General features: G+C 39.9%; 4 protein-coding genes and 1 non-coding gene across 7 annotated transcripts; 2 read left to right on the top strand and 3 right to left on the bottom strand.

Moving 5' to 3' along the window:
- Positions 1-27947: 27947 nt before the first annotated feature.
- SPAG6 (sperm associated antigen 6) lies at positions 27948-62238 on the bottom strand. Of its 2 annotated transcripts, none has more exons than XM_051802446.1 (11): positions 62119-62238; positions 61924-62019; positions 51095-51261; positions 47412-47595; positions 40642-40847; positions 39597-39770; positions 37077-37229; positions 34611-34802; positions 33293-33409; positions 30395-30540; positions 27948-28191 (listed from the first exon to the last, which is right to left on the bottom strand). In XM_051802446.1, exons 1-11 carry the CDS (start codon positions 62141-62143, stop codon positions 28125-28127), a joined length of 1527 nt encoding a protein of 508 aa, XP_051658406.1. In that variant the 5' UTR covers positions 62144-62238; the 3' UTR covers positions 27948-28124. The 2 variants fall into 2 exon arrangements, with proteins under 2 accessions (XP_051658406.1, XP_051658407.1); XM_051802447.1 differs by having other exon boundaries at positions 47412-47535.
- A 10105-nt stretch (positions 62239-72343) lies between these two features.
- On the bottom strand, positions 72344-83000 carry BMI1 (BMI1 proto-oncogene, polycomb ring finger). The gene is made up of 10 exons (XM_051802502.1): positions 82527-83000; positions 77437-77570; positions 76936-77032; positions 76168-76223; positions 75996-76046; positions 75628-75736; positions 75492-75537; positions 74876-74974; positions 74368-74448; positions 72344-74268 (listed from the first exon to the last, which is right to left on the bottom strand). Exons 2-10 carry the CDS (start codon positions 77546-77548, stop codon positions 73939-73941), a joined length of 981 nt encoding a protein of 326 aa, XP_051658462.1. The 5' UTR covers positions 77549-77570; positions 82527-83000; the 3' UTR covers positions 72344-73938.
- A 1558-nt stretch (positions 83001-84558) lies between these two features.
- On the bottom strand, positions 84559-88089 carry COMMD3 (COMM domain containing 3). 2 transcript variants are annotated; one of them, XM_051802526.1, is made up of 8 exons: positions 87926-88089; positions 86954-87065; positions 86785-86848; positions 86652-86686; positions 86282-86342; positions 86140-86196; positions 85986-86045; positions 84559-84941 (listed from the first exon to the last, which is right to left on the bottom strand). In XM_051802526.1, exons 1-8 carry the CDS (start codon positions 88056-88058, stop codon positions 84882-84884), a joined length of 582 nt encoding a protein of 193 aa, XP_051658486.1. In that variant the 5' UTR covers positions 88059-88089; the 3' UTR covers positions 84559-84881. The 2 variants fall into 2 exon arrangements, with proteins under 2 accessions (XP_051658486.1, XP_051658485.1); XM_051802525.1 differs by having other exon boundaries at positions 84559-86045.
- Positions 88090-116361: 28272 nt separating this feature from the next.
- TRNAN-GUU (transfer RNA asparagine (anticodon GUU)) lies at positions 116362-116435 on the top strand. Its single transcript has one exon. It is a non-coding gene; the product is annotated as a tRNA-Asn (tRNA).
- Positions 116436-176544: 60109 nt separating this feature from the next.
- DNAJC1 (DnaJ heat shock protein family (Hsp40) member C1) lies at positions 176545-283006 on the top strand. The gene is made up of 12 exons (XM_051802443.1): positions 176545-176824; positions 213983-214084; positions 214842-214888; positions 221194-221359; positions 222254-222351; positions 223420-223513; positions 233275-233365; positions 242931-243097; positions 268041-268160; positions 280772-280820; positions 281291-281754; positions 282796-283006. The coding sequence occupies exons 1-12, from the start codon at positions 176660-176662 to the stop codon at positions 282862-282864; spliced, it is 1632 nt and encodes a 543-aa protein (XP_051658403.1). The 5' UTR covers positions 176545-176659; the 3' UTR covers positions 282865-283006.
- The last annotated feature ends 5352 nt before the right edge of the window (positions 283007-288358 follow it).

Raw genomic sequence — 288358 nt, 5'->3', positions numbered from 1 at the left:
ACATACTACATTTCTGTGGGAATGAAAACCTGGTCAGACTGATGGTGTTTTATCTCTTAAGACCTGAATCTGCAGTTATTTTTAGATATTTTTTTAAAGTGTGCACTGCTTCTCTAAGTAAAGCAGTATACACATTGAGGCTGCTCTAGTTTTACTGTTTTCATCACACTGATCTAAACATTTACAAATTGCCTTCTAATTTCTACTGTATCATGATAATTAGAATCTTTACAAATACTACTGTGAAGTCAAAAGCCTGGCTAAAACATCAATTAAAACCTTAAGTTATGTTACTGTCAATAAGTGGTCATTAGGGGCATGTGAGGGCAACCAGCGCTTTTGTAGAACCACATTCTTAGGGATTGGTCTCTAAATCAAATGTTTTTCATTTTTATTTCTTTTTAAATGACTTATGAAATCCTGAGACAACTGTAAGAATAGTGAAGATTTTTTTTATATATATCAACAATGCATTATGAATGCAGAGCTAGGATTTTAAACACTAAACTTTATTACTGATGATGGAGGAATAATCCCTGATCTGTGAAGAGAGAGTATGACAATAATATTGATGATTTAGGAGAATGTTCACTACATTTTAGTGAATTTAACTGCAGAGAAGAGGAATTAGTAGCTTTCTCTAGTGTGACAATTTTCCAGCAACATAAGAAAGTAATTTCTTCAAATATAACAAAAGATCAGAATACAATTTCTTCACACATTACAATTCTTCCTACTTATTGGGAGGATACTACTCATTTTCAATAAATTCTATGAAAAGGTAGATTTTTAAATCTGTTCAATAGGATTTTTTTCTTTTAGTATGTCATTCATAGTCAAAATGGAAGTATTTTCTGATGAGCTTTCTGATGAGCTTGTTTTTCTGCATGACCTGCAAAGTGTACTATTTGCCCAAAAAGAAGTACTACTGCTAGAATACAGTCCAGACCACCACTTCCAAATGAAAATAGTTAATTAAACAAACCTCAGAGTAGATGAAAACTGTTAATTTCACTTGCTTTCTTATTCTCGTATCACATTGCTCCCCTAATTAATTTAATCTTCACTGAAAATGAAGTATAAACTCTTGTTTGGGAAGTAATAATCACAGCATGTAACAGGCTGAAACACCGTTCTTAGTCAACACCAGCTGTTTGGCTTGAGGTAGTTTGTGGTGTTGAAAAAGCACTTAAATTATACAGCAGCAGTGGACTTTTAATGGAATATCTGTTTCCACTAAGTAGAAACCTCTCTGTTGAATATAAACATGAAACAAAGACAGACTCTCACCTATTTTATTTTTTTTTGGTCAGATTTCAGAATGAAGTAGATGAAAGTATAGGGGTTTAGTTATAAAGCTCACTAATGTAAGGATGAAATAGTGTCCTTCCTGCACATGCAATAAACAAGATTTTGAGCACAATTACTTTGTAAGGTAAACCACAAAATAAACAGAAGTCAGTGGTAGGTTAATGCCCAACAAAGTAACTGGGCAATTTAACATGTCTTGTGATATTCTCAGTGTACAGCACAGAATGTTTCCTTTCTCCAAAACCATTTTCATCTCAACTCAAAAACTGCGGAGTTAATGGAATGGAAAATTCAGGCAACCTCATGCTCCTGATTTATGCATGACAAGAGAAACAGTTCCCATATATTTCTATGATAAAATGCTCTCTTTTTATTACAATCAATTTCTTTGCAGTTTGTTTGTTTTTTGTGGGTGTGGATATTACCCGTCACAAGTTAGACAGGACACAAGTACTTTTGAGATACTCCAGAGTTCTGCTGGCGTAGGCATGTAGGTCATGGTGGCTAATCCCCTAATATAAATGCAGTTTTACTAGCCTGATTTTGCTTTTTTTGGTCACAGTACCTAATCCCCTAACATAGATGCAATTTTACTAGCCTAATTTTGCTTTTTTTTAACCTCTGTGGTCTGTGGATTGCAATCCTGTAGCTGGTGGTGGGCATTAACAACTGTAGTGCTTCAGTGGTACGTTATACCACTCTCCCTATTTTGGTAGCATCTTCCTAGTCTAGTCATGACAAAAATATCCACCATTGCACTGCCAGTATAAGCACAAGCAGCTGGAGCAGGTATAAGTCAGGCATCATATAGAACTATTTGTACATGCAAACCCTGACCCACAGTGTGTTATTTGCAGCCCTTCACCAGATATCTACATTTGACCCTTCAATGTCAACAGAAATATCTGACTACCAGAACCTGGTTGTCATCTCCTTTCATTATCACAGGATTTTCTTGGGCCTTTTTCTGTTCTTCATATTCACAATGCTAAGCTTCCATATTAATTAAATGTCAACATTCACTAGTCTGAGACTATGCTATCCAATAAATACCTGCCTGAAGCCAACTACATGAAGGGTGGAACTCGCAGGATTTTTAATACAAATTATTTGTTCACAATGTTTGATCAAATTAATCAGTAGCAGAATAAATGGGAGCTGTAACCACAGCTGAAAAGGATGTGAAAAAAGTGTTAATGCTGCTGTTGTAACTCATCTTTCCAATTTGCCTCTGACAGCCTTCATTTTGGGGGTCTTCATCTTCCTCTGGGCCAGAGCCGGGTTGTTGCCTGTATGCAAAACAGAACAGTTAAAGTTACTGGGAAGCCTCATACAAATAGAGTCTTATTTAGATCCTGTGGGGTTCTTTTTTCTTTTCCAGGTGTCTCATTTTCAGTTCACTTAGTTTTTTATCAATAAAAAGTAGAAAAAACCCCAAATCTTGATGGGAAGCCTAACAGTGCACGTCCCTTTTATCTCATTTGATTTGACAATTTTAGCCACTGGCTGTAAGTGATGAGGCTCTCACGGGCAGATATTATTATCCTGATCCCCGAGGTGAGGCAGCTGAGTCAGGGGAGGGGAGGGGTGCTGCCTGTCCGCCCCAGCCCCATGGAGCGGCCTGCTTCCAGGGGAGCCCCACGCTCGGGCTGGCCTTAATCTGCAGAGATAAGCAGCACTTTGGGGCAGGTCAGAAATGGCATGTGGTGACACAGACCTGCCGGGAGCCCCAGGCCCGCTCTCCTCAGCACTTTCTTGCCGGGCAGTGACTTGGATTCTGCTCCATGCCGGATCAGTCTCCTGCAGCTGGGAATTAATGGCTTCCGTGCAGGAGGAATGATACTTTCCTCATCAGTGCTGCAGATGGAGCTCCAAGCAACGGCCAAGGCACGGGGACTTCCACCTCCTCCTAACCGGAGGCAAATCGAAATTGCCCTACACACAGAGGGCTCGGCATTGATTTCCCGAGGCTCTGTGCCATCCAGCCGCACTGCCAGCACCTGGGAATCTCAGCAGCCATCCAGGTGATCACAGGAATGGTGAGCCCAGGGTGTGCAGCAGGGCTGGAGGTCTTACCTCCCTGTCCGGGTCTTAGGGATTTCCTGCCTTCCACATGCTAGATGCCTTCGTTTCAATGGAGTTTGCTGGAATTCGTGGGAGAAGCAGCCCCAGTCAGCACCTGCTGCCCCTGCAGCACCCAAAGCACGAGGTGAACAGATTCTGCCATGGTGGGACCCTGCGGCACAGCCCTGCGCCTTCACTGCATCCCAACTGAGAGAAACTCATTTAATTGTTTGTTGTTGCCTTTTCTTCAGGGGCATCAGGGAAGGACAAGGCAGCCCCGAGGCTGAGCTGTGTGTATGAGTTCAGTGCTGTCCATGAGTCTGGCTGACACGTTCCTTGTCCCTGTGCACTATTCCTATCCTGCCTTACTGCTGCCTGCTGCCATGCTCCCAGCTGTGGCAGAGTTGAAAGCAGGAGGGTGGCAGCATCTCATAAACAGTGCTTCAAAAGCCCTCGAAAGGATCTGGGGTTTCAAAACAAAATGCTGCCACTGCCAGCGCCTCAGCATTTTAATTACAATTCCACAGTATCTGTATCACAAAACCTGGCAATTTTAATGACTGAGTACTGCGATGCCACAAAGTATTTTTAGAACTAATAAGACCTCTGCATAATATTTCCCTGGAATGTATTAAGATCCAATTTCTGCATTCATTAGTAATATCAAATAGCATGTGGTGGATGGTTGTTTGGAAAAAATGCATTCAATGTAAATTGATTTTGTATTATCAGGAATAATGTGGAGAGGGGCTTTTCCAGCATCTTGAAGCTTCAGCCATTCCACTGCCTGCTGCAGTTTATGCCCTAATCTTGTGAGACTTACATAGCATTTTAATTTTCAGTCTTGCCTGCTTTTGCCAGCTGAGGGATTCTTATTATACTTTAGATTAATTCCAAATTCACACTGCAACAATAGCAAAAAATTGAGTACTGACAAAGCGAGAGGCCAAACATGACTCAATTAAAATAATATGTATCACTATTAATCACCTCTGCCTGTCCGTCTACATTCCCGCCGTGGTGCCTCCCTCTGCAGCAGCAGCATCTACGAGTAAAGCCAGCTCTCATCCCTCGGCTCCTCCCTCCTCCCGCCGCCTTCCCGAGGGATGATGAGGAGCCGGGGAGAGTGGGAAGGAGCTCAAAGGGCAATGCTGTGAGAAGCCCAGGCTGAAGAGGAGCCAGGCCAGCGCCGTTGTGTGCTCGGCTGCCCTTCCCACCTCCCCTGCTGCCTCATCGGAAAGCGTCCGTCCGTTTCGGCCGCCAAACCGAGCCCTCCGTGTGTCCGGCCGCCCGCCGTGGAGCGAGCAGCCTTGTGCCAGCAGCCGTGTTGTCCTCGGATTTGTGCAGAGCTCAGCTGGTTGCCAAAGCTTAACGCTTCACATTATTATCAACAGTTAATGCACATAAAAATAAGGCAGGACTGATGACAAAGAACAAAAGCAGAGCAATAATAACCACGCTCCACAAAATAAACCCCCCTGGCTAAGCGAGCCAAAGAGGGCAGGGCTCCTGCACAATTTGCCACCAGCGAGCCATCGTTTTAATCGGAGAACCGGCAGGGACGGGCAGTGACAAAGGGGACACTGGAGGCTGAGGCAGGAGGGCTGGCCCTGGCTGTCACCTCCCCAGTCCCTGCCATGGTTTGTGATGCAGCAAGTGAGCTGAGGTGCAGAAACAGGGCCTCAGCCCAGGGCAGCTGCTGGCAGCTGGAAAACAGGGCAACGAGTTGGGAGCTGTTCCTCTCAGAAGCAGCTAACAGACTGACAAACCCAAAATCTGCTCAGTGCACAGCCTCACCTGGCCCTGACCATCATGTAGGCCAGGTTTAACACAGACCACTTGGATCCGTCTCTCTCCTTTTCTGTACTCTACGCAATTACTGCCATTTGCTCCAGGTGGGAACATATGACTGCTGGATCCAGCCAACAGCAGCCCTGTGCCTACAGGGATGGTGGGAGCACTGCTGCAAGGGAAAGCCCTCTCACAGTGATGGAGAGCAGGGCTGGCACATCTCTTCATGACAGCAAAAACAGAGCCCCAGATGCTGCAGACTTGCCCAAATATGATTTTGAAGGTCATAATATGAGGCTGGAATTGCAATGCCTGTCCGTGAAATTATGAGGCTTTAGAAGAACAATCTTACTGTTCTCCTCAACTGTCTAGCTAAAGGCAGGTTCTGTCATTACCCCAAATCATTAAAATATGACCCAGGAAGCTTCTCATGGAAGGAGTTTTGGCAAGGTCTCAACCTTTGATAGAAATGGCCAGGACTGCATGTGCAGGAAGTGATGCTGTCTTCTGCTCCCCTCTCTTTTTCCAGATAAGTCCTCTATGTGTCAGTGTTAGCTGGAGCCTACAGCACGGAGGCAGCAGTCACCAGAAACCACAGACATCTTGGTTCAAAGGAGAGCAAGGAAAACCACGTGACGTTTACAGTAAGCATACATGTTTGATCTGGCCATGCTAGCTGCTCACAAAGCACCCCAGCCCACTGAGTATGGGCTCTATTTCATTTGAATAAAAACACTTTGGGTAGCCATGGAGGAAAGGAAACAACTCGCAAGAAGCGCTTGCTAGTTTCACATGAGTAATCACTCATCTGAAACTGGTAACAAAAAAATGTCCCTGTAGCCAAGCACATCAAACTTCAGCTTGACTAATTTGTGACTGGTTATCTCTTTGTGAATGGTATGTTGAATCAAATCTGGGGAAAAGTGGGTAATTAATGAATCAGTCAATGACACCAACTCAGTTAGAGACAAAGCTCAGCATCTCTTTCAGTTTGGGATTGTCATTTGTTGAAAATGAACAAACACCTAAAGAACGAACATTTTTGCTGGAAAATGTACTGAGCCAGGCAGATCCTGAAGCGTTTGCAACACAGCTGGGCTTGGCTTCTTCCCTGGGTTACTGCTATACCACAGCTTTCCTCTACTGAAACAGCAACATGAGATGACGCATCAGGCAGGTTAGTAGTAAAAAATTATTTTTCTCTCCATTCTCATTGCTGAAACCCCTGGTAGAGGCATTTCCGATTTCCTTCTGCAGTAGCAACTCTGGCCATCATGTAGTTTATCTGACCTTTGGCTACACCACACCATGAAATCAGACACCAGTAGGAGGGGGGCCAGAACAAAGCCTGGAGAGATTAATAAGAGCATTATTTGCAAAGTGGCACAGGGCCATGAGTCACCATGCAGCCAGGCTGCTGCACCTTCTGGCTACAGGGACAGCCCAAGTTCTGCATCAAGCTTTCTGCTAAAAAAAAAAAAAAAAAACCAAAAAAAAAACCCAAAACAACCAACCAACCAACCAACCAACCAAAAAACAAACAAATGAAAAAAAATGCCAAAAACCCCAAACTTCACTTCTGTTCTTTTACACCAAAACCTGATCAAATGAATGAATGGGAGAAGAAGGAAAAAACCCACTCAACTAGTGTGGAAGAAAAATATAAAACATAAAGTTAATGTGTGACTTTCATTCAAAAGAGTCTATTCTTTGCATGATTGTTTGGGGCTTTGGGGGATTAACCAATAAAGAAAAAAATTCTGCTTGTTCAGCCCGATGTTAATGTTGGTGCAGTACTTTCATTAGCACGAAGATTTGCTCACATGCCCCTCTCATACCTACCACCTTCACAGCTGTAGCTTACTAGGGTGCAAATGCAGTTCTCTATGGCAAATAGAACTTCATCTTCTGATGTCATCATGTGCAGATGGCTTGACTTGGAGAACACTAAATTCTGTGCAGGTCAGGTTCAAAGAGCTTGAGGATAAAGAAATATATGTAATTATTATTATTACAGTTCTATACCAAGCCCAGATAATAAGAAAAGGAATTAGATTTATCTTCGACTGCATTTGACTGTAAGGTTAGAGATCAGTGACATCTTGATTAGGAAACAAGGATGATATGAATTAAGAGATTCAAAATTAATAAAGATGATGTGAATCACAGTGAATTGAACGTGAACGATATGAGTTGTGCTCTGTGTTAAGAATTTCCCTGACTACCAAGCTCCAGCAGGAAGGACAAGACCAGGGGGAAGTCTGGGTGAGCAGAGGGGATAGATCTGCTGAAAACAAGGCAGCCTTTCGCAGTACACCCAGCCAGGAGGAGCCTGTAAACAGAGCTTCTTATAGGCAACTGGCAGAAGCATCCTTCTAACCTGCCCTGATCCTTATGGAGCATTTCAACCATCCAGGCATCTGCTCAAAGGGCAACACAGCACTGAGCAGACAATCCAGGAGCTCTTCATACTGAACGAGTGATATTACATCATGTGAACGTTGAAGGAGACAGCTGGGGGTTACTCTTGACTTGACTTCCAATGGTGAACGTGGTCACATTATCAGCCTGGGTTTATCTTCTGTCACCATAATTAAATTCAGAATCCAGAAGAAAGCTAGGAAGGTAAGCTTCAGAGTTATGACTCTGAATATCAGAAGAAACTTCAGTTTACTCACAGAGTTGCTAAATAAAATCCCTTGAGATGCAACCACGAAGTGGAAATGTGCCCAGAAGATCCAAATGATTTTTAAAGACAACTTACCGAGAGCTCAGCAAAAAACAATCCTGTTGTGCAGGAAGATGGAATTTCAGCAGAATACTTAATTGGCTATAGAAGCATCTTCTTGATGAAAACAGATGCAAAAAGGGAGCGTACGAGAGATGGACATGAGGAACAGTACCCATTTCCAGAAAGAACTGGCCAGTGGGATTGTAAGACTGCTGTCTCTGACAGCTGTAGTGACTGAGGAAGTCCCTGATGGCTGGAAAAAGTCTGACACGTCATCTATTTTTAAAAAGGCAAGAAGGGAAACTGAGGAACTATCTGCTGATTGTCTCAGTCACTAGATCAGGGAGTGTGTCCCTTTTGGGGTCCAGTTCTAAGGCCATAAAGGACAAGAAAGTATTTGGGAACAGGTAATATGGATTTTCTGATGGCAAACCAAATTTTTACCAAACAGCCTGCTTTCTAAAGATGAAATTACTGAATGTGTGGAAATTATAAAGTGCTGGATGTAATGTACCCTGACATTAGTAAGGCTTTGACACTAACCCACATAACATCACTTGGAAGCCTAGAGAGTGTGGGCTAGAAAGACAGATTGTATGAGGGGCTGAAAACTGGCTGGTCATGTCTGGCACATCACCAGAAACCAGAGGTGGACCAAGGGGTCAGTACTGAGATCCACACTGTTCAGTATCTTCATCAAATCCCTTGATGGTGACACAATCAGATTTGTTGATTACTTAATTTGTCTGGACTGACAAACGGCAAAGCTTCAGCGCAGAGGCTCCTTTGTACACTTCAGATGTGGGCCAACAGACACCTCATGAGGTTCAGCAAGGAAACATGATCTGTTCCAGGCTGGGAAGCACCTCACTGAGGAGTCATCCTGGTTAAAGGAGTTGGGAATTAGAGAGGACACAAGGCCAAATGTGTCAAACTGGAAAGGGTCCATTGAAGCACTGCTGAGATATGAGGCCTAGAGCAATGTGAGAGAGGCTGAGGGAGCTGTTTAATCTGATCAAGAGGAGGCTAAGGGCTGCTGGAACATCTGCCCACACCTCTTTGAAGGGTGGTATACAGGAAAGAGTCAAACTTGTATTCTCAGTGCTAAAGGCTGTAAAAGTAGCCACACACTGAGGTCTGGACATGAGAAGACATGCTGACCAGGAGAACAGTGTAACTCTGAAACAGGTTGCCCAGAGAGGTGTGGAACTTCTGCTTCTGCAGGTGTTTCAGGATTTAGCTGGAGTGTGGCTGACCTCTTCCACTGTTGATCACAGCCCCATTTCAAGTAGGATGTTGGACTAGATAAACTCCAGAGGTCCCTTGATTCTACAAGCAACTAATTAAAATTACAACTGTATGAAATTACAACAAAATATGATTATAAATAAGATCAAGTGTATTAATTTCCAATTTACAAAAGGTAGCTGAATATCCACTATTTCATATTTTTGCACTGCACCAGAAGCAACTATGCATTCCTTAGTAATGTTTAAAAAAACTCCAAAACCAGGGGAACAGTAAGTAACAAGGAGGAAAGATTGTACCCCAAAGAGTCAACTTGATCATTTGCATGGGGACACTGAAACCATAAACTTTCTGATGCTGCCAAAAGCAAGCTCAGACATATAGAAGGATGAAAGATTTACAGCAGAAGAGAACCCATGCTGATGAGCAAAGGTTAGGGAAAAGACTTGCAGAATACAGTAAATGAATCTGAATTTGCAGAACATATTGCTGTCACAAAAGGAGCTAATATACAAAGATGGGTGCACACCAACATGGATAAAAGGAAATGCCAAGTATGATGCAGTAGGTTACGTCACCTCTGACATCGGCCTCCGTGGGCTGTTCTGCTGGCCACCTCCTGAGTGGAATATAAATGAACTGGAGAGATTCTTGAGGGTACAAAATGTCTTACAGTGAGAGATGGAAACATTTCAGTATGGTAGCTTTCCAAAGGTGAACATACTGGGGATTTCTGTACTGGTTTGAAGAGACAGTTCTACATTTCTCAGCAACACACGGGCAAAACTCGAGTTTTGCTGCTTCCTATTTGAAAGAAAAAGAGCTTTTACAGGTACCTTTTTTTTTTTACAGGTGTTTTCCTCCACCTCCTGCACAAAGGCAGAGCCCTACAAGCCCATGTGAAGCCCACCAAGGCCGTACCAAGCCCTGCAAACCCCTGCTCCTGCCTCTGCCCCAGCACTAGGTGGCAAACTGAAAGTGGGACTGTGGACATGGGCATCAGGGACATGGTTTTCCTTCTGCAGAACTGTTTTGCTGCTTCCTGGTCCATCTGCCTGTTCTGCCCTTACACAACACAGAGTATGGTCTCTGCATATTTAGACAAGGAACACAAATCCAGCGTCTCTTAAAGCTTTGCCAAGCGTCGGAAGTTGAAGTTAGATCAGCTGAAACAAGAAACAAGCCACAGTTATGTACCCAACATATATACGAAATAAATAATGGTCGTTAACTACAGAAATAAATGACTGGTGATTGGTGAGCAAATGCTATTAAATTAAGTGCACGTTTGTCCCAAAAGCTAGTGTTTTCTTCAGCCATTAGGCTTGAAGCATGACTTATGCCTGGGTTGGCTAGGCAGGAGGTCAGCTAGATGAGCACACTGGGTCTTTCCGGCCTTAAATTCTGTGACTCTGTGGAAATTATGTGTCAGAGGGTTTTTCTCATCGTAGCCAGACTGAGAGCTTGAAATCCACATGGTTACTGACAACTCCCAACTGTCAGTAAAGCTGTTTTACAGAAAGTGTTACATGACTGATGTCTCTACAACTGCACTTTTCCAAACAGATGGGGGAAAAAAAAGGCACCAGTCTCAAATCAAATTAGTCTTGATGGATTACGCAAAAGAAACTTAACACATGCTCCACATTTTGAGAAACTTCTAAATATAACATCTCCATCTAAAACATGGTATACGATGGTACTAAAAACATGTAAATACACATCTATAAAACTATTTTCACATTACAGAATGAGGACCACTATTAGGGGCTGGAAAAATGACATTTTCTTTATGCAAGAGCCCCATGCCAGAGTTACCACACCTTGTTCAACCTTAGAGATAAGCTCATTTTTGAAAGCTCACTGTTTGACTTCTAGAGGTTTGTCTCTACAGAACACAGGGCAAAGATAAAAATGTTCCCATTGTAACTGATGCCATCACTGCGTGTAGATATAATAAATCTGTGACATTATGGAAAAATGAAAATAACCCACAAGAGAAAATATTATATTTAAACTCTGTTGCAGCTGGAAACATACTATAATAAAGAATTAACTAGTGAGTCTTGGTCTACACCCTGGTTTTCATTCATTATAATTAGGCAGGGTATAATCTAATTTTACCAAAGTAGTTATACTGGTAAAACATTTACTGCACATGCAATTTTACTCACATAAAGGTATGATGCATGAGTATATGTTAGGCCATCACCATTTCAGGAAAGAGATACAACAATGTAAGAATAATACACTAGTATACCTACATATCTCCAGGCTATTGAACTGATTTAAATGGAGCCATGTAGTTAGGGGAATACACTGTGTATGTTCAAATAGGTTCTTGAAAAGTTAGAGAGTTATATTTTGAAGATAATAAGTCTTTTACAATTACTTGTAGGAATTAATAATAGTAAAAAAAAAAGTCTCAGAGATAGGATTTGCAGAATAGAAATGCAGAATTGAAATTTGTGCAAACAAAAAAGTCAGGGGTTTTTCCTGAATAATTTCAAATTACACAGGTAAAACAGGCCCTGAGAAGTATAGCAAAAAGGAGTGTATAAAAGTGTATAACAGAGGAATGATTTTCTTAAGAAAATTACATTTAGATTCACTTATAGCCATTTCGGTGCTCCAAGTGATAAAAAGCAAATCACATCTCTGGGTTCTGTACTCCATGTAGAACCTGCTTTGAAAAAAAAAAGAACAATGACAGCTTCCTAATTATTATTTTGAAGGCAATTTTTAAAATAAGAAAAAAAAGTCTCCTGTGTAATTATCAAAAAGAATTCATATCCTTTCAGAAGCAGCAGCAAAAAAATTGTACTGTAGCCTCCTACCTGGTATAGGGCCTGGGACTTTTCTTTGGTAAGACTGTGGCAGGTAGAAGGGGCATTGGAGAAGTAGACATTAAGAACATTAGCACGAGGCAAAATTTTGGTCCTCTTGTCAGCAAATACATACAAGATCATCTTACCTGGCTCAGTAAAGACCAGTGTGGCTCTGTGTGAGGGGCAGAAGAACATCCATTTCTCCACAAGAAGCACCTAGAGTACCACTGCAGGGAAAGGCACTTGCAGCTCTTGCAACAATAGAATTATAACTGGGGCATTGGAGAAATATTAACTAGTGCCTAAGCAGTGCTTTTTTTTTTTTGCCTTCAGTATGTTTTACAAACATTAATTTTGATTCAGTGCTGGATTATGCCAGCTTGCAGCAGCAGCCAGATGGGGCTTGCTACTCCACCAGGCACCTACATGGCTTTGCAGGGACTTTTATACGGTGGGAGGTGCTGCCTGGGAAAGGACCTTGTTCAGGCATGTGCTGAGTCAATGTATTTCTCTGGCAGCTCCACTGGCAGAACAATTATAGTGGCCAAAGAGTTATTTATAACTGTCCTCCTGCAACAGGATTCTTGAGGGAGGATGTTGGTATGAACATTGCTATTTCATGTACACACACAGCTACACACACCACAGCTGTATCACTATTTAAGGCATGCAGAATACTCCTCTGACATGAGTCCTGGGGTTTATTTTCCAAGGAGGTCACTTATACATGGGGAAAAAAGAATGCAGCTCCAACCACAGTCAGTCCACACCTCATGCAAAAGCTTGGAGGCCTTCCCACAAATTGCTGTAAGGTCTTCATGAACTCATGAGGACTGACAGCGTGGGTAAGCCTCTGACCATACAAACAAACCTGAATGCTAATGTGGCTTCCCTCACTTTGGCTTGCCTCAGTCTCACCTCCTCTCAGAAAGCAGCCACCACACAGCTTCTGAAGCTCACATAAGAGCTGGGGAAAGGAAACTTATCCTTGAAAAACTCAAGGCTCCAAACCTGTCACCCTGCAGGAAAACCACCCCCATGGGGTGCAGCCAAGCCTCGATCCTTGCTGGCTGCAGCCCCCCCTCTTGCTCATGTGGAACAACTTACAAAATCAGATCAGCACTCATCCAGTTTAACTAGTAATCTACCACAGATGAAGAATTATTTTTACAGCATTCTTACTCTGCAGTATTCTAGAATATGGATGAACCAGGTAGAAAAATGAAACTATCTGAATGGCAAATGCCTCATGTGCAAAATGCAGTCATGTGTATGGGGCCTTCACACAGCAGTGCCTTTGTTATTGTCCTGACTGTGAGCAGGTTAGCAAGGAGCAGAAATAGTCCTTGGGCACTCCAGAATGTGTGCCTGCGAGTTTATTTTCTTTGTTTTGCAGTTTCCAACGCAAGTGTGCAGCCTGCCTGTCTGTTGCAAGAAGGCTCAGCAGTGGAGGAGATGCTGCTTCTCACACTCAGGTTTTGTACATTTTCCTTTCCTGGCATTTCCCTGTGCAGGGGGAAAATCTGCATTTTGTGTTTTGTGCACAGAAAATGTAAAGAAACTGGGAAAACATGACACTGTGTTTTACTAACTCTCTCCACAAGCCAACATAATGGTAAAGAAAAACCAAAAGCAAAATCTCCATGAGAGAGAGAAAACAAAGCCTGTCTCTCTTTCGTCTTGAATCTCAGGGTCCTGCCTCATGCTTCACACATTTAAAGATGCAAAGCACATAATAGGAGCTATATCATAGGGGAAATAAATATGTCTGCATGCATTTCAAAGAAGCTAGGCCAAGCACAAGCCTTTCTCCACCGTTTTCCTTGGATACACAGATCTGTTTTGTTATGAACGACCACAATGATAGAAGGAGTTGCAAAAGAGAAACTGATTCAAAAATTGGGATTTAAAACCTCTTGCACACAGACTAGAGATGTAATCTTTGGTACTGATGGTGCTGAACTAAGAGGGTTTCATTCATGGTCTTTCTATATTTATTTCCTCTAAACAAGTCCTGGTTCCCTTCAGGGGTTCAGAGAATCTGGAAAGATTTCACAACTCTACTGTGTCAGAGTCTGATAGCTGGTTTTCATTCCAGACAACATAAGGGATGTACAGCAGCTATCAAAGTGCCAGTGTCAAAGAAACAGCAGAGATGTTGCCCTTCACAATAATTTTTATTCTAAGACTCATGTGTTTAGTTATATTTCCTTAAAAAAAAGAGGGGGAGGGGAAAAATCCCTCTCCTTAGAGGCACTAAAATTAGCAATGCCAAGAATAAATACCAAAATTTTCTTCTTCCCCATTTATTTTGCTCAGATGTGAATGACGCTGCATCAAGCACAGAAAATGAGTATATTAGTCTCATGCTGCCAGAAAAACAAGCACATTACATTGCTGAAATGCCAAGTTTCCACCATGCATTTGATAATAGATTGTGTGCTCAGTTTCTTGCATCCCTTGTAGCAGCTCAGTGAAGATATGCTCTGCACCCGCCAGCAACCAGCCTGCCCTTTGGACTGAGGTGCTTCAGCCAGCTGGGGCTTTACCTGTCTCCCTTTCAGGTGTGACTCGCCCTGTCAGATAGCTGGCTATTTAAAAAATAGTCAATACATTCTTAACAGCAGAATCCTACGCCTGATCGATCTTGTTTTATTTTATTATCCCATAATCTGCCACCATGCACTCTTCTCGCAAAGATTTTTGGCTACCGTGACAGGCGAAAGGTCACACCTGGACATCATCCATCACAGGGGCGTTTTGTCTGCACTGCAATTGCATGGGTGGTTGTTTGTTTTGCAGGCTGTGGTAAGCAGGTAGGAACAACTCCAGTGAGAAGGGTTGTACGCTGCCAATGCAGGTCCCCAGATGACTTCTATCATAATTTTAAGGCTCTGCATGTCATGAAATGCCCTAACATTAAGTTTCAGTCTGTTTCAAATTATACCAAATGCACATAAATCTCATTTGAAGTGGTCTTCCTCAGACACAGGCTGTGACAGGCTCAGGGTGAAGAGAGCTACATAATTAGGAAGGATTGCTATATCCTAGTTATCATTTGGGGGGAAAAAAAGTACTCAGACTACCTTTCTTCAACTGACTTACCAAAAACTGAGACTGGAAAGCATCAGTGATCATACACACCTTCTCTGAAAACTCTAGAGAGGAACTGGCTTCTAGAAATACTTTCCCTTAAGGTGCAGCCTTGTGAAACCTGCTTGTCTTCAAAATCTTACAGCAGTAGTTGAGCTCACAAGCTGTGCTGTCAGCAGCTTGGTTTTAGACACACTGCTGCTGCAGGCAAGGAAATAAAAGTGGGGCCAGTACCCAAGGGGTGGGAGAAGAGAGGGAGCCAAAAGAGGAGAGGAAAGAGCCTGTATCTATGAGAAGTGACTCGCTTAAACAGCCCCCAGTCACTGCCTGTTTTTCTCCCCCCACCTTGCCCCCTCCTCGAGCAATGTGGGATGCCACGTTGCTGAAAGATGAGCTGAAAACCAGTGAAGGAGGAAGACTAACACACCTCCAGACACTGGAAAGTAAGTAGTCAGCATCTCCAGGAACAGGAAGGGCTTAAAGTAGCAGTGGGCACAGAGAAGATGCTACCATCTTGATGAAGGTAAGAAGCACTGTAAGAAAACAAAAAAGACAAGTGAACAAATTAGCTGAATAAATTTTCTGGTGAAAACAGCTGGATGAGCATCTCTGGAGACTAAGAAAAACTAGAAACAGAATGGAGAGATCATCATCATCTGTCCATGCTTATAATGATGACAGATATGACAGCCCATCCAATCCAAGCATTCCCATCCTGCTGTGGCACTTTCTCTTCCCGGAACAAAGATCCTCAGCAGTCACATCAAGGCCAACAAAAAACTGACATTTTACTGCTGCCTCCTGTGTTTTTATTTACTGTTTGTTATTTCTTTTTTGCTTTTGTATTTTCCTTTCTTGGTGATGATCAGTAAAGAGCATTGCCTGCAAAACTGTGTTGCTTGTGAGCAGGCACAAGAAACATCTTTGCTGCCTTGCAGTCTCTTTCATGAGCTGGATCCTCTAAGACACTCCTTAGCAGCATTTGTCCCTCATCAGATGTCATGCAAGAAATATCTTTTTTAATAGTTGAGCCAAAAACTTTTCATTGTGGTGTTTCTCTAGCCCAAAGGGTCTATTTAGCTATATTATTCACTTTTGTGCTCATGCCTTCTGTTAAATCCTGATCTATACAATTTCAGAGTATAGCTACAGTCTTTCCCTTCCCCCTTTATTCCAATAAACTGCCAATGTAGATATTTCTGTCACACTGTAGGGAATATGCCGCCAATTAGCAATTATATATCAGGTATGAGACCTATGACAGAAATCGTATTATCACCTAATCTCTATACATCTTCTCTGTATTTTGCCGACCATTGTATGAGGAGCCGTGTAAAATGCCTTGTCCCTGTGGAGGGAAGAGAGGGAAAGAATAACTGGTACCTAAGTACACATTTCAGAAATTGAGCAAATGTGTTTTGAAATTAAAACAAATGAGTTACTGACATTTTTCTGGATGGTGGTTTCCACTCCTGAGTAAAGCTCCACTCTGTCCCTGAGTATTATTCATCTTCACTCCTCAGTCTCGGCTGCCCGGATGGGGAGGGTAGCCCAGCATGGCAAACACCAGGCTGCCAAGGGGCTGGCACGCTGCCATTGCAACTCAGAGGCACAAAAAGGACTTTAGAAGGGGCCCTGGGAATTGCAGACCAGGAAGTTTGCCATCCATCCTTACTAATGGCAGTAGGGTCTAAAAAAATAAAGTCACCATAGACAAGGATAAACATGGTCAGTTGGGAACGAGGCATGTGGCTGCTGCAGACAGAAACCCTGTCTCACCAACCTACCACAGTCCTTGGAGTGCATCAGTAAAGACAGAGAGTGGGTGCAGCAGACACAGAACAGTCCAATTTTGAAAAACCTTTTGACAAGGTTCTGTACCAAAGCTTATCAGATAAACTAACTCACCATGGGATGGAAAGAAAGACTCTTTACAGATTGAAAATTGGAGGCAGGACATGAAGCAAAAGATAAGTCCTGACAGCCACTTTTCAGGTTGGAGAACAGGCATGAGCAAGATCTCCCCACTGTGGGATTGATGGTGGGACTGACTTCACTGTACACCTTCCTGTTCAGGTACTGAAAATGTTGAGTAAAGTCCTTAAGTTTGTATGTGACTCTGAGGTCTTTCAGGCAAGAAACTCTAGAAAGACTTCATAAAATTGAGTGAGTTGGCAATGGGTCTATAAGCAGACACTAGAAGGATTAGCCTCTAACATTCAAATCCAACCACAGGGGATGCTAGGGGAGTAGAGAGAGGACAGGCTGCAGAACATGACCAGGCTCACCTGCTCGCTGTAGGGAGCACTGCCTCCTGTCAGACTCAGGCTGGATGGACCATTGGTCTGATGTGCCAGTTGGTGTCTTATGTTCTTAAATGTGCTTCTGCACATCATCCCAAGACACTTCCTAGTCCCAGTGCACACTGTAATGTGGCAAATTCCCAGCCTGGCACTAAGCTTGAGATGTAAAAACCTGTGGAGTTCCATTGCTTCAGTCCTCAAAGCCAATACTGCCTATTCCCTCCATGTTTTCATAGTAGCTGCCCAGATGGCAGGCTGACCTGCTAGGCACACTAAATATAAACCCCTTCAAGGGCCACGGGACAGTTAAAGAGAGAAGGAAATAGACCTTGCAGATGTGCTTTCGCACATGTGCACTCTCTCACTTCCTCCTTCCCAGTTAGCAGCCTCTGCAGAGTTAAGGTCTGTGCAAAAGTGACAAACACTTGACTGGAAATCTCTAATTTCACCTCCTCACTGTTCTCTGGATTTCTCTGGGATTTGGTGAGCACCCTTTTAAAATCCAGGATCACTCGGCTTTCCATTTCCCTGTTCAGCCTGCTGGTGCAGGAATGCCCGTCCCTGGACTGAGGGAAGGGCCGTCCTTTGTATGGGCAGGGGCTGCTGAAGCTCTGCCCCTTTCCTCTACAGCCCGGCCGCGGAGCAGGCGACTGGCAGAAGTCAAGTGACTCCATCAGTTCCATAGTCACATTTCTGGCAGCCAAAACCGGCCAGATTCAATTCCAAAGCCCAGTCTGCCCTGGACCACGCCAGGGATACCCGAATCCACGCAGCACGGCCCTGTCAGAGATGCCACTAAGGACAGGAGTGGAGCGGGGCAGTAGCGCTCCCGCTGCGCGCTGAGCCCTGCGCCCGGCGCGGAACCAAGCGCTGGGGAAGCGGGATCAGGGAAGCGTGATGTAGCAGCTTGTGTACTCTGTCGGCCCTTCGTGCTGTGTGGCTTGTGCAGCGATAGCTAAAGGGTGAATTCTGTCTCTCCCAGCTCCTTCCGCTTCCCCGTTTGTTTGGGCCATACTCTGAAGCCTTGCGTCCCCTTTTCCAACGCCCAGATGCACGATCTCGGAGATTCCCGAGCTCCCTTTATCGAGGGAGGACCGATGAGCCCAGCCCGAAGAGAGACCTCTGCTACCACTTAGAGGAAATGCATCCCAGCTCCCCTCCCCCAGTCCCTTCAACACCACCCACACAGCAATCCATCAGCATCACCCTTGGAGCATCTGGGGGCAACATGTAATTAGGAATGATGCTGTCTGCCATTTATAGACATACTACTGCAAGGAAAGGCTGGTGAAAGTAATACCCACCGACAGACATACCTTAGAGCGTGCATCGAACATTAATGGGGAAAAGTAATGGAAAGGTGGAGGAAAGACACGGAGAGAAGGATGAAGGCAGCAGTGTACTCCACACAGCTCTAAACTAAAGCTGTCATTAAAATACACTCTCAGTGTGATCATGACATAATTGTCTGATAATTTTTTTTTTTAACAAATAAATTAATTCTGTACAATAAGAACACCCTGTCTTGCTGGGTAAGTGGGGCTACATTTGTTCCGTGATCCTTTTACTTGGATACAGCCCAGCAGGAACTGTGCAGGCATTACCTATGCACAGGACATCATGGGGCCCATGGTGTTTTTCTCTCAAAGTCTTTTACTGCAAGAGATCTTATTAGAGATTTTCTTCACAGATGATATAGTGTGTCTCATCTCAAGCATGCCTGCTCCTCAGTTTGGGAATGTTTCTTTTCAATTATTTCATATTTTGAATCTCCACCTTATTTTTTTTAATATTTAAAAACTTGGTTGTGCTTGTCACAACACTATAAGTGTTTAATATGCAGGCTGTGCATTTGGTTTGGAGCACACATCAGTCTATTGTCACAGCAAAAAACAGCTGTTTGTGACATGCTGTAACAATCCTACCAAGACTCAGTAACTACCCTTAGAAAAAGGGAAGTCAAACAAAAGGAGTGTGAACTATGGCAAGCAATGTGTGGAGTGGTAATTCAGAAGGGCTGAAGGAGATGTGAAGAGTAATTAGCCAAATAAAAAAAACAGAGGACAAATTATTTAAGTGCATCATGACCTGGAATCAAGGAACAGAGGGAGTATCTAAGGTTTGGGAAAGCATTGGACGGAGCTGAAGTAGAGATTCCTGCATTTCTCCAACAGATAAAATATGTGGGAGATATATGTATCAGTGAGTTTCAGTTAAAACAAATGAAGGGAGGGGAAAGAGAGAGAGAGAAGGTGAAGAAAATCTGGAAGACAGTAACTGAACAACTATTTTGCTCAGCAGAAGAAGGAAGGAAAGAAGGAAGGAAGGAAGGAAATGGACCAGCTGCCCACTGAGGGCACAGCAATATGCCAACAGAAGACAGCAAAGACCTCAGTTCTGTGCTCTTGGGGCCATGGCAAATGCTTTTCTAATGGGGAATTTTTCAATTGCATTACAAAGCCAGATCAAGTCTCTCCATTGCTTTGTTCTTTCACTTGGTTTGCTCATCTGCAGCAGTAGAACTGGTGGCAGTTAAACAGGATGGAATTTATATTAGGCTTAGAAATTGTACTTGCTGCCTACAGTTTCCCTGCAGAACAGCTTCAAATTACACCGCACTTGTGTGAAGTTGCAGAGTTTTGTCATCTACTCATCCCACAGTCCAGAGCACATCATGGGAGCTGTGCCATTGTCATCTGACTGCCATATGCCCAGGCCCGGAACCTTCCCTCAGTGCACAGTCACTCTCACATCAACAAAAGCTTTTGCCTGGCTGAGGGTTTTCAGGACCAGCTCCCCAGACAAGTAGGATGGCCTGTCTGCAGCACTAGTTAACTAACAGCCATCTTTTATCTATTCTTCATGTGTCTATCACCACAGGATTCCAACACACTAGCACCACATTTCATTCATCTGCCACAGATCGGTATGAAAATTCAGCTGAAATTTTAGTAGCTGACTTGTGGATTTTCACCAATTACCTTTTAGTTTTGTGGATTTTTGCACTTCCTTCAATAGCTATTGCTTTGGGGGTTTTACACCTATGATCCCAACAGGTGACTTAGCTCTGTATAAAAGGATCTCTACCCCTGGTCCTCTGGACTGCTCACATTGAGGGGAAGGGAGAGGTATATCCCTCCTTCAAGATTCAAATAATTTTCATTATGATTACAGAAAATTACTTGTGGTCCCTGTGAAGAAGGGAAAATTCAGATTTTAGATTGCTTTTGTAGTTCTGTGTCCTTCCTTTAGGTGTACAATGATGTAGCTCTGTCTATTTTCAAACAGAAGGAATCCAGCTGAGAGCATGTTTTATTATAACTCCAGATGATGTTCAAGAGGATGAAAAACTCATTTTTCTCAGGTGGTCAGAGAAAATTCCCAGTAAGCTGACATTCTTTCTTCTCTCATCTGAATTCTGCAGAGGAATTCAAATTGTTTATAAAGCCATTTCAAAGATGTTTGAAAAAAAAGAGGACAGTCCTGGACTTTTTCACATTTGCAATTACTTTTCAATCCCTTAAGAACAGTCATTTAGGTCAGAGTAGTTAAACTGCTATAAAACAGCTGCTAAAGCAGTCTTCTATTGTAAATTAAACAGCAATTTTACCAAACATTCCCATTGCACGACTACATTAGCATAAACACAAATCAGGGTTTTAAAAAACTTAGAAGGGGGAGAGCTGGGCCTAATATAGTTATTCATGACCTCATGATAATTCAACTCCTGGCAAAAATTTTACCAGATTTTGCTACTAGTAGGTCATCTGACATAAAAAGTATACAAAAATAAGGGGAGATGGTCCAAACTGGAACTCCACACCTCAGGGGGAAAGCCAGGTTTCCCTTGATGTTGGTCAGGGTGATATATCACAGGCACAGCTATAGCTTCTGAAATGGCATCTTCTTAAAACATTGTCATCAAAACAGTTCATTTTCTTCAGTTTAACCACGGGAATTATCACAGGAAAATGAGTTATGGTCAGCTACACATTGATGGCATTAGTGAGCAGTAACAACACAGCACTCACAGCAGTTTTCAACTTCAAAGCATTAATGAACAACACCCCTGAGACATCCTGAGGAAGTGGAAATCCTCACTGTGCCAGAGCCAGCGAGGTAAGGTTGGTGCACTGCTGCCAAGAGGACATGGGATGGAGGCAGGGAGAAGAATCTCTAATCTCTCAGCCCTATAGGTATATGCTCTGGGTATGGGTACACTCTGTCTTTTCCAAGGCAGGATGGGGTCTTAATCCATGCAATTAAGGACAGACTGATTTCAGCTCCACCTCTCTGGTTGTGACAACATACAAGCAGCACAGGTACAAGGCCTGATCTCCGTGAACCCTGTCCAGCCTCCTACCACCAGATTTCCCTGTCTCTCGTGTGCTCCAATATCTTATAGCCCTCACAGATAAACTGTTAGAGGATTTGCTTTGGAGTGACCAAAAGCAAGAAAGTTTCATGTTGTTAAACTGCATGTAGAATCACTTAAGTTATCCTCCTTTCCATTTCCATGAAATAAAAATGTCTGTAGGAATCAAGATTCAATCCTAGGCTGGCATGAGCAGCACTGCCACTGTGTCCCCAGAGCAGGAGGCAGAGACAAGCAGCCCCACGACCAAACTCAGAGAGAGCTACAGTAAGGAGGTGTTACCCGTGAAAGGAGATGGGAAACTTGGAAGCTTCCTTAATATCCATTTCCCAAAGCAGGTTAAGACTTGCAACACCAGTATGTTACTGATTCTTCTAAACTCCCATTCTACCTCACACCCTGCATGGCTGGGAACTAGGTCTCAAACACGGAACATGATTCATTCCCGAGAAGCTCTAGAAAGACTTTCCTACCATTCCCTCATTTGAAGCACTGTTGGAGAAGAAAGCAGCAAACTGTTTTTATCTGCTTTGTTTCTAGCGAGAAGCAGAGCTGTTCAGAGCACAGGTGATACAGATCCAGTGCCTGATTCTCACTTCAGTGGATATCAGGGGGTGCTGCTGACCTTGACAGAAATTAGTGCCATAAAGCTGGCATTAGTGAGCAGAGGAGCTGCCAATGACCTGCTCTCCTCCAGCCCCTACTGACACTTTACAGAGGCAAGTCTTGTGAAAGCAGACTTTTTTGATTACATTTTGGTTGTGTGTTCATGCAAGTGTGTATGCATGTCTATATAGGGAGGGGTTACATAAAGATCAGGGCAGACTACAAGTGGGAGCTGTTCTTTCCAAATTTTATACGTTCCTTGAGTAACAAAAAATTAACTGCGCCCAACTTGGTAAACTCCCTTCACTCTTTGTTCATATTCACTCCAGTATATCCATAATTTTTGATCCTCTACTGATTTCCATTGTTGGGGCCTATTTTCTGTGACTTGAGAACCTGAAATTACACTATATATCTTTGTAGTTCATTGAACTAACCAGCATTTATTTTAATTTAGTAAGGAAACATTTGGCTGGGTGTAACCAAATAAATAGTGTGTCTAAACCAACACAAATATACTTTGCACAAGGCTATAAACCTGTCTCGGAGCCCTAATGATATTGCAAGTCAATGAAGCTTCAGTGTTCTCATTAACATGATTCCATCAGACTCTATGTTGCATATTATTAATTTTTAACAATAGATTGTAATATAATTTATAGCACTGTGGGGCAACAAAGGCTGGATCCTGGTAGCAATCCAACCTTTTAGGCTGATAATGGCTTTAACACTGACCTCATATTGAAAAATGAACACGTACAGAGGCCATCAGACCTACTTATAAATAAGAGAACAGGGATAAAACTCATCACTAGTCTGTATCATTGAAAACAAAACTTTCCTTGAGAGAAGGGGCACAGATCTTGTCACAAGATAACGAAATTTTGCTGCTGATTTGGATACAAAAAAGTAATCAAAACTTTGTTTAAAGAAATACATTAACGCACTATTTCTGGAAAAAGAATAAAATACAGAATAGCTGATGTTAATCTGTGTACCTATTCTTTAACTCAATTTGGAAGTAAGAACAAGCATTTTTATGAAGAAAAAGCAAGCCTTTCAAAATCTCTGTGAAAATATGACATTAGTACCTTTGCATTGTTCCTCTTCACAGGTTGCTGATGCAACAACTGGTTTCTTCTACAAATCATGGTCCCTCAGCACTTCACTGAGCACCCGGCGAGCCTTGCGATCAGATCTCCGGGTGGGAAGGAATACATCCATGAAATGTGTTTAAGGCAAGTAAGAGGAACTTCTTGTGAAAGGCAGCACAAAACCATTTCCTGGTTAAACAGCATTCTCATCAAAATATGCTTTAGTATTGCTTATACGTATTTTCTGATTCAGTCTTTTGTGCTGTATGTAGAAATACAGTACAGCAGTAATAATGTAATTAGTATTTTCACTAGCTAAATTATAGAGCTGGCTGCAGCATAAAGCATAGTAGCATCAATATTATCAGTTAAGTATTATACAAAAATGACATCAATAGTTTTAGTATAGTCAGGAGACATAATAATTTCCTCTTTCTCCACAATCCCTTTAAATTGTGTCAGATAAGGAAACTCACAAAATACACTGGCTTTTAGTTCAACTCCAATTCTAAAAATCAGCATCTCCAAGATTTCTTAGGTAAATTTTTTTAGGTTCTTGAACAATATTCCTTTTTGAATATGGTATTAGTTATAAAGAACTTAAGTTCTGCTGCATCGATCTCTCATATGAGTTTAATTTTCCCAGCACTTCTGTAAGTTAACAAAGGAGTATAACAGATACTTCACAGATGAAGATGATGAATCATAGGGATTTGTAATAATTATCCAAGACCATAAAAGCAATCCTATGTCAGTGCAAGAAGCGGAACCACTGGCTTTGCAATCCAGTCCTACTCCATATTTCCTTTCTGCCCTGGCCACATAGGGAGATCTAAAACTCCAACAACCACGATACTGGAAACCAAGCAGCCATTAAGAAAGATATTGAGGCAAGCATGCTTTCATAGATTCCTCACCTGGTGAGACAACAGTCCGCCACCCCTACATACCCAGAAATCAGAGCACTCCAGTTTATACCAAAGTAAAAGGCTATCCTGTGGCATCCTCCATGCCTAAAAGTCCCCTTTGGCCAAGCTAATTCACAACCCCCTAGACCAAATCAAGAACACTGAAGATCTACTCACACTCTATCCACTTCCTAATTACAGTAACTTTATGCTTTACTTCACAAAATGAGATTCATTTCTTCCTCCACCAGTTCCATTCAGCTCCTTCAACATTTTGTTCATTTGTTTGTTAAGATGCAGATCTCCAGCAGATTGATCGCTTCAGATGAGACAAAGCAATCCCTTGGTAAATCCCTCTGGAAATGCAGAACATATTATATACACAAGAGTTGAACTCCTTGAATTTCCCCTTTTCAGATCCTCTACGTTTCCAGTCATTCAGATAAAGAATGGAGCTTTTGTAGGCCAGTTAATCCATCCACTGAATGAAATATGGTAAAAGTTTTACACATCCACATGTTCTTTCAAGGCCCTGGTTTACATCTGTAGATATAATAATAACTGTAGTAATGTAGGCAAAAATCATGGCTCAGGCCCCCAGAGAAGATCTTTAGAGACTTGGGTTGAAAAGTCCCAACGCTGCAATCAAAGGAACCGGCAACATGATTTAAGGGCTGTCTCCACTTACATTTATTTCTGCCAAAGCAGTGGCTTAATTTTCTTTGTGTGTCTTAATAAGCCACCTCTGTGAGAGGGACTCTTACTTGAAATGCTTGTATGTCCTAAGCTCAGAAGTAGGCACCATTGAGTGGTAAGCTGAGAAAAACATCCAAAGGGGGTGTGAGGCCCAAGCTGCAAAATGAGCCTGTTGTTCATCTTTAGCATCACAGTCACAAACTAGCCATGAAGACAGTATTTGAACGAATTAAAATGCAAATCTGCATTTTATTATATGAAATTGAGACAAATTATACACACTTGAAGGCTGCCAGAGTAGCTATTACATAGTTTTAGATGATGAATTAAGCCAAATGAAGAAATGGAAGAGAAACACTGCAGAAACACCTTGAGAAACACTACAGCTAAAAAGCAACTCTTGCCATAGTTACATCAGTAAGCCTAAAATACAAATTAGCAATAATTCTGCTGTAAAGAGCTCGATCTGCCTTGTGCAGACGTGTACCTCCATGGAAGCCTCCAGCCACAAAGTGTATGTGCGATGCAGGGAAGCAACCTGCCAGCAAGGGACAACTGAAGGGGTTTCACACTACATAGGAGAGGACTTTGCACTGCCACAACCTAATGGGATGTGGCATTGTCCAGGAGTCCTGTGACAAAAAGACAAACAGCCACTGGCCTAGGATAGAACTGCCCAGCCAGCGTAAAGATGTATTTATGCTAGGTCTGATTTAGACTGTGCTCTACACAATCAGATTGCTTTGAAGGTTTGCCTTTTGCAATCATTTCCTTTGTCAGGAATCAGAAAAAGACTGTGAAAAGGCTGTGAACAAATTGTTTAGGCATTGAAATTTAACCCTGTGGAATCCTTACAGTGTAGCACAGTATGACACAGCAGGAGCACATTTGTCAGGGGACTGAAGCCTCTTTGCTCTCTCTGCACAAAACATATACATTAGCATTGTGTGGTGTGGGTGTGCTCCCGAGCACACGAGGCAGCTATGGGTACACACAGCTCCATGCCTCTGCTGCCTCCCATCTGCACTCAGCTCCCTGCACCATTTCTGCTCTGTTAGGGAAAATAAAGGCTTCAGATCCTTCAAGACTGTCTGGAAACCCTTCTATTACATTTTCTTTCAGGGATTGTACAAGATTTAATGTTTAAATATCCATAATGTATGTGTTTGAGTATTACAACAATTATTGAGTATTGAGTATTACGACAATCCTGTTAAGAGACCTAAGTTTTTCTACTAGTGTCCTAGTGTTAATAATGTCAGAATATAACAACCAAAAACAAAAAGGCACTTGGTAGAAGCTAGTCAGTTCCAAGGCTCTTCACTTGATGTGGGCTAAGGAAAGAACCCAGCTAGTGTGGTTTCTATACCAGCACTCATGCCACCAACAGTTTCTTTCTGTTAGGCTCCATACAGCAAGGTACTGTGCATCTCCTGCTCCTCCTGAAGAGCAGAGTCTGAGAGCACCAAGTACCTCACAGCAGGAACACAGCCCTCTGTAGAAATAAACCTTAACACCAGATAGCCCACCAATGTTTCTGTGAACCGTCGAAAAATATGCTAACAAGAATAAAAGAAAATAGTCACTTGGAAGTTGGCAAAGAAAAGCCACTGTAAATAATTTTCAACTTAATAAGTTGAAAAATAAGTCTTGGCAAGTCTTGCACAAGAAGAGACTATCCCTGTTTGATAAACTCATTCAGTTATATGTTTAAGAAAGTAGACAAGTTTCTCTCCTGCAGAGGTTTTCACTTATTGTCTTTTCTTATGGCTGCCAGTATTTCAGCATCCCATTCCAGAAACACTGTTTATTACTTTCTGGGGAAAAAAAAGAAAGAAAAAAAAAGGCAAAACACACAAAACTGCTGCATACAAGGAAAAAAAATGGTTAGAACAAAAAATGGTAAATGACAGTTATATATTAGGGAAGACTACAGGGCTGTTTGCTGTCCCCTGCTTCTGCAATACACCAGAGGAGTAAGTAAACTGTAAAAGTCTTTTCACTCTTCACAAGAAGGTAAAAATAGTTCCAGGATGTTCTACAGACAGGCAAGAGCTCACACCTCCACGTAAATGTGATCTGCAGCTTCAAGACTAAGTTCCAAGTGTGTTCCAACTCAATTCTGCAGCAATTTCAGCTCTTGAAGGATAAATCCTAAGCCATCTTAGTCCCATCACTCAAATCAGTGGGACTCAAGTGTCCTCATATTTCCTCTGAATGTGCTCAGAACTTTGGAACAGTGTTCCTGCAGTCAAGCAATTCTTCTGAGCCACACAAATGTGCTGATGACCCACACAGAGCCAAAGCTCCCAGGGTCCTTCCTTTTGTGTCCACAGAAGTTTACTCTGTCCTTTTCAAGAGGAACAACTACACACACACACCAAACAGTGTATTGCTTCTTTCCTCTACAGTGAATTTTGGCTTAATTAGGGGGAATTTTGCAGAAGATGTATTACCTACCATGCCAGGACCCCCACACTATCATATTATGCAGCATTCAGCCCTTGCATCATCATCAGATCTGATCATTTCTTTATTTAGCTGCTACAAACATGTTTGGAGATGCAAAATCATATCACTTTACTTTCTCAAAAGTAGCAGTAGGAAATATCTCAGTGCAGAAAGAATTCCATAATTAGAAAACGCAGAGAGGCCAGCTTTTTCCCCCCTCATCAAGCTTGGGAAGCTTTAAACAATATGCAAAGGCAAAAGGGGAAAATGGTAACAGTACTGAGAAGGCTAAAATTTGAATGAGATAATAACAAACCTTTCTTGTGGAAGGAAAAGGAAATGACTGATTCTAAAAAAGCTTCTGTGATAAATCATCACCCCTGCATGAAATTCCATTCATATATACAGCAATATCTGGTAGTAATGTTAAACAAAAAGGAATAAAAACTTAGCAACAAACAAGTTTATAAAGAACAAAATATAGCTTGCTGGAATTGCTGAGCTCTTTCAGTAGTTCAAACAGTAGAAGAAGATTTCAGAATCAAGCAAGACTTTCAACAGCTGTATTTGTATTACAGTCATAAAGGCATAAATGTGAAATGCAGATCTAATAAAACATTGAAGTTTATAAAACTGGTTGGTAACTCTCCACCCTTTCCAGAAGTATCTCAGAATATCCAGGGGAATAAAACCTGAAAGAGAAACATTTTGTTTGTGTGTTAGACTACAAGGCATGTTCTGTGCAAAGTAATGAAACACTATGCATATTTCTACTGATCAAGAAAAAATCCTAGCATTAAACACTGGTCAAGGAATTCTACAGTTACTCCCCCACAATGTTTTAAGAGCTTGCTTTTCAACTTACATTACCATTTATACTTGGAAGTTAGGTTTTCAGAAATAGTTTTAGCTCCTTTTAGGGCATGTAGGTAAGTGGCTAGGTTTTAGATGGGTTCAGCTGCCATAAGCATTGTCTTTACTAAGGAATGTAGATGTTAAGTTCTTTTTAAATTATGACCTTTAATAAAAAAGCAGAAGTTTACACAGAACTGTAGGCTGCCAGATGACAATAGTCTGCTGCTGTTCATCAAACATGAGCCCACACCCCAAAGCTAATGGGAAGTCTACATCCATGTATGTGAGAGACATTGATTCTGGAACAAAACAATTTACCACAATGACCTTCTCTCTCTATTGCCAACTCAAGGGTGGAGATTATCCAAAAGGTTTTCATTAGAGCAGGACTCTATGGTGCCATTATTGTCCTGTTGTCATCCAGCTGTTTTTCCACAATGGACCAACTACATGCTTCCAATACACAAGCATCAAAGTTTCATTTAGTTCTTGTTTTCCAGGTTAAGAGTATCTGAAATTTATTACTGTATTATTCTAAAAACATACATCTCAGTTTATTTCTGGTTTTGCAGGCATGTAAATTGCCACCTCTGAGCCCTGAAAGCTTCAGCTATAAAGACAGATGAACACACCTCCATGTAATGCATGCCTACAATATATTCAAGTAAAAATCCCCAGTGTTTTCCATCGAGGGAAGATTTGTTTACCTTGTTGATTTTTATTTTCTGGATGGTTTCTACATAATTTAGCTCTTTTTAAAACTCATATAAGAGTTCTCTGATTGTAAAGCTAACTTTCCAATGCATTACTATATTCAGTCTGCAAATAGCCTAAAATGACAGGTCTGCAGGACAAACCCAAAGCTGGAGTCTATCATAGCTGCTGTGCCTCAGGCAGCACAACCAGCATCAGGCAGTAGCACAGACAGGCAAGCAGGAGATGGTCGAAGGGGCCTTTTTCTTAATTACATCCCAGCCTAGATGACTAACATTTTTTCATTTACAGGGGGAAAAATAGCTGTAACAAAGAAACATTAATTATATCCAGAAAAATATAAGCAAATGTCCTCTTTCCCTCTGAAATACCAGCTGCAGGATAAAATTTCTTTATGATTTTGCCTTTACCCATTTGACAGCCACTGTCTCTTCCTTGTGGAGACAAACAGGGCTTCATTTTGTGTGACTTAGTTTGTAGTGACTATTCACTGAAGAATTTTGCTGCTGTAATTAAAATTGATGATGCAGATTTTCAGAGCCTGTAGAGGGAGTGCACGAGTACAACATCCTTTTGATGTGTTGATGGAGTGAACGACTGGTAAATGGATATCTAGAATCTAGGAGGGCATTTCTCTCATTATTACAATTTAGGATGGTGACATTTTGACTGTAAGCTATTTAATAGTGTTTCTGTATTCATTAAGGGCAAAGTTCAACTTGGTGCAGACAGCTGGTGTATGGTCCTTTTATATAACACTTAAGCCTCGTGATGAGGCTGGGAAGGAAGGGCAGCTGTGGGCAGACCAACTGTGCAGGAGAGCCTCTGGACCCTCTGTACATCAGAGGCAGTTTCAAAGGAGCCTCTGAATACACTAGTTCAGACATACAATTAGGAAAGTCAAGGATGCAACCAAAGGTTCACCAATACCTGTATTCTGGAGCCTAAGTAATCCATAAATAAGTCACCAAAATAAACTTCCCACAACATTTATTATTATGAGAGTGGTTGTACTGAAGTAGGATTCAGAGTTCATCTGGGTAGTGCAGGACTGTTTTCTTTCCACTTTCCTGCAAGAGCTTGATTATTTGGGCTTTGTTTACAGACAAAGAAATTTGATTCCAAATACAATCCAAACACAGAAAGTGTTCTAATGTATGTGTCTAGGGGTTGTGTTACCACTGGGGCAGTTAACCAAATGTTAAGCTATTCTATTAAAAAAAATCATATAAAAGTTAAATTACTATTTTAAATCCTTCCTTTGTGTTGTTCCTGTGAAAAACATTTAATAATAAGTATGAAATTTTTAAATCTCTTTTTCCCTACCTTACTATTTCCTCTGGATAGCAATTGTTAATAGCATTGATATATTCCTGAAGAAGTGACCCAGCATCTGCTTTTATTTCTTGAACCTTTTTAAGTCCACCGGTTGTTACAAAGAGACGACGTGCTTTACTGTCATGTGGTAACACCTACACACAGAATAGTACATTAAAAAAAAAGAATATTTTCTTTTTAATGAATCTGTATGCTGCTAGGCTCAAATATTGCTAATGTGTTTTTAATTCAGAGGACAGAGAAAATGGAAAATCAGAGATACAACATCTGTAATGACTACTGTATTATAACACCCAGTTGTACGGGAAAAAAAAAAAACATAAACCAGCCCTTTATGGTTACAACATAATTTAACATGTACTTTAATACATAACATATATAAAATAATGAATTGAATATTTATCCTTACATAAATAATATTTCTTGAATTATTCCTACAGAGACAATAAGATCGTGGAGATTAAATAGATAATAAAAACAGAATACTAACATGGAATAACAACAGCATCTGTTCCACTTAAACCAAGTTATTCAGGTCTTTTATGTCAATTCCCACAGTTTAATTGTAGAGCTGAATTTTATATCATTATAATGATCTAGTATAGATTAGTGCATGAAAACAATACTGAGAATTGTTGCAAGTGAACAATGCCGCCTTGAAGCTACTATTAAACTCCTAGATATTAAAATCCTTTAACACACTGTGTAGTCATGGAAGCCTTTTACAAACACACACACACAAAGCAAAAACGTGAAGTTTCTGCAGCCAAAGGGGATGAGAAGCAGAAATGATCAGATAATAAGATTCTGTGCTCCCTGAGTGATGCCAATACGCAGCTCTGTCCAGAGGACTGGAGGGAGGGAAGGAGGAAGGTGGGGGCTGGGCCAGGCAAGGGAGAATGACAGCATGTAGTCCATAGCCCCACAGGGCTGCAATAATATTAAAAAAAAAAAAAAAAAGGGAAAAAATACAGAAAGACAGAAAGATAATGCAAGACAGCAGCTGCATCTACAGCAAAACCAGATGGGTTTAAAACCAACTCTGAGAGTTACAGACTATGAGGGCAAAAGCATTTGTAAGCTTTAACACTGGTCAGACAAATTAGGCCATAAATTTGACTGTATTTCAGAGTAAAACAAGAGCCTCAAATGAGGAAGGGATTGCCTAAAAGGATGAAGGAAAAGGACAAGATTTCTTCCGTGCATACAGGCAAGCAGCCTTCATTTCCGCGGTCCCTCTGGGCTGTACAAAATCAACAGACAGGTAAAGAAAAAACAGGAGAGCATAGAGACTTCTCCCTAATATATGCTCCATGGAAGTGTCAGGAACAACTATGATCTTTTTGTTGTAGGAACTAAACAGACATCTTCTTTCACATATCTCCACAACAAGAACTGCCAAGGAGGAGCTAGCAAGGAGACAGGATATGGCCCTTTCCCTGCCTTCCTCCTCCACACTGTGACTACAAGGCTGGATAAGACAGCAGAAATCTTGGAAGAGGCCCTGAAGACAGACAGCACCTCTGAGACACAGTCCCTTCCCCCAGTCCAAACCGAGGCAGCACAGAATAGCACAGATCCTGGAAACTCCAATGCTAAAATGACACAGTCCAGCACCAAGAATGGATAGCATCCCACTCTGAAGCACAGCTTGGAAATAAGGCTTTTACTGTGCTATAAATAAACCCACAGAATACCCCACAACTCTAAGAATAGGAAATTCCCAAGCTATGGTACAAGAGAGAAAAATACTTTTACTACAGAGAACTTAATTTTAAAAGTATACTTCAGAAGAGTAAACAAGTATAGTTTGTTTAATAACATACAGACAAAGAAGAAAAACAAAACAAAGCATCTGCTGATATGAAGGGCACAAAACCACTTCAATAGCAAGCAACATTCAAATATACCCTGAATAACCAATTGCTATGCACTTGGCTCATTAATAGCTCCAGTCAGCATGCAGAAGCAAAAAGGACTGGATTCTGGAAATCTCCAGTCTTCATACAGACTTAGCAAGAAGACAGGACAAACCTAACTGTGGCAAGGTAATGTAATCAGGAATCTGCACTACCAACAGCAGTGCTTCTAGATCTGTAATAATCAGAACTGAGTATCAAGAATGTTTTACCTGGTCATTTCCAGAAAGAACATCTCACCAACTGAGCAGGTACTCCCTGCTAACATGTTACACTGCAGAGTATTGCACAAAAGATATTGTATAGCTGAGCAGGATTCCCAACAGCTGGTGAACACGGCAGACATTGCAAATTTCCTGATTAGTTAGCAATTACTTAGAAAATTTTAAATATTTTTATTAAATTGTATCACTTTCTACATGCTGCATTCAAATCAACAATGTAATAACAACTAATTTTCAAACTTCGAGAGAGATGAGAAAAAAATTGGGATTTTTACACTTATTTGAGACTGAAAATTAATGAGGGTAAAAGTAGTGAAGCCTTTATATTATTGTAAAATACCTGACTTAAGTCACTCCTGTACAGACAGCTTGTTCTTTATCTAAAACAGATGTGACTGGGATTTATGTGATACATTGGCTCAGTGAAAATATTTGCACATGAGTTAATATTCCACTTAATCTCAAGAGGCAAGGAAGAAAAAAACACCTTGCTTATAAGCAACTGTTTTCCCACTCTTAGAATGAATTATGGCAGATTCCAGATGAAACAGTATCCAGCTGTATCAGACAAAAGAACAGGATGCTCCAAACTGCTTTTGAAGGGAATGCTTGAGGATCCTTAAAGAAAACAACTGTTAAAGGAAACAACTGATAACTTTAGAGACTTCATCTTTGGAAAGATAGGTTCCTTGCTAAATGGGAAAAAATTAACATATTACTCATTAAGCAGAGCCTTTTCTTACCTTACTAAACTGCCCAATAATATGTTTCATAATACTGGGAGGGGCATCATGCAGCAATGGTTCAAGTGCTGGAAGATGCGTGCATTTCTGAAGAATGTTCTTTAAGGCTTTTTTAGCCTGTTGAAATGCAAAATAAAATTTCTCTAGTAAGACATCAATGAAAACAACAAGAATTCATGTTATATATCACTGAAGTCTGATTAAAAAAGCGAATTGATCAGAATTTTCAATGAGCATTTTCTGAATAAAAACTATGATATCTATCAGGTCACTTGATGAAGAATCAATTTTCTACTTAGATTTATTAAGCCTCAAACCCCACAGTGCATCATATTATGTTATCTACGGTCAAAGTAATGGCAATTTTCCTTTGACTATAATGAAAGCTGGAGTAGACCCTTTAAGTAAATTGAAGTAATGTAATATAATAAGAAAGTTAAATCAAAACACATTTTAAAAGATTGTATTTTAGAAGTGGCTTACTATGAGAAGCTGCTGCTCTGGGATAGCAAAGTGCAGTACTGTCCAGGCAAGGAGGGAAAGAGAGAGTGAAACAATTGTGCATTGGTGCTTAGTTTCTGAAAACAGACTCAATGTTGGCTGCTACAAGCAGTAGTGACCTTCTTGGGCAGGATTACAGGTACAGCTAATTTGGCCTTAGTATTTTTGGGACCACCGAAAATTACTACAGAAAAGTTATTTTACAGATCTGGAATGCAATATTTCAGTGGGATATACAGAAGCATAGTGCAACATGGGAGAGCATATCCCATTGTATTATACTCTTCAGTTGGTTCACTTACTGTTGCTCAAAAATACACTACTAAATTACAGCTCTACTTGCTACCACACGAGGAAGGCCCTAAACATGAACAGTTGCATATTTTCAAGAGTAGGGCTTTGATTAGCTGTTACAGTTTTATTATAATTATAATAATAAAAATGTAAGAAACACCACTACAGCAACTATAATATTTTCTACAAGAGTTTATACTTGCAAAAAGAAGTAGATAATTAGAAACAAGTCACAAGAAATTATAGCATTTATGAGTATATGCAACTCTCATCTAAACTGGGAAAAAAATAAGGGACTAGACTGCAGTGGCTGTACCATATGATTTGGTATGAACCATATGCACACCCATTAGGAACCAGCCAGTCCTAATAAATGACACACAGCCTTCAGATACCCTGGACCCCGGAAATCTGTGACTCGATGAACATCAATAAAAACACAAAGCATTTAGTAATTTTTAAGCACTTAAATCTCTTAATTACAATTAATTAATCACCCTGCAAATACTACAAATATACTTGCTTTCATTTTAAGATCTTCTGAACTGCGTGTGTCCACATAGATATCAAGCAATGTGGGGAGCACGTTTGCTCCTGCAACATGACGTGCATGCTCAGCAGTGTGTCTTCCAATCTGTCCCAAGGCCCAAGCAGCTGCTGCCTTAATATGATCTTCATGTTCTTCTATCAAGCAGGCACACAGTGGTGGTATTCCCTGTAGCATTAATCAAAAGCACAACCTTTACAAATGTAGACCAGGGAAGGACAATGTGAAACCGATACAGCTGGTTAGAAAATGTTTCTCTATTTACACTCTTCCTGTAAAAAACCCTGTAAGATAATGCATGCTAGTGGTGTAATATTTTTACATCATCAAGACTAGCAAGAATTTTTAATAAATCTTAATAAATATAATTAAAGAAAGAGAAACAGATTCAATGTTCCAAGTCAAAAGGCAGTTTGAACAAACATGCAAATTTAAGGGATAAAAGGAATACATGACACAGTTCAGGCTGTACTGAGTAAAAGTTGCAGTTTTGTCAAACTAAAAATAAAATAATTTGAGTGCTTATGATTCTAGGAAAGTAGTTTAAGACTATAAGGGCTCAATCATTGAGTCTTTCTTTTTTATTATCTACACCAATAAATTTCAAGTTATCAACCTCTTCTTGAGTCCAGTAGTTCATGTTTGACTCATCCAATAATTTGCAGAAAGGTTTCAACTCTTGAAGACATCAGGAGATGGAGAATGCCATCGCACATCCAGTTGTTACTAAAGTTCTTATGGTTTGGATCACAGTCTTTATCCTTTCTCCACAGCTACTTAGATTATGCCAAGATGCTTCAACAGGAAACATTTCATGCTACTTCAGGTAAGGCAAGGCTACCAAAACTCTACTGTAAAAACCTTGTTCTCCATCCCATGAATCTTTTTTAGTGTTTTCTGCACACTTTTCTGGTTTTCATTTGGGTTGGGTTGGGTTTTTTTTGCAAGTCGTTTTCAAATACAGGGAGCATATCCACTACTAACAGATTAACTTCCCTTTTCCAATACTGCTTCATCTTCCACTCTAATACCACTACAGCAGAAGATCACAATGAAGTGTTTGTCCAGTATGGTCCCAAAAATAATTTTTCAAAATTCATCCTTTCCAGGTTAGAGTACAGCAGAATAGAGCTATCACTTTACATCATAACATCATCAGTGTTTAACTGCACGTGGTTATGCCACAGTGCATTTCTTTTAAATGGTTCCAGTTTACCAAGCCTTGTCCTCAGCGCTATGTACCACTACACAAGCTTATTTTCCCCTGAAGCGGGTTTTTTTAATGGGCTTTGGGTTTATTGTTATTGCTTTTGTGGACCATTCATTAAAATATTTAATTTCATGAAAGTTTGCACAGATCCCTACAAAAGCTCTCACTGCGGTTCCATTCAGTTATGATAGGAATCATTAGTACTCTTCAAAAATTTAATACTTAAAGGCTTAATCCTGAACTTAATCCTGGATTCATCCCACCTAATGTCAAGCACTCGACGGTCGGAGCATATTTGCTCTTGGCATCCTGAAAGTGGAGAGACAGACACATCCAGAGAAAGGACTCAAGAGAGGGCAAACAAAACGTGTCTATTTCTTTAGTTTTAAAATACAGAAGAGCATTTTTGATCACTCCTACCTTCCCTGCATACTATATGTTATGTTGTAGCAATTTTCAATTTTTAATTCGCATTCCTACTAGAAGACATTTCTGTTCTTCCATTTTTGTTTTGTTGTTTCCACTCATACAGTATATTTTAGATTACTGACATAGTGTGAAAATGGGCCAAAAATGTTAGTGAAAATATCTCCTTCCTTCTGTCATTAGTTAGTATGATTTACATCAGACTAATATATCAGGCACTAATTTCACCTATTGCAAATATTGCAAATGCTCTCCCTTGTATATCATGGCCCAGCAGATTTTATTTAAACCTGAAAATGTACAGCTTAACTCATTTGAAATGTTACTTGCACAACTGAATCAAACACTAGAAACTGAAGTCTTTTCAAGTTTGAAGATTTCTGTTGCAAGATACTCTAGTGGTACTAGCAGAGTCATGCTAGTGCAATGAAGAACATGCCATTAAACATACTTGTTTCAAAAAAGGTTTTGATGTAGCCACAAATATTAATTTTAAGAGGAAGCAGACTATAGGAATTCACTGACTTATTTTCTGTACCCGTGCAATTGCAACACAGAAAAATCATGCATTGTAATACAAACTAATCCAGGATATTTTATAAAAGGGTCAACATCATAAGGACACCCTTTGATCAGGTTACCACATAATTTCGGTCATAGCAAGTGGCAATATAAGGAGGAAGTGCATTCGTCAAGAGCAAGTATATGATCCTGTCACAAAATATATCCTCTGCCAATGTTCATTTGTATCTCTACCTCAGAATACTGCTGAAGAATTATACAAAGACAACAAAGTGATAGCTAACCTTGGAGACAATCACTGCCATTGACAGGTTCTCCGAATGAGCTGCTACATAACCAAGCATCATGATGCCAGGCAGTCTGACAGTCCCTCTGCAGCTGCCAATACAATCAATCACAGCAGCAACTCCGCCTGAATTTACTATAAGCTGTGAAAGCTGAAAAGATAAACAAAAGAGATTAGATACTGTGAAATATCAACAGGCATAAAGCACTACATCAGAAAAGTCTTTTAATGTATTGCTCCTAATTTACAAAATAAAGCTGGAATAAGAGCGATGTATCATGCAGACTGTTGGCAACTAAGTGCAGCATGAAGTTTTCAGGAATGAAGCTGATTTGCTACGGTGCTTTTGATTGACTTTACTGCAAGGAAATCAGGATTCTGAATTCGTTATGCTGTACAGCATGAATGACATATTCTCAACTCCATTATCATACACAGAAGAGATGTGCAGATGACAGCCTAATACATGAATGATCATGAAGATGCACCTACTGACCCAGTTCCATATTAGTGCCCACTCATTCCCCAGCTAACATCATATGTTCTGTGCAGCAACAGACGGAAAGGCCCACTCTTCCTCTCACCTGCATTTTCTGCAGCATAAAATCCTTTGTGAATCCTCCCACTGAGGCATGAAGCCAAGGACAACTGTTCTGGATGTGCAAAACTGACTTGGGCTGCACCATTCTGCCATGTTAGAGTACTCTGAGGGAAGTGTCCAGGGAACACACTTGATGGGCATTGGAGTCTGCCCCGGAATGCCAAATTATATAGCCTTACTTATAAATGATAATCAAGCTATGCACCTTGGTTTTTTTCCAAACGCTATCACTTCCCACATCACTTGAGGGACAGCAGTAGAGTATGTATGATAGCAACAATGCATAGAAATTATTTCATATTATGATTATTTTCTTCCATATTGTTAAGTATATCCCATTTTCCCGACAGATTCCAAAGCAAAAGAAACATGTTCTTAAAAGTCAAAATTAAATGAACAAAACTGAGGCACGTAAATTTCCAATCCAGCTGATTTCTATAAACATGAAATTCACCTTTTCCTCAGAGCCTTTAAAAGGGGATTGTTTCATTCATGAAACAGCCAGATGAAATTTGCAGTTATTACTTAGGAAAAACTGTTCACATGATTGTGAACTGCAGCCAGTGGCAACCAAGTCTTACGTCTGGACACAGCCATGTTCACTTGGATGCACAGAGCACACTCCCCACTGCTCTGTCCCTCAGCCCTTGCTGTTAAGTCCCCCCAGTGATGACCTTCACATGAATTTTACTGCATATGCAGATTGAGAGCTGGGATCCAAAAGCCACGAGTCTCAAATGACACAGCCAAGTCCTCTAGAAATATCATTTGCCAGTGTGCCTCTGCTGCAACATGTGTTGCTTGAACAGAGTTGCTCAGAGATGGACAGTGGTCACTGTCACTCTGAAGTCAAACACAGATTGTGACTTCCCACTGGGAGTCACTTCCTACAACTCCTTTGGAGAGCTGCTAGCATGGCCAATTCCCCTGGCATGGAGGATCCAGTGCTAGCAGCTCTTCTGACTCTACCTGCAGTCTTGTGAGTTTGGTCTCTGGTTTCTGACTCCAGTGTCCCCCTTTGATAATGATAATTTCTTCACTTTTTGAGGAAGTAAAGTTGCATTGCCCATGAGGTGCAGAGAGAAAGCAGATGTGCCAGGAGGGTAACCTTTAATCACCAGTTTAAAGAGTGGCAGGCTGAAGAAACAGCACAATATTCATGTTTAAACACTTCTCAGTTGTTAAGCTAGTATGATTTTGAAATGGCTGCGTTCAGCATTAGCGTGTTCTACAAATACATTGCTTGTATTTCATTCCAAAGTCATATTTAGAGCCTTTTAATTATCTCTGTGGTCTGACAGATTAACATAGTTATAATTATTTGGTTTTTCTATTTATTTTTTATTGACTTTGCCAAACATCCCAACCTTCCTGTATCAGCTATTGGCAAAAACAGTGCAAATGCTGAGACTCAAATTACAAACTCAAGCTAATAACAGAAACTACCACCAGTTTAATAATAAATGAGAGAATTTTTGACCTTCACTGTCATTGAAAAAATAATTAAAATGTGATCCCAGCACCCCAGAAGATTTTTAAAAGGACACACACCATCTATTATAGTTACAGGATGATCATGCAATTTATTAGCTGGTATCATGACTTCTGTGAGGCTTTTCTCATGATATTTTTAATATCTAGGACTGACAATACTGTCAGCCTAGAACTCCCACTCTGTGCAGATATCTCATAGAATGAAGTAGGTAGGTATACGTTTTATGATTCCCAGTTTCCTAACCCAATTCATATTCAATACACATCTCATAATATCAGCAAGCATTTCCATATTTTCCAATGAACATGCCAAACAGCTATTTGCCCTCCCTTTCGAAAAGCAAATGACAGAATAATCCTGTATTTTATTTAAAGTGTAAAATCTAATGATATGACCTTGTATTTGCATTTTCAAGGTTTTACCTCAGGCGAATGCTTTGCTATCTCTCTAATTAAAGTTGCACCATTTTTCTTGACATATTCATCTGAGTCCTTCAGGCATGTGAGCACAACTGGGAAAATTTCTGCTTCAACCACCAACTCTGCAAGATCCACTGAATGCTTTGCTATTTGGCTTAGAGCTGACAGCACCTGACGCTAGTAAATAAAAATTGTTATAAAATCAATAGTATACAAACATCCGACAACACACACTCCCCCTGCACACAAAAATCTATTGCATCAAGGAAAACAAAGCAGGATAGGGAAAACAATTACAGCTATTTTACAATTCACTGAGTCAATTCATGCACGAATATAATGGCACAGAACATTCGCTGGTTCCTGAATAAAAGTTTCTCTTTTGTTTTATTCCATTCAAGCTTGCTATGTATTAAAAAAGCAAATATATATATATATATGCCATTTAAAACTTTAATTTAAAATTTAGTAAAATCTACAGAAAATATCTTTATTTGCATAAGTTGAATCTGTCGAATCTTATATTAAGGATTTTTTATCTATTTGTTTGAAGTGGCATTTTTATGTTGCCTTCTGTTTCTGTTAGACAGAAAATTTATATTGAGAAACAATTTTTTTAACCATTAAACTCTAGTGATTAAACCTTTGACAACAACTATTCACATTAGATGGTACATTCTAAAATACAATACATTTACTACTAACTGCTTTATCGTATAATCTTAAGTATGCAAAACCTTTTTTGTAACTGAAATGTGCAAATTTTATCTATTGAAAGTATCTGTTGCATTCTTTATATACTATGTATTTCTAAAAAAACCAATACTATTCACTTTAAAGACTAGTTTAGCTGTTCCTTACAGAGCTGCAGTTTTTATCCAGTAGCTAAATTTGTGAATGTGACCAGAACTCTTTGTCACCATCTACGTACTTACATTTTGTTAACACCCAAACCAAGAGCTTCTAAATAAATATGCACATCAGTGTCTTTGATTCAGTATTGAGTAATGACTGGTATAATGGAGATTTTAAAAAAAATTAAATGTACCTTCAGTTTAGCATCAGGGTTCGGGATCATCTGAGCTAAGTGAGCGATAGCTCCTGCATCCACTACTGTCTGTGCTAACTCTGGAGAATGCTTTGAAATATCACTGAGAGTTGAAGCAGCAATCCTTTTCAAAGCAATTTCTGGCTCCTGGATACAGAGCACTAAAAGAGGAACAGCGCCTGCCTCCACCACAGCTTGTGACAGTTCTGTAGGTCCAAGGAAAGTAATTAAGTGAGTATGGGTGACTGACCCTTGTGCAAGCCATTTTTCACCCTGACAGATACAGCAAAGGAAAAAGGGGAGGGTGTAGTTCACTGTCTCGACATCTGCATTTCAAATCAGCCCTCCTGGTTTCATAAACCGTGTGGACCAATCCACAACTGAAAAGAATGCAGGTCAATAGATGGACCCCCATTTACATGCACACATTTGAGGTAGATTAGGCTGAAATGGTTTGTTATTCTGTTTTCTTTTTCTTTTTTTAAAGTAAGCAGATGTCAGCTGTTTAAACCCTGGCTATTCTACACTGATCAATAGGAAAGCATTTTATGCATGGCTAACAACAACACAGAAAGCCAAAGTACCAAAATTTTACCGACCACCTAATTAGAGAGCATTTTACCCTCTTTAAATGGTAAGCAGATATTAGCATAGATCAAATGCCAAAAACAAAAATACAAAAAACATACATAAAAATTTATCTTTCATAAAAGATTGGGAAAATGGAACTTGCTGATCAAACTAGTCTTTGCTACCATACATGGGATGAGACAGAATTTATACTTTAATGACATGAAAATGTTATCAGACACAATTAGACAAATGAGAAATATCATCAGTGAGATACTGTGTGTGTGAGATTAGCACAATATCCTTAACTAACTGCACCTTATATTAAAAAAAAAAGAAAAGAAAAAAAAATCTGAGCATATGATTAGCTGACATGGACAAAAATTACCCTATTAGAAATTCATTAGCTCTCTCTGTGTATGCAGCATTAATCACGGTCCTAAAATGAGAATTACTGAATATCAGAAGCAAAATTTATATTATAACCAAGTTGTGCTATTTTAAAATAGTGTTGAAAAAGTGGTAAAAATCATAGGGGATTCAATAATCTATTAGGTTCTTCATTCAGTTTCGCTACACCTTATTACGCATATCCATTATTATCTTTAACATTTATCTTGACTTACAGTACCATGGCAACATATGGCTGTTGTATTTCAAGACTCTAACTTAGCTTTTGATTTATAGTCCATCCATAAAGAGATTTTCATACTAAGAAAAATACAGCATACTTCATTAAATATACATAGACTAATATAGTTTTTCATGAAATCTGTAAGTCATGTCATCATTATATTAATATCCAAATAACATTCCAGACCGGATTTGTTTTCAATTAGTGAGTTACAGCCACACATTGCAACACATGTGATAAGTCAAATATTTACACTATGTATGTTATTTTATGATACAATATTTTAAAGAAAATATAAATATTACATCACAATGTTATATTAAATAATGCAGTAATTATTAGACTAATACAAAATTAACCCTAAAAGATTCACTTTTCAAATAACTATTTGACTAAAAATTTAGCACGTGCATCCTCAAAATACATACAAACCGTAAGATTTCAACAAAACTCAAATGTTGTATCTTCAGTTTTACAAATTTGAAGTGAAATGTACCTGAAATGTATGAAAAAACAAATCTAAAAACTAGCCACTGTCAACTTTTCATGGAAAAAAGCCATACTCAATTTCTTCAGATTGTGTTTTGATGTGTTTTGGTAGACTGACCAAGTGGAATACATTGTGATCTACTGACCAACAGTCCAGATTAATCCATCTGACTGTGCCTCAGAAGCAACTTCACACCAACCAGCTCAGTTGCCTGCAGTCTGCTAGGAGATGCTAATATCAAGAATATGAGGTCAAGAGGGACATGGTACTAATTCGAAGAATGGGCTTCTTTGATGCCTTATGAGCTAAAATCATGAAGTTCAAGCAGGGAGAGAAAAAGCAATACTTTAAGGTCACAGCTACATCCAGGCATGCAAAAGTTGCCATAAAAGTTATTTGAAAAGAGCTAACTAAATCTGATTCAATTTAGATCAGCTGTTGCTGTTAGAAGTCTGATATCATTTAAATACTGATGGTTATTGTTGGTCATGGGTAATTAAATGGTTGTTCTTCCAGTGGTGTTTTATAAGGTTCATGGCTAATAACTTACCACATGGAGGGCTGGACCATGTGTCAAAAGAGACAGGTTGTAAATGGACTCTCAGAAAAACAGAAAAGCTAAAGAAAAAAAGAAAATATAGAACTTCCCGTGACATTTCCCTGCAAACTCAGCCCAAAATTACATATCTAAGTATTAATGATTCTATTATAAATTGTAATTCTTCTTTTTTTTCCTCAAGAAAAGGCTCAATTAACCTTGCTACTTGGTAGAACATCTTTAATGCAGACTATACACCAAAGGATTCATTGAACTTTTCCATCCAATTACAAACACAGACAGAGGTGGGCGAAAAAAATGAAGACCGAGGAGTTAGAGGAGAGAACAAAGTTGTCAACAAGAAATTTTTAAAAACAAATATTCAGCCAAAAAAAATTAAATTTTTATAATTTGGAACAACTTACAAAAATACTTTTCCAAATACTATGCCAAGGTTGCATTATAAGGGCAGAGACAAGACTGATAGCTGAAGAGGAGAAAGGCAGCAGAGAAAAACTAATGTATGAACCTCATTTAATTCCACAGAAGGTTTTGAAAATCCTAGGCTTGGAACTTCATTTTGAAGTACAGCTCAAAGAACCTGTCCAACTACATGATGATAAAGTTCAACTCCCTCCATGAGTGAAAGTGCTGAGAAACAAGAGAATTAAGGCTCAAAACCAACCATAAATTGCTTTTGCCCAGATCAAAATAAAGAAGATTTTAGCAAATGGAGACACTCTAGACAAGACTGAAATGGATGTAGAAGAAAGACTGATAAGACAGTCTTTAGAGTTTAAGATGTCACCAGTTCAACTAGAAGTTGTACTAGGGTTGCACTGATTTGTGTCAATACAAAAGTACTCATCAGGGACTACGAAATTAATTCAAAGTAAGTTGAGGCCTCGTCATGAGTTTATGTCATCAGGACGAGTGGAAAGATAACAAAGAGGAGTGAAGATCCTAACTACATACCCACTGAAATCAGTGGAAAGTCTTACAGGATTATTCTAAACTGTTTTAAGATGTTAAAAAAAAAAACCTAACTTTAACTAATGTTAATATGTTGGCAATAATAGTATGGATAAAGCAAAAAATATTAGGGAAAAGAGATGAGGGTGAGAAAGTGAATGTGCAGGTAGTCCTAGAGAAGGAAAATTGGCTCTGAACAATATCACATTCATATAGTGGAGCAGCAGCAAAACCTTTGGTTGGGAGCAAGTGCAAGTTTCAGTTCAGACCAGGGTTCTCAAACAGACCCTGCTGTGGTAGCAGGTGTATCCACAGGAAACAACGTGTTTTAACCAAATCAACCACCAACACTGTATTTTTCTGAGGACTGTGTGACCATGTAATGGCCACATAGGAAGACTCTAATCCCCACAAGTAGCCCAAAGGCTGCACTTCCAAATCACAGGTTTATGGAGGCCACTACAACCACAGTGCTAAAGATTCCACTGGAACCAGTGGGAAAACCTTTCATCAGGAGAAGGATGGAGGTTAGGCTCAAATCACTGATGAGCTGAGCAACCTGGTCTAATCTTGTAGCAGATGCTGCTTAGAGCAGGAAGCTAGACTGGAGACCTCCCAAGGTCTCTTCCAAGCTGAGCTATACTATGATCCAAAGTGTACCACTGTATGAGAGAAAATGAGCAAAACTCTGCTCTCAGCAACATGATTGAGTATAAATAGTGGGGTTTTTTTGGTTTCCTACCAATTTACAATATACTGAAACAGGTGTGAGACAATTAATAAATTACACCTATAATGTAGGCAAAGAAAATGGAAAGCCAAATTATTTGCATACTTCAAACAAAAGAATTTTGCATTTTAAAAGTAACTGAATATGGTATAAGTAAAGTTTACAAAATATTTTTCCTGGACTTGATGATATTTCAAACACTTTACACTTCTTTTTAAACACAAATATTAGAAATAATGAATGGCAAAATTACAGCACACTGGTCTGTACACTTTGGAGTTAAGATCAGCATCTGAAATTCATCTCAAAGATGAACTTTTTCTCTTCAAGAATGAGGAGAACTGCAAGAGCAGTTCCTAAATTTTGGAATCTGACCTGGCAGGATTTCTTGTGTCTTGAAATCTCATGAGATATTTGTTTTGACCTAAAATCTCACAAGCCTTCGGGAGACATCTGTTCACAGAAACAAAGAGATTGTTGGATGAAGTCAGTACAGAACTTGCTAGGCAGAGAATGTTTCCATCAGGAAAAATAAAAAAAGAAGAAAATCCTTGATTTCTCAAAATGGAAGTCTTTTCATGGAACATACATTGCAGTTCTTAGACAGCAGATTTACCAGATCATGGATGGAATTTCTGATTAAAAGCAGAGAGACCCTCACCACTGCAAACAGTTATTGCTGAATGCTGGGAGCCTTTGATTGCACTTAGGAAGACAGAGGTTCACATCCTATCTAACACAGATCAGAACTTTAATCTGTCTTTCACATACATCCCAGAGATATGTTGTAATTATTGAACTTTTCTTGCTGGGCCAAATAAATCTCCCTATCCCCCAATTTTTTCAAGAGAGAGAAAAAAAGTCTCAATATTATCCCAGTTTGGAACTGAAACAATTTTTGAAACTGAAAAACCTTTTATGGGTGGGGAAAACCATTTCACACCCAGTTTTATTTTAAGCTGCATTATGTGTCCACAGAAAGTTAATGACAAAAAATTATAACTGCCAAATTTTGTCAACACAAGCATTTGAGTCTAATCCAGGGTTTCCTGAACAGTAAACACCAGATGTTGATAAGAACAAGTTCACTTATCTCTGTATCCCATCTCCAACAATATCCTGTTGCAAAGGCATGCTTGTAGGAGTGTAAGAAACATACCATACAGAGAGTGATCTTTTCTCAGTATAACGCCTCTACTTTCAATAATCATATTAGAGACTTCCTGTGACTGTGTTATAAAGCAAGGTAAATCCTCTAAATTAGCTGTAGCTGGGCAGAGGAAGAACAATTTTTTCCAGGGATCTTTCGGTGGGGTTTTTTGGGGCTTCGTTTGTTGGTTTCTTGGGTTTTTTTCACTGATTGCATCTAGTGATCTGTCTATGTCCTCATGCTTGCAGCTTGGTAGCACATTTTCAACCTAATTTCTGAAAATGCTGTTCTTATTGCTGTCGTAAATTGACATAAGGTATGCACCCATCCACCATCAGTGAATAAATTATTCATAACCATGGAATAAAAATTTGTACGAAGAATTTGTTGTCTTCAATACCCCCACATCACCTCCATCTTTGCAAACAATGCTGTCACAGAGTGAACTGGATCACCCTAAAGATCCATCAGCATTCATGCAGTGAATAGCATGAAGGGTAATTGAAGTGAGTCAATATTGATTTACTGACATAACAAAACTGCAGAAATGTTTATGTTAAGAGTAACACAGACACAGACACACTACACACATTTACACAAATGAACACTTTTGATATTTAAATAAGTATATTTCAGATGGAAGGAACAATGATTTTCCACCAAGGGTGGGATTCAATCCTGGTGACCAAAAGACAAAAAGATCTTTACCAGAGAGGTGCCCCAAGAATTAATCTGTTGCCCAGAAAATGCAGTCTGTTAGAAAGGTGCTAACAACTTTGGAGACTGTCTCAGCACTTTAACCCTCTAAGTGGGAAGGGGGAATCCCTCATGCCTTCTGCAGTCCAACAGTCTGTATTGATTAAAGAAATAAAATCACTTTCACAGTCTATGTACATTTTAGAGCCAAGTATAAAACCATGAGTTAATGTTATGATCCTAGAATTAGTTTAATTTTAAACAATATGAACCCTAGCCATTTCTCCCACCCCTTCCAGACAGCAGTTTCTTCCCTCAGTTCTTTGATTCATAGCTCTAAACTTTTACTTGAACTATATAAATAGCTGGTAAAAGAACTATCAACCACGTGGATCAGCTTTTAAATAGGAACATGACACCGCCAGTGCGTTATACAACTGCCTGTGAGACAGCAGTGAACTGCTCAATATTGGATTCCTAGGATCTATTCCTGACTCTCAGAGAGGAGTGTGGTCTACTGGCTAATGATAATATAGTCACTGCAATGAATTTGGCCTATTTATCCTGCAAACACTGCTGTAAGCTGAATGAAACTTGCTTCTCCCTAGGCTTGTCCATTCCACTATGTATATAAAGTAAGAACTAATGTCAAGCAAAAGAACCTTTGTTCTGCAGTAACACTCACACAATACATAAAGATTCAGAAATTTCTTCATGAAGATGAATAAAGTAGTGTCCTTTCTTGGCCGCAGGCCAAACACATCTCCTCTTAGAGCACTTCTCACAACCAGGCACTCCTGGTGTCAGGTATGCCAGTTTCCCACAAAAGGTACAGCACTGTAGGAATGGTACAGTTACATTAGGGTTTCATCTCAAATTTAGAATTTTAGAACAGAAGAAAAAGTATCTTATTCTATTTATCAAAATCATGCAATTTATTGTAATTATCATATAACATTAAGCTGAAAGATAACATGTGAAACTTGTTACCTGGATTGTGTCGGGCAATATAATCAAATGCCCAACATGCACCTTCTTTGACTCCAGGGTCAAAGTCTTCCAAGCAAATCACCAGTGTTTCCAGTGCTCCACTCTGAACTACTGCCTGAGCTAGCTGTGGAGAATGTTTAGCAATTGCTCTTAGCACAAATGCAGCTGTTTTCTTGTAGTAACGCTAGACAAATCAGAAAAAACAAAACAAACAAACTTTCACTAACATTAAGTAGTTCAAAGCATAATACAGTACAGGCATGCCTAAATTAGACTTTTTTAGTAGCAGCAATATCTCATACCAGTCCAAATCAGGACCACTAGACATCACACAAACAACAAACCTACAGTTCTTTGAGACAGCTCACGATCTAAAATCTACAGTAAGTGCATAAACAAACAGAAAAAATGAGAGAGCTAAGAGGATATGGGGAAAAGATAATAGTCTAGATAAGTCTGTTTGTTCAAGTGAGTAGTGAACGACAAGAGCTGCAAAAACAATAGCTCTTAACATATTTAACCAGATTACACAGGTTATGCAGGGCAAGCTCCTAAAATAATTCTACCCATCTGTGATACTAGCAAGGTATCACAATTTCTAATGCAGATACCCTCACAACATCTCTATGAGAAAACAATGTTTACATTCACAAACAGAAAGCTAAAAGCATTAGATCCAATAAAAGGGTTTAGGATCTGAATCCTGAAATGCCTAAATACTGCCTAAAGTCCACAGCTAAGATCCTGAAAACCCATCCCTCCAACACCCAATACTGAATGACCCTACGTTTTGACCAAGCAGCCTGCAATTTTACTCCTGCATGTGTGCAGAAACAGCTCATTTTGTACAGGACTAAGCACTTTGGCATCTCTGTCATAAGTGCAAGCAAGTCTAAGCTCTTGTCTCAGTTCTGTCCATCCTCCTCAGTGCTGGACCAAATACATGTTTTGAGCATGAATATTTAATGTATGACACTGCACAGTCATGGGGTTCCCATGTAAACTGCAGCAGTAGTTGTAGTTTCTTCTAAAAGCACAGGTAAAGTCTTTCCCCAAAAGTCACATTTCAGTCTCCTCTTGCAGTTTCATAACTCTCATTGGGGTGTGGAAGCTGAACATTAAGTTTCTTCCACTGCCTTATAGTTTCAAAATCTAGAGCCTGGTTAAAGTACTTCAACCAGAGAAAACTGTGTTGTGAGACAGCTCTCCTCCCTCATGAACGGCAAAATTCATGGGGACACAAGTAACCTACTGCTATGTCCATGTGCCCAGAGTATGGTCTCCAGCCTGGCCATTGACAGATCATCCCTATGGACAAGCTCTAGAGGACTCTTCCTCCACATGCCACCTGGTTTTGATCTCATCCCAAGACGATCGATTCTCCCCTGCTCTGCACAGGGAGCCTGGGCACTTTATAGTGCTAGATTCCTACTGTCAGTATACCCAAAATTTAAACAATGCAAAGCCCACATCCCTTTTGGATCAAGTCCAGAAAAACAAAGAACCACGTCAGTGGTTTTTTGCATCCTGTAAGGTGCCCAAACACCTTCAAAAGTCTGATCTAAAGCACTAAGGTATGGCAACAAAGAAGTACCTGCAATGGCCCCACAGGAAGCAAAATGGACCCAGGCCACTCCCTGGCCCTGAAGGAAGGTGACACAGCATATCACATTCATCCACCTGAACTCCTCTTTCCTCAAAGCACAATGGCCTCGTCTATGCTACTGGAAACTGTCCCTGCCTTGTGTTATCTTTAAACCATGTCCAGGCATTGTTGAGTAGTCTGATGGCTGGCATTGGCTAAAACCACATCAGAGAGCCTGTTAATGATTAACAAGCACAGTCATCTTCCAGTGCTCAAACACATGGCCTTACCTTCCTTAGTTTACCAGTAATGATATAATTCCTTAATGCCAAAAATCCAGTCTTCTAATGTACCTACAAGCAGGTACATTAAATATAATTTACAAGCAAAGCATTAGACCTCATTTAGGGGGAACAGAGGTTAAGGGAAACAGAACAGAAAAATGGTGAAATTCCCAGATAATTTAAGATACCCCAAGTTTTGATGAACTCAATGGAGTTGTTTTATATCAGTCTATGTCTGTGCAAATATGGGTATGTTATTTCTGTTAAGTAATTATGCTCCTGGCAAAGAAAAACACTTCTTTGTTTTTATTATTCAAAACATTATTATTTACAAACAAATCATATTCACAGGCAACAGTCAAAACACACAGTAAAACCAGATTTTGCTCTGTTTAATTGATAAAACATTGATCTGGGATGTGACCCTGTAACTGTTCTCCATAAATCAGTAGAAATAGTATTCATTGTGTGCTCAGAGAACCTCATCCTTAAATATAGATGTTGATACATTAAGATTGAGTGGAATGGAAATGTTTTCTTTTGCCTATGGGAAGTAGCAAACTGTATGCATTGCTAAACTCTGCATGAACTGGATAATGAGTTTCACTTGCTCTCAGTCACCAAGGCATATTATGCTTTCCATGACCTCAAACTAGTCTTGCTGCTGCCCCAAGTAATTCTGAATTACAGCTATCTGAGTGTAGTGACAGCATGGGCAGTAACATGGAAGAGATAAATCAGGGTACTCCAGCTAATTTAGTGAGAGGTTTGAGTTGTAGCGGGGGGATAGTTTCCAAACCAACACAGAGGGTAGTTTTGTTCCGCTTCTTCCCTTAAAAATAGAAATAAAATAATCAAAATGCTTATAAACTTGTCTAATTAAAACCTTAACTTTCTTTCCATACTACCCTAGTATCTTGCCATCAAAGTTTTTCTTTAGTTTTTTTTCCCCCATGATTAATGATTCTATATGCACAAAAAATATGCAATGAGTACTTACATCTATGTTTTCCTCAAAAGATTTAAAATTAAAATATATAGCTTTCCAAATTGTATTTCCATTGAAAACCTACTTCTTCTAAATCAAAAGTGCAGCCTTAGCATGGCCATGATATCAGTGCACTTAACTCTCAGTTGTCTCTCTCCAGTTTTTAGGAACCTTACTAGAAAGTATTTCTGTTAATCTAGGTTAGCATCACTGGAAAATCACAGCTGGAGGAGACATGGAGCTTGAAGAAAAATGTGTAAAAGGGAGTAAAAGAGACCACCAGATATATTTGCATTGCAATTGTGACTATACTTTGTTTGGTTTTGACAAATATGAAAATGAAAGCCTTTCAGTATATTTTTCTATGCCAGTGGTTTGATATTTCTCATGCTACAGATTTCCAAAAGCCTATGTCTGGAGATATCAAATATTTCATTACAGAAGTTCAGGTTTTTTATATGTATTTTACAATTGTCTGGTATTATTGACAAATCCTAGTCAATTACCACCCCAGCTTTCAAATTGTCTCATTTTTAAAGAGAGAGCTTTTACAAAGCATCACTCAACATTTTAAAAACATTTCAGTGCAGTGAATGTATTTCCTATAGTGCATTAAACAGTAATACGATATTTTAAAGTCAAGCTTATTTGAAGTCAAACTTAGGCACACAATGATCTCGCAGAGGTTCAAACACACATGCTGCTCTGACTTCAGTACATTTAATGTCATATTAGAATAACAACAGATGCTGATACAGAAAGATTTCCCCTTCCCTGTGCAATAGTTAAAAAAAAAATATTACTTAAGAAAACAATCATGCCTTACATTCTCCTCAGGCAATGAACGCACGAGCTGTGGAAGAATGCCTGCCTTCACAACTGCCTCTGCCAAGTCCACGTTATAATCAGCAAGTCTCCCGAGACCCAAGGCAGCAGTCTGTCGAACACTTGGGACAACATCCAGCAAAAGAGGTCTCAGCAAAGACACTACACCTGAGTTACAGCAAGAAGAAAAGAATCCATTTGGTAAGCAGAAATTTTTCTAAACATTTGCCTTTATTCATAAAAACCTACTCTTCCAGGTAATAAGAACATGTAGGAAATCCAGGTGTTCCGCTGAAATGAAGTTGGCACTTGAATAGCACTGCTGACTGTTTCTGACCATTTTTCATAGGTACAAAACAATTCTGAAATATAAAAAAGTCACATGTAGAAATAAGCTGTATTCAAATATCTGTAAAATACATATCTTAAAGTTTAAACAAGAAAATAAGGTATATTCAAACATATATAAAATGCACACGTTCACATATTCATGGGAAACTCCATCCAGAGGTCCTGGTGAGAAGACATTGTCTTGTCACTCATTTATCATGCCAGCAGAACCTCTCATTGAATTGCACCAAATTACATTTCATCTGTTATAAGCAATGACTTGGAGACCAAAATCCACACTATATTATACTCCAGACAGAAGAGCCGAAGATTTTCTTATCATCTTTATGATGTGTTTCCACTGATGAGTTCACAGTGTATCAGTTAAGCATAAAGAATATGAAAGTACCAGCGAGGGGAACTATAAGGAACTAGAAACTGAATTACTGGATAACAAAATGGTAAGTGAAATGGAGCTCAAACAGGAAACCCAACCCCAACCTTTTATATGCAGTGATGGACCCCAAACAGATTACTACCAACCAGAAGAAAGATCTCAATGTGAGAGCAGACATGTGGAGATACCAGCTCTTGTTCAGTAGCAGAGAAGAAACTTTACCCACAGAAGTACACAGGGTGCTCAGGATTATCTGGAAAGGGGTAGAGGCCAAAGCAGAGACCATCACTATCCTACATTTAATACCCTCCAGTAGAGCAGAACTGAAAAAGGTTCAGTGAAAGGCAACAAGGATGATCCAAGATGACCAATCTGTATCTGGAAGCTCCTTCTACAGTTAAACTAAGGCTCTTCAATAAGGATAGAAATGAGATTCACTTGGTTAAATAAAAAATGTGATTTCTAAGGTCTGGGAAGGGAAAATCACTTGTATTGTGATTCTTCAAATGTACTCTCCCTCTACCAGCCAGTTGCATGAATTAACACTTTAGAACTTTATACCTCAGCCAGAAAGCAGAGCTCTCTGAAAACACAGATGTGCTACAACAGAATACTGAACTCTCAGAGCTACACACATTATCTTCATATCAGCTTTCTCAGTCCTTTCCACTACATTTTTTTGGTAACAAAAGGAAAGATTTAGTTGGGTGACTGTGGAGGAAAGCAAGACTTCCCTCCCCAGGGGCTCTTGTGGTTATTAGCAGTGAGCAAAGGTCTTTTAGTGTGACAGTCCCACAACAGGGGATCATTGCCTAATGGAAAGTAACACCATGGTGTTCAACAGGCACACCATGACAAAGAAAAGCTGAGGACCTCAGAGCAGGGAATAGTCCAAAGGGATGGAGGCTATAAGAAATTACACCCATAGCATACTTCCATATAGAAGGACACTGAAAAGGAAGGGAAAAAAAGTAAGTTGAGCAGCAATATAATTCTCACCTTTATTTTACATCAAAACCAATTGCTCCAAGAAAGAAGAAAATAACCTAATAATCTATACATGGCTCTGAAGGAGCTGGGAGTGCAGATGTGGAAAAACTAACTGTGGAGGCCATGCTGCCCACTAATGAATTTGTGGGAAAGTCAATATTCCAGACAAAAGCTGCACTGTCATGAGAGGTACAGCCTCCCAGCATGTTCACAAGTCAAAATAAAACAGGTCTCAGGGGGGCACACAATAAAAGAAAAAAGAGAAAAGTAAAATTAAATTGTGATGTCTAATAGCACTACAGAAGCACCAAATAGGGCTCTGTAATATGCATTAATTGAACATGTATGTGTAGTACCTATGGAACAGGTCTGCAATGTAGCTGGCACCTGCTCACACTTCTGTCAAAGCCACTGGGAGCTGAAAGAGGCCTCCCGTGTACAACTGACAAAAGACAGATCCTCCAGTATTGTAAGACCAACATGAATGCATTTAGCACTTTGCAGAAGTCACTACTTCAGAATGCGGTCATCATATTGACATCTTCTCACAAACTCCCCAAATAGCAGGTATGGTCTCATTAGGAAGTTATGTTTCATATAAAAAATGCACTAAGTACTTTATATGACAAATTAAAAGTAAAAACAAACATACGAGTTGGGGCCAACACTGTATATCATCTATTACCTTCTCGTAAGTCATCTGCACCCTCTGTGGGAGGGCATTTCTTGTCCTTCCCTCTAACATCAGTTGCATGGTCAAACAGCTGCTGAAATTCCTAAGGGAACCTCATGCTTGCTGTTCTGACTCTGTGTACATTGAAGGTATTTCAGTAAAGCAGGAAGAGTTAGAAGTAGTTCATTTGCATTTAGTGTACACATATTACATTTGAGCCCTTGACTTGATATAATATGAAACAAGATTATTTAATAAATTAAAAAAGGGAGAAAAATATTTAGTTTTATTGATACAAAAGAGACTGTTAGAAGTGGTTGATGGAGACAGAAAGGAACACTTCAGTGTGCAGTGTCTTGACCCTAAAAAAGCCAAGAGCCTGATGGCTGGGACATTGAACCAGGATGTGTCCAACTCGTAATGTCAGTTCTGGTGATGGTCTCAAAATCCAGTGAAATTTAAACAGACTAGAATCACTTTACCCAGGAGTTAGGTCCGGACCATGTGACATGTTTCCGGTCTTAATGACATACCTACACACTGCAAAATGTAAAACCACATACAAGAAAGTTTACACATACATATGCTTCGAGTTGTCCCAAATGTGAGATTTATATAATTTGTATTTTCAAGATTAGTTGATACAGATTTCACTTTTAGAACGGGGTAAAAAGCCTTGAGTCTGGAAATGTTTCCATGCAGCATGCCTCCCCATCACCAATACCATTCATTTCATGGCAGTATAGACTTTGTAAAGTTGGGTGATAACATTTAAGCATCAGCACAAAATGTTCTACTGCGAATTATTTTAGCTGGTGCAGCTTAAAGTGAGGAAAAAGATGAAACGTGAAATGGGAGTTACTGTTTGAAGAAAGGGCACAAGAGGCTACAACAAGGTTAGGAAAAAAAACAGGTTTAGAAATAATAGCAACTGTGCTGATCCTCAAGGAGACTATATTTTCTTAAAATGATGTCTGAATGTGAGAAGAGACAGTGGACAAATAATTATCATAGCAAGAATTTTCGAGGAACAAGATGAAGAAAAATCAATTCCTGTTGTTGTACAAGCCTTATATTGACATCAAATTAACTGAGAATTGAGAGAAGTGCATAGGCCTAAATTATGCCTGCACATTGAACACAATTGAAAGCTTTTACCTTTACTTTCCACCTTCTCTTAAAACCACTTTCTTCCTCTGTGTTGAAATGCTATCCATCATCTCCAACTACTCTTTGAGACCAAAGGCTTGAGCAGTTTTTATCACTGTCATGATTTTTATATCTTTAGCAAACCTAGTATTTCTTTCTTTACAGCACTTAGAAAGAAAAGAATTAATTCTGAGAGCATGGAAACAGCTACACAGATTCTATAGTCTCCACTAAAACATCTACAGGAAAGATATCCACCTTCCCTTCTATGACTTTTGAAGATAGTGCTGAAAAGGGCAGATGTGCCTGAAACAGGATGAAGCTTTCTGGCACTGGCCCCAGCCCAGCTCTTTCTCCCAGAGACAGCTGTATTTGGTGAGCTCCTCTATTTGATCTCTTCCTGTCAACTATCCTGTCTACAGCAAAGTCTACCCCTCTTCTCCAAAGAGGTCCAAGCCAGGAATCCTATCAACCTTTTTAATTAAATTCAAATGTATCTAACATTATCTTAGAGTGGGAAAATAGGCAAGAACCTTCCAACAACTTCCTTTTACTTTACCATTCACCCAAGTGAACAAGGCCATACAGATCAGGGAGTAACAGTGTCTTGCTGCTGAAACTTTAGAACTCTTAGGTCTTCTTCCAAATAAGTCTGTTGTGACAGAAGTAGAAAATTCATTAACTGTAATTCAAAGGCAACCACACGCATAGTAAACTACAAAATAAGGCATTTAGACCACTGGACAAGATTTGTTTTGGAAGAGTTCCCACTAGCACTCAGAAACTGAGTAACAAAGAATTACTGCCAAATATTCTCTCTTGCATCACAGAACCTTGGCTGACCTTGGGCAAGGAACGATTCCTCTTTCTATCCTCAGTTTCCCACTCAGATTTGTTTTAAAGAATGACACACTTTAGAAGCTGAATCACACACTTCTCAAGTGGAGCTGTTATGTACAGGCCTGATGTACTTTCTTTTAGCAAGCAAATGCTGGCTGCTGCCTATCTGGGGAAAAAAAAAATCACTCAGGGCAGCAGCAGGTTCCAAATTTTTTTAATTTTAAGTTTCTGTAGCCAAACAAATAGTCACTATTCTGGAGAGAGCAATCTTTGCTTGGTCATTTTGATTTCTTGGGGAAAATCACCTGGAATCCATGCAGAATACTTCTACCCTCCTCCCATCCCCATCAAATCCTTGTCAAACTTGACTAATCACAAAACAGAGAAACGTCACTACATTGGAAATTCTTTCCATTTCTACACCTGAAGATGACCACTCCTACCCTATTCTCCTTCCTTAAAGGAAAGTTTATTTCTGTTTTAAAATGTGGAGTAAAGTCATTCTACACTACTGCTGTTTCTGGACTCCCTCTTGTCTTGAAGATTCTGTCCTTCTAATTTATGTTTTGGATCAAAGATAACATATCACTTTTGTTTGCTACCTCTTACATTAAGAACATTCACTGGTACTCATACATTTATCATATCAGCTTCATTTTTTCAGAGCTCCTCATGTCAAATTCAGCTGATTTAACAAGGAAATACAATGGAAATTTATTTCTGCCTCACCCCAACTCCCTATCTTCAACTACCCTTTGTTAGAAGCAGCATAGCAGTGAGTTTTAAGTCTCCTCCTTGAAACAAATTTCTCAGAAGAGTAGTAAGAGAGAATTTTCACACTCACTCATCTCGACACAGCCTCTTCCAGAGACAACACAGTATGCATGTCTCAAGTACAGACTCCTCAAGTGTGACTCTCCATGAGAAAGGACTCCTCACTGCAACAGTTCCATGCACAGCACAACTACAATCCTTCAAAGATCAAAGGGAACATGAATACAGTTTGGTAACAGAGACTCTGGGTAATCAAGTAATTCGTACAGCAATTACCAGATGGTGTGGGACATAATGCAGATTCAGTTTGACAGTATGACTGGAGATTTCTGAAGGATTGAGGAGCAGTAAGTTTCTCCTCCTTAGATGCCAGACCCTGCTTCTACATTAATGAAGCATAACTAATCCTGTTCCAAGAGGATGAATTTCTGAAAATACCTCTCAAGGGGGTATTAGTGGCCACCACACAATCCTACACAGACACACCAAAACCAAGGTGGTCACAAGGAGCTGCTTCTTTTTAATGGCCACTTGTTAAGATGAGACTGAAGTTTCTAACAAATTCCAGTTTTGACATTTTACTTGCAAATCTCCAAACAGGACAAGAGACTGAGAAGAGGAGGAATCCTGGAGCAGTTGAGCTTCCATTTCATTGAGTTACAGAAAAAGCCAAGTCCTCCAGCTTCAGCTGCATTTACCTTCTCCTTCCATCTCTCTCGTACTTTCCTTAATACACAGCCTCCTTTTTCTTTTCATCAGGTACCACCATCAAGCCTTGGGGAAAGCCACTCTCCACACCTGATCTGCTACAACTCCCAAGACAACCTTTTGCCTTTCTTGCCACATTGCATAGTCCTCTCCCACTTCTCCTGTCACCAATGCTCAGCAAAACTTTTAACTCCAAATAAAAATAATTTAAAAAACCCAAACAAACAACCCCCCAAAAAAACAAAACGAACAAACAAAACCAAAAAAAAAACCAAACAAAAAAACCCTGTATGCATCCTTCACAACAGAGGACACAAACCCCAGTGTTGAAACTGGCTACATGGGGGCACTGGAGTCTGTTATGCATATCCACTTTCAAGGTCCAAATTCTCCCAGTAAGCTTTCTATAAAGTACTGTCCTATCAAAGCACATTCTTTAACATTATGAAAAATGTGGAACTATATCCTAAAATTGCTTCCCAGAGTCTGATCCTAATTATACAGGGCCAAGTGTCCAATTATCACATTCAAAAATGGTACATTTAAGATATGTACACTAGAAAGAAAAGTTGATGGGCAGAAAGACTGCGTTGGAGGAGGGGAAATAGATTTGAACAGCCTTTCCTCAATAATAAAGGCTCCTAAAATGACTCCAAAGACGTGGAAATACAGCTCTTAAAACCTGTCACCAGTTAGCTCTGAAGGCATGAGAGACCTAACACTGATGCCAATCACCCTTTAGTTACATAAAAACAGACCACAAAGTAGGGGACAATCTGCCATGCCACAAGGGTTTGTGGTGGAGCCCCAGTCTGACTCAGATGAGCCCTGCCCCCAAGCTATAGCCTCTTGCCAGCATGGTGAGGAACAGATACAAGAGAAAATGCTCAAAGGTAAGGAGAGGAGAGGGTTCAGTCCTGAAGTATAAGGCCTCAGAAGCAGCTTGATACCAAGCATAAGGGAGAGGAGACCTTGGCTCAGGGTTGTGGGCTGATGGAGTGGAAGGACTGTTGGAAGAGACTCACTGGGAAAGGATCTTCCTTTACACTGACATTTTGGAACTTTCTTGGAACCCTGCAGACTGCTCAGCACGTAGGTAAGGCAGAGGAACCACATTTGAAGTTATCTGCCCTAGATGATAAAACCACCGCAGCAGCAAAAGGGAACCCAGGTGTGTGGGGCCCCAGCACACAGGCTGCTGTACCACACAGCTTCAGAGTTCTTTTTCCACGTTCCATACTCAGCTTTCCCTATGATTTCCACAGCCATTATGCTTAAGAACGTGATTAGCCCCAAGAAAAGGGTTAAAGAGTTGATCTTGTAATATCTTTAAAGTCAAAGGCTAAATTGCAAGACTAAACTGTTTCTTAATCACAATGATGGCCTTAAATAACTTACATATTAAAAGCAACATTCTCATCACCATATATTCTAGTGCAAAATAAATAAATAAATAAAGTACTGTCAGATAAGTCAAAAATGAATACCCAGATGTAATTCAAGTCTTACTCTAAGTATTAAACGTGAATTGTAAATGCCTCTAAAAAAAAATCAAAACAAAATGCTATTTCAATGGATTTCACTGCACTTCAAAAGGCAAAGAAGAATTAGACCCTCGGTGACTACCACTCTTAGAAACATATTAGAACCAGCTCAGGCTTTCTCCTACATCTTTTAAAAGACAGACAGCTGCCTAAATCTCAGTGCAAGAAAGAGAACTCAAATTTTCCCAAGTTCTGCCACTATAATTGAAAATAGTCTGTTTCTAGGATTTTGAATTTTGGAAGGATGAGGGGGCGTGGAGCTGAATAATGCATTCTAGTACCAAACTTCATGAGCAGTAGCTGCCAAATGAATAGATTTATTTTTAAAGTGTATGTTTAAAACTGCTACTATCAAAGTAGCTTCTCCCATTAGTCAACAGGCCTCCAGAAACAAGATTGTCATTGTTTCACATGTATATTTACTAAATGGAAAAGTTTTAGAAGTTTTGGAGGAGATTTTTTTTCAAAGTATCCACTAATTAAATGTTCAAATGACAAACCCTGTAATTACTATTCATAGTAGGATTTAATAATAAGAAACAACTTTATCAAAGCCAGCCAGAGAGTTGGAAAACATACTGGAATGAATTCCAAGACAAAGGAATTTCTCTGATCATTCCTTGAACACCCCTGCCACCAGAAAGCTGTTAAGCTCCCAGGCACTAACCCCCCAGGACATTCCTGACCAGGACAGAGCCAGTGCCATGTAAATGTGTCAAAGTCCAGGGACAGATTCCAGTTCCCTCATTACAACAACTTTGAGGATTTCTGCTCAGTGGGAAAAGCAGCTCCAGAACTTGATGAGAGAAGAGAGATGCCCTGAAAAAAGGTGGATTTCCTGTCGGCCCTCTCCGACCTTCTTTCCAGCCTCCCAGGCGTTTTCTTTACAGGTCATACAATATCAGTACCTTAAGGTTTCTCAACAGCCAAGCCAGTGTAAGGAATTCCTGCCTCTGATCCTGGCTACTTGCTCCCCTCCAGGCTGCAGTCTCCAAATTTGCAACAATACCACTGCTTGTACCTGGTCTAATACCACAGAAGCAGGGCTTATAGCCTAGTAGAGAATTACTTTTTCAATACACTTCCATCTTTCCTGATGTTAACATGGTGTCCAGAACACCTCCACAAAGAATAAGGTCTCAAACTAGTATTTATTTTTCTTACAAGACATTAAGTATTTATAAGGAGGACTTCTAAAATGGGATCAGATGCTTTATTCCTTGAGCACTGATCTTTCACTGCTACCAGTCTGAATTCTTAAGGGCTCAATTTTGTTCCAATTCAAAAGTCACTGTAATCTTGCCTTCTGCGACAGCCAGCAAAATACTAAGCACTGACAACTTTTGAGATCCAACAAAAGAACCCTGCAAGGTGCCCCTAACTCCTATAGCTAATATAAAATGACAGCAAAGACTTTCCCCATCTTCTTAAAAGAGTGATCTCCATAAAGGATGGCTAGAATTCCTATTCACCAGAATAAGAAACAAGCCCCTCAATCACTTTATGTATGGATTTATACAGAGATATACATATAGAAAGACATCTTTCTTAAATCATTGCTCCAGTGCTCAAGACCATAAAAGGTACATCAATGATGTGCTAGACAGCTATGTCTCAAAATATTTGTACAAGGGTTTTAATAAAAGGACCAAATCACTTATTTAGTGGGAGGTTTAAAAAAAAACAACACTTAATGACATTTGATTTAGGAGGAGGTTTTAAAACCTGTATCTAGCACATACAGAAAAGGTGAAAACTAACAGCTATATAACTACACAGTATTTTTAAAGGCACAGGTGCAAAAGATGGTAAAATATTTATGGTCCATTCAAACAAATTGTAATAGGAAACATCATATTTGCAGACACTCCCCTCTTTTCCAGCATCTGAAAAACTAAAGCCTGTGGAAAAGCAGCTCAGAACCAGAAAGAGCCAAGAAGGATAACCTACACAAATGCACATTTCCACAGAGCCTGATCCCTGTGAAATTAACCTTCAGACCAACACCAGCTATGTGCAGAAGGAAGTTTTGGGCCTCTGAACTGATTAATTGTTCTGTACTAGTAAGACATCAGTTCTGAAGTAGTTACCAACCAGATTACATCAAATAATTATTTTAAGAAGAAATGCAATGCAATGGAAGTTAGCTTGACACTTTGATTGCTTTCTTTAAATAGAAACTTTCTGCATTTTTAAATATGCTGAGCTGCAAGAAGCCTGCCTAAATGGGATCTCTCTCTGTGAGCTGGTAAAACCAGAACTGTAAGGGACACAGAGGGACCTCTTCGTACAAATAAGACATAAATTATTCCTATAGCCAATATGTCCCTTTGGTAAACATGCATCACTTGTGTAAACTATAGCAGTGGCATTAACTCACTGGGAGATTACAAACAAAACAAAACCAAAAAAAATCAAGAGCCACAGCAAGGTAATACAAAAGGCTTGGTGTTGACATGCCACTCCCATAATCAAAACAAATGTTTCTTTAGCAAGAATTAAAGTGATAGATATTCAATAAAACAATTTTAATAAAGTTGTAAATACAATAACAGAAAGTTGTAAATATTTACACCAGTGGCTTTCATTTTTTGTTTGCTTTTTTGATACCATTGTATTTGAGAAAAGACTGACAGTTTTACTAGATCTGGAAAACAAGTATTAAAACCAAAATCCAGACAAACCAAAACATAATCAATTCATGAATACCACATGGCAAACCAACAATTGATCTATACCACATTTTCAAACTGTCATTCAGATAATCGATTTCCAAGCACCTCTTTTTCCTCTTTTAAGCTCAGGAACTTTGGCCGAGCAGAGTGGGTCTGCCAGATGCCAGCAGCACAACAGCTGGTAGAAGTGCTCCTGCAGCTCGTCTTTCTAAAAATGTTCAATTTGGTTCACGACATCCCACGACAACAATATAACAAAAGCAAATCCCTCCCAAACTGAACAAATCTGCTCACAGAAAGCATCGAAGAATTAAGGAACAACTTTTAAAGCCGGTATAAAAATAGTTTCATCTAAAGTAGGACTTCCTTGGCAACTCAGTGCTGGTTTCATCGGGAAATCCAAGTTCTGTACTTTACATAAAGCTACATTGGAAGCTAGAGGAAGTAAATGAAGAAATGGGTTATACTGAGAAATTTTCCTTGAAGTAAACACGAGATAACAGCCAGAGACATCCCACTCCGCACAGCCCTGCGGGGCACCCGCCCGCCGCTGACCAGAGCAATCAACTTCCCTCGCGCCGCGGGAGACTCGGCAAAAAAAAATCTGGAAAATAAATCCTCGGTAACCGAGTGGCCAACGGAGGAGGAGGGGAAGAAAGAAAAGAAGACCAAGGAAAGGCCCCGGCGGCCCCGCGAGACCCCGCAAACCCCCGCGGCCGCGCCCCGCCCGGCCCCGCTGGCCCCGCGTACCTGCGCTCCGCAGGGTCTCGATGCTCTGCGGGCGGGCGGCGAGGTCGGCCACCCCCTGCACGAACTGCGTCCGGGCGCGCTGGTACTGCTCGAACACTGCGGGCGGCAGCGCCAGGGCGCCGGGTCAGCCGCCGGGCGGGGGCCACGCCGGCCCCCGGCCCCGCGGCCCCGATCCCAGCCCCGGCCCCGGCCTACCTTGCAGGACCTGGCGCTGGCTCATGGCGGCGCCGGGCGGGCTCCGCGCCCGCGGGGATTTCCGCGCTGTGGACGCGTCTCCCCGGCAACCGGGCGGAAGCGGAGCCGCGGGGGGCGGGGCCTCGCCCGTGACGCAACCGCGCCCTCCCGCCGCTCCCGCTGCCGCTGCCGCTCCGCCCCGCGGGCTCCGCGCGGTGCCGCCGGCCGGGCCCGAGCCCGGGGGTGACGGGAGGAGATGGGGTGGGCTGCGGGGCCCGGGCTGTGCCCGGCTGGTGGCGGATCGCACACGCGCGTCACACGCTCAGGTGCCGGTACAGGTGCGGGTATCGGCACCTACGGAGGTGCCCGGGGCCGTGCGGACCGACAGTCCCGCGGAGAGAGGACCGCCAGTGTGCCACACACACACAGCTCCCGTGGGGGGCGCGAACACGACGTGACATAAAAACGCGTGCCGGAGCTGTGTGCGCTCACCTCTCACCGGGAGCTGCTGCCCCGGGAGCGCCGGGAAAGGACGGGCACGGGCAGGGAAGGCGCAGCGCCCGCAGGACGGTGCCGGGATCAGCGCAGGGACGTGTCCGGGCGCAGCCGAGGCGCGGCCCCGGTTCCCGCCCGGCGGAGGCTTAGGGGGGTGTCGGACGGCCGGGCCGGGGCCTGCCCGCCCCCGCCGACACTGGGGAGGGGCGGCACGGCCGCCCCGCCGGTGCGCACCGGTGGGACGCGCTACTCCGCCGGGAGCGAGTCCCTTGTCCCGCTCCGCTGCTGCGCAACTTGCCAAGGACCCGGCGGGCAGGCAGGGAGAGCCCCGCCGCTCCAGCGGAGTCCAGCGCATCGCCCGGCAGCTCCTCTGGGGTCCGACTGCCGGGCTCCCGCTCCACTCCGCTCCCTGGGTGGGGGAGAAATAAAAGGAAAATTAAGAAAAACAAGAGCAGTCCGGAGCTGCTCGACCCCGCCACGCCTTTATTCTTCGGGGAGGCGGGTACTTTGATTTTAGTTTTTCCTTTCCTTTCTCACCACCGATGCGATTGCTCCTCGGGGATCTCCGCTCTTGCCCGACGCCGCCGCGCTGGCCTACGCAGGGGGTTTTCGTGCCGCACGGGGAACGAACTTGCCCCGCGGGGTCCGCGGAGCCCCCGTCCATCGGCGGCCGGGGCGGTGCGGACAGCGCGGACGCCTAAGGGCGAGCCCGTGGGCTGCGGCCACCGCCTCCGCCGGGAGCCGCGGGGGAAGTACGGCGGAAGAAGAGCCGTCCCTCGCTGGAAGGGAAGGCTTCTCTCAGTCCATACCCGGCGCGGTTAATGATCAGCCCGAGCGCACCCACCCGCGCAGAAGATCCGCGCAGCGCCAGCTCCCCGCCACGCTCAGCCCCGGGTGGCCGGGGGCAGCATCCGCTCTCTCCGTGCAGAGGGAGCAGGGGGGGAAGGGACACGGCGATGAGGGATGGTCCGGCAGCAGCCCTCTGACTCTGCCAAGCACAGTACTGCACCATAAATATTTTTTTCCAACAGTATATGATTCTGGTAGATAAATTGGGCACTGCCTTCCACTTTTCCCATCTTGGTGTCCGGCCATAAGGACTAATTAGGAATAATTCTCTTCAGAACCAGTCGTCAAAGACATGGTTGTATCTCTCAGTAAACACAACCTTGGAGGTCTGTATAGCAACTAATGCAAGCGGTGGGACAGGAAAATGAAATCAGTGTTATCAGGGTTTGAATAGAAATAGACTCTACATCACGTCCAGTATCTTTTGAGAGCGATTCCCAAGACGCGGGATACTTGTGAATGAAGGTAATAGTTACCTCTGCTATCGATCAGGCAGCTCCAAGTGAAATTGTAATCCACACCAGAAAATCAGAGTTAATATTCAATAAAAAAATGTCCCTTTCTGTAGCCATTCTAGATCGCACAGTGGCTTCAAGATTTCATAGGCTAGTAATTTGTCCTGCAAAATTCAAAATGTACAAAATCAGACGGCTGACACTATACAAACATGTTATTTGATAGGCAGTATAAAGTTTTGTCTCATACCTTAAAGTTGGAACGCTGAGGTTAATTCAACCACATTTTAAAGTTTGGAAAAGTGTAAGATAGACACTAATTTTTCTTTTTTTTAATCATCTATGTGTTTACTCAGCTGAAAAGAGAGGGGCTAACACAATATCATGGTCTAAAATGAACTATGCGTTTCTAGGAGTATTTAGTGCGAAAAAAAGTCTCTTTAAACAAACAAATTAAACAGAGGATGTGCTATTCTTTACAAATAAAGGAGACAAATAAAATCAGATTGGTGAGAAGGTTGTTTGCCACAGAAAATATTTTGGGAAATTATCACCATGTGTACTTGAGAAGGGAACAGCTGTTAAACACATTTCTTTATACTTATTTCTGTTCTTAAGTTAAATAAAAAATAAACAAATGGTGATGAATTACTTCCAGAGGTTTAAAAAAAAAAAAGATGTGTCGATTACAGATAAATTGATTTATCTGTATAATTAAGTCTAATGTTTGGATAAGGAACAACAAAACGCACCCTGAGTACCACCAAGACTTGCTGTTACACTTCGTTGCTTGCTACTGAGAGTCTATTCACATAGTTAATAATAATAATGAGGAATAAACACCATGCAAATGCGGTCTACGGAAATGTCACCAGTTCTCGCAAAAGTACTGAAGACGGAAAATCATTTATGGAAATGACGTAGTTGTGAGACTTCATTGCCTACTGCTGGGGTGCTCATTAGTAGGAAACCTGTATCCTTAAGCGGGTGGTGTTAGTAATGACTGTGTTACCGCACACGTCAGCTTAAAAAATAAATCGGAGACCAGGGTAATAGGCAACAGTTACCCAAATTAATAATGTGCCTTCGCTTTCTGGTGGGTGTTCTTTAATCTCAGCCTTTGATTCACTCGGAAATACGCCCAAAGTGGGGAGGATAAGCATCGTTTTCCCCAAGATGGGGAAGGGCGAAGTTGCTCCTGGAGTTTTTTGGGAGTGAGGCGTGCCGGGGGGATGGGGTTTCCCGGCTTGGTCTCGTCCCCGCGGGTACGAGGCAACAGGTGACTCAACCTCCGCACGGGAGGAGCTGAGTGCTCCGCAGGACCCCCCGGCTGGAAGGGCCCTGGGTGGCAGGTCCAGGGTCGGGCTCGCTGCCCCTCGGCGGCTCATGCCCTGCGGTGCCTCGGCTGGTCAAGCCGTGGATGTTCCACTACGGCTTAAAACCGCACGACGCCCATTAAAAGGTGAGGTCTTCCCGCGCCTTAATGCGGCGGCTTCCCGGCTTCGGGACGCCCCCGGGAGAGCCCGCCGGAGCTGCGGGTCAGCTGGAGCCGGAGCCAGAGCTGCCCCCGGCCGTCTCCCGCACCCGTCGGCAGGGCGCTGGGTCGCCCGATCTGCCTCTGGAGGGTCTCTTCTGCTTGCCACACACCTGGTAAATTGTTCAAGGCGTTGAGGAGATATTTACAGGGTTACAGAAATTAGGGGGTTTAATCCTGTGTTTGCACGACTGAGCGCGTCTGGTGGGAAGAGCAACGCGCAAACTCTTCCGCTTGCTCCCGCGGATCCGAGTTGGAAACGCTGGGTTTTTGAAAGCCAGGAGGTTGCACGTGGAAAGGTTAGTGGGAGTGAATGGGATGTAGGAAACTGAAGTGCTCTCTCGAAGAGAATACACTGAGTGAAGAGTCGTCAACTCCACATACAGCCTGTACTAAAATAAATCTGAATCCTTGAATAATTTAATTTTCAAATTTAATTTGGGCTTTGCCGTTACCTGATTTTAGCAAAGACTCTTTCAGAGAGACCATAGTGGTGGAGAGTTCTCTCTTTTTTTCTCCCCCTGAGCTTTGGCTCGGGGCTTCAGGGAGTCACGCCATTCTGGGGTCCCCTCACCGGATTTTCAGTGGTGAGTTTAGTTTATGAGACCTTCCTATAGAGTAAATTAGTTCTGCGGGGCGAAGACAGAAACGTCGAGGCACTTCAAACGCTCTAGAAAGAGGACTTCTCCTTTTTTTTTTTCACCTAAGAAGACGACGCTGGCATTTGAACAGATATTTTTAACTGTAAACATGTAAACGGTACAGATTTGGCTAGTGGAGATTGGTGCGTCGCCATTACACTAGGCAAAGACTGAATAAAAATTTTAAGGGATAAATAAACCGGAAAAGGGCAAAACATGTGAGGCTGACTTGCAGGATGGGACCAGGAAATATTAGCTGGTAGGACTGAGTCCTTTTTACCACGTGCATATGGTTACACCTCTGGTTTCCTGCGGAACCGTCAGCGCTTGTGCAGTGCCATTATTAAAAAAAAAAAAAAAAAAAAAAAAAAAAAAGAAGACAAATATTTTTGGGACGTTCCAAAACTGAAAGCCGAAGCTTAATTTATTCTTGGAACTTGAAAGGAGCGAGGTCTTCCTTTGTCTTCCGAGGTCTGATGCTCCGGGGGAGGGTGTGTGTCGGCTTGGCGCTGAACGCTGCCCGCATCTACATATGTAAACCCAGCAGCGCTTCTCCACACCCCCCCCCCGCGCCGGTCGGATTGCGGGCGCTGGCAGCTCTCAACAATGCTGCCACACAATGCGAAATGCGCGGAGCCTGCGCGGCTGCGGCTGAACGCTGGCCAGTATTTAGTTCTTGATCTGGAAGGACCAAACCTGCGCGGTGCCCAGCGAAGCCCGCAGCTCGCCCCGCGGCCGTCCCGTCCTCCTGCACCATCATTGTCCCTGGCTGCTGCGGTTAGAGGGGTGGGGACAGGCAGCAGCCAGACGACGATATCCCGGTTTGCAGAAGAAGGTGTAACGAGAGGCGCTGGCAGCAGCAAAGGCTGCAAATCGCTGTCGTGTGGTTGCTATTAGCAACAAATCAGCTGAACAGCCTGCAAACCCCGAGCACCTAGGGCGGAGGTGGCAGGGAGAGCGCCAGGGCTGGGAAGGCTGGGGCTGGTTGGCGCTTTCCCGAGGGGACCTCTCCTGCAGCCCTGAGCTGCCTCCCTGGAGGACGGCCGAGGAGGGGCAGGGCAAGAGGAGACGATGCTGCCACCCCCGCGCACTGCGCTGCAGGAGAGGGGAAAGGCAACCCTCTTAAAAGAGACAAAATGGCAGCTCTTGGCTTGTAGGCATCCCTCTCGGCGCTGAGCGCCTTTCTCGCCTCCGCTGGTACCCTCTGCTGCCAGCTCCTCGGTGCCCGGGGGCTCTCCCTGCGCTCCCGCCTGCCCGGCAGCAGAGCCCCAGCCCGGGGAGCAACAGCGCGGTGTCCCCCGGGGCTCCAGCCGCAGTCCTTCGCAGCCAGCCTATCCCAACCTAGAAATCGAAGTGCTATCCCTCCGGATGGGACACGTCCCGACCGGCTGCCCCGGAGCACCCGTTGGCCGGGCAGAGCTGCCGGCGTCGGGAACATGCGGAGGGGGTGCGCAGGCTCCGCACCCCGCGCAGTGAGAGCTGCCTCGCAGGGGCATCACTCACTCAGCACACCTGCACCTTGGACATGCCAACACCTTCCCTTCAGCACCCTGTTAGCGTAGGTTTTGGGGTTTCTTGGGTTTGGTTGTTTGGACTTTCTTTTGGGTTTTATCTTGTTTGTTCTGTTGGATTTTTTTCCCCTCATTTCCCCTTTAAAGTTTTGGGGTTGTGAATGCGGGCTGGTTTAGGTTTCTTTGGTGGAGTGTGGAGTTTTGTTATTTTATTTGCAGTTTTCTCCTGGGTTTGTTTTTTGGGGGTTGGGGGTTTTTTAAATTTTTTTCTTTTTTTCTTTTTTTTTTTTTTTTTTGGTTGGTTGGTTGGTTGGTGGTTGGTTGGTTAGTTTTGGTGGGGGATTTTTTTTTTTTTTGTAGTGTCAGCCCATTTCGGAGGCCTTCATCGGCTACAGGATCCTTGGCACGATGTTGTCTCACAGATTAGAAAGTGCTTCGTCGAGGAGGCAACTCTCGAGCATCTCTAGCACATGGAAAGGGAGGAGTAAGAAAGGCCACCGCTGGCAGCAATGCCTGAGATTTGCGCTCAGCGAAGGCCCCAGGATACGGGGCGGTGTCTCCCGGCCTCGGCCTCTTCCACGGGGGATGCGGCGGGAGAGAGATACGGGCGGTATTCTCGCCAGAGGAGCCCGGTGACGGGTGCAGAGGGGGAAGGGCTGCTGGCTGCTTCTGCTATTGGAAAGTGCCTCCCTGCCACGGGGGAGATCTCACCCGGCCGCTCCCTAGAAAATGTACCCCGGCCGCACCGTTGAGAGCATCGGCGCGGGGAGCGGGGAAGGCATCTGCCTGTCCCCGGCGATGGGAACATACAGCCCTTTGTCTCTGTAGACGAGGTGCGATATTCAGCTGCGGACCACGAAAATAGATGCGCCAAATGGCTACCGCGGCCCCCTCCCCTCTCTGGGGGAGGTCGGGCGCCCCGGGGCCCCGCCGTGCCCCGGGGAGGGCTGGTCTCGGCATCGGCGGGAGGCCGTGTGCCTGCGGCAAGGCTAGCGGGGACACGGGACAGCGGCGCCCTGCAGCTGGAAAAGCGGGAATGCTCCCGTCCCTGTGCGCGCATCCCTAAATGTCCGGGCTGGCTGGAGCACCCTAAGGGCAGGAGGCGGGGGAAGGCAGACGGGGAGGCAGGGCGGTGCGGGGGCTGCGGCTGCACCTCTCGGCGGCGAGAGGCTGCGGCCAGGGGTGCTGCCTGCCGGCCGTGCCCGCTGTCCCCTGGCCGGACCCGGCCCGGCCCGGCAGGGTGGCAAAGCGCGACGGCGCACCCGGCGTGGCCGCCGGCGGAGTCCTTTGGGGCAGCGCTGTCGGGGTCCGGTCGCGGCGGTCGCGGCGCGGAGCCCCCGGCGGGTCCCCCCGCGGGTCCCGCTCCGCGCCCCGCGCAGCCCCATTCGAATCTGGCGGCGCGGGGGGAAGTTCCGCGGGCGCAGCGGTGCGCAGGCGCAAGATGGCCTCTGCCCGGCGCGGGGGGCGCGGAGCGGGGCGGCCCGGCCCGGCGGGGCAGGGGGGTCCGGCCGTGCCCGCGGCGCCGCCGCCTCCCAGCGCCGCGGTTCCACGCCGGCCCGAGGAGTCGCGTTCCCACCGGCCGAGACGACGCGAAACGAAGTGCAGCCGACCCGCAGCTCCGGGCCGGGCTCCCGGGGCGGGCAGCAGCAGCAGCCGGCCCGGCGGCGGGGGGGCCCGCGGGCTCCGCGCACCCCCGGGGCAGCGCCCGCCGCCGACACCGCCGCCCGCGGCCTTTCCGCGGCTGCCGCTGTCCTGCCCGTCGCGGCTGCGGCTCCGCGGCAGCGAACGGGGATGGAATTCCCTCTGCCTACCCAACCCCGGCGGGGAAGACCTCCCTTTGCCGCGGGTGTTACGTGTCCTTCGTGCTGTACTCGTTACCGACACTGTCGATTTTTTTTTTCTTTGGCCCATACCATCACTGTTAAATAAATACAAATATCCCATCCCCGAAGGCGGTGCGACCGAGAGTTGCATGGTCCACACTGGGCTTTACAAGTTTTTCTGTTGTCCTGGCGGGACTCCTCTGTTGGTCGTGGGGAAAGGGAGTGAGGGAACCAAAGCTGGAAAAAAATCCTCGCTGCCAGAATCCTTCCCATTCTTGAGTTAATACAACACAAATCAACCATGGGTCGGAGCTCCCGCAGCGGGGCAACGACTTGGAGCTGCGGAAAGCAGAGATCCGCAGACCCTGGGACGGGAGCGCAGGTTCTTCTCCAGGCGTCCTCCGGGTGGGAGACGGGCAGAAAAGATGAAAAAGAAACTGTTTATAGTAAAATAAAGGAAATCCGTTTCAAGTACCCAGAGTAGGAGCAAGAACGTTAAAAATTAACAGCGGAAACAGGAAACACTTATCTGAGTAAACATTGTCTCAGAATTTCACCGTATTAAAACTGGGAGGGCTCGAGGAGCCCTGCGGGGCCGCCGCTACCCGCCTCCCGCTGCGGTACCTGCGGCGGGGCCGCCGCCGCCCGCCCCGCGCCGGGGACAGAAACTGGAGCCCTGCACGGCCAGACAACCCGATCCTCGTCAGCCGCTTTGGTGGCAAAGATCGGAACTGCAGGAGTTCCTGCGTGGGGAGAGATGAACAGTCCAGAAGTGATGTTCGGAAGTCAGGAGCACAGCTCTCTGCTGGTCCCTTCGCCCCGGCGGTCTGAGGTCGCGGCGAAGAAGAAAAGAGGCGCAGGGCTGGCGGAGGCGGAAGGAAGAAGGGTCCACCCGGTCCCGGTCCCGGGAAGACTTGCTTTGGCCGCGCTTTGAAAGTCCCCAACGAAACGAGCCACTGCTGCGGCAGCGGTGCGGCGGCGGGGGTGACGGCGGTGCATCTCCGGCGGCCGTGGGGAGAGGACCAAAGGCACCGCCTCGTCGCGCAGGGCGCCTGCCGTTGCCCCCGCTGTCGGGTTTCTGTGCCCCATCCGAAAATCGGGGAACGTCGTCTTTGCGTCGCGTTTTCCGGGGCTCCCCCGGTGCTGCCCGAGCCTCCGGAGCCGCGGTGGTGCCGCCCTCCGCTCTCCCCTCTTGCCCACGGGACGCTGCCGGTGTCGGAAATGTGCCGGCGGTGCCCGCATCGACCTGCTGGAAGGCAGCGGCACAGGTTGTTGAGAGGAATGCTCGGTGCTGGGGGACAACCATCTCGGTTCAGCAAGCTCGTCATGCTCCTTCTCTTTCTTTCCATGCGTATTTCTGCGTTCCTTCTCCCTATTTCTGTCTGTCTTCTCTAGAAGCCTGTAGAGATCTTCATGCTCCCTCTCCGTTGCTTTCCCCGGGGCTGGATTCCCATTCCGGCCGGGCACAAAAGCGCTGCTTGTAGCTGCAGGCAGCTGAACCAGGCAGGAAAATTTGGTCGGACGAAGACAGAAAAACATCTTTTTCCAGCCAGCACAGACCACCCCTGCCTCTACCCTTAATCAGACTGATTGTTGAACAAGCTCAGGAAAACGCAACAGACTTTGGCTTTATCCCTCAATCTCTATAAACGCAACGTCGGGTAATTAAAAGATTCTCTTTACATGTACCGAATGGAGATTTCTTTCCCAACAAGTAGAATTAAGGTACGTTTTAAGGAAACCCTCTCGCTATGTATCTGCAAAGGAAAGTATTGCGAAACCGGGAAGGTTGACGTAGCAGGTTCACAAGTAGAACACCAAGATGCTATCTTTGATCGCCCTCCCAGTTGTGCTTAGCAGTATATAAGCATCGCGGTGCCATCTGCGCAGGGCCAGCAGCAAAACAAAAGTTTCACATGGCAGCACAAACATCCTCGGCGGCTTCTGCAGCTCAGCAAGAGAGCTACTGAGAGCGTTTGTTCTTGTTCAGACAGGAGATGTCGAAAATGCTGCAAGAGCTTAGTAAACCTCGAAGGGAAATATCCCACTCCTGTTTGCCGAGTACTTCACTCCACAAAGACCAAGAACAGTTCCGTATTGATGCTGGAAGTTGTGATTAACTGCTACTTCCAGTATAAATAAGCGCAATTTTATCAGTGTGCTAATGTACAAGCCTCTGCTGCAGGCTCAGTGCTGGGTTTTGGGTGAAATACTTCAACAAGTACAGCGTGATTTACTCATGTAGCTGAGGGAATAGTGCCAAGATAGACATTAGGTCGCATTGAGAGATATCTTTATATTAAAACGTTTTTAGTTCCGCCGAGGCTTAAAAAAGTAATCCAGGACAGCACAGGCAGAACATGGCACTCACCATCACAAAAATCAAGTTCTCCCCTTCCCAGGCAATGCAGTTTAACAGGGGCTAAGTTTGAACAGATAGGAGGTAAAACCTGTGGCTGAGTAGGATGTGAGAATGCACCATTTGCTTATTTCCAAGAATTAATCGGGGTCAAATAAAGAACAGCAAATGTTTTCGAGGCAGGCAACCAAAACAAATCACTGCAATTTCTAGGCTTTTTTTTTCTTTGTTATTTTAGTACACCATACTGTTCTGTTCACTAAAATCTTTGGTACACCCAGAAACACATCTCATGAGAAAAAGATATTTTTCCCTTAACACCACATTATCAACAGAGGTCATTTGCTACTTTTCAATGAATTATCCCTTTTATTTGTTTATTTCTTTGATCAGCTATAAATGAAAGTTATTCGTGTATATAAAACTGAAGTTTTTACTGTTGAAATTGAGCTGTACATGTTTACTACAGAAAAAAATATCAACTCTTGTTTAACAAGACATATACATCAATAAGCGATAACTTTGTGGAGGATTTGCAATCACCTGGTCTATAAAAACAAGCAGGACAAATAACAGCAATTTATATGCAAAAGTAATGATTTAATGACTATAAGCAAGACAAAGCAATTAAGAATTGTGCTTCTTTTGCAGACTGGAGACAATGAAATGTTTAACTACAATTTTTCCGTACAAACATGAAACAATATCCATATAGAATAAACACCCTCACAAATGTATAACTGATGGGTGATGAACACACACAAAGTTCGACCAAAGCAAAGCACAAACTGAAAAGTATCTGGGCTGTTCATATTTTATGGTGGAAAAGTTCCTTCTACTGAAAAAAACCCACTCTTAGAAGCCTGTAATAAAATGCACCTACTTGCAGGCCATTAAAGAGAAGGCATTCTCCACAATTTATTGAAAAGTACCTGTTAAATTTTAATGAAGTTAGTACTGTACCATATACATATATATTAAAACAAATTTAGATAAAATGCCTTCATCCAGCCACTTGCTGGTTCCTTAAACTTTATACCAAATAGTTTATGGCTTCTATAATGATTCCATGTGCTTTTAAAAACACAGTCCCACCACATCAAATAATAAAAAGGTTATCAAACAGGTCAAAGACTTCCATGTCCCTTGATTTTTTTTTTCTTCACTGTATCACTTCAACATTTGGTAAAGTAAAAATATTTCACTTGAAAAAAAACAGACAAAGCCAGTAAAATCCTTTTAAGATTGCCAATTGCCTCCGGGTTATCAGAGACTTGAATGTGCTTTCCCAATACTGTAGCTCTCACACACAAAGTGTTTCTTGCAGTACAAGCAAAGCTCAAACAGGCGGCATCTGCAAGGGTCGAACCAGTTTAGAAAGTTAACAACCATATCATGAGTGCATGAAACACAATATTTTCTTTATAGTATTTATAAATATATCATACAATACTGTTTCCTGTTATGTCATATACCAATATGGCATTGTACAATAAGCATAATGCCATCTGATTCTTACAAAAGCGAATCATTTAAACAAGTCAGTAAATAAAACGGTAATACCCGCTTTTAGGCATACAGATTGTAAAACTGAAGTTTACTTTTCTTTTGATCGGTTCTGCGCAGCAACAGAGAAGTAAAAGATGCAACATAAGAATCAAAATGGCTAATACGCAAAAATTGTTATTCACAGTGACATGGCTACATATATGCATTTCTCTATGCATATTCTTTCGATTTTGTTGGATTTCAAGATGAAAAAGCACTTGCTTTCTACAGGTTCACAAAACAGCATAAGAACAATAACAATCGAAGAGAACGCAATGGAGGAGTTAGTCTGGATTAACAAACTACTTCCCGGGATTTGTACTGACTTCTGGAGACTCCTGACTCCAGATGATGGGGACAGAAACAACTCCACATCACTCAGAACAGGTGAAGATGTAACTTTTGTTTGTTTCTCAGTCCTCTGAAAACAATTTACATTTCAATCTTGCGTTTCCATTAACGTCCATCCTGAATGTCACCTAGTCTGGCCTTTTATAGCCAAGTTCAGTGTTACTACAAAAGAAAGCAATTTGGATGATAGTCACATGGATTAGCATCTATAAAGCTGTAATGGCATGGAGAGATCTATATAAAGGAAGGACGAGGGTGGTAGCCTGGTTGGCACGTCAACCAGATGAAGTGGCTGAGGAGCCATTTATTGATGTTTTCCGAGCTCTGTTGGTAAAGGAGGACTGGTGGTTACTGCTGGGGCTGCTGCTGGTGCCATTCATGGTGCTGGAGATGTGAGGGAACTGGGGGTGAGGAGACTGGACCGGGGTGCTGGGGCTGGGCAAACAGGAGGAGGTGGAGGGGATGCCTCCTGCTGGGCTGCTCGCCTTGTCGCTCCCAGAGTCACTTTCCAGCTCCCCACTGTTATTCAAGCCTTCTCTCTGGTGACTGATCTTCATCCTCTTGCAAGTAGGTCGGACCCGGTATTTCAGGGGCAGAGGCCCATTCTGTAAAGCAAAAGGGAGACCCTTATAAGCGCCCTCCCCGAGCCATGACCTGCACCCCCCCTGGAGGAGACATACTGGAGTCCTCCTGGAGATACTCACCCGCCTCCAGGTATAGATGTAGGCAATATCCATTAGGGTGTAGTAGTCCTTCAGAGGCTCCTCTTCATACATCACATCGATCTGTTCAAGATATGAATCCTTGCATTAAGGAACATCCAGGCATTCAGCCCTAGCACATGACTGATCTCAGGTGAAAGTAGCCCTGCTGTTACATATCTCACAAAATTGGAAAAAAAACAAACAAAAAAAGCTATACCAAACCCAGCAAGAAGTAGGGAATTCGCATATCTATTGGACATGTTTTAAATACATCAAGGAGCAATTTCTTTATACTTTGATATTTACAGCATTAAAAAAAATTACAGTGTCACCATACTCTACAGATAGATACTTTAAAAATAAGCCCAGCAACGTATTGCACACACCGTAAATACTTGGCAGTTAGCACTTGCTGGAACAGGCTGTAATGAGGAAACGAGTCCTAAATAAAAAACAAAACAAACAAAAAACTTAAAAAAAAAAAAAATCACTCCTTCCCCATAGGTACCTGGAAAGTGTTAGGTATATCCATTTTACTCCGCAGGAACTTTCTTAGATGCATCACTGTCATTGCTGCTGGGCAGCGCAAGTATCTTTTGTCATTCACCTGAGAGCATAGTAAAGAAAATCAGTCTACTGAGAACAAGCAATTACTCCCACTAATGTTGTACTCTAACGTTTCAAGTTAAAAAAAATGTATCTTATTAAATTATGAACTATAACATAACAATGTCCGCTGCCTTAGAAGGCATGTCACAAATAAGTGGTAAATTACAGTTCTAAAGTAATTAAAATATGTAACTAAATTTATACATAAATATTTGTATTGTATGTTTTTAGTTTATAATAAAGTAATCAATAAATTATTAAATATTTTTTAAATTTTACAAAATATCAGATTCTGCTTTAAAAGTAACACTGCATGCATTTTTAATTTTAAAAAGTTGCTTACATATACAGCTGTATAAAAATATTTTACCTTTTCTGTACCTCATGCCATAATAGGAGGTGCACCTCCTTTGTTCTAGATACACATACCTATGTATTTTTCTCAGCTACAGACCTGTCCCAAAGTTGTGTGTGTGTGTGATATGCTTCCTCTGGAGTAAAGGAAAGTTATTTACCTCTTCCTTTGATTTTTCTTTCTCCTTATTTCCTTTTCGTTCCAGTCTGTGAGAAGAAATGACACATTTACAACAAATAATAAATACAGCTGCTATCAATCAGGTAAACATAAAATATTGCAATTCTGGAACTTGCCTGTTCTGGTCAAAGAATTCAATGGATAAGCTTATTATCTCGTCGTCTGTTATAATTCTTTTGTCTTCGTCAGCCACTTCTCCCCTGTCTTCATTAGAGCCATTGGCAGCTGCGCAGAAATTTCCACAATAATTTACATTTTGAAATTCAAATCAGGAAGAATGGCAATTCTCAGTAACAAGAAAAAAAAAATCTTCACAGTAAGATAATGAATGAAAGCTACCTGACAAAACAATAAACTTTTATTATGCTGACTTTACTTCTTAAAATTCTGTGACAGTAATACATCACTTGTAAGTTAAAAAGGAAACAGTAAAACATCTAGGTCAATGCTATATTTATTAAAGTTGCAAATGAGAAGCTTTTACCATCAGCCGACGGATGAGCAGCATAAAAATCCCTTCTTCTTTTCATTTCATCTAGATGGAAAAGCATATAATTTTCTTTTAGCATTTACTCTGTAACTCCTGGTATTGATATAGGATAGCAGCTCTGGTTTTGTTTTCTGCTCTTAACAAAATGCCTGATTTAACTACTTACTTTTGAAAAGGCCTGGTACTAGCTTGTATACAATATCTTGGAGAGTTTTATCTGACCTGAAAAAAAGAACAACCCCAAAACATGAAAATAAGTAGGTGAAGTAATATTTTAATCCCTACTTATAATCTTTCACAACAAGGCATCTTCTACAAAGGGGGAGGCCAGTCATTAAAAGTTAACTTGCAGGACCTTGTAATCAAACTAGTCCTGCTCTAACTACCACTCTGAACCAAAACTTATCTGTGGTACCTCAACTGAAGGTTCTCGGACTAAAGGAAGGCCTTAAAAACTACAAATCCTCCCTAGAAAGGAGAGAGAGCAAAATGCAGTGCTGACAAGGAAAATGTTTCTGAAAGGCAAATGATGCTTTAAAGGTTTTTGCCTCTTAGCTTGGAAAGTTGCCGCAAGAGTTTTCATGATTAGGAATTATCCTGGAGTGATGCATGTCTGGGAGATACAGAAAGCAGAGGCAAGAACTGTCCGGTGGTACACGTGAGAACTGGGGAGAGGGAAAAGGCATTACATCAATGACTGGCTTATGCTAAAAAGACAAACAAAAACTTTCTGTCTCCCATGCAGAGAAATCTTCAGTTTCAATCAGTGATGAAACTCCAAAGAGAACGCATACACACCAGTTAGCTTGTAAATTGACAAGCCCTTTCAGATTTAAATCGCAGACGAAGAGATAACATTGACACCGACTACTGCTGGTCTCCCCACATAAAGCAAAATAAGAGATGCAGGATGCACTTCGCAACTTTCTCCTACCTTATATTCAAAAGCGGTCGAGTTTTGTGAACTTGGACATCACAGATAGGACAATACTTGCTGGTCTCCAAGTAACGCACGATACAGGTCTTACAGACTGTAAGTCAAAAACGACAGGCTTTCAGTGATGTTCGAAGGTGCCACTCAGATATGCATAGATAAAGGTGCGATTTTCTAAACTATGCAAGCTAGAGCAAATCGTCCATTGTCAGCAGCGAGCTGCTTAAGCTAAACAAATACCCAAATAAGCCGCAATTACCATGAAAAGGAGACGCTTATAGTACATATATTATTACTTTAACAAAGACCGTAGGGCTGTCCTCAGAAAATCTGCACCGCGGCCGGAACACCTACTTCCCCACCCGTCGGGGAGGTAGAGGGCAGCGGTCCCGAGCCCCTCGGGGGGTTTGGGCTTGGGAGGATTTTTTGTTTCTGTTCCCGGGATGCCGGGAAAGGAGGGAAGCGGCGAGGGAACAACGCGGAGCGCCCGGTCGTACTTACAGGAGTGGAGGCACTCTATGATGGTTGTTGCATCAATGAAGTACCCGCCGCAGAGCACGCACATGAGATGGGGGTTTAGCTCGGTTATTTTGATTCTGGTTGTTCGGTGCATTTTGGCGTGGCGAGCAGCGGCTCTGAAAGACACACACACAGAGGACCGGTCAGCGGGGACGAGCGCGGCTGCGTCCCAGGTGCCGCGGTCCGGCGCGTCCCCTTCCCCCCGTGCATCGCATCGCATCCCCCGGCGCAGGGGCAGCTCAGGCGCGGAAGGCGAAGGCGGCGGCGGCGGCGCGGGGGCGGTCGGCGGGCGAGGGCCGGTCCCGAGGCCGGCGGGGCGTCCCCGCACCGCACCGCCCCGGGCCGGCCTGGGCGCAGCCCCGCGGTCGCTCCGCGGCACCCACCGCGCCGTCCCCCGGCGGGCACGGGCCGCTCCCGCGGCGCGGCGGCACCGGCCGGCTCAGCGGCGATGCGGCGGGAGCTCCGGGGGCGACACGGCGGGCACCGGGCTGCCGGCGAGCAGCACAAAGGGGAACCAGCGCCTCCCGGTGCGGCTGCCCTGGCATTTCCGGAGCGCGGGGAGGGGCGGCGGGGGGAGGGACGGGGGGGGACACACGCACCTCGGAGCGAGGCCGGGTACCGGGGCGGCGGGGCCGGCCCGCCGGGGGGGTCCGGGCGGCTGCCGCTGCGGCTCGGTGCCGATCCGGATCTGCTCCGCTCTCCGAGGGGGTTGCTATAGCAACTTACACTTACACTTGGCATCCTGCCACCGCTGGGAACACACGAGAGCCGGGCGGGGGGCGGCCGGGGGGGCGGGCCGGGCCGGGCCGGGCCGGGCCAGGGGGTGGGACGCGGGGCCCGGGGGCTGGCGGAGGGGGTGGAGGAGCCAAGGAGCCCGCGGGGGTCTGGGAGCCCGGCTGCGAAGGGAGGGCAGAGGGAGGGCGGGAGCGGCCCGGGCGGGGTCGGGTGGCACAGCCCGGAGGGTGCCCGGGCGCGGTGCGGGGCAGTCCGGGCGGCGGGGGCGGCCCCGGGCTGCGGGGTCTCAGCCTGGCGGAGGCGAGTGCCAGAGGCTCCTCCCGAGCCTCGGCCATTTCGGATCCTCTCAGGGGCCTCTCTCCACGTCGACTCGGTGCGAGAAGCTGGTCTGAGATCGCTCCTCTCCCCCTCCGCTCCCTCCCTCCCTCCGAACCACGCCGCGCTCCCGGGGACCGAGCCCCCCGCACCGCCGGCGAGGTGCCGAGCCCCAGCTCCCGCTCCACCGCGCCGGCATCCCCGATCTCTCCATCTCCTTTTTCTTCATTTCTCTCCTTCCTCCCTTTCTCTTCCCCCTGACTCTTTTTCTCTCTCTTTCTTTCCTTCCCCCCGTTTTGACTCTCGTTTGAAAATCCTCCCGCGGATGAAGCGAGCGCAGTGCAAAGTTTTGCAAAAGGTGTAAAGAGATTTGCAGCACCACGGTAAGATGCTTGGATGGGAAAATACAAGTCTCCGAATCCTTAAGCAAACCCCCTTTTCATCAATAAAGCACACTGAGAGGGGGGGAAAGCCCAAACCGACTTTAAACGGTACATTAGTGACAATATGCGAAGGACCATGTGACCAGATCATTCCTAAAGCTAAATCAACACCTTGTCAACACAATGCAGCGACAAGAGTGAAAAACAAATGTCATTTTCACAGTCTGAAACCCATAAACCCCCATCGGATGCACTGGCAACAACGCTAGATGCACACATACTGTTTAAAATGAGAGGGAATAAGAGATAAAGGGGAAAGTACATACGAGGAAAAAACCTGTCAGCCATGTCAATTGCAGAGTAAATTATTTTCTGTCAACCAGATCCTGAAAAATGTAATATAACAACGTGGTTCCAATGCAAGCCATTAATTTCCCCAGGTCAGTGCTCCCAGAAAGCAGCTCCCGTCCTTGGTCTCCGCTCCTCCCGAGGCAGAGCTTGCGAGCCACCTCTCATCGCAGCACCGTATGCTCAAGATGCAAGGTTCCCCCCAGCCACTGGCAAACTTCGATGTTAGGCAGGGAAAAAAAAAAAAAAAAGGGCAACACACCAAGCTTTCTAAAAGCTTTGAACGTCGGCCAAACTGCCCAGGACAGGGGTACAATATTCTTCAGAAGTGTGCACAGCGCCAACGAGCGACCCCGGCCAGAAAACTTCTCTGGCTGCTGCAGGAGAACCCTCGAGTGAGCAGCAGATAAAACTCCCCAGCATCAAACCAATGCCGGCCAGCACACAGAAAACCAAAATGCCAAAAGCACCAAGCCAGACCAGGTCCCCAAAGCTGTTCCCAGCTCCGTGAGGGAAAGCAAGACCACCGCTGCATTGTACTGCGGTTTAAATGTCGCTTCCAGGGTCCCTGACCCTCTGCTTCTTACTTTTAAACTGATACCGAGGTTTTGCTTTTCCCAGAAAAGGCGGAGACGGGGCTTCTGCACTCTCCTCTGAAGAGCCCTGAAGCCGGCGGCTCTGAGGTCCCTTTAGGTACTTACACATGGACAGGCTGCTTTCACGGTTCTGTGTTTTATTTGTTCAAGTCACTACCTTATAATTCATAAATATCTGAACCAAAAAAACCAGCAGTGACCGAGGTCATGCAAGTCGGCTGACCAAGAATTCCTTCCCAGCCCTGATAGACTGGGACAAACCTTTCAAGACATTAACGCGTTTATTTCACGCAGGCATAGCCCCTTCCTAAATGGAGGGGGATTAAATTCAACCGTGAAACCTGTTTTGTCGAAGCAACCCCTAAACGCGGATTATTTATTGCCCAAAGTTAGCACATTTCTAACATGCTATAAGCTATCTTGAAAATCAGTGATTTTCTCTAGCGAATTGAACAAGGCGCCTAATTTCTCCTCAAAAGCCACCCGCACAGGCACAGGCACACGCGTGTCTGTGCCTGCGGGGTTGTAACATGAACACAGCACATTTTACTACAGCAGCCTGAGCTTAATATTTTGGTACGATGGAAATCCTTTCAGATTTTTTTTCTGCTCCTGCTGATCACACGGCGAATGCCACTACTTCACACAAATACAAACAGCCTCTTACCCAGGACAATATATATTTACACACTGACACATGGAACAACTAAACGTAAAATATACGTAGATAATACTCGCTAGAAGTAAACACTGCCAGCCAACCGATTATTTAGAGGCCTTAAACATGTTATGTCAAAATGAAGAAAAACAGAAGTGCATTCTCCTGCTAAGAATCAGCTACATTATTACAAATCTATAAAGGCAATAAGCTATCAAACCTTGCTCGACAGGTCTCTAACAGAAAATACATACATAAAAAATAGAAGCATGGCTCGCATAGGTTTGTGTACTTTGCACCCATCTCCTCTCGGAAAACTCTCTCATCAGGAATAAAGCAGCCGTCATTCCACATCTTCACTCATTATCAGCCAGAGCCACTTGTACTATCGAGCCTGTTATTACTCTTTCACTTAAGAATGGACGCAAACGTTTTAAAGGAGAGGACGGTGCTTCTTTCAGAGAAGGCACACGAAGCTCAAATATCTCTGCCCAACTTGCTGCACCGAGGAAAGACCTGAATATTGGCAACAGAGTGCAAAAGGACCCCAGTCTTCAAAATCAGCTCCCTGTGACTAGGCGTAAGACATAATAGGTCTACTTAAAAAAATACATTAAAATGCTAATTTTGTACTATCTAAGCGACCAGGTAGGTCAGGACTTCGTGTCTCTGGCAAACTGCAACACAAGTCTGTCTCAGTTTCCAGGATGGGCTGCTCAGAGTCACTCAAAGTAGTTTTACTGGACTGTATTTCCAGAATGTCCCTGGTGTTAGGGACAGTCCCATAAAAGAAGCTACTCCGACCACTACAGACTACGCAAAAAAAATCCTTCTAGCGCCAAGCTTGCAAATGGGCACACACGCCCAGGTTTTCTTCGACTTTTCTGGAGAATGGAGGAGTGAATCAAACTTTCTAGAGGCTGAAAAGTTACTATCTCACTTGTATAGAAATGCGATTTTTTTCTGCTTATTTTTACCTCATTATTTGCAAATGTTTACAGTAAACACAGAGAAACATCCCGCGTTATATATCGCCAAGGCCATTCAATTATAAAACCAGAACACTAGCAACTTTCAAGGGCTGCCCATAAGCAGTACGAGGAGCCCACTCGCGACATCTCTAAGATCTGACAAAGGATTTCATGTAAATTTACCCTTCCCGGGCTCAGGAGAAAAAAAATACCAACCAGAGAAAAGAAATTCACACACACCACCCCCCCCTCCGCGTCCCGCAGACACATCACCTTTGCTCCAAAGGCTCCAGCAAACCGCACGCCCCAGCTCCCCAAGATCGCAGCCAAACTGCTATCCTCACCCCCCAAAAAAGTTATTTCTCGGCGTTGGCCATCCCTTGCCTCTCCCAGTAGGCACAAACCCCTAAAGTTTAGCATTTAGAGCAGAAATGTAAGAGGAGACATTGGAAACAACTGGGAACCGCCATCTTACAACCCATCCAATTTCACACAAGTACTTGTCCAACTTAAGTTAATAACATTTTCTGCTGGGTGCCCCGGCTCCTAACAACCCCCCCAGGAGGATCGCTACCCCCCGCTGGCTCCGTCTCTATAAAATGGGTGCGTTATCTGACATTTTAACCTCCCCCAGACACATTTCTTTCGGGGAGGACTGAAATCACTTGACCCAGGCAGCTCCAGATTTCACGAACGTCCCTGTTTAATCAAAATCTGCCTTTAAACAAAGGGCGCTCGGGCCGGGCTGGCAGCAGGGTCGGGAAATATAAATATTCTCCTCGGGGGCCATGTGCACAGAAAGGTTTTAGGGGGCGTCTGGAGAAAGAAAGGAACTAAAATTTGCAAATGTGGGTGCGTAACGCGAGCGAGTGCACAGGCTGCTGCTGCTGCTGCTGCGTGTCTGTATGTGTGTGTGTGGCTGGAGCAGCCTGTCAGCGCTTTTCCCATACGGAGAGCTCGGGGGACACCTAGGCGCCCCTTTGCAGCCCCCAAACCGGCCGAAAACCGCCGCCGAGCCCCCTTCGCCCCCCGCCCTTGCTAAGGCGACACCTCGCTTCATACGTACCCGGAAAACGGAGCCGGTGGGTGATGATCGGAGCGGCCAAAAAAGACAATGAAAGTTAAAAGTCGTTCAGCAGAAAATGAATGTGAGCCAAGCGGCCATCTTGAAATGAACTGCAGACGCTGTCAATTGCAATAAGCTTATTGCCGCCGCCGCCGCTGCGCTCCGCTCATTTTAGTTACAGAACGCCCGGGTCTCCGCCGCTCCTCGCGGGCCCTTCTCGCTCGCTCCCTCGCTCTCTCGCTCCCTCCGAGTTGGCCGCCCGGGCGGCTCAGGCGCTGGGAGCGCACAGTCTCCCCGGTCCGGATGGGTCCTCTCTCCACCAGCCCATTGTCTCTCCCTCTGCCCCCCGCTCCGCCTCGCGGCCTCGCTCGCGTTCCTTCTTTTATTATTATTGTTATTATTACGAGTATTATTGTTGTTGTTATTTCATAGTTGGTGGCGGGGACCCGGGGAGGGAAGGAGGGCGGGCGGGCGGGCGGGCGGGAGGAGGGCGGAGGAGGGAAGAATGCAACGCTGAAGGCACACAGTGGAAACTGACACCGTCCCCAAAATGGCTCGGAGTTCGCCCGCCCCGCCAGCGTCACGTGGGGCGCCTCATTCCTTAAGGGCGGCCTGGGAATTAGCGGCGCTGCCGCCGGGGCCCGGCAGCCTCCCCGTGACCCAATCCCGCAACCCGGCCGCCTCCTCCCCCTCCGCCTCCCCCCTCCCTCGCTCCCTCCCTCCCCTCCCCCGCCCGCCACCCCCTCCCCTCCCTCTCTCCCTCCTCCCTTTCTCCTTCCCTCCCTCCCTCCCCTCCCCCCGGCCCTGCACGCGCTCGCCCGCGCGCCGCCGATGCCTCCTTTTCCTCCTTTTCCTCACCGCCCGCCCCGACCCCCGGCCCCGCTCCGCGGCTCTCGCCCGCCTCCCCCCGCCCGCCGCAGCCCCGATGCCTCCCGCCCTCCTTCCCCGCGCTCCCTCCGCCCGCGCCGCGGCTCCCCTTCTCCCCCTCCGCCCCCCGCTCCCTCCCCGCGCCCTCGTCGCCCCCGCGCCCCCTGATCCGGTCCCCGCCCGTCCCCCAGGACCCCGCCCGGCGTTGCCCTCTCTATCCTGCCCGCGCCGCTGCCCCCCTGCCCGCACACCCACCGGCCCCATACGCCTCCCGTCGGCTGCCCCCGCCGCCCTCGCCTCCCTCCGCGCACTTGTTGCGCGCTCCCACCCGCGGCCGCCCCGCACGCCCCGTCCCGCCGCGGAGCGACCCCCGGGGGGACCCGCACGGCGGCCTCGCGCCCCCGCCACCGCGTGCGCGCTGCCGAGCGCCCCTCGCCCGCCCTCGGCCGCACGGAGCCGCCGCCGTCGAGGAGGCGCGTCCCCTCGGGGGCCGCGCGGCCGCTTTTCCGCCCCGAGCGGCGGCGGGAGCGGGTGTCGCGGGGACCCGCGCTGTCCCCGCACCCCGCGGAGGGAAGACGGGCCAGCTGGGAGAGAGGGAAGCGGGCAAACCCTCGCGGTCGCTCGCCACCGGCGACGACAAGACGCCTCTCGCAGCTCGGGCGCGGAGGAACGGAGAGGAAAAATCCTGGCTCCGCAGTAAAGGACCGGCGGCCGCCTCGCATCCTCTGCGGGGCCGCTCTTCCTCGCCGGCAGGTGCGGACGGGCCGCGCTGCGGAGCCCGACCGCACCTGCCGGCGAGAGCGAATGGCCCCGCGGAGACCACCGGTGCCGGGAGCGGCCCAAGGCGGCCGGGAGAGCCGCGGAGTAGCCCTGCCGTCGAGCCGGAGCCGCCACCCGGCTCCGTTCCATCCCGCGGACCCTCGGCTTTCCTCGAGGCACCCCGAGCCCATACGATTAAACTGAATCCTTTCTTGCCACCCGCGCCGGGGTCCAACCTTTACTCGTAGGGGAGATGTAAGATCGGCTGGAGGGAAATGACAAAGCGCGGCGGGCGATTTAGCAAACGCGCCGCAGCCGCGGCACGGGAGGAAGGGACTTTCGCCTCACTGAGCTGATCTAACGTTTAGCATCTTACTTTTAGGTACAGCTAATTCACCCATAGAAATTGCAGAACAGGCGCGAATAAACTTTTATTAGATAACAGAGAAAAATAAGCAGCGACAAATGTAAAAATATACAAAATAAGATAGAAGGAATGCTTTGATGACATGACAGTTAAGCAAATACTTAACAAGAATTAATAAAAAAAAAAATTACACGAGCAAGGAATACCAAATGCGGACGTAAAAAAGTTGTTTCATTTAATTCACATCCAAGGACTTAAAAAAAAAGGACAGTTTGCATCAAGAGATGAAAGACATTTGTCATTTAGGAGACACTCTTAGGAATGAGAGTACTTCAGCTCAGCAGGCTGACACCTTCCTTCAATCACATCTGAGTCGCTCTTTCTAGACTTTTTGCAGCATCTTTTAGTTTTCCAACTAAATCCTAAGAGATGAAATATTGTCTTAGAATAAACATATTTTTTAGAAGGTCAGCTAGAGGAACAGAGTATCTTTTTTATACAAAGAGGCAAGGGAAACCAGCACCTTGTAGCACAAAGAAATGTTGTAACTGACAAACAATGCCGGCAAGTAATTAAACAGCTCCATATTTTACAGTGTAGTTAGAAAAGTGGGAACTGAAGGAAAACACTTTTAAAAATGTATTTGCTCCTAAACCAGATCGCTACTATTAACACGTAGATTTTATCAGTATTGCCACAATGGCTAACACTAACATCCGCTCCAGGCTTTGAAGTACTACGTGCATTTCTAAAACACTGAAAATATTTTGAGTGCAATTTTGTACCAGGATCATTCTCTAGCCAAAGCATGTCAGATTTTGCTATGTCAGCAAACTGACTAGAAACGCTCATTAGTGAGGAAAGGACAACTTTTAAGACACACATTTAAAACCTAAAGTTTTAATATCTTGCTTTTCCTCTCTCCACAACCCCTCTTCCCGATCCTCCAGAGTTTGGCCACTTCCAAGCATTACAATACCTCTATTGTTCAGTTACACATTTAAATCGCTAAACAAAGATCAACGTTTGTTTCAGTACATTTCTTACATGTCATTAACACCACTGAAGAGCCTTCAGTTTGCTCTCTATTTTTAATCATGACACATTTAAATCATTGAACCAGCTTCTTTAATCATTTCTCTAAAGCATGGGAAATCAGAGTTTCAGAAAATGATGAATTTCCTCCCAAATACATATATAGATTACAGCTATGAAAACAGACAAAATATTTATGCAGTATGTAAAACACTCCTCACACAACTAAAATCAGTTACTTTGCAACTTTATTTGAAAAGACAGTAAAATACACTCAGATAATTTTTATGGAAGATTCTCTCGTATTCTCCCAGTAGAGATTTTTTTTTTTTAAATAATAGTATATATGATTTAATTTTGATTGGCAAGTTGCTAAAAACACCTACATCCACAACTGGAGCTAAGCATAGAATGATGAAGGAAACAAGTACCTGTAATTGCTCCATCGTACAACTAAAACTAACATCTGGGTGTGATCCTGAATCACTGTTCTGAAGGAAAAAAAAACAAACAACAACATCTATTTTATTTAAAAGAATCATGAAATTGCATTTTTTTCCTTTCAGGGGGCTGGGAGTACAGTACCTCTACATTTAAGGTCACCAAGTAGGAAGGCTGATAAGTTTTATGAAGTTGATTGTTCTAAATTAAAAACAAAGAACACATAAAACAGTCATTTCTCAGCACTAAGACAGACTAAAGAAACACCTTAGTGCATTAAAATTACCTTAATCTGATATTCCAAGCGCCAAGACACATCAGTTATGTGGAGAGGAGATCTGCCTATGCTGAAAGACAAAACAGTTACAAGTTTCCTACACTAAAAGAAAAGGTCATTTTCTAAAGCCGTCCATCAATAAAGAACTTTTTCATGATCCTTGTAATGCTTCTTGAAAAGCTCAAAAAGATTTTTTTAGAGTAGAATTCCTAATGAAGAAAAGTTTCAACAGCTGTTTCTAGAGTTTGTTAAAAATGTACTTTTAAAATGGAACAATATTTCTTACTTAAATTACCTAAACCATGCAAAAGTGTTTTCCAGAACAATTTCAAACTAACTGTAGTTGAAACTATGTTTCTGTGCTGACTGATTGACCTACCTTCCCAATAGGATTTCCAATGCATCCTTGTTTTTCTGGAGAGGGGGGAAAAAAAAAGAAAAAAATATTTACTAGGTTCAATAAATTCCTATGAGAAGAAAAAAAATTAATATGTTAAAGTTGTTTTTAAAACCTGATATTCGGTGCAAAATTGTTCTATTCTCTCTTTATCCAGTTTACAGTCTTCTAGACATGTGCTACAGGGAAAAAAGAATTTATTAGTTTTCTTTTACCATTAACTCAGCAGTACACTTTTAAGTAACAACCGCTAGAAAACTGGTGAAGCTTCCAACTATGAGTACCTTATAGCAGATATGTCAGCTTTCTGTTTCCCTGCCTCCAGAATACATGTTGCAGCCGCAGCATGGCAATGTTTTAATACTGTAGGGTCAATATCTTTCAGGTCTGGATCGTCTAAAATAAATTAATTACTGATGACACATTTACTTGCCAAACCTCAGCACACGGTACGCAGGGCTGCTGCTCGCCCTTTGAACACTATCTTTCCCACAAAAACTTCAAAATGAAACACATTTAGTGTTTCAGAGCGAAAGGACGGAGCAAGTAGGCAAGGTGTGAGGAGGTGGAGGAGGAGGTGAGGGGCTGAAGCATTGGCTGGGGCGAGCCGTACCAGGCGGGGCTGTGCGGCGCTGCGCGCCCCGCCGCCTCTGCATCTCCTTCCCATTAAAAAAAACCAAAAACAAAAAAAAAAACCAAAAAAAAAGGAGGGGAAAAAAAAAAAAAAAAGAAGGAAAACCTCAGTTTCCTCTCCAAGCCCCGTCCCAGCAGCCTGTTAATGGCGAGGAGCGGAGCGGGAGCCCCCGGCCGGGCCGGACCCCGGGGCCGCCGGCCGCCCAGCCCAGCACCGTCCGTCCGTCATTAACACTGCAAAATTAATTGTACGGCCGTGCACCCTCACGACAAGGTTGCCGTAGGACGTGTCCACACGCGAAAAAACCCCCACACGGTGGCAGCGGGGGAACACCGCCGCTCTGCCCCACTCCCGCCGACACGAACGCGAGGGGCGACCCGGCCCGGCCCCCCCTCCGCTTTTGACGGGTCGGAGCTTTGATGAAGCAGTCGCGCATTAGCGGTGACACCCCGCGCAGCGGCACCCTGGAGCCGTCCACGGGCGGGGACACGCGGGGACAGCCGCCCGGCCCCGCGGGGACACGCGTGTCCATACGCGGGGGCGGGCGGGGCGCGGCGCCCCCTCTGCGCGCCCCGCGGAGCGGCGCGGCCCGCACCGCCCCACCCCCGCGCCTCGCCCTTACCCAGCGCAGCCTGCGGGTCTTCGAGGAGGCTGCGGAAGGCGGCGCGGAGCAGCGCGGCGAAGGGACGGCGGGGGAAGCGGCGGGGGTCGCCCAGGACCCGCCACCCGCCCTGCGCGTACGGCGACAGCTCCATTGTGAGCGCCGTGACCTTCGACACGCGCCCACGTGACGCGCGCGCAGCTGATCGCGGGGCGGGGCGGGGCCGCCGCCGCGGGGCGGGCGCGCGGGGGGCGGGGCCGGTGCGCGGCCGCGGAGCCCCCGCGGGCAGAGGCGCTGCCCCGCCCCCCCCGCGCCGTCCTGCCCGCGCCAACGGAGGGGGGACCCCTCGCTTCCCCGGGTGGGGAGCGGGAGTGATGCTGTTCCGTGGAAGATGTGCCGCGCTGGTGTGTTTTGGGGTGTAATTAGCTCTTATGTGGGTCTTAAAAGCGCTCATATCTCATGAAATCTCTTGCTATCCCTAATCCCTTATATCTGAATACACATCTATTGGTGTGAAACTTTACAGCCCACAAGTTCAAGGCTTGCTGCCTGCTAATTCAAAATGTCAGGAGCAGAGTCTTAACCCTTTCTCTGTGTGGAATCACAGAGTTATTGAGGTTGGAAGAGACCTCCAAAATAATCCAGTCCAACCTTCGACCAAAGACCACCATGGCCACTCCACCATAACCCAAAGTACCACAGTCTACTTGGGTTTTTTGACATTTCCAGGGATAGTGACTCCATCACTTCCCTGGGAAGCCTGTTCCTATGCTTAACCACTCTTTCAGTGAAGAATGTTATTTTTCTTCTGAAACGTCTGTGTGTGTCACCAGATATTCCACACAACCCACCCCATGGTTATAGATCTGTGTATCAAACCACGTTTTTTACCTATGGTTATGGCCAGCTGAAATGTGAGCTTACAATAAAATTAATTTTCTAGCCAAGACTGTTGTCATACTTTGGTAAAGGCTTTCCATGTTTTGACATACAAAGAATTGTGACAGATCACACAGCCTTCGCTAGTGATTTAGTAAAAGCGTACAACCGCTATCTGAAAACATCTCCATGAAAATCTAATAAACTCCTCATGTGAGACATTAACCTCCTGTGTTACCATTTCATTCTTTACGTACTGAAACATTGCCATTGTCCTCAAAAAATACTACAGTTAATAATTTACAAGTAAACAGTGAAATGATGTGTGGTTATGTCAGTGAAGGACCAAATTAGGACTGATGTAATAAAACAAAGGTAAAGGCCTTTCTGTATCACATGAATCATGATGTATACAACCTTTGGAGTTCAAGTATGCAACACGTTTTATATCTCACTTTTTTCTTTGTGCGTGTCTGTTCTGAATGGACAATAATGTTACTGCATTGGCCTTCTTTACTGAACAAATATTTCTGCTGAACATTTCTTAAATCGAAATCCAATGTTGAAAGCTGTTCAGCCTAAAAAAATATGACTAAAAGCTAGAGACCTCTGCCAGAGACATGATTTCAAAATGGTGTCTATATAATGTCAAAAAGAACAAACACATTTCATTTCATCTGAACTATTCACAGTAATTGACTGGCAACTGATTTAATAAAAAAGCTGTTTGGAATTTTGTATCCATCACTCTCACTAATTACAATCCATCATCTAAGAGCTCTGTTGGCTTTGGAGGCCAGTTCAAGCTTTGTTGCAGTAAGATTAGACTTTATCACATCTCACCATATCACATTTTATGTTTATTTGAATCAGGTTACATTTGATCTCATCACTTGACGTTTTTCTTTTTCACTTGTATTATATTAATATTTTTGTGATATTAATTAATCTTTTATGCAAACACAGCCACCCACTTCTTTGAGCACAGCTATCAAGTGATTCTGCCTCCAGTTTTCTGGCACTGTGGGTTGTCTGGTCACTGTGTTGTAAAAACACGTGTTTGTATACCTAGGTTTTACTTGTGCCCAAGTTAAAGTGAAAAGGAAAATAATACTGGCTGCAGGATCAGGCCCTCAATTCTAACTCCCTGTGTACAATATTAGGCCTCATGACACTGTGGAGAATGAACTCTGAGAGTTTTGGAGTGTGATCTGAAGTACTACCACTGGACTAATACTTTGGCATAAAAATTAATACCACTGAATTGACAAACTCCAAGCTTCACAGTTCTGGCTGATAGAAGTCCCAGACATTTTTATTTTGCCAGAAACAAGAAAGGGATGGCAACAGGCAGATGGGATGACAATATAAGGTTTTCCTTCTTTTTTGGTATGGTTGTCAAATATAGACACAATACCTAAGGAAAGGCAAGATAAAATGGAAGAGAAGAAAAACCTTAACATGGAGGACAGGACAGAGCTCTGGGCTGCAGAATTACGAAGGTAAAGAGACCAAGGCTATAAAAAATGATAGTCACCAAAAAATGTTAGAAATAGGATATGATCTCATGTAACAGAAATTTCTTCCTCAATATCCCCTATCATTTATAGCATATTGAAATCTATAAATTAACATCTAGCTTTAAAGGCAAAGCAACTGGCAAAGATTCTTTGCAAGATTACGCAGTACATGTAGGTTTCATCATAATTTTCATCACAAAATTTATATTATCAATTCCTCTACACGTATTCTCAGCCTGACTTTTTTTCTTTCTGTTTTTCTCTCCAAAAAGGACATGAAATGGATTCAGACTATCAGATTTCTATCAGATTTTACTACTTGTGCAGAATATATGTATATATATTTTAAAGCCCTGTTCATTAAAATTTCCAAGAGAAATTTAACCTGTATATTGAATAAAGAAATTATTAAGGAAATGCATTAATACTTGTATATTAATGGATCAGGGAAACAAACTACCTCAGCCCATGCAAGCTAGTAATTTTTGCAGCTTGCACTTTGTTAGTCAAAACAAAATAACGCGACTGTTCAAAATGAAGGGAAATCACTTACTGTGTCCAGAAGACTAAGTCATAAAATTTAAGGACTGGCATAAGTATTTCTGAAAATCTCAGATTAGCTTTTTTTTATCTGTGTATTGCTCCTTCACAGAGTTAAGAGACAGTAATATGATATTCTAACATCAATTTTCTACAAAATCATTACTGAATTCCATGAATTTCCTCCACACATTAATGGAATGTCTGTAGAACCTTTCTTTTAAATAAATATTGTCTTCTTTATTGTAAAATATATTTTACTGAATGAAATGTTTTAGGCAGATAAGAACAGTAAAAAATAAGTAACTATTTTCTATGCAATTTATTTCTTGCTAGATTGATATCTTAAGAGAAAGCATGATATTCATATATCAGTCACTGACATGAACATAGAATCAAAGAAAAGGAGTCTGCATAGCCCAGAAAGCCCAGGAAAATTTCTCACATAATCACAGGCAAAAAAGTGCAATCCAATAAATAAAATAATGCCTTGAACCAGGTGATTATGGAGATTATTTAATTGGTATGATTACTGTAGACAGTCCTCATATCTGCTGAAAGTGCAGTACTTATCATATATTAAAAAATAATATTTACTTTCAGAATTTTTTGGTTTTATTAATTTCAATAAATGCATTGTTTTGCTAGAGACAAGGACTATTCAATAAAACATGCTCTGTTTGCTTACAAATAGTTCTGATTAACAGTTCAGGAAATTAGCTTTTTATTTAAATATGTGAAAGCACTTGATTTATTTCAGTAAAGATTAAATCTATAGTAGCTGAATATATTTTTTACCAGATATTTAGTATTTTTTTCTCTGTTCAACCTGAAAACCATTTTTGCTACTAGGTAGCAAAGGAGATTAATTTATTAAAAAAGAAGTAGGACTTATCTATTTACCTTTTGTTTTGTTTTATTTACCTAGCTTTATGTAAATTACTTTTAGCTTCTATTTGTCAAAACTTAAAGTCTTCTGATTTTCCCTTCATATATGAAAAGAGCCTGTATCCTTAGGCTGTAAAAAAAAGAAAAAAAAATTTTAAACTTTCACATTTTAATTATATACATTCAAGCTATTTGGGTCCTAATTTAAGTACTCAGAAATAGAGGCAACCAGAGAAGTACCACTGTTTAAAACATCGTAGTTCTTCTGATTTCTAACAATTCAGGTAAATCTCATTTATTATAAAAGTTCCATTACCCCCTTATTTTACAAAAATATATATGAGATCAAGACTCTAGAAATTCATCTGAATTTATATTTTATTATTTCTTGTCAAATAAAAAGAAATCACAGGGAAAATTTGCTTACTTTATGTCTAAGATCACACTAAAAAATGAGTAATAAAAGGATGTAAGGATTTGGGAATGTGAGCTAAGGGTCACTGTGATGTACCAGATAGTACAACTTCCAGGATAGCAGCTTTGTCATGTTATCTGTTTTAACTTATTTTGAAGTCCTTCCAATTAAGTGAAAGTCCTGTATTTACTGACTTTTCAGTCATTCTCTTTTTCTTTTTCTCTCACAGAGAAATAAAGCTATGTAGTTCATAATGTGTTTGCTCTTTCTTAAGCTCAAACTCTCATGTCTTTGACTAAATTCGTGGAGGTTCATAAATGGGGCCTACATAAAACATGCCACTTTTAATGTCAGATGGAGAAATACAAACATTCCCGCTGATTTACTGGAATTACTACTGTAATTCCAGCCTAGTCCTGCATCACAGATGACATAGTTTGTCATACTCACAAAAATGCTAAGAATTGCTTTTTATTGGTATTCTGTCTTTGTAAGCAACATTTATTAGAAGCAGCTCTTAAATGGAAATTTTTGCTGCTTTTCAAATGACCTGTCACAATTTACAGATACTTCAAAGTTCAGGCAGCTCTCAGATACGGATGTCACACATTGTACCTGAGGTTTTTTACATCTAGCTTTATTTTTTAGATTTATTGAGAAAAGTCTAATCCGTATGTGATTTTAAACAGTAACCCAAATACATTTGAAATTTGTCAATGTTTTAAGTAAGGATTTTTACATGTTTGTACATGTGATAGTAAGATTGTAGCCTTGCTGGTGGAAACCTGTAAGGAGGATATTATGCTCTATTGTCAAGAAGAATTCACAGTCTGTCACATTAGTGCTAGAGATGTGTGTAGAAGAGTAATTATTATAAGCTGACATCCAGCAAATGTAAGTAAAAATAGATAAACCACAAAGGAAAATTAAGCTGTATGGCTTAGGTACTATTTGTCTCCAGATGTTTAATGTCATGACACTAAAATGTTATTTAGCATAGCACCTAATTTTGCCATGTAAAATAGTTTTACATTAATATAACAAATAAAAATGTGATTTTCTTAGCTCTGCACTTAGTTAGCTTCCTATCAAATTATATAGAAAAGGAAATATAGAAAATGAGTAATCAGTAACCAGTATTCAGAGATACATGGGATAACATTTTTAATTCTCTTTATACAGTTTGGCAGTACCAAGCAGCAAAAGTATTTAATTCTGCTAATGCAATAAACAGTTTTTGTAAAAAAAATTTGTTGAAACAGATGTTGTAATACCACTGCAAGAACAAGCACTACGTGGCATTTTTTTGCTAGGATTAGTCCTGCTGTTTCATGAAAATGTTTGATTCTGATCATAAAGTAAGGCTTGAATGTCAAAATGATAGATGCCTTAAAAGAAGCTTTGATAAATAAAATCCCGCAGACCTTGGCATTCACAGTTCCCTTTTGGCAACTGTGAGAAATGGCTGAGTAATAGTTAGGAAACGGACTTAAGATGGTTTATTGCATCTGAAGATATTAGGGCTAGATCTGCAGCTAGTGTAAATCAGCATATTTGCCTTCAAATTACTTATATTTCTTTGTGTCAGCAGAGAATTTGGCCCATATCCATTATCTAGAGGGAATATCAACTACTACAAAGCATACTTATCTAACCAAAAGCAAACGTAGTGTACGTAGCTCATTGATGTTTCTTGTAACACTTATGTTAACCTTTATAATGTGATAAAAATCTGGCACAGTTATGTATGGTTGCAAAGGATCTTGCTTTGATAATATCAACAATTATAAATTAGCATTTATTGCTTTTAATACTGCTTCAAATTACATTGATAAAAGCTTAACTTGATATCGATGAGAGAACTAGCAATTTAGGACCTTGCTGTTGCTCTAATTAACTTTACTGGGAGCAGAATTAGGCCTCTGCTCTGAAACAGGTCTGCCTATCAAAGTAGTATAAAGTGGTTTGGATTTTTTTTTTTTTAATATCTATATAGTATATTTTTGTGTTCTCTTTTGTTGCATGTATTTCACATCTAGTGACAGCCACATTTTACAGAACCACTAAGTTTAGACCCCCGGGTTTTACATATAAACAAACGCATTGTTCAACTCAGTAAAATCATTAAGAGTGAATTCAGATGCAGGCATCTGCAGAGTCCGAGTTAAAAGTTTTTGGTGAAATGACTGTCCTGTGAGACCCAGAGTAACATAACAAACCCTGGTTCATTCTTCATTTGTTTGGTTCAATTAACAAAAGAGAACAATTGCTAATTGTCAGAATTTTGAGCAGTAAACACTGGGTCTAAGTAGTATCTCAATTAGTGGTTATAATGCTGCAACCATTAAACCTGTTCAGCAGCTGCTCCAGGAATAACTTGCAGGCAAATCGAAGCATTGAAATACATGTAATTTTACACATGCTAAATTGTCTATGTTGTTTATATAACATCAGGTTTATTTCAGGCTGTAGAAATAGTTTTAATATCAATAATAGAGTTGTGGTTTCTGCTAATTTTAAATGGCAAATGACATTATGATCAATCTGAGAAAACAAAGAGGAGTGCTTTGGTGACCCTAAATTTTTTATACTGGCAACACCACTGAAAACTACAAGTGTCCATGTACTGTCTGTTTCATGCAAGATTTATTTGTTGTGAGAGAAAACCCTGATGGTTGGTTAGTGAATTAGGTCAATAAGCAGTAGGATAGTGATAGGGGAGATTCTATTGCTCTTGGGGATTTAGGCTTCCTAGCACGACATTTAAATCAATAGGAATCATCAGCTACCCTGATCTGCCCATACCAAACAGCAGTGGGCCTAAGGTGGTGGAGAAAAATTGGAAAAGACCCTGGGAAATTGCTTTCTTTTCCTTGAAAAAATTAATGAAATGTGTTGTATATGCTTACAAAAATATTTTATCCTCTTCTACTGTATCTGCGGTTTTATTAAAAATACAATGTAATTTCTAAAGGTAACGTTAATTATAATCAGAACAATTTATTATTGGTGCAGTCACAGAATTCTTCAACTATTTTTGCAAATGCATCAATAACCTGCCAAAATGTAGAGAAGAAAGAGGCACAAAGAGAGAAATTCCAATTGTGGTATAAACAAAATGTTAAGATCCTATCTTGCAACTGCTGGTATTAGTTAATGAAATGATGATACAGTCAAAATGATAACAGAAATACAGAGATAAAATTACAAAACTATGTACAACCAATATGAAGAAATATAAGAAGCCTCTATTTAGTAGGTAAGTGAACCTTTCATCAGTACTAATTCAAATTGCTGATGGTACAAACCAAGAACTATATAAGTGCATTAATGAGATCAAAGATAAATCTACATTGTTTTCACATTCTCTGTTTCCACTGAGTACACAGGCATTTGAGGTGACTGAATACTGCCATAGTGGCACTTAGAAAGCTGGAAAACAATATTCTTCCAAAAGCAAATTTATTTTCTTCATCTCTTAGTAGCAGTCAAATATAATTTAATTTTGGTCAATTTGCTAGGTAAAATTCTGAATAATATTTGTTATATAGGTGATAACAATTTTAGATAATGTATTATAAACAGTGCATCATTGAAAAAACCTCTTCCCTCCTCTTGCCTTATGCTTATTATGTGATGTAAGTGAATCCATGCTTTGTTTATATTTATTAAAAGGATCTTTTCAGACAAAATACTGTATCTTAGACCAAATAAGCATTAGATACCCCCTTCAACTCCACTATATGCTCATACAGGAACACATTAACCTTAGAGAGCTACGTCAGCTTGTAACAGATATTCACTGATGGCATCACTCTTATTTTGTCAGCCAGGAAACCTGTTTGCAGCACCTACATGGGATGTGTGTTTGTTCAGTCAAATGTTGTTGCCATTATACCATTTTTACAGCTATAAAGTACCACTGAGGCCAATTAGGAACTACTAGAGTGAAGACTGAGCAACAAATTTCAAAATTTGATCCATCATTTCTTGGCTGTCAAACCCTGGGCCCATCTGCTCACATGGCAAGCAGCCCACTTGCAAGTGAGCTGGACCTTTCCCCTAAGAAATGAGTGACAGGGAAGAGCAGTTTAGTTAGTCTATGTAACAATGAGAACAATTTTTTTTTTTCTGCAGGAAGTGTGGTCTGATATCTAGCAGAGCTGGACATCATTTGCCTTCTTTCACTTCATTATATTTTTTGACATGTACATTGTTAGAAATGGCTGAGTGAAGGAGGAAACAAAATCAGAGGTTTACTGGTACTGGTTGCTGCCAAAAAGACAGGTTGTATTGGAACAGGTGCTTTGAAAATCTGTGAAAGCCAGCTGAAAGGTGTCAAAATGTGCATAACATGAACCAACAGTTCACAGACATTTTGTGTGAATTTGGTGTTGTAGCAGGAAAGTTCTGAAGGAACCCTCAGCAGAAAGTGTCTGCCTTAGGAACAGCCAGCCAGCTTAACAGGCATACCCTTGTCTGCTCGATCACAGCGTGCGTGATGTGTTCACGCAGGAGGAAAGACAAAGGAAAAAGAAAAGGTTTCCTTCTGTTGCATTTATATCCTTTATTATTTTGGAATTGTCAAATCAGGAAAAAAGATATAATAATCCGTTCCTAAAATATGTTAAGCTGATCATCCAGCCTCAAAATAAAAGTAGATCAATTGAAAGTCTGTAAGCTGTATTCGGGTGAGTGATTAACTGCAGTGTGTGTGCAGGTAAAAGAAAGTAGAATGCATGATCCTTTTTATAGTACCGGTCAAACTAATGCCTGTGAGCCACACTTGTCCCTTGACCTTGTTAAATGTGGCCCACGTGTTGGAGGGAGTACAAGAAACTTTTCTGACACATTCCCTTCCCACATGTTTTTCCTGCAGTGTGCTACTGTAGATAATTCTAAAACACATGGGAGTACAAGTGGGTTCGCCATGTGTATTTAAAACTTAACAGAGCTACAATAGTCAAAACCACATGGGGATAGAAAAGGAACATTAGGGGAAAAAAGTGCTTTTTGACTATTTGTGCTCATGTTCTTCATGTGCTCCAAGAACACATGAGAGAGCAAGAGCAAGACAAAAAAAGACAAGGGAGAGCAAGAGAAGAAAGGAAGAGGAAGAAAGAAGCAGACAGAAGCAAAGAAAAAGGAACAAAGCAAGATGGCATTGAAAAGAAAAAGGAGAAAAGACAAGTGAGAAAGGAGAATGCATTGCAAGGAAATGACAGGAACTGATAGCGAAAAAATCATAGAGAAAATCATTTCACTGCTTGAAAGGATTAAACCAAATAAGCTCGCCTGTGCTTTTCATTTCAGCTTTATAGTTTGTGCGCGTGTTTAGTTTGAACAAATATAAGAAGAGGCATCTTATGCACATTTCCCGATGTCATCTCTCCTTTCATTTTGTCTCCCGATGCTGCATCTTTGTTTCTACCTCTGCTTTCTGTCTCACTCCGTATCCCACTTACCCCTCCCCTTTTTCTCTTCTCTGCTTTTCACGGGCAGTGAATGAGATGTAGCATATCATTGCACGAGCAGGGGCAGGTTTTTCTCAAACTTCTCTTAAAAATGGAATGCCAGTGAGTATTTTGTTATTCTTTCAGCCTTTCCCCCCACACCCTGAGACTTAGTGGAGACAGCCTGAAATCATCAACACAAACTTAAATGAGTGTATGAGTGAAATGTGACTTTTGCTCCATGCCAGTCATAGGATATGGTGACAGTCTTGATTTCAAAGAGCTTTACACTTTCTTGGCTGATGAAGTCAAAGAGGAACAAGGGAACTATCTCTCGTCTTCTTCTCTCTTGCTTGTGGACACACATCTGCCCCCACAGCCTGTCCTCTGGACATGCTGAGGTACACTGTGTGCTCCACTTGTCCTGTAAGCTGTCATTGGGAAAGATGACTTTGTCTGTCGCACAGCAAATCAAAGCACACTCATAGGAATATATAAATACTATGTTATCTAATATTATACATTTGGTTTGATTTGGATTGGAATAAAAATTTAAAAATTAAATAGCTTTGGACCCAATATTTATTGTATTATCATTTGATAGTCTTTTGTTCATCTCAGAATTTTTTCTTTGATTTGGGGATGAAGATGATGCTTAGTTTTGGCATTGCATTTAGATTTATGATTTTTATCTTTAAAAGTAAAGGAAGAGTCTTTAAATATGTATGGGTAACTCTGGTTTTGCCCCCATTTCCTTTTGTTTCTAAGACTTACACTCTATTTTTCTATTTCTTGTCGTTGACCCTTTTTAGTTGTATGCCAGGATCTCAAGGTTTCCAACTAAAGTCAGGAGCTCAGGAGGATGAACAGCATTCAGGAAAGAGTCAACAGCTCTCAGGGTGCAATTCTAAAGGTCATTTGTTATCACATCTGTTCCTGTCAAGGCATCCTCTCTGAGGCAAAGCCCATCTGAGAGGCTGGAAACCCTGGGAGGTTCTATGGTAGGATTTTCTCTCTCATGCTGTATGATGAGACTGAAAAGAGTGCATTCATCTGTGGAGTTCTCCCAGTGTCGGGGAAAACTGTCAGAAACCTTTTTCCTCTGCCCTCTTTCACTGTGACCTTCATTTCCCAGCCACTGGCCTCACTCTAAGTTCAAAACCCCCCCAGTTAATATTGGGATCGGTCTGATTTCCCCTGCATCTTTTGAGACAGAGTAAAACTGGAGACCATTTGGCAGAAAGTCCAATATTTGGCTATGAAGAATGGGAATCAGAGGACAAGGAAAAAATGCTGGGGTTGAATATCTAACCCAGAATGAATGCTGGGGATATCTTTGCTAGTGATGGAACTTCTCAATGCTGAAAGCTGTTCACACCATGAAGTTATGGAGCTGATTAGGCTGGGTAAGTCATGCTCCTCAGGCTTGGAGGTAGAGTCCTGCTTTGTGCTTCCCACTATCCACTCACATCACTAGGATAATCGTGCTACATTGTACTGGAAAAATGCCATAAGGATTTTGCATATAGAAATGGAGTCAAGCATGCATTTTATGGAAATAACCTAATTTATTTATTTGAGATATTATCATGACATTATAGTCCTCTGAAAAATAGAAGAAAAAAGGTAGAATTTAGAATATCCTGTACTGCACCGAAAAGACTGCTACCTAGTCCACTTTTTAAATAGTCTGTGAGCATAGTAAAATACCCAATTAACTTAAAAGAGGTTATCAGGTAGATAATATGTGTTTTAAAATGTAAGCACATACCAGATCACTTGTTCACTTATTCTATTATGTACAGGACTGTATTAGACTAATGTTATGGGCCAAAGCATCTTCTAGCATAAGCTGGTTTGGGATCTATGTAGGTATACCAATTACACCAGCAAATAACAGGTTTGTATTTTTTTATATTTATTGGATAGACTACTTTAAATAACTAAAGAATTATATGCCTGTGTTCATGTTTTGGAAAATAAATTGTTTCTATAATTTAAATGAAGTGAAGATATAGTAGCTTAGACCATAAACCATTTTTAAGCATAAATAAATTCAGACAGATTCTTTATGTGTTCTAAAATTTCAGGTAATTTTTAATGTCTTTATTGTTCTATGAAGGCAAAAAAATTAGGTAAAATTGGTATTTTGTGGAAGAGGCTTTTGTCCTTTTCTACAAAGAAGAGGTGTTCCAGAACTGTTCCACATTGTATTTTACATGGCAGACAGAGGATAAAAAATGGTGAATTCTGCATCTGTCACTATTCTGCATCTGTCACTCAAAGAAAATTCCCTTTTCCCTTTTTGGGAAAGTTGCCTAAGGATGATGGGATATGGCTGATAGCAATAATCCATATTTAGGCAACCAGAAGATTGTGACAACATTAGCTAGAGTAAGGGAATGCAAACATAAAATCAAAACATCTGTTATGGTAACTTTAACTTACCCTACTACTTCTAGTTGTTGCAGTGTCTTAACATTCCTGCATTGTCTTCCCTTAAAAATATACATCTAGCTTTCACATTCAGCACTACCTTTACATTAATTTGCTTTAAACTTCATATCATAAAATTAATATTTGGAAACACAGCAGTTCATCTTTGTATTGGGTTTGCATGGCCAGGTTTTGGTAGTGAGAGGGCTACAGGGGGTTTTCTTTGAGAAGATGCCAGAAGCCTTCTCCACATCCAACAGAGCCAATGCCAGCCAGCTCCGAGACAGACCTGCCACTGGCCAAGGCCAAGCTCATCAGTGATGCTAGCAGCACCTTTGGGATAATATGTTTAGGAAGGAGGGAAAGAAATCCTGGGCAACTTCAGCTGGAGAGGGGAGAGAGAATGTATGAGAGAAACACTCTACAGACACCAAGGGCAGTGAAGAAAGAGGTGGAGCAGGAGCTCCGGACACTGGAGCAGAGATTCCCTTGGAGTCCGTGGTGAAGACCATGGTGGTCCGTGGTGGAGCAGAGATCCACCTGCAGGCCATGGAGGACCCTATGCTGGGGCAGGTGAGTGCCTGAAGGAGGCTGTAACCGTATAGGATCCCCATGCTGGAGCAGGGGAAGAATGCGAAGAGTCCTCCCCTTGAGAAGGAAGGAGCAGCAAATAAACACGTGATGAATTGGCTGCAGCCCCTATTCCCTATGCCCCTGTGCTGGGGGAGAGGAGGTAGAGAAAATGGAGAGTGAAGTTGAGCATGGGAAGAAGGGAGGGGTGGGAGGAAGGTGTTGTAAGATTTAGTTTTTATTTTCACTCTGACTTACCCTACTCTGACTTGCTTGGTAATAAATTAAACTGATTTCCCCAAGCTGAGTCTGTTTTGCCCATGACAGTAACTGGTGAGTGATCTCTCCCTGTCCTTATCTCAACCCATGAGCCTTTTATATTTTCTCTCTACTGTTCATCTGGGAGTGATAGAGTGGGTGGGCACCTGGCATCCAGCCAGGGTCAACCCACCACGATCTTTAGACACTAATAGTACAAGTAGGTGATCTTCTACTTGATAGATTGCAAAATGTGTTGCATTTTATCCCTGATTATGAGAATAATTTGATTTGCCTCAGCATAGCTATTAAATAGTTACTGAGAGATTGATTGTGGTGGTACGAGGGATTTCACCATTAGTAGCTTTATGAGAGAGGTTCAGAATATAAACAGATTTCATGGCTGTTCTTAACTGGAATATCTGAATATATACCCTTCCTTCTGTACAACCCTCAGCTTGCCACGGAAATTTTTGTCAGAACAGAGATTTCTGTGATTTTCCAGCACTTCTTATCACAACACACTGCTGTGTTGCCAGCACTTTAACAATGAGAATATGGTTGCATAAACCATAGGAGACAAATGCCCAGAATAATGCACTATAATGAATTTAAAAAGGTGTAGTGTGTTATGAGCCTGATCCTGTTACATGATAGATCTCAGTCCGAAGGCTTCGTTCTGTACATTTCAGAGAGGATCAGTTCCATCCCATCTGCCAGGAAATATTGATATTTATTCTTATGCCTTCCTTCTACCAGTCACTCTTCTGATTAGGAGCAAGACCTGGTACTGGTAACTCATAGCTGCTGTGTAGCTTGAATATAGGAGCATCTGCAGTGCCTGTGCCTGGGCTGCCAAGTCACATTGCATGTGCTCTGTTCATTCACTGTGCCTGCTAGAATAACTTGTTATGATACTGGACTTCCAAAGAATATATTAACTTCCTGACTCTCTATAGTAATACCATACAGCTGGTTCAAATAAACATTCCAAGCCAGTGCATTTTTCATCTTGAAAAAAATAGCAATCCCAAAGAAGTTTTGTGTTTGTTCAGTGCTTACTGTCATTGCCTTTGACACCGAGTACAAAATTAATAGTTAAAAAAATTGGAGTTACTCTCTAGGCCTTTGCATTGATTCTCCCTTGTTGTTCTTCATTTATTTCGTTGACCATTGCAGTCAAAAAGAGAGGAAAAACTGCTCATGGCATTAATTTTCTTGAGTTATTGCACTGTTCTGTCTCACTAAAACTTTATTGGTTTTTTTTTACTTTGAATAAAATGTAACTGTTTTTATCTGAACCAGAATCCATATAAAGAATTCAGGTTGCTCTGGACTTTTCTTACCTATTCTGATATTTCATTGAAATTGATACAGAAACATGACCAGGTAATTAATTTATCCACATTAAACTTTTGCATACTATTAAAAATATGTTAGTTTATATCTTTAATGATTCCATTGTCAGTTCATTTATTAATATTGCCTTTATCAAAAAAGCTGCTGAAACGTGACTGAGAGCCGTAGGCAAAATCATCATGTAAATAATGGATATTTTGGCTGTATGAGGACTGTGGTTTGGTCACATTCAGTGACACAGTTATACTGTGGTAGATGCACTGACTGTTGGCTTCAGAAAGAGTACACATGATTAAATAAAGAAAGATTTTGCTCCAAATACTGTTCATCCATAACATAGTAATTCCCACCAGAGAAAATGAGATATGTCACAGCCTACAGATCTCCCATTTCTATTTCATACTGCCATTTATTAAGTAATTTCCTCATGAAAATGGTTTGATGCGCCAGGTTTCTGAGTTGGTTTCTCGTAGTCTAGGATGTAATTATGGAAAAATGTATGGATAGAATTATGGAAAATACTGTATGTGTCCATCCTTTTCTGAATTTTGTTTTAATTTTTTGGGCTAATTACAAGGAAAAACTTTATAGTTCCAGTAAGTTGTGGAACAATCAGAGTTATTCAAATGCATGCAATACCCAGTTTTAAGGAGTTTTCAAAAGCTGACAGTAGTTTTGATCTCTCATCCAATTGCCAGTGATGTAAATGGGAATATGTCCCTGATTTCAGTGGGAGCAGGAGGAGGTGATAGTTTTTCATTGTTATATCACACATGTAGAAGGCAATTGTGTATGCAAGACTTACAGTGATGTCAGATCTACATTTTTATATGTTTTGTTACCGTCTGTGAATAACTGGACCGTACAGATATAAATCTGTCTTTGATTAAGATAGATTATTCTGGTGTCCCCTTATAAGATTATTTTACATTAACAGAGTTATCATTGACAAGTACAGAATCATTCTGATTTATAGTATTTTCTGAAAAATGTACACATCTGTGAAAAATGCCAGCTTGTGTCTGGAACTGAGGGTTAGATGCGGCTTCTTTTTATTCTGCCTTTGCATTAAGGAAAACTATTTTGCCTGTTACTGGTCACATAGTCACGTAAATTTGCTTTTTTCAGGCATCTATTCAAAATTTACAGATAAGATTTTACGACTAGAAGCAAGGGAGTATTGTAAAACTGCAGTATTAGACTAAGTACATAGGAACATTCTGAATCCCCAAATGCTATATTAAGGTCACACACGTTTTAAATTAGGAGCCTCTGTTCTCACTCATAAATGTCTCAAACTTTCAACTTCTGATCTGAAAGTTTTGGTGCTTGAATACTGTAACAGTAGCCATTGGAATTAGGAGATACTGACCCTTGTGCCATATGACAGGGTATATGTAACTGTTCGTGACCCCGACTAGGTTCATGTGACTGAAGCGAAGAAATTAAGGTTAGTCTGTCAGTAGAGCTCTTGCATGCCAGAACTTTATTATAGAGGTAAAGGTGACTGATTTTTTAATTAGCCTATAATATAAAATATACTTACATAAAGAATAATATTAGATTTAAATAATTTTCTCCCCATTCATATGACATCTATGTATTCATAAGCATGAGGAAGGCAAAACGTAGCTCAGTCTCACTGCCTTCAAATGTGTGTTTGTTACCAGTGTCTGAGCATCTATCTTTCATGTTTTCAGCTTAGATTTCTAAAAATTATTTTTGGAATTGTTTCTTTGGTGTTTTTCTTTTGTTCTTACTACCTGCAAGACATGTAACATGACAAGCACTGAGCATCTATTTATGTGGAGCATTCTAGCAAATGGAGAGTTATAAATATGTATGTCTGATGATAATATGGAACTCTGACAAAGATATTCTTGCCTGTATTTTTTGGAAGTGACCATACAAAGCTATGGTTTATTGAAGTAATGGTAAAAATAACACTGTAAAAACGCACAAGTTACAAAAATTTACAAAAATACAAAAGTGGTTCTAGTCCCAGGTAGAAAAGCTCCTCTTTGAAATATTTGGAGGAAAATATCCCTGTGTCTCCCTATGCCCCAAGATCCATTTTCTGCAAAGCTCTTTAAATGTGAGAGAGGATAGAGTTTCGCAACAGTTTATTGCTAGATTTACAATGCTGGCGACAAAAAATGAGATAGACTTCTCCCAGGAGCTGATCTCTGGTCGGGTTAATGGATTATATGGGCCAGACTATATCTGTGACTAGTCCTTACACAGCAACACTGCTGAAAATGCATGTGAGATCCAGTCTCATAGAAAACTGCTTCTGGGAGCCCAGCACCCCAACCCTCCGGGTAACCTCTCCAATGGAGCAGGACTAAGACAGGGTCATGCTTATGCCTCCACAGTGACATAAAAGTATGAAGAACAGCTTCCTAAATGTGTTATAAGCCAACATTGTTCCCACATTGGTCTGATTATGGAAAGATTGACCCTTTTGCAGTTACTCCTAACTTGTATTGGTTTGAAACAACCATCGTCAAGCCTACTGGTCAGCTCATGAAAGGCTGATTGTTCAGCTGAGAATTTTGATATTATTGATTGGATTTTATGATGTTATACCTTGTTCCTTACATATCACATTAGCTGAAATTAGCAGAATGTAAAATTGACATTTTGGAACTCATAATTATATGTTATTTTAAATAATTTTCAGAAGACCTCTGCCACAGCAAAAGGCAAAAATAGTGGCTGAAATGGTTTGGTGCATTAAATTGGGTGGGGTTTTTTTGTCCTTAGTGAGTACAATAAGATCACTGTGCCCCAGATCCTTTATCATACAACCTAACTGATTTTTAGAACCTTGTTGCTGGTGCTGCTGCTGCTTGATCTCACTGCCAGTGACACTGGTGGCAAAATGCCTTTTTTGTTGTTTGCCAAAATCGGGATTGGGCTGCCCAATGCCTGCAGCACAGAAATTGGGTGGCTCCTCAGAGTCGCTCTGGGTGTACAGTGGTTTTTCACTCTTCTTTGTCTCAAAGGGCTGCATTGAGGGCTGCTCCCCAGGGGAGTCCTGCCACAGGTGACCATCAGGGTGTGCTTCTGGGTGGGATCAGCAGCTCCATGTGCAGGGCTCAGGCATGCAGAGGGCTCATCTATACCTTTTTTGTTAGCAAAGCACAGAAATTTGTGAAATCCAAACCTTCTGCCGTCCCTCCAGCTCAGTGGTTCTATGGGAAATTGTTTGAAAGACAATTACACAAGATGCCACCTCAGGCAAATCATATAAAATTAAAAGAAAGGGTACAGTGACATATCGTCAAATTTCATGTTGGTAGGATGTTTTAAAATCCCCAGTCTTCTGGAATTCGTGTGGTTCAGTGGCTGGTCGCGAGGGGAAAACCTATGGTAATCCCACACAGAAATAAATGTGACTGAATACTGTTTGCTTTCAAATAATTGCATTTATTTACATCAGTTTAACCTCCATTTAAAATGTCATGTATATCTCAGCTAGATTAATGCATGTGAAAAAACAAGCCTCTGTGGGAAGTGTTTCAAGTAAGCAATTTGTTTTGCTTGTAATTAATGGATTCTTACCTAAAGTACAAGTTATAAATAAAAATAAACTAACGGTGAGTGGTAGTTTGCTGCTGTCATTCAAATAGTGGACAGTTGGGTAATTACAGACCATCAAAGAACCACTGCACTGCTGATTATTATCCTTTAAGAATTTGCCAGCTTTTCATCGTTCAAAAGAAACTTGCATTGAAGTCTTTAAATATATGCTATTAATAAAATAAACCTATTAAGTGGTGTGATGGTTGGTATTTACAGCTCACGCAGGGGAACAAGTCACCTTTCCTTTGTTGCTTTGTCTGATACAGAATACCACATCGTGAAATTGGCAGCCAGATCTCATTTAGCCACGTGTATCTGTGTCTGTACTCATGGCTTAATTCTGTAAATGTGTAAGCAGCTTGACTGAGATGAGAAGCTTTGGAGCAGAGTTGGACTATACTCCTGGAGCAAGTTACTTGAGTGTTTGTAAGGCCAGATTCTGAAAATGTCAGAAAATCTATGTGCATGAACCTTGTGTGCAAACTTTTGAACTGAAAACAAAATGTATCAGTGAGGAAGATGTTGGCAATAGTTGCATCTGCTCTGAACGACAAATGTGCATTACTTTTATCACATTTTTATACATGTATTTATTCCATGTGTTGTTAAGATTTGTTAATTAAAAATACTTATGAATAATGTCTTGATATTTATTTACAGTAATTAATACTAGACCAGCCACTAGGCACAGATTTATTTTTCACAGTTGTGATTCTTCATTTATTATATTATCAAAACTTACATTTCCATGGTAATTTTAGTTAAAAACTGGACTTAGGATGAAAGTAAACATCCTAGACCGTGATCCTCATATTGACTAGAAGTAATGTTAGAAGCATAATATCCAAAAATGTGTTTATGCACAGAGTGGTTCTGGAGGTAGTGAACTTTTAGTCTTGGGGGAGGAAGGCACTTGCAGTGCAGAGCTGATTGTAATAGGTTTCCATCAGAAGTGCTGCAGAGCTCTCAGACCATGTCAGGATTCAACATTGCTGCCTGTAAGCCCTGTACAGACAGCAGACACATTGTCTCCAGTAAGGAGGCATTCCCCACCTAAGCTGATCTATATGGTTTGTCTGCCTGTTTATCTTGTGGTTTTATATCAGAATGAAAGAGTCACTCCCGCATCCTTCATTCATAATGCTTACCCGAGGTTGGATTGATCATCTGAGTAAGATTTCCAGGATGGGGATCGTAAACATCTGTAAATAGAACACTGAAATGATAAATAACATAAAACAAATGCTAAATACTGTACTCTTCAGTTGCTTTCATGGAGCCAAACTCTAATAATCATTAAGGCATGTAAAAAATGTAGAGATATATTGTTTATGTGAAAGGTCAGTTGCAGTCCATTGTTATTTTTAATTCACTGAATTGTTTTCACCAGGCATATCTCTATGTAGCATAATCTCTTGCCCATTTTCAGCAAAACATCCCTAAATTCATCATACATGAGATCAGAGCTGGAGGAAGAGGAAATGAACAATTTTCTAATTTATGCAATTGAAGAGAAATATGGGGGGGTTCTTTAATGACCACTGGCTGATGAAATATGAATTATCTGTACCTACTAAGCTGCAAAAGCCTGTTGAAGATGGCAGAAATGCTACTTTTAAAGGTTTCTGTAGTCTTGTGAGGTTAGTTTTGTTATAAATCTGCTTGTGTGTCACTGAACTGGATACTGCGATTTGTAAAGGAGCATAAATATATTTTTTGTCATTAATATCATCATTCTTTTTGACGTGCTTTAGCTTGATGGTTTGGCCATAATATTTTAACAAGCTTTAAAAAATCCTAAGTTAAAACCAAAGAATTTCAGAAAGTTGTCTATTTTAAGGTTATTTGAAAATTTAACTGAGAATCACTGATTTTAACATTACAATTGTGTTGATTATCTTAATTAAAAAAAAAATTGAAGGTTTCCAGGTGCATTGACAGACTCATGCACACCTGTGAGTTTGGGTTTTTTTGGGGGGAGGGAGGGCAGGTGACTGTTGTTGGGGTTTTCTTTAAATAAACTGCAAAGAAGAAAAAAGGTTAAACCTCTGAGAATCTAGAAATATCAATAACATGAATACATAAGGACAGCAATTGCTAAAGTGCTCCAAGTGCTAGCAGAATTTTTTAAAGAGAGTTATTGTGGTAATGACAAGATTAGGAAGAGCTTTAAGACTTAGAAGTATTGTGTACGTGATCATATTTCTTTATATTTTGTATTTACATTTAGGTAGTGGAAACTGAGCTGATGTACAGACTATTAACATATAGTGTGGAAATACAGAAAGAGCTAATGGTACCACAATTACGGCTTGGCTGTATGGAAAACTGAAAATGCTGGATTGTGTTATTTTGAAAAATACATAGTTGTAATAAATTGTAATGCTGGATTATTAGGTGTCTCTTCAGTAGCAACCAGGATGTGTTGCAGTGTGTATTTATTAATATACCATTTCTTCTTGAAGTAGAATTTTATTTATTTACAATAATTATTTGGAGGTAGTAAAAAATTGCCACGCAAACTTGAGGAAATCTAGAAAGGTTTTTATGTAGTGAAAGAAAAGTGAGAAAAGAGAAGAGAAAAGGAATAGTTTTAGACCTTTCAGGCCTAGAGGGTTCCTGTGCAGGTAAAATGATGAGATTTTACATATTGGCTGGCTGTTCTTGGGCTTATTATTAAGGCTCTACATGAAGGCCTCAAGAAGAAAGAAGAGGACTTTGGTATTGTCAGAATGTGCTGCAGTGCACAGCCTGTGTTTCCTTTTCCTGGGAGGATTATGCTGTGTGTGAACATCAGTGCTCTGTGTAGCAGTAGAGATATCTGAATGGAAGATCCCTTCCCCCAGGGATGGCACATCTCAGTAAATGTTCTGGTCTCTTGAGCCAGGGGAATTTTGACCAAAGTTTATTAAACTTTGGAAACTTGGCCTCTTCTGTTCCTTTTTGTTAAGTACTGCATGTGATTCTGAATTTAGGGGCAAATTTTCATCTTATTCACAGTTAGTGAATTGCATGGATGTGGAAAAGGAGAGAGATTTAGCTTGTGCATGCCTGTGAAATAACTGATAATATAGTCTAATAATAGTTATAATACAGTCCTTCTGAAGTCACTCATAGCAAACTAAAGGCCAAAGAGGATTGTGGTACCTCATAACACCCTTTTATGAACCAGCTTAGCTATATTAAATGTCCAAAACCAGTCTTTGTACATTGTATTCATACTTTTAGACACGAATCATGCTTTTATTTTACCTTTCATTTCCTTGGTGGATGATGCTATAGGGAATTAAGATAAAGTGCAGTCATCTGTCCAGTTTCCTTCCTATAGCCATATTGTGTATTTTACTCTCAGACCCCACAGAGTTCTCCAGGAGATTATCCAAGAAATGATAAATCCTCAGTAGGAACCATCAAAGCATCATTGCCAGTTTGTAACCACCAAGAAGACCCTCACATCTCTTTCACTATCACTGCATGATTGATTAGCCTGTGAAATACTGAAGCTGTATTGATTGCAAATATTTAAGGATAAAAAGGGAAACATGGTCCTCAAAGGTATTTGCAGTCCTTTCTCCTCTGTTAGAGATCTTTCTTCCCTGGAATTTCTCTGGCTATCTTCTCCCTATTACATACTGCAGGCTGTATGTTCATCTGAGGGTTCTGGAATGATAGGCTGCTTCACCCTGCTGGGGTCAGCAGTCACCAAAAACCTGAAAGAGGCAGATGAAGGAGAATGTTTAGATAAAGATTGCTTGATTGCTTTTGCACACACATGCATTCTGACAGAAATTACATGAAGCAAAACTCATTTCCTGTTTGTCTATGTTTCCAATAATTTTTATTTAAAAATTAAATGATCCAGACAACGAGGTCTGAAACAGTCCTACCTAAGATTCCACATAACTGGCTGATATTCTAGTCCCATCAGACAACATAGCTGCTGAAATCCCAGTGCATTCTGCCTCAATACTCATGGGTTCTCCCATTACAGGAACACTGTGCAGACAGGCTAAAATACAAGACCTGACAAAAATCTTAGCTTGTTGATCCATTCGGGTGAGGGCTGAAAAGCAACTTTGCAAATGCAGAACGGTAAATTACACAACAAAACAATTCCCTGCAAATTCAGCAAGTTACTTCTCGCTGTCCTTTCTCCAGGAAGTCCTTGCTTAGTAGGGATGTTGGCACATGCAGGTGGTTTCTGCCTGGTTAGTGTACAGTTAGTTCTCCGCCTGGTACTTAAGCTGAAATCATTAACATGTGTCTTGTGTGTTACCTGAATGAAAGGCGAGTTCATGGGTTATTACTGCCCATTTTTTCTCTTTGCTCCTGCACTTCCCTGTTTCGATTACAAATCCCCCTCCAGGCACAAAGCAAGCTGGACACCTACAGTGCAGCTAAAGAGTTATTTGTTCCCTAGGTGGACACTAATGAATGACTGCAGTGCTGCCCTGAGTGAGGGGGTCCCCACTATTAAAGTTTAATAGAAAGATCTGAGAAACTGGGGGCCAAGAGGAGGAGGAGGAGACAGGGAGCTGTGAGTAACTCTAAGTGCCTTCTCTGTTCCTTTGCTGTAGTGGAGATTATACCATCCATTAGGACAGGAGCAACAGGAGAGAGGTCAGTTCCCTCTGTGTTCTCCTTTTGCCTTCAGTCTCACTGAAGGCAAACTGTTGAAACTGCAAAAATATGTTAGTTCCTTTCCACTGTAAAACCTCTTGAAAGCAGCAGGAATATGGCCTGTGTCAAAAATGAACTAATTCAGACTTCCTTTCACTTTTCTGGGTTTTTTATCCTTTCATTTCCCTCCCACTCCTCTTTGTTCTGCTTTTTTTTTCCCCTAGTCTGCCTCTTTTTTCTTGACTCTCCATACTCTAATCCTTCTCTACCTCATACTTTTCAAGACTTGGGATTAGTATAGGTATATTTATTTTGAGGGTCTAAAGGTGGTTGTATTTTAATTTTTTTAATTATTCTTTAAATATTCCAACACCCCCATGAATTTCTATCTGTGCTAAGTGATCATATAGTACAATAGAACAGTGGAAGTACATCATCCCTTATTTCAGCTGAAGTAAGTATAAACTTCCTCAGTTTTTCTCTCTCCCACTGAATTGTAGGAGAGTAATAACTAGTTTTAGTTTTTCTTTTAGTTTTTGATCTAGGCCCCTTTACTGTGACATCTGTCTGTGTCTGAGACCATTTGAAGAAAAGAGATAGATTACAAGAGAAAGATCCTCTAGTTTCTCTCTGCTGTGGATTACTAAGAATATCTCTTACATAATACTTATAAGGAACAAGATGAATCTCTTGTATGACATTCCTTTTATAATTCCAAGAAAGAGGTTTTTCTTGCAGGTTCAGACTCCAGCATGTTTGGTATCCTGGGGTCCTGCAGGATTCTGCTCACATTGCAAGGGAGAGCCAGGGAACAACAATGGAAGAAGCCTCCTTGCACCAGAGGTGTTTGAGAGAATTAGAATTCTCCTGGAGATAACTCTAAACGTAGGAATTCAAGGGTTTTTTTCATGCTGGGATATCAGAACCTCCCTCACTTTTGGCAATAGGTATAGGATTAGAAACCTCTGCTAGTACAATACATGTAGCTGGAGAAACTAAAATATAATGGCTTCTCCATGGTTCTTTGGAGCCCCAGTGCCATCTGTCATGCAGAGCTTTTCTAGAAGTCAATACAAGAATATTTTGCATCCTAAAAAGAGCACCAATACCTGAATTTGATTTATTATTTACTCTTTGAAACAGTCTGATTAAGAAAAGACCTCCAGAAACCTGTCAGCACAGGTTTCTTCAGATTACTGCATGGACAAACATGTCAGATTCCTGTTTGGATATGTTTGGACCAGATCCACAAAGCTTACTTGCAGTTTCCTTTCTCACTGTCTTCCCTTCAAACATAAGTGTTCTAGCTGAATTATAGCACTTAGACAGATATAAACCTGATTAGTGTGGTCACCTGCAAAATAGCTTAGAACTGAGGTAGATGATTTCTGGTCATAATTTCAAGGAGGTTTGCTTCCTTCAAGGAGATTTGCTTCCTTCAGCATTGCAAGGATACAAAATCTGTGCTCTTCTCATTTTTCAACAAACAGTGGGTTTAAGCCTAGTCTAAAAATTGCCCTTTTTTCCCCCCTGAAATTTAACCTATTTAAGAAAAGACTTTTATGCCATGCTAGTAATCAGGTTGCATTTGAAGTTAACACAGGCTTTCATATTGCTCTGAATACAGCTGCTTTCCTGAACTGAGGCCTACGTTTAGAATTTAAATTTGAATCCTGGACTTCAGAAAATGCTGAAATAGGTTGCTACTCCTGAAAACACAGCCTGGAAATTCCTGTGCTTTCCTGTGTGTTATGTAGAGACAACATTAAAGTTCAGTTGCATAAGACTCATTATTATTATTTTCATAATATTCACTATTATTTTAAAAAATCTTAAGCATTCTTAGTATTGCAGTTCAAAAAATCTGCAAGGACAGGAAATCTCTCAGTTTCTTTAACATGATAATAAGAAGCGCTTGAGATAAATAAGTGCTATGTGAGAAGTATCATTATTACTCTTCTTGGTGTTATATTCTCATTTCTTATGCCAATAAAATTTTCTTCTTTTTACTTAAGACTGCGTGGCTCTTTTTTGGCTGTTTTTCTTTTTGTTTTGTTTTGTTTTGTTTTGTTTTTTGGGTTTTTTTTTGTTTTTTTGAGGGGGATGTGTGTGTGTGTAAACTATTGAACTGACTGCCATAATGATTACACTCCTTTCAGCAGTCACTCAGAGCAGATAGATTGCAGGGAATGGCAATGCAAAATTCCCCTTACAGTATGTCAGGCAAGATCTGAAGATTCATTCAGAATGTAGCCCTCTCTATTTGGTTTGGGGTTTGGTTTGTGGGGTATTTTTCCCCACATCTGCAAACTATATTTCAAATTACTGATAATATCAATGGCTGTCCTTTAATTTTGTCACAAGTCACACTGAAACGAATTTTGGTCTCTCCTGAACATGAGATAAATGCAACTATACGTTTCCTGATCCAGAGTCAGGCAACCTATGCCAATTCCTTTTAGTAAACATGGTTATGGAGGTTGGGAGAATGGTTGACTTTCAGTCTACCCAACAGTCTGCAATTAGCAATACCCCATGATTTTTGGATTTTCTCATCTAGCCATCTTTTGTGTGACTTGCATTGCATAAGAAGCCAGAGCTAAGTAAACTAAATAGCTCAGTAAAATACTAGTGTTCAGTCTTGTTATTTGCTTTTAAGTAAGTTGATCCTATTTGGAGGTGTGTCCTTTCAGTTATAACACTTCTGTGATTTTACTTACAGACCCAAGAATAGAAGTGTTTGGTTAATAAAGTCTTTAAAAAAATATGGTAAAGCCACCTTTGTATCTGAAAAGGAGCAAATCTGTATACAAACAACTGCCCCCCCCAAATGCATTTTATTGGAAGAAGAAAAGAACAGAAGTCTTGCAATTAGTCAAGAAAAAGCTGTCAATACCTGCTTCTTCCAACCTTTTGAATCCTTCTTCAGGAATAATGCTTTCCATGGTTTGATGCTTGCAGCTCCATAAAGTAAAATCTTTTGTCATGGAAATCTTATTCTCTGCCCGTAATAATTCTAACAGCAATGTTGAATTATATGAGGTGTCCATTTATCTTAATGTCCCAGTTCTTGTAAGGACTAGAATCATATTTTTCTAAGAAAAATACAAGAAACCTTTGGACAGTAAGTTGTGCATTTAGAGACCTCTGCTACAAAGTAAGCAATCAGAAGTGTCTTTGGCCAGAAACTGGGTAGCTGTTCCAAAATTTTTTGTGACTATGAATTTTTGTAGTTTGGGCTGAGTTGTAACTTGAGACCTGACAAATAAATGACCAAAACCAACACATGATAATAAAAAAAGTCAGTGCATATGCTCGTTGGGGGAAAATGGTCCTTTCCTGTGTGAAATTGTAGAAATAGAGTTGTTAATCAGTAATTCTGCAATATAAGTGGAAAGATTCTTTTGTTTCTGTGATATCCAGTTGAATTGATTTTAGGAATAGTTCTGGGTGAATAACTAGATTCATTTTTTCTGAACAGCAGAAGATGAATATATGGTATGTTTATAAATCTCATAAACAATACCAGATTCACCTCTGTCCTCTAGTAACTTTCTCTGACATTCAAGAAACAAAGTCTATATCTGAAGAAGGTCACAGATGTCATAGCAATGAACATTTAAGTTCATGGATCTAAAGATAACAATAAAATAATGTAAGATATCAAATATTATAACAGATAAAACAGTTCAAATTACATACTATAATATTTTAATATATTAATATATAATATATTATTATAAATTTATTTTGTTAAAATATAAAACAAATTATAATCCATAACTAGTGAATGTAATAATGGTATTTGAATTCTATACACTAGACAGTGCAAAAAATTAAGCAACTGTAGATAGATCCACAAGAAACAGTGTATCAAGGAACAGAGCTGTCCAGAAATAAAGAACAAAACAGTGATAGGGAGGATGATTAATCTGAAGTAGCAGCCCTTTTCTCATTTTTGAATGCCTTAAACACTACTTGGTCTCTTCCTTTCTACTGAAGACACGGTCTGAAACCTAAATAGGGACTCTTTTCCATGTGCAGAGCAGTGACAAATAATGTTGCCCTCTGGTACAATGGTTCACTGGTTAGTGCTTCAACAGTCAGCCAAAGGCATCCATGTTCAGATCTTTTGGTGATCTGTGGGTTTCAAGCTTGAAGAGGTACCATTTACTGTTGTGTTTGTTCTTTTTATTTTCTTTTTTACCTTGTAAGACTTTAAATGAAAGACTCTGAGATTCAGTGAGGAAGACTGCTGAGAAGAAAGGTGCCAAGTGACTCTGCAGCCTCACCTGCAGCACTCCTTTCACTGTGCCAGTGCACTGAGTAGGCAGCCTTGGATGTCTAATGCCAGGTCCTGTGTTCCTCTCAGACACCTCAGCGTTAGAGTTTGAGCTCAGTATCAGCATAGCAAAGACCTTTTTTAGATCTGGCCTCTAGACACAGAGTTCAAAAATAGTCTACATTCATTAAAACTCACGTAAATATTCATGTGTATAAAGTAAAACATTTTTGGGCCCAAAATCCACACTCAAACTACTGGTGTGTGAGTTAGGCCTTTGGTCAGACTGCAATCTTGCTAGTTCCACTAAATACCAACTTGCTTGTGTGTAAAATCACAGGACCATTTGCTTGTCCTCCTACACAGAGAAAACAGAAGTGGTCCAGCCTGTGAACTTATTCTTCTGACCCTGAGAATAGCAGAGGTCTGGGTAGAAAAATAAGCAGCAGTGGGCATGATGCCCCAAAAATCAGCCTTTAAAACAATTATTTTAATTACTGTTAAGGGCTTACCTATCTTGTCTTTCTCCTCCACGTTTTAAAATAAGTTGGTTGGTAAGATACCAATAATGCACAATAAAAGAAAACAGAGCAGTACTACAATAATGCTGGTGTTTAGGTAGGGCTTTTCAAAGTATTGGAAAAATTGGAAAAGCTGAGCTGTAATAACTAAATGGGCAGCCTAAAGTTACTCAGTGGACTGAGGAATGATGTCAGACAGTGTTGAAGAGCAAATTGTTGTACAAAATATAAGACTGCCTGGTTTCAGGAGTGAGCTGGGACTTCTTGGTTGTGGATGTGCAGAGACCAGGAGATAACCAGCATCTGCTTGGGGAGCACCTGTCCTTGTGTTGTGGGTGCCATGTGCCTGCTCAGCTCCAAGGGCTTTTACTGGGCAGAAGAGCCACCAGGCAGACTTCAGGGAGACACAGGGACAATATGAAGCAACCGATATTGTAAGACTTCAAAGATATTCAAACAGTATCAGTATGTGAAAGAAAAGGGGAAACATTTCTTCAGGTTTGGATGTGAAACTTTATACTTGTGGAACTGTAGGTATAGATTTACTGTAAGGTAATGTGGGAAGCAGATTTTGATAAAATAATAGTAGCAACATTAGCTTTTCTTCTCGGCTGTATTCAGTCACTTAGAACAGTAAATATACTTTACCTACATGCATGCAGAGGGCTGCTGCCTGTTTTAGACAGTTTAACTGTTCCCTGTAGTTGCTTTAAACCAACTTTTAAATATATTAGCAGGGCGATTTTGCCATGGCATTTGGGAATTATTATATAATTTGCCATGATATTTGGGAATGATATTATTATATATTATTATGTGTAATGCATGAATTAGCAGCTGCCAAGAAGAAGTAGTTTTAACTCCGACTCGTGAATTTATTCCCTAAAAAAAAAAGAAAAAAGAGTGCTGCAGTGAACAACGATTTTGGGAATTGGCCGATATTGGGTAGGAGAAGAAAAGCCGCCGTTCCGGCTCTTTTCTCAGCACTCCACCAGCACACCGCAAGGTTTAGGAGCCCGGACTCGCTGGGTCCGTGGTGGCCGCCGGTCGCCAGGACAGGGGCGAGGAGGCGGCGAGGGTGCGGCGCCGCAGCTCATGGGTAGTAGGGCAGAAACGTGTACAGCAGGAGTCTCTGTGGCGCAATCGGTTAGCGCGTTCGGCTGTTAACCGAAAGGTTGGTGGTTCGAGCCCACCCAGGGACGGCTCCTACTTTTGGCTCGGCGCCGCCCCCGCCGCCGGCCGTCGTTTTGTGCGTGTTCGCCGGGGGAGGATGTGAGATTAGCGCCGGCGGCCCTGCAGGCGCCGCGTGTTGCCGGGCAGGGGGGCCCCCGCCGGGGAGCGCTGCGGCGGCGGGGCCGCGCCCGCCCGCCCTCGGCCCTGGCACAGAGCGACTTCCCTGCTCACGGCGCCCCAGCTCCTGCGGGGCCAGACGGCCGTGTCCCTCCGTACCCCGGCGAAGGGTGCGGGACAGACGAGACCTCCTGCTCCCTGTCCGCGGCGAAGCGGGTGCTGTGAGCGGCCCCAAGCCGAGTGCCCGAGAGTTTGTGCATCCCGTGCCCTCGCGGCGGGAAGTGCGAAGGAAAATCCCGTTTCGGAGCTGCACGGTGACAACTGGCGATGGTGCCGGGCGATGGGGGTTTGCTCCGCGAGGCGTTCACGGCGCTCCAGCACTCGGGCGATCCACCCACGCCCGCGGACAGCGTGGGTGGGAGCCGAGGCTCGGGGGCAAACGCCGTTTGCGAGGAGGATTATTGCGAGTACTGCCGGGTACGACCATCGCCGGCGCTCCGCGGTGTGAACGGGCAGAACGGCGGCCCCGTCTCTCCCCGGCGGACGAAGCCCGCACAGCCGGGGTGAAGCGGGGGCGGGGGGCCCGGGATCCCGGCGGCAGAGCCGCTGCGGGGCCCCCGCCGTGTCCCCGAGGCCCGGCGGGCAGAACCGGGACACCGCCGTGCCCTGCGGGTCCCTCTCCGCCCGAGGCGAGACGTGCTCCAGGCCCGTTCCCTGCTGGCAGGAGGCGCGGCCGCTCCGGGCTCGCCCTGCCCGCACGAAGCCGCTTTGCATAAATGAATGTTAAAAGCAATTACGCTGGGAGCTTCGCCTAAACGTGTCAATTAGAAGTTGGCACCTTCGCCGTATCCGAGCCCGAGAGCCGATTCCAACGAGCGCTCCGGTCGCGTGAAATCCGGCTGCCTTCCAGCCCGACCTCTGCCAGCTCTGCGAGGATCTATTTACAGTTTATAGAAAACAGGATCCGTATTAAAAATGCCCCTTCCCCAGCGAAGCTATATTTCACAGATCTTTCTGTTCAACCGCCTGGTTTGAATAAGGGATACAGCCCTCTTAAAGGTCAGGCTGTGCCATTGATTTACCATCGATGACAAGATACGGCCCTCGCTAGCCAAGATACCGGAGAAAAGACATGTATTTAGAAACACCGAAGAATCTTTTGAAAGTAGTAAACCCTAAATCGTTGGTGTGATGGCATATTTTTTTTTCCTGTCATCCGCATCTTTTTCATTTCGGTAAAACATTTTGAAAAACTGGTAGCTGTGTGGTAAGCATCAGGGGAGGTGTAGCTCACCTCCCACCTAACATCGTTAGCCACACTTAACCCGTAAATATTTCCCACTGATCGGGAGAATTTTATTTTAACTAAGGTGGCAGGTAAATCCCCTTCTCGATAGTTCCACGTTGTTTGCAGTGCAGGATGAATTCAGCCCAGTAGCCCTGCATCCGCTACAGCCAGCAAAGCCTCGCAGAAGATGAAATCTGAAAGTCTGCAGTCGTCTGTGCTTGGACCGCCGCACTACCAGGCAGGCATCAAGAGCTTACAGGAACTGACAACAACAAAAAATTGATCATGCCAGTGTGAAGCAGCAATGGCTGGAAAACCAGTAACAATTTAGGAACTAAAATTTACCCAACTGATAGTTCATGAGGGACGACAGGCGGTTCTGCTCCCACAAAGCAAGTCTTGCTTTCCTTAGCAAGTCACAGATGCGTTTTACAGTGGTGGTTATTGCTGACTAGGAGATTTGTTAAGGCTCCTTCCAGTTGCTGCGCGTCGGTGTTAAAAGTGCACCATCAAACCTGTTAAAATAGGTGCGGAGTGTGAGCATCCACACGGCGTTCCTGCGACACGTGTACAGGAGGAGGCTCTTCCTCAGGCACATCATGGGCTCGGTAATACAAAGAGACGTTTAGGCAGCGCTTGATAAACTCATTTTGTAGAAGTGGAAAGCTCGTGCATGGGAAGTGCCTCATCCCATCTGCTCACTAACTAATTACAATTAAGGTTGTGGAGAACGGGAAACCTGTTACATTTTTCGGACTAGAGAGGGAATCGAAGCTTTCTTTGTATGAAGTAAAATTTTTTTAGAGGTCAGTGAAGCTTTCAGTTCTCAGCCATGAAAAGAGCTTCTCGTAGCCGTGTAATGTACCCAGACAAACCAGCCGGTTCTTGCCTTAATCCATTTATCTATATGCAGTCTAGGATGCTGTTTTAAGTGTAATGGGGGACTACATCATCTGATGCTTTTAGGAAAAAGACTTGACATATTCAAAGTGACGTCTTAACAAACACCGAGATACATTCCAGAGTAAATATTTCCAACCGATATTCCAAGCAATTTCTAAGGTATCTGGGGAAGAGTAGCTGTCGATATGTCCGAGAGAACCCAGAACCAGCGGACCGCCGGTTGTCTGAACCTGGCATCCCCAATGCCTGGATAAACCCCAGTAACCCGCAACGCGCCGCGGCTCTTTGTTCGCGCAGCGATGGGACGGGGACGCGGGGCTGGGGGCAGCCGGCGGACACAGAGCTGGGGACAGAGGGGACAGCTCTGCCGCGGTCCCACGCCGCGGGCAGAGCCCGGGGGCTCCGCACGCCGTGGAGGGGAAGCCACCGCCGGCCTCCTGTCGCCCGGCCCTGCGGGATGGGGGGCTTGGGGGAGCCTGGCGCTCCCCGCGGGTGCAGGACCCCTCCCGCCGCGTCCAGCGGAGCCCTGGGGGATGGGGGGGGCACGGCTGGCCGCAGTGCTGGCGCCCCCGGCCCGAGCCGACCTCCGCGGCTGCTCGGGACACTCACACACACGGGGACACGCGGGGACAAAAGAACTCTCCCCCCGCTACGGGAAGCCCCAGGGGAGAGGTGGGCTGTGCGTGGGAGCCGGGCGGATCCGCGCCGCCCCCTCCCCTGGCTGGGGCTTCCCTCTGCCTCCTGCCAGCAGGCAGGGCCGCGCCGAGCCGGGACCCCCCCGCGGCCGCCGGCGGCAGCGGAACCGCGGCCCCGCCGCCCCCCCGGCCCCGCGGCCGCCCCGCCCCGCAGCTGCTCCGGGTCCGCCCGGGAGGGGACTCGCGGAAGGCCAGGTGCGGGGCGCGGGCTCCGCCGCCCCCGCGGAGCCGCCGCGCTCCGGGCGCTGCCCCGGCCGAGCCTCTCCCGGGCCGGGCGCGGCTCCGCCCGGGGTGTCCCGGCCGGGGGTGTCCCGGCCGGCGGAGAGCGGCCGTGCGGGAGCGGCTCCGGAGGGCTGCGCGGTGTCCGGGCTGGGGGCGAGGCGGCTGTGAAGCAAACCCCCTTTGAACTTTGGCCAATATTTAATGAGTCGGGAGGCTGATAAGATGGGGAATAAAATATTCATGGTCTCAATAAAGACGGGGAGCCGGAGTACTGGAAAGATGAAAAACTGTAGAGCTCCGCAGAAAGGGTGCAGAAAACAGCCATCTTGAATATTTTAATCTCTGGCAAGTGTTTCTTTGGAACAAAATGGATGTTGGAGGGAAACAGCATAGTTAACATTACTGTAGCCTTCCATTTCTAACACCATCCCTCTCGCAGAATTCAGCTGGCAAGAAGTGAGATTGGAAGGGACGCCACAGCCTTTCATCTACCTACAATGGCAATAAATAATCATAATCTGAATACTGTGGTCTGGAAATTTAGTACCTCTCTAAGTAATGGTGCTTTTTTTACCCACGATTTATATCGATTTGTTTGCATCGACATAAGTCACGTGTAATGCTCCAGAAACACTCTTAGAGCTCATGCAACATAAAGAAACAATTGGTCTGTGTTCACCCAGAACACGTTGGTAAAGGTTTTTTTTATTTTTAATGATACTGTACGTTGTTACCGTCACCAAAGTCAAAGGAGGTATTCCTACCGATTAGCCTGGAAATTGAATCAGGCCCTGGGTTCAGAGTTTGTTGTGTATTCATGATATGAACCAATTATTCTAAGGATTCATTGTTTGGCCATAAAAATCACTCTAGGCTGAAATTAGGCTTAGAAAGTCCCCGGGATTTTTTTCCATTTCTACTAAAATGGGTTAACAGCTGTCTTTATTTTTTCTTTCCTTCCCCCCCTCATTCAAACTGATGGTGAAAACAAATACAACATGCTGATTTCAGATGCTTTTTGTTTTCATATAAGTGTAAAATAACTTCCCCCCTGCTTTTTCTTTTTTTCCTCTAAGAATTCTAAGTCTGTTTATACTGGTTAGGCCTTCGCAAATTTTTTTTTCTTTTTCTTTCCCCCTTTTTTTTTTTTTTTTTTTTTTTACAAAGGAACACCGACTAAAGAGGGGGATGTGGTGGGGGCAGAGACAATAAGTCAGTGGTTCAGCTACACAGGCTCAGAAAGGCTCCTTCCCCGGGATTATTTATTTATATCTTTCCTCGTTGCTGTTTGCTTACTTTGGACCTATTCCTTCACAGATAAGCTCAGCAGAAACAACGCACTTTAAAAACAAAGACAGCTGAAAAAAATATAATTCAGGGATGGCTGGAGAGCATTGTCTGAAGATTAAAGACTAGGATTTCAAGGCAGAACTGCTTGATTTTATTCACTTACCGATTTCTTTAATGTCAGTTTGGGCAGCAGTTCTAATCCTAATTTTTAAGGATAAGGTTTGTATTGAGAATGGTGTTGTTCTTATTAAAGTTTATAATTTTTCAAGGAAATTTTGAGTTACTGCATATGCAGTTCCTGATTTCAGCACCTTGCTACAGCTTTACTTTCTGTATCTGAACATTTTTGCTTTAATTTCTCAGTGCCATACTCTCCCCCGTGGGTTGATACATGAAAATATATTTAGCATCTGCTCCATAGGCATCCTGATGTTTGTACAGCATTTCATGAGACTATTTGGATCAAAAGACACTATGAAATCAAGCAGCTTCCTGGTTATTTTTTTACAATTGGAGCACACAGGAATCTCCAAAGAATTTGTAAAAAGCAGAGTGAGCAAGATTACTAAAATGCAAATTACAAGCTCCATCAAAGCCTAAAACTACTGACTCATGTTTGTGAGAAAAAAAATGCATAGATTAGAAACAATAACCTCGAAAAGCAGGCACTAGCTTCTTAAAGGCCAGGTCCTGTTCTAAAAATGAAAGCACCACTCAGCTCAAATTGTTATTGTTATCTAAGAAACAGGAAAATTTCAGCTAGATTGAATAATGCTGGGGACTGCTATAGGGCCCAAAGAGGAAAGCTGTGTCACATTTGCTGAAAGGAACTGCATTTAAATGTCATGAAAATCCGATTTATGTGGGAAAGGTATGTAGGGTTCCAGGGAGGAAACAGGGTGCAAAGAAGTAAAAAGGAGATATAACACTGTATTTTGTCCCTCAAATGTGAAGGACAAAGAGATTTTGTAGAAATAAATAAAATAAATACATTAATTTATAAGTTATAAATTAATTACAAATTATTTTTAATGATGACACAAAAATATTTATTTTACTCAAAACAAATGTATTAACAGGAAGAGAAATAACAGTTTAGTACTTTTACTGTAAAGAATAAAACTTTGATTCATAGAGTTCATTTGCCCTAATGCACTTAAAGCATCATTACATGAGATGGGTTCAGACTGCTTTTTCTGTTAAGTATTATATTCCTTTGTCATCATCATAGCTTTGGTGGTAAAACCTGAGAGTTAAATTGCACCTTCATAGTTAAACAGACAGGGAAAATTGTGGGAATATTTGTATCTACACCTTTCAGAAGGGCAAGGAGTACTTGGGCATTTCCAAATAACTGAGGCCAAGAGACTGGTGATTCTACGATTTATTCTGAATGGACTGGAAATTCTGGTTATTTTATTTTCTTGTTGGGTCATTGGCACATCAGGCTCTGCGAATAACTATTAAGTGCTTGCTAGAGTAGTGCATATATTGGTAAGGAATAGTTGGTTTAACAAGAGGGATGCTGTTTTTAAGTATACCTTCTTAAAAGTCAATGCAGCTAAATCCCTTTTACTGTTTAGAAAATGATTGTAAAGCTATGCAGTAAAATGGCACAATTAGAGTGATCATTTTTGGTCCTCTTTTCACTTTACAGGTTTCCCTGCAAACATTTCTGGTTTTCTCAGACAGATGTGTTCTTCAGATCACTTCTCTAAATATTTCTTCTCCTGTGGTTCGATTGAGAATAGGCAGTGACGAGTGGCTGATATTCAAAATTCAGATATTCGGTTTTATGTAAGGACATACTTTATCTGACTTTTTTTTTTCCTTGGGTGACGTAAATATTCTGAAACTCAAAAATTAGCTTTGTAGGTGCTCACCATAATTTGCTTAGCCTCAGCAGAGTAGAAGTGATTCAGAAAAGATCTGTGCCGTGACAAAATACACTGTGCTTGGTACTGCTGGGCCTCACAGGGCTGCCAGCCCTGAGGTACTTCCAGTATAAATGAGAGATAAAACTTGTAATTAATGATGTGCAAAGTTCTGAGTTTAGACAAATATTTGCAAAAATGTTTTATTCATTTGCCTTTAGTATTTAGTAAACGAATTCTAGGTTTGACTGGGTCTAACTTAAAATTAGGAAATAAAAAAAAATAAAGGACTTCTCCTCTTTCATTTTCCTTTGGGCAGTGCAGGTCTGGTCAAACAGAAGGTGGAGCTTCCCCAGAGCCGGCAGCCGTGGCTGAGCTTGACTTCTCTCCTATGAATAGTTCACTCACAGCTTGTACCTCGTTCCGTTATATCATGTTGTTCAGAGCTTAAAAACCAAGGATGTTCTGTATGCCTAACCTAACTATTCCCTTCTTTTCAATCCCAAGATCCAGCACTTGCTTTTACTGCTGTCACACACTTCTAAAATCACAGATATGCTGGCTGGAAAGGTAATAATTAGGAGTTTATTGTGGAAAGAAGATAAGATTATCTGCAGTAAAGATTTATTATTAGAAAATGAATAGCCTCATTTTCAAGATTTAAGAGACTTGTAAAAATTACCTGCTGGATGGTTTTTTAGTTTCCAGTTCACGTAAGTGCTGAAAGAACTGTTTGGGGCCTATTACCCAGCTTTTGGAAAGTATTCCTGTAGTGGAAAAAATTGTTAGGGATTTGGAAATGAGGACTCATCTGGCTAGTAGATGTTCATAAAAATCTTAATGACTTCAGCAGCCTGAGGCTGTTCGGACTGGGCTGGGCTTGGATAGAAACTACTGGACTGGCTGACTGGAGGATTCCCTCTCTGCACATGTAGTGATAAGGGAAGGACTGGAAAAAAGGCTTTGAAATCTTTGAGTGCATCTGTGGCTTGGCTGACACTGTCTCTTTTTAAAATGATTCTGTATTATAAATTGCATGAAAAAAGATAGGAGCTCTAATGCATAAGACGGTTTGGAAACTTGTGCATAAAACTCTTCGGGTTTTTCTACAAAGGCACTTCACAGTTTTATACATGTCATTTTTCTTAGTTTACAGCTTTATATAATGAGTATGTTCCTCTGAACTGAAAGTGTTTTCAATTTAGTTTGTGTTGCTTTGGAGGGCTTTTCAAGCTAAAATCACAATGTATTTGACTTAAAATGGTGACACTGTTATATATGGAAAAGCTACTTTACAGCATTTCTAGAGGCTTTTACATACTTCAGTAATTTTACTGTTACTCAGACATCTGTGTGCTTTTAACTCAAAGGCAGTGCTGTTGCTCTCAGGGGTAACTTGACTTTGGTGGTAATATGCAAGGGAGAAATCTAATTTATGGTCAGTTTGGCAGTTGGTTTGAAAAGTGAAATGATAGAAAACCAATATTGGTTGATTAAAGAAAAACAACCCACCTTCATATTCAGTTCTAGTCTGGTCAATGTATACTGAGCACATGGTACTGCAGCTGGGCCACTGGGTGCTATTGGCAATTGGGGGTTATCTCTGAAATCTGTGCTGATTTTCACTGAGCATATTTAAATCTGTTTCTCCTTAAGAAAATGTAGGGTATGTTGTCTTGGTCTCACAGGGCTGAGCGGGATGGCCCTGAAGGTTAGGAGTATTGTGATGCTGCCGCTAAGAAAAAAAGGCGTATTTTAGAAAAACTCAGCAGATCATCATTCTCCCCAGGAAAAACTCTCCTGTCACTCAGCCATGAGTCTACAGTATGGTGCAGCAGTCTGCTGCTCTGACAGCCTCTGGGGCATTCCTCTGCCAGCAAACTGAAATCCCATCACTGACACCGGGTACCAGCACGAGGTTGTGAAGCTGTCCTGAGAAGAACTGCCAGGTGAGCTGCTGTGGCATGAAGCAGTGCTCTGGCATTGATGAGACCACTAAAGCAGGGCATTCTATGTTGCCCCTACCTCTTGGGAGGTACAGAGCTGATGAACATGCCACCAAATAAGACTTTTTTCTGTAACTATTATTAGTTATGTATTGAATCTCTCTCTCCCTGACTTTGCTAACCTGCAGAGGAGCAACAGATTTTTGCAACAACACTGTCCTCTTATTACAGTGGTCACAGTCATTTCTAGGGGATTTTTTCCCAAGTTTGGTATTTGGGATATTCTGCTGATTTAATTAGTTATTCAAAATGTTCTTCTCAGCCTTTCTGGAGTATAGACTGAGGTGTTGTCTGCAGGTGGCAGCTGGGGCTGTGGAGGCTGCCATGGCTCTCACAGAGACTCAGAGCATTTGCTGAAGCTCCAGCCCCACCAACCCAGGCAGTCACAGCTTTTAGAGGCAAAAGCTGTCCTACCCTGAGCCCTCAGTGCCCTTGGTTGAGGAGTACAAAGAAGAAAGAAACTTGTTTGCTCTTGTGGTACTGGCGCAGTCAGCGACAGATCCATGATGTTCCTGTGTGGGATATGAAAGTAACCCCCCCTCCCCGTGATCCTGTCTCCTTCCACCACTGTGTGTTTGGAGCAGTTTTTCTGGTGTGCAAGCATCCATCCATCCATCCATCCATCCATCCATCCATCCATCCATCCATCCCTTCATCCCTGCTGCTCCTGCAGCTGGCTGTGCTACTGGCTTAGCTGCTCTGGAGCAGCAGTTCCTGTCAGGCAGCAACACGAGTGCTGTCTGCACAAGATGAATATTCTCGCTCATATTTTCTTTCCTTCTCTCTTCATTTTCCCTTGATCTCTCCGCCGGATTTTTTATTTCTGAGGACCCTCACTCCCTTTGGTTAGTCTCCCATCTCCCCCTGCCCCCTTTCCTTTTTTCTTTCATTCATTTTTCTCATTTCTTGTATTCTCCCTTCACTTATTTTTCTCTCTATTATCTTTCCTGTCCTCCTCTGCATTCTTTCAATCCCAGCAGGGCTCGCGCATACAAATTGACCCCCTCCCAGCCAGTAATGTGATCGAAGCTCTTTGTGGCTCCTACTATCTCTATGGTAACTATCAGGGGGGTCTCGAGAGTGGTGGTAGACCCAATGCATCAGCCCACGTACTGTTGTTCTTGCCGGTGTTATGTGCTGACCACATGGGCCTGACTGCTCATTTACAACTACTTCTTATTAAAAAAAAAAATAATTGATACCCCAAAGTGCTTAAATGGGGAGAGCGGAGAGCACACTTGAGCACAAATAGTTGTTGGGTTCTCTGGGTTTTGGAAAATGGTTTATGTGTTCAGAGTTGCTTTACTTGGCAGACCCGTTGTTGTTTTCTAATCGTTGTGGAGTGGCGTGTTGGCTGTTTCATGGACTCTGGAAACTACAGTTATGCTGCAAAAATGAGTATCTGCATTTCATGGGTGGCCAGTGGCGCTGCAGTGGTGGTGTCTGTAATCACCAGCACAGACTGAGAAAGTATGTTCGAGGGGCTTGCATGTTATAAATGTTGTGAGCTCTTGCTTTGCCCGGTGCTAGCCAGCTTACTGCACATCCCCCAGTTGCTGGGATTTGTGCAAGCGTGGAGAAACCGTAGGATCTGATGGAAGGAATGACTGAAAAATCTATGGTGTGACAGAGGAAATGGCCATGGTTCTTTTTGGTGGTAAGGTTTTCCTCAAATAGCCAGGGATGCCAGTGGAAATGTGGAGAACCAGGGAGACAATGAAACCTTAGGCTGTGGTAATTATTATGCAGTACGTACAATATTAAAAATACAATTCCTGTCATGATTGTACTCCAAATACCATTCTGTTAAATTCTTCAAAACCCCTGTGATTTTTGTGTTCCCCTCCAAATATGTATATTTGTGTCCAAAAAATTGATTCATTTTGTCATACCTGCTAATTCCATTCATCACATCAGCTTATAGGCAGCAATATCTAAAATCTATGACAATCTTTTTCTTTTTAATATTTACCTAGCTTTTAAAATTAAATGTTTTCATTTCTTATACAGGTCTATAAAAATTTCTGAATTAAAAAAATAAAAAGTCAACTAGCCTTGTTATATCCTGACATTACATATTCCTGCATTGCTTAGGATGTGCGATGTCAATCAGTTAACTACACCTTACCAGCCTTTCAGCTACGTGAAAATGCACTACAAAGCCAACACCATCCTATTTGAATCTCTACAACCCTCAAGCAATTACACAGCACCGTTCACACTGAAAGCGTTCCCTTGTTCCAATTCTTGAAACGAATAAACTTCTGAAGATGATTATTATATTTTTCAGTGGGCTGCATAATCCATACTCACAACTGTATTAATAGTTTAGTTTACCTTACAGTGCGTCGATGGTGAGTTTTACCTCTACTTGCCTGTGGATAAGTCAACATCTATAAACTGCCTTTTGGGGTGAAATGCAGACAGCGGTGAAAGGGTTAACACTGTGGGCATTTAAGTGGTCATAATTAACAGTCCATTAAGATGAATGGGGAAAGTTCGCACTTAGCGATGCTGTTGTTTAATTCTGCCTGTTTACAGACTCAAGAGAACAACAGTGAAGGGCTTGAGATTGCCCAGGGTTTGCAGTAGGGAAGATAGGAATCACATTTTAAAATAAACTATAATTAGATTAAAAAAAAAAAAAAAAAGGCAAAAATCATTTGGGAAACACATTTCCTGCTTTGGGGGATTTCTCTTGTCCCAGTTCACTTTCTCAAATAAGTGGGTTGATACTAACTACCATTTTTGCTTTCCACTGAAAAAGTCCACCAAACAAAGCCCTCACTATGCTTAATCCCCTCCCCGTTTCAGAACGATTTATATAAGCTATGGATTTTGTAGCCGGGTACAAAAGGGATGCAGGAGGAACTCAGCTCTACTAACCTGTAATGGTCCTTCTTGCTTTGATGGGTGGCTGCTCTTCTGAAGTGTTTAACATTTGGCATAAACCCCCACTATTAATATCATTAATATTGAAGATTAAAAATATTAAATAGGGCATAAATCCAACATGCCAGCCTAGAAAATCTCTTGGCTTCGTCTGTCTTTTGCATCCCCAAGATTTTACAAAAATATTTTTCAGCTTTTTCTCCAGTGAGGTTGAAAATTAATTTTGTTAAAGGGAAGCTAAATTTTTCATGTAATCTGTTCATTCCAATCTCTGAAGTTTTAAAAAAACCATAAATCACAAGAGCACAGCTATACCCAGACTCGCAAGAGACTCCTGGGGGTTGCTAACCTTGCTGCCGAAGAATGCAGCTTCTGCTGCCAGTCTGGAGTCAGAGCTCCTGAGAGAGCTGCGGCGGGCCCAGGCAGAGGATTCACTATTCAAACAAGGACGATTTCAGCCAAAATGCAGTAGTGGAAATGCTAGAGAAGTCTGTCATTTCAAAGTAATATACAGTTCTTTTTATAAGGTCTCCATTTTATTGGTACAATTTTTTCCTTGTAAAGGATTGTGAGTGTAATTAATTATAGGCAATAAATTGTAAGTGCATTTCATAGCTCCTGTATGTCTGGCTATATGACAGCAGTCAGAAATGCAGTTATTAAACATACTGAAGAGCAATAGAGTAAGCAGTCATTTTCTCTAGATTTTTTTTTTTTTGTATCAGAGTGTCTGAAAACAGTGTGACAAAAATAAAAAATCAACATTTTCATGAAATGTTTTAATTATGAATGTCAACATAAATTTTTCCAGACACTATTTCAGTGTTAAGAGCAGCAATGCAGCTGAAAGTTAACTTAAAAATACAATTATAGAATTACGTTACCTGTTTTTGTTGGAAATAATATATTCATGAATGAATATGGTTTTGCATTTGTCTACAGTTTGAATTTCTTGTGCTTGCTTTTAAATATAACTTTGAAATTTAAAAATACAATGCTTTTAAAAAAACTAATTTTGAAGTTTTGATGAGAACTCAATGTTAATTTTAGCAATGTTAATTAGATATTAATTGTTGTTTGGTTAAATTTAAATTAGTTCATAATGCCTTTAATTATTAACAAGAAAAATGGACCTGAAAGAGCCAGAATGATTTCTGGAGATACTTTGCAGAAAATCTTGTTTTATCATGTTTTCAGGTTTATAGAAATGTAAATTTACTTGATTTAAAATAAAATATTTAAAATTAGTTTAGCAACTCGAATTCTGCATGTCTCTGATTGATAGAAATTGTTAACATTTTGAAAACAAGGAAACTGGAAAAAATAGTCTGAATTAACAGGAAACAGTACTTCATGCTGCATGTCCCATTAAAACTGTTAGTTACTCTTCAAAATCTAATAGTATTTTTCATTGATTAAAACCAGAATCCAAAATAATATAGGACAAAGACATACTAAAGCTGTGTTTGAAGAATGGTAGAATTCTTATTCATTAAACAGGAATTAAAACAGGTTTCAGTAACACATAATCTATTGTACAGGGGCATCTTGGTCAGCAGCTTGAGGGCAATATGAATACTTTTCTCTTTAAGAAAAAGGCACATTCTACCTCTTCTTTTACCTGGTATTCCATTCTTTGGTGATTCTTGTTTTGTGTCACTGCTTTCATTCACCTTTAATTGCAATCCCTGCCAGTTTCAGAGACAAGCTCTATATGCTTTTTCCTTCTCCTTGATTTGTACAGTAACTAGCCACAAATCCTTTGACTTCTCCAAAACATAAGCCATTGGTTTCCACAGATTAGGAGTTGACTGGTTACAGGATATTCAGTAAATGTTCTTCCTAAGAAGTAAAACCATACTGTTTCTTTGTTTCAGCTGTAAAGAACCTGCCATGATAACAACAGCCTTTAAATGATGATGTCAAAATGTCAAAGAGGAAAGTGGCTGTGTGTGAGGTCAGGAGTCTCACTGATGCAGAAAGCAACTCAAGAAAAAACTAGTATGAGTTCTAGTAAATTTTGGAACAGGTTCAAAAAGGGAATGTTTCTAAGAGTGGCATAATATATTTATTCTGGATACAGGATCTGCAGGTTTCCTTTTTTTTTTCTAGGTTAAATGTCCCTCTATATGACTCACCTCTAGCCCTGCACACTTCCTCAGATGAGAGGAAGAAGGAGAATTTGAGTCTAATCCTTGTATAAGACTCAAATTTATTTAAGCTGGAGTCTTGGATGCAAGAGTTGTGGATCTTAATTTATATCAAGATTGTGGTGATATTTTTGAATGATGTGGATTTTGTATATCCTGCACACTTTACATAAGCTGCTGTATATGTGGTCAGACTTCACACACGCACACAGAGAAAATATTTTGAATTGGAAGGGACCCACAAGGATCATCGAGTCCAACTATTAAGTGAATGGCTGATACTTACACAGATAGCTGGGATTGTATCTGACTCATACTGCTGGTCTATTAGTGTGTGGCACAGGTTTGCCTAAAAGAGACAGGTGTTTTTTGCAGAATACAGACAACTATTGAAAAATCAAGCAGCTGTTAGAATGTGCTATTGAGGAAAGAAAACTGCTAGAATGCAGCAGTGCTTTCAGCACAGGCATTTTCTCCAGTGTGTGTAATGACTGACAAGTTGTGTCTGATCCTGAGGGCTTGGATGGAGTCTGGGAAATCTCATCCTGGTTGTTGTCACAGGCAGGACTGTCCGGATGGTGCTTTGGCCTTCAAGCCAGACACTCCTGGGCATCTGTGCTCCTACCCATGGTCTGCTACCAGCAGCAGCAGATGATGGTAGATGATATCATTGTTTCAAGGAACTGCAGAGTGGGTTCTTTTAAGAATTATAATAACAATTATCTAATAACAATTTGAAGGTACTACAGACCAGAAGGGTTTTTTATATCAGAAATGAAATTTCCAACAGTTCACTGTACTGGGTGCTACCTAGGAAAGCTTTTCTAAAAGTTTGTTTAAGGCACGGAGATAATTCTAATGCATAAATGGGATTTGCTAGTATCTGTTATAGGAATAAATTAATCACTTCTTGCTTTCAGGACCAGGCAGATAATTTACCTGGGCTCATGTGATGGTTTTTCACTTTACTGGACATCAATTCACACCTCTCAGGTTGATATAGGAGGGATTTAAGCACTCATTTTAGATAAATCAGGCATTATTTTCTGCAAAGGAGAGCCTACAGCTCCCATGACACTTGTTGCCTGTCTCTGGGACATACCAGCATTTTGTGCACTTGGTTACCTTAGGTTTTGTAGGATGAATTCCTTTGTCCAGGGCTAGGGCTAAGTAGAGATGCTCACAGCTGCTGAGGATATCTCTGATCCCAGTTGCTCTTCAAGGCACAGTGGTGTTTCTGTGACCTTATTAAGTGAATGTGGATCACTCCATTCTCAACAAAATTATAGCACTGAGCGGAAACAGAGGCAAGACATGGCTGTCTTTTTGGTGTTGAAATTTACAATTCACTGTTTTTAAATAGGTAATTTTTTTCCCAAATGTTTTTAAAATCCTGTCTTCTATTCATTGAGCAAAGAAAGGAAGAAAATCAATACTTGGTCTCTGGTGAGCAGAAGCTTAATTTTAACTGAGATTTCCTTATTTGCATGCCCAAGGAAAGAGTCATAAGTGATGCTGCTTTGGAGCCAGAGAAAGTGCTCTGAAGACAGTTCTCCAATCAGGAGAAAACTTCCTTGAAACTCAAGCCAGAGAGTTTTTCTTACGACTCTTATTTGTCTATCTTGGTAGAATTATTAATTTTAAAAGAAAAGCATTTCTTGTCTTTTTGAGAAAATATAAGTGATGATTTTGTGTCATACAATTTTCCTACATTTGTTCTGAACAGAGGAGAGAAGAGAGCTTCAAACTTTGTGTCATATGGAGTTGGTTTAAGCTAGATTTGGATTTGTAGACTGCAACCATTTGTGAGAGAAAGGCCATTTGAAAGACATGGCAACTGTAAAGGTTTCACCCGCTCTGTGAGATTTACTCATGGGCTGTTTGGATCTTTTCCTAAAACTCTTGCTATGGAAATTTTTTAGGAATCGATGCCATGTTATTTACTAGCTGTATGATTTGGCATGGGATTCTCTGCTGGCAGCAGCATGGGACTGATCCCACCTTGAAATGCTGTGACCCATGTTAGGGTGTTGGAAAACTGTTTGTCTTTACTGTCAGATGCTGGAGGAAGATCAGAGCTGCAATTAACCTATTTACAGCTAAAGCTTGCACATGACTTAGGAAAAAACCCTAAACTGTAAACCAAAAAAAGATTTAAAAGTTATAGAACAAATGACTGAATAGAGCAAATCTGGGTTTAATTAACTGTAAAATTGGTTGCAAATGTTTTCAAAAGCTTCTAACATTATGGGTTGGGAATTTGCTATTTTGGAAGCTCTTGGCAAGTGGCACAGCTCTCCAGGGAGCATGTGGGTGGTGGAAACGCTGTGCTGGTGTGGGTGATGGAGCCAGGTCCCCCCAGGGAATGATGATGCCTCTCCCAGGAAGCCGCTGAGCCTGGGGCTGTGCACAATGCTTGCTTCACAGAGGAGTCCAATTTGATGGACGTGAGGATGGTTTAGGTCCTGTTGCTGCTGCTGTTCCTGAGAAAATTCAAATAATTCAGAATTTCCATGCTCAGAGGTGCTTCCTTGTGCAGTTGCCTCAGGACCCAAAAAGCACCTCAGTGTGGACCATCAATGAACAAAGTGCTGTTGACCCCTGACCTAGTGGGATTGTCCCAAACAGTGAATCAGCTGCCTTCCTCAGATGCCAAGTGCGTGTGGAGACCAAGAGAAGCAGGGAAGGTTGAGGTGTTTGAGAAAAGATTGTGCTGCCAAATGTTGCAACTGCAGATGTTTGGCAAAACCTTTTTCAAGGGATTGGAACAAGGGGCTAATTTTAAGAATTGATCTTGTTATTATTGTGACTGAAAGGGATGACATAGCAAAGGAAAAGGTGTTGGTGTTTCCAGAGCAGTCAGTCTTTCAAAACTCTCAGCCAAACCTCAGTGCTTAAACAGCAGAGACTGGCATAGAACGAGTCAAAATACAGTGTATATTTGTCAATTTAGGTTGTAAATCTAACTTTTGATCTTTTCCAAACATATCAATGACCATTATAAAAACTGTGTTTGTGGCAGAAGCCTTTGCAAACTGAGGTATTTGTTGAGCAGTAATAGGAGTTGAATGTTAAAAAAAATTGTGTTTACTATCTAGGGAACATATTAAGAAGTATATAAGTTCTGTAAAAAATTCAGCCCTTATCTGGAAGAGAGCAAACCCTGAAAAAAATCCCCTCAAAACTCAAAAAATCAAGCTTTGAAAAATGTTTTAATAATGAAGCTGAACAAATAATTTAAAAAATAATTTATTCATTGTATGCAAATAATGTAATAGCTCACAAAAGTAATACATTTTTCAATTTCATTAACTAATATTTCTATATTTTAATTATTACCTGATGGATGAAAACATTTGATAATTGTCTGGAGTAGCTCCTGGTCAGAGTTGTTGTAGTAGTAATAATAAACTCTGTTCCAGTTCTGTGGTCGGATATGATACAGCCCTATCATGGGAGATTTTTACATGTGTCTGTTTAAATCTTCCCACATATGAATGTTTGTACAGTAAGTGGTTATGAATGCCACTGTCGCATTTTTTTTGCTGTTTCAGTCAGCAGGCTTTACTTATCAGCTCTGATTAATGCTTTTCCTCCTTCATTTTCACTGTTATAAGGTGACATCTCATCGGGTCTCTGTGATCTTGACTCCGACAGTGCTGAGAGCTGCTGGAGCTATTTTACCTGTCGTTAGCATATGTCAGGAACTCACCTCTTGCAGCTGTGATGATCTTCAAGCAGATCCCATTTTTGATTATGGAGATGACCACGTATCCTCTTAAAATTACCAGTTTGTGCTGAACACTTTAGCCCAGTGTGCAAACACGGGGGGGACGGTGCTGCTCTGCGGGCACTGCTGCTGCTCACAGCTCTGCCTCTGTCCCGTGGGGCAGGGCTGAAACCCCAACAGAGCAGCATGTCAGTACCTCAAAGGCACCACCGTTTTTCACAGCCTTCTGGTGAGGTAGCGAGGTTATTTTGGTTTTACATGTGACAGAAGAGGTACAGTGACTGCAGCCCAAATCCTCAAAGAGATTAAATAACTAGTTCCTCTAGAGGTGTTGGCCTCAAGTAGACATCATCTGTCTGATGCAGGTTCTGCAGATCTTTCCCACCAGAATGAGTTTCATTTTCTTCTCTTTGTAAAAGGAGGAAAATATTTGTTTCAGGGTGCAAAACTTCAGTCTCAGAGGCTACATGGGTGTTGTTAGGACTTGGTGATTTTACTGTTACAGAATAAGCTGCTAAATGGTCAATTTTCCTTGTAAGGCTAGGAGTTGTGGTTCAGAAAACTTTCACTGGAAACATTTACAGTCCTCATCAGGAGTAAGTAATAACTTTAATACAGCAGTTAATTAGTTCTGCTCTTTTCAGACGGGATCATTAGAATTTAATGAGAATTAATAATTTCATAAAGCATGGAAATATATTGCCCCAAGCAAAATATGGTAACACACGTTTCACAGATAGCTATTTTAAATGAATACAGTGACATTTTCTCATATTGTTGGATGATCTATAATATTTTTATGTAGGAACTCAAAGTATTTGGCTCACATTATACTGTGTTACTCTTTGAAGATAAAAAGTACCCATTGTTTGTGAATAAGAATATAAACCTAAATACATGTAAATGTAATTCTTTATCACTGTTGGCTTTTTCCTTGAACATTTTAAAGGCAAAGCTACCAATCACCTAGAAGCATCGTTGAAGAGCAGCAGAATTCCTTTGCTGTGTGCTGTAATATTCTCTTGTGTCAGTTCTACCACGCTGCCTACCTTAATGAAAACAACTGTTTGAGAATAAGATGTCATAAAAGCAGGACAGAAAATATTTATAAAACACGTATATTTGGAGCTATTTTATTTGGACATCACCTGGCAACATAATAAGTAATGTAACAAGCAACACGCAAATATTTCATCTAACGGGATTTTTTTTTGAGTCTAGCATTTTATGTAAATGCTTATCTATAGTTATTGTGCCTCAGCTCTTGTTCATGGTATAAAAAGAAAGCCATTTCTCACTTCCTAATTTTGGGCTGCTTTAAATTGGCCTGACTTCCACTGACATTCATGAGGTTGTACCAATGTCTGAGCGGAGAATGGGGCCCAAACACTTTAATGAAGGCTTTGGAAGTCCTGGAAGAGGGGGAAGGAAATTCCTTCTGGTTCAAGTGTCCAAAGCTATTGTATACACTATAACTGCTGATGACTCCTCTTCACAGAGTTTTTTCCTTTGCTGGTTGAATATACAGATGACATTCTTTATTGTATTCATTGCAAATTAAAGTAGTTTATCAATAAAACTAAAATGTGATAGATATTATGAACTGTTCCTCTGAATGTGGCCTGGACTTGCAGGCTAAACAATCATAGCATAAAATGCGAGGCACCCAAAAAAAATGTTGCTCCTGACTGACCTCCACCCCTGTATTGTGATGCAACATATTAAGTCTAACACAGTGAAATCAGTATAAAGCTGGTGTAATGGGGCAGACGTGCAGACTTGCACAGTTCTAATCTTATTCCTGAAGGAATTATAGCTTGGACTAAACATGTCAGAGTGAGTAAGGGCCAAAGTAGAGCTCCCCTTTCACTGGGGCTAGGTTGTGGTACCCTATCATTAGAGTGCTGTTTGTGGGGAGATATGAATTCCTCATGCTCTAGCAAAACCTAGCCAAAGCACAGACAGATCAAACTATTCAGCTTTTCATGATGGTCCAACCCATTTCATATTTTAAAACTGCAGAGTAGTGAAATGAACCATTCTTTCTTGCTGGCTCTTATGAGTGAAAAAAAAAATAGCATGAGAAAATACTGGCTCAAACTTCAAATGCATAATACATCTCCCATCACAGATGTGAAAGAAAATTACCTACCAGATCTTTTTTTCAGTAGGAGTTTGTATTTAAAATGAAACATGACCATTACAGATTTTCAACAGTTAGATGAAAAAATGGCTGATATATATATATATGTATATATATGTATATATATATATATGTGTATATATATATATATATAGGTTGAAAACTCTACAGGAGATGAGTAATTGGATTGAGCATTCCAAGTATTGGCCATCCAAATATGCAACAAACTGTATGCTGCTTTTTTCATTTTTTTAATTAACTTTTATAGATTTAAGACTAAAATATATTTTTTTCTCAGCCTCTTTTTTGCCTTCCAAGCATGATGTTTTCTGTTACTATAACAATTGTTATGTACTGCACTAGTGGTTGGAAATCAAGAGCTACTGTTTCCATATAACAAAAAGAAAATATCTTCCATAAAGCTGGCAAATACAGCTTATAGAGAGAATATAGAGAGAGGACTGGTGGCCATAACAGAGCAGGGAAGATATTGCAACAGCGCTGCTTGTTGTATATGCAACTGTGAAGGGTGTGATCTGACCACTGCTTGGTAATGACTGGGTGGGAAGCGGAACAGACACAGGACCTGGAAGCATTTTAAAATCCCTGGCGCCTGATGCCAGCTGTGGTACCTCTGGTACCTGTGAGCAGCACTGGGAGTGAGAAACCTGCCCAGTCCTCCTACTGCTTCCTCTCCTACACTGGATCATGTGCTGGAGGTAGCCCAGGTTTGGCAGCAGTGGTCATTTTCCATTTCAGTTCTGCAAGAGTTTTCCCTTGCTCTCCCTAAGCAAGCGGGGAAGGTGAGGGAAGGAGGAGAGATCATGTCTGCTACCTCAGTTACTTCTGAGTTACATTTCCACCTGCTCTAGAGGTGTTGATGCTGTGAAACGCCCATGCTTTCCCTGTGGGAGGACAGGTGGTGGAAAACTCTCCGTGCTCACTTGCAGGTAGCCAGCAGCCTTACACTGCTCCTCCTGACTGGCCCTGCTAGAGAGATTGCCAGAGTTTTCCTTTTGAAGTCTGCTTTACACCTGTCTCTATCTTCACAGGGTCAGGGCCATGAGGAACAATTGCTTTTCACTCACATAATGGGTCTTTTTCTCAATATAACATGTAAAGAAAGTGAGTGGCGATAATGGCTTTTCTATCTGAGACCTTTCATGTTGTTTTAATGCTGGTTCAGGCATTAATTAGAGAGCAGTCAGTATCTTCAGTCCTATGCTTGATCATATATCATATTATCGAAAAGTGAGCTACTTGATCCTGTCAGATGATTAGTGTCTTATTGCCGTATTTTATTAAATATTGATGCCAAAGTTTTGTTTTCAGCATTTGGAAAACCTTTTAGTCAATTGAGAGTAAAATAAAAAGATTTAAATTTGGTGAGAGCTACTGTAATTATATTTACTTTGCAGTTTATCACCATACTTTGAAAATGTTTGTATTTTTGCATTGCACCTGCAAACTCCATTAAAAGAACATTAAAGCTGCAAATGAAACTAGGACATTATGGAAGTGTGTTTTCCTGTGCAACTTTAAAACTCTTTAGGGAAACCAAACCTGTGTGTTAGCTGTCTGGATGCTGTCTACAGTGCATGAGGAGAGGCAGACACCTCCAAACGGGATTTAAACAAACACGTGAGTCACTACAATCACAAATTGGGAGTTTGAGAGAGAGGGCTCCATCTGAAATTCGAGCTCTCTCCAGAAGTGAGGCACCTGGCTGTGGTCAGGAAGGAGCTTCCTTGGTGTGTGCAGGACCTGCAGCCTGCAAAAGCAGCTGTGCTGGTCTGCACTCCTTTCCCAGGGGAGAGAGGCATCAGGACAGTCTCCAAGAAAAAGGCATATTGCTGGGGAAAATGCCACAGTTCCATACTGCAGTGAAATTTCTATTTACTTCAAGGAGAGTGTAACATCCTGGCTGTTAAAGAGCTGCTTATGCATTGTACATGTGATTGTAACTGGATAAATATAGGAAATGTTGCAGGAGCAGCCACTCACTTGAGAGCTCCCTGTCTCAGGCAGGACCTCCACTGCTAGGTATGGGGATGTGCTCTTGGCCACTTTCTGTGGCTCAGTGGATCTTCACTTCTTTGCTGAACTTCAGCACAACTTCAAAATGAAGGGGTTAAATACACACCACACCCCCCCATTTGCCCTGTAGATGGGAGCTAAGAGCATTTGAACTCCCTTCAGTCAGTGGAGAAGTAGTCTAAGTCTGCTGTTCCCGTGCAAGTCCTCAGTCAGGAAATGATTTTATAGAAGGGATTACTGCTGCTAACTGCAGGGGCATCATAAAACCAGTGATCCCTGCTCCACCTCTGGAAAGAGAGGCTGGAGGTAGAGAGAGATTTCAGGTAGTGCATCCCAAAAGAATACAGGTACTGCAGCCCCAAGGGAAGTGAGGAGCTGCCACAAGTAGTGAGACAGAAGAACTGCCCATGTCCTCAGTGCACTTCTTTAGCAGAGGGCTAAGGACTATTTGCTCTTTAATGAAAGTTGAAATTGTTTGATACATTTCAAGAGAGGCTCGGAAGGCAGGCAGAAAGCACACATACACACCTCTGGTTTGACCTTGTCTGCTGTCCCTTTCTTTTTATTCAGGACGATCTTCAAATGTGAATATCTTGAAGATTTTACACAGTCTCATCCTGGATCTGATTTTGAACTCAGGGGTTACCATTCATGTGAGCAAAGAAAAACTTTACAGTGAGAAAAATTCCTGCTGCTTCAACCCACAGAGCTACAGAGATAGCTTTTCCCCTTGCAATGGGCTGATTGGAAGACTTTTGCCTGGTGCCCTGGCTAGAAACGACTGAACTTGATTAAAGTTTGTGGGACTGGGAGCTATCTAAATAATAGAGGATTCAGGCACCACTTTAAAATATTGTTTTCATGAGCACATAAATCCCATTTAGCAGTATTTTTGTCAAACTGCTCCTTTATGTCGTGTGATGGTATAGGAACCAAGCCTAAAATTTATTCTTCAATGTGTTTCAACCTCAACTTCTGGCTGAGTTCTTTAGCTGGTGTGAATTCATATAGCTCCTTTGGCTTTAGAGGAGATGTGATGATTTACACCAGCTGAAGAGAGGTTCCCTCTTTCTAATGTCATTTCCCTGAGTCTTTTCTACATGGTATTTTCCTGTAATTTCATTTTTCATTCTTTTACCAAGAATCTTAAATGTTACTGTAAACATTAAAAATCCACTCGTGTCTTTGGCATCAAATATAACAATAGAACTTGTTTTTACATCTCTCCATGGTACAATATAGAGGCATTGCCAAAAGCTATCCACTATCATTACAAACATGGCAATGGAAGACATATATAAACATAGGAGTGTAACCCCTTTCTCGAATAAGAGTTTATAATAGCAACAGTGAACTTGACCCAGTGCGTTTCCTGTAGGGATAAGGTGACCTGCAGGGGTTAATGGCCCGTGGCTTTGCCTTGGGCTATCATCTCACCCAGCCAGTGATTAATCCTGGAGAAATGCCCTTTGCTCCCATCATTATCCCTTAAATGAAACCTTTAGAATTCAAAATGATTTTGTAAGGAATTTACCACTGCCCTGCACTCCATTCATTGCAAGGAACTTTACTGTAACTGCATGTCACGCTTGCATAAATAACCTTCAGAGGGAAAAAAAAAAAGAAAGATGAAAGGACTGGCCCAGAAAAAGGAATAAAACTCCAGTGCAGGATACCACTGCTGGTAATATTCCAACAGCAGGGCGATGCTATAACGAGAGGTTACAACTGCTGCAGCAAGTGGAGTTAATCAGAAAGTCCTAAAGTATTTGCTGTATGTAAGAATTTTCCTGTGCAAGCATTAACTGTAGTATATTTTCAGGCAGCACTATATTATGGGGTTTGTTTGTTTACTTAGCTGCTTCCCAGGCTATTCTTGAAAAACTAGATCCTCTTATTAAATTTAGGATGGGAAGGTCCTTGCACTGGCAACACAATGGTCTGGAGAGCTGCTTAAGGAACTGGTTATTCCCTTGGACAAGTGACGTGCAGAAGAGACCATGAATGTCAAGGTAGTGTTCTGCATCAAAATCAGACAGCTTCAGTTCCTCTGCTCATCTCTCCTGTGGGTCTATCACTTGCAAATTTTATCTGCTGGCATAGCAGCTCACGTACCTGTAGAGCCTATTGCTTAAATTTTATTCCTGAGAAGCCAGTAAAATCTATGTTAGTACAGAAATCTGCACCCCCAGTCAGTTCTACACTCCCCTCTTAATGCAGCTGAAGTAGGTTTCATGCCTGGCTATATTAAGATAAGCATGCCTAGTACTCAAGGTTGTAGAAACAATTAAATCTACTTACTGGTTTTTTATCTTTTAATAGACACAAGTTTCCTCATGCACTGTTTTAATCACAGAATGTTCCAGATAGAAAGATATCAAAGATCAGTGCTGGACAATCAGTTTAACATAACTCTACGATTAATACACTGGTGGTGAAAGTTTGCAATGCCATTCTTGCAGGCTCCCACGTCATCTGTACTGATCACACACACCAGCAGGAAACATACTCCTAGTGTATTTGGAGTTATTTTCCATATGGAGCCATGTCACCTGTTGCTGAAGTGAGATTGGTGGTAGGGATCACCTGGTGTATGTCTCTATTTTGATCCTAGTCAGGGCCATATTTTATTCAGTAGTATCTTGCCTTTTTTTTTTTTTACCTTATTGTAGATCAACCTCAGGCAAGGCAACCTATAGTGACTACTAATTGGAAATGTTCTCCAGGTGGTTCAGGGTTATCAGAGTTTGGGATGCTCTCCAGTAAGCTGCTCACTATTCCTCAGGTGTGTGGCCAGCATTCAGCAGAGTGAAGCAGGGCCATCCTGCTTGAGAAGTTAGGTCTGGATGCTGAACACTATCCCTGTGTGGTGCTTGTCTGCCAGAAGCTACTGACAGCAACACAGAGCAGCCCATAAGCAGAGGTGGCCATGCTTTTCTCTTTTGCTCTTCCAAAGAGTGAACCCAAATCAAGACTTTCATGGAAACTGCCCATTCGCAGGCCAGCATTCCCTGCAGGTGGTACCGGGAGTGGTTTCAGATTAGTGTGGGTGGTGGTGTGGCCCTTCTCTGAACCCTTCTCTTGCTTGCTTACCAATGAGCCTCAGATGGGCTTTGCCTGGTCTCTGGGCTGTGTGGGGCCCTGGTCTCAAATCCATGAACAAGGACTTGGTGGATCTGGGTCTGAAGGTACAGTCATAGGTACAAGGTCAGCATAAGAGGAACTTACACACTGAACAGCCCAGACTTTTATATGCTTAGGGTTTAGTTTTGAAAACATACTCCAGCTCCTCTCCTTCTGCAGTATCCAGAAAAAGCTGTACTGCTGTACTATGGCTTTCTGTGGCTGTTGGGCCACCTGGCAGTAGTGCCCAGAGAGAAATACAGTTCCTAAGTTTGGGACCAGGACTTTGGGGTCCTTTTCTGTCTAAGTTCTTACTTTGTACTGTGCCAGTCAGACCTAGCACAAGAGCATAAAATAGAAATGTGATTCTTTGGCTTGCTGGCCTTCTTTCTTGATAACAATCTAAGCAACCTCTCTTGTGTCTCACCCCCCATTCATGGTGTCTCAACTAAATTGTGAAGTGGCTGGAGACTGTCACACTATGGGGAGATGCAAGACCTCTCAGGATACTGTTGGAGAGCTGTACCAACCGGAGTGTGCAAATGCAGACCTTGGACCTACCTGTATCTGACCCTCTCCCTCATATTTTGAAATATTTTCCCCATGCTTTCCTCAAATTTTCTTCATATTCCAAAATCAAGCTAAATCCCTGAGTATATTTTTCTTACCTGCCTATTAAGTGAGCAGTAATTGCACATAAAGATTTAGCATTAATCATTTCAGCTAACATGGAAAAGGAAAAGAAAGTGAGGACTGGTTTGGGGGTTTTGTTTGTTTATTTGTTTTATGATGCCTGAAAAAGGCATTCACTGTTTTGGGGATATTTGATTTTTAAAAATAAGATTTATTTTCCTTCTTATTTTCCATCAAGATTGCAAACATTATGCAATCATATTGTTTAATTATCAATACTTACATAACTCTGATGCCTATAAGATTTTTGGGAGAAGTCTTTGTTTCTTTGTTAAGAGAAAGCTGCTATTCAGCATCAGAGATTCCTGGTACATTCTTTAGCAAAACCAGGTATCAGAATAGATGCTTACATATAACCAGATACAGAAGCGTATGGGAAGAGTGGTGCATGTCTTTACTTTTGGGAATAATTTTAGTTCTGGAAATCAGAAGAAAAAAGCTTACAGTTAAATTTTTTAAGTCTTACAGCTGTTAGGAAAAAAGGAATTTTATCTGAAAATGAATGTTCTGATTCTGGTTAACTAGGAAGGAGAAATAGTAATAAATTGTATCATGTTTACGAGCACCTGTACAAAGTGTTGCCACATGTGTAAAACCTCAGGGCATGCAGGGCCAGTACTGTAGCTGGGACACCCATCCTTCCTTCTGTTTTGTTGGAGGAAGGAAGTGTCTTGTCCCCATCTTGGGACTGGGAGAGGCAGTCTGGGATGGGACCAGAATTACTGCCATCACTGTAATCCAGGATTATCAGAATCAGATTTATGTCGTGGTTTTTACTAAAAGACAATGAAATTCCCATTAGTTTCATGTCTTTTTTTTTCTCCTGCTATACTACCCGCTATGAGAAAACATTTAAAACAAGCCTATGCCTGAAAATCATTATGAATTCTGTTAAATTCTCCCAACTGTTTTCATTTTATCATCAGCCTTAGAGTCGTGTTTCATTGTGTGTTTGGAGGGAATCAGGCACCATGGAACCTGAAACCCGAATGAGACCCCTACATTTTATTAGGGTATAAATAATGGTAATAATTTGATGGGGCTCCTTGCATAATGCAACAACAGAATGGGGTTTGGTTTACAGAGTCATACCTTGCCTTGTCTGTAGGGCTCATGCTTTCCCACAGACTGGTTCCTGCCAGTGAGAAGGCCATAAATGCCCACCTTAATCACCAGCTATGTCTAAAAATGCCAATTTAATCCCTATATAAGGCACCATGTACTTTTTAAGATGCAACTTGAAGAAATTAAAAGAGTGGAAAATATGTTGTTATTAAGGTGTAGTTGAGGTTGCCATTTGATGATACAGGGGCTGGGACAGAGAGTTAGTCCCAAGTGTGTTAATCTGTAAAGGGAGCAAACAATAACCCTGCAAAGGGTTCCACAACACCCTCTGCTGAGACACTGGAGGGGCCAGGATTCGTCTAAAATTCCTTTTGTTTTATAAAATAATTTTCTCCTATTTAAAACAAGAGCAGGGGATAGAGAGAAAAGACAAAATTTTTTAAAACTTGAAAACAGAAACTTTTGTAACTTTTGTAATTGTTTTTTAAACAAGGTGTTGTTTCTAGTCAGCTCTGCAGATTGTATGGTAGGGCACATGGATGGCTGTGGACTTCAAGCTTCTTGCCTCTGCTCAAAAAGAATTCAAACATAAAATATCACTCAGGGGAAAATAAAATGGAAAACTTCTTTGGTTGACTAATTTTTTTCCCTTTCACTTCCAAGACGGTAGCTGATCACCTCGACCTTTTCTTCAGGGGAGTTATTGGTATACGTGTTGCCTTTGCTGGCACAAGGAAATGGGCTGCTTTCTAAATCACCTGGCAGACACACTTTCTACTGGCAGTGTAATGTCTCTGTGCCCATTCCCTGGCACAGAGATCCTTCAGCCCAATAGAAGGGGACAGGGACGTACAGTGAAGCCATGCACGAGAGATCCCCTCAGCGTGTCCTCATAGCCAGTGACCATGTGTATTCCCCAGACAACTTTTTCAGCGGAAGAAGAACAAATGGCCTTCTGGAGTAATCCTTGTTTGCAGAGATTTGAGTGCAGCTGTCAAGTAAAGGCAGTGGAGCCAGTATTGTTCCACAGAGACTTGTGGCATCATGGCCGTGATGCAGCCATTTATCATCAGACTCTGTCATTCCCAAACTGGGGCCTCTCACATGATAACACAGAGTGCCACTGCTCCTTTACTGACTTGGTCCCTGGTTAATCAGTTTGTTCAGGTTTTGAATGCTGTATTCAAGCATATTTTTAACAATGAAAAGCTCTCTGTGCTAAAAGAAAGGTCCTACGTATTTGAGTCACATTCTTTTCTTTCCAATTGTTTCAGGTTTTGTGTCACTTGATTTGTACTAGCTGTGGCTCACTATGAGAAGTATTTGTCAGTGTGGGCACTAAGGCACGCACAGCCCTACATGCGAAATTTAATTATGGGCATGGGAATTTCCTGTCCATTCCCTTGAAATATTGTTGCTTAAAACTTGATAGAGTGAAGGTTTTGCAAATTGAAAGAGAGAACCATGAAGGAAGATAGACAGAGGAATAGACAGAGGGGTCCAGAGATGTCTGATGTCTGGGGATTGAAGAAAAAAGCCAGGTTCCCTTAGGAGCAGTGAATGACCTTGTAGCCATTGGAACAGAGAAAAAAGAAGACACCCTGAAGGCACAGAGGGATACAGGATGGAGCCTGATGACAAACACTGAGGAATGGGTCCTCAAATCTAATCGAGAGAGAAAAAAGGGCTTTGAGGGGAGAAAGAAAGAAGGTTAGGGCTGGAGGGAGTCTTCTGGCCAGGGGACCTTTAAATCAGAGATTGTGAGCACACGATGCATGTGCTGATAATACAGTGTGAGGTACTCAGAATAGTTATGGGATAAAATAGGCATAATTTTTACTTCATAAATTTGCTCTGCCTCTCCTATCTCACTAAAAAGATTTGAGCAAGTGCTGAGCCCTGGTCAGCAGTGCACAGCTGGGCGACAGAGGGACTTTGCCTCCTGCAAATGAAGCTGTTTGCTGGGAACCCTCTTGCTCATGCAGTGATGCCTTTTGTGTCTCTGCTTGAGAGGAGTTTTACAAAAGATGGAGAAATCTTTCTTTACAGGTGAGCAAGTGATATCTTCACTGTCACACAGGACTTTTGTTTGTCAGGGGCTGTATTAAGCATTTCCTAAGTATTCAGAGATTCTGGCTGCAGAATCCAATCATGTTGCAGAATTTTACTTTGTCTTCTGAAATCTCATTTAAGAAAAAATCCTGTAGTCTGTAGGCCCCTTTGCTCAATTTGGGTCATTATACCATGACCAGTGTTTCCTCTCACCCTGTAACCCTGTAACCTCCCTAGCTAGTCCCCTCTCCTCCCAGGGGGCATAGCTTTGACCCTCAGCTCCATGGTGGCTGCTGTGGGGTTTCCCCAGTGGCAGAGCATCAGTCCTATCATAAGCATCATCACATACATGGGGCAGAATTTTTTTTTTTGAGAGAAGGAGATGGTAACAGGTAGCCTATTCCTGCTATAGCATCACAAGCAGCTCCAGCATTATGACAGAACTGAGGCTCATGGAGGCATTGAGATTCCCTTAATTATTACTCTCTTTCTCCCTGCTCTAAATCCATTCCTCAACTTCAAGAAGGAGTTGAGGAGCCCTGCTAGCTGCAGCCTGACAGATAACAGTGGCATGTTACTCAGTGGAGGCTGTGGTATGGTCGCAAATTTCTCAGATGTTTTTCTCTGCCTACCAGTGTGATGCCAGCCGCAGTTGCTCACTGGCTGCTTTTTACTGATGAACATCCAACAGATTTCAACCAAGCTTCACAACGGTGCTGTTGTCACTTGTGGTGCAGCTACAGAGAGCTGCATATTGTCTCTGTGCTCTTGAGAGGGAAACCATCAAAACACCAGCAGACAGCAGAGTTGCTGCGTTGTCTTCCTGAGTCTGCAGATGGTATGAAAATAGGAACCTTTCATTTCAGCAGAATGCTAAAATCTGAAACTTAATTATGACAGCTGCATTTACATTAACTGTTTCAGTACCTGAGCATTTTAGCAACATGTTAAAATCATGAGTTCCTACTAGATATAGTTACCTATCAGTTCTGTCATGATCATGACCTCCAGTTCAGAAGTTAACTTTCAGCATCCACCCTGTTAACTTCTGATGCTGTTTTCAGTTGCCAGTCTACATTGGCACGTTGGAAACTGAAAATGTAGATACATTCATTTAATTAATCACACTTTTCTTTTTTAGACCTTTAGTCCATAAGTCCAAGCATTATTTCTGGAGAAAGTAGAATGTGAAGTGATTGCAATAGGAGGTGTTTTTCAGTGCTATCAGCCACTGGACAATAGGACAAAACTATAAAACCAGACATATACTTGAAAGCTAACAGCCTTATTTGCAACTTATTTTAACTTAGCACTATCAGCATAGTCTCCATTATTTGGTGCTGGAGTCATATAGTCTGCACTGATGTGCAGATAATGTCAGTCTCAGAGTAATAGCTTTCTGTTTATAGAGTATTGAAAGAACAATTGTTAGGAAATGAAGACTTCAGAGAAGCCTGAGTCCTGAGATAAAATAATGCAGGTACCTTATTTACCCATATTTCATTAGAATCCAAAAAGTAAAGGTATATTTCATATTGATAGCAAGTTATGAAAACATCACTATCAACTTAGTTACGGGGTAACAACTCTCGCACTTTTAAGGAGAGTGGGAAGGGCACCCCACAAGAGAGAGAAACTGGGAAAGAAGACTCAATAGGACAGGACACCAGTACTAGGTAGAGAAAAGGAGGAAAAACCAGCTTACTGCAGACTGTAGCTAGTAGAGTGGGGGTGGGATCAGAGGAAAGAGAAAAGAGACTGGGAAGAATAAAATGCTTAACCATTATTTGCCCAAGGATAATGCTGGGGTAAAATGTATAATTGTTAGTGAGACACTGACAGATTTACAAGTATCAGACCAAACTGACTCACTTGCTATCAGCTGTGACTATATAAAACATGCTGCTCCAACTAAATTGGCAAAGGGAAATAAAAAAAGAATGGTTTGCACATAAAGAGCTAAATTTTATGTTGATTCACCATATGTCCTTTGCCACCTCAGAGAAATAAAGATCTGAAGAGCATAAATATGCAAAAAATGTTGGCCAGATTTTGCATTTTTAGTATTTTCTAATTCTTCCAAAAGTACAACACTCTTGCATCAGGTCTGACTGCTGTCAGCTGTATTGATTGTAGAATTCCACCACTGACAGATAGCAAAATACCGATCATTTATGGGTCCCTTTTTCTTCTGGTTGGAGCATGGGATTTACAGAGAAAGGCAAGTCAGCTTGTTGATATTCATTCAGTTAGAAAAGCGTTTCCAGAAAACATGCTTAACATGTAAACTTTTGGAGTCTGAACTGTCTTTTGTTCTGTGTTTGTGCCAGGTGCCTTGGTCTCTAAAGAGGGGTTCTGGTTGCACTAATAATAAATAATCTTTAAAGATTATAGTAGTTCTTGATTTGGAGGTGACAAAGAGGTGTAGAAAGCAAGCCAGGCATTTGTAAAAATCCAGCCTAGGCTGACTTAGCCTTTTCAGTGCTATGAGCCAAATGTCAGTTTTGGGGCACCTCTGTAAGCTGATCTCTGGAGCTCCATCAGAGCAGGGTTCTCCTCCGACACAGGTGGGCTGACAGTTTACAGAGTAAGTGTTTGGGCATGTGGAGGTGCTCTGGGAGGTAATATGCCAGCTGACACAATCCTGGCAGCCAGCTCTGACTCATGGGCTGCTGCTTTGATCTGGACTTTTCATTGCACTCATGAGAACTGCTGCATTTATTTCAAACATGTTGATAAATGTATCGTTTTCCTCTGTATTTGCATAACTCATGTAATCGCTATGAAGTGACTTGAGAGTTCTCTGTAAGTATTCCATAATCCGTGCTTGGGAGTTGTGTCATCTTGATTAGGTGTGATCGTGTAGGGTCTTGCAATGAAGGTTTTGTTTCTGGTCCTTGGCTGAATGAGAACTGAGACGCTTAGGGCAGAGGCGTGAGTGCCACCAGCACTGCCTTTCTGCCCACTATATCACGGCAAACACCACATTTTCAGGTGGAATCTCCTAACATTAATCCTTATCAGACCAGTGTTCAGTATAAACAGGCAGTGGGATATAATTGCAAGTCAGTATGAGTGAAATAGGTGTCAGTAATATACTGTAGGCAATCACTTATTGGAGAAACACACCAATACGTAGCACTGAACTGTCTGTTTGCTCTTGTGTAAGAATCAAACCATGACTGAGCTACAGTGTGCACATTAGCACACAAAAGACATGTAATAGGGTCAAGTAATACATGTATGCATACAAATTATATTATGTTTCAAAAATTACGTTTGTGTTTAACTTTGAATAGATTATTTAAAAAAAAAATGGGCCAAGTATTTGCAAGGAAATTCAATTCTATAGTATGCAAGTCGTGTACAGTTTGGAAATACAGTAGCAAACTGTGATACAGACCCTATTATAATTACAAAGGGATGAAGGGCTAAAATCAGAGCGAGAATAAGAGACCCTTATAAAGGGAGCACATAATTCACAATACTTTCTAAGGTGTGTGTGTTAAACTGAGGATTAGCCTGATTGACCAGCAGAAGCTGGACCACACACACAACGTTCAAAGACAGGATGGCTGAGCCACCTTAACTCAGAATATATGGGGAAAAAAACAATAGCCAAAAAAACTTGTGTAAACACATCATACTAATTTGCACTGTTTTGCTCCACCTCTTAAACCACAAGTTTTGGTTAAAAGTTGCTGCATTCACTCTCAAGAACCTGTATAGTGCTGGCTGTCCTTTTCATTGGAGCTCCAAGCAGCATGAAACTTCAGGGAAGCGCCTGGCCAAGGTCACTGCATCAATGTCTCGAGAAGGATGCAAGGCCACACACTTGGCAGCCATCAGAGGTAAAAGCATGGTCTGCCTCCCTAGGCAACTGCTTCCAATCTTATTCCCATCTCACGAGAATGTGAAGAAATGTAATGGCTCCCGTTTATCACTAAAGGAAGGAAACAAAAAAGCCCTTACTGTGGTCAAAGGGAGCAATCGAGTAACACATTTTGGCATATAAAAAGACAAAACCTAAAAAAAAAGAATTACTCCTGTACTTGACCTCAGCAGTTAACCAAAAATCAGCCTCATAAATGTATTTTGTTGTAATAAGGAATTCCTGATGGATTCATGTAGTTCTTTGATGCTGTTGTGATTCTTTTCAAAGACTGTGCACAGACAGTCCAACCCCTGAACACAGCAGAAATGTGACAGCAAGGAACAGTACTTTTTTTCTATAGCTCCAAGTACTTTACTGGCCTTTCTATTCCCTGTAAAAGGGGAATTCCTTTAACATAAAAGTAACTTACACAGTCACTAAGCCTGCCATACAATTCATTTTTCTACTGCATATGTTTGACATCTGTAAGAAATATTGTTGTACATGGCTTGAATATACAGCCCACCACTCAAGCCATGCAGAAAATCTGGAGGAGATGGCAGAAGCTCAAGACATCTGAACAGAACTTTTACTGTTAGAGAGGTATGTGGGTTTTCAGTTAGAATGATCTTGATGCGCTAAAAAGGAAAAAAGAAAAAAGATAAAGTATTTCTGTCTTAAACATTTAATGGTGAGCTCATTCACCGCATTTCAGAGCGGAAGCAGTGGGGTTGAACAGCAAATGTTTCAGCAATGCAATTCCAGTCCCTCGAATATTGAAATCTGGAAAAATTCTGATTTCTTCCTGTGCTCTGATACCACAGGAACAAGAGGAAATCATCAATTCTAATTTTTAATTTGTCTGTAACTTTCCTGTCTCCTACTTTAAAACAAATTACTAATCCTTTTTATTTTTCTAATATATATCAGAAATTTAATCTATTAATTTGTACTGATCTCTTATTTAGGCAAATTATCTATAAAAAAATTTTATTCTTTAGTTGAAAAACTGTGTCTCTATTTTTTTTTTAATCCTAAGAGAAACACAATATAAAACATTTAAAAAAAATTATAGAGACAATATAAAACCAGACAGGACTACTACACAGCTCTGCAGACATCAAATCCCTGAGCAGGATTCTCTCCTGGCCTCAGAGAAGATTACAGCTGTTGTATTAAAGGCCAGTTCCCAAGGGCCTTTTCTCCCACATAAATTAACTGGAAAGCACTGGCAGGGCGGTGAGGCCAGAGATGGGCATTGGCACTGTTGAGAGTTTTGATCTGCTTCTATCTGGATGGAGTAGTTAAAGAACTGCCTAAGGATTAAAATTTGGGGAGATAGTCCTGTAAAGTATTGGATCCTCTCAAGACTTCTTTATTTCAATATTTTGTGGTAGAACTGAGGATCTGGAAGAGCAGTACCTGAAATACAGAGAGTTGCACTAGCAGTTCACTTGTCTCTGACTTGGTGCCTGGATCTTGGCTGGCAGTCCAGCCCCAGGGCAGAGAGAACCTGTGAGGTTTCTGGTCAAGACACTCAGGCATGGCCTGAATATGACGCCAGAGCAGAGCTCAGCTTTCACAGCCTAGCTCCGGCTCTCCAGGGCCTGGATCACTCCAGCCACCCTGGTGTTGGGCCTTGGGTACATCTGCACTCGGTCTCAATAACCCACCTACCAGCCCTGCCCTGCCCTCAGCACCTCATTGCTATGTCCACCAGCTGGTGGGTTCCCTCTCTTGCGTGGTTTTCTCTTTCTCTCTTTTCCAGAACCTGTCTCTGGGAGTTGTGTTGGCTGCCCAGAAAGTGGGAATCTGGAGATCAGAGATGTAACTCTCTCTCACTGTCTGGAAGTTTCTTTGCAAGATAAATTTTCTATGTGAACAAAACCATGAATCTCATTGTCATGATAGGCATGGCCCTCAAAGGTTGTCTGGCCAGTGGAGGTATAAAATAAAAACCATAAATTGGTCTAAGTTGCGGGGGACCCAAAATAGTCCTCTTATAGTGCAAGGTGTGTGTTTTCCCTGTTGTAAGGATTTTGTGGAGGTCAGTTGTTATGTCATATTCCATCTTCTGCTGCTTTACTGTTTAAAGAGACACCTGGCAGAGTTCTGCCTTCTCCAGCCAACTCAGAGCACTTTTGGCAACGCTTTCAAAATGGTGTGAGTACCAGAGGTCATACAAAAGTGTATTGACTGCTCTGCCCAGGTTTCTTCTTGCCGAAATATAGCATGGATGCAACCAGAGAAAAGACAACTTGAGATGACAGTTTGATATGACCTGATCTTTGCCATTTGGCTCAGCACACCTAAGCCTGAACGCAGCAGTTACTAAATAAACACTGTGGATGTAGCCAGGGCAACTGCACTCAGCAGAAAGTGGGTGGAATCACTGTTATCAGTCCCGTTCTAACCCTGCCCATCCCAATTCTCTCTTGTGGGATAGGGAAGAGAAGGCACAGAAACTGTGCAAACACAGCAAACCAAGCATAGATGTCCCATATTGTTAAGCTTCCATGCCAGACCTCCTATTTTTTCCACAAGGTACTATCAATGTATTGATTCCTCTGCTTTGGGAAAGGTATTATAGCTATCAAAGGAGGCTCTTAATTAGAAAGAGATAGTTCTGGAGGGAGTACTTTGCAGGGTGTAGGTGAGAACCGTCTTTTCTGAAGCATTTCTAGCCCCATTAATTATATTATACATATATTATATATAATCTAACTGCATCCTGTGGAGTGTCAGAGATGGAGGTGGAGGAGTCCTCCCAGATTACAAGGAGGTGGCTCTGTTTAGTACATCACTCCATCCCAGGCCCTGGGTGGAGTTTGATGTGGGAGGTGAGCAAGACAGGGAGGTGAGTCCAACTAGCAAGTCTTTAACTTTTTTTTTTTTTTTTAGCACAGAGAATAAGAGCAAAGAGGGAGGGAGAAGAGAGGAAAAAAGGGAAAGGTGGCAAGGAGCACTGACATCTGTGCTCCTGCAGTGGGCTGGGCTCTCTGGCACCAGTTTACCAGTGTCTGTTACATCTTTTGCTTAATTTTAAAAGGAGTTTCTAATAGTTTATCATGTTTTTGATAGAGCAGAAAGTAGAAATGGTGCTGTAAAAACTCTGGAAATAGTAAGCAAATTAAAATGAGACAGCTCTTCCAGGCTTTTCCAGCCTCCCAAGAAGACAGCTCGGACTGCAGCACAACGCACACCACAGTTCATTGGCGTAGGTCCACTGTTTGTGTCATGGCCAGACAGCTTACATTAGAGTTTGGCCTGAATGTGAAAAAGCCCTGTTATTTGAATTTAATTGAGAAATAGGGAGTTACATTCAGGTTTTAAAACTTTTTAATTAATAAAAGGTTAGGACAGAAATTTCAGTATAGCTTGTTACTGCTGAATCCAGACAGGGCTTGGAAGGTGGACATTGAGAAGGTGGGTGCTTGCAACAACCTTCATCCTTGCAGGTTGATGAGCCCTCTCCAGCCCCTTTGGTTTCTTTGAGAGCAAATGTGCAGTCTTTCCTAGCACTTATGTTATCTGTCAAGTTAAACTTACAACTCTTGAGGGTAGGTGCCCACCTGTGACCCAGGACTCTGTTAACAGCCGTTGACAGAACATAATTCGGAGAGGTCTGATGCCAGGTGAAACCCAGAGCAACTCTATTTCCCACCAGTAGAGTCACATCAGTGTAAAGCCACTGTAGGCAAAATCAGAATCAAGCCCAGTGTGGAGAAGCTTACTTGAAAGTGTAAACAGGTGATAAATCTTACTCAGGCTGCACTTGAGATGTGGAAGTTTTATTCTGGACCTGGAGTATTACTGCTTTGGGTGCTGAAGCTGTCTTAAAAATTACCTAAGGGTTTCCTCAAGTAAGTATTCCTCACCATTCCTCTACCTTCAGTGAAATGCAAATTAACACTAGAAAAAGAGTGCTCAGGGTTCTGCTGCAGCATAATATAGAGCAGTTTAGGAAGTGGGATCGTGGTATTATGCTAGAGTTATACTGCAAGCTGGTTTGGCCTTTGCCTAGACCAGGACTGAAGGAGAGGGAGAGGGAATAAATATGTGTTTAGAACTAAGATTGGGATTCAGGATTTTCAATTATTCATTCAGCCACCACAAGAAATTTGAGGGCAACCAAAGTTATATGCAAATGTGAGCTGAAATTGGCAAATAGCTTCAGATAAAAAAAAATAAAATAGAAAAGGAATAACAAAAAAAAATTGAATTAGATCAGTTTGGAATTTTCTGAACTATTTCCTAAAACCTTTTCAGACCAGATTCATAGGCACACCTGAGTACAGCCCACATAACTGAGGAAGATGAGGTCTGTTGCAGGGTGACAAACTATTTGCAAGCTAATGACCATGTCTAGGATAGTCCTCTGAAATGGCAGATCCAGTCAAATTCCTCATCTGGTCAAGTGAGAAGAAGGATTGGAGGGCAGCTCTCCTCCCTGTTGGAGGTATAAGAGAGGACACAGGAAAACAATACAATTTGTTAGACTTGTTTTTAATTGATTAAAAAATAGCTTCATGTTAACTCAGGACAGGGTTTTTTTTCCAAAGTCAGACAAAAACGATTTTCATATCTCTGCTTAGAGCAGCACTTCTGCACAGCTCCCCTTGGCTGAGCCGAGCACAAGCACAGCCTGTGTGAGCAACAATGTGTCCCTAGGTATGATGGACCATGAGCGTGGATGAAGGAATTACTGTATAGTCTTGTTCTTGATTTGGAATTATGGTAAACATTTATCTACCAATGCAAATCAGATTCAGTCTATGAAGATTGATTTTCATATAATTTGACCTTGTCTAATAAGTCTTCTCGACCAGACGAATTGCAGGGACTTTGCACTGATTTATTTTTGCTTATGCATAAAGTACTGCATGCTTGTTCATTTATTATGCTTAGCACATCAGACTCGGGAAGATTATATTATTTGAAAATTAAATTTCATACATTCACATCATTTTAACATAGACCTCTCTTCAGCTGTTTGACTTTATACAGCCCTGTCCTCCAACACGAAGAAAATGCATAGAAAAAAAGTTACTTGTTTTTCTGAAGTCTGCATATTAAGTAATAATCCTAGAACTGTCACAGTGCATACTCATGCTATGATGGAAGTAAAAGACTCAGTAATACAATGTTACTTTAAGTATTTTACCCTAACCCATGTCCACAAATACTGACACGAATTAATTATAATTAAGAGTGTTATTGTGTCACTACAGGGAGATTTTGTCATTATTAGATCACCTTATCTTTATCTGTATTCTTTAACATATTTTTGTTTCTATTATTCTTTACATTAACTTCATCCCAGATCCAGAAGTTTTAGTGAGGCTGGATCCAAAGTTACTGGCATTAAGGGAAAGGCTCCCTTTCATTTTAACAGAATATGTATCAGGCTCCTGAAGCCAGCAGTGTCTTAAATTCTTGATTCTATTTTAAACAATAACTATATATGAAGAGAATTTTGTGAGGGAAAGATAATTAAGATTGTAATTAATCTTTCTCATATTATTATCTTACATTTCAGCTGAAGTAACCTCATGCTGCTGCTTTCTTTTGATTACTATGGTTCTTTCCCCCTGTCTTTGCTTACATTGAAATTTTAAAAAAATCATATACTCATTTAATCAACTGCCCATTTTAGAACATTTATGCTTATAGTAAATTTGTTTCAACACTGACTTCTTCAGCATCTCCCTAGATACCTCTTTGCATCTATTTCAACAAATTGCAGCCTATTTATAATTATTAATTGTTTACAGTCCTTCAAGCAGTCCATGATTTACCTCAAATTATTTAATGTAGACCCCTCATTTTTTTTTAAATATGAAGATGAATTATGTTATTCATCCCATTACCCGAGTAAATAAGGAGTGTGGTTATTATGCTCATTGAAAAATAGTTATGTTTTGACAACTGTATGGTTGGACAATAGATAGAGCCTCTATAAAACTCAGCTAGTCATGTGTGTGTATATTTCCTTTCAAGCAAGTAACAATAAAAACTGATTTGTCATATGACTTTTATATATATCTATACACACGCACACACATACATATATCTGGAATCACATCCACTTCTCTTTTTAAAATAAGATTTTAGCTCTGTTAGAGTTAAGATATTATGTGATTTTTCCCCTATAGGTCCATGTTTGTAGGGACACGATTCTCCAAAGCTTATAAACGTGTTACAGCGTGGAATTACACTGGTGGCAACAGAATGAATATCCCTGAAGAGATGTATTTAAGACCTGTGAGTGAAATGAAGTGGCAGAACTTGAGGGCAAACCAGTTCTAAAATAACTTTGTATGGTTCTGCTACTATTAAAAGTGTGAACATTTAAACAGTGGATAACTGTTACTGTCTTTCCAGTGTCAGAAGCAAGCGCTGAGTCTTATAAGAAAACTATATCTATTTCTTTTTATGATGATAGAGATCTAGCCCTTCGGCTACTCATGTTTTGAGATTGAATAGTGTACCTCAGAAGTATGTAATTCTAGCAGCAAAATATCTACATTTAAGAGGGAAGAAATATTTCCCTAGAAGACTGATGAAAATTAAATATCAGGTGGATGAAAATTAAGTACCAGGTGTTTGAAATTGCTCAGGTGTTTAGAAAGTTAGAATTTGCTGAAGGGTAAGGAATCTGTACCCAAAGATCAGGCAATACATTAAAAATGCATGGGAAAAAATGCAAAAAAACCCCCATAGGATGCATTGTGGAACCACGTGATAAAATCGATTTCACAGTGATTCATGCAGCTCTGCAGTTGGGTGTTGATAACTCACAATTCAGCTGAGAGTCAGAAAATATTTAGGTTTGGGGTTTTTTTTACAGCCCCAAACTCTTAAATTCATATGATTACAGCGGGAATTCCAACTTTAATTAAATTTGATGTAAGTCTCTGCCTGCAGAACAATTCTACAAGCCATGTTCATGTAGGCTCTAAAGACTTAGAAATCAAAAGACAAATAAAAGCAACCTGTAAATTTTTGTTTGTGTAGACTTTTATTGCTACTAGATTGTAAATAAGCTTTATTTGTTTCATCTGAAGACTGCTTTATTCAAAATGAGTAACAATCTACAGTACTGAGCTAAATAGAGGAATACAGTGAAATGAGACAACCTACAAAGCATTCTATTTAATTTAACACAGGATTGCAGAGTGACAAACTCTATCTCAGTAAACTAAAGCTCTAGCAATAAAGGTTAATGAGGTAAGAGCAGAACTGTAATCTACCTTAATGCCAGTGAAAAGATCCACCCAACCGCTGTGTATTTCCAACTAATAAAGCACGATCGACATGTGTTACCAGCTGTGTGTAAAGGAGCCAATAAATGATGGATCAACAGACAAATCATCTCTTTTCCCCTGTTATTTTTGCATAAAATACTCAGTGACTTTATCAAAGAACAAGAAAGGTCTTTTCCAAGAACTGCCACAAATTTACTTCTTTGAAACTTTGGGGTATCCTTTAAGGATTTGCTCTGATCAGTTCTGGGGATCATACAGTTATTACAGATATATAACACATATATAACAATAATGATAACATTACTGAGGTTGAAAAATAAAGCTCCCAAAAATTAGGAAGTGCCACAAATGTGGCTTTGTGTAACTCCAGTCTTTTATGAACTTGTATCTAAGTTTTGACTAGCATGGCTAGTAAATCTTAACATGTGCACCTAAGGTTGAAGATTGCTCTATTTAAGACCTAAAGAGGTGCCTGTCTGTCCAAACCCTTTATTTCCAGCCAACACAATTTGATCTAATGAAATACACTACTTTTCACTGCAAATCTCACTTCATGAGTATTTCTGATAGTCTTTAGTGACATCAGCAAACAACCATATAGTTGTTCGCTGACATCACCATATAGCACTTAGTACTATATACTAAGTACTATAGTACTTAGAATAAATTACAATTTTCCTGCATAGATTTGGTTGGAAAAAGCATGTTTAGATGCTCCAGCAACAGCAGATGCCCACTAAAGCCACACAGGATTCTGGAAGCAAAGGAGAATACTTTGTGGCATGGGGGGAAGGCACATCTGTGCTGTAGTCACATCGGAGCTACAAGCAGATGGAGCATACTCTGTTTGCAAAGTGAATGTTTGGATTTTGTAGATCTGTTCAATTCACAGATCTGTAGTTTCATGAAAAGAAAAAATGTACACAAAAACCTAGGCAAAGTTGCTTAAAGAATGTCCTTCTGCCCTTACTGTTTCCCCCTGTTTCTTCGTCCCCAGACATCCATTCCTACCAAGGTGTGAATTCACTGCTCCCCACACTGGGCTGATAGAAATACTTACAGGGCCATCCTGTTAGCTGGCTCACAGCAGTGATGTGGTTCAGGATCACCACTGGGTGTATTCATAACCTTTTACAATGTAGTTAACTCAGATTTCAAGTGTGAAACGGCTTGTCCTGGGTTATGCTAATTCAAGTGACAGTGGCTGCAGTATAAAATTTCATCTGGGGTCCTGTGTCTACATCAGCACTAAGAAAGTTATTTTTGTGGCAAAAATATTTCTTGGGATACGGCTCATGACCGTCAACCTCGTAGCACACTAATTTACTCTAAAAATTTTCCCAAGGAATTGTACTTTCTGGATGGACAAGGAGTATGGTGGAGAGGCACAGAAGAATGTGCAGTAGAGTGGCTTTGCCAGGACTCTATAAACTGCAGGATGGTTATGTTAGCAGTTGATGAGTCACAGTGTTTTTAAGTTAATACCTCTTGTTGATCTTGGGTCAGCCAATATAAACTGCAAATAACTATATTTGATTTGTTTGGTTTGTACTTTTTTGTGCTTAGGATTCAGGTCAATGTTCTAAAATGTCTGTTTCTGATTACTGTCACTTTTAAACATCATCCCTCCTTTCTGCTTTAGTCTTCCCTTTTTAATTGGTGCCCCTGACTGCCTGACTCAGTGTCAGAGAGGTGGTGAGAGCAGGCATAGAAGACAAGGGGAAGCAGAGGGGCAGGTGCCAATCTCTTCTCTCTGGTGACTGCTGTCGGGACCTGAGGTAACAGCATGAAGCCATGTCAGGGAAAGTTTAGTCTGAATATTAGGAGAAGTTTCTTCACCCAGAGGGTATCTGGGCACGGGAACAAGCTCCCCAGGGAAGTGATCACAGAACCAAGACTGACAGAGTTCCAGAAGTGTTTGGACAACACTCTTGGGCACATGGTGAGGTTCTTGATGTGGTCCTGTGCAGGGCCAGGAGGTGGACTTCAGTGATTCTTGTGGGTCCCTTCCAACTGAGAGTATTTTACTGAGAATTCTATGAAATAGTGGAGGAGAACATGGGTATCTTTTGATACTTTCTGATGTCTTCCAGAATCGGTCCTGACTCAAACTATACTTGTTCTAGTAACTGAGGGATACTCACAAGTTATGACTGTATGATTAACTATACGATGAAGACAAAAAACACTGAAAATTACGTCTTACCCTGTTTGTGGGAAGAAGAGATAAAGCATCATGGGATTTAGTGGAGCTGCTCCTACTGAAATGAGGAATAAATCTGGAAAAAAGTGGAGCTTAGTTTTGGAGTTCTGTGCTTTTGTTAGTATTTACAGTTCATCAGCACCACAGGACCTTTCTCTGGAATTCAAGTGCAGCTTATGAGACTGTATCCCTGCAATCCCATTGGGCTCTTGTCAATAGGATTGTTGTGCTTTTTCCAACAAGATTATAAGCGCTCATTTGCTTTCAGCAGAAGTTTTACCAAGCATCTATTCATATCTTAATGGATTATTGACATAACACAGCAGACTGTTATGAAGTATTCCACTATGTGTAATTAGAGAGTATTTAATCTGCATAATAAAAATCCATATGAACAGTTGTTGTCATTTATGCCCAAAAGCTGCTCATCTAAATGAAGTATCTAGTTTGCCCTATAGATTTAGGGATGGGAAACAGCATTTTGAATAAATCTCATCTAAATTCAAGAATGCCAAAAAGGTGCTTTTACTCAGCAATCCAGATGTGGGCAATGTGATTTCCCCCCTTCCCTAAAAAAAAAAAAAAATAAAAAAAAATCTAGATTTAAATGCTACATTCCAACTTTCATCTCATATCATGTTTTTACAGCCATTTGTTAAGTATTTACTGTCCCATTCCTTATGCCATTGGTAGGATGCCAAAATAGTATCCAAGGAGCTTGCTCAGGGTCCTCCTGTGAGGGCTGCAGAGGAAGGGTGAGGGAGGTTCTCTGCACTGTAAGGCCTTGTGATTATTTTAACAATCCATCCAACCTGTGCTCTCACACCTATATAATGAGCAAAAGGTCAAGCTTGCATCTGTATATCATTTAAGACCAGCTAATGTATGTAAAGTAGAGCTTAACTGGGAATATGAGTTGTTCATAGAGCATCACTGGGTACTCTGTAATGGGAAAATTTTAGGGTTAAAAAACAGCAAGAGAAGAGAAGCTGTGACTGATAATGCAGCCTCATAGTGCTGAGAGGATAACCAGTAAATAGGAGAAATATTTTATCCCTGTAGCCTGCTAGAGCTTCCTTCAAGAAAGGTTTGACTTTGCAAAATTTGCAAAGACAGTGCTAGCAGGAAAAAGGAGATCAAAATATTTAATAATATGTTTATGCATCATTTTTTTACTTGTTTAAATAAACATTTTTGTGATTTTTATTTTGCCAAAAAAACTCCCTGAGTTCAAAATTAGCCAAACATGAAGAATATAAACTTCCATTTTAAAGAAACATTCTGTTCAAGCACTGCTACTGCTTGCTGTGTTGTGGTGAAAATCCATTTCAGAGTAGCTTGAAAACAGACAAATGAAAAGAAAAAAACACCCAACCAAGGTGAAACCTCAGCTGTAATTTTCACATCAGCTTTTTACAGTCAGAACACAATACAGCCATTTTGTGGTATCATAAAGAATTGTTAGTTGTTCTTCTGGTAATTTAAAGCCCTAAAATTGTCCACATAGTCTAGAATATTACTGTGCACAAAAGAAAACTCCACTGCATAAATTCCATAGTGTCTTTTCATTTTGGCATCAAAATAATAAACTCAATTACTTGAGAAAAGGCATGTGTAGGGAGTACAGTGGGCTTGTCATGCCATTCATGAGGAGGGGTGTGTGTGTATGTGTTGAATTAAGCAGAATTGTTCACAAAGAATAGAAAAATCTGCGCTGATACGTGACAGTAGTACAATATTCAGGTGAGCAAGCCCTATAAAGTGCCTAGTGCAGAACTCCTACTTTTGTATCTAGAAATTAATGCCAAATTAACAGGCAGAAAGTTGTTTTGGAATGGGTTCTAATTCTGGTATTTTACTTTTGAATATTTGCTTTCACAACCCTAACAATGGTCCTTAAACGTAGCTTCTAGAATAAAGTGAATTTACACAGCCAGACTCATAAACTGCATGCTCCTCTAGATTATGCACGAATGCATCCTCAGCTGAAGAGGTAGGATTTGGGGTTTTATTGCAATTTAAACCAAAGAATGTTAATTGTAGTGTATGAGTAAAACACTTTGAGCTATCTTAGAAGAGTCTCAAAATGCTTTATCAACCCAGATACTATGCAGAGCTTTCAAGAAACAGGACTCTGAATGTCTGAGTTTAAGAAAAAAAAGGCAAATGTGATAAGAAAGATGCTGAAAGACATTCTAAATCCCTTCAACAGAGGGAGAGAGATAAAAATAATAACACTCAGTAGCTAAAAAATACAATCTGTGGAAATCTTAATGAAGCCTAATGAATCATGTGAGCTGTATTGTTAAATTTACTACCCCTATTTTACAGCTAAGAAAAAAAGAAATATGAAAGTGAATACTGACATTTTCATCTTTTGGGTGTATTAAATTCTGCAACTTAATCCATATTCTTACGTGCTAGTGAAAGAGAGAAGCATTTAGTTCTTATTGAAAGTAAAAATTAAACTATCACACAGAGGGGGGAGAAATTTGCAAGGGAGAGAGAAAGACCCTCACTCTGTCAAGCATCCCTAACATGGATGGTTTGAAAGCAGGATGCTGAAAGCTTTAAAATGGTAACCCCCAAATGTCTTTCCTCTCTAAAATAAGAATGTGTATTTCAACAGTTCTCAGTCCGTGCCAGTCTGATCTCCTCCATCTTATGGGGCCTGCACTTGAATGCTTGTAGAGCGAGCATCCACAGGGTTTTACTTGGTGTGCTGCTCTGCACATGGTCTTCTCCTCATATTAGGTGATCATCCTTTGGCTTTTTGACAGTCTCTTCTTGGAATTTGTAAATTTAGGATCTTACTAATTTTCCTCCTTTTCCATCAAAAACCCTTCTGCAGTCTATGTGTGATAAACACTAACTCTATGAGACAATAACGCATTTTGAGCCCCTACTTTGCTGTTGTACATACACATAACGTACCTTACCATAGTGATTTTATGACACTTATAAAGAACCAACAATTTTGATACAATTTTCTAATCATTCAGGATTACAAAGTGAAAATGTTATGCTCAACATTTTGGTCTCCAGCATCAGGTTCTGGTCTTTCTTTTTCTTGGGCATACTCTACCAGTATTTTTATGATCTTATTGTGTCTATGTTTTTTGTCAATTTGCTGTGAGTTTAGCTTTCTCTTTTGAGTACATATCTACATGTGTCTTTACACTGTCATCTATTGATGAAGAAGCAAAATGATCCAAGTGAGATGTGCACAAATGCAGCCTCATTCCAGACATTAAGTTTTGAAGGATTTTGTGGCTCCATCTTAGTAGTCTGTCAGTTTTGGAGTAAGACCCCAGATCCTTGTTTAAAATTCTGTATGTATATGATTATTTATAAAAAGTTTCTTTATAGAAGGTATATATCCACACACAGATTTATATATATATGTATATATATGTATGTAGAAATCATATGTAAATAGTATGAAGTATAGATTTTTAATTCCATATCAATATAAATACATGTAGATATAAACTTTGATCAATCTTTCAGCTTCTTTTTGGCCAAAACTTCACCAGCTGTTATCTGCTTTCCTTACTTGGCATTGACTGCTGGACTTTTCCCTGGGGAACCTGTTTTTCCACTTCTGATAGCTGCTGTTGTCTTAACTGCCCTGAGGAAGGCACATCCCTGGCAAGATGTTCAAAGTTGGATTTGAACCATGTGGGGATCACTGGTGTTATCTCTGAGAACACTTAACGTGGAAATTCAAAGGTTCTACAAAGTCAAACAAAGCCTGGAGAACAAACTGGCTGACTGACAGCTCTTGGATTGGTTCGTATTTCTACAACCAGAAAGAAACAAGCTTTCGACAAAGAGACCGCTGGCTCTCAAGATGTGGTTTGGTCAGATGTAGGTCTACAAAGGTTGGCTCTTCACCTTTAGCTCAGGCCATGTCTTCTGACACCTCCTGGTTTGGAACAGCAACTCATAAAACTCTGCAGAACAGCTGTGACTTTCACATTTTTGAGATCCATAATGGTACTCACTTTGTTTCTTACAGAGTCATTCATAGATAGGTCCTCTCTCTTCAAATAGCTTCTATTTGTGTCCTGGGGTTTTCCCAGAGTTATATCATTAAGAGACTTGGTCATTGATTCAACAGCATTTACCTTATTACCTTCTTTTTCTCTGAAAGCTCTTCAGAAGAGAAATTGGTGGACTCAACTCAGTAGCTCTTCCTCATCTTCCCTGGGAGTCAAAAAGGCTCTTTTGTTAGATATTCCTGAATAAACCCTTAACTCCCCAAGCAAAAGCACAAGACAAAGATCACGGGCTCCTTAAACACTAACCTGTCCTTTTGAAACAGTTCTGCTTCCTCAGTGTTCTTCAAGACACAAGAGCAGATTGAAAGTCTTTCACTCATTTTTATGGTGAGGGAGCTGTGTTATCACATTACTCCTCCACCCTAACATGGCCAGAGTGATTTTGTATGGACTTACACTGACTTGTTCCTGGTGTAAGCCACATCCCCCACAACCTGTTCTTAATTTAAAAGTCTTCCTTTGATACATAATGATAAATTATGTCCCTTAAAGAAGCCCACTGAACCAACTTGGTGAATATCCTCTACCACCTGCCAGAGATTGTCCCCTATGCCTTCGAAGTCCACTGGAAGCACCAGTCTTTCTGCCCTGGAACTTGTTTTTCTCTATAGTTCTTGTTAGGCAGTTTCTTGGTTTTTCAGCTAGAGGAGTATTTTTCTTCCCAGAAGTTTCTTTCATTACTGTAGTCACCCAACAGGTAAGACAATATATGACTGTAGTGATTCTTCCATGGCCTAAGGCAGCTTTTTCTCCACTACTCTAGAGTAGCAGTAAAAACTGGCTTTTGGTACAGTTCCCTAAAACACTGCTTTTCAGTGCCAAGGCCTCCTAGTGCTGAGCTTGCCTCCAGTCAGCAATAGGCAATGGCTCTTTGAATTACAGCTTACCTGGTTATCCTGGTTGGTGACCCCCTGATAAACAACAGCAAAGATTTCAGTGGGCACATGCAGCACTTGTGCTGATGTGTGATGATGATTTATAGGACAGGATGTTTTGATCAACTTGTTTGAAATTCCCCTGATAGTCACCCACTGCAGTTTGCTGAATGTTTTTGAAACTTCCTAGAGTTTCTTTCCATCAGGGACTTGGCCCTCATTGCCTTGTAAGCTTGTCTTTATGTCTTTGGCAGTACATTTTCCAAATCTTGTTCCATTCTCCATTTCCCAGTGAAATCAACCTCACAGTTATTTCAGTAAGGAGAGTAAAAGGAGATTGTAGCCTTTATAAACAGACTGCTGTCTACTATCTCTTTTAGAGTTTATACTCACCCTAAATACCTTCCTGAGTAGTGTCAGAATTCTCTCTAAATTGGGAGAGTGACTTCTATCAGCTGTTCCTAAGCTACATGCTTCCAGGAGTGAGCTGTCTGGCATACCTTTGATATTATGTCTCTTGCACCAAGACATAAGTTATCTGGCTAACTGTGCTTGGATATAGCTAATTCTGACAGTCTGAGTGACATTCAACCACATATCTCAAAGAAAAGGGCACAGATAAGCTACCTTTTCTATGTTACTTTTCCATTCAATTATCCATTTAATTGTGTTCTGCTTTTGCTTTATATTTTTTCTTGTGTTTTTCTTCAGAATTTGCTATATCGTCTAATATCTGACATTTCCACTCCTAAAAAAGAAACACTGCTTCATTTTTGAAACAGCTGAAAAACTTAGCTTTTCTGAATTTTATCTTGCCTTGGTTTGCAGTTCACATTCCCAACAGCACAACTCCTATGAGATGAGCCTTGCTTGTTTGTACTCAATACAATTAGAATTTAATTTTAAAAGACTTCTCTTGCTGTGCCTTCAAATATAGTATTACTTGTGTATTGTGTCCAACTGTAAATCATATGTAGTCTTTTCATATTCAAAGTGATAATCCAGTCTTTGCACGTAGCAGCCTCTTGCAAAATTTCTGCTGTGATTTATTCTTTTTAGCTCTTCTTCGCTTCTCTTCAGCTCTCATACAAGACTTTTGCAGAATTGTTTTACTTCTTACAAATATAACGGATTTGCCTAAAGGCTGCTTTGGTCTATATTTTATTTCAAGCCTTTGTGCAATCTTTTATGTGACTTCTTGCAAATCTGCTCTGATTGTATTTTGATGACTTCTCTATAGAGCCTTCAGTTTTGTTTTGCAATTGCATCTCTTTACGGATTTACAGTTGAAGTATATATATATATATATAAAGCATCACACATCCCCTTTTTGATTTCTTATGGGAAAATGATCCCTCTGCAGCTTTACCCTTCTGTAACTGAAGGATACTCTCCATATATTTAGTGCTGGGTAACAGCTGTCTTATTCTTTCTCACCTGCACATAGGCTATTTGTCTAATCTGGTACACCTGCCCAGCAATATTTTTTAGGCCATTTTTTCATCTTCTCAGGAATAGAAAAAAATCTGGTCCTGCTTTGCTTCAATTCTCTAGAGTATTTCTGAAAAGTTAGATGTGTAGTGCAGTTGTTCTGGTTTCTCTAAGATATCCTTTACTCACTATCTTTTCTTCTACTTGTTCTTTTTTGTTTCTATTTTGTTGCTGGTGCTACAGCATATTCTTAGGTGGCAATGAAACAGAACTCCAAATCAGGACTTAGAAGTACAATAAATCATTATCATAACTAAAGAGAAACCAATGCTTGGGAAAGATCAGCGTGCTTTACTCCATCAGGTGGTTAGCACTGACTTAGTGCAGCTAATTCAGACCAAAATTCTTTCTTAAAGTGCCTTTTACCATGAGTGTTATTTAATGTTCATAGGTGTTATGTACTTAAGACTGTCTCTGAAGTTAAATGAGGAAGGAATGAAGTGGTATATTTATGCACCAAATGTAAAAGACCAAGGTTAAAAATTGGCTTGTAATACCTTACTATTTAGTTCTTACATCCAGTTAAGTTATTCAATGTTGTTTTTTATGGAGATATTCCAGAAAACTGCTTTCAGTTCTGGGATGACTGATCTCCTTCTAATTGAGTGAAACTTGGCAAGCCTCAGATCTACAAGAAGCACAAAGAATGCAGGTACAATACTTTGCTATAGAAGAGACTTAATTAAATACTATATTTCTAAAATCATCATAGCTGAGAAACCACCATTTTGTTTCACTTACTGTGAAAAGGCAAATTGTAACCAGAAAACAATAAGATTCAATTTGCTCATTCCTCAGCTACAAAATCTTTTTTCCAAAATAAATCTTTATGCTGCTTCTTTCTCCTTCTAACGAACATTTTGGTCACTTGCTGGCAAAAATGAAAACAGACAGAAAGACAATAGTTTGTGAAGAGTCTTTTCCCTTGGGAAATACGACTTTATAGTAACTGTAGTATCATCTGTCATAACTCCAAATATAACAGAGAAGTACAAAAAGAAAGCAACAATGGTAAGTGCCTCCCTGGGTGTTTCATGGTAATTACAGCTCTCTGGCTGAGAGAGCTGATGGCTAAAGGCAATTTAGACACTTAAACTGACCAGTTTGATTCCTTTCCTTTTAGGTTGAGATCACTCTATTAACAGGCATGTAGATTGATGGCCTATCCAAGATTTTCTGGAGTGGGGTGCAGTTTCAGGAGACAGCCTTCAAACATCTGGGTAAAAGAGTGGCAGAATCACCCACATGATAACTAAATGATAGTCAGGAGAGTATTTTGACCACCATTTACAGTTTACCTTGACTGCTATTGCTATTTTGTACAGTTTTTAATATGGAAGAGACAGTGTGTCTGGTTGTCATAGAATCATAGAATATGCTGAGTTGGAAGGGACTCATCAGGATCATGAAGTCCAGCTCCTGATTTTTATGCACCTTTAAGCTAAATGAATATTTGTCCTGTAAATACTATTACTAAATGTTTGCCAAATATTCTTTTCCGTGAGACAAATATGTTTTTCAATGTAAATTAACAGATTATTATCTTCAACTGTGAGCCATGGAGTGAAATTTTAGAACACTGATTACAACAGTATTTAACATTTTCTATAAAGACACACAGAAATTCTAGCTCAGGAGGGACCCATTGCTGTACTCTTGCCTCTTTCCAGATCAGCTTTGTTTTCAATATTCCTGTACTGTAAAAGGACCACAAAGATTTTGGCATACATGGGAAGTGCTGCAGTTATGGAAGTGCTGCCATTTTGGTGAATTTTAGTCCTGTGCCCAGTGGGAACAGGAGAAGTAGTGCAGAGAATGGGGGCAGAGTCTGCTACTGGGCCCGAACATGGGGCACAGCTGTGGCAAGTTAGCTTGCTTATAATTGCAGAAAGTCCTAGGTTACATTTTTTAATACTCCTGGGAAACCAGACAATGCTAACAGTCACAAATGCACCCAAGGGATAAGTAAAAATTATTCAAAATCAAAACTGAGATGAAAAAAACCTGCAGTTAATTGTTTTAAGCAGAAAACCTGATTATTTTTTACCTCTTGTGTTTCAATGAACTGCATTCTTCAATGTCAAATTTCAGAAATATACTAGGATGGGATTATTCCTTTACCTGCCATGAGCTACAGCATCTGGAAGGTTCTTCTTCATCTCTGTCAGCCATGCAGAGGGCAGGTGATCATAGACACATCTCCTGCTCCACTGACATGCTTTGGCTTGTTTTTCATGGCCAGAGTACTCAATCCATTCTTAGCTGGATCTAGTGACAAAACAGAGTGGTTTTGCCCCGAAGTCCAGAACTTTAAAGGAAAAGCTACCTTGTTAAAGGAAAGTTGGGTGGTAATGTAGGACTTTTGGCTAGAACTTGTCCATTATGACTAGCCTTTGGAAGGTTACCAAACACTTGTTCCCAAGCTGCATGGCCTAAATCAGGTTTTTTCTCCCAGAAAAGTCAGCAGGAGTGGCCATTGGCACATAACAGGAGGAAGCAAGAGGGGCACCAGCTCTGGGTGCTGCTCTGCACGTGTATGTGGTGACAGAGGACAAAAATATGTCCAGGTGCCTCCTCCACAGGAGGCTGAGGTTGGTGCAGATGCTGGGCTGAGCAGCAGCTGGGGAATTCAGAGAGGCTGGGGTGGATGGGGAGCGGGAGGGAGAGGAGGCCACACAAAGCAGCGGAGGAAGGTGTCAGGAAGGGGCTGCACAGCTGCAGGGAGATGCTGGTGGTCTCTAAGACTGAAGGGCAGGCAGAATGGCAGTTCCCTGTGCAATTAGAAGCTCTCTGCAGGCCAACAGGGAGGGGCAGGTGCCAAGGCTCTCCTGCATGTTGACAGCAATCAGCCCCACCACTACAGCTCAGTTTGCCTCCTTCATCCGCCACATGCGTGATTTGCTGTGCCTACACAAGAGTGTGCACATGCCCTGCAGTCAGCTGGGACCCTCCTGGCTTTACACTGACCATCTCTAGCCCTGGGTTTGATAGGACCACAGTCACTGATGCCTGGTGGCACATAAATTATCTGTCACTGACATATGAGTTGTGGGAGAGCAGCCTGCACCCAGCAGGAGGTACTGCGGAGGGGATTCCTTCTGCCCTTTCCTCTAACATGCTCAAGAATAAATCACCTACTCAGCTTAAATGGGGCTTAAGTGATATAATGGAGTCCTTTGCTGGCTTGTAGACAGAGATAACAGCACTTTGATCTAGCACTGATTAAAATTCTGCCAGTCTGGTGTTTGTTTACTGTTTTAAAAATATTTTTCAACAAAAATAAAGCTGAAAAATAGAATTTGACTATAAAAGCAAATCTGGTAGAAATGGAATAAGGACAAGAGGGCTGTTGTTTGACATAAATATTTGTATTTAAAGATATCCTAAAGCCATGCAAAGGACTTCGACACCAAATTCCTTAGTATCTGCAGTATATAAGAGACTTTTAGAACTTGCATTATTGGTCAAAAAAGAAGAGAATATTTGTTTGGCCTCTGCAACGCAAGTGAAACAGTGGATTTAACTAATCACATTCATTAGCACATCTATTAAAGGCCATTGCCTTTCCCAGTTTTCACAGATAGTTTTGATTTTGGGAGATTGCCATGCTATTGACAAGCTACTAAATAGTCTTTTTTTGTCCTGTAACTTTTTGCTACTTTGTGTTGAAAGTATGACTCATTAGTGTGATTCCCGTAAAAGTGGATCCAGGTAATACCACTGTGCTCCCCAAACCACCTTCTCAGCCTGCCAGAGAATAGGTACCTGGAGCATTCACTAAGTGATTTCTTCCTGTATATGCCACGTGGGGAAGAAGTCAATATTTATACCTCTCACTTGATAGAATTAATTAAATATATTTTGGTAAATAATACTCTATATTACATATTCCTTGTCTAATATTTGCCCACACAAGAAGTATTTGTTATGTGAATTGAATGCCTATTTAAGAAGAACTAAATGAGTACAATATATTTAATATTTATTTGGTAGCACAATACACTAGACACAGGGGAGGTGAGAGAGAATGCAAATACAGGAGAAAGAAAAAGTGATTAAAGGGCATAGACAGAACATGAACTATTTTTACAAGGACTACACTGATTCTGAAAATAAGTAAGCAGCAAGTTATTTGGATTTTAGAATTTAAAAGTAAAATATTTTACAGAAAAAATATTTAAGGGACTGTAAATGACTATTCACAGCAGTCATGCTTTGTCTAAAAATGCATTGCTTCAAGAGAACTCCAGAGGTGATTCACTTATAAGATCTGGACCATTTGGGTTCTTCATGTTGAGAGCACCTTCTGTCTTCAATGACAGGTTCTTTGTACGAGAAATCTTGATTTTTCTTTTTCTATTGTTTTAGTCTGTGATGCAGTGCGTGAAATTCACACCACAACAAAATGTAGCAGCAACAACAACAAAACCCCCACGTTGCTGAGAGCTTTTAAAGCTCTGTTAAAGACTACTTACTGGAGAGGTTAGTTATGGAGAGATTGTACTGGCTAAGGGGATTTTGTGAGAAATTATATTGCAGAATTTTCTCAAAGAAAGTGCTTTGGACAGTAATTTGTTTTTCTGAAAATAACGTTTTGCACTTGTAATATAAATGCACTGCTCTATTTTCTGAAATATATTCCTTGAGAGCAAACATGTACAGTCACAACTGTGAAGGTAGAGGTAGGATTTTGGCCATTTATGTTATGCTTTGAAGAAAATTCAAATATAATCAACCAACAGCAAGATACTGTGACATGTTTAACACCAAACTTTTAATTTAATAAAAGCAAGTGACTGCAAGGAGCAAATATATGTCTACTTGATATCATATAAATGTAAGAAAAGCTATATCAGACGCTATAATGCTTATTTTAGCAGACATGTATTCGCATTTGTAGCTGTCGGTGGGATTTCAAAGGTGCCCTTTTGGTAAATATAATCACAGAATAATCAAACCTCATTTCTTTATATTGATTTCTAGCTATGTACGTTTTTGCTGTGTAGTTGTGATTATCCAATCCAAACTGGTCTTCCTAGGAATTTCTTTTTGGTATCTGTATAGACTGGAATTTTGTGAATGAGAATTCTATGATTTTTTTTTTTCAAATCACAATTAAGCACATTGTTAAATTTAAAATGGAATTTGAAGAATTTTTACAGGATCTTTGTTAGAAAGACTCATGTACACATACATCATGTTGATGGTTTTCATATGTTTAGTTAGTTCTGCTGGTTTTGCACTCTATAATCACAATCTGACTACTTTGTTAATGCAAGCCTGACGTGAAAACTATATAACTTTAAATTTATTTTATAAAGAAAATATTTTTAACATCCTGAGCAAATTTCAAAGTATTACCCTCAATTTTGAACAGGACAGTAATTTACCATCAAAAAAAAAATCTATGGCACAGAAACAGCAGTTTTGAGTAAATAGTGTATTCTATGCTCATCAATCATAGCTTTCAGTTCCCTCTCTGAATGGATTCAGTTATTTTATTGAAAAGATATCCCACAAACCAAATGCTGTCCATGATTAATTCCTACATATGTTTGCTGTAACAGGCTCTTCTGTTGTACTGTTGGCATGTTGTGCTGCTGGTTGCACGGTTTCTCTGTGCATGGTCATAGTTATATATTAGTTTATTTTATGGTGATGTAATTTTCGTTTTGGATTTGTCTGATTCTCTTTCTCTTCTACAGTATTTCACGGTGCTAGCATGTTCCTTTCTCAGGAGTGTGCCCTAACAAATGTCACAAACATATATACCTACCACATTAATAAATGGGAGATGAATGTTACGTACTGACAAATGGAATTGCATGATCTTCATAACAATAGCAAATTCTCTGGTGATATTTAAACTTGTTCTTTTCATTTGCAAAATCAAATTCTTTTTTTTTTTTTAATTATTCCTAACATCAGCTCCTCTGTGGCAAAGCAACAAACAGAAGGAGGGACCAAGCAGGAACAACACAGCACTGACGGCATTGTGCAGAGAATTAAAATCAGCTGAAATAGAGTGATTCTGTGATTCTGTGATAAGTGTTAGAATACTGGTTGCAATGCTGAGTTGCTCTTGTTATCTGGTTTAGTGGATAGGTGGTTGTCATTTTTTCTGCACCAGACAAGCACAGCTGTGACTGACAGAGGCACGGAACAAACGCACGCGCAGAGGACCGAAGCAGCTCTCACATCGCAGCCATCTTGTACCACCTCTTCATGGTCCTCCAGCTTTCTCTCTCTCCCAACTACTGTCTTAACGTTAGAGCACTCAGTTGGAAAAAAATGGTTAAGATATCCCTCTGGTGTATTTTTAGGTCTGCAGACTTTTTGTTTTTAATCACATCTGCAATTATTGTGAAGTAGAAAAGGCCCTTGGAAGGGTCATGCATCTATGAAACTGATATAAAATGTTCCCTCTGGAGAAATAGTTCTTTGCCCCCTGGTGGTGAATAAATTTTGAAAAATATTACAAAACATTTTTAGGAAAATTTACCTGAAATGAAAAAGAAATACTAATTGCTTCATGGAATACAAGTAATAATAAGCTGCTAAGCAACACTTAATGCATCAAACATAATTAGGAAAAATCCTATTATGAGCAAGCTCCATCAATCTTTGATAGTCATTGCAGAATAGAACAAAAGTAGTCTGAAAACTGTATGAGACCTTCAAGATTTCAAAATCATGTTTCTTACTTTTCTTTTCTTGGGAGGGTTAACACAAATATGTTGAGAATGTAGTGTAGTCTTGAGAATCCCTGATTTCCAGTGTTCTTACTGGAAATGGCCTATGGGAATTATAGTCATCTGAACAGCAACATTCCCTGGCTGAAAATTTTAAAAGAGCTGTACATATTTCTAAAAGTTGTTTAGAGGTCTTCAGCTTGGGTATGCTTCATATGTGAACAGACTACCAGGATGTCATTCTCGGAATAGTAATAACAAAACTGACATTGGAAATCATCCACTTGCAATTTAAACCACAGACTATTTTGAAAGGTGTCGAGAATATGTTGTTTAAAAAGATGGCATAAGCCTTCTAATCACTGATTTTGTTTTGTTTTTCAATTCTTGTGCCTCCAAAATGTCTGCCTAAGACAATGCTTCCCCATGTTGATGTTCTTCAGGTAAATACATACTGAAATTTAATGACAGTCTATTGTCATGCCATGTAGCAAAACACTATACATTTATGCTGGAAAAAGACCATTTATTAGGGCTTTCATATGCTAGCTTTATACTAGTAGGATATGGCTGATATTCTTAAAACCAACCCTCTTTTCCTATGCTACACTCTGTGAGTCATCTCGTATGATAGTAATGTGGCTTCAGGTAGTTTTTTCAGTTTGGAAAACAGCATCAAGCGTATGGCATGCTCAGCAGGCAGGGATCGTTTGGGTTTTGGCACTAACGATGTAACATGAAAAAAACGGGGAACAAAAAGGAGTAATGTAGCTAAAGGAGACGACTGAGCTGGCCAGACCAGGCACGAATGAGCTATTTCCTAAATAATATTCTTTCATGTCTGATGGACTGTAATGGCTTTCTGTTTTTAGTTCTGTTGCTTTTGCTTCTTTTTCCATTTCCACATCTCTTTCACATTACTTTGACTTATGTCTGGCCTAAGGTAAGAGCTGATCTACACAAACGGCATATTCCTTACAAATCTTCCAGTGGGCAGGGTCGCTATAAAGCGGTCCTGCCCCCCCTTCTTTTCCCATTGCCACGCTGGATGTTTCCTTCCCCCGATCTCCACTCGTCTGTTTGCGTGGCTAAACGCTAAACTGCATTTGCAAGATGATCTGACTTTAGAAAAAAAATCCCTTAAAACGGCAATAACCAGACCACTTGCCTATCGAGATGGAGCGCTACAGGACTCCTCGGAGCGAGGTTACTGCTTCCTCGCCGCTTTGGCAGGAGAACCTTCTCTTCCGGTGCGAGTCTTCAAACGTTCCTGCCAGCTGTGAAACAATTCCTCCCTCCGCTCCGCTCAGCCTCGCACTGCTTGGGAAACAGCTTTCCTTCAGCTCTCCGGGTCTAGTTATACAAAGGGTTTGGTTTTTTTTTTTTTTTTTCCAGTGGGAAAGCCAGTTTAAATCGGCCAGTTTCCTGCCTGCTCTGCCCCTCTTGTTCTTGCTCCCTCATCGGGGTTCGCTGTCCCCTGGACTGTGCGAGTGCAGCTGTTTGTGGGTTGTGATGTAACTTGGCTCAGTGAAACACATCTGAGTTTTTCTGTGCGTGTGCAAGTAGCCTTAAAAAAAAAAAAAAAAAAAAGGAAAGAAAAAACCAAAACCAAAACAAAAAAACCCCCCAACCTGGATCATTTCAGTCATTTGATTTATAATGTGGCCCACAAAGAGTCGAATTAGCACAGCTGAGGAGGCAGAGAACGGTGGCTCAGAGGTGGGAACGAACGCCTGGGCTGGGGGGAGGGCGCAGGAAACTCTTAAGCCAGCTTTGTTAGGAGAGAGAACTACTGATACTGTACAAACCCACGCCGAGCACCTAAACTAAACTGCCGGAATAGAAAACTGGAATAGACTGCAGAGCAGTCAGGCTCTTGAATTGCTCGAGATAAGGCTTTATCTTTCGGAAGAAAAGGGGTAGTCCCTTAATAAGCTCTTTCCCCTAGACGTCTGCTATTCATTTGAGACACCGAAATCGCAGGCTGTTTAGCCATTCAGAATATGATCGTGTGAATCCTGCTGGGCTTATGAAGCATGTTGGTCTTTCAGTGCTGTTAAAAACGCTAATAATAACTGGTTCATGCCTCGGGCCTTGGGTGCTACTGTCAATTAGCGTCAGAACAGAGATTTATTTAAACAAATTATTTCTGTATATGCTTCTTTCCCTTACGGTTTGTAAAGTAGAGCTGCGTGGCCAAGTGGACCTGATTTCAGTGACACCTGCCTGCGTGTGCAGATGAACTTGGAGCACAGAAGGAAAATGCCATCCCTGCCTTCATAGTTCTTCATATTCTTAAATTAAAGGAGCTGTCCCAGCTGCAGGGACTACATACAGGATTTAAAACATTTCTCTGATCCTCTAGCCATTTAAATGTCATGTCTGAGCCACAGGAAAAAAAAAACAACAACTAATACCTCCCAACAGGAGTAGTTTTAGACAGTGATGAAAAAGCCATGAGTAATCCTCTACCTTTGTGCCAGGTATTGAGATTTAAGTTGTCCTCACTGGTCACCCAATTCACCAGTCATTGCACTTGTCACTGGGAATTTCTCACCTGTATTGTTGCAGGCTCATAGCAAAGCCAAGCACTGCTGAATTTGATTACCTTTTTTTTATATTTTAAGTCTTTCTCTGAAGCCAGGAGAGAGAACTGACTTATAATTTAACTATTTTATGTTGGGGAAGCCTAGTGTAACTTGGATTAATTGAAGTGTTGGAGAAGGGGGAAGGACTCTAATGACTCACCATCATGAAGAAGAAAACAGAAGAATGAAAAGATAATAATATGTCATTATTGTGGTGGTGCTTACAGCTTTTTAATAGCATTTTTAGCATTTTCTTCACAAAATTTCAGTATTTACGCTTGGAGTACAGAACAAATTTAATGGAAACATTTAAACTAATGTCATAGTTTAGAGAAACTCATAGAATTTTTAAAAAATCCTTTTTAGAATTGTTCCATGCAGTATTAGGCCTTCTGTTCTAATGATTTAAGGAGCGGAATAAAAATAAGTATTTAAATTTCTCCCCTTGTTAAAACCGGTTGGGATAATTTAACTATGTTTACTTAAATGTAAGAAATATCTTAAATATGTGTTTTAAATAATCATAATCCTGTTATTATTACTGCATTTTTTTCTCCTATTATTCTTTCTAAATTCTCATTCCTCTTGACTGAAAGAAACCGTAATTTATCTGAAGAATTCAGAGGAATTTCTTTCAAAATGGCTATCATCTGCTGTGTTCTCAGAAGGATTGATGCCACAAGCCACCTGCAATTGGTGGACAGTTGTTCCTAGTCTCAGTGGAATGGAATAGGTGCCCTGCTTTTATCAGGTTTTTTGAAGGCTATTTTAACAGTTTCAGCAAGAGCAGCCAGAGGTGGATTTTGAAAGGGGTCATTTTTCATAACAAATACCAAATGATGAAAAATAAGATCAAGGTGAAAAATAACAAATGCTTCTCTTCAAGGTTGATCATTGCATTAGATTAGCTTAACTAAGGAGGCTTATAAGATAATGAGGCAAGGGGAAGTAGATATGGAAAATACAGAATTAGTCAGAAAGAAAGGAGAATTTGGAAACATTTATTAAGGGGAATGAAGTTAGGGTTAATCTCACATTTTAAAAATTCTTTCACCTGGTTTAAAAATACCACTACTTTATTGAACTCTTCATATGCCCCTGAGGGTTTCTGAGGGTACTTTGCATCTTTAAACTTTGTTCTACAACCTAATGAGTAGGTAACTGTTTGAATCCAAAGCTGGTATTTTTCTACAATAAAGCCTGAGGCTTGAATGCAAGGAGAATGTAAATATACCAGTCAACAAATTTATGCTCTGGATACTGGTGTGCAAAACAGAACACATTAAGAAAATAAGGATGTGGGAAGAAACCTTTCTATAGCAGGTTCACTTACTACAGCCAAACAAAGCAGATGATAAATTAACTAGACCATGACTTTCTCTGTACTCTGTCATTCTCTAGAAAAGGATTATTTTTTTGCCCTTATGATCAAGTGGGAGGAACATTTTTTAAGATGATCAGAATTAACAGTTAGGTGCTCCTTTTTAAGAAGGGTGAATTAAAAGGGGTCTACATAAGACACTGTTGGCTAAATTATATTTCCTGGCAAATGGGTTTAGGTGTCTTTTCAGAAAGCAGAGCCGGAGGCAGAATTGTGATCCTAAAAGCCCAGTGGGCATGCATATGGGATATGGAAACATGAGTTTAAATATCAATCTAATTAATATTTAAATAGTTTATACAAAAGGGAACGGTTTCAATAGAAGAGAATATCTAAGACTACTCTATACTTTATGAGTTGGAAAATTGATAATGGTTATGTTGGTTCAAGTCCTTACTCTGAATTAATCAGTGTATTTCAAAGCCACATCTTGCTATTCCCATGGAGTATCCAAGGCAGTGCTCTACTGTACAGTGATTCTGTAAATGGTGCCCAGCTCCTCTTAGGTGAATTCAGGCACAGACAAGATTGGCATTTGAGATTTTTTTTTTTTAATTGTAAAACTACTTTCTGAACTCGATTTAGTTCATGGATATTTTTGGGATGAGCGAATCCATCTTTTCTTAGAAGATTCCCATAGTGAGTTACTAACCAGGCCTAGCTAAGAGAGAGACAAAACAGATGGGGTGTGCCAAGGAGTCTTACCGTGCCAGAGAAAAGTGATTTAATGCTGATAATTTGTATTGTTCATCCATTAAGTTCCCATCTAATTTCTCATCTAACGTTCAACGTGAAACATTTCATATTAATTTAAGCGAGGAAAGAACGAAAGGTCCGGGGAAAACCAGCTGAAAAATCGGGCTGACACCGACAATACGCTGGAGCGATTTTAGGGTAGAACAGGTTACAATAATCAAATCCACACCTCGGGAGTTAATAAAGGACAGAAAACCGAGACACGATTTGGAGCGCGGGGTCCCCGCAGCCCCACGGGCACCGGGCTCACACGGGCGCCGCTCGGTGCCCGGCGCTCTCCGCCCGCAGTGGGCAGCGGGCCGGGCCTAGCTCGGCTCTCCCGATCCCTGCCGGCTCTCCCGACATTCCCGCCCGGCTCTCCAGATCCCTGCCGGCTCTCTCGACATTCCCCCCCGGCTCTCCCGGCTCTCCCGGCTCTCCCGTCTGGAATGGCGCGGGGGGGGGAAGGGCCGGCAGGCGGCGCGGCGCGCGGGGGGGAAGGCGGGGCGTCCGCGCGCACAGGGCTCGTGCCCGGGGCGCCCTTCCCCCTCCCCCCGCGGCCCCTCCACTGCGCGAGCGCCGGCGGTTGCCGGGCTGCGTGACGTCACGGACAGCGGAGGCGGCGATTGGCTGCGAGGGGAGCCCCCTCCCCCCCCGCGGAGCCGCCGCTGCCGGGGCCGGGCCGGGCCTGGCGCGTCCCCTCAGTGCGGAGCGGCTGCCGCGGCGAGCGCGGCCTGCGCGCAGCGTCCTGGGCGAGTCCCCGCTCCGGCGCCGCTCCGGTGCCGACACCGCCGGCGGCGTCATGGCCCGCACGCGGCCCGCACCGCGCCCGCGGCTGCTGCCGCTCCTGGCGCTGCTGGCGCTGCTGGCGCCCCGCGCCCGCGCCTGGGACAGCGGCGACCTGGAGCTCTTCGACCTGGTGGAAGAGGTGCCGCGGAACTTCTACGACTTTCTGGGGGTTCAGCAGGTGAGCGAGGGACCGAGCCCGCCCCCCGCCGCCCCCTGCCCTGGCCCGTTCCGCGGCTCCCGCCGGTCACCGCCGCCGCGATCCCCGGCACGGCCGCCCGGCTCCCCCTGAGCCCCGGGTACGCCGCCGGCCCCTCGCCTGCTCGCCTGGCGCTGCCACCCGCACCCTGCCCGGGGCCCCCAGCCCCGGCTCCCGAGGCTCGGGGCAGCGCTTCTGTCGCTCTTCCCTCCCACCGCGGGGGCTCTGCTCTCTTTCAGGTACTGCTCTGTTTCTTATCCTTCTGGCCCCACCATAAATCAGCACTCCCTCTCCAGCTGTACCTTTGTGTGTTCTACTGCCTGTTGCTCTTCTGAATATATCTCTTTTTCTCCAAATGCATCTACAGACAGACAGAAGTAGCTTCTGGGCTTCTTCCACTTCCCATACATATTGTCAGTATGGTTGTTTTTCACTTTTCCCTCATTCTGTATAGCTGCTGGTTTCTTATCTTCTTCAGATTGTGTATTGCCAGGTGGTGTGGCTCATGTTTTCTCTCACGGGTGCCATGTGGTAGATTGTGATCCTTTGCTATGGTAGTGGCTTGTAGATTGTTACATTTATTTACTTGCCGTGTATCTTGATTATTGTGCATGGCTTTCACCTCTCTTTGGTAACTAACACCTAAGATTATCTTAAACTATTTATTACACACCTTCGGCGAATTTTCGTGTCAGTGTAGTCAAGACAGGAACTCCTGTTAGAAACACTTTTATCCCGTGGTTCTTGTGTATATTTTAGATGCACTTGCTAGTTTTGCTGACACTTGGCATGTTTTACTTGTATCACTTGTCCTGGCTCCTGCATGATGCCTTCTCTCTAGAAGGTCTCATTGTGTGACCTTGCTTAATATCTCCTCCTGCATCTTAATTTTTTTTACTCTTTATTCCAGTCAGTGTTCCTCTCCTCAATAATGAAATATACCATTTTCTATAATCTGTTACTTCACCCAGAGTCCCCAAAAGACATCTTTTCATTGTCTCCTAGTACATTCTGTGTGCCTAGTACATTCTCTTCAGTGCTACATTCTGGTGAGTGATCTTTCTATTCGAATTCCTTCCCTGACAACCTTGAAGTTTATTCTAATGTAGTTCTTGTAGTTTTTGAGAATAATGGCTGTATTTTCAGGTGCTTTTCATTAGGGCTGTCTCTATAGAGAGAGGGAAGGTGTCTGCAATATCTAAGGGTCTGGTTTTGGAAAATACTGGCTGTGGTTGTTAATGATAGTTGAGGGATCCTGACTTGGTTTCATCTCTTTCTTTCCTTTACTCCTTCTTAAGCACCAGTGTTAAATACTATGGAATACTGTGTATACCATCATATATATATGTAGCACAGCAAACGCTGCTACCCAAGTTTCACTTTCACAAGTGTAAAAATCTAGATGTTAATTTCTCAAAGACAATTTTAGTGTTAGTTAATGGAGGGACCCAAAACTTTGTGTGTTCCAGTTAGTGATGTTCAGATCTGGTATGCAACTCTTTCTTAACATCTTCTACAATCCTGTTTTCTAGGGCCAAATCTGTACCTTGTGTTGTGTGTTTAGCAAAATATATTAATTTTAGCAAGCAAATATTCTGCTAGTTCACACTTCTAATCATAAAGGAGAACTTATATGACTTGTAAAGTGCAAGCAAGAAAAAAGGTGGTGGAAGTCCAACACAAATGAAATAAAGCTTTGTTTGTTAAAAGTGTACAGTAGTCACTCATAATGTCATTATAGCCTGGAAGTGTATGTAATGTGGGATGCTTTGCACATGCAGTGGAATAGACCTGTGAGTCCTGTAATGCAGGACACAGTGTTGAAGCTGAGCTTCAACAGGAATTTGTAAGCATTGGAAGATGCTGTATAGGCGTAGAGGTTCTTTCACTCTGTATCCTTGTTCCTGCTGCTTGCTTCTCCAGATATACCTGAAACTTCCAACAAGATCCTGGAGTGGGATTTTGATTTGCAGTGATAGGCAGCTGCAGCTGTTTGAGTTTCCATGAGAAGGGTAACTGGTCTTGTGATGGGGTTGAAGGAAGTGCCCAAATCTCAGGTGTGCTCTATCCTGCCTTACGTGTCTTAACCATACGGTTATGGGCCTTTTACCATAATGTTTCAATGTGCTGTTTGCATGTTTCTTCAGATTTTCTGCTATTTGTTAATATTATGGTTTATGTCATTATTGTTTCAGCTGGAATGCTTTTGACTAGAATGCACTTTTTGTTGTTCTGGTGCCAGTGATTTTATTCCCTGTGCTTAGGTGGTTTTCTTGGCATTTTAGTACAAGAGAGACAGTGTGTGTGACAATAGCCTTTGTGGCCATGCCTTTGGACTGTTTAATTATCCTCCATTCATTAAAGCTTGCTTATCCCATCCCCCACCTGTTCCTATTTCATTCCCTTGTATCATGTCCTCATAATTCCTTCTTCCTTCACATACTTCTGGGGGAAGGGAGTGCTGCTTCTTTATGCAGGATGTAACTTCTACGTCTGAAACACGGATGCTCAACTGTGTTTGTTAGCAGACACAGGGCTGCCAGATTTTTTCTAAATGTGTCATCTCATGTTTTGAAAAAAATACAGGGAATGACTCAATGCTTCCTTAAGGCATTAAAGCAGCTTAGGTTTTGATGGGAGAGTTGTGGCACTGACTGCTTGTTGAACTCATACGCAATGTCAGAAGCTGATATTGACCTCAACTCATAAACTGCAAAAGGCATTGTGGGAAGTCCTGTAGCTCTCAAGCTTGCTTTGATGAAGCCTCTGTCTGATGGATTTTTCACTCAGATTGGAGAGAAATTTTGATTTTTGGTTTCATTTCTGCGCTATTGCTGCAACAGTATGGGGTTTGTGTTTTGTCATTTCAAGGGCCTTGTGAAAGCCTCCTGGCATTGCCAAGTAACTCATCCAGCTCTGCTGGGGTGTTAGGCTGGAGCTGCTGCAGTATTTTCTGAGATCAATGGCAGAGATAGATGATGATGTAATGGAAGCGATTTTTGCTGTGATTGTGAATGTGGGATGACAAAGGAAGAGTAAGATTGTGACTGTCTTGGCTGTTAAGTAACTGACTGTAGTGGTGACTTCAAGGAGGGGTTGGCTGAGGAATCTACAAATGCTCACAGAACAGTCGAGGTTGAAAGGGCCCATCTTGTCCAACGCCCAAGTGTTAGGTCTGAGCACCTAGATTAAGAAATATCTGATTTTTGTACAAGGACACAATCTATCCATTTGTGTTTTTTATCTGGCCTAGTAGTAACATAGCATAAGAAAAAGTGTTGCATTGTTATGTTGTTACTATTGCTGTTCTGAATGATGTGGGAATTGCTCTACCTTCCCTTTTTTTGCTGGTTCTTAAGTTGATGATGTGATTAAATTAAATGGCTCATTTAAAACATTGCTGTTCTCAAGAAGTTTGACCTAGCAGAATGGGAAGATAAGATAACCTTTGGCTTGAGAAAAAGGTTACATTTCCCTATGCTTTTCTTCAGGTGGTTACTGAAGAAAATAGAACCATAAACTCTTGACAGGTCAGATGTAATAATCATTTCAGTAATCACTTCAATATAGCCAATTTCAAATTGACAAGGGGATCAGGACCAAATAGTGTTCATCTAAAAACTCAGTTAAAGCAACACAATTAATCCAGAGGCTATGCAGACTCAGTAATATGATGACCCTGTTACCTGAGAATGTGAACATACAAATCTGATGTCAACTTCTTAGAAAAATTCTAGGAAGATCTGAGGAGCTACCATCTTGTATAGTGGACAAAGAAACTGGTCAAGTTAATTTTATCATCTTTTACAGCTTTCAGTAGCTGATACCTTCATAAATATGATACTCTCTGGATGAATCAACTTGGCATCAGTTGAATCTATGGATCTCCTTCCCAAAATATGCTTTTGATTATAACTTGTTAATATGGCTTCAGGGGAATGACCTGCTCCTCCAGTCTTTTGTGCTTGCAGCAAGGAAGGCACTACAGGCCTCTGAATGTCTTTTGAAACTTTGTGGTACAGTTCTTGGATACAGGGGATCCAATCAAGAAATTATTAGGAAATGTTGCTTGTGAAGATGTGTTAAAATGCATGAACTGTGTGGCCGGAATTGACCTGCATGGAGCAGTGTGTCATGTGTCAGTCAGGACCAAGGAATGTCTGAATAAGGCTTTGGCTTCCACTGGTAATCAGATAAGGGAATGGATATTGAAAGTTCTGCTAGGCCTGTGCAGTGTATGGAGGCAAACAGAGAAAGTTTCCCTGAGTACTTCTGAGGCAGCAAAAGAGACCCTGACACCTCAGATTCCTGAGGGAGAATTAACATGACTGGGACTTGCTGGCCAACACTGTGAATAAACATATAACCCCTGAAAAATGTTGAAAGAGATATTTTCCTCAGTATTGGCTTATGCCTTCCTTGTGGTATGATATTTATTTTGAAGCAGGCTCTAATCTGTTTGTGTGGCTTTACTGTTAACTAAGTGTTATATCCCTGTCATTGCAAGATGATGCATTTGTTAGATGATGCTGCAGCACAAAGTCATAACTGTGTGTACAAAACCTGATTTTGGTCTGACAGCCTCTGAGGTGTTGCTATGTTAGCAACTCCAAGAAAGTGCAAGGCAAGAAAACCAAGAAGTTGGATTTCTTTGGCTGTGGGAAGCCACAACCTCTCTAGATGAGGTGGATGTATTGGGCTAATAGACTTCTTTCAGGAATGCTGGAACAGAGGAGCTACTGTGTCAAGTAGTAGGATCTGACAGGGTTGTGTCTGTAGAATGCAATGTTTGGTGCTGAGGAATTGGTGTCTATACTGTTTGCATTTCAGAGATTTTTTTTTTGTTGTTGTTGAACTAATTCCAGGCTGGATGCATGGACTCAGTGCCTGTTTGTGTTGAAGCGTGGTGTTTGTGCTCCTGGTTTCACATCTTACAGGTCTATTCTATCCCAAAGGGATCCTGTTCATCCACTGTAGGACTGTTTCATGATATGCAGACAGTAGGTACAATGATGAAGTTTGCTTTGTACATGCACTCCTGGTCTGCACTGAAAAAAATGAGATAAATGCACTAAGAAGACTGTAGTTTATTGTAAATGGGTGACATAGAATTTTACCTCTTGCCATTGCCCTGTAAGAACCTTACCACGAATGAACATCACAACAAATGGTGTGGCTTCTATGGTATTATGAAGCATTACTAGAGGCTGAAGAAAATTCTTGGTAATAGGATTTCCATATTCTGTTTTATGCAAGTGCATTGATTGATGGCATGACATATATCACTGCAGTTCCAAAGTTGTCAATTCATATGTTATGTAAGTAAAGTTCTTGGACATAGATTTGGTTACCTATTTTTCATAAAGAATGGCAATCTCTGAAGTTCTTAGTGTTGTATCATCTGGCACTTCTGTAGTTCTGGCTTTGAATGGGTTACTGTCCAGAAAAAAACTCTAGATAAAACTATTTTTCTTCTGGGGAGCTTTGAGTACACAAAGTAGTCCCCTCAAGTGAGAAGCAGCATATGAGGGAGGGCTATATCAAGAACAACCTTCCTGTACCCATACAGTTCTGTCTTCCCTGGCAAGCGAGGTGCACATAAGTACGGCAAGGAAGGGAAAATAAGAAGGGATAGCCCAGAAACTCAGCAGTTTGTTTGTTCTTTCCAGTGACAAGCTGGATCACACTCCAGAGACACATTTTGGTTGCTCTTCTAACACTTCAGACTGTTCTCCTTCCTGCTGCTTTTTAAGGTTAATGTATGTGGGTGCAGTGTTACTAAAATCATGGAGTGTGCATCATCTGCAAATGTTTTGGTGATAGTGCTTCAGTCTTCCAAGCTTTGGAAGTATTTGATCTGGCAAGACAGAGTTTCGCACACATGTAGTTATAATATCACTTCTTCAGATGATTGTGTCAAACCTACAAGCTGTAGGCTATTCTTGCTTTGTTTTGTAAGATTATTTTGTCTTGCATGACAAATAGGATATTCACTGTGACCTTCAAAAGTCTTGTGCTGTGAAATGACATGGAGCCATGAAGCAGCTTTGCTCCCTCAAAAATTAATAACTGAGACACAAAGTTGTTTTGGTGGTGATTGAACATCATGTCTAGTGGTCTCAGCCTGTTGCAAGATTGCTTTCTGCATCTTGTTCAAAATATATGTTAAGGAGATCTAATTTGGAAGGCATTGGATTTTAATGCACTGTCAATTGCAAGATCAGAGTTCTCAATTGGAAAGATGAAATATGTTTCAATTTTCTTGCTCCAAACTTTCAAAAATAATTAACTTATTTAGTATACAACTAGGTGAAAGTAGTAGCAGACCTTTATTTGGACAGTGAGGGATTTTTGTAATTCCTAAAACTGCATTTCTTTTAAGCCCACAAATGTACTGTCAACATCGAGGCAGTAACAGTCCATGTGCTGGTTTAAAGGTAAACTGGCAGGGGAAATGAACCCAACTCAAAAGAGAGATTATAAGTCAGAATAACAATTTAATAAAATAATACAATAAGTACAATTATACAGACAAACAATTGGTTTTAACCCACAAAACCCAAATGTATAACCCAGCACCCTGGGGCATGAACAGAGTGGTGTTCGTTGGGTCCCCTGAGTCCAAAGTAAAAGGAGAGGGGAAAACCTGTTGGTGGGAGTGCTGTTGCAGTCTGGTTGAAAAGTGGTGATCTGCAGTCTTCCTCTGGATCCCATGAGTGGTTAAAAAAGTCCCAAGACTCCAAGATTATATATTCTCCAGTTCAGGCAGGAATGCCCAGTACTTCCCTCAGGGCGGGAAGTTCCACGATGGGTGAGGACAGGGGGCACCCTCCTATCTCACAGGCCTCTTAACACCCAGTTTATAGCCTGAGGAGTCAGGCTGCTCTGGGCAGAGGGTGTAAACAGTCTATGGATAATAGTTTCTGGGAAATGGCATGGAAGGCTATAGAATACACAGTTTTGGGTTATACTCATACAGTGATGAACTGGTCCCAGCTGTTCTAACTAGGACAGTCCATTGTACCAGTTCAAACAAAAATAACATTAGAAAATCCAGGTTTGTTTCTAGTGGCTTTAGCTGTAATTTCAGTTCATTCCCTAAAAGTAATTGTGTGTTTTTTCTCAGTGTGCTATTGCGACACAATTCTGCATCCCTTCAGGGTTTAAAACCTCCCATTTGAGTCTGTTACTTGTAAGTTATACATGGAACGGAGATTTCCAACAGTTCTGGAAACTCTGCTTTTCCTAAAAAATGCAAATTATTAAAATTGTGTGAAGCCATCATTGCAATTATTCACTTGGATCCTATTGAACAGAGTTGTTCCAAACTGCGGAGTAGTTTAATTGCTCACAATTTAATTCAATTGTGTACCACAGAGAAGCAGGAATGATAACTATTCAGTCTGTAACTGAGGATGGTGCAGAATGTCGGGTTTTGTGTGTTTTGGTTTTGAACTTCCAGGTAAACTGCTGACAGATAATGTATTCTGTTCTGTAAGTGCCCTGCCCTGATGTTTTTGTTGCATATAAAAATGATTGAAACATCTAGATATGTAAAGCTTGCATTTCCCATAAAAATGGGGGGTTTGTATTGTTGCCTATTAAATTTCTGCTTGGAAGTTGTCCAAGCAAATGCAGGGTTTTTTCTTGCTGTCACTGTTGTTTCCTTTCTTAAAGACACAAAAGTGTTTCAGAATCTACCAATTTAAGTAGTTTTAAAGACGCTTACTCTTAACTTTCCCTGACAATTCATTCATATAACACTTTCCTGATTTATTTCAGGTTATACTCTCTCTTGCTGTGTAGAAGGACATACAGCGATAGGAAACTACTATATTTGGGAACCCAAGGGAACTAATAGTATGCAAAGTGCAGTGAAAAGGATAAAACAACTGGTCTTGAATTGTGTGGTTTTTTTGTTTTTCTGTCTGCAGCAGCAATAATGTTTTAGCTCTTTCTCTTTATACTTCTTTCTTCACTAATGCTTTAAGGATGTATCCATAATAGCTTGATTTTCAAATTGCAGAAATAAAAAGTGGGCTATTTTTTCCCCCCAGAAGTTCTGTGCTAGACCTGGGAGTGACCTATTTCTTGGTGAGGAAGGGTAGGTAACCTCTGCTGGTGGCCTCTAGTGCTTACACAAGCCTGTGTGTGTGATGCTTGTTCCTTTGTTGAAGTTCTCCTGCGTGTGCCTGTGTTGGTATCTGAAACAGTGACATAATTGATCTAATGTGGAGTTTTGTAAACAACTTCCTGGTGGCCTTTTGCTACTTGATTGCTGCGGATTGCGGTCAGATGTTTGTCTGTAAAGTTGTCTGAGGAAAAACCTTAGAGGCAGCCTTAAGTTCATTCTGTTGAATGATAAACCTTTTATACTCCATCTAGAGTAACTTTGCAATTAAGATTAACGTGGCTTTCTAATCAGATCTAGAGAAAACTCTAGCTTTAAAGGAGATGTTTGCAGCTATCTATGGTGCTATTTTAACTTTAAGTATGTGATAAAAATTGAGAAATAAAATTCAGCTTATAAAATGTTCCTTAGTTGGGTTGGTTCTTCTGATGTTCTCAGCAGAGATGGTAACAAAGAGCCTGTGGTGCTGTTTAGCAGCTGAGCCAGTAAGAATGAGAGTAGAAGTGATAACAAAGGTTTTTTCATCTCTAAGAATGGGTCTGATATACATTAATTTCCTCCTTTTATTCATTTTAATATCTAAAATGTTTTGGCTTTCCACAGCATCCTAGTGGGCTAACAAAATTCGCACAACGTATGAAAACCTGCAGTTTTGCTTTTGATTTGCTTGCTAGTGTTTGGGCTTTTGCTTAGCTAGATGCTGTGCAGATTAGAAGTTTGCTTCTCTCATTTTTTATTTTTTCCCTACAGTCTAAAATTTTAGGTTTTCCCTAAATTATGAGCTGATTTGGGGTTTCTGGGTTTCTTTTGTGTATTGTTTGTTTGTCTGTTGGCTTTGTTTGGATGTTACTAGCTCTGTATAAAAGTGATTTGTAAACAGTTTTATGTATGTGGCAGTGTGTTGTACACATGGTGTGTGTTACAGCTGTGCAAATGATAACAGAGTTAAAAGCAGGATTGTGTGTTACTGGGCTCTCAGATGAGGGATTGCTTAAGTGCAGATTTCTTAAACGACCTGGTTTGCAGGCCTTGCCAACTGTGCTTGATGTCAGATGAGAAGTGAAGAAAATTCATAAGCAGTCTCTGATAGATCTGAAATTCTTCCTTCTTTGTGTTAATATGGAAAACTTATGGAGAAAACCAGAAGATGCATAGGAGCTGTTGAAAGAAAGTCACTCTGCAATCTTTTTCTAACTGAAAAGAGAAGGAAGAACTAGAGGAGTCTTGCCACGTGGGCTGTAATTCTGAAATCTGCTGACTTCAACACTAAAGTACTTTCGTTTTTAAAGGAAGCATTCAGTGCTGGTGAGGACACAAGAAAGCTGTGAAACAGCATTATTTGGGATGAATAGCTTCTCCCTTAAGGGGCAATAATTGTTTTTACTTATCCCTGAAAATATTGCAAATTATTTTTTTAGTCTGATTGATCAATGTTTTATTAAATTTCAAACTGATTTAGGCTAGCTTTTATACTATTAATCACCATTTCGTAGTGATTCCTGTAGTGTTCTTCTATGGGATATAAATACTGTCATGGGAAAGTAGAAGGGCTGTATGTCAGTTAACTTTTTGACAATTTACAGTCATTAATTGCTGTCCTCGATGTTGTGTCTTAACAGTGGCTGCTACAGTGTTACAATAGAAGAAAGTCTGTAAAATTTCATTCTATATGGGAGTCTCTTCCCATTTCCTATTAAGAATTATTAGTAATCTTATTCCATTCAAACATTCCTTTCAGTTGCTTAAAAATTTGCAATAAACTTCTTTTCCAGCCTGAGTCTACCTGTCTATTGAATAAAAGGTATTTCTTCTGTCAATTTGTAACCTGTGTGTCTTGTAGTTTCTGTTCTACTGAATATTTTTCTATTTCTGCTTCAGTAGCTTTTCAACACTACAAGCTAATGCAGCAACGTTCAAAACAAAATAATGAATTTGAATGTTAGATTGTCTCTGATGATAGTATTTCAACAATGGTTAAAATACAGATTGAGAGGATCAGCCAATCAGTTTTTTCTTGCAGCTTACAGTCGTGAAAGAATGGACCTCTTCTGTACTATATTTAAATATTAGGTATTGCTGTCTTACATTCATTCTCAGTTACATAGTACAGAGTTCCCATTTATAAGACTCTTTCATCCCATCTTGTGGCAAGTTAGTCTCTGTGATAGCCTTTGGTGTGGAACCTTGTCAAAAGCTTTTTCAAAATTGGACTGTACTGTGTCTGCTGGACCTCCTCTCTCTATCCTTGCTGATGCACTCCAGTGCCTGGGTTGATGAGGCAGGTTTTCTCTTTTCAGAAGTTATGCAACATTTTTTCCAATAGACCTCATTTATCTCTGTCTGCAATGACTTTATTTTTATAGCACCTGCTGCCTTTAGTAAGGGTGGATGACAGACTTTCTGGTCTGTAATTCCCAGGATCATTTCTGTTTGGGTTGGGTTTTTTTCCCTAATGTGTGTGTGGCAGGCTGCCAGGTCCCTGGTGGCAATTTTTTGCAGTACTCGGTTACTTTCCTCACCTGCAAGTCTGCAGCTTTGTATTTAAATTTCATTCTGCAGTTTCAGGTGAAAGCCATGATCCTGGTGACTTCTTAACATCTAATTTGTCTCTTTGGTATGTCTGTATATTTATTTCAAGCTGAATTAGCTTCTCTTGGCCTGTCTAATGCAAAGAATGTGTTGGTGTGGGAATGTCTTGAACATCTCCAACAGGGAAGATTCATTAAATAAATGATTAAATTGTGTGGCTATAGCTTTGTTCCTGAATGAAGCTTTTCATAGTTTCATCATCAAGCAGTCTGGAGCATCCTCGTTTTGGTTACATTTAAAGAAATAAAAGGGTTTTGAAAATCAAATAAATTGCCACTCTAGTTTGCTTGGACAAATACAAAAGTCCTACATGTTGGAAAGAAGTAGTCAACATGGTTTTTTAGCTATGTGTTCAATGAGTTCTAATGGAACTGGCACAAAAATCTGCCACATTGCTCTTGTAGTTACTGACCATGAGAGGGAAGAATAGCTGCTGTTACGCAGTTTTCCTGTTTGATTAACTGCTACGCATGAATGATTAAGCACATTTTCATAGGAACTCATGCCTTAAACTGAGAGATCTGGAGGGAGTTCAGGAATAAATCATCTGCTTCTGGTCACTTTGCTTTAGTGACTGGCCTTAACACTGTTTTGGACAGTAGTTTTCAGAAGGTAAGATAGAGGGCTTTGATTTGTATTACTACTTGACTTAAGACTCAAGCAGAAGTGTTCCTTTGTATCATAGTAGTTCTCTGGATTTATTAATTCTGCAGCAGGGTTCTTACTGTGATGTACTCAAGTGTCTCGTTTTGGAAACAACGAGATTATTTTACTCCAGTTATTCTAATTTTGATGGTACCACATACAAACTGTGTCTTTGCTCATTCCTACTGGTTTAAGCAAAATTTTGGTATTGCATTATTCCAATTATATAAATCACAGTGAAAACTTCAATTTTTGTGTTTTCTATGGAGTGCTGACATTGTGAGGAGAAACATGACAGGGTTTTATGAAATACCTTCACTTCTAGAAATTTTAAAAAGGTAGAAACTTGCTGAGATAAATTTTTCAGCAGAGAACTTGTTCAAAATACAGGAACTTTAATTGGATATATTAAAGCTAAAAGTTGCATTGAATGAAATGTATTGAATTTCGAGGTTTTAGTACAGTTCATAATTTCGTACAGTATTTTATTTAGTACTGTAGTTTTTACAATAAAGAACTGTAATTTTCTTTTTCTTCTAAATAAATTTGATCTGTTTATTGTTCAGACACATGATAAACTCATACTTCTAGGTGCTATCTAAAGTAACTGAACCCTGTATCTAATCCTATGTTGCTTCCATGCTGTGCATGTGCCTTGACTATCAAGATGTGGATTTAGGGTAGGCTGTGCTCTTTGCTAACATCTTCATGTCTGAAGTGATGCACTGATAAGTTTCAGAACACAAAGAAACAGTAGCTAGAAAAAAAGTGTGGGGTAATGAAGACTAAATCAGACTGCGTTTTCTAGGAAGTCTAACTTTATAGGTACAGTGTGTTGGGTGCAGAGTTCAGATGGACAATTTCATAGGAGAGGTATTAGTGATAAATATTTCCTATTTTGGGCTCCTTTAACAGTTGGACCTGGGATCATCCCTTAAAAGCTCCAGTCTGTCATGGCAAATTGCAGTATATTGCAATTGAACATCATGTAGTTTGCAGCTGATTTTTATCACATATGCCTTACCTTCATCTTGATTTTTGGGTAAAACCATAGTGTTTAATACTGTCAGTCTCCAAAGATGTATGTTTGAGTAGACTGTGTTTAAATCCAAAATGTTTAGGTCATACTACATTGTCCAACAAAATGGAATAGAGTTGGAGAGAAATGTACTTGAAGTAAAAATCATACTCCAACAATAAAGAACTTAAATCTTGATACTACACTTCCTATTTCACATCATGATGTTTAAAAGTTTTCAGTACAAAACATTTGTTTGCATTAATTTTGTAGTATCTGAAGTCTAAAAAGTAAATTGAGATGCCTTCTGCTTAAAAAGAGCCCTTGCATAGATTGCCATTTTCATTGCAGAATGTTGGCTTCTCTTCTAAATGTATTTGTGAATATAAACACTGTTTATTATTGAATATGGATATCTGTACTTTCTTTCTGAGGCATAATTTCATTTGTCTTCCATGTGTTTGACTTCCTCAAAGTTCAGATTTTTAACACAAAAAATATTTTTTTCAAGAGAAAACCTGACTGGTATTTAGACAACTGTTAATAGGGGCATGACATCTTCTTAAATTTCTGACCTAAAGGAAGCAGAAGGCTGTAAAATGTGAGTTTCTTCACTTCTGGAATATGTAAGATGCATTCCCGTAGCTTCTCTGCTCTCTTTGAGATTAACTCGAAGACACTGTCACTGAATTAACGGTGTCCCATTATTATCAGGGTATTGGTTATCCTGTCTGCTGTCATGAGATATGAGAGCCTTACATGACAGCTGGTTAGACGTGATTGGATTGATACTATGGCCAGGAAAGACAGTACTGGGCTAGCTTGCTTTCAAAAATTGATTTCTCAGTCAAGATAGAATTGTATCTTGATCAGGTATTCAATATTTTGCAATTCAGCCAAGACAAATATACAAACTATTTCCTATTCCAGCTGCAACTGTAGAACTTGCTGTTATCATAAAGCCCGACACCCGCCCCCCTGGCTTACACAAGGGTTGCTTGTGGAGTCTCAGACTGTTTGGCTGCAAGCCTGAAAGGAGTACATATATCATAGTCATTGCCATTCTTCACCTAAGTGTCAGATTCACAGGACAAGTTGGTGAGATGATTACTTTGATTGTTCTTAAAGGGTAATTTGATCAAATAGAGGTGCCTTTTGAACTCTCCACTGGCAAGGAGTGGGTGGATAGAAGAAAACTCACACATACAAAAAAATATCAGTCCCCCCTCCAAAAAGTATCTAGTAATGGATTTAGGAGTGAAGGTAAGAATGCCTAAAACGGTGGTATCTGGTATAAGTTGGCAAAGCTGGAAAATAGCAATTATACTCCCATGGTAAAAATCTGGTCTTTTGTCCTGTTATATGGTGAAACCACTATGCCACTTAAAATGAGATGGTATAAATCCTGAAGTGATGGTCAAAAGAAAAAATTAAAAGACTCCCTGAAGGATATTATTCTTAGAGTATCTGAACAATCAAAATATGAAAAAAAAATCCAGTGTGTTGTGAAATGTGTGAATTAACAGATCCCTTCCCTCCCCCCATTTACTGTTGGGGGGGTGTTGTTGTTTTGTTGGTTGGTGATTTTTTGGTTTTGTTTTTGGGTTTTTTTGTGTGTTTGTTTGTTTTGTTGTGGTTTTGCTTTTGTGGGGGTTTTTGTTATTTTGTTTCTTGATGATTTTTTTTTTAGTGTAACTAAATTAATCACAAGTTACTTATTTCTCTGCTAGGCTATATTTAAGAGTATTTGAGATAATTGTTCAGTCTAGAAAATGCTGTTCTGACTCTCAGCCGAGTTCTTGTGCTCTGGGATCTACTGTGGGTCAATAGTAACAGATTCATACACTGCCAGTAGGCACCTTGAAAACAGGACTTGTTTTCTCAAGGGAGTGGCTTGTAATGACTTGATTAAGGAAAAACGTCATCGCAAGAGGTGAAAAAATACTCTAGATCAGTTATACTGGTGTAAAATCTATCGCTTAGTCAAGTGATACACTGAGTGGGATAGCACTTTGTTGAGTCACACTAGCAAGAGGAAGGAGAGCAGAAGAATCTGGTGAGCCAGCATGTGCTTGGAATAGCAGATTACTCCAGGCAGCTTTCTTGTGGGCACTTTTGCTGATTGCCTAGCAGAGTTGAGGTCTTCTGTATTAAATTTTTAAGGTAAATATTGAATTGGGGATTTTAGCAAGAATTATTGCATGTGCCCTGATATGAATGTTCTAAAATTGTGTTTACTTTCAATCAGTAGTAATCTGGAAAACGCACTAGAGTTTCTAATGTAGCCCAAGGAAAGGAACCAATCTTCAAAAGATTCATTGCTGATCTATTGATGACATTTTAAGTTGCATCTTGCTTATTATACTGTCCTTTGATTTGTGTGTAGATTGAACTGCCTACCCTATTTTCTCACAAAGCCTGGTCCTGACAGTGTTTAGGATGAGTTGATCCTCAGTTTCTATGCCACAGCCTTCCTTCTGGAGTCCCAGTGGTAGTCCCATCTTGACAAAGGAGAGCAAAGCAGGTTTCCTTCCAACTACTACTAGAATAAACACCTGTGGCCCCAAAAAGGAAGCTGATGCTTCCTGTAGACTTCTTGCATATTTTGTTTTAGCTGTGCTTCATTATTTTCTTTACTCAGAAATGATGCAAATGAATACTCAAAATGAGTGATCTATACTGATTTTTTTTTTTACAGTCTCTTAATTTCTCTCTAAACTTCCTAGCAGATCTGTTTAGACCTGCCTGCCATGGCTTAATTTTCTAGATTAATATTTGGCAACAGGTTTACCCTTTCCACTGCCATTGGCTTACTGGGCATCATGGTGATTTCTCCCCCCCCAAACGAAATCCCTTTCTTCAAACTGTCAGTCCTAGAATAATGATGGAGAATGAGGCAGTTACATAAATGGTTTCTTGCTCTTTGCTTGAAGCTTTGTTTTTCACCCAGACAGCACCGAGTGTGTTTCTTTAATGAGGGCAGTGGCCAAGGTCCCTGGTGGTCGCAGCTGAGAACTGCTGTGCTTGAGGAGTGTTACGGCTTTGTAAGTACGTCTTAGGAACCTTCTGCAATGCAGTTCTGGAGCTAATAATTATTCTCTTTTCATTGATGACACTTTCCGTGGCTTTTGTGCTAGTGAGGTTTTTTTGTTTTGTTTTTCTGCTCTAATTTTCAGAGGCTGAAAGAATGAATGGTCTGCCAGTCTTCTGTGTTCTGCTTGAGTATATGCTGTATTTTGTCTTCTGATTCCTCTTCCTTTTTTTTTTGTCCTCTTAATAACTGGAATTGTCAATCAGGGATATGATACGGGTTTATCTGTAACTTTTAAAGCACCCTTTCTCTGGTTACTTTTTCTTATCAGTATATTCGATACATCCTTCTGAGAGATCTGCAATCAGAACTACATGCTGTTATGTTTGGAAGGAAAAACTAAGGTGGTCTTTTTTTTTAAATCTCTAATGTCTTCTGTTTGTCATTCTTAATCTTAGAGGTCATCCTTTCTCTTTATTGTGTGGTTGGTTTGTTTGTTTTTAAATGTATTCCTGCTGCCATCAAATTTTACTGTGGCTTTCACTGCTCATCATAAATTCAGTCCCTTCTTTCAGCTCAGGAGCTGAAGTGGTTGCATGCACCCTGGTTAACTTACATTTCAATTACTTCAGGAACACCCTCTTTGTCTAATCCTTGTGCTTTCTGTAACTAAAATGACTGTCTAAAATTGGTTCTGGCTTTTCAGTTGGACCTGGAAATGAATTGCCAAGCAACAGGCACCTAATGTTGCCTTGATATTAAAGCTGCATGTGGCTTTAGGCTGCATGTTACAATCCCCCTGTATATTCCTTTTTTTTAATCCTGCCAATTTTTTTTTACTCCTCACATACTTTAGTTGGTGGTGCTGCTTTTTTGTTTGGTTGGTTTTGGCTTTGCTAGTTCACCAGTTTCTGTTTAGTTTTTGGTCTCTTCTTACTCACGTCATTTCTGAAAATCCATTTTTGCTTCTGCCTGTCAGTATCAGTCCAGTCCTTCCTTTCCCAAAATTGCAGAAGAAATAATTGTCTGAAGTTCATAGTATATATTTTTATTATTTGTGGCTTTCTTAAGTCATTCTCAAATAAATACTTGATATGGTCTCAGTTTCAATATGTAGGTGTATCAATTATTATTTTGAAGAAGGATTTTTCACAACTGTGTTTGAAAATTGCTGGTCTATAAACGAAGTGTCTTTGGATGAGCAGGCTGGGTTCCAGGGACAAGCAATGCAGAAGTCAGATCTTTCAAACTCACCTCTTCCAGCTGGAAAGTTTGGCTGTCTGGAGGTTGCTTTTCCAATGGCAGAGTTTTAGCAGACTGCTTTGTGTGACCCTGCTTTTCAGCAGAGAGCTGGCTCTGCTCAGAAGTAGGTAAGTGGCCACCCAGTACTTACACAGAACAGATTCAATCTGTGGACTGGTAGACACAGGATTTGATAGAAATTGTTCAATAGTTCTTTACCGATGAAGTAATGATAAGCATCTCTGCTATAGAAACTGGTTTTTTCCTGTTAATTTTTATCTGATAACTACTCCTTTCTCTGTTTTTAAATTTTCGTTACAGAAGTTGAATTCTTAAGTTCCATTGCCTGTGCTGGTCACTGTTCTGAATAACAGGACAACACCAAGAAGTCTTTGTACTTTATCTTCTGCCATGCACAAAATACTGCATTGGAATGACTGCTGAAAAGAAAGCATAGTGAAATAAGTCTGTGTGCATGGAAGAGCAGATAGAAGCAGTTAGTGCAGTTTCACTGTGTGCTCTAGGAGGTTTATTTTAGTGGTATTCCTGGTCATGGCAGAGACCTTGTGGGATTTCTGTAAGTCAAAACACTATATGTGGGAGTTATGGGCAACCATGGGAATAGTAGGACCATAAGTCACCGAGGGGTTGAAATGGAAGTAATCCAGGTCTCGCAGCCTGGCTTCATTCTGCTATTACTTTGTTAGTTCTTTTTCCTATTTATTTGATCTAGACAAACCCTCCCAGTTTTTTGGTGTGTTGTGAGCTCGTTTCCCAGTAGGTCACTTGTGATTGCAGAGCATTAAGACTTCTCCCGACATAACAAATGTCCACAGTTGATTACAGCTGTGGAGCACAAAGGGAGAGACTGACATAGCTGCATACTTGCTGCATTACACACTGCAAAGAGATGGGCTGCTGTTTCGCCCTTTCTTTTGAGATGCTGCCAATAGGCAACACTAAGTCTAAGGAGATGTTTGTGCTGTTCCTTCTAATTATGTTATGGAATTCCTCCTAATTGCCAAATTAAATATTTTTAAAGTGTTAAGCATTACGTATACTATTGCTTAAAAATTCTTTGATCGTGATGCCTTTTTTTAAAAGATATAATGTTGAGGATTATGGATGTAGAATTTTATTCTGTGCAATTTGAAGTAAAAATGAACCTTACAAAAAGAGACTTAGAACGATTGCTGAATTTATCGTGTGAAGCATTGTAGTGCTCTGGAGTAGATATACCAGAACTTCAGTGGAAAGAACCATAAAGACTTCCAGTATTCAGTAATTTTAGTTATCTCCCTACTGTGCTGATCATTTAATCTGATTATTGAGATTTTACATTTTTAAGTTCAGTTTTGGTTTCTTACCACTTGATGGCAGTGAAGGAGCTAGTGTTGCCAGGCAAAGGTTCAGGGCAAGAACCCATTATGAATAACAAAAGAGGAGGTACAAAGGAAGCCTCTGACATTTAATATTGTTCGCATTTCTAGGTGATATTACATATACCACAAATGACAGTAGGGGAAGAAAAGCCTCTAGATGGAGCTTCAGTACTTCCAATGGGGGAGAGATTTTTATACTCAAGTGGTTTGCTCCTATTTATAATAATTATTTCAAACAACAACTTTCCCATTTAGACCTGGAATGATACCAGACGTAATCAATAAGTAATATCAGTGCTTCTGCTAATATAAACATACTACTTAAAGAGCATGCAATTCTGACATTTTTCTCACACCTTCTGTTCAAATCCTGCAACCTCTCAACATTCTTAGGAATTCTTAGGTATTGTTAGAAATGTGCTATGTAGGTTAAGGATCTGCATAATTATTCAAGCTTTTTAAAAAAAAGATAGCTGGATTTTACTGGTGACTGCAAAAAACCTTGAGAAATACTGTTCAAATTGGAAACCTCCCTGCAATATTTACTGTTTTGCATGGTCTAGTCCCAGTGAAGAAGTGTTTGTTGTAACGTTAAATATTAGAGTGCACGGATGTGTGTTTGAGGCACTTTATTAGTGAAAGTTCTTTTGCACTTCCTACACCCATGTACACCTCTTGCCAAGCTGGTATGGGGAAATGAACCATATAATGGCCCTGCTATAGTAATTGGCTCCACATGGGTGGACTCTAGTGCATAGACAAAACCTTATTTGAAGTAATTGGTGCTTTGTGTAGGTACAAGGCTCTGTACATGCAGATTTATTTTGGATCCTGGGTCAAACCTTGGCATTAGTAAAGGTTTCAATTTCATGCAGTGTCTTTGACACGTAAGTGATTTTGAATGAGTATCAAAAACATCCATGCAGATGATAGCAAGCAACTTGATTGAACTTGTTTGTTAAAATACAGATAGGTAATATTTTGCAGATATATTTTCGATTGGATACTAAATAGAGAACTTGGTTTGTTAAGTTTTTTGAATGTACAACCTGTTACTAATTAAAGAAAATGTCAAAAAGCAAATTATAAGTTTGCATAATTATTGAATATGTTAATCAGTGTCAGCATTATTCTAGTTCTATAATAGGCAGTACTATATAAACTCACAGTTGAAAATAAGTGAAAATTTGCCAGAGTTATCAAATATTTACTTTAGTTTCAGATGCTGTTCTTATTTTAAAAAAAAAACACTCTTATTTTTAAAAAGCACTTAAGCACCTTATTTCTAGTCTTAGCTGGCATCTCTTAGCCTAATTGATGGGTTGCTGTGCTGGTTTAATGTAACAGCAGCCAGAGCGTACTGGGCAAAATTCAAGTTTATCTTACCAAATAAGTACCGAACACAAATTCTGTCTGTTGGTAGAAAGAAAAGGTTAGAAAATGGAGTTGAAAATTGTGCAGTGTTTAGAATGATCGTTTTAGCCAGTGGAGACTCATTTGCTGGAAATGCCCTTGTGAGATTGTAGCATTTCATCTATGAATGATAGTTCATCTATGAATGAACTATCATTAGTTCATCCTGGGGCATAAAACAGTATTGAAATGAGTTTCTTCTCAGTGCTGTTTTCAGTAAGATTTGTTAGAAAACAATGAAATTTTACTTCATTACATGAGTTGGCTGCATTTATTGTCAGTGGAAAATCTTAGCTACTGTGGTACAATACAATTTTAAGATAAAGGTAGTGCAAGCTTTTCCAGCTGCTTCTGTTCAGTTTAGGGGAATTTGAAATTTGAAAGGTACGAAGAAAATTATCACAGCATTTGGAACTTGAAATCAATTTGACTTAGGAAGGTACTGTTAATCCTGCTGTGTTTTGCTTCCCGGGATGAACAGCATAATTGCCAAAAGTCAGATATGGGAAGAATACATATATTTGTGCAAAATAAATTTTATTCTTCTAGATGATTGTCAAGAATTTTAGCAAATGTAACTTTAAAAAAATCTGGTTTGTTTGTTTGGGTTTTTTCACCCTAGAGATAAACTTATCCAGCTGATGGGCAATTTATTCATTCGGGGGTGCATGTTTTATGACAGCACACAATCATTAAATCTCGTGTGCAAGAAATCACATTTTATAAAAGGGGGAAAAGCAGGCTGTGAGTATAATGCAACTCCTGCTTCCTGAAGGGTAACTGGTTCGTACAAAATAGTTTCTATATTAATCAGGGCAGTAGTAGCAATTCCCTAGAAGCAATGTGTTACTTTTATTTCTCCTTATCTGGTAAAGAGATGCAGATTGGTAAAGGATTCAATTTCTAGGTTTCATCTCTGTGAAAGTCAGTAAATTCATGTTGATCTTTTAAAAATCCTTTGGCTTTTTTCTTTTACTGTGCTAACACTTGGGATAATTTTTGCCCTGAAACTGTCATTTAGTTATATCTTTATATTAACTTTATCATTAAAACTTTGAGGTTCTTTGATGGCATTAAAAAAAAAAAGTTGATGGCATTTTTATTTATCCTTGACTGCTGAGCAAATCTCAAACGGTTACTTCCTGTTTGGTAGAAGGAACAAGTCAGTTCTTAGAACAGGCATAAAATTGCACAAATTAGGAACCAATGTATGGAGTTAATTTCCTTGCATATTCCTGTATTCACTACTAATGTGTATTTTGAACAAAGAATTAATTCCCTGTCTGTATGCAGTACTTTACTTTGTCATTTTTAAATAAAAATGCCCTACCAGAACTGAAGACTGTTGGGGAGTTCATTTTGGTTCTTAATAGTGAATTACTGTAGAGAACAATCAGAAGTTTCCCTTCTGTGGGGAGATTTTCTAAACAATTTTATTTTACTTTATTATGATTGTGATAATAGGAAAAAACCCTGATAAAACTGATCACAGAAAACTGTGTAATGATTAGTTGTAGTGTTTGGTGGGAGCAGAATAAATATGAGGAACTTAAAATTACTCATAGAATTAACTTTTCATGTTTTTGTTTTGCTTTGCCGTGAGAGCCTTTCAGAATTCAAATTTCATTGTGATGCAATTTATTAATGTAGTGAGCAGTAAGTTTTTTGTTTGTGTGTTCTTTATCGGTATTCGCCTAAATTTCAGACTCAATTAAAGATACCTGAAGACTCATTTGGTAAAGAAAGCAAAATCTTTGTCTGTAATTTCTCAGCTCAGGGGTATTTTGAGTCCAATTGGAGATCTATAATATTATCAAATAAAAGTTTAGCATACCTGTCAGTCTGAGGGCATAATTCCACCAGTATTTAGGCAGTAGTTAGTTGTATTTGACTCCCATGTAAATACATGCTTAAGTCCTAGGATTCCTGGAAACTTGCAGAGTTGGAATTTTAGTGTTTAAAACAATGTTGGTTTAATTACATGCAAAGTTTGATTGCCCCATGTGGGAGTGGTGTGGTTCTATATTTTCTTCTACACAGTGCGGGAAAACTACATCAAATATAAAATACATGAAATATTGTTTCAAAATATGACTACAAATACTTAGATTCTTGTTCCTTTTTTTTTTTTTTTTTTGAAGAAAGACTTGAATTAGTCATGTTTATTCAGCTTGAGGGAATTTGTCTTCCAGGGCCCATAAAGCTTTTCAGTTCGTAGTCAAATGAGATAGAAGTGATACTAAAGTATTGCAAGTATTTTTTTGTATTGATAAATGCTAACAATGCCATTCACATAAACAAAACAGTTCTGGATTATTTATAACTTCTGAAAATGTGCCTCACAAATTATATTTCAACAAGATTCCAAGTAATTTAGTTTAAAAGTGGTTGCAGTAATTTGTGGTCTGAAAGTAGACATCTCTATTTGTGGTTCTGGAGTACCCTCTCATGTAGGGAAGTTCTCCTGCATTATTAAGGAAGAATTTTGCTGTACCATAACAGAATTAGTAATTAACTTACTTACACTTAACTACTTTCTCATGTGGCTGCCATTACTTTTAAAATCTCATTACTTTCATTGTACTTGAGAGATTCTGCAAGGTGCTGGGGCTTGGGCTGCTTTGGCTTAGGTGATAAAAATACATAAGCCTCGCAGAAAGTGCTTGGTAAATACTTCTGGGCCTTTGGAGACAAAAAGTACACTTTGCTGTAAGAGAATCATCAGTTGCCTGGACACTTTGTGTTTCAGACCTGTCCATCTGCACCTGGGCTCATCTGCTTGAAATACAGGCAGTCTCCTTCCCTCTCCTCATTGACACCCTCCGTTTGCTGATTTCTCCCAGCTCTTCCACAATGATATAGCAAGTGCTGGCTTTTAGTTCTGTGCAGGCACCAGTACTATTGCATATCTCACAGAAACCTCACGCTTTTATTGTTTTAAGGAAGAATCCATTATGTTTGTGTTAAGATTTGTAATTTGAAATAGGCAAGTTGATAACTAGCCAGATCGTTTTGCAATTTAGTGGAACCTCTTAGAATCAAAATGATGATGCTTTGGAGAGCTGGGGTTTATTTGAAGAGAGGGGGAAAAGCACTGCTTGTGAGTTAGTATTATAAAGCAGGTCTGCATTGCTTATGCAAACTTCTTTTTCCTTTCTGAATTTACTTGTTTCTGTCTTTTTGTACAACAGCCATGTACCTTAATATCACTTTTAAAAGACTAGTAATAAATTTCCAGAGCTGCATACTCTAAAATTAGGGAATGTCAGTTTTCAGAATGTCTCAAATCTTAATTTGGTTTCTTTGTGCTTGTTCATTGTGATGATTTTTAATTCACTACATTATATTCTACAGGGTCTTTACTTATTCAGGCTCAGGGAGAGATCTGGCCCCAGTGCAGCTTCAGGCTTATGTATTGAAAGAGACTGTTGTCTGTAAAAACTGTTTAACCTGTAGATGTTGAGGGTATGTAGAGAGTGGGGGAGAAGATTGCAGGGGGGGGTAGGGGAAATGGTTTCATGGGTAAGCTAGTCAGACGAAAAGCGCCCTTGAGGATTGAATTCTGTTCCTCTCTCTGCCACAGAATTCCTGTGTGATGCTAGGCAAGTCGTTTAAACGAAACTTTTCCCAAGTGGTGACTAATTGATTTGAGTGCTCTGCAATTCTGGTTGCATAATTTGAGATACTAGGGGCTTATATGCAGAAATGCTGAGGGTTTGCAGCTGCAGCTGAAGTCGATTAAAGTCTGTGCCCTGAATGTATGAAATGTTGTTTGATACTGAGCACTTGGAAAAATCATATCTGAGATAAAATTAGCATCTGAGATTACTGGAGATTTTACCTTAATCTGTGCCTCATTTTACAATATATGGAAAAGGCAAGTACTGTACACTTGTCTCTTAAGATACTACAATGGTAAATAATATTGGTGAACTCTGATGCCATTGTGATGGGCTACAAAACAAAAATAACCACGGCTTCCAAACGTATTTGAACAGCAAGCAGCTAAGACCAGATGAGGCCACAAATGAAAAAATGCATGGAGAAAAATCCTGAATAGGTGCTCGCTGGGTAAGCAGTCATCTGTGTTGCATAAAGACAGGATGGCAGGAGTAATGACGACAGATTGTAGTTCCTTTTCAGGGAACTACTCAGTTCTTCCCCAAACCCCTTTACTGGTTCAGAATATTCATTTTTGTATGTAGCATCTTTATCATATTTCTGTTATCCCCGAATTTTAAAACTGTAAATTTATATTTTAGATTGAATTAAACTTGAATTAAGCTCAAATTAATCTCTTAGCTTTTAGCAATCTCGTTATTTTTTAACAATACCTTCTCTTGTTACTTAAAAAATAAGTTGCACCCTTTCTCCTGATTCAAAGAATAAAAATAGGAACTTGACCAAAAATTTTTATCCTTTTGGTCTGTTTGTCAGAAGTGTGCTCTTTGTTAACATTGCCACAGGATATACAGCTTCCACTGCTGGCATCTGCCTAAAGTTGGCTCAGGGTGGGAGTAATTCAAAGGTGGGAGCTAGACGAGGAAACAGATTAATTTTAGTCCCCTTCTTCCTTTCTTCCTGCTTCCTGGTTTCTTCATCCTGCAGTAAATATTTCTTTTATTTTGTCCAGCAGTACTTACTGTGACTGGTTTTTTCAGAAATAGTTTTGCAGTGTTTCTGCCACCACTGTTTTGTGTTTGGGTTTTCTTCCTTTCCTGAAAGACAAGTTATGAGAAGAAGAAATTGCATCTGATGGGGAAAAAAACCTTCTATGGATTAGATTCCATGGCTGGGGTTATGAGACAGAGGAAATGCAGCTTTGGCAGCTCGCAGGACTGTCAGTAACAGAATGTTTATTTCTATGTAGTAGCTTGTGGACTTGCAGTCTCAGTCCTTTCCTCTCCACCTGTGTCAGAAGTTACCTACTGATTATATTCTTGCTTGTATGTTGACCTTTCTTTTAATCTTGACTTTATAACTTGAAAACCTGGGAGAGAACCCGTGTTAGGGATTTATCCTTGCTTCTTTTAAGTCCTGTGATCACAAAACTTTTCCTGTAGCTTATGCATTTGAAATATTTTACATTTGCCAGTGTTTCTACTTGAGGCAGTAGGACCAGTTTTATCTCCCAACTTTCCCTGTTGTCTTTGACGCTGATAATCCTGTAATCCCGTGTTGAGAGGCAGGTAAATGAATGGGTAATAGCCACTATCTTCTGCAGTCGGTTGTCTGAAACAAGACTTCTGGTAGCACAGTTAATGGGATGTAACCTGTGCCAAGTTTTTATTGCTGCTCACTCAGCTGCTGATTCTTCTTTTCCACAAGCATAGAAAAAGGCATACTTTTCCTCTTTATTTTGGTCGCGTTGCCTTTTGCACTGTTTGTCTTGCTACCAGCTCTGCTCACCCAACTTTGTGGTCCCTGCAGTTGGCTATTGCTCTCTGTCCTGCTGGGTAATGCTTCCAGACTGAGGAGCTATCCTTAAAATACAGGTGTCAGAGGAAAAGTCCTCTTATCTGTTACTTCTGCTTATGATGATGGGGAAAGGAAAATGGGGATGGAGGAAGCAAGAGATTTCTTTAGTTGTCCAGTTTCAATTCTGCTGTTAAGACTTGAGAATAGGCCTCTATGGGTGGATGACAGCTGCCTTTTAGTATCAGTGGCTGAAAAACTGGCCTTACATTTGCCCCTTTACTTACTTTTCTCTCAGGATCAGGGAGTATTTCCTACTCTGTTTCACTCATGACTTCAGGGGCAATATTGGGTAAGAGCTATTATTGTGCCTTTCTCAGTCCTCTGTGCTGATGGGCTACTTAGCTTCTCAGCAAAACAGGCTTGTTTTTGCTGAATTATTTTTATGTACAAAGAGAGAAGCAGGCACATACGTGTGTTTTGTTGTGACGAGGTTGTTGGGTGTTGCACTCAGCTAACTGAAGAACGCTTAAAGTAGATTGGGAGAAGTGTTTCCTTTGTGCTCATCTTCTCAGCTCTTCTTCCTTGTGCAGACCTGCCCTCTGTCTCTTCTAGATTTGTCTCGATTTCACAGCATCTGGTTCAGCTCCAGCCTTGCTGTGGATATTGCTGTGAGAGCAGAAGCTCAGCTCATCCCACCTGCTGCTTGGGCTGCTTCTGCAGGGAAATGCCCTATCGGGAGGGTTTCCCACTTTGGGTAGGGTCTGTCTTCTGCTCTTCTTTCAGCTCTTACAGGCCACGAGTGGAGGCAACTTATGGATCAGCATGAATTACTCCCCTTCTTCCCTGATGCAAAAGATGCCTCCAATATAGTACTGGAAGAGAAAAGCAGTGCGTGCTTGCGGGGAGAGGCTTTATGAAAAGCAGGGAAGTGATCTTTCTGCCCCTCACTTCGGCCTGGGTGGTTCAGTTAAAACATTTTAATTTGAGAAACATAAAGGGCAATTCAGGGAACAGCGTGCCACTGTGTGTAACAGTATCTGCCCACAGCTGCCATAAATCTTGAGAGGTAATTATCTTCCTTAAGGATTATTTGGCTCATTCTCACTAGAAATAATGTCAGATAAGCATTTTTAGAGACCATAATAGCAATTTTCCATACAAAATTGCTAGTGAATGGGAAGGGCTGTCTTCAAGTCAGTTCCATCACAAGTCATTGCATATATGTGGCTTTTAAAATATGGACATGATTTTTAATTTTTAAGTTTATTTAGCTTTCAGTTGCTTATAAGTTATTTGTCTGTGTGAATTCTAATTAATGGTTCATAGTGCTAAACTTGATTTCTTAATCCGAGCACATTTGGACATTGGCTGCCTAATTTATGACTCATACAGATTCTGGCAGATTTTATCAATTGTCTTTTGAGATGATAGTGTCCTCTGCCTTCTGCCCTGGCCCTTGATCAGATTTGCAATGTTTTGTGCCATCAAGCTGTGAACTGAAGGGGCCTGACAGTGTTCCTGCTTTCAGTTTATTTTGTTAGGACTGGTTTAGCAAAGTGGTGGGCCATAGCAATAGTAATCTATTAAAGCTTATTGGAGTTTAACTGAGCTGCTTTTCAGGTTTTAGGCTGGGATGTGTCCTACATGCAGAAATTGTGCTGATGCTGGCATGTGAACTACGGAGAGCGATGGAGGGCATTCCTGTATTCTTTCAAGGAGGCTATGTACTAACTCAGCAGTGAATTACTATATAGGTAGTGGCATGTTACAACCTCCCTGAGGTCTTCTGGGTCCCGAGGTAGTAATAGCTCATTAAAATGGTAGTTAATGAGTATAAAGGGATCATTATATGACTCTCCTACATGACGGGTTGGGCTAAATCCTAACTAGTTCAGTAGAAGGTATTCTAAATAACGAAGGAAAGAATTGGATAAATGCTGCTTGTAGTTTTTTATAAACCTAGCTATTTAAGGCAATGCTTTTGAAAAAATACTCATAAAAATACATTTTGAATAAATATATACAGATTCATAAATGTATTTTAGAGCTTTCAGAGGTATTAATATCCCATATAATCTCAAAGTTACCTTAACATAGTCTGCAGCATCTTTGGCTAAAAATATGCAGTGTTTTGCCTCTTCTGGGTTTGAAGTTTAAAAAAAAAAAATTTTCCCTCATAACTCCTTACATTTGGTGGTTTTTTAAGATTTCAAGATTCGTAGACATTTTCTACTCTATATGCCAAAAATAAAAGGTGGAACATTTTGTGGGAGGAGGAGAGTGACATTTCCCTAATATGGTTTTGTTCATGGAAAACATAAGCACCTCATACATGAGATTATATTTTTTTATGCCTTTCATTTAACTGGTTATTTTCTGGAGAAAGGTATTAAGAATTTATTCAAGCTTAACAATGTGACTTTTGTAGCAGGGAGATGAAAACCTTCTCGATCTCAGTAAATGCTTCACGTCTTCTTTCAGGCTCTAGAAGGACAAAGAAATTAAAGACTGCAGGCTCAGGTACACTTAGATCTCACAGCTCAAGTTCAGTGAACAGGGCTGTTTCTGAATGTCCTTTACCTAAGGAAAATAACATTGCTTCTACAAAATGAGCCCTTCAGAAATATCATAGCGTGGTACAGAAGCTAGGTAAACAATAGGAAAAGGAGGGTGGAAGCAGATACAAAATATATTCAATGAAAGTGTATAAATATATTGTAAACATATATAATATGTATATGATTTTGAGAGAGGTGCTCCTGCTTTCTGTCTTAACTGCTGTGCGTGGATATGGTTTACTGCAGTGGCTCTACCATATTCTCATTTAGGTGGTTTTGTTGCAGGCATTAAGTATGTATTTATAATAACCCAAATACATTTTTAAGGGAATAGTTTAATTTAAAAAAAGTTGTAGTTGTAAAAGTTTCTACCTGCTTTTCGTGTTCAGTTTAGCCCTTATTTTCATTTGACATTGTCAAGGAACCTTGCTGGTCATATCTGCTTTATATTACCATCTTTCAAGGTTAAAGCTGATAACGGATGGAGAAAGTATTCTAAACTCAAATTATGTGGATGCCTTATTAGTGATCACCTACTGCAAGATGACTTTCTTATGTCAGAGCAACTACTGTGTAATAGGAAAAATAAGCCCAATGCCTAGCAGTCCAAGTCATGGAGCAAGGTCCCACGGGACTTCATAGCAAAGAGGTGTTTCCTGCTGCCCCTTTATACTTGCCACTCCTTTCGAAGCCCTTTTAGGTTTTGTGAAAATCTCGTCTACTCTTTCTTCCAGCATGAGCATCTGTCACCTTCAGTGTGACAAGAATACTGTCTTTCAGCCAGGACCTTTTAAACCACATAAACAGATGCAGTAAATACAGTTGGAATATTTTGAGAGTAATTATTAAATTGATCATCAAAAGGATATTTAAATTATAAAATATAGGAATGTTAGTGACCTACTGTACCCTGCTGTGACAGAGCTGGTTAAATCTAAGTCACACCTGATATATGTATGCAAGACCTGCTTGTAAAGGAGACTTCATCAATCTGTTCCACTGATATGCTAGTGATGCTTCTAGGAGGTTTTCCTGGTATCTAACTTGGATCTTCCTGTGCTGCTATCTAACTGATAGTGCTTAGCCCTGGTAGATCAGACAGGGCAATTATTCAAGTTTTTCTTTAAAGCTACCTTTTACATATTTGAAGATGTTATGTCCTGGTGTCAACTGCCTTTTCTTTAGACTTGAGTTACTCTCATTCTTTCAGTTTCTCTGAACAAGTCACTGTTTTTTTTTCTCCTAGACCCCCTATTAGTAAGATTTTTTTTTTTTTGTTTTGTTTCTTATCTGAGCAGGCTTATAGCTCTCTCTAGTCACATTGTTTGAACTGGCCAGGCAATCTGCTGAGGTCTCACAATTGCTGTGTGACATGGCACGGCCGCTCGCTGCCACACTGCTCGTGTCACGGCGCTGTGCTGCACGGAGTGGCAGCACCATGCCACTGACTCATGCTCAGCTTGTGATTTACTGATTGTTTCTGCCTAAATGCTTTTTTCTATCCTGTGTTTGTGTAGTTGATGAATTCTGTCCAGATGTAGACCATTAGTCTTTCACTTAGGAAATAATGTCCTATTTTTCTTAGAGCAGTTCTCCATTTTGTCCAGATCTTTTAAAATTCTAGTTCTCTTTGACTGCATCTTGTAAGTTTTCCAGGTTAGTGTTAACAACCAGATTAAACAGGATTCTATAATTCAGCCTGCTGGCTAAAATATTGTGTGGTCTTGGGGCAAACCTCATAAAATTCTGTTTGATACACCTTTTCATTTTTGACAGAGCCTTTAACTATTCAAGGTATTATTTATTTTCACTCTGTCTTGCACCTGTAAGAGAAGCTTTGTGATACCCATGTTTTTGTAATTTCTTTAAAAAAAGGTTGTACATTAAAAACATTACTTTATGTCACATATAAAAATGATCACACTGTTCTTTCCAAGCTTATTTAACTGTGTTCTTAAAATATTTTAAGAAGTTAAGCAGTAGTTACAAATATAAATTAGGGCATTGTATAAGTATTAAGTGCTGCTGGAAAGGTAAGCTTGTTTACACCTTGTTTTGAAATTAGCATGTGTATATGTATAAAAATATGTAAGGTGGATGTGTGTGGGTGTATGGGCATATATATTGGTGTCTTTAGGTGCTGATAGGGCTGAGGAAGTTGCTAATAAATAGTTAATGTTTATTCTGGAAGTTGATGCCTGTGGGGATTATTCACCCTGTAAATGTTGTGTTGATGCATAAGATAACAGGTAGATTTTTGAAAACTTCTGTGCTGGAGGTAATTGTGCTCTGTTGGCTTCTTGTATGGCTTTATAATATATTCAGTTATACGTCCTATATCCTGTCTCGAGTGCCCTTTCCTCAGTTTTTGGATGTCACAAGGGAGAGTAATAAGCACCTTTAAAAAATATGAAAAGTTTTAGCAATTAAAGATGTAGTCACAGAAGCGACAGTAACCATTCGGGTGACACAGGAATTCAGTAATTAGTAGCTCAAGCAATTTTTGGGGGCTTTAGTTTACTTATTTATTTAGATATTTGGTTTTTGTTAAGACCTAAATCTGTGGTCATTAGAAATCTCACTCCAAAAACTACCCTTAAACTGAGCTCTAGGAAGCAGCTGTTTGAAAAGATGGCTTGCTGTGTCAGAGCATATGAGTCAGTAATGTTGGTTCTGGTGGAAGCGTGGAATGAGAACAGGAATAGCAGGAGGAGGAAGGGGTAAAGGTCTGGTATGGATAAAGCCTTGCTGATTTTCTAATTGCCTTTAATTCCTTACCCTTTGAAAAGAAGTTGGAAACATTCTAATGCAGAAGTGTAGCAAGAAAACTATATAAACAATAAAATAGTATATTTTTGGCATTACGCTGTGGAAAGGGTCAGAACTTGTCTGATCCAACACCCCAAAATTTTTGCTGCCTTATGCTGGTGCTCCACAGTGGTGAGTGTGGACTGCACGCAGCTGTCCTTGGGTATAGTGTCACCTCTCTTGTAAATCCAGAGGCTGTGGAGCAAGAAATGCACTGTAGGAGACTCTACATTTTGCTTTCTCTGCCAACCTGGACTGTAAGAGCAGTGGTCTTTGTAGCAATTTAGTTCCTGTGAATATGTTGCACGGGATTGGGAGTTTTGTAGGTGATGTTTTTATCTGAGAGTGGTAGACTGGAACTCTCTGATACAATAGGCAGATTTTTAAGATAACTCCCTAGAAACAACTTTCTTAAGCCTATAAAGTAATACATACAGATATATATATATAAATATATATAACTATATTATAAAAATATATAACACATGTAAATATGTAAACAATAAATTACATATATGAAATAGAATAAAAATAAATATGTAATAGTGTTTGTGGAAAAAGATGTGAAATAAATAAAAAACTCTACTTATTCCTTCCTTTTGAACTACCAGAATAGAAAACTAAGTGGAAATAAAATATAACAGTAGGCAGGATTTTGAATTAGTTAGTGTTGGCTTGAGTAATGTCCTCAGCTGTTGTTTCACAGGTTCTATCCATTGTGATTTTGGAGAGTAATTTTAAAAATTTTGAGAGTTGAAGAGTGTTCTCTGCATCTCAGAGACAAAGCTTATGTTAAAACATAACTTATGGTTGTACGTGACAGTGTTCTCTTGGCAATCTAATTTTTCCTAAGTAATCAGTTTCTGAAAAAAATGTAAAAGCATGAAATAGTTTCAATGAAGAAAAAAATTATGTATAAATACTGTTGTTCAAATTGGTCAAGAAAACCTAAGCCCATGTAATTGTGCACATGTGCTGAGGAGAACACTTTTTTTGGTTTCTCAAGCATGAGGCAGCAGAATTTTCATTCATTTGGCATGCTAGACTGAAAAGAGTCGTCTTTCATTTGACACACTCCCCTGGAAACAAACATGCCAGGGAAGGGATTGTGCCAGTTATCAGAAGCTCACAGGAATACATTGTACTGGTTTGTATTCATTTTCATTTCATGACTTGCTTTAAAACTTAGCAAATAAAAAAGCATTAAAACACCTTTTTAGCATTATTTTTAGTTCCTATGTATTTCCCTGCTGTGCTGTTATTCAGTTTAAATCAATGGAATGTTGTGAGACACATGGCTGGGTTTGCAGCAGAGCAGATCTCTCCTCCTGCCTGCGTACGTTCAGGGCATTCATCTGTAGACAAGCAGCAAATTTGAGTTTAACTCATTTTACATCCCTGGAAAAGATGAGTGTCTTAGAAAGAAGTTGGATAAAATAAAGGGTCATTGAACAAAGGTTATGCAGCGAGAAATTTAAGCCAAAACTCAGCTGGTATCTATTAACTATGGAAGTTCACAGATAATGCTTGGTCTTCTGGGAGACACTTGTTTTCCTTTCCTAGAGTCTTTTATACATATATCTGTATAACCTATATATATTCTTCAGGATTGCCAGCAGGTCCTTCCCACCTCTGGAATTTTCTACAAGATTCTATTTCCCTCATAAATGTTTTTCCAAGTGCAGACTTGGCAAACTCAGGTGTACTTCTTGGAACTAATCTGATCGTGGGAGATTAAATTAGGACCAGGTTGAAGTGAATATGTGTGAAGCGAATCCGGGAGTGGTATTGCAGAGGTGTGTGTCAGCCTCTGCTGAACCAGCGCGAGGGGAAGAATCAGGCTGGAAGAAGGGTCACCACCATATGGTCTCCATCCTAAGAATTACCTAGGGAGGGATTGTGGAGCAACAGTGGTCACTGTTCTGTCCCCATGTGAGAATGACACACAAAGGAGGGGATCACATGGAGTTCCTTGATGCTGCTTAAGGAATGAGGACAGGGGATATTTAATTGTTGACCTACAGTCATGTTTGCTTGTTCTCTAGCACTTAGGGATATTAGTTTTCTGTGGACTTCTCATGAAGACAAACAGGTAGAAAGTAGCAGTGTTGACACAGTGTTTAATAGACAGTGGCAGCTTCCGTCTAGTATCTGCCCCTGCTTGTTTGTGAATTCTGTGGGACAGCCTGTGCATCCTGCAGTTTCAAATCACGGAAGAAAAATATGTGATGGTGAATTTGCAAAGATTACTTTCTGTTTCTTTTTCTGTACCATTCTTCTTCAACTTGTATGCCCGATGGTTACCAGAAGGAAAGTAGTGGCTTATACCCCTTCTTCTACACAAAAGTACTGAATGAAATAGTTTTGTTGAAGAAGCCATATACATTTGAATGCTCAAAAAAAAAAATCCAAACACAAGAGTTATATAACTTTGATTTATAATTTGGGAAGGCTAAAGAAGGCCTCATGAGGGCCTGCCTGCACTGAAGTTACAGGTTTGCACTTGAAATAGTAAGCTGGTGCTCTATACAACTGTCACATTTTGCAATATAGCTTCAGTAACGTGGCTGTGTGAAGCTCTACACCGGCATTCAGCAGCACTGCGATGAAATGGGTGCACTGATGTCTTTCTCCTTTCACCCATTAACTAGTGATTGGACAAACTGCAAGTGAGTAGAAATGTGATTTCTATCTGCAGACTTGTTTCCTGGACCACGTGCCTTCCCATTGCTAATAAAGATACTGCCACCTATTTGAAGACATTGGCAGGCATATTTAAAACCCAAGATGAATTGAGCACATTTACTGCATTAGAAGCAGTTGCTAAATTGTAAGTAACTAAGTCTTGTTGTATAACTGCATTGCACTCAAGGGAACAATTTAGATTTTGAATTGTGTATGTTGGTAAGTGAAAACTATGTAGACATTGATTATTTTTTTCCCCTTGACCTAATCACTGTTTGCCTATGGCAATATCTGATATGTTATGTGTTCACCAAAATTGTCTTGGGACCACAATGAGGCTTTTTTTTTAGCTTCATTAGTAATCATAGTTACATTAGGAATAGAAGGCAGTGGAACAGTATACTTGTACTGTGTACGACACCAGTTATTCTGTTTATTGTAAAGATGGAAGTGAAGTCTGTAGTGGGAATCTGAATTTGTATAGACAGAGGAGGAGACCAGATTTGAATCTTTGTGCATTCTCAGCAATAATTTAATTTTAAAAGAATGGAAGGCAAATGGCTATTTAGATTTTTTTTTTTTTTGGGGGGGGGTGAAAAAAATCCTTTCTGTGTTTCTGTGTATGTATTTGTAGTGTAATGATAGAACTTATCTTGGTAAGACTAGAGAGTATGAAAAGCATGCTGAGTAAAATAAAATTTAGTAATGTATTTTTCATTGTCTGAATTAAACAAGCTGCCAAAAGTAGATGTCATAAATAGTGAGAAGAATGTTTCCTCTTCTCCCCCACCCTTTGAATATGACATGTATTGTCCTTGAGGCAAAAATCTATAAGTCCAACAGTGAACTTTAAGAAATGTGTTTAACTTTTAACATTCTGTTGATTCCTTCAAATGGTAACTTTGTGTCTTAAAACACTGGTTTGTGGTGTAGGGGATTATGTGAAAAAATGTAGAAGGTTGAACTTTTAACTTCTACCTAGAGGTCATGTAACTAGACACATGGATACTCTGACTGTTCAATAGAATGTTAGGAATTTAAAAATTCCCACATGAATACTTGCATATTTGCATGCATAAGAGGCCAGACTGTGGCCTACCTAAATATAGACTTGCAGTTTGGTATTTATGAGAAGTAATTCTAGCCCAAAACAAAGAGATGTTTAACCTTGGAAATATGATGGCACGATATTGCTTTGGAAGGATAGATATATTAAATAGGGTGATTAGTGAGATGTTTGTATCCACATGAGGGAGACACTGTGACAGGCTCATTTGCCTTAATTGGTGGCAAAATCTGCCAACCTGAAGCAGTGTTGGAGAAATCAGTGAATGCACTTGCTGTCTGTAACAATACCAGCTCCTTCTGCTGTTAACTGAGGTGCCTAATACAGGTTTTATTTTTCCCTCCCCAGATGTAACTGAGATCAAGGTTTCTAAATTTTAAACAAAGCCATCCAACATGTTCCCTGAGCTTTTTCTTTAAAACAAACAAAACTTTAGTGTGATCATGGCTTTCTGTAGTTTTGGACTTCTGCCCTAATATGTAAAATAATGTCTTAGTCTGCAGAAAACACTGACTCTTAACTCTGTGTTTTGTTGCTCAGCCTTTCTGAAGATGTTACTGAAGGTGGCCAACAGAGCCAGGTAGCTATAAATGATGGTCCCTTAGAACAGATGATTTCAGGTGGGAGATGTTTTTTCATTAGTTTGAAAATAATCATTCTTTATAGCTTATTTAGAGTCCTGCATTGCTAGGAAGTCCTGCAGTGATGAGAGGCATTTCTCAAAAACCAACCATTTTTGTCGAGGGCAGGTCCTAGAGGATCTGGAACCTTGCCTGAAGATGCCTAACATTACCTGTAGGTAGCATTAATTAGGAAAATGTTTGGAACATACAACATTCCCCAGTGTTGTGTTGGGTGGTATTGTGAAGGGTTGCTTACTGCTTTAGAAATTCCTGCGTGCCAGTTGTAACGAAATAATTTACAGTAACATCCCATTTTTAATTATCTATTGATACTATTGTACCCTCTTCAACCTTTTAGGGGCTTAATTACAATCAGCTGATATGGTGATAAAGATCACTTTCATGGTTTAGCCAAAACCATGGCCAGTAAACTATTTCCTGTCTTTTATTTGATACAGTAGTGTTTGAATAATTATATTTTGTTTGAAGACAAGCCCATGTTGTTTATGAAGTGGCTGACTGGGTTGGTAGATGAGGGGAAACAAAACAATCTCTATATTATTTCTGGTAGCTAAGATGAACAATCTGTTTTTGTGAATTTATACATTTTTGATTCAACTTCTCAAGGTGAAGCAACATAAATATTTAAGCAACTTGATTATTTCAGAGTTGTCTTGGGATCTCTTGCTTTGCTTAAGCATTAAACATATAAACTACCTTTTGTCTTGATATTTTACACAAATAATCCTGCTGCTCCCAAATAAAACTAAGGTTTAAATTCTTCAGATACAGCTGAAAACAATGTAACTTTTTTTGCTTGTTTGTTGTTCGAAGTAATTGGAAGAGCACTGTGGGACAGCTCGTGAGTGCTCCAAAAAGAACACCAAGGATCTAAGTGTGTGGTAGAAAAGTAATAAACTGTGGTTGTTTATCCCAGGTACATGGTCTAGAGGCACTCATTTGTTGAGGTTATCATGGTCTCAATCCCTAGTTTTTAAAAGAGATTTTTACATGGAATTTTCACATTTATTTCGTGTAATTCTATTAAGTCTATGTCTCAAGAATTTAATGTTTCTTTGAGCTTAGAATAGATGTTTAGTCACTGTCTCTTCCTTCCCCTTAACTGAAAGTTAAAAATAAACCTATAAAACAATGGCAATGTGAAACAGCTCATTGGCAGTAATCAAGCTGGAAGCAAGCTGGTACTTCAGTGAGGAATTCTGCTTTGGTGTGCACATGCCTTACAAGCAGCTGCTGAAAACGGAAAAACTAAAAAATGCATATGTGGTCTTTTCAGGAAAAATCTTCTTTTGAGTAATAAAAGCACCTTCCTTTGACAGACAAGAGACTGTGGACACTCCGGTCTTGTATTAGGGGATAATACCAACTTCCTTAAAATATAATTTCAGAGCTGAGTTTTTCAAATTCTGCATTTTCCTCTGTTTTTCTCCTTCCCCTCATTCAGTCTTTATTATTCACTCTGGGCCCAAACTTGTATACAGCATTGTAATAGCCTGATGTTATAAAACTGAAAATTTTAAAATGAAAATAATGATTTGTAATAAAAAGCCTGACAGACTAATTACAGTATTGCATTAATTATTATCTTGTTTCAGCTCTGTTCCACAGCTAATTCAGATCTGGGTTTCGTTGTTTTTTTAATCCCTATTGACACTGTAATTTTGAGAGAGTGACTATACTTGGGAACAATATAAATAAAATCAAGAAATAAAAATTGTCAGATAAACAGTTCATTTCTAAAATGTTACCTCAGACATTTAATGCTTTGTGGATCTTCTGGTGAGGGTACCACCTATATAATATAGAATACAACTCTGAATATCTTTGTTTCTGGATATCTTTATAGCATGTACTAAATAGCAGTCATTAATCCAGAAACTTGATTTGTGCAGCTAAGTTGGTACATCATTTTACATTTTGAGTTTTATTTTTTCTCCTAAAATGTGTGGAGTTCTTATAATGGTTAAGGTATAGATTGATGTCAGTGCTACAGTATAACTCCAAGACCATAATTTGAAGCTACTTTAGAAAAATGCAGTTCTTTAGACATAGTGAAGCTGAAGTTGAATGGAAGTCCTATTAGGAGTGAATTGCATGTAAATATTAATAAGGGAAGAGTTCTTAGCAAGTCCTGAGTTTGGGAAATTGAGCATGATAATTTGCTGAAATTATGTCTGTCTTGAAGATATGCAGATACAATAATTTTCAGTTTTCATTTGAACTTTTAAATGGTGCAGAAGGTGCCTGGGTTAGGTTTTAAGCAAGAAAGTGTTTGGAAGTATTGGCAAATGTCGTTGTAATGGCTGTATGGTAATGAAGGGAGTTACAATGAAAGACGGATTGGACTGAATGACTGTTAAGTCATTTAGGCTGGGGTGGTTTGCAGTTTTGGTTGTTAGATGTCTCAAAATATGTTTCCTTAGATCCTGCACTTGGTTGGCTGTCTTCAGATCTTAAGACAGTTCAGGGAATCAGTTTCTGACAAATTGCTTTGTTTTCCTTTTTTTCAGGATGCTTCATCTGCAGACATTAGGAAAGCATATCGAAAGCTTTCCCTGGTTTTACACCCAGATAAGAATAAAGATGAAAATGCGGAAACACAGTTTAGGCAAGTAAGTGCATTGTGTGGCAATAGAAGTTTTAGGGCAAATAGAATCAAAATGTTTTTTTGGTGTTGTCATTTTAGTAAGAATAATGGTACACCTTTGAAATGAATAAGTTAAACATCGAATTACACTTCCCCTGATGTAGCTAGGCTAAAACCAAATACACTTTTTTGGAATTAACTTGTTGAATAGCTTGGATTTAGTATTTACCCGTATATTAAAAATAATTTGAACATAATACTTATACTATTAGGAGGAAAATATGTTTTGCACCTTCAAAAGCAGTGTGGAAAATTTCTGATCAATTCTCAACACAAGACCTAGGTAGGCATAATTTAATGAAAACTATTTGTTTTAATTATTTAATTTTCAGTCTTTGAATCTTTATAGAAACAACATGGCTTTGTAATGTAGCTCTGATGACTAAATACAGCCTACTTAATTTCACTAAGATCTTTAGGATGAAACAAGTGATACCTAATTTTAAGATATAACTGAAACAAGACTCAGTTTGACAGATGTGAGGAGGGGACAAATTCTTGTGCAGGAATTGCTTGTTTGTGTCTGATGACACGTTGTATATCAATATGTCACTGTTTGTTTTGCATATTGGGTTTGCTTCTTAGTCTTGTAGCGAAAAGTGAAAATTGGCAGAGATCATTCGTTGGCAGATGTAAATATGATACTAGTATTCAAACTTTATAAATTCAAGCATAAAGTAAAGTCTTTCTGTGTGTTTGTTTTCTTTTTTTGTCTGTTTTAGTTGGTGGCCATCTATGAGGTTTTAAAGGATGAAGAAAGGAGGCAGACGTAAGTTAAATTGCACAGGTTCTTAAATAAAGCATTCATACCAATGCTGTATTCAAGTCCTATTTGACTTAATTGTAACACATCAGATGATTTTTTTTTTTTCATAATTCGAGTTTGTAATTCCTAGGTAGATGTTTAATTAAAGATTGTATGTGGCTTAAAGGGAAAGGTGGTAGTTTTCCATGATAGACTTTTTTTCTCCTTTAAAACTAGTATTTGAAAGAATTTTAAAAGCCAGCTGTTATTTCAAGCAATTTTTTAAATCTCTTAACAGTTTTTTTTTCTCAGTTGTGCCAATTATCATTGCTTATTTTATTAAAAACTGTGGTTAAAAATATTGGCCAACTGTTCAACTGTCAGTCATACCTCCCTGTGTCAATACAAGGTTTGTTGCATGATATTTAGGGTTTTTTTCCAGTGTATATCATCTTCAGCATTGTTTTCTGTTGCTTAGTTCATAGGGATTTTTTCTTTCAGATGTATTATCTCTAATATTATAAACTTTGTTGTATGTAGCATATTTTTTTAATAAATGCTAGTTGTCCTTGCTACTTCAGGAGCAGTTCCAACAGAACCTGAAAGGGATAGGATAAAGAACTGAAAACCCGGGGCTAATCTGCTTTCTGGAAGACTATTTTGAACTTTTTTTTTAAAACAAATAGGCATTTCAACCAGTGATTACCAGGAGAACTGACATATAAAAGGAGTTTTGCTTTTGGGTTGGAGTTTTAGTAAATCATCATTCCGCTTACAAGCCTTCAACCAGAGTTTTATGAGACGTTTCTTGGAGGGATTTTGGCTTTGTAGATGTCTTGGCAGGAGTCCGGGGTTTATACTACAGATTATATACTTTGTTAATCCCCTCTTCAAATGTCATGAAAATGTACTTCATAGAAGCACTTTTGGAAATTTGTATTTTTTTTATTTCATCCCTCTAAAGAGAATTTCATTGTGAAGTTACACTTCAGGAAAGTTTAAAAAAAAGAAGTTAGGTAAGTGATTTCAGGCTACTTGAAGTGAGTTATCCCTCAAATCTTCCCAACTTTTCATTTGTAACATTGTTTACGTACACTTTGGGATATTGCCTCTCTGGAATTTAGCTCCATCATGGAACTTGTAGGAATTTCCTTGCAGCTGTAATAGAAGCTTTTTGCATGGAACTGTGATGCAGTAGTTTGTAAAAGTTGTGGTTTAAACCTTGCATACGTTACGAGCGTGACTAATGTACCCAACTACTCTTAATAAGTGCAGCAGTGATTACAAATGAGAAGTTAAAGCAGCAGTAGATTGTTCTAACTTAGATTGATTTAATTGTCAGTAACTTATTTTGTACATAGACAATGTCATATTTTTCTTGCACGATGTGGATATATGGTTGATAGTGATTCTATGGTTTAATAAATATAAATGTAGTGGATTAAATAGTGTTGCTTTCAGAGAATTTTCTGGAAACAATATACTGAGTTTAGAAATAACACGTTGAGCAGAACTATCTGGTCTTATTGCTCTGAGAAAACCTTTGTTGTTCGGTTTATTGCATAGTCTAATGATAAACCCTGTTGAGCTCGTAAACAGAGGGTGGCCTGTCCTGTGTCCTGGAAGGCGCTGTTGTAGCACGTCTCTAATACAAGTCTTAAGTAGGTGTGGTAGGAGCTGCTCTCCCTGTAGTACAGTTTCTCTTGTAAGGTACTTCGAGGGTTTCTTGCAACTCTACAGCAAAGGGAAGTGGGGAGTTGTTGTTTTTTGGAATCTTTCTACTTTAGTTGTTGATATTTGCCTTTGCATTATGTGAGGTGATGGACCTAGTTGAAGAGGCTCGAAGTTTATTGTGATGCCCATGCACTGGGGAAAAACTGTGCACCTTTGGTCTCTCAGGGCTTATTAACTCAATTTTATACTCATTCCAGAGACACTGTAACAAGGCTTTCAGCCAGATTTCTCTGGGTGTTTGTTTTCTTGAGGGTTTTTTTTTAAACCTGACCTGAAGACCTGATGAGGATGAGATGGAAATTAGTTCTACTTCTTACAGGTTGGTGAGAAATTCTGGCAGTTGAGCTGTGAATTCACAATTAGGCACCTAAATGATTTGGAACATGGGTTTCCACTGCTGAGAGAAGAGTGAGCTGCAGGCTTCTGCTTCTGTAGTGAAGTTAGCTGTACCTGCCTCTCACTGTTCATCTCCAAAGTGATGTAATGCAGCATTGGTCCTGTGTGCACAGACACTGGAAGCAGCAAAGGCAGGAATAAGGTCTTACGCTGTATGAGAGAGTGATGAACTCACTTTGAAACAATAAAACCTCTTCTCCGCATCTTGGTGAATGTCAAAGGTGTTGTTTGTGTGAGTAGAGAAACAGTGTTCTAAAAAGGTGGATCTGTTGGCCAGCTACATGTAATTATTTTTCTAAAACCATCAGTGTATTTTTATTTTATCTGGTGGCAGAAGCCTTTCTTAAAATGTTATATTTTGTCTACTGACAGTTACAGTACAGGGCTTTAAAATGTGGTTTGCTTTTTTGAGAAAGTTACAGTTGCTTGTGAGGTACACTAATATCATTAGTGGTACTACAGAATGTAGTAGTATTATGTGTTAGTACTTTTGTCATCACACTTGGAGTGATACATAATCAAAACATTCAAGTATTCTAACAGTAAATGTATGTACAGCTTTGTTTAATGTAGCACTGTTTAACATTAAACATCCATGCAGCAGAACACAAATTTTTGTTTTGTGTACACACTGTGTATTTTGCTAGAGTGTAAAATTCTAAAAAGTTTATCTTTAGAGTATGTAGAGATAGATGCATTTATTGTTAAATCAATTTATTAGCCTTTGACTATTTTAATTTATGAAAAAATAGATAGTCTTACGCACTTCTGGTAGTTGTAATTAGGCAAAAATCTTAGATTTTATTTTCATTGTTTGTTACCATTTTAAGGATCTTGTATTACTTACCAGACCCATCCTCTGTAACAATGTGGGCTCGATTACAGCAAGCATTTACAAAGGAATCAAGATATACTTGTTTAAAGTAAGAAAGGTGTTTATTTTAGTTCTCATTATAATTAAATGTCTGTATTCATAGGTATAAATTGTACTAACTGATGCCACACTGGAATTCTTTGACAGCTTGAGGAAAAAAGGCACCCCCAAAATAAAAAGTACCAGTGCAGTCTTCCCATAGTTCAGAATAGATCTCATTAATTCAAGGTTATAGTATATAAATGATATCAGATCTCTGAAATAATTTAAAATATGAAATGGAGTGGCTCTCTTAAAGGGAAAAGTAAATTGTAATTATATTGAAATAGGTGATACTGTAATTAGTTACTACAGTTAATGGATTTTTTTCTTGCAATGTAATTGATTCACAAGAGTTCTAAAAACTGTTTTGTGAAATTTTACAGAAGAAAGAAATTTTAATAGTCTTGCAATTTGTTACTTGTTATTTAGAAGACTAACAAGTCTTGTATAGAATCCTGAGTTTTAAAGTAAATATTCAACATACTTCTAAGTGGGGATTTGTTTTTGTCTTTTTGTTTTGTACAAGTGCTTTGGGGTTTTTGCAGCTTGTTGACCGCTACATTTCAGAGGTAACTGGTAGGCATACTCATGTGTAAAAAATTTGCCTTATTCTGTGTGCATATGTTTTAGGGAAAAATACTGCAGATATATATTTTCAGCTTGGGGTTTTTTTTCCTTACATAGATTTATAATTAATATAGGTTGCCAAAAGAATGCTTTGTAATTAATTGTGAATGTAGTTCTTGATGCACACGGATTAACTGTCTTTCATAGTTAATATAAGTTTCTATAAAGAAATACTTTAATGAGAAACTTGCTTTTAATTAAACCACATTATAAATTTCAAAAATCAAGATTTAAAAGTTATGGGAAGCTTCTGAGTTTCAGTAGGATCATTTTCCAGCTGAAAACCTAAAAATCATTGATATCTTTATTTTTCAAATACAGAGCTTAATGACTATTGAAAGCAGTGATTTATCTTTTAACAGTATATATTCTAAAAAGTGGGTTATAATAGAAGCTATCTTCCCTTAAAATGGCCAGTCGTGTGAGCCATAATGCTCATTGATAGTAAAATCAATAGAGCATTGATTCTGAGACTTAATCCTTGGAGACTGTTGTTCAGAGCAGGGGACGTAGCCTGGTAAATACCGAGTGCTGTTTAAAGCGCTTAATGCAAGAGGCTCTGCTGTCTTAATTTATTTTTTCTCAACAGATAATTTATAATAGAATATGGTTGCCAAACATTAGTTTGAAATCTTGGTTTACGTATTACTATGTTATTACCATCAGCATATATGGGCCTTATTTAATCAGTGGCCACTTTTTCAGTACATCAATTAACAACCATTAGTGTATAAGAAAGGCAGCTGCTTAATAAATTTATAGTAGTATTAAAAAAACTACTTGCTTCTGTATGTATTTTTCTGAAGCTTTCAAAAGAACATCTTATGTGAAACCTTGTTAATGAACCTAATTTTTTTTTAAAATGGTTTTGTTTCTAAAAACATTCTACTGTCAATAAAATCTTTTGTAAATGCATTATTATTTTTTAAATGCTAAAACTTCTACTTATTTCTTAAAAGAAAGTAAAGTAGAAGTTTTAGTTTTGGAATAACATCCTGCACAATTTTTCTGAACAGCGTTTGTGTTAAGGCATCAGTAGCTAATTCGTTGTGACTTACTAGGAAAGGAAAGAAGTTACTATTTCAAGTTTTACAATAATGGATATTTTTCTTCGTATTCTTGTAGTTATCATTGAAGACAGAATTTTGTTATATGAATTTTACTTCTGGTAGCATTCAGAACACAGAAGAATCCTGAGGTGTTAAATCTTTTGCATAGAAATAACAGTGACAACTTGAACAAATGTTTTATCAGAAGTCAGCTTTCTAGATATGCACTAAATTAAAGTGTATTTTTTAATTGAAAACCACTGCCTCTTTTTCTGCTTAAAAAATGAATTTGCATGTGGAATCTTTTTTTAGTACATCTCCAAGGTATCAATTTAATAACTATCAAAGTAGCTAGTGCAGTTGTTGCATTTAAATTGATTTACATGTCAAGACTGGCAGTTTAGCAGCTGCGCTATTATTCCTGGATTGGTCAATTTACTTGAGAAAAACCTACTACTGAGTTCTACTGACCTGCATGACAATATAGGCCCTATTTCTATTCCTGTAATTAGGCCTGCGACTAACTCAGAATATTTTTAATTAAAATATTTTGGTCAATGTGTTGCACCAAATTAGGCCTTTCAGTGCAGATTTAATTCTGGAAATGGTGTGATTAGAATATGTAATGAGTCATGTTCAATTTAAGATTAACAGGTTGTGTATCTTAAACATACAGGTTTTTGAGTTTACTGTAGAGATTTTTGTTTGAAATTTTACTCTAAAAAGTTAATTAAAAAAAAATCTGTTTTGCGTGTCTGTGGTTTGTTTATTTTTAAATTTATTTTATACTGTAAATAAAAGGCCCCAGACATACTATGATGTTTCAAAATATTTGTGTGAAGGAAAACAGACAAATTGTCATAAAATGTTTTCTGTACAGTTAGTAGTGTTAGTAAAATTAAACTGTCTCAAAATAGATTTATTTTGGAGACAGCTTTTCAAATAGAAAATAAAAAAGTAGTGAACTTTGTTTTCAAACATCAACATCAAGGCTCTAACTTAAGTTCATATCTTACGCTGAATGAATGTTAAGTCTGGCAGGTTTTGGATATGGTGCTACTAAAGGACCAAAAAAAAGCAAAGATACCTCTCCTCTCCCACCAGCACTTGTGCATTTAATTTGTAAAAGAAAAAAGGGTTTCTAGTGTTTGAGACATTTGTTCTTTGCTACCTATTTAATACTTAGTGGGTTGTTATTTACTTCTATCACGGAGACCTGGCCACTGATTACTGGGCAGGTAGAACACATCCACGTTTTTGAAGCCTCTTATTTCAGAAGTGAATGAACTTGGATGGGCTTGATGGGCAGGGGGTGTGTGTGGGGAGTGTTGCAGGAGCATTTGAATTACTTTTTTTTTTTCCCCACAAAAGACTAGGAATATTTCCCAAGCGTTTGGTTCTGGCCTCTGTTTGTTTCCAGATGCAAGCCTTGCTGCTGACAAAACAAGACATTGCTCTCTTAAAAAAAAATAAAAAAAAATTACAAAATGATCTTTTGTGTGTGTATTATTCAAGCATGCTGTGGATTATCCTTTGTTTTATAATTGGATGGTTTGGCTTATTTAATTTTTAGCTCTCCATGAAACCTGTTATGTTTGCTACTGTAGGTATGATGATATTCTGATCAATGGACTACCAGATTGGCGACAGCCTGTGTTCTACTACAGGCGGGTGAGAAAAATGAGCAATGCTGAGCTGGCATTACTCTTGTTCATTATACTCACAGTGGGTCATTATGCTGTGGTTTGGTCAATCTACCTGGAAAAACAGCTGGTAAGTATTGGTAATAAATCAAACTTGCTTCAATTATTAGTATTGAATTTCCTGCAGAAGTTTGCATATTATATAGATCTTTACCACTTCCCCTTGTTTAAATTTGCATTTTTCATATTTTAAAAGGATTATATTTTTAATGATGATAATTACAGCATAAGATATTTAATATGTCAGAAATAGTAGTCTAAAACCCACTTAGTTTTCCTAGAATTGGTAATAAATTGCAAGAGATAGTCCTTTGGTTTTTAACTGAAAGGAAGAAGAGAAAGTAAAACTCTTCTGTCATTTGTTGATGCAGAATAATATGCTACTGTAGTCATGTCTGTGGTTCTCCTAAGTGGTGTTTAAAAATAATCAGGTTTTATTAGTATAAAATTCATACTTGGTTTGCCTTTCTTCTTAGCTAAATGCTTTTTTGTTGTGGGCTTTTGTTAACAGTGGGGAATTGGTAAGCAGTATAAACCACATTATTTTTTGATAATTTTATTTTTTGTCATAGAAAAGTCTATTGCACTTAGTAGACTAGGAAGAAGACTTAGCATAACTTGAAAAATATTCATACATTAGCATCTATTTACTTTTTTTATTTTCCACTGCATTATCGAAGTTGATGAATGAGAAAGGAGGGAAGTTGAATGCTTTCTCCTCTTAGAAAACTTTGATTGCTATGGAGATACACATGAGTGACAGAACTGGACTTCATGTGTGTTTAAAGACTGGATACCATGGCAACAGTTATTGTTAAGATAGATCATTTTACTTAATCATGTAGGACTCCAGATGCATTTGCATAAATGCTACTCTACTGTTTACCCTTCACAGAAGAGTCCCAGTAACATTTGTGGTTTACATGCTAATGATAACCTGTAACCATAGTTCTTTCTACATCAGGATGAACTGCTTAGCAGAAAAAAGAGGGAGAAGAAGAAAAAAACAGGCGTCAGGAGTACAGATGAAGCCAAACTCGCTGCTCTAGACAAAAATGAAAGGTGGGAAGGAAATCTCTTGTTTTCTGCATTTTAAACATTTTGTCAGTTACTGGTTTAGTTCTGCCATTTTCTCTTTACATCTTTGGAATGTTTTGTGAGAAGAGTAACAGTGTTTGTAGCAACAGCCATTGCTGATACAAAGTGTGCAAGTGTAGATGTGTTTTCAGGTTTTGATTTGTAAATTAACATGTATTTATCCAGCAGATCAACAATAATTGAAATATTAAGGCTGAATTAATGATATCTGGCTTATCAAAATGTAATATTTCTATAAGTTGATTTTAGAAGACTTTATGACTTTTTCCGTCTTTAAAGGTTTTTGCCTTTGATTACAATTAATGAATTTCAATTAATTTGAACCTTAGTTTGTTACTATACCAAGCAAGGAGTTTTAATGGGGTTTTAATGCTTGTCTGATTAAATGCTTTTTATCTGATCAACTTAAAAACAAGCATGTTGGTAAAGGCTTCTAATGCATTGTTTGTCAAGGAACACATAGGGAAATAGTGACTTTCAGGACGCTCCAAAAGATACCACCATTTCTTCTATTGATTCATAGAAAGAAATAAAGGGTTTAAATAGTTCACACAGCAGGGGTATGAACTGGATCAATGTGGGATGGAGATCAGAGACCATTCTGCCTGTCGTCTTTCCTGATGACATCAGTGAGTAATGCTCCAGTGAACTGCAAATGACATTAATTTTTATGTATTGTTTTGTTTATGCTACAGTCTTCATATCTGGTTGTCAGCACTTGTGAACACTTGGTTGAAGCTTGAGTGTTCTTTTGATTTGGGTTTTTTTGAAACTGATTATGTGGGTTATGAATTTATTTTCCTGAAGAAAAGCCCTTTAAGGAGAGCAAAATACAGTAATTATTAGAAGTTAACTGTTACATATTTTGAATTAAATATTCAAAACGTATGTTTAATATTATGTAGTTAGACATTTTTGTGGGAGTTGACAAATGCTAATCATCTTAAATGATAATGGGAAATTTCTTTGGCTTTTCTTTCTTTGGAGATTGTGTGGCAATAATGAAAAACCTACAATTTTATTTGACTGCAGAATACTGGACAAACCACAATGGCATGACTTACTTCCATGCAAGCTGGGAATATGGTTTTGTCTCACTGTGAAAGCTTTACCTCAGCTATTCCAGGTAATAGTAATAATTTTAAATTGTATTGCTTTATTTTTCTTGATGATATTATTATGCATAATCAGATGTATAGCACTTAGCACTTGTTCTTAATTAATATTTTGGCTCAAGCACATACCATATATGTGTGTGTGTGTATAAATTACTCTTTGAAGGCAATTTTAATATCAAATTCATGGGGATATGAATATATTCCAACTGGATATTAATCTTAACGTGCTAGGGAAGCAGTTTCTGTTAGGCAAAACTACAAGAATAAATGATGGAAGAAGAGTGATATATATCCATCTAATTAGGAATAGCAATGCCTTTTAAGTGATTTTGACAGAAGTACTTTTATCTCAAATTGGCAATTTCGTAGCAAATTTTAATATGTCATTTAAATTTGAGGTAACAGTGAAATTGGTTTTTCTGATTGAGTTTCCTTTCTTTAATTCACTGAATAATGATACAAATTGATACCTGGAATTACTAAGATAAAGTAACAAAGGTATGGTTGTAATTTGTGAACGTCAGTGTGGCAGACTTGCTCACAATTGTGGGTTTTAATCTAATACTGTGAACTGTAAAATTTAGCTGGTATTCAACCAGTGTTAGTATTGTCAGATCAGTTATCAGAATAACTTTTTTAGTATCACCTGTTCTTTCTTTTATTTTCCCTTGAATACATGATTTTGTTTTTAATACCCTTGTCTCTGCTAATATGGATCAGGGAATGCAAGGTGGATTTACCTTGGTTTACAGAAATACTGGGTATTAATTTGAAAGTACAAGTAGTATAAATGTCATCAGTGTTTGTTTTTTGTCTATGTTCAAGATGGAAATAAACCTGTAGTTCAGAATTCATACCTTGTTAGCAAAAACCTTGTAAAAGTTATAAGTGCAATACAGTCTGGTCTCTCAGCATCCATTTTTATAGCCTTTAACTTTTCCTACAAAGAGATGCAAAAGTTAATAGTTCTTCCTCTTTTAAAAATTTCATCAGAACTATGTGGCTATTTTTTTAAAGAAACCTTTCTTTTTGCAAGTTTTAAAGCAAATTAATTGTGCTTAATCCACTGTTGTGTCCCAATTAAGCTTTGATGCTCATCCCTCACTGGGGTGAGTCAGATAGAAAATAATTAAGGTCAACAAACTGTTGCTGCATTTTTAAAAGTTTATTCATAATTATAGTACTTTCCCTTTTGTCTTGATTGTAAAATATTCAAAAAATACAGGATATAGTAAGATTCATGAATAATTTTAAATTAGGACTTCTTATGGGCTTCTTATCGCTTTTATGACATTAAGATAGAGTGTTACATCAGTATAACAGATTTCAGATTTGCTGTTCAAAAAGCAGCTCCTATGTCTGCTTAGAATAGGCAAAAAAGATGAATACAACAAAAGCCATGTTTTGTGCTTTGTAGAACTTAGCCTTTCTTTGGATTCCTGATCCATTGAATTAATGGTAGTAGAAAAAACCAAGTCAAATAACTTCTGGAAAATTGGAGACTACCAAACAGGGGTTTGGTGGCAGAGGAAGCGTGATGAAGAGAAAGTCAGAGCAGAAAGGCTTCGATGCAAGGAGGAAGAAAAGAGATGGAGGTTCTAGAGTAAATTGCCCCATATATGAATGACACTACTGCTTAACTGCAGGGTTTGTTTTGTTGTTGTTTAATGTGACTTGCTAATTATGTAAATTAAAATACAATACATCATATGTAATCTTCAGTATTAAGAATATTCAGGACTTCAGGTGACTGAAATAAATTACTGTAGCTTATTAGTTAACAATACTTAAAGAATTATTACCTCTTCTGAAGAGTGTAAAAGCAGCAGTGACCTCATGTTGGAGCTGTTTTCTGAAATGACAATTGAAAAGATACCTGGTAGGTTGTCCTGGACAGAGAATCTGGGCTTCTTTTGAGTTATTTTTAACTCAAATTATTAAGGCAAGTTCTGCCTTAATTGCAGTTACCAACATAGAGTAAAAAGTTATCTGTACTTGTAAGATTATACCCTGGTACAGCAATCCTATTTTGAATATAAGTGCTTTTCTCTTCAACACTAACACAGGCTTGAGATTTCTGAGTATTTCATGCTTTTAATGTAAGTTGAATCACTAGGGCAGTTTTTCTAGAAGAAGAAGGATCCTACAGATACTGGGTAGTGTTATATGTCCAGGTTACACATGCAGATTATTTAACATGGTGTTGCAGTGGTTGACATCAGAATGGACACTACAAATTTTAGTTGTTTATTGCTTTAATTCTAAGGATTTCTTCAGTCATTTAAGAGCCAACAAGTTGTTTTCAAAATTGGCTGTCATTCACCTGCAACTAATGCAATCGTAGATGGACTTCTAAAAATGCATCCATATTTAAATGAACCCTGTTTGGGACAGGGTAGGGGAAGAGTTAATACTTTTAATTGGATGTTTCTTCTGCCATTGAGTTTTTCAAAGCCCTGCTGGTGAAACAGCTAAACTGTTTCCTCAAATTAAGGAAACAAATCCACCTGCCTGTGTACACAAGTTCTTCCTCAGAAGAGACTTTATTTAAAACAGCCCCAAACCAAAACAAACAGAAAACCAAACCAAGAACACCAACAACAAATAAAACCCCAACAACACAAAAAATACAGGCAGAGGTCTATTTAAACTTTTTGTTCTCATATTGAATTTCTTTTATCTAGCATCCCTCTCTACCTCCATTAGTTAATGTGAATATTTTGCTTAGAGCAGCTCTGTCTGTGGGTTCAGGTTGCTGAGCTTCTGCCCATGCCTGGCTCTCATTTGTCCAATTGAGTGTCTTTCTCCTACTTCCCTTCCTCCTTCAAAATGTCAGATTTCAGAAGGAGGCACTTAAAATAATTAAGGTGGGCCTTCACTGAGGAAAAATGCTTTGTTTGCATGCCCTTGTGATGGCCTATGGCATTTTATTGTAGCCTGCATTTTATGTCAAGAAACTGGAAGAAAAATGGGCGAGAGGATGAGAGAAACTAAGAAAATGAGTGGGTTTTTTAAACTGTTGACAATTGTATTTTGAGAGAGACTACATAGGTTTTTATATCCAGGCATTTAGTTCAGTTTAATTTAGGGGTGAAAACAGTATCTTTAAGCTTGTTTGAAGAAATGAAGGGAGTAGAATATGTAAAATGTATCATAAATCAAATATCTGTGCTATGAAACAAGCATTAGGTGGAGTGTAAATTACATAGACTACTACCAAGTTTAATTCTTATAATGTGGTTAAGAAAAAGATAGGAAAAGAATGCAAATTGTTTCTAAGGTCATTTATAGTTAACTCTTTCATGAGAATGACCTGGAAGAAGGTTTTTTATTTATAAAAATAGATAAAAGAAGAAGAAGGGGAAAGACCCCACAAAAAAATCAATTAAAACTATCATTGGAACTAAAATTTCTTCTTAGAAAGAAATAAACTAGCTACATGTAGTGTGCAAGAATTTCAGTTCAAGTAGCGTATGCAGTATGGAACAGACAGTTGTGTTAATGTGTTCTTTTGTGGAAGAACTGTCATAAATAAATTGCAGTTTATTCCAAAAACAACTGACTAGGGTTTTTTCTTTGGGTGTGCAGACACACAACTTAAGAAAAGTGGTCTTTTAAAAAATATTGTTAATTATTCTTCACAAAATATTTCCTTCAGAAAACAGAAGATAGGAGTGTTTCTTAGTATTCCTTTCAACTACTTTTCCTTCACATTGATGTGGTGAAGTTTAGCAATGAATGGCTTTATTTTTACACCAACTAAATTATGAGCCCTTGTCCTGAGGGTAATGAAACAGAAAGCATTTCTGTTTGTTTCAGACAGAAATGGGTTCTTTATAAGAAAATCAAGTGTCCTTCTTTTGTCTCTAATCCTGTAGGTGTAGTGCACACACCCTTGCAGTGAGCTGATGGGAGGACTTCTGGTGGCTTGCCAGTAATGAGAAGGCAGTTCGTGCTCAATATGTAGTTGCACTGGGTATAACCCAGTGAGATTATCAACAAAGCTTTCAATTACAATTGAAACTTGTGTTTTTAAAGACCTTTGTGTAGCACAGAATGAATTAAAACAAAAAGGCCAGTAATTTATTTTTATGTAGGCTACCAGATGGTAATTACTGTAGCTGATTTAGTAGCCTGGAATAGATTCAAACTAGTGACCCAGAGGTGTTTAATTTCTTGGCATTTTTTGCTCAGGTTTTTTTTATCCATGATCACAGTTCAACACCTGTTTAGAGATGGTTCAGCTTTGGCCTTAAACGGATTGGCAATGTGTCATTAAACTCAAGAGGCTTTGCCAGCAGGGCATCTCCTTTGGCAAGTTAGCTTTTAAGCAAGATTTGATTAGATCAGCAAATGTTGTATTTGTGAGTTGTTTTTCTCTTCACATTTGACTATATAAAATTGTGTGAGATTAAAGCAAACTTTATTGCATTTAATAATGTATGCCTTAAAAAATATTTTTTTTTTTAAAAAAAGGGCTTTATTCAAGTCAGTAAGGTTAAATATATCTTTATTCCCCAGCTTTACAGGGTTTTGACGTGTTCCAATTCACTGTACAGCACCCATGTTGATATAATTTGTGGGGAGTGAGCAGTTGCAGGATGTGTGGCACGAGTGATTGCCCATTTGCTCTGTTTCTTGCTATTTCACAGCTGTTGGGAGAACCAAAGTAGGGATGAAGCTCTTGACCCTGAGGTCAATTAGAAGCTTAGAAGCAGGTCAGAGGAGAGGGGATGGTAAAACAAGTATTCTGGGTGTATGCAAGTGAGCAAAAATAATTTGTGCCTAACAGGGTATTGTTTGAGGCTCTGGAGACAAAATGTGGTGCATAGTAAAAGTTTCAAGTAAATGTAAGACAGTAAAAAGATTTGCTTTTAATTGCCTGCTCTGCTGTGGCAGCTTCTTCAGATCACTTACTGTACGTCTGCATGTCCTACCACACATGTCAGAGGAGTGTAGATCCGACAGGAGCTCCTGTGTATGAGGCAATACTGGCTCTCAGTTAATTGAACTGCTCTGCTCTGGTATGAGGCTTCATGGGGTGTGAAATGGGTCCCAGAGAGGCCTTGCAGCACTGGCCTCTGTTCCCACTTCTGGCTACCTTAGTCTCACCACTGGGCACATGGAATTCCCAGCAGGTACTGCAGTGGCACCGCCAGCTGCTGGTCACCTGGTGCACTGGAGGCTTGGGAACCACGCTGCCCCTGCCCACAGGCTGTGCACAGCTGAAGAGCCTCACCACACCTGGTATCATTCCAAGGTCGAAGCGTGATTTTCTGATTACACAGGAGAAAATAATGTAATTCTTATTTATTTACTAGATTGCCTTTGGGCAAAGATGTAAAAATGCCAAAGAGAAATATAAATCATTATGTTCAACTCTTTTTTTAACATTATTTCTTACCATAACGTGTTGAAATCACTGGTTTAGAAACCCATCCAAAGAGTATTTTTGCTGCGGTATAATGGCTTGCATTTTTATTGCATAGAAATAGCAAATTGAAGGTCAGCTGTTGCAGTAAATTTAATTTAATTCCTTTCTCTCTTTTTTTAATATAAATTGTACAATAACACTGCACTCAAAAAAATCAAAAAATTGGTTCAGAAACTCCATACAAGTATTTATCTTTAAGTCTATAGATTGATTTAATAAAAATTAGTCCAAAGAAAATTATTTCAATATACTTATTTTAAGTGTGCTTGTGGGAGAGTTTTCAGTTAACTGTAAATTCTGAGGGGATGCATTTTGTTTGTATCAATCCCTTACCCAGTGAACCAAGATGTGGAACTGATTCTATCACAAAATCTGAAATGAAGATTTACATATGACAAACACAACAAGTTGTTTCCAATGTTTTCCTTCCCTCTCCTAATCTCCAGTGTTTCTGAGGTAGACCAGAAAACCAGCAAGATTAACTGGAGGAAAAAACGACCAAAATCAAAAGCCACAAAGCAAACAAAGAAAACCTCATCACCCTCTCCAAAAGTCAAGGAGAGGCCAAAATGACTGAGTCTTACTCAGAACTGAAGTTTTTGGTTCTAGAATTAGCACAGTTTGAATAAATGCTGTGTCTGCTGATTTAAAAGCAACAAGCAAAAAAACCCCACATAAAATCCCAACCAAAACCCCAAAACCCCAAACAAAGGAAAAAACCCCCTTGAAAGTCCAGTATTACATATTTCTGTATTTCTGCATAACGCAAGCTCAGTTTTGTCTTGGCAGTCTCAAATTTATTAACATGACATGATACTGATATAAAGAGAGAAACTATATTTTCAAGGATTTTTCAGTATTAGTTCTTATTTGTGATTAAAATATTGAAAATATGTGTTTTCATTTTTATTTCACAACACTTTTTGAAAATTTTTATGAAATATGAGGGTAAACACAGGAACTTCTTATATATGACAGTTTAAATATAATTTAGAAATACTAACAGCAGAACTTGGTATTTCCAATACATTCTTTCTTCATTCTGTTCCTTTTTGGAAAGTCTATATTTGAAATTGTAGTATAATAAACTAGCATATATCAGCCCTCTTTTTTATTATTTTTGCTTAACTAATTACATGTTACTCCTTTGCTGATGAGAAGTAATGTATTTGTATGGATGCTCTTTCTGAAAACTTCTTAAACTCCTGCAAATGAGAACAAAATATTTCTGATTAGGTAAGGTGGAGCTTTTAGTTAGAAGCGTTCCAAACTTTGTACTTGTGTGTCTCTTTTCTCTGTATCTTTCCATCCCCAGAGGTACAAAAATGTTGCTTTTCTTATGTTTATTACCTCTAGAAGGTGAAGTATATGTCAGGTATAAATTTTTGATGTTGCACATATTTTGAGCTGTAAAATCATTACCGATTCTTGGGGGAGGAGCATTAGATTGGAAGAGACTGTATCAATGTTGCCAGTGTCTTTAGGGCCCTAAAATGTTTGCATTGAGACAAAACAACTGCTTAAATTTATCATGTTGGAAAAGTAAAAAATCTGAACATAAATCTATTTTTAAATACTTATGCTACCAAAACTGAGTATGTTTGAAAATGAATATTCCTGTTTAGACTGATTGAAAGCTAATGAGGAGTAAATTGAAATGGGCTTATTTATGTTAAGGCAGAAGTTTTCTTCAAAGAACTTCCTATTTTAAATGGTTTTCTAGTGTTTTTTCATTTTGACCTGTAAGGTCTAATACCCATAAAATTTGTGTCTGTGGCTAAAATCTTTACTCAGGTATGCCTTTTAATTTCTTTTTACAACCTGTAGAGCCGTTTCTTATGCTTTTCTGGGAAGGATTTGATTTTCAAATCTTCAAAATCCATTTTGAATAAAGCTTTTAGTTGATTTTTTTCCCTTGCTTTTCTTTATATGTATACATTTGTCTGTGCTTCAAAATGTGCAGTCTCCCTTTTTTTTTTGCTATTATGGTACCAGCCATAATAAACTTATCAATAAGATAAAAGACTGATGTTGCCTTTATTACCTGCATATTACTCCATTTGTAGTGATAATCCATTTTATATCTATAAAGCAACAATACTACCAAATTTCATTTATGTGCTTCTGACTAGTTTTCTTTGTTGTTCAGCTATTGTGTCTCATTTTCATCTGAGCCACATTTCCAATTGTTCTGTGATTGACGTGCTGGAGAGATTGACAGTTACCCCCTAGTGCCTGCTGTCTGGAGATCCCACAAGCAATAATGGATTTTACACCAGAATTTAGCATCAAATATTGGCTTTCAGTGTCAAATGGGTTAAATTTAAATGCCAGTTAATTGTAGCCATTTTGAAATCCTAGCCTTAAACAAAAGCGTTTTTTGGATATCAGTATGTCTCAGTCTTGTGTACGCCACGCAACCCAAATGTCTCAAACTTACAGCAGAAGTAAACCATTGCATTTATGGCTGTTCCTGTTTCTTAATGAAGCAAATAGTCCAGATCTGGAGAGTATAAGTAAAGTTTCCATATGTGGTAGGGAATTCATATTTCAGGTATATATATATATATATATATATATATATATATATATATATATAAGAGAACCAAGAATAAATATAAAATATAAATATAATTATATATAAAATATATATTAAAAAGAGAATCAATGTTGATCCTAATTTTCTAATTTAATGTTCTACCATAGAAACTGAATACATTTCCTCAAATGTTAATACTAGTCCTCCTGTACCTACACATTTTTTTTGACCACAGTTCTACTAAAACCACCAAAACCCCCTCTTCCCCATCCCCAAACCCAAAACTTATAAGCATGTGAGATGCTCTCTTCTGTTATGTTCCAGCAGCAAAAAGTTACGTAAACTCTTTAAAATTACTTCTGTGTCCAGTGATTTCTACCTACACCTGGCAAAGAAACATAACTTCCCATTTCCAATGAAAAGACAAATAGAGAGTAAGAAGAGGTATTTTGGAAGGAGGTGGAACCTTACTGTTCTTTTGTGGCAATTTGTTAGAGTTGTTCTTCAAGCCTGCTGACTTGTATTGATGAGATGTCTCCAAAACATTACAAAGTTCTGCTCAGAACGTGGTTCCTGTCCTGTGTTTTCCCACCTCCCTCAAGTATCTTTGCAGGGCTAGATGCCAGCATAACATGAGGAACAACTGTTGTGTCACAGTATCTTTGCAGGAAGAAATGGTTTTGAATGATTTCTACCATTAGAGGCAGCAATAATGACTGCTTACCTCAGTTGGGTTTTTTTTTCAAGATTTGTTAAGATGTCTTATTTCATGTTAATGATACCAGGTTGTGTTCAAATCTATGGAATTATAGTTGAAATTACAAAAAAACATTTACTACTGTTTTACAATACATTCTACATTAAAGTTTAAATCACCCTTTTTATATATAAAATGGTACTGTTAGTGTAATAACATTATTTTTGGCTATAAAGAACTAAAATTGGGTTTATCTAATTCTGTAATTTTTGTGTAATACAATAGATATTCTGCATGCTTGGAAAACATAAATAACAACTTGTGTATTTCAGCATTTCTGTTATAAATTCCTTGGTTTTGAATGAGTATAGAAATCTCTTAAGCTGGTAAGTGAGAGTAACAAAACTCTCCATACTTCTTACTTCAACAATCTGGTTGTTCAATTTGGAAAGCTTTCAATGCAAATCTATAATTATTAATTCATCAGATTTTGGAAACGTGTACCTTATTGTGGTATTTGTGGCAAGATTTCTACTTTTATGTATATATTTGGTATATAGATTTCAAACTAGAATCTAATCCTTGGAGAAAAAACCCATATATATTATTTTCAACACTTTAATAGCAATGTAGAAGTTGATTTAAAAAAGAAAGGGGAACAAGCTGGACCATGCAGTTAGTGTTACCTTAATGAGTTCACACTAAGGTGACTGCTGCCTAGCAGTTGCCTTTGTTTGTCCCTGCACACACTACTTTAATTAAAAACTTTTCTTTCTCTGTTGAACTTCCAGATTGCTGATGTCAACAAAGGCAGGGGTACATGGCCTCTTCCAAAGCTGTAGGTAGTTTCTCTAATCATTTTGCTTTTCAGGTTGTCAATGAGCATCATAGTCTATAATATCAATGCTATTACATTTGAACCTTTATTACACAAATTCTACATTCTGAGCAAATACTTTCTAGACAGAAAATTGATGTAACTCAAGGAAACAAATATATCTTAAAATTTTTTTCGAGGTTAATTGAGAACTTAAAACAGAGCCATTGCAATAACTTGTTTGTATAAGGATGCTAATGCCATTGCAACGTTTTCTTAAAGGATGCCAGACAATTATATGTAGAATATAAAGAAACAAAAATGAAGGCGAAAGAAGATGCCCTGGCTAAGGCTGAACTTGAAACACTTCAGAGTGAGTTTTTACCACTGTCTTAATAAACAAAGATGTAATATGAATGCCTTCTGCACTGGATGTATATGAACAAACATTTTTATAATCTCCTAAAATACATGCTTTATGTATTTCTGTCCTGCTGTTAAATTTAAATAAGCTTTTAATTTTGTGGCTAATTTTGCAGTAGGCTGCTGCTTTTTTCCAATAGAAGCATAAAACTCAGATGATGTATCATAGCAAAAAGAACATACCTTGCTAGAAATGTTACTTTACAGGAGCAGGAGATCTCAAAATTCTAGATCTTGAAGTAAACATTTTCCAAAGTGACATCTTGAGTTTTGAGCATTCTTGTATTCTCTTTGTCTGTAAATATTTTTTAAAATAACGTGTGTAATGATTCTTTTGTGCATATTGAGTTGATTTTTGTGATAGAAAGTGAACGTAATGTGAATTTCCAAATGCATGAATGCAGACTTCAGAGGTGGATTCATGCTATTGTTGGAATAAGTGCTTTAAAGTCTTTACAGTCTTATAAAAGACCAGAGAAAGCAATTAAGATTTCCCTTAATAAAGTATTCAGAATAATTATAGGTGACTTTTCCTTTTCTTTTTTCAGTTCATTGCTTTTGACAATGAACTACCCTACAAAAAACCTACCCTCTTCTGAAGACAATTTAAAAAGTTTTTTGTCTGCGTTTGTATGTGCATGCTTGCTTTATTTACTATACTTAAGTGCATGCTTTTAAGTTCCTTTATTCTGACAAGTGCATTGAGTGCCCTGTGATAATTTACTAGCTTGGAGTATGCGTAAGCCGTTAGGCACTTAAAATACAGCTGCATAATTTATATTTACAAAATAGCTTAATTTTGTAAAATCAGCAAAGAGATCCAGTTTCAGTGGTAATTCCCAACTTCTCTGTAGCCAAATCCATTTTGGGAAAATGGATAACATTCAGCACCTCAGTGAGCATCGTGGACCCAGGCCAAATCTAGGAAAATAATGCATTTAATGCTTGTTAGGGAGGCCTGCCATTATGTTTGAGATACCTACCACAAAATAGGCCCTTGAAAAGGGTCTTGACTTGGGTTATTAAAAACTTGTTAAATTGTCAGATAGCAGTGTATTGCCATTGTTCATAAGAGCTGGCATGCATTCCTCATTGAAATCTGTGAACTAATGTTTTAAAAGGACTACTTTTTGAAAGCAGAAGTGCAAATGAAAATATAAAGTCATTAAATTGTAGTGTGCAGATTCCTGCGTCACTGAAAGGTCATTTTTTTGTTGTTGTTGCCTCAGTAGCAGTGCCCACACGTGAGAGGTGCGAGGTTGGCACATTTCCCCCTCCAGGTCACCCCTGACCTCTGAGAGAAGCACCACCCTGTCCCCTGTCACACTGCTGGGTGCAACACGGCATAACCCCCCTGTCTGCTGGGTGACCTGGTGTCACTTGTGAGAGGGGGGTCCAGTCCTCACCCGTGTCACTGGCTGGCATCCTGCCCTGCCTTAGTAGGCTTGCTGGCAGGGAACTCAAGAAGGACTGAGAGTCACCACCTGTAACTAGCAGAGTTTGAAATTTGGTACAGAATTATTTAGTCAACCGTAGCAGTGCGATAGCTGGGCAACAGAATGAGCTGTCAGTTACCTTTTTAAAAAATAAATAAGACTCCCAAGAGAGGAACAAGACATGCATCCATGTTACTGTAGGCAAAAAAAATTATATCATTTTTTCCTGAAGCTTATGTGCAAAGCATCTGCTAAATTCGCTTATTTCATTATGTTACTCTGCATTGTCACTTCCCAATTAGCATAGAAAGGTTGTAAATCACCAAATGTGCATTTTGTTTGCCCCTGTTCTTCTTAATTTTAGAGACCATCCCTTGGATGTGAGTTCACAATAACAGTTCCATCTATCTAATTGAGTAAACGTATCTCATGCTGATTAGCAATAACTGTTTTACAGTGCTTGTTTTTTCATGGCCTAATTGCTGGTTTACCCCCATGTCTACCTGCTTTCCTGCTCAAAGTGTGCAGTATTCTGTAGGCAGCTTGAACTAAAAACAGAGAATGGTACTGGAGGAGGAAAATATAATTTGCAAAATAGGAACAAGAGGATGGAATTAAGATGTCACTAAAGTGCTGTATTTGTTAAGGAGTGTGAAAAAATAATTTCTTGGTAAGTCAATATTATACACAGTTTTGATTTAGTTTTGTGGCACTTTTGCAGTGCTTCTTATCACTTCTCAATCCATTCAAAATGGTCATTACTACCTTAATAAAATATAGCAACTTTACCTTACAGAAATACAGCAGCTTACATTATAACCTTATGTCTCTAGGAAATATGGTTTTGTGTGGAATTACAGATAACTGTGTTTTAGAGACAAAAATAGAGATGTTTTGCCTTACATTTTCTGATGCATTTTTCACATTTAGATACCAGAACACAAAATTTATTTTTGAATGAAAGTGCTTTAATTAAAAAACTTTCTTTCAACTTCTTCCTCTTCCGTAGTGTCACATGTATGTGATCCCTTCATCAGGGAATGATTCTTTAACAATATGTCCTTCGTAGTCACAGGATGTGAAATAGAGCTGAACCAAATAGTCATTAAACGAAGATGACTTAAAGATACAGTGTCAGGACAGATGACTCTGACAGTTTTTAAATTTAAATTGCAAGGTTTGAGTAGTTATCAGGACAAATTCTTGCAGCTCTCAAGCTCTTTTTGCATGGATACTTCTTTCAACCACATCCATTTTGGGGAAACGCATCTATTTTTCTTTCTCTATACTTAGCCTTGGTAGTTCGCTTACTTTCCATTCTTCTTAGTTTCTTTCCCCTGTCCTTCAATATGAAGACTTACATTTATTTTTACAATATACCCTTTTAAAGAAATGGCACCTGGTAGATATTGCAGGTGAACTCTTCACTGGCATCCCAGTTACCAAATGTATTTGCATTGTAAATCCAGAATTCTTGTTGTGATGGCATCTGGAATAATCTATGGCAAGTAACTGTTTTGTTTCTAGTTATAAACCAGGTTGAATAGTTTGTAGTTTTTTGGGGCTTTTTTCCTTATCACTCCCATCATTCAGGCTTTAACTGAAGTACGAAGTTACAAGTCCTGTATGACTAGGGCTGTGTTGGGCATTTATGATGTGGTGTGATGCAGTATGATGTGGTTATGATGTGTCTCTTCACAGGGCCTTATAGCAAAGCACTCTTACCCAAGTGCCTGCCACCAAACATCCAGAGCTGTAGGGAAGCCTTTTATACATTTGATCATGTTTGGTTAGGCTTGGTTGTTCTCCCTTTCCAGACAGCTCAGAATACAGCACACTGCTTGGGTAGCTTTTTATATTGTTTTGTGAAAACTAGGATAGGAGACATCATTAGATCGTTCAGTATAATGTGTTTATTGTAGACCCATATTGGCAAAAGTCAATGAAAAATACTGGTTCTCCTGACTTGTCTTGTTTGACTTGTACCAGTGATGCACTTCATATTGATCAGAAGGCCTCAAAATGCCTTTTCTTCTTCTTAGTTTGTTGAGACAATTAATTTTACTATTATATAGTTATATCTTAATTTCAGTATAGATTTCTCCAGCTCTAGCTTTCAGTAGTTCATTATTAGCATTTGTCTGTGCCTAAAAAAAGTTTTATTTATCTGCAGGTGTTCTTAATATAAAGCATTTCTTTAGCGCTTAATTTTTGTGGATCTTCTGAACTTACTTAGTTTTCCAATGTAGTGGGGCCTGGGTTTGTATATAGTCTTCTAAAGTTTGTCATCTTCCTGTCATAAAATTGTGTTTCTTCTGTGATTATTGTTCTGTTTACAGAATCACAGATTACCTAAGTTCCTATTGCTCTGATAGCTCATTTCAGGGTGCTTGTCCACCATAACTGTGAGCCCTTACATCAAAGGTTCCTTGCACACAGTCCCTTGTAAGTGCAGATATGGCATAAGGTCCTTAACTGTATTTTTCAAAAATGCTTTTGATTGGTCCCAGACTACCAGTTGGTCCATGTTCCTACTTCTTCCTGTGCTTTCCTCATCCCTGTAAACCATTTTGACCAAACTGATGGAATCTAGCACTATACTGAAGGTGATTTTCCTTTTACTTCCAAATAATTGACAAATATCTTGGATAATTGTGTTTAGTATTAATCTCTGCCAAAATGCAGTGTTGACATGTCTGTTCAGTAATGATTTGCTGACAGGCAGGTTCAGAGAAAATTAATTCATGCAGTGCATGCTTTTTTGGTCGGTGTGGGTGTGAATGTTCTGATCACTTAATTGTTACCTCCGAAGCCTAATTATGGCAAACTGTGTATCATCCATTTCACTGATTGTTTTGGCAGGCCTGCCGAAAGAATTTTGAACTTGCAAGCTCATGTGCTTTTCCCAGTTGTTTCAACTAGGCTTGTACAATACCTCTCCCCGCAAAACTTGCTTCAGATTTTATGGAAAATATTCCACTAGCATGCAGTGTGTGAGCGAAATCCATATTTCATTGTATATTTGTTGGAAGGCAGATTAGCTCTCAAATATTGGAGCCTTGTTTCTAACCCTTTTGTGTTTGGAGGGAATTAGAAGTTTTGGGAAGGATAGATACTCAGAGAAAAAGAAATCTGCAGCTTGTGAGAAGTTTTTTGTGGCTGAGGATGCATTCAACCCTTAGCATGTCTTTAGTCAGTTTGCTCGAAAAATTAACTAGCTTGTAGGTCCCAGTACAGCAGAGGTGTATATCTGTCTCTAACTCATTCATATAATCTCATTGACTTTATTATGAGTACAGAAATGTGTACTTTTTTGAACATATGTGTGTTTGCCCCATATTTGCATTGATATTGAACATGGTTTGCTCCATTTTTTCAACACTGTCAAAACCTTAGTAAAAATTTTTTTGGACTTCTGGGTTCTTTGTGTTCTGTCTGACTGTGTTGCTGTATGTGCAAGTGAATTTTTCTTTGTCATGTTTAAAACAAATTTTGATGTTCTAAAAGCTTTGGTTTGGTTTTGTAGGTAAGTGCACAGTGTTGAAAAAAGAGATCTCAGTGCAGTATCTTACTAATTTGCCAAAATAATGTTTGCTGTCTACCTCTGTGTGTCGTTCATATTTCTTGCTTATCAATGCATGAGATATCAGGCAGCCTATCCATTTGATTTTCAAGACATCACTGTCTTTTTGGACTATATTTTTTGTGAATTCTTGTTCATACTTAAAGCTTAGAAGCCTTGAAGAGAAAGGGAGCTGCAACTTGATGTGTCATACTTTCTTTGGAAAAGTTCAGAACTTGTTTTTGGCTTATTTCTTTCTGTATGAAGCAGTTTTTTCTTTCTGTGAAAAATTCTCTGAATTCTTTTTGTTTACACCAACTAATATGTAAAATCAGTATATATTTTTCTTCAAACTTTAAAATACAGGACCTCTGATACTTGTTACGGAAAAAAGCACTGCTGTTTTAGTATGTGATTACTTGATCCAAAAAGGCTAGCTGGTTTCTTATCTGACAGCTGATATATCTTAAAGCAAGGAATCATTAGCCAGATACTATTAATTCTGCCACTGATAAAACTAATGTAGTAACAGCATGGAAGAAGTAACAAGGAAGGTCAAAGTATCTGACCACGTGCAAGTAATTCATCAGACTTCAAACTCCACATCATGGCACCAAAAACTAGGAAAATGTATAGCCAGTACAGGAGTAGTATTGGAGGCCTTTAGAAACATAAAATTATGTACTTTATGAGAGTTAGCTGTGTGTTATCTGTTAAATTCTGGGCATCCCAGTGATAGGTGTGTTTATGTGCTGTTCAAACATAGGGGACATAGCTCTATCTCTTTTTTTAAATCTTAAGTTGTTAAATACACAGTCAAATTTATTATTCTGGTAAAGAACTTGATAGTTCTGCAGGTGGAAAATACTTATAGAAAATTAGTATCCTTGCAGTATGAAATCAGCAAATGATAAAATTTCTTCTGCTACAGAAGGACTAGAACTCCATAAAGTCATGAATCATTTTACACTGGAGTGGTAGATATCAAAAAATTTCCATTGTGCTTATGACCTTGGATTCCATTTAGTTACTGCTGTTGCCTTGTTTTTTTAATTTTATTTAATAAACTAGTGATGTTACTACACTGTAATTTGGCAATTGAAGTACATGATGTTCTCAGAAAATAGTAATGAGGGTAAGCTATTCATTTACCCTATTGAGCTTGAAGTCAGGCTCTGTTTTTACCAAGATTATTTTCTCTCCCCTGCTTTAGTTGTATGAGCACAAGTAACTCTGATTAAAGTCAAGGGATGTTGGATATTGGTGCCCACATAAGGCGTAGTGGTCTGATTGGGTCTCCAGCAGACAGTCACAATACTGAGAAGAATCTATGAAATCTTTTTCTGAATGTTTTTCATGCATTTCACTGAGGTTTGTGTGTAACAGTATTAGAACAATATTTGAGACTGGAGGAGAAAAATGCATTTTAAAAGCCTGTTCTGTTATAGTAGATGGGCTGAACCCAGCACCATTAGAAGACAACAGTAAGTGTTAAGGGAACACTTGCATTTCGAAACTCTGAATCACAGCTCTAGTTGTCACTACTGTCAGCACAATCAAACACATCCTTACATTAGGTGGTGGTGGTGGCAGCTGCACCAACTTCCTGGCTGGCTGTCAAGCCTTAGCAGATACAGGATTCAACTGTTTAGGCGTTATCTACTATTTGGAAAACCTGATCCATATTCTCTTCAGGGGGAAGCACTAGGTCAGATTGGAAGTATCTTTTGGGCTGCCATGAATTGCTGATAATGAAAAGATAGCATGAAAGAGGGAGGTTTTCTTCCTAAGTATTTCCTGTGGACTTCCGTTGTTTGGGTGAAATAGTTTCAGTGAGGTTTTGCTTTCTCCATCTTCACCTGAAAAAGCAACAGTACTTGGCTGCCTTAAGTTGAGGCATCATACCTCTGAATATAACTTCTGAAATTCCTCTGTCTAAAATCCTTCGTGATGTTACCATTAAACCATTTTTATATGCATTCCTGTTTTAAGAAAATGACTTTGAAAATTCTGAGGTGAAACTGTTCTCAATGGGTTATTGGGAGCCCTATGTCAAAGGTGCTGTGACTTCAATTCTTTTTTTTTTTTTTTTTAATTCAATATGACAGCCTTTGTGGTATTTAAGGGATATGCTGAACTCCTTCATCTTTTTGTATATGCATGGGAGACAGTAGAGATAAGGTTTTTTTAATTTTGGTTGAGTGCTTGTTTGAGGTTGTACAGCCATCTTCTCTAGGTGGGATTTTGTGTTCCTTTGATTGTCAGCAAACAGCAGGGTGTCTTATCTATGTTAGGTCTTCCTATGTTGCTTAACTGTCTGAAGAAAGCCTAGATACTGTCTTTGATACCTCATTTTAAAGAGAGGTGCAGTGTCTTCTGGAAATACTGTTAGAGAATTTTTTCTAAAACTACAGAAAGAGCATAGATGACCTAATGGCAGGCTCCGCTCTTCATTTTAAATGTTGGTTAGAAGCATTCAGGCTTTAACTATTTGCATATTTTGAGAGGCAAAATTAATAAACAGTAGGTAATGGGGTGCAAGATACAATAAAAGCCAAATGTCTCCACTGTTAAGTAATTCCAAGTGAACACATGGTGGATTTGATTATTTTGTAGGATTGAAATACAGTGATGAAAATTGTCATTTAAGTTAACATGCTGGAATATTTTTGCCAGTACATGTGTTTGGGGTAAATAGCTGGTGAAGCCATTGTTGCTTATCCATGCAAATCTTGACTCTGACTCCAGAAGCTGTTACACATGGCAATTTTGGAGTAAAATAATATTAAATATATGTGATTTGATTATAAAAATTACCTTTTGAAATAGACAAAAAGAATTTTACACCAGCGTTGTCTTTAATAGCATCTGCACAATGAGAAAAATGCTGGTACTTTTGGGTTTTCACTTAGTTTTGTTTTTTAGGGAGCATCTGTCATTTCATTATATTTACTATGCATGCCTATAGAGAGATGCTAAAAAATTCCAAATACAAGTTTTTACTTAGTATTTCATTTATTGAGAGTAATTTGACAAGCAAAGTTAGAGGTTTTTCACAAAAACAGGTCTCTGAACAATGTACAATGAAACTGAACAATGAAAAGTTGAATTAGTCATGCTGTTAACTTTCAAGATCTGTATAAATTTCCTGTTCTTTTTGGACTTCCGAAAGGTGCTATGAGACCGTTCTCTCTGCCTCTGTTGTTTTCTTAAATAGTCAGTTCCTAGGAGTTTGTCAAATCTGTGGAGTTTTTTTCATTGTGCTGTTTCTGCACATATACAGTTAGGAAAAGAAATTCTGCATCAGAACCTGTAGGGAACAGTCCTCTGTCCTCTTCAGGATTTTCTAAAAGAAGTTTCCACGAAAAAGATTTTTCCTCTGAAGTATTAGGGCATGGTTGGAAAGGCAGATAAGCTGATCTTGCAGCCCTCCGCTGCTGGCAAGTATGATCCTTCTTTTCCTTGCCCACCACCTTTAAATAACTTGGATGTTTTTCTTTTTGTTTGAGTGTAAAGAGTAATTTTCTACTAGCTTAGGGAATTGAGTTAGTTTGCTAAGTGATTGGATGACTGTCGAAGCCCAGTAGAAGACAGAGGAGCATAAAAACATGCAGTAGAGAGTGGAAAGGTGGAGTCAGAGTAGAATTTCTCTCTTGGTTGCAGTGAGGTATTAGATCAGTTCTTTCAGTTTAGAAGCATCTAGTTATTGTGAATACAGCATATTTTTAAAACATGAGGAAAAACCAGAGGAGTCATACTGGGCATACTGAGTGTTCAAGCTTCTCTTTTTGTCCTTCATCTTCTTGTCTTTCCAACAACTCTGTCAATTTTCCATCTTAAATCTTTCTTCTAAGATCATTTTATTTGCTGGGGTTTAGGTTATGTTGTCCCTCCTTCCTCTCTGTCCCTGAAGTTTGCTGCTCCAGTTAAATACGATTTGAAGGACAGAGAGAGCAGAGAACAGTGATCAGTGTGAAAAATGAGGTCCGACATTTAAAACTCCCAAAATGTCCAAGTACTAGAACAGAGCTGTTTGTAGTTGCAGAAATCTGAGAATAAAGACGCTATCCATTGACAGAGATGTTTGTAGGCAGCATAGCTGACCATAAAGTAATACAAAAATGGTCCAAACATCACCTTTCTACCTTTGCCAGTGCTCTGAAGCTAGCTGAACTTTTGAAATCTTTTAACAAGTCCTGTGCTTTTGCCTGTACTAATCTTCATTGCCAGGTGGTGCAGCAGTAACAAGAGCTAACTGATTCTGAGGAGCTGATCTGACCCTTAAAGGCGTAGTTCAGATGGAAGAGGGGCTAAGTGGGTGCATTCCTCTTTACTTCTAATAAAAATAAAATTATTATGGAAAACCCTGCTTCTCTTTTTAACAAAGAAATTGAAACCTTTTCCTCAGTGGAAATTTTAATATAGGATTAAAAGTTGAGGAGCTAAGCCTGCTTCTGAATTGCACATCTCTGCAATACTAGTAGCATTACTTTTTCTTCTTTTTTACTTTTGTATAGAGGAGAAGAAACCTAAAGTCAAGAAACCGAAATTAGAATTCCCTGTGTACATGGCTCTGGAATCAAATACATATATACCATCATATGATCATGGAGCTTCAATTGAAGAGATTGAGGAACAGATGGATGATTGGCTGGGAGGCAGGAACAGGACACAAAAAAAGAAGGTAAGTTCAAAGTCTTTCATGTTGTTTTATATTTTAAATGTTGATTCATTTGCTTACCTCTTAGGAAAATGGAATGTTGTGTGTATACCACCACTATTCATATACCATTGAAGTCTAGAGAAGTAGTAATTGTCTGGCAGAGACATAACAGAAAAAATTGTATAAATGTTCAATGTAATTTGTGTAACAATGCTGGAAATGTTGTTATAATAGGATGTCATTGACTGAACTGTTTGAATGCTCTCTATGACTGTTCTTGTTCACTAGAAATTAGTAGAACATAATGCTGTCAAGTTATATGAGGCTTGGTTCTTTCTCTTAATTGCAGTTAAAAACATTGCTTGCAAGAATAGATTCTTCTCTATTTAAAATAAGGCAAAGGAAAAAGAAGCTTTCTTAATATGCAGGTGTAGTATCTTTTGATTATGGAACTGCTTATGTATTTTGTGCTTTTCATCTGGAAAACTCCTAACAAGTTGATTTAGGCCTTTTGTTAAGGTTCTTTCTACTCAGAGGCAAGGGTTCTTAGTGGCAGTTAGTAAATTTGTGTTCTGGTAAATTTTATTAAATCATACTGGCTTGAAAACGTATACTTTTCATCTTGGAACTGAGATGCACAGATGACAGAAAAAATGCTGTAAATTGGTCTCCTGACTTGAAAATCTGCCTTTCTTGGAAGACAGATGAGAAGAGTGTGTTTGGAGCAGAGATTGGGCAATACATTGACTTCAGTGTCATAATAGTGAAAGAAGTTCCTGCTGTCATTTGTTTGATTCCTCTCTGCTGCAGATTTGCTCACTCATTTGTTTTCAAGCCTGTGAAAAATACTCTCTCCCATTTTTAGCCAGACCTGAAGTTTTTGCAAACATAATTTGAATTTTGCCTAACCCATCTAATCATCTACTATTATTGAATTCAAGTCTCCTGACTTCCCAGTTGTCACTTTTCTCTTGCTTTTACTTTTTTTGTTCTGTATGATTTAGTACATCTGCATTATGTTTATTTTTACATTTCTGTAACAAATCAATTCAGCAAATGTGCCTAACATTTGACTTCTGTGTAAGGGATTGACACACAGAATCCTTAACACTGGATCATATTTTCACATGCTTAGAGAAAGTAAGGGCTTGGGTCCTTAATTCTACAGATGAGTTATCTGGGAGCTAAGAGCATATGTACAGTCATTGCTTTGTTTACCTTAATTTAAGAAGTGCCTGTGGATTGGATTCCTGTTAGTTGCATCTCTGTGAACAGCTTTGTTTGCCAGGCTGTGTGGGCAAATATTTAAAGGAGAAAATATGTTTGTTTGTTTGTTTGTTTACATTAGCTTGAGTTGGTTGCATGCTTGACTATCTGAGTCCCCAAATTCACCTTCCTCTCTGATGAAAATTGAGTCTATATTTGGATTTCCATGCAAATGAAGAAATTTAATAAAACTGTGCCTGTTCCATCTATAGATTTGCACCTCCCACACAGAGTATATTGAAGTTGTGTCTTCACAGACACTGCTAAAAGAACAAGTTGTAGGTACATCCTTTCAGATGTTCTCAACGAAACTAACTTGGTTTTCTACACTTACAGCTGGAAGTTCAGTATTGCACCTCATTGCTCTGATCAATGAGTGTATTTTTTTAATTACAAACTGTTACAAAACAAATTAACATTTTAGAGACAAGCAGGCAACTCATAGGTATGCTATCTGGGTAAGGTGTTTGACCTCAACAAACTGTGATGAGATGTGCTTCCTTCCTTGACAGTTAATATGTTATTAAGATGCAACATTGACATATAATACAGTAGTGGAGGGAAATGGATTAATAAACTGTTCAAAGAAATGGAGACTATACATTACTGGCTGTAGTAGCCTGTAGGAGCCATTTGTGTGTAATATGAGTCTGTGTCATGTGATTTGTAATAAGCTCACTGGGAAAATGGTTGTACCACAAGTGAATTGTTCCTAACTGTCATTCAACACATTTTCTGGTTTAGAAACATTTATTTTCCTTCACTTTGCATCACAGACGTGAACTGGGTCAGCTTCCCTCTTCTGCCTCTTGCATGGATGTGAAATCAAGTGGCATTCACCTCTCAGTTCTGCTTGTCTTAGAAAAAAGTTACTCCTTCATTAAATAAGTTTGCCATCAAAATTTTTCTCAGGATTCTCATTCTTCACTTACAAGGAAACATCTCAGCTTTTGTTTGTTTTCTCTTGTTGTAGCTCAGGGCTGTGGACTATGTACAACCAACCAGCCTTGAGAGCAGTTATGCATGTGGGGGCTTGGTAAAGTAGTATGTTACTTTGTCATCCTTCCAGGAGTAAGAAATGGAGTTGCTGTCCCTGCTGTTGGTATCCCAAGTGTAGATGATTACAATTAATTTAATATTATTCATCAAGTGCTTTGCACTGCTGACATTTGTACTTTAGAGGTGCCCGTAATCCATGGACTAGTGTTTTGGAAGTGCTATACCCTGCAGAGTGCCCAGTTTTATAAAAAGTTCAGATTATGTTCAGTTGTTAGGTTGAAGTCAGTCTCTGTGATTTTATTTTTTTTGATTACTGTTTCTATAGGATTGAAGTATTGAAGCAGATAAGGAACAGGCTATAGAGAAGATGCCTTCCTTCTTAGATATCGTAAAATGATCCACCAAGGGAAGGAGAAAGAGGAATGTTTTCCATATTTTTCATAAGGTTACATGGCTGACTGAAAATGTGCTTATAGCATAGTGAAGTTATTCTTCTGTCTGAGAACACACTGAGTTTATCTTCATAAGGAACTTGTCTTACCATGTCGTTACTCTCTACTTAGAACTGAATATTAAAAGAAAGCGAGCTATTGGAAGATACTTAAATAATATCAGTACTGCAGAAGTGAGAGGTAATTTTTCTTCATTTCTGTAGCAGTGATCCATCCACCTTTAGGACTTTTTATACAGTTTTGATCCTTGCACTTTAAAAAAAAAAAAAAGAATAGTTAACAGAAAGACTAGGTCAGCAATAAAAATAAATTTAGAAAATCATATTTAGGAGGGAAGGCTAAATAGATGGAGTTTTAGACCAGAAAAGGGAAGCTATTGGGGAATAACTGGATACATTATTTTTCCAGTCCATTACAGTTTTGTTTTAGGTAAAATTGTAATAATTTATTAGGACTTACTACCTTTCATAAATTCAGAGGAAAAGAAATACTGGATTTGTTTTGCAGCCAGGATACTTCACTTCAGATTTGGGAATACATGTAGGGGGAGGTGCATAACTAGAGCATGTTGCCTAGACCATTTATGAAACATTTCTTTCTATCCTGTTCTTAAACTCGATCTGTTGGAAATAGTGCAAAGTGACTCAATTGTATTTGAGAGCATGGAAATGAAGTAGTGGGATCCTTGAGGGGGTTTTTTCTCTATAAGAAATCATATACTTGTCTGAGACTAAATTGCATATTCATATAGAGCTGTTTATACTATTCATGTAAACTGCATGTGACTGTGAACCTCAGAGGAATTACTAAAAGCTCCTTCTCATGCTGATACAACAAAACTCTTCAAAGCAAGTAATGAAAAAGTTTATTTCTAAAATTATTTTTGTTTTGTCGCTGAATGTTTGTACTGTTTCTGAAAGGGAGACGGTCTGCAAGGTCTTCTTTCAGGTTGTTGAGATAAATAGCTTAATTTACTTAGCTTGAGTTTCTGATTTTTTTTAATCTGTCATTGAAAGTGACTGGAAAACGTGTTCTGTGTATGCTTGTTAGGAATTAAGAGAAATTTAGAGGGAATGGACTTCCTTGGAGGTGGCCTGAATATGTTGTTAAGCCACTATTGCATTACTTAGTAGACACTTAACTCTTTACTTTCCTATTCAGCAACCTGTTCTGTGGAGCTTGAAGAAAGAAAAGCAACTTATTAGAGGACATATTTTGTTACATCTGATTTTGTTCTGTCATTTCTGCAAATATTCATGCAAGAATATATGTATTCACTGTTTTTGGAATCATTCTATTGAATCATTTCTCAGTGGGATTTCTCTCACTCTTTGTTCTGATTTGATTTTATGTGATTTGTAACACATGTTGTTTTCATGAGAGTTCATTGTTTATGTGAATAATATTGTTCTTTCATGAATATCTTGGCCCTTGAGAAATCAGTGGGAAATTTATCGTTGTCTTCGATGGGACCAGGATTATAATTCCTTTTGGTTTATGGATTTCTCATCTTCTCCACTGGAATCACCTCTTCGTTCCATATCGTTATTTGACTCACTCATCTCTGAAGGTAGAGTTCCAAGTTCTTTCTCAATGAGGAGTGAATACTTTTGACCTTTTCATATTTGGTCTGCAAAGGGGAGATAAAGGTGGAGAAAGGCAGTGCCTGATCCTTTCCAGCTGGACCAGATGTATGGATAGAAAATGATGTTTCTCATTATTTTTATTTTTCATGTTATCCTGCAGCACTTCTTGGCATTTGTGTGTTTTTGATATTGCAGGAGCACCTGGCTTGATTTTACTAAAGCAGGAGTAGTAAAAACTATTTTTATGCACAGTGCTTGGGAAGCTTAGCTAACATACATCTTCTGCATCTGCTATACTTTTTACCTTTAAATTAGGATTATTAAAAATACTGTGAAACAAAGGTATACATAAGCATTGTTTTTACACAGTTTATTGGTAGATGCTGGAAACATGGTAGTTAATATTTTTTCTTAATCGTTGAACTGTAGACTCTGATCATCTGGTGCTGAACTCTGAATGCAGTTTATGTTTTTATTTTTCTCAGCGTGGGCCATCAAAGCACTGTGTTTCAGAGATAGGATATTGATAACTGAGTGAGCTTTTTAATCATGAAGGTTTTATTTGAAAGCTTGCTGTGGAACAACAATATAAAATAACTTTAAATGTACAAAAGAGATCTCTCTACTTTATAACATTAAAAGGCAAAATGCCATACAAATGCTAGATTATTTTTTGCTAGTTTAAAATGTATACATTTGACAATTAAATCTTAGTAATTTTATAATCTTGCACATTTCGTAATTGCCAGCTAGCCTGCCACCTGCTCTCTTCTGCCTCGAATCTTCCCACATCTGTGCTGCTTTGAAATCTGAGTATGCTTTTTCCTTAGTAGCAAATAATGTGCTGCTTGTTCTAATCAGACGTCATATGACGGATTACCTGAATACAGTTTCCAGGCTTTTAAAAAATGTTTAATTTCTTAAGCAAGCAGTTTGTATCTTAGCAGGATTAAGGTGCTGTGTAAACCAGATGTTTTAATAAATTGGTCTGTGAGAGGAAGGTTTATTCTGTTTTAGTGTGCTGCCTGAGGTCATCTAGTTTTGAAATAACTTATTTTTTCTTTCTGAGCAATGACACAAATCTGGTATTTGAAAAATCTGTCTGTATTCTAATACTCTTTTATTCTTGGGACAGATACAAGTAAGCAACTTGCAGTCTGAGATTCCTCATGGTGTCCTGCTAGTGTGCCTCAACCCTAACTCAGAGGGATTGCTGTAGGTCCAGAAAATAAATCACGCTGTGTGCCCATTGAATTTAAGGTTCTATATTGAGACTGCCAGCAACCATAGCTGTTAGTGTCAGTTATGAAGCTATTCACTAGGAGCTAGTCTAAGCTCATAATACATTTTAACCTGAGCTCCAAATTCTCATCAAATGGTGATGACTTTGAGTCACTATTGATCTGGGCAATATTGAATTTAGTAACCCTGAGGTGAAAATCTCACGATATTCTATTACCAGACTCTTAAAAATGTAGTGTCACTGAAAAGATGCTTCATTAAAAAAAAATAAATATCTGCATTTGAGTGTTACTGAAAGTGTTAAGTCAGAAGAGTCCAGGTTTTCTTGTGGATTATTAGACTTTGTGTCACTGCAAATACTGCAGACTCAGCTACTCAGCCTGAGTAGAATATTGGGGTTTGAATGTTAAATGAAACCTACAGTTTATGTCCCATAGTCAGCTCCTACAACTGGCATATTTACATCAGAGTTATTACTGTTAATGAAAACTATACACATAACTTTTAAAATAACTGTTTAAGTCTACCTGTATAATATACTTGGGCTGCTACCTGAGGTCAGTGAACAAATATGGAACAATGTAAACATTTTGCTTCTGTGCAACAAAATGCTAGTGATAAAATATTGATAACAGTTCAAATGGTAGAATCATTTAGGCTGGAAGAGACCTCTGAGAGCATGGAGTCCAACCATTAATCCAGCACCACCATGTTTACCACTAAACCGTGTCTCTAAGTGCCACATCTGCTTGCCTTTTGAATGCTTTCAAGGACAGTGATCCCACCTGGGCAGCCTGTTCTAATGCTTAACCACCCTTTCAGTGAAGAAGTTTTTCCTAGTACCCAATCTAAAGTGCCTCTGTTGCAAACTGAGTTTATGTCATCTTCTCATATTGCTTGTTAACTTGTTAACCTCACCTTGCTCTATCCTCCTTTCAGGTAGTTGTAGAGAGCAATAAGGTCTGCCCTGATCCTCCTTTTCTCCAGGCTGAACACCTCCAGCTCCCTCAGCTGCTCCTCATCAGATTTGTGCTCCAGACCCTTCACCAGCTTTGTTGCCCTTCTCAGGACACGCTCCAGCACCTCAATGTCCTTCTTGTAGTGAGGGGCCCAAAACTCAACACAGGATTGGAGGTGCAGCCTCAGCAGTGCCGAGTACAGAGGGACAATCACTGTCCTGGTCCTGCTGGCCACACTGTTGCTGATACAGGCCAGGATGCCACTGGCCTTCTTGGCCCCTGGGCACTGCTGGCTCATGTTCAGCTGCTGTTGACCAGCACCCCCGGGTGCTTTTCTGCTGGGCAGCTTTCCAGCCACTCTTCTCCCAGCCTGTAGAGTTGCACAGGGTTGTTGTGACCCAAGGGCAGGACCTGGCACTTGGCCTTGTTGAACCTCCTACCATTGGCCTCTTCCCATCGATCCAGCCTGTCCGGATCCCTTTGTCGAGCCTTCTTGCCCACCAGCAGATCAAACATTCCCCCTGATCTTGGTATGTCTGTAAAGTGACTGAGGGTGCCCTCGATTCCCTTGTCCAGATCATTAATAAAGATGTTAAACAGGACTGGCCCCAACACTGATCCCTGGGGAACACCCCCGGTGACCAGGTGCCAGCTGGATGTGACTCCATTCACCAACGCTCTGGGCCCGGCCATCCAGACAGTTTTTTAGCCAGTGAAGAGCACACCCAACCAAGCCATGAGCAGCCAGTTTCTCCAGGAGATGCTGTGGGAAACGATGCCAAAGGCTTTCCTGAAGTCCAGGTAGACACATCCACAATGTTTCCCTCATCCACTTAGCAGGTCACTCTGTCACAGAAGGAGATCAGGTTGGTCAAGCAGGATCTGCCTTTCACAAACCCAAGCTGGCTGAGTCTGATCCCCTGGTTATCCTGCACATGCTGTGTGATGGCACTCCAGTTGATCTGCTCCATGACCTTCCCTGGCACCAAGGGAGAGTGTGAAGAAGACATCCTTTTGTTGCATACTGTTTGTGACGTAGGAAACAGGACTTGATATAACAGAACAGTATCCAGACACCCTGCATATTAGCAATTCTATTCCTCTTTCTTTTCCTCTTTGCTAGACACCAAGTTGGTCAGCCTAATGAACAAGAGAAAACTGCAAAGATTTTTTAATTTTTCATGCATCATAACTAACAGCCAATGTTTTTTGTTGGTTTTATGGCTAATCTATTTGTTTTTTTAAGTAACTGTTGAACCAGAGCAGTCTATTTCTAGGAAATTAGTGTATTTAGCATATTTCTATCCTATTGGTGTACTTCTTATTTTGTTTAGAAACAATAGATTTATGTACTCTTTGAATCATCTTTACTTAAATGCAGATAATAACCTTCTTTTCAGGCTTTTCTCTTAAATATTTAAGCCTCTATGGACTTTACTTTGAACTTGAGTAGCTTTAAGGAGAGAATAAATGTGATTCTAAAAAAATATTATTTTTAATTATGGAGTTTTCCTTGGAGAGGATGACCCACATTTAAATCTAGAGTAAGGCTTGTCTGCGTTTGAGCTGTGAATATCAAATCACTAGGGTCAGGAATCTGATTTCATCTGCAGTTTTAAACATGCAATGCTTTTAATCCTCAGTTTTCCTTAAGGAAGAGTAAAGTTATAGGATGATGGTGATGATATATTCTTCAAGTAGCGTATCAAGTTGGTGTTTTGAGTGCTCTGGCAGATAAACACCGAAGAACAAATTGTATTTGTAAATACAAATGAAGAAATCAGTTTCTCCGAGCAGTGAATTCAGAGAAAATAGTTTTTATGACTGGGACGAATGTTACAAGTAGTAAGCATAGAACTAAGAGTTAGAGAGTTTTGCCTAAAATAGGTCAGGAACATATAAAGACTGTGAATAAGCATTAACTGAACAACTGCTATGTAAGTATGTGTAATTTATGTATTTCCTTTTCTGCCTTTCTCTCTTTGACCAATTAGTTAGGTTGATTAGGTTAACAAAGATAGGAAAATTTATTTCTTTATCTATTCTTGTATTTGTAGAAAGTAATGGTGTGGTTTTAGAATATATAATTCAATAATATCCTGCTTTCAAATATGCCATGCTCAGGCTGGCTGCAACTATTTTGGGTGGAGAGGTGGTGTCGTCTGTCTGTGCAAGCAGGAAGGTCATGCTATGAACCTTTAAGGTTAATATTAAAAAGTATCTAAATGATACAGAGAAGTTACTTGATATGACAGCCAGGAAAAAAGGGGATTTTGAAATTGTATGTTTCACAGCACAACCAAAATTCAATCTAGATTGCAAAGGAAACAAAGAGCGAAAATATATATTTCCCTAAGGACATTTTCTAAAGATAGTAACAATATGTTATATAAACACTTATACTTTAGTTAAAAACGTAAATCAGAGATGCATATGTATTGAATTAAGGCAATACTGTTGACATTTGCCTGGTATTTCCTGGTTTTGATTGAGTTTTAAACTTTCCTTCTAATTAAATATAGTAGCATAAGTTCTTGTCTTGTACAGACAAGAAGAGTAATATACTGATTTGAACACCATGCTGGAGATGTTGTGGTGTCAAATTCTAGGTCTCAGTAGTTTTCCAACTGAATCTGTGTTCCAGAAGTGATTGATGTGACTTGCTGCCATAATTCAGTCTGACTAGTTTCACACATGTGCTTTCAGTACATAGTCCTCAGTTTTTTGAGTCTATCAGTTGAAAACTACCAAAGAGCTCAAGTTAACTGTGAGAAGTGTTAATCTGTGTGGACAAACACACAGGGCTTTTCAAATGCTGCTCTGTTTCTACACTGGGCAACACTATAACCTAGGTGTAAGCACCTGCCTGGGTCCAAACTTGGGGCTGTATAGCTTCTGTGATGTTAACTTTTATAACTCAGGTTGGATGTGTTAATTTACCTCAGGGCTCAAGTTCTGTTGCATTTCTGAGATTGCCACAGTAGTTCTAATTTATAACTGTAAATCAGTGGTGATGTTTTGATATCATGTTCCAGACAAACCAATTAAAATCTGATTAGATTCAGCATCTTACCTTCTTTCACAGTGTTTAGTACTGCTGCTTTCCTCTTCTTTTCTTCCTGAGGCCATGGCTGTAGTGAGCTTTGGTGAAATTCATTTATAGAAATTGCCAGAAACTATAATCTAGGGTAAACTCCAGCAACTAAAAATAAACTGAACAGTGTGAGAGGTGGTTTTTCTGGTGTTTTTTTCCCCCAGCAAATATAAATACATAATCCTGCCTTGCAAGGAATGATATAATACTACTGACATAAGCATTTTACCACTTCAGAATTTTCAGAGAATCTCAGTCTCTGACATGAATGGTACATTTTCAAATGGCCACAAGTTATGAGAAGAAAAATCTGTGCACATGAGAAAAGGCTAACTTTAATTTTTAATTACCCCAGACTTTGTGGTTATATTTGGGAATTTGACAGGCAAGTTCAATGTTTATATGTTTAACTAGTTTAACTGGTGCTGCCCTTATTTTCAATTACATGTATCCTATTTCATGATAATTAACAATTTTGAAATTTGGGATTCTTTTGGAAGTGCTCTACTTGAGGTTGTCATCACAGATCTGTGTTTTATGAATGCACGAAAACTTCTCAGATTTCTCCCCCCCCTTCATTTTTACTTGACAACTTAGACTATTGGAAAACAGAACTGAAAATTGAGTTTAGTGTGGGCCATGTTCATGACATTTTCAAGGTAGTCCATTTAGGGCCCTAAATGCATATATTGATTCTGATTCTTCCAGGCATAATCTGCTGAGACACTAGATTTTTTTTTCCTTTCCTTTTCGATTTTTCCTCCTTCATAGCCAAAATTCATGGTTGCCTTAAGCCATTCAAAACATCTGTTGTCAGCTAGTTACCATTCTCTGGTTTTTTTGCTACCACAGTGAACTTGTATACTGAAACTAAATCTCTACATTTTGGTATTTTTTGCATAGCCAAATTTTATCATATTTGGACATCATGTCCATTTGGAGAAGAGTCTGAATTTTTCCTTTGGGTTTTAGCATACTGATAGACCTGACTTAGTGAGTCATACTCAGGATAGTGCTGTGTTCCACAGTATGTGCATTTCGGGGATGCAAAGTACTTCCTGTATTTGACTTAAAAATTAAAAGATCAGAATACCTGGGTATTAGAGCAAGATTGCTAGTAAAAGAATTTAGTTTGTCTGGTGTGGAAGGAAGGATGTTATTTAGACATTATCTGTAGTGATGAAATGTTTCTGAGGGAGGCAGTTGAAACTATATTATGAAGGAAGGCAAGGGAAACAAAAAAACCCTGATTTTTTTGTAAGCTATTTAAGGGTAGTGAAGGTAAGAGAAACAGTTTGTCAGCAACAGACCAATGTAAAAAACCTCTACAAAACCCAGACAAATTCAAAACTTATTTAGATAAGATCTCTATCTTAGGATAAAATGTGCCAGGAAGCATGACAGAAAAGCTGGACAACAGAGAGGGAAGAAGAGGACAGCACTGCAGAGCAGTCAGTCAGCAGGATTAGCTGTGTAATAATATCTTGTTCATTATGACACCATTACAGGATGGTTTGGTGCAGTCAATGGTTTTTAATACCATACATTAATGTTTTCAAAATATCCATAACATGACACATTGCACTGAAGTGGATAAAAGAAGATTTACAGCCTGATGCTGTTAAATATTTCACATTTGCTTAGTCTACCTAGTATTTCATGAGACAAATAATAACCTTGCAAGGAGAAACACTCCTTATACGGATAAAGACTGATCATATGCTTTAATGTATCTTCATGCTTTTGGGCTCATCTTCTCCAGTGAATTTGGCATGGCTAAAGATTTTTAATGTATCAAGTAATTATGAAAAAAGTTGCCACCTGCAATCTGTGGAGGACTTAACTGCCCTAAGCACTTCTTTACTGAAGTTTGTGGAAGTTATGAAATTCTTCTCCTGAAAATTTCATTCATTTACCTATGTACTGTAGACGACTTGCAATTTCATGTTCTTTTCAAACTGCATTTAAGCATCCAAATAGAGTGGTGTTTAAAGAGAGAATTAAATTAAAAACATTTATTCCCTTTCTTTGAGAATTGGTCTCCACATTAATGTATCACAGGCCAAACCTAATTACCTATTCAACCTATAGTTTATTTGATCTGCATGCCTGAGTGTCCTACAATCAAATTTACTGAAGAGCTTCTCACTTTTTTTCTGCATTAAAACAATTGCCTTGAAGCAGCTAACAATTAAAAAATAAATGAGTTAACACTTTCTGCTAAGTGCTACCATTTAAGTTGTAATATGCAATTAAAAACTACATTTTAATTTCTGTTCAATTACATTGACTTAAATAGTAATTTTAGTGTTATATTTATGAACCATTTAATTGACATTTTTCTTCTGGCATGTGTGATGCAAAAGTAGATTTGATTTTGAGAATGTGGTAAGAAATAACCTTTTCCCCCCCATGGTTTGCTGTAATGACAAGGAAAAAAAGACAGAATTACCTGTGTTTTGTGTAAATATGACAGAACAATTTAATTTCAAGAGCCATAAAAATATGTTGCAATTCAAATTATTTTTCATGTTTTTGAAAACTACCTACTTTGTAAGGAGGAATACTTAGATTGCTTTATGATAATGTAGGTGGTATTTGAAACACCCACACATGTATTTGGTTGTATAAATAGCTATAGGTCAAAGAAAGCTTTGTATTAAATCTAGAATCAAAACCTGAAGTGGGAAAACATGTATTTTAGAGCAGTGCCCTTTTTCAGGTGTGTATTGCTAGAGACTAGCTAAAGCTAGTTTTGGCTTTAGCTCCTTCTTTTAGAAAGAAAACAGTGTATGAGTTGATGCATTGCAAACAATTAGTTAATGTATTTTTATGTTAATACTAGAGGGAACTTGCTATGGAAGAAGGTCCTTATTAGAATGGATTAAGAGTTTCTTTTCCCGTCTGAGCCCAAGTCCCTCCAGTCCTTTTAGCATGCTGAAAATCACCTTTGAAGCATTGTCCAGATTAAATTTACAGTAAATGAATACCTGAGTGCTCACATCCCACTTCTGTGTGTGGAACTGTTCTGTTCATGTAACTGGCTGTAGGAGTGTGAACAGGATCAGAAAACCATTCATGATTAAGTAAATCTATCTCTTTTTATATCACTTGCAGTTGATGAGCTTCCAGCTTACATATAAATTGAAAGTTTCACACACTTTATTTAATGCCATCCCAATTGTATTACCAGATTCATAAAGTTCTTAAGACGTGCCAATCTTTGCAAAGAACCAGAATTTTAAAATACCATTTCTTTTTCTGGTGTTCAGTCCTGTATCTTAGGACTGGAGTGAACATTAGGACATCTAGTTGTGTTTCCTTCTGTTTAAGAAGTTCAGGTATTGCAGTGATCTGTGCCTCGATTAGATGCTGAATATATCTCGTTTTGGTGAGGACACAGAAACTTTGCTACCAAGAAGAGTATTCCCCCATGTAATGCTCACCCTGAAACACTCCAAACCATGCGCTGCTTGATCACTCATGAAGTGTCACCCCTCATGGCATAGGAAGGATGACCTCTGAAAACAAAACTCAAATTTACTAGAAGTGCAACAGCAGATTATAGGAAGCTGTGCCTCTGTGTGAGTGTTGTGACTGCACGGAGGAGTTACAGGATTTTGGATGCCTTTCTACACTGAGTTTGATAGATACCTTTTTTTCCCTCAAACCATGTAGACTTTTAAGAAGTGTAACTTTGAAAAACGTTTTTATCTTCATTAAAGATTTCCTAATCAATAAATGGCTTATACTTTCACCCAAATTTAACTGTCTAACAGGGCTTTGTGGCTCAGGATACAAGAATGGGTACAGGTGTGAGCATCTCTCTTGAACATCAGGAAATGCCCTTTTACTGTGAGAGTGACAGACCACTGGCACAGGTTGCCCGGAGAGGTTTGTCTCCCTCCTTGGAGACAGATATTCAAAAACTGTCTGGTCATGGTCATTAAAAACTTAGCTAAGATTCTTAGCTCTGGGTGGCCCTGCTTGAGCCAAGTGTTGGACCAGGTGACCTCCAGAGGTGCCTTCCAACCTCAGCCACCCTATGATTCTGTACTGTACTAAGTGGTGTGCATTTACTCAATGACTTTAATCCTGTTCTCAAACAATGCAAGGGTGATACCAGTTTTAATTGACTAGAAGAAATTATACAGAGAGAAACATCTTATTCATCAGATATGTTATGTCCTATATCTTCCTGATCAAGGAAAACGGAAATAGAAATGATTGTTCAATACATCTCTCATTAAAGAAAACTATGAGTAGAAACTTCATTAGTTAATTAATTTAGGCTTCTGATACTATTTGAGGACTGTGTAGGGAGTAATTGTTCTTTAACTTTAAATGAGGACACTTACAATCTAGTAACTTTTTTCTTGGTTTTGTGTCCTTTTCATATATGTTCATTTTATCTGTGTTTTATGGAATTGCCATTTTTATCTGTAATATCTTTGAACCTTTGTGATCGTGAAAGGGCTTCAGCATTTAAGTGAAGGCAACCAATATGTTCTACCATTTAAAAGAGGTGACAATAACATCTTTAGAACGTAAACATCCATGGAAGATTTTGCTTTTTTATAAGCTAGTCAAAAACAGAAAAAAATGTGAATAATTTTTTTCAGAAGTACCTAAATCACTGAGGGAGTAACTTGTTATTAAAATTATCATTAGTTGGTGTAGGAAATTCAGCCAATTTGTTACATTATACCAATAGATACTAATTTTTTAATATTTATTTCTTCTGGAGGTAGATCTGCAGACTGTTGTATTACTAGCAGAGTTTTACTTTAAATCTGGTATTTGTGCTGTTGTAACCAACAGCAGCAATTGTAGATGCTGGTAATCTTCTGTTCATGTCATTTTGAGTGGAGATCACCAAAGAATTCTTCCCCAAAACTTTTCCTAGCTACAAGCCTTTTATTTTGGTACTTCATAATTCTTTGGTGGGTTTACTGAGGCTGGCTGCCAGGTCCCTACCCAGCCACTGTTTCACTCCGTACTCTCAACTCTCTATATTTTATGAAGGAGAAAATAACATGAAAAAGCTGGTAGGTTGAGGTAAAGGCATGGAGATCAACTCATCAATTGCTGTCACAGGCAAAACAGACTTGACTTGGGAAAAATTAATTTATTGCCAGATAAAATAGAGTTGGATCATGAGAAATAAAGATAAAACCTAGAAAACCTCCCTCCCACTCCTAGTGAAGGCTCAACTTTGCTCCTTTCCCAATTCCTCTACCTACCCCCAGTGGCACAGAGGGTATGGGATATCAGGCATTTGGTCAGTCTGTAATAGTTCCTCACTGCCACTCATTCCCTCTCACACTTTCCCTGCTTGTGTGGGTCCTCTGCAGGCTGCAGTCCTTCAGGGTAAACCTGCTCCACTGTGGGTCCTCCGTGCACTGTGGGTCCTTCAGGGTGTATCCACTTGCTCCAGTGTGGGGTCCTCCACAGGCTGCAGTGTGGATATCTGCTCCATGGAGTAGACTCCCAGGCTGCCAGGGAGCCTGTGCTGTGCTGCCTGGAGTACCTCCTCCCCCTCTTTCTCCCAGCTTGGTATCTGCAGGGCTGTTTCTCACATTTTCCCCCAGACTGCTGTGCAGCACTTGGCCCTTTCTTCAATACATTCCCAGAGGTGCCTGGCAGCTTGGCTGATGGCTCCATTGTGTCCTGCAGTGGAGCTACTGGAGCCAGCCATGTCCTCACATCTTTCCACAGGGGCTGCCTTGGCTACCAAAATGCTGCCCACAGTCAGCTGATAAAAAAATGCTCACTTTTCTATATATTTCTAAATATATATTTAAAGATTTTTACAATTTAATACTCAAGTGTTTTCATTCTTTTTACCTTCCCTGTTTTTCCAAGGTGGTAAAGCTTTAACCAGATTATTATTTCATATCAATGGCTAGGCATTAACAAGTCATTATTTTAGAGCAATTTCAGCTCTGTTGACCAGAAAATATTTTTATTGAAGTAACATAGGGATGTTTTTTGAGGTGTTCTTGTTCTGCAAAACTTGAAAACTGTGGTTTAGCATTGCCTTACTCTACACATTATTGATGATGTAATTGGAGCACTTTTAAAGACAGTATTAAAAACTGCTCTGGGCTCTGAATTCTTGAAGTAGGAATAAATAATGAGTAGGAAGGGGGAGGAAAAAGCAGCTCTGAAAGGCTTTTTGTAATTTGGGGATTTACGTGAAAAAAAAGATGTAAAATAGACATAAAGAAAATCTGTAGAAATGACTGAAGGGTTGGAAATGGTATCTTACTGATACTCAGAGAGTGACCTTCATGAGAGAAAATACTTGTTATTAAAGTTTTGCTTGGTCTGGGAGGAAGACACGGAAAAGTTAAGGGTTAGAAGTGAAAACCAGAGACGTTGGAATGAATGTAGTGTGGTAGCAATCATCTTGTGAGTATACAGCACATGTTGTACTTCATTTTTAAGTCATTGTTTGCCACCCTTTCTGTCAGATGACTGATTAATATTATTTTTTGAGTATCTGTAACTTTCTGAATATAGTCATAACTTAAAAAAATTGTCTTACTGTTTCATGTAGCTGGTTCTTAACTTGATTTATATTTAATTCTCCTTCTCCTTCCATGATTTTTGTCTGTTTGAACAGAAATTTTTCAGTCTTAAGGTATGGCTTATTTTAAATCTAGGAATAGCCTGGCAGCACCATGTAATGCTGCTGAAGGTGGTGGTGGGAGAATCTATTATTCACTTCATACTGAGGTTAAGTAAGGGATACATATATATATATTCATATAGAGGCACATCTTAGGAATGAGGAAGTCCTTTTGGACCTGCATTATCTGTGAAATGTACTCATAAGTAAGTATTTTAGTTGATGTTTCTGAATAGATTGCAAATGGTTTTGTTTTCCAAAAAAACATACAAGGCCTGTTTTATTGATATTATATGGTTATGGACATATTTGCATTTTGGTTTCTAATATGCCAAAACTCTCAAAATAAACTTGGATTTTTTATTTTATGTCTTTTTAATGCTTACAGATAATTTGTTGACATGCAGTTAGGATGGGCTAACATACTGCTTGAAGGTAAAAAAATTGTCAGAATTGTAAATAATCAATATAATAGCCAGTGGAAGAATCTCAAATATAACCATTTTACTGGAATTAAGTTATTCTTGTCTCAGACTGAGAAGTGAGGGGGTGAGGGTAGTGAAGAGCTTCAGAAAGGGAAAGACTTATGCACATCCAAAGTAAGGTAAGCCCAAGAACAAAAAATTACTTCCCCCAAGGGTTTTGTTGAAATATTGGATGATCAAAATATAAAGCATTTTCAAGAAGATGCTAGGACCAAAAATCCCTTTCACTCATGTTTACTACAAGGAAGTTTATGGAGTTTTTGACATCCTATATTGAAGACCACAAAGTGTTTTAGATTCAAGCATTCATCTGAGGATGATAAATAACAAATTGCTTGGAACAATGGTCTTCACCATTCGTTGACCTAAAAAGAACTCTAATATCAAACGCATTTAATACTGCTGTTAATATTTTAGCAATTACTTTAATGAGCCTTGAAATGAAGGATAGAAATAGGATACCAATTTTTGAGCTTCCTTGAGGATTCTGGGAAGTACAGACTGGTTGGTATGAATTCCATACTGGGTAATTTTTTAAGTTATTAAATGAATGGTACTATTAGAAGAACCAATTAAAAATAATAGTAAGAAGTCAGTGGGAATTTAAAGAAAAGTTATGCCTTACTTTTAGAGCTTTACAATGCACTTGGATTTTATAAAACTTTTGACAGGTTCTGTCAGCAAGACTTCTGTAGAGACAAAGTAATGTTAAGGTGGAAGATCTTTAGAGTAATGCTTGTCAAGAATAGGAAACATATATTTTGGTTATTGCAGAATGTCACTAGAAGAGTATCATGTATGTCTGCAGGGAACTGGTATGTACTGGAAATGGTCTATAGTGCAGTGAATTACAAGAGATAACACGGAATTATTCAAGGAAGCACTAATTGAAATGTCTGTGGAATTCCCACTCTCAAACAGGCAAGGTCTAGAAAAATCTCTCCAAGGAGTTCTGTCTTTTCCTACTGCAGAAAAATTGTCCTCAGCTGTGTGTTTAGAAAGTAAAGAAATGACATGGCTTACTAGTAGTGGGGTTTTTGTTGGTTTTTATTTTTGGTGGGTGTTTTGCCTTCTCCCTCCTATATTATTTCTGGAGCTGTAGAGCAGGGCAGAACTATGGGATAGAGAAATAAAAAGGCAGCAGGCTATGGTAAGTGGGAAACTGAATGTGTGTAGAAAGCCAGCTTATGATGTTGATTAAGAGCAAATATGGGATGAGGAGAGCGGACAACTTCATCATTGGCTTTGTAACAGAAATGGATTCAACTTCACACTTAGGAAATCCCTAGTCTGGGCTGGGAGCAGCTGTGAGGGAAAGAATCTCTCTGTCCTAAAACATTTGCTGCTGGATGTGGTAGAAGACCTGATACTGAGGCGGATGAAACTTCACACTTCTGTTCTTAGATTCTCTTTCTTCTCTAAGAGCTGATGTCTACTTATGTATATTGTTTAATATTTTAATGCTTTTAATGGCAAAGACATTCCTGTCTGAGGAATAGTATAAACAAAAAATTATTATGGTTAGGTTATTATTTTGACAACTCTATAAGAGAGGACAATTACTTGTATCTTCATATTTACATACAGTTGCTTTGAAAAATTCTAAAATATTTTTCTTTTAAACCTGTGTTTATGTATTGTTTAATATTAAATTATTCAAGTTACTGGGACCAGAATATATGCAACCAAGAGTTCAAAGAAAATTTAAGGATTAAATAATTCAATTAACTGTTTCTTTTCTTGGGTGTCTGAGAATTGGAATGGGAAATGTTGGTTTCTGTGTATTTATTGTCAGTGGAACTCGTGGACCTTTACAGGCCTGTATATCTAACATCTCTTTAGAGAAAACTAACAAAAAACTGATATAAAGAGTAGAAATTGTGAGCACCAGGTCACTCCACCTGTGTGGAGTCCTGAACACTGCTTCTACTATGGGAAGACCTGCCTTAAACCCTCTGGGCTTCGTAGAAAGATTAAAAAAATATGCAGGGAGAAGGTGATCTCATTGGTAAACCAATGAAATGTTAGAAGTTGTTAAGAAAAGAATAGAGAGCCAAGTGGAAGAGTTCTTACTCTGCTGTATAATTTAAGATTAATCCTGCTCTGTGCAGTCTGGTAGGTCATTTCAAAGCGGTGGGTTATGATGGAAAAAGGCATCATTATGCATGACATGGCTTTTACATGAGAAACAGCTGAGTAGATTAGGACTCTCTAGCTGGGAAGAGACATCTTACAGGAGAATACTATGGAGGGATATTTTGAACAAAGTTGTAAGTGACGTGGAAGTCAGGACATGGAGACTATTTGGATGTGATTCTCTCAAAGGCAAGAGGCAGGTGTCATTAAAGCTAGCAGGAACCAGGTTCAAAAACACAAAATAAGCGGGTGCCTTGTATAATGAGTAGCAGATGTGTGCAACTCCTCATGAACATGAAGTTGCAAATCCAGAGAGTTTACACAGTTTCACAAGAGACTGGAAAAATCTTTGAAAGACAGATTCATTGAGATAGATAAATTTAAATAGATAAAATATATCAGTCTAGAGAAATTGCCTATTGCCTGAGCTGAAAATAATTGGTGTCCAGGAAAATATTAGGGGAAGCATAGGTAACCTATATGCTTGCCTTTGTCTTACTCTTGTATGTGCATATGGTCCCTGTTATTTCAGAGCAGGATGGGACTGTTTATGATAAACGTAACCTTTCTTGTTATCACAAAGTTTGCTGCTGCTGCACTCCCTGAGCACAAATGATGAGCTTACTGGCCTGCTTTGGCCATTACTCTGAAACAGCTTAGCTGTCCTTGTTTTTGTTGGCTTACTTAATAAAAACAGTGCTAGTGGAAGTTGGATTTAAGTAAGAGCTTTGAAGGACCAAAGGGTTATATGAACATGTGGCTTTGAATATAAGTTCGGATCATTAATATCCTTTAGCAGATCTTGAGAGCTTCACAAGAGATCTTTAGAACTGTGGCAGACCCTTTGTGTTCAGCAACAGCTGGATCCCAGTGCCAAATGGGACTTGATAAAACAAGACTTGATAAAACAAGACTGACTTCAGAATTCTTATAGGTAAACCAAGAAACTGTAAGAATATAGAAGAATATTGTAATAAAAATACATTATGAGCAAGAAATTGCATCAGGAAAACTTTTACATTCTGTTCCTTAGTTATTGGATAGAAGCACCACCATCTTGTAGGTTAAATATTTCCTGTTTCGCAAAATTGTCCAGGGTTTTACTAGGACCCTTGGTCTAGAAATATTTGGACAGGTATTTCTAAATAAATGCTGCCTCATGTTTTATTTGCAAGATCGTGGACTAGATGTGCTCAAATCAGTGAACCACCAAAATTAGATGAAGTGTAGCATACAGTTCTAGCTAGATTGAAACTTTAGCCAAACTTCCCTACAAAAGTGAATTTAATTGAATCTTCAGTATACTGATGACAGGAAGAAATGACCTAAAGCTAAAATTTAGTCTAAAAAAATGAAATTATCTCATATTGTCAAGGCACTGTAAATGACTCTAAAAGTTTCCTTATAAACTCTCAAATACCAGTCACTTTCCAATTTTATCAATAAAAGTATATATATAATATATAGTTTTATACTTGTTAATGTTAACAGATCTAAATGAGTCAGACTTTTCCTGAAAAGAAATGCTTTGTTATCTAAAAATTTGTTTTTAATGTAATTGAAATTAATGTCGCTCATATTTTAAAAAATCCTAATAGTGTAAAATTGTCATGCTGAATGAAGTGGGATGGAATTGCTAAGTGCAGATGCACATGTAAGAGTGATGCTAAACAATAAGCCACATTGATGTTCCTTTCCTATAGAAAGGTGCATAGTGGTTTGTGTGAACTAATCCTTCAGCATTGCCAGCTATGCACACTAAACCGTGTTAAAGGATTATTGCTTATGGGAATGGTATGAAACTTTTATATCTACACTTGTAGCTTATTTTCATTTTAAAGACTGTAGACCATAACTCTGTACTTTTAATTTTATATTCAGTATGGGGAGTTAATCCCAGAGTGGGGCTTTTTTGATGCAAAATCTGAATGCTTGTATAGTAACAACAGCTGTCCCCTCACCATGTGGTGTCTTCCATTGCTTTACTGTAGAGATGAATTTTGGCCCAGTGTTTCAGTAATATTGGACACACATGGTTTTAGGTGACAAAGCAGTATGTTTATGCATTCATTTGACTCTCACAGTTACAGTTGGCTACAGATTAGAACAGGGAGAATACATTCACACCATGACCACCCTCATAGCTGCTTGTAGTAGTTGGATCACAGTAGGTGCTGTTGCATCTAAAGACACAATTAACTGTTGCTGAGGAATTGCAAATTCACAAAAGCTCTTTTACAGCTTTTGCTGTTGGGAGTTCATTTTCTAAAAGCTTTTTCAAAGATTTTCCAAATTTATAAGTGTTTTAGGTCTTCACATTCTAAAATTATTGTCAGCTTGAAATAAGATTAAGAAGTTGATATTTTAATGTAGCTAATGAATTGTTGTGCTGTGAATTAGCTGTGTAATTAACTACAGATATGCAGAATGATTGTAGTTTTTGTCCATTATTTAGGAAGATAACCTTAGGAGTTCTGTAATATTTACAAATGGGTAGTAAAATTTTGAGCACAAAATTGTGAACTTACAAAAAAAGTCTGAAAATAAAACTTACCAGAAAGCTTCCAACATATGTATATCACTGAAAAGATCATCTTGATTTCCATGTGTAATTGCTTAGATATGCTTTGGATATGGTAAGAGAATGCACTTAAAAAAAAAAAAGGAGAAAAAACTCCCCCAAACCAACAACCCCTCCCATGTTTTAGTACAAATTAAATAGAAAATTACAGTAAACTGCATATTAAGGCTAATTATGAGGTATGAAATTTGACTAATTTTTAAACAAAAGGCTTTTAACCAAAACTCATAGAAGAATTCATTATTTAAATTACAGTGATAAAATTTTTATAAGTAGAACATTAAGTACTGCAAATCTTTCTTTTAAAAATAATATAAAATATCTACATGGAGTATAATATAATAAACGTATGGAGTATATCAACTTGTTTAAAATAGTAAAATTAATAAGGTTATTGTGCAATTGAAAGATTTTCTGTGTATTTATCATTTCTTATGGAGGCTGGAGTGTAATTATATAATGCATGTAATGAATGTGCAAGATTTCTCACATACACACACATTGTTTAAGCATCTTATGTTTGAAGCATCATAGATAATTAATTTTATTCTTATATTAAAAACTATGAATGTTTGAGGCTTTCAGCATTTAATAAAGGACTACATGGATCCAAACCAGGACGATTGATAAAATCCTTGCTACTATTGGCTATTATTTACTGTCTTTTAAGTGGCAGGTTGTATTTATGCCAATTTATCTGCTTCAGGGAACACTCTTGATAGCAGAACAAAGTGAATAAAAGTAGTTTGCTTTGCAAATGAATGCAAATGGTGAAGCCTTTCGGGAAGCCCTTTAACAGGAGCAATGCACTTTGATTATGAGTGAAGCTGCCATTTGGACATGGTGAAAAGAGCACGCTTGAACCATTGATTGAGGGAGACAGTAAAAAGTCAGGAAGGGCCCCGTTAAGCTTGCAGTGCGGCAGGCGGATGTCAGTGTGGTTAGAGCACAGTGGGAGAATGACAGGCAGGATTAGTGTCAGGGAGAAGCTTTGCTGTAGTTGTGGAGATGGTCCCTGGGGTCACTCACCTCTGACTGTTGTTCTGTGCTGATGGCTCTGTAATGCAAACCGCTTGATATGTGCCTGTTCATTATCGGAAATAGTGATTAGAAGAGGTATGTCATAAAGAGTTCCTTAAAAATAAATAAAATGGCAAACTAGTGATGGTAATGAAGATTTGGCTCTGTGGTCATTGCCAAAGATGCTGCAAATGTCAAAGACGGTTACTGTGTCTTGCCTTCTGAGGCAAGCACGATTTCATGCCTTAAACTGCTCTAATTGTGTATTCCTTGCTTTGTTCACTTTTATTTGGCCGTTATGAAGACAGTTATTGTTAGCAGATTGGCATGTAGTTAGAGCAAAACATTTTTATATCTGTTGGTTATTGGTTGGTAGGAGCATCCGGTTTGGTTTTGTGGCATAACTGCATTTTAGGGACGGGGGTGGGTTGTTTTTAATAGTCTTAATGCAATTTAAGAATCATTTTAGATTTCATTCCTGGATCGTGCCAGAGTTCTAAAACACTGGATGATAACAGTGACAAAAAGCTAAGATGACTGTTCTGTTTTATTTAGAGGCTTTTTTTAGTATGTAAAAATTGAGATATTTTGTCTTTGCTGAAAAAATATTACATATCCAATTAAATGCCTAAAACTTTATGTCTTAAACTGTGATTTAATCATGGAATCATGGAATCTCATAGGTTGGAAAAGACCTTTAGGATCATTGAATCCAGCTGTTAATCCAGCACTGCCAAGTCCTCCACTAAACCATGTCCCTAAGTGTCACATCCAGATGTCTTTTAAATACCTTCAGAGATGGTGATTCCACCACTTCCCTGGGCAGCCTGTTCCAGTGTTTGAAAACCCATTTGATGAAGAAACTTTTCCTAATATCTAATGTAAAGCTCCCCTGGTACAACTTGAGGCCATTTACTCTGATTCTATACTTTGTTACCTGGGAGAAGAGACTGACCCCCACCTCACCACAACCTCCTACCTCAAGTAGTTGTAGAGAGCAATAAGGTCTCCCCTCAGCCTCCTTTTCTCCAGGCTGAACACCCCCAGCTCCCTCAGCTGCTCCTCATCAGATTTGTGCTCCAGACCCTTCACCAACTTTGTTGCCCTTCTCAGGACACGCTCCAGCACCTCAGTGTCCTTCTTGTAGTGAGGGGCCCAAAACTCAACACAGGATTGGAGGTGCAGCCTCAGCAGTGCCGAGTACAGAGGGAAAATCACTGTCCTGGTCCTGCTGGCCACACTATTGCTGATACAGGCCAGGATGCCACTGGCCTTCTTGGCCCCTGGGCACTGCTGGCTCATGTTCAGCTGCTGTTGACCAGCACCCCCAGGTGCTTTTCTGCTGGGCAGCTTTCCAGCCACTCTTCCCCCAGCCTGTAGAGTTGCACAGGGTTGTTGTGACCCAAGGGCAGGACCTGGCACTTGGCCTTGTTGAACCTCCTACCATTGGCCTCTTCCCATCGATCCAGCCTGTCCGGATCCCTTTGTCGAGCCTTCTTGCCCACCAGCAGATCAAACATTCCCACTGATCTTGGTGTGTCTGTAAAGTGACTGAGGGTGCCCTCGATTCCCTTGTCCAGATCATCAGTAAAGATGTTAAACAGGACTGGCCCCAACACTGATCCCTGGGGAACACCCCCGGTGACCAGGTGCCAGCTGGATGTAACTCCATTCACCAACGCTCTGGGCCCGGCCATCCAGACAGTTTTTTAGCCAGTGAAGAGCACACCCAGCCAAGCCATGAGCAGCCAGTTTCTCCAGGAGATGCTGTGGGAAACGATGCCAAAGGCTTTCCTGAAGTCCAGGTAGACACATCCACAATGTTTCCCTCATCCACTTGGCAGGTCACTCTGTCACAGAAGGAGATCAGGTTGCTCAAGCAGGATCTGCCTTTCACAAACCCAGGCTGGCTGAGTCTGATCCCCTGTTTGTCCTGCACATGCTGTGTGATGGCACTCCAGTTGATCTGCTCCATGACCTTCCCTGGCACCCAGGTCAGACTGACAGGCCTGGGGTTCCCTGGATCTTCCTTCTGGCCTTTCCTGTAGATGAGCATCACATTTTGTAACCCTCTGTCCGCTGGGACCTCTGCAGTGAGCCAGGGCTGCTGGTAAAATGGTTGAAGGGACCTCTGCAGTGAGGACTTCCTCCCACTCCCTTATACCCTTGGATGGATCCCGTCCAACCCCATGGGCTTGTGTGTGTCTGAGTGGTGCGGCAGGTCACTGGCCATTTTCCTTTGGATTATGGAGTCTTCACTGCACTCTGTGTTTCTGTATTCCAGCTCAGAGAAATTAAATGTGTTAGTCTACATACTACACACAATGCATTTTTTGAGTGTTCAGGATTTTCAGCAGAGGGAGAAAGTACACAGTTGTTTTGTTTTGGGTTTGGTTTTTTTTTTTAATATATTAGATTAATTTGTTTAAAGAGATTTTTTTTCAGTATATTACCTTGCAAATATTTGTCCAATATCCCAGTGTAATGAATGTTTTACAAATGTTTTACAGGCACCTGAATGGACAGAGGAGGACCTAAGCCAGCTGACAAGAAGTATGGTTAAGTTCCCAGGGGGGACCCCCGGTCGATGGGAAAAGATTGCTCACGAATTGGGTCGATCAGTGGCAGATGTGAGTTCACTCAGATTTGCATTGTGTAGAGGATGACAAACCAGAACAAGACAGGCAGTGTAGAAGGCAGACATATATGGGGGCCGACATTGTCTTTTGAGAGAAGCTACAATCCTTTTAGGACCTGGAAGTGAACCATTAACTAACTATGCAAGAAGCAGATGTCAGCCAGTCTCTCCCTCCACAATTAACAGCTGTAACTGATCGGCTGGATGGGGGATTCTGGTGCTTACAAACTTCAGCTACTGCAACCCAGTAACAGAAAACAATATGCTGCAGGTTTTGTAGCAACCTCCTTTCACTGCAAGTGAATGTTTGTGTGACTTGGTTAAAGATTACATTTCTGTTTCAAGCCAGTCCTTAAAAAATGCATATGAGCTCATGGTGTTTAGACAGGTGGTTTCCATTAATTAAACTGAAATATCTTTGCAAATTTTAAAACGAGTAATACATATGATACTATTTCACTGCCTTTTTCAGGATTATGGCACGCTTAATAATTATATCATGTAAAAATGATTAATGTCCTTGTTAATTCATATTTTATAGTATTGTACCAGATATCAAAGCAAGCTTGTACTTACGGATTTTAAGTGTTATGATCTTAAAACCCTTAGGGGCTAGGCTGTAAAAGACTTTTCCTTTCCAAGCAATAGATCACAAGAACATGATGTAGTGTCTGCTGAGGACCATTTGAAAGCCCTTTCAGCTGACCCTATTTTATAGCCTCTGTAGGGGTTAATGAGAATAATGTTTAAATCTGTTGATGTACATTTTGAGATGAGATGTTCTTTATTATATTTCAGAAACTATCTTAAATAATGGGAAACAAAGTCACTGGCTAGAGTGACATGTAACCTCTTACAGCCTCCTGGGAAATTTGTGTACTTAAATTTTTTTTTCCTCATTGATATAATTACAAAAAGATATTTTTAGAAGTTACTTTTAAAGTTTTAATGCATCTATACAGTTCTGTTACATATACCAAAAAGTAAGCCATTTGCATTCTAATTTTAGAACAACATGTTATTTGCAAAAAAAGTGTATGTAAGCAAGAAGTTACTAACCTGCTAATGCAATGAAATTAAGGGTTTTAAGGTTTATTCTGATTAGTATTGTTTATTATATTTCTTGAAGTATTCATTCTACTGAACTGGAATGATTTTATTTAAAAGATGCAACATTTCACTGAGCAGATATTAACAGCAAAAATATTTGATATGTGTTGGTAGTGTGCAGTGTGCATGGGAAAGATCTTTTGGGATTGGTTTGGAAAATCTGGTTAATTACCTTGATACAGATAATACAGACATGTGGAATGGTTCCACATATACCCATCACAAAACTAATGCTGTCTTAGCATTGCCTTTTGCACCCATTGTCAGCTTTATTCCTTGACTTGGGTGTAAAAACACTCTTTATTAAGAATCCTTTGCATAATATATTTGGCTGCCATAGTTGCAAACATCCAGTACTGGCAAGAAAAAACAAAGCTCACTTGCTTCTTCAAGTAGGTGAGAGGTCTTCAACAACATGTTCTTTTGTTTCAGTGAGTTGGAAAGAGAAATGAAAGAGATGTGATTGTTCTAAGAGTTGTCATTTTCTTGTATGAAAAAAGGAATTTTCAAGGATTTTTCTGTGTAGAGAAAGGTCTGAGTGTAGTCCTTTTTACTTTCAGTGACCTCCAGCTATATGATTAATGTGTTCTCCACACAAGTTTTTACTTCTCTAAAATTTCTGACTGCTGATAATGCAAGGTCAGCTTTCCAACACAAACTGCATTAGAGTTTCTGCTATGTTTATCATCACATAGCACAGAGTTGCAGCCATTAGGTATTAAGAGGAAACAGAAACAAAAGCTTCATGAAAACATTTTGGATCTCAGACTGTTACTGCATCAATACTAGAAACGTTGAAACTGCAAACTACTTCAGATATATCCATTCAGCTGTTGAACAAGATGTACAATTTATCCTTTTTATTTGTTGAAGGTGACATAGAATAGCATCTAAATTAGCAGCAAGGATTCTTATTTGTTTGGGCATTACCAGAGTTGAATAAGAAATGTTATGTTAAAGCTGCAGGAAAAATTTCTGGGTTTGTTAAACTTTGAGCACAGTAAAAGAGGTGTTTGCATGTGCAGGCAGCATTTGCTGCCCAAACAACTGCTCACAGTTTCCTTTGGGAGCAGTGCAAGGAGATAAGTGTTGGTGTACGAGGCGCTGTTTTGAAATAGTTTGTGCAGCAGAGTTTGGGAATCCTTTGCTTACAACTGATTTAACAAGAGTCAAGCCAGAGAGAATTTGAAGTATGTATTATCTAGCAAATGCACTAAATCCTAAAAAAAAAAGAAAAACATTCCAGGGCAAATTTGAATTTGTTTTTCCGACATTTGCTAATACAGAAAATACTTTTTAAAAAAATTGAGATCACTTTCTTCTCGTTTCTTCTCCTGTAAAGCATCAAGAGCAGTAAGGGTTGGTTTTCCTTTCACACTTAAGAGAACTATAATAGAAAGGACTGAGAAGGTACAATGTGCTTGTTTCCATGTGATTTTAAGCATTCAAACCCTTTTTAACAGTAGATTAGCTAAACAGGTGTTAATAAAAACAGCTCAAAGTAATCCAGTCCAAAATAATGTCTCCGTTGTTGCTTCTATCTCAAAGCTTTCTTTTCCAGCAAAATAAAGGTTAGAAAAATATCTCAATACTTTCTGAAGAATAAGCAGAAACCATTCATATATACTAGAAGAGAATCAGTGAGATTCACTCCCTCTAACCACCTCAAAGAAATTCTATTTTAAATTGTCTTAAACTCCTTCTTTTTCTAAAGAAATAAATTCCTGTGTCCAACTACCTTCATTCCCACTGGCAATTTTTAAGCAGTGTGAAGTGACTTGAGGAGAGTGTTCCTGGCTTTTCTGAACTTTTCAACTTCATGGTGTTGTTTTAACTTACTACATCCTTAGTTTGTGACTAGTTTTCAGTATTGCGCTTAAACATGTCATTTGATAGGAGTCCAGATGAGAATAAAGAGAATAATAGGTTCCTAAAATGCTACCTACAAGGAAAGATTGTGAAGGAATTAATGTTATTGAACTGAAAAAATATGAACTGAGGATGTAAGCATTCAACTACATGAAAAGTATAATGAGGAAGGGTCTTGTGCACTGTATTACTTTTGGAGGGCAAAATTTTATCCCAGGCTTCAGAGTTAGAAACTGAGGCAAAGAATTACAATGGAGATGATAAAGCAGTGGAATAGGCTGCTATGGAGTCTCTGTATTTGCAGGTCTTAAAGAACAGGTTACACAAACATCTGCAAGAAACAACATCAGTGTAGTGGTTCTGCCTGAGGTGAGGTCCTTCTCTTCATATGATCTGTGATTACACTAGCAAGTGCAAGCTATCTGGGAGGAAAGGGGGAGGAAACAAACTCTCCCCTACAATTGGAAGCATGTGTGAACTCACTTTTCAAAATGTAAAATTAAAGCCAGATAGTCACCATAGTTGGTTTGTAATCCCTGCATATAACTTAGCTTGACTTCTGAAATTCAGTAATTCCTAATAAAGTGTTCTTTCATGTTTTTTTCTTTTCTACTAGTATTCAAATTGGCATTTTGTAGACATTTAAGTTTGCTAACTGTTATTTCCCAAAATACAGCCCAAATAAGGATTACTGTAAGGCCCATTATATGGGTATGTCTACAAGATTCCCCATCCAAACCTGTACCTCCACGTGATGTGATGCAAGCTGCTGGGAAAGTGCCAGCCAAAATCCAGCAATGAACAAATGTCCACACTGCAGTGCCCATGAGCTCATTCAGCTCTACTGTTTCTATTTATGCTGCCTCATGTGATACCAGCATAAATATCTTTGCAGCATATTCCTGTGCTCCTCAGTTCAGAGAGGTTAAGCTTGCAACCATGGTACAGACATACTGTAAGAAGGGTTATTACTTTAACTGCTGTCATGTTAAATATAGGATATGTTTATCTTGTCTCTCTTCAGGAAGACATCTTTTAACAGCCAATGAATAATCAACCCAAAATAGATGAGGTTAAGTTGTGCTCATTTTATCAGTACGTTTAATTATTTAAATTATTTAAATTGCTAATTGTCATTTTAATATGTGCATATTGGGAATTTAGCAACCTTTTCCCATAAAGATGGTTTTCAGCTGTCTTAGTACAATGAAATCTTATTGCTTTCAATACTGAAAGCTTCTATGGCTTTTTAAGAAATTTTTATTGCAATTGGCTGGTGCTATAAATTAGGTTTTCAAGTATTTTGATTATGAAAGGGAAATGGAGTTCAGTTAACTCTAATCAGGATTCCTGCCTGCTGACCTGGTTACCTGTACCACTGCTCTCTGTCATCCTCCAAACATCTGTTCTTTGACCCATTTTCCTTGCTGAATTTGTTGCTCCAGGGTTAGTTCTCATTCCTATCCGCCAATACTTAAGGAAATAATTGACCTTTTAAAACAAAATAAAAAAGTTATGTTTGAATTTCCTAAGCACTGTGAACACTCTACAACATAGTATAAATAATGAATGGAGTTGCAATACTACTATTTCTGCTAAAATTATATTGTTTGGTTTGACAAATGCTAAGCCTTATAAAGATTTATAATAATGATTGTCAGCTTTTACTGAATTCAAAAATTGAGAAAAAGCACTTAGATGTGAATTATAGAAGTATATTGTATTTGACAATACCAACCTTTATAGATAAAAAAGTTAAAAAAAAATATTTGCTGAAAGGCATAAATTAATTTCAGTAACTACAAAGGACGTTCAAATTGTAAAAATAACAGAGGAAGTAAAAGCTGTCTGGCATGCCAAACAGACTTTAATGTGATTATTAGGTACAGGTTTTTTAAATTAAAGGCACAGAGATCTCAGATTTCATACTTGTGAAGTAATATCATTCACTTGTCTTACAGGATTTAAACTGATTCTGTTTGCTCCTGCAGTCACTAATCTCATGCATTTGTGTTGCAAAAACAGACTGATTGGGATTTGCTGCTTGTATGGAAGAACACTAAGGTAGACAGCAAAACAATAGCCAGGTGGCAGACATTCTGAATTACCATGAAACCTGAAAGCATAAGGTTTGGGGAGGTGGGTGCTTATTTTGTGATATCTCTTGTATGCCCAAGCAACAGTTTCAGCCTTGAAGTCTGACTCTGTGAGTTCATACTCATCATACTTTATATGCCTTTGTAAATAGATTTCTTATTTTTGACAAATGCAAGCTCATTACTTTGCCAACAAGAAAACATCTATATGAGGAATGGTCCATATGTAAAAGCTCATGAATTTATTAGGTCTTTTGCTTCTGGAGATTAACTGTTTTCCTAAGTCCGTTTTACATTTCATTTTGTCTGTGTTAACTCAGTTACTGTGCAGTCCAGTTGTGGATATTCTGAAACATTCACCCTTAGCAGTTTGCATATATTTATGTAATCAATAGTTCTTCCAGTTGCTTATTGAAGTATAAAGACCTTGCTCTGGACCAAGGTCCAAGAGAGGTTATGAATATCTAAGATGGGATTTAGATCATGTGTAGGTCATGCAGATCCCTCAGTTTGAGAGTGAAGTCTTCGAAACACCTGTCTAATCCCACAGACACACGAGAATGACTCTGTTCATACCTGAGGAAGGAAAAGGTGGTTGCTGTTCACAGTACTCTCATTGTACAGTTTTATTCTGTGCACTCCTACAGTTGCCCCTGTTGTTTTTGGAGAACTGGGCAGCAAATAGATGGCTTGTTGCTGGAATTAATGTAATATCCCACATAGCTCCTGGTGAGCTGGGTTTGAATTCCATTGCAGAATTCAAGTCTTCTGACTCTCTTGAGAGGCAATGCATTTTGCATCATCAGCAACAAAATAAGATGTCCAAGTAGTTGTTGCAGTGAGCATTTGAGCCAAACTTCTCTCTTAAATGAGTGCTCATAGTATTGAGCTAAAGACTCTCATGGATTTTAACTGACAAAACCCAAGCACAGTATGAAGTCTCCAGTATCATCACAATTCTAATTGCCAAGTTCTTCCTCTTGTGTCCTGAAAAAAGGAGCAATTCTTCTGCTGCTTTAAATTAACTATTTGGGCAATTAAACTAGAGAGAGTTCTACATCTGGTGATTTAGGCCAAGTTGGCTTTTTTTGGAGGCCACATCTTAAACTGCCCCATAATTAAACTCACAGTTGTTTTGGGGATTTCTGTTGAGGTAGCTACCTCTTCTCCATCTGCTGTGGCAAAGTTCAGAACCACACACGGCTTCAAAGTGCATAACCATAAGAAAACTATTGTTTCTGGCTGTAACTGGTGCTTCTAAGCAAATTCAGTTAAATTCATAACATGTTTCTTAGTTCTTTCAAGAATAAAAGCACATTGTCCTTAAAATACTCATTTGGCTGCGTTAGCATCAGATTCAACCTATCATTTACACAGTGGATAAAGACTAGTTATGTTACCTGCATCTGGAAAAGTTGGTAACAATCTGCTGAACAAACTGTTACAAGCAGTGCCAAAGCAAAGACACACCTTCTGATTTGAAATATTTCTTTTCAAGGGGTCTAGCAAGTTGCAAATGAGGGTACTTGCAAAAATGGAGAACAATTTGGCTTGATGCTTCAGTATTTGAAGTTTCTCCAATCTGTTAAAACTGGAAGACAATTTTAGCAGCCCTTTTAGTGTCTGTAAGGGAAGACACTTCATAAAGCAACAAATTTTGAGTCACATGGAAATAGATGAATGGGTCATTATTGTTGTCTGACTTGTGTCAAATGTTGCTGGATACAATTGTGGATGCTATGAAAAAAAGCTGGTTAGATCCAGATTGGAAGAACAATTCAGTGCAGCAAGTAGTATATTGGTTATAAGGGGAGAACTTTCAATTTTACAATTTATTCTGTGCAGTTCTGGAAGGTTAGATATGTAAAAACCTACTACTTTGACAAAGGCAGGAAGGCATTAAAATTCTTCTGTATCTGGCTTTCCTTTATGAGAAAAATGTGATTATAACTAAAATTCACCTCCAAGATTCAAGAAATTCCTCACTGCTTCACAGTAGCCTCAACTACTCACCGGCTGCCTTCACATTATTTTTTCGATAATTCCACAGATTCTGGCATTTTGGCATGACATAACTAGATGGAGAGCGTGCAGTAAGATAACAACTCAATGAACAGACACTGCTACTGGGACAGCAAATTTCTGATAGTTGATGCTGAGAAACCGTGGTTGCTTTAGTAAATACTTAGAGGACTTCTGCTCAGGAAGATGCTAAGAATAATAGAAAATGTTATCAGAACCTCCAGTTGTCAGTAGCACAATAGCAGGTCATCCTTCTTTGCAAGAAGTTTATGTACAGTTGGGAAGCCAAGTGACATGGATTATTTCTTCGTCTACAAATTCCACATTATTTTATCAAAATATTTTCAGAACCCAAGAGTTTTGTACTTCTGTGGTTATCTGTTGCAATCCTAGTCAAAATATTATCCTAGAGAAGGAAGGTAGGTTGTTGCCAACAGAAGATTCCCAGGAGACAGAAAAATGGTAAAGGCTTCAATGCCATGTGTGCCCTGTGAAGTTGGGCTGTCGTGGTGCTGGAGGGGTCAGCTGAAGGGATGAGCTGGTGGCTGCTGCTCTGAGAATGGCAATTGTTCTTCATTTCCTACCCGAGGGCTCTCTCTCTCTCTCTCTGTTTGGCATCAGTAGCATCACTATACTTGACTTTACAGGGTTTTCCCTCTAGGTCTGTCACATTTCTATGCTTTTTTTATGCCTGCCTTCCCTGCAGGGTGAAAAGTACCCTCTCATTCATGTGATAGCAAAATTTGCTTTTGCCTGTGCATCTGAGAGTCTTTTAAACTGATTCTGAATCATTTTTTTTCTCCTGTATATCTCTGAAGCATCAATTGTTCCATCTGAAGGAGGTGGCAGGTGTCCAGGGTAATAAGAGATTTAACATCTGGATGGTCATGATGAGGAATGTTTTTACTGCTAGGTGTCTTGTTGAGTAGCAACTAGTCTTTGTGAACTGGACTAATTGTCAGCAGTACAGGAGGAAACCAGCTCTGTCTGGCTTTCATCACATAAAATCATCCCACTAATCCCACTTGCTCTCGATAGAATCTTTTTATAGCTGAAGAGCTATTGAAACTGAGTTCAGAAGGGAGTTCTCAGAAGCAAACCGTTCCTGTGGTTTCTTTCTGTAGGTCCCATAGTAAGATGGTTTGATTTCTACTTCAGCAATTTGATTGCTTGCATCCAGGGTTTTTTTGTCATCTTTATCTGTCTAAGGAAATCTGTTTCACTGTTCATGCAATGACCTGACTTTATTTGTGACTTCTGTTATCCCTGGTGGACTACAATATTTAAAGTTGATTCCTATAAAATAATGCAGTGTGTCTGTTCAGCAGGACAAATACTTGAAGGAATATGAGATCTGCTCTCTTTGGTTTTAAATCAATTTCACAGTCTTGATCCTTATTATTAAGGTGTCCCCAGACCCAGGATTTCTTAAGGGGGGGTGGCTAATACTCTGGTGAAAGCTGTTGCCAAGAACAGTAGGCTGTTAGAACAACTTTTCACAGTCCAGATAAAACTCATAAATTAATAGGCAAGAAAACCACAATTTTAAAGCATTATGCAGGAACAAACAGCAATAATAACTGGAAGAGTAATTCTACAAGTGCTTCATACTTTGAATAACGCTATTTCCAAGTATGTCATCTGCTAACTAATGAAAAAGTAATAATATCAAATAAGCAAGTTATGATAAGTGAGTAGAGAAAGCAATGGAGCAACTTATGTTGGATAACTTAGTGAATTTTTTATGAATCACTTAAGAACTAACTAGTAAATAACACTACTCACCCCTGGAGAGGAAATCGAAATTGATATTAAGGATGTCAGAAAGCACGGAGGAACTGGCAACAGAAGATTTGAGTGGCAAGAACAATTATTAAAGTCAAACAGATCAAACCAAAATACAATTTCATGTGTTCCATAGGTTGGATTCCTAATAATTCTCAGTGGTTTAATACTGACATGTTAACAACTCTTGCCCTTTGTCAGCATCTTTAACAACAATGACAGTTAAAGCTGATGGACAAATGAAGTTGAAATAAGTGATACCTGAACTCTCAGTGAAAAGAGCTGGCATGAACATGAACTGCACATAGCACCTGGAAAAGGACTTGCAATCACCCTTTTGAAGAAGAAAGCTTACCAAAAAAAAAATAGACAAATAATCTCCCCCTGTAACCTGTGAATGATGATAGTAAAGCTGTAAGAAGCCTGATGAGTTGTCAAACTTATGTCAACTGAAGGTACTTGTTCAGTGTTTGTAATTGTAGATTTTCAGTATCTAAACCATACACACAGTTGTTATTTCCAGCTTACCTGGTGAATGTTCAAATTGAAAGTCCATCAAAATGTGAACAGATACCATAAAACCTTCAAAAGATAAAGTCTTGGAAATACTAGATGTGATAAATGGAGTAACTTACTACAAATGTTACATCTGGGTTCACCGTGTTGCAATGACTGAAGTTGGCCAACATAACCTATGGCGAGACCGTTTCTCCTGGATTTTTTGCATGTGAGGGGAAATATGCAATGCAGTTAGGATCTAGGAATAAGCCAAAGTCCTTCACTGTTCAGGTGGATGGGGCTGGTTTAGATTCTAGTCCTGTTAGATGTAATATGCAGCAAAATTTGTATCTATTATGGGATACCTGCACTAACCTAATTTGGGAGCACCTGTCTTGTAAAGGAAGCTTAAATCCAGCAAATTGATTTGCACCACTTCCAATGTAATGTTTGTGTTGCATGTGTAGTCTCAGTTTGAAAGATATAATTATAGTTGCTGACCTGAAAACTTCAGACGTTCAGCACAGAGAAAACTGAACATTGGCACTGGATCTGGTTTTGTCTTTGCTGGCAATTTATTCTGCTCTGTTTTATTCAGGGAATCTTTTTTGCTCTCTTTTTTTTCCTGCCTTCATGGCCTTATGAGCAGGCTGTACATCTTTGAAAGACATACTTTAAAAATAGCAAAATGGTTTAGGAACAGTTTTCTGGAATACATGAACATAGATAGGACCTTGTCATATCTGCAGTGAATCCACTGCATCATTGCAGGAAGCTCTAAAGGATCAGCTACTTGTTTTCTTGGCAAGTTTGTCTTGCTCTTCTCAAAATAATCTATTATAATCCAGTTTATATAACATAATTTCTATTTAAGAGATGCATAGCAGGACACCACTAAGGATCCATTCTGTTCAGCAGTCAAGAATGGTTTCCGCTCCCCTCAGTCTTTTAAATCATTGGCCCTATAGAGACACTTTGCTAATAATGAAGATGGAACATGAACATTTTAATTTGGATTATTTTAGACTATAAATTATTTGAGGAAGGCAATTTCTATTAGTGGATCATTTGTTTCAAGGAGGATCCATCCTATTGTTTCAAAACTGGGGTCATGCAGATCCTAGAACTGTTAGTGCCACTTAAAATTTTCTGTTGATATTACAGTATTCTGAGATTTTCCTTTGAACAATTTAAACTTCATCATACTGCAACAGTAGAGTTTTCAGTGCCAGATGTATACCTCTGGATAAAGGTTTTGGTTAATTAGAGTTGGGATTTCGTTGTTCACAGGGTTTTCATTTGAACTTAATCATCCCAGAAAATGAGGCCTAATTTTTAGGGAAAATAGACCACTTTGCCTTGTTAAGTCTTGCTGTCATTTCCTTAAGGAGATCCAGCACCAGGCTATTTTTACAGCAAACTGCTGCAATTTCATGGGCAGGAAGATGAGTGGGAGGAACCAAACAGGCAAGACTAGAAGCAGACAGTACCAAAGTGTTTTAACTATTGAAGTACTCACCTATGAATCTTGTCACAGAACAAAAACCCTAAATCTTTATATTTAATTCTTCTCCCAGCAAATGGCTGTACAACCCCCTGGCAGGTTTGCTCTCTAGTGCTGCTTTGCATAGGGGAGAATTGTTGCTGTTAACATTAAGCAGCTAAAACAACAGATGTCTGTGCTGTGGCTCAGAGGCCTAAATGGTTCCTATTGTGGGTCAATCCCCTGCAGAGGAATTCCTGACTTTGTAAATGATGTATTTTTTATTTTTGCTCTGGGCAACACACTGCACACGCCTTACCCTAAATGGATGTTAACATCCCAAGTCCCAGGTTCAGACAGCAGGAAACATGGGGAGCCCATCCCACACAGTATCAGTTTTGATCCAGTGTGTTGCCTGTTTGCCTTTTAAAGTTTGATTTGGGTGGCTCAAGACTACCTGATTTTCATTTCTTTTCACAAAGACCTCACATTCAAAAAAAAATCAAAAAAGAAACTGAAATCTGGTATTCATAAAATATTTTCAGTATGTAAAAAGAGTATATAATTCTTTGAATACTACATTTTAAGATGATTTTTTTGTGGTACTTGAATTTGGTACTCCAGTACCTAAAGGGAGCTACCAGAGAGCTGGAAGGGACTTTTTAAAAGGACCTGTAGTGACAGGACAAGGGGGAATGTCTTTAAACAGAGAATAGGTTTAGATTAGATATTAGGAATAGATTCTTTACTGTGAGGGTGGTGAGGCACTGGAACAGGTTGTCCAGAGAAGCTGTGGATGCCCATCCCTGGAAGTGTTTGAGCAACCTGGTCTCATGGAAGATGTCTCTGCCCATGTCAGAGGGGCTGGAACTGGATGATCCTTCGACCCAACCCACTCTATTATTCTATGATCACGATACAACAAAGACACTAAGTAATTTAAAGGATCTTAATTTTAAATGAAGCCTATATTCTTTGTTATCTGAAATGTGGTCTAGAAATTTGGGACGGGGAAGCTCCTCATTCTGGGGGGGGGGAAAGCCTGTTTGTTTCCTTACAAACAGAACAAACTTACAAACAATAATTTTTTGCTTTAAAAATGAAGATGCTAAATCTGGTGTTACTTTTCTCCCAGGACAGATATTTCAGTATACGTGAGGTGTTTGAAGCAGACAGCTCTCCATCCTTTGGATTCTCAGTGATAAACTTTTTCCTGAAGTATCAGGATTTAGAAGGTGTCTTTGCTGATCTTTGGCAGTCAAACTGTTACATTTTATTTTAGGACTGAATGCCTGTCCATTTTTATGCTTCATCATCTGGACCTATGTCGGTTCTTTTGTTTGGTATTTAGAAACTAATGTATAGAAGATAACTAATTAGTTTCCTTTTTCCCCCTTCTCCTTGTGGTATTTTTAGGTTGGAAAATCAGGTTTTAACAAGGAAAGAAAATAAAATTTTAATATCTGCGGTGGTGTAGGATGGTGATGGTAACAGAAATGTGTCGCATCACTTACATTATTTTAATCAGCCAGGAATGCTTTAGAAAGGACAAAGTCTAGAAAGTTACTTTTAGCCAGTTTGGGCTCCACGTATGAGCACAGCCAGCCAAAGGACATCATCCTCACTGTATTTAATGTATCTTCAATGCAGGTATTTTGCAGTAAGCTGATAATGAATTCTTCAATAGCCCCTATATTGTAATTTTTTTAATAGTCCTTTATTTTTGTTGTTTTCTTGCAGGTTACCATGAAAGCCAAACAACTGAAGGATTCTGTTACATATACACCAGGTGTGTGCTGTTAGATCCTCACTAATGCTTATGAAAATCACTGTATTTGGGTGATAGCTGGTTTTTTCAGGGTCGGCTTTGCAGAGAGACTTCTGCAACCTTGCCTTACTTTGAGCCAAGAGAAGAACTGATGGGTATTCTGAGGGAACACTTCCCTTTAGTTACATCCTCCCAGACCTTCTTACTTGGTTTATTGTGGGTTTTGTTCTCTTGTTCAGGCTGTTCTGTTTTGTTTGTATCAGTGTGGGAATTTAGTAGCACTTCCCATATATCAGATAAGCTCCCAGTTGGCAAAGTTCATTGCTTCACCACCTTGATTTCTCAATAAGCATTTTCTCTAAGCTCTCAGTCCAGAAGAGCTTTTTCTCCACTCTGTACTATTCCATGTACCTTTAATTTGTGGGCAGTTCCCTGCTTGCTTGGTGGGGTGTTTCACTGTCTCAGAAGTGTAACAGCAGTACTTCTAACAGGTACCATTAGGCTCTCCGAGCTCAAAACGCTGGCCCATTCCAAAAATGTCAAAGTCAACGTGAATTTGCCAGATCACATAATCACCCAGCGAGAAAGGGAGGAGGAAGAGGAGGAGGAGGGGAACTACTATCATATAGGAGAGCAGATGGATGTCCAGACAGATCCAAAGGAGACCACTGGAAGTGAAACCAGACACCGCAAACGCAGAATTGTCAAAGCACCTGAAGTGGCTCTGCTGGCACTGGAAGAGAAGGGCAGAGGGAGACGTCAGAGAGATTTTGATAACACTGATCAAGAGGAGGAGAGTGATGATGAGATCAGAAGAAGAGAGAAAAGCCGTGCCCCAGAAGAACTGTGGACTCAAAACCAACAGAAACTTCTTGAAATGGCCTTGCAGCAGTATCCAAAGGGAACATCAGATCGCTGGGATAAAATAGCAAAATGTGTTCCTGGAAAAAGCAAGGTATGCCTAGTTTTGTTGGAACTACAGTATAAATTGAGGAGAAACATATTTTCTACCAGTTTATGATTACCTTGAGGGTCCATGCAGAAAGGTGAGGCCTTTACTTAGCCCATCAGTCCAGTTGTAGGCAACCTAAGCAGCGTTACTGTCATGTTTGTTGCTCTATTTAAAATATTTTCTCATTTATTTCAGTTTGTTTGATCTATTACAGAAAATGTTGAGATAACTCCTGTTTCATTTAAAATACCTACCTCTCCTCTGCTTTTGCAGGACAAATTAGATTTTAAACCAAATTTTGATTCAAAGTTAGTAACCAAATGTTGGTGAGCTGCTTTGCTTACACTTTCACAATACCTTTTTCAACCCATCTCAGTGAACAAACAAAAGAAATAATCCATCTGCAAGTGTTAAATGTTCAATAATATATCTAATGTTCTTTTTGTAAGTATAATCTTTTAAACATAGCATTGTCATTGATATAGTTGGTCTGTGCTAGATTTCCTAATAGTTGTGATAGCTTTGTGTGCTTCAGTCATTGTAGCTGCAGAAAATCCTTGTTTTATTTGTGCCAAACACAGTGTGAGAGAGCAGGAAACATGGTGGGGAGGGATGTGTGTGTTTCTCTGGCTCTGAAGCTGTTCTGTGGTATCTGGTGTCAGTAGGTGCTGTGTTAGTGACCTTGAAGGTTTGTTTTAACCCACTTGCAGTGTGGCTTATACCAGAGAACTGTTTTAAATAGATATTACAATACAACTGTAATAATTGCTCCTTGCAGTCATTGTTGGGAAGTACGAGGCAACTGTTTCTTGGGTTTGTGTGCTCTTCAAACAGATGAATTATCCATTAAGAAACATAAACTGCCAAGTTCATTTTTCTAATCTGCTCTTCACTAGATGTAGATCCTCCTTCTGAAATTCAGTGTGCAACTTTAAAACTCAACCAACAACGACCCAAAAAAAAAAACCAAACACCAAAACGAGACAAAAAAACCCCAATACCAAAATGTCACCCTTTGACTAACACTTTTATGTTTTCTTTCAGGAGGAGTGTATAGCAAGATACAAGTTGCTTGTTGAACTGGTACAAAAGAAAAGAATGGCTAAAAGCTGAATGTGGTGAGCAGAAGAGATGTAGCTCATCTTTGTCAAAGTTTTAAATGTCATATGCAGGAAACTGCATTTTTGTACCTCAGTATTTCTATACGTCATGTGCCTTAGTAAAAGAAAATATTAATAAATCTTATACCATCTTACCTGTTTTGTGTGTTGAAGAATGAAGGTGTGTTTGTATTGAAGAGCTGCTTATGCAGATGTGTGATAACGTCTAAAAAATGAGTGGAACTTTAGGAAAACCCCCTCTGACAATCACATACTGAAACTGGTAGGTTTACAGCCGCTGGATGTTTAGCATATAAATAATTTATGTTTGTTTTGAAAGAGAGAATTGACATGAAACTGTTAAGCAAGCACGAGAGTAATGAAACTCTGCACTCAAAATATATTTTTCTTTCTTGCAGCTCTAAAGCCATGACCATAGGCTTATAAATATCTTATTCTTATCTGGTCATATTTTGAAGTAAGTAGTATTTCTAATCTTAACTTCCACATACATTTATATATACCTGCAATATAGTACCTTTTTTGCCAGCCCTGCAGTGATACATAGTGATGTTTGATTGCATTGTTAACTGGGCAAAGTTGAAATGGGTGAAAACACTAAAGGTCTAAATTTTTAAATTAGAAATTAAGAGATATAAGACACTTCAGGATCACTTTTTAAGTACAGAAGGGCAAATATTATTGGGCTAAGAGTTCTCATATTTGGGGAGTGGTTGTATACCCTGGATTCAATATGGTTGGATTTTATATTTGAGGAATAGGTAGTAATGGTTATTATTCCATTCTTGTTATGTTGTTTTGTATAACTTTTCCAAAATTATGAAAAGCTTAAAATGCTGGAATAATAACTTAATGGGCTCTAAATAACAGCAATCAATCAGAGCAGTGATCACAGTCTGTAACAAGAAACATTAAGGGCTTCCATTTTTTAAAGCAGTATTTACCACTCAAATTCTGATTTAATACCAGGATTCTAAAAAGGTTTTGAGCTTTAATTCAAAATCAAAATGAAAACTCAGAGGATCATGTTATTTGAACTCAAAATCTAAACTTGGTGTCTGAAAGTCTCTGTTAACTTTCTGCCATTTCCACTGCTGATTTCCCCAGTAACTGTTTGCCAACTGTGCTGCTTCTGACAGATCAGCATTTCACAACATTTCATCCCATTCCCATAAAACTTTAAGGGTGAAGTATTTAGAGACTATAACAATGTTCCATATGCATTCCTTTACCAATTGGAACTTTTAATCATATGAAAAAAAATAACCTTAGGTGGTAGAAATGATATTATGGAAACTTAGCTAGGCACAAAGTAATGCATCTAAATTTTATTTCACAGAGAACGTCACAGGTTAACTGCACTGGAAATTAAAACATAGTTAGAAGCTGAACTTTGAGCTGGGGTGCTAATTGGTCAAACAGTAATTACCTATGAAGGAAGAATCTTAGTGAGATAAGTGAGGTATTTTCAGGAGGTATCAGGAAATTTTAAATTAAAAAAGCTATTAGTCATCCAGAACACTCAAAGAGAGATGATTGTAGCTATAAAAAAAGGTCATTGAAGTGGCTACAAAGAAAAGTTACTAAAATGGCAAGGGGAATTCATGAAAATTAATGGGTGGAGCTGGGGTAGAAGAACACGAGCAAATGGAGATATATTGTTCTTGAAAATACAGACTGGTAATGGGAACATTTCTGCTTTTTCAAAAAAAGAAGCAAGCAAATAACAGGAGAGTTTGGCCTGTGAGAAAAGAGTCATCTTTCCTTTCCACTCTGGATTTACAAGACTTTGCCTGGAATGGTGTGCCTGGTTCAGTATATCACACTTCAAGGAAGATGCAGAGCATCCAGAGGAGAGCAGAGGGAATGATCCAGTGTCTGCAATGCCTGACTTGGTGGGAAGGACAGAAGGAATTCTTGCTATTTGCTCTACACTAGAGAGAATCTTCCAAGTATGTAAAAGGGAACTTTGCACTTGTGTGATCTCTGTGTTTCCCTGTTACATGTCTGTGGTGGCTCTGAAGAATAATAATGGGCTGGCTCCGTTTGGAGTGAGGAGTAGCTTAGTTAGGTGCTGGGGCAAAAAAAATCCAGTGGCAAATGCAATAAGGACTTGGGAGGACTTTGATATCTTCATTGCTGGAAATCCAAAGACTTACCTGAGTACCTGCTCCAGACCTGCCCATATCCCTGCTGTGTATGGGGCAGTGGTTACACACGGCCTGCCCAACACATTCAGCTTCTCTCCACCCCACACTTTCTGCATGGGGGTCTAAGGAAGAAGAAGGACAAGAACTGCTGACTGCTAAGAATTTTTTTGAGTTTAAGAAATTCACATTGAGAAACCTAAAGCAGTACTCCTGACAAATCCAGTTTACTCGAAGGAAGATTTTTAAGGATGGGCAAAGATTGTACATGCCCTTCTGTCACACTTGCCAGTTTGAACACCTGAAGTGCTGGATGTCTCCTCTTGCCTGGAGAGAAGGGAGTTGATGGATTGCATCCTTATTGGTTGAAGTAACAACCTGCCTGAAAGTAGAGGGAAGTTGGCTGTGTCAGAGAAATGCATTGGCCTTTTCTGCAGTGGCACTGCTCCGGGAATTGGTGACAGGGGCAACTCAGCATCAAGAACCTGGAAGGTTTTGCAGAGCACTGGTGGGTCATTTGGAACTGAAGGTCTTGGGATGAGGAATGTGAGTCAGTGTCCTGCATCAGTGGATCTGATCTCTGCCACCAGATGCCCAGAGATATCCATCTGGGAGGCAGAACACGGAATGAGGTACTGGCAGCTTCATCCAGGGCCCATCCAGTCTTATTGTCATGTTCAGTTCCTCAAGGGCCAAAGGATCTGGCCCAGCCTTAGCTTCAGCTTTGGTGTTTGGTGGGGGGAGGAAGGTGGCATGGCTGAGACTCCAAGACTTTGAGGGCCTCTCAAGAGCCTCTCCTGGGGGTGCCACATGTTTTCTGGATGATGAAACACCTGGCCCTAACAGCAGTGGCTCTGGTCTGCAGTGACTGAGGTCAGACATGATGCTCACTAGAGAAGCGGAAAACTGTAGCCAGGGCTCGTTTCTATCCATGGAAACCAAGGTGACGCAAGGCTTGGGAGTTAAGCAACTTCTTCCAACTTTTGTTCTAGCACAAAATGCAGATTTCCTTTAAGTAATGTTAATATTTGCCTTCAAACAAAATACGTTTTCTTTCCTGGGCAGTTGTGAGCTGTAGCTTGATGGTGCTTTTTACACTGAAACTTTGTGTTCAGTCTCAGAGACAGTCTGTGCTGTAACTTCTGTTCTCTAAGTCAGATCTGAGCCTACTTTTGAGTGTCTTTGCATGTCCCTCTTGATGGGACAGGCAGAATGCTGTGGAAAGGGGTATTTGGTGCACATGACCCAGGGAGGGCAATATTCCTGTGCTGAGGATACAGTCCAATGCCAGGCTAAAGCATCAGAATTTTGTAAAATTACAGCCCATCAACCATAAACAAGCGAATGAGTAGAACATGAGTGAGATGCTGTGAAGGTTAATAGTGCTCTCATTTAGGCTGTTTAGCTATAGAGGAAAGACCAACTGATGCTGTTCTGCAGTGTCTTCTTGCAAACCTAAATGTTTGGACTACATTACATTCAACTGTACAGCTCCAAGTATATGTAAGTATATGAACTAATTTAAAAAAAAAAATATGTTTCAGAAAAATTTTGCAATGTGACTTCTCTGTGAGATGATGGGGTCTGAAAACAACAGGAACACTGCGTGACTTGAGCTCTCCTTTAGGCAGAACCAACAGCAAGATTTTCGTGCAGTATATGAAAAACAGGCACCAGAAAGTCGGTCAGTTAATGTCTAAAGTGCTGTTGCTGAAAGAGTAGCTCCTGCTAAAACAGCTTGAATGGATAAAGTTGATAAAACCAGGATTTAATATGTCAAAGGCTGTCCAGAATTAGTTGGCTTCTCTAAGCCGTAAGGGATATTATCATTGCTGTCAGTAAAGTGGGATTTTGGTGAAAAACCTTCTGAAATGCAGGGCATTTAGTCTGTGCTGCTTATGAGACTGAGCCCAGAGCAGCTCCCAACACATGTGAGGGGAGCTCAGTAATCAGCAACTTGGCTGCCAGGGACCTGTGGAGTGGCTTGGGCTGCTCTGGCATCCAAGGCATCCCACAGGGACAGCAGTATCGGCTTTACTGAACTGGTGCCAAATCAGCCACAGACCATCATCTTTGATGTCAGGATCTGCAAAATCATTGAAACAAGGTTGGTTTTGACTACATCTGGCCCTCATGTGAACTTGGCTTTGATGTGCTCTTTCTTTAAAGGGCTGCTGAACTGGATTTTTGTTTGGATGTCAGAACTGTCCTTTTTATTTCCTTGCTGTTGCCTGTTGGTCCACCAGGACCGTGGTACTGTGAAACAGCCACTGCTATCCTGGGCTGCTGGCACCAATCTCTTCTGACAATTTCACTGGTATTTCTAACTTTGTCTCCTCGTATTTCTCTACATCTTGGCAGAAGACAGGTACCAGAGTTTAGGCACTCCCTCTCCAATACAAGAAACACACATGGAAAGGCAGGACTTATCACTTTTACTGGTTCCTATCGTATTTTTCCAATAGGAGCAGGGCAATTTACTGATACTCATCTAACATAAAAACTTTTTGGCTTCGGCTGAGATCCAAGAATAAAGCAGCAGTCCCTGCATCCAGTAGAAGGGACACCCAGGATTCCCTAGTGGCCTTGTGCTGGTGGCAGGGTCATACTGGGCTTTTCTTCCCCTTCCTCTCCATGTCTGGCAGTGCCAAGTATAACTCCAGGGCCTGCCCTACACGTGCTCCATGGTCTCCCTGCTCAGCACTGGCCAACAGTCAGTGCTCAACAGAGCCAGAATACTGACAGAATACTGGACCCAGGTCTAGAGCTCATCTACACCGTGTACAGGTTATCAGTAGAAATGGTTAAGTCTTCCAAACCTCTTCACCTCAGAGCACAAACCAGTCATCAAGTACCCCCAGAACATAGGGAATTTTTTCTAGCCCTGATGGCCAAGGCACCATTCAGAAGGTTGAGGTGGGGAGAGGAGTAGCACATTCCCCCTTCACCATGCCAAACAATGTTTCACATTCCCCCTTCACCATGCCAAACAATGTTTCACATTCCCCTCCTGCTACTGCTGAGCTTGCCCATTTACCAGTCTTCTTTCAGGACTCCAGTTTTCCCCATTGGAAAATGAAAATATTCAGTACTCAGAACTTGAGCAGATGGAACAACATACAAATGGCACAGGCCTATGGCAACACCATCTTCCTGCTGCTTGTCCCAGAAGCTGCTCTCAGCCTGAGGCTCCCCCTCATTAGCAAGGGGCTAAAAATTGTGAGGAAGCCATAATGCATCTCTTGTCTGCCAAAACCTGGACTGCAACCAGCCTCACATTTTATCTTCAAATGACAGTATGGGAAGGGTCAAATTCTCTTTGCTGCCAGGGAAATAAAA

This window comes from Manacus candei, unplaced genomic scaffold, assembly GCF_025592945.1.
Source record: "Manacus candei isolate 608988 ecotype Guabito, Panama unplaced genomic scaffold, ASM2559294v1 h1tg000056l, whole genome shotgun sequence".
Classification (NCBI taxonomy): domain Eukaryota; kingdom Metazoa; phylum Chordata; class Aves; order Passeriformes; family Pipridae; genus Manacus; species Manacus candei.
Note: the sequence above shows the minus strand (reverse complement) of the source record. Positions and strands in the feature narration are given on the sequence as shown.

What these genes read in the sequence shown, in the direction of transcription:
- COMMD3 (XM_051802525.1), bottom strand. Translation starts at nt 88,058, where the DNA reads ATGGAGCTGTCGCCGTACGCGCAGGGCGGGTGGCGGGTCCTGGGCGAC. An exon ending in AGACCCGCAGGCTGCGCTGG is followed by an intron (nt 87,066 to 87,925) that starts GTAAGGGCGAGG and finishes AATTTATTTTAG; the next exon opens with ACGATCCAGACCTGAAAGAT. An exon ending in GCTGACATATCTGCTATAAG is followed by an intron (nt 86,849 to 86,953) that starts GTACTCATAGTT and finishes TTTTCCCTGTAG; the next exon opens with CACATGTCTAGAAGACTGTA.
- SPAG6 (XM_051802446.1), bottom strand. Translation starts at nt 62,143, where the DNA reads ATGAGCCAGCGCCAGGTCCTGCAAG. An exon ending in TTATTGGGCAGTTTAGTAAG is followed by an intron (nt 30,541 to 33,292) that starts GTAAGAAAAGGC and finishes TTCTGTGTGTAG; the next exon opens with GTGTTACCACATGACAGTAA. An exon ending in TATCCAGAGGAAATAGTAAG is followed by an intron (nt 28,192 to 30,394) that starts GTAGGGAAAAAG and finishes TTTCTCTTTCAG; the next exon opens with GTTTTATTCCCCTGGATATT.
- DNAJC1 (XM_051802443.1), top strand. Translation starts at nt 176,660, where the DNA reads ATGGCCCGCACGCGGCCCGCACCGCGCCCGCGGCTGCTGCCGCTCCTG. An exon ending in CTTTACCTCAGCTATTCCAG is followed by an intron (nt 223,514 to 233,274) that starts GTAATAGTAATA and finishes GTTTTCTTAAAG; the next exon opens with GATGCCAGACAATTATATGT. An exon ending in TTCTGTTACATATACACCAG is followed by an intron (nt 280,821 to 281,290) that starts GTGTGTGCTGTT and finishes TACTTCTAACAG; the next exon opens with GTACCATTAGGCTCTCCGAG.
- BMI1 (XM_051802502.1), bottom strand. Translation starts at nt 77,548, where the DNA reads ATGCACCGAACAACCAGAATCAAAATAACCGAGCTAAACCCCCATCTC. An exon ending in TGCTCATCCGTCGGCTGATG is followed by an intron (nt 75,737 to 75,995) that starts GTAAAAGCTTCT and finishes ATTTCTGCGCAG; the next exon opens with CTGCCAATGGCTCTAATGAA. An exon ending in ACATCTATACCTGGAGGCGG is followed by an intron (nt 74,269 to 74,367) that starts GTGAGTATCTCC and finishes TTTGCTTTACAG; the next exon opens with AATGGGCCTCTGCCCCTGAA.